This window comes from Pararge aegeria, chromosome 14 (assembly GCF_905163445.1).
Source record: "Pararge aegeria chromosome 14, ilParAegt1.1, whole genome shotgun sequence".
Taxonomy (NCBI): Eukaryota; Metazoa; Arthropoda; class Insecta; order Lepidoptera; family Nymphalidae; genus Pararge; species Pararge aegeria.
The window spans coordinates 10,914,138-11,202,495 of NC_053193.1; the positions used below are offsets into that span (position 1 = coordinate 10,914,138).

Here is a 288,358-nt window from a genome sequence, read left to right on the forward strand (position 1 = left end):
AAACATCCAGACACTGCAAAGCATTTATGTTCATCACACAAACATTTCCAGTTGTGGGAAACGAAGCCATGGGGCCTTAAACTCAGAAAGCAGTGTCGCTGACCACTGCACCAGTCGGCCCTCAAAGTTTTTGCTTCACGTACTGTAAACTAAAACCGAATACCGCTTATGGTTTTCGCGTAAACTACTGTCAGTTTTTACTAAGAGAAATCAGATACAGCCCTAACATACGAGTAGCATGTGAAATTAAAATTAAGCGCCTCCTGTCTCTTTATTAGGTGCGCGTCGCGTAACGTAGGTTCTATGCGCATGTCGGTCTTTTATCTACAATAGGGTTGTTATAAGTAAACACTTAAAATGTTTTGAATTACATAGTTTGTAGGGACAAAAATAAATAAGCTTTTTTTGATTTCATATTTTTACAGGGTGATTCCTTATGAAATATACTTCAGTATTTCGTTATTCGGTTTAGATTATTGGAGTCACAGGGGATATTGGTCAGAAGCGGCACAACTCCATGGAATAAAGAACTCCTACTCCTAAAATAGATTAATCTCCTTTAAAGTAAATTAAATCCGTCCATATTACCTAAACTCCAAGGAAAGGATTAAGCTAGGCAAAGTTTAGCTAAGTTATACGTATCGTTTAGTTTGAGGTCGCGTAATCGATCTCGGCTTTATATCTAAGAAGATGGAATGGAATACTCTGGCCACAAGTAGTTTAAAAATATACAAACATATTGGATTCCACGAGGCGCGAAGTTCCCCGAGTTGGATTGCGTAATCTTGTCGCGTAAAAGCGGCGCCGGCGGCAACGTATTGCTAATGCAGACACTTGGAATGATTGCATTTATAAGACTGGGATATTGCGGTGCTGTTTCACTGTTGTTGGAATAGTAATTATGCTATTTATAAACAAACTTAATCATAGGGTAGAAGCAGTTGCGTGCACTGGGTTTCTTACCAGGGCATCAGAAAAATTGCATAAATCACAAAAATCCTCCTACTACAAGAGGTAAATATCAATTTTAGGGTAAGCAGTGCTTTTGTGCTTGTATGAATTGCACGCCACTGGGTAGAAGCAGATGTTATATTGCGAAAATAATCCGTGACCAATAAATCCGTTCAGAGGCAGTGCCGGTGATCAACATAAACATAACATAAAAATTGTATACTCAGAATTTGTAACAAAAAACCAATAATCTATATTTTTTTATATTGATAGCGAGTAAACGAGCAAGTGGGTCACCTGATGTTAAGTGATCACCACCGCCCATAAACATCTGCAGGAATCTTAAGGAATTTGTTTATCCACCCCTTTAAAAACCTTAAATTGTATTTCGAAGGAAACACATCAGATGGGAGATTGTTCCGCAATTTGCAAGTGCGCGGTAGAAATAGAAAATATCTTTAATGTCTAATATAAATAATTTCTATATATACATTCGAGAACGTTTTAGATTTTATTTAGTTTTAAATAGTTTAATTTAGGTTTTATTTATATTTTAAAGAAACAATATTACCTTATATATACATTTATATTTTAATTTATTAAAGTTTCCTCCACCCTCTTCTACCCGCGGGTGTCGTACGAAGTGAATAAGGGAATATTTTGTTTTTGGAGTCAGATAATATGTCACTTCACAACGTTGGCTTACACAACATTTTATAACATAAGGTGAGAGGTCAATAGCGTTTAATTAACGAATATTTTTCACATGACTTCATGTCAACTAATTTAAATAATAAGTGTGATAAAAACTATACTAACCTACTGAGAGAATAATTTAACTGGTTTATGATGCTTCTCGGATAGTTTATATGTTGGCAAGTCTAAATAATGCATCAAATATTACGAAACTGAGTGTATTATTCAGTTGATGTTCTCAGTTAAATCCTTGAGCTTAGTTCAAAAAAGAGAGGAGGGAGGTAAGGTAATTAGGGAAAGTTATATAGTACCTTTAAATTGTTACCATGCTAACATATTTGGCCACGAATCACGATGACCTGGTTGGATTCCTGGATAAGGCCAAAACATATATATAATATTATACTTTTTTTGTTTATTTACTTATTTTGTGGAAACATATTGTACTTTAAATAAATAAAAGGTGATACAAATTTATCAAAGTAAAACCTAATTATTTCCTACAAACGAATAGGTTTAGGAACTAACTAAATAATAATACTAATAATTATACCATTACTTTTATAGTTAACGCGGATAAAACCCCGGGTAACAGCTAGTTTTAAACAAAGTACCACACATTAGATACGTGGTAACCTATGACTATAAAAAACTCGAGACAAAAGATATAAATAAGATTTTTTTTCGAACAGTCGTAAAATTGATGTCCAAAGGTATTCTATCATGCTGACCAAATGAACACGATAATAAATTATACGTAACATGTAGGTTTGAGGTAAGTATATTGTAGGTGTATTCTTTCCGTTTGATTGAATTTATTGGCGTCAATTTGGCGGGAGATAAAAATTGAGATTAAAGTAGATTGACTCATAAAGTTGTGTACTTATTTTCGAGTGTCCGTGTTGTAATATATACAGGGCCTTAAATGTGATATGGCAAACTGGTAGAGTATGTGACAGCTCTTTCGGTTAGCAGTAAAATTAATTTACAGAACTACTTATAGAGAGATATACTTGGTGTCTACCTGAGTACAACAGAAGAAGCTTCAGAAACCTGCGGTATTTGCCCAAACATTTTTTAATATTTTGAGTATTAAGGATCAAAGATTTTAAACTACTTTTCGTGGTTAATCAACATTTCTTAAAATTGGTTCAACCACGCAAAAAATAGGGTTTTATTGGCACCTTTCACCATAAAAATCGGAAATTTTAACAAGCTTATGTCACTAATTCTTCCAGTTGTTTTAATCATAAACTTTGTGATTGTATTAGAGTATTTAAACACGAAATTATAGAAAAACGTATAGCATAATAAAACACGCTCAAAGGCGAGGGAAGCAATTCTACAATTTTGCACTTGGTGGATTACGGTTTAAACACAAGAATGGTTCGAACCGTTTTTTCACGATTTTTCATTCTTACAGGATATATACACGTAGTGGGCCTATAATAGGTATATACATTATTAGTAGTAAATATTTACATTATTTACTACTAAAAAACTTTGCCTTTAAAATTATTTTTTTGGCGTGGTCTGACAAAACTTTTGATGATACATAATAGTTATGCAATGTATGATTAGAGTACCTACTTATTATTATATATATATCTTCATTATTATATATATCTTCAAACCCACCCCGTAAAAACTGAGCATACCCGTAGGATTTAAAAAAAAACCGTATTCAATGCGTACGAAGTCGCGGGAAACAGCTAGCTATTGAATAAAATAAAGGGTACAACATAATTAATATGTTGTATAATTGTATAATTAAATGTTTTTTGTTTGTTATTATTCTTTTATGGCCTTCTTATTGTTTATATTTGTCGTTTATCAGAACTTCACGGACAAATTTGATTAATACATACATATTGATTATGAAACTAGTTCAGTGCTAGTAGGTACTAGCGGTGATTTATCGGAATTTACAATCATTTTTTAATACTAGTTATAATTATTTATTAAAACAATAAGTACAGCTTCCATATACCGACTGGCAATAAAACGAAATAATTGAATCTTATAAAAACTTAAAATTATAGATTTAAGTTTTAATTTTTTAATTTTAAACTAACCGCTAAACGTTACTTGTAGTATCTGCTATCTCTTATTTTATAAAAAAAATAAGTAGCTACCTACATATTTCTTCATGAACTCGGTATAATATTGAGAGTAATATCAGGATCGTTTGGCAACAAACTATTTCGCTGATGGATCCGGAACCTAGGAATCTTGTAATCGTAAATAGCAGATGTTTCAGCGAATAGAATCAAACGTGTTTATGCAACCCAGTAATATCGCCTCGATGTTTTTTTTAATTCATGCCTGTTGTTACCTTTATTTCGGACTCGGTGTTAATGTTAATTCGGAAGTCAACAAACTATTAAGCTGACCGCTTAAATAAAATTTTTAAAATTATCAATTCCCATATCGACCCTGCTAGAGAGTGAATTCAGCATCTAGCACTTATGAAAACCTCACTAGACTTATGAAGCGTTAGCTTACCAGATCTTGTCAGAGTGGTCGTTGACGAGGAAGCTCAGGCAGTTCCCCCAACAAAGATGACGGCAGCTTGCCGTTGCACAAGCCATGAGATCATAAACTCAATACAATCTTGGACGATAATCCTCAAGTAGTTTTTCATTACAAATGGCCAGTTTTTATTTTGGGAACTTTAGTTCAGACAACAATATGTAATAAGATATATCTGAAAGTGGCAGAAGTAAGTATATTTTAGTGGATTATACCGTACTATTAAACTTTAAACTCAAAGACATCAAAGAAATCTCTGGCAATATTTAAAATAGCAGTTAAGGCCCATTATACTTTCGACAACTATTAATAGCAAGTACTCACTCTCACGTAAATATCTTTTGTATTTTAAAGAATTTAAATAATTATATGTTGTTATTATATATATTAGTTATTTTTAAATATTTATTAATTATATTATGTTTGATATTTTTGTGTAAACTAGTTTATGTATTAGTACGTAGTTATACGAATGTATATATTTTAAAAAATTGTATCACCAGTAGCCTATTCTCCTCTTCTTTTTCTAGTTCCAAGGTTGCCTGGCAGAGATCCGTATTAAGCGATAAGGCCGCCTCTTGTATTCTACTTCTTTCTTCATGTTTCTGTTTTCTGTTTTTACTTTATTTTTGTATATGTTAATGATGTGGTATCCAAATAAAGAGTTCATTAATAATAATAATAAAATCTTCCAGGTTTTATTTCAAAGGATATATTATCTATTTTTTAAAGTTGTCTACGAAAAACGGTACCTATTAAACGGTACCTTTAAAGTTAATTAACCGAACTCATTATCACCTTTCATCATCTTTATAGTTTAGATATTTAAGTAGAATGAGGTTTTCTTATAGAATGATGGTACAAATACTTGAGTGAGGCAAAATTGGATCCAACGAACTATCAGGCTATTACGCTTAATGGAAAAGCACCGTAGCCGTTATAGATAGAGGGGCTATATGGCCGGATTTCCAGTCTCCGTAAACTATACTATAATTAAAACATACTAAGTTAGACTTATTCAATGTTGGAGTGGGTTCCGCAATACAAATATCGTTACTTATTATATTTACTAAAATTAAAACACACTTAGACTTATTCAATATTGAATTTGGTTTCGAAATAAAAATACCGTTTTCGTCGGTTTTACCGTTTTTCGTTAAGAGATTTTTAGAGTTTTTGTCTTAATTGTCCTCTTAACTCTGAACTAGGCTTTATTTTTGTATTGAATAAGTGACTGTTATAATTTTATGACATTTGCCATTTTACGGTATTATATTCCCTATTCAGAATTCGTTAGACTGGGTCACCTAATAATACTAACTTTTAGGAATTATGTGCGTTTTTAATTTGAGTATCACTTGCTTTAACGGTGAATGGAATGGCGAACCCGCACCGGTAAGCGCAGCGTAGGTCGGCCCCCAACGAGGTTGACAGATGACATCAGGCGAGTCGCTGGGAGCCGCTGGAGGCAAGCGGCCCAGGACCGTGTATTGTGGAACTCCTTACAAAATACCTATGTCCAGCAGTAGACGTCGATTGGTTGGCATGATGATGATGATGATGAAAAAAAATCGTGAGAAAACCTGCATGCCTGAGATTTCTAAGGTTCTCAATTGTGTGTTATGTCTAGCAATTTGCATTTGGCCGGCGATTGTCTACGGCCCTTTATTGTCTCAACCCTTCTCATTCTCAGAGGAGACTCGTGCCCTGTAGTTTTCCGATACTAGTTTTATGATGATGATGATAAAGATGTTGGGTTACCTTACTCAATAAACAAATTTAAAGTATAAGAGGAAATAGGCTATGAGCCACACATACGCAAGCGATCCCATAAGGATTGTATTTACCTAGAGGAGGTTTCAAACCCGAAAAATAAATTAAATTTCCGAACCAGGAACATTTTGATAATAATTAATTCTACACTGCTTTTGAAACAGACCACAAATGATTGTGGCTCGTTTGAAAAGTTGGGTTGCGTTAAAATTGTTGTGTGGTGTGAAATGCACTCGTTCTTTAGCCATTCCATTTTCTATTATCTAACTAAAATTTATAGTAAGTATTTTCATTTGGTTTAGCTTTATTTATATTTTCATATATGTATTTCTTAAGCATGTGGTATAGCGATTGAGAACATGCAAATTTAAAATTTGAAAGTGGCTCAATCGATATAATTTTTTTACCTAGCAGCTAAGCCAAAATTACCGAAATTTTCCAAAGAGATGTGCTTGCATCCTGGAGACCTACATGGGAATACTTTTTAGCCCGATAAGAAGTGGCTCCGTGAGATTTTTTAAAATTGATACTAATATTATGAAATTGAAACTGTGTTTGTTTCTATATATCCTCTTTAACGCCCTTCTGAGCAATCAACTTGATTTTTCGCATAGTTAATTGAAAGGACGGAAATTAGCATAATAATGCTACTTTTATACCATCAAAATAAACCGTTTGAAACCCTCCATATTTGTAAAAAAAAACCGTATAAAATGCGAAAGAAGAACGCGGGCCACAGCTTGTAAAAAATATTTTTATTCTTCTTTGTATGCACATACTCTTAAGTAGAGCCATTTTCTTTAATGAATCTTTGATGAAGCTATCCTCTATTCCTCTTAAATCCATGAATAATAGATCAGACGATATCTGCTTAACCTAAGTATACTGGTAGAGCAGATCTCAATTGTCCCCAAGGTAGAGTCAAACACTTACCGAATTATCATATAATATTCTTAAAACTTAGCTTCGCCGGGGCTATTACAGAGCCGGTTGGTAGTTGCCCTTTTACGAAAATAGCTTAAGTTATTTACTTTGCTGTGCCTACTTTGCATAGTATGGTAATAAGTATATGCCGAAATAACATGTTAAACATGTAGTTAGGTTCCTGGTTTTTATGTGACCGTTAGCGAATTCTAATTTGCTATTAGTTTTTTTTTTATATATTCGGGCCTTTATTTCACACACACATTGAAATATGTATTCAGGTGAGAGAAGTTTAAAGTATTGGATGGACTGTATGGAAAGCAGGCGTTACTTATTTTTACATTTATTATTATTCTACTCTAACCTTATTATGAAAATTAAGCTTAATTTTCATACTAAGTCCAACAGAAATAAAAATTTTACTACAATATTTATCTCGGATTTTTAAAGCAGTAAAGATGTCTTCAACTTTAATGTTACAGAGAATAAATTAATTCTAACTGAGAATACCAAGTTAGGATGGCACAATTTAGACAGTCGTACTAACAGTAGTGTAATGTTTTTATGCTTCAATTATGCATGAACCTATGCGAGTTTTTTGATCTAACACTATTCCTGTAACTTCTAAATTCTGGAAAAGATTTGAATGTATTTATAAGGCATCGTCAGAACCCTCACATCATTCTATGTGACTTTACGCAATTTTCTAAATAATATTTTGATTATGGAACAATTCGTAGTGCTCAGTAATAATGGTATTGTCTAATTTTTTTAATTAATAAAATATCAGTAGTGATTTCTTAACGTACTTACTGACGGGGAGGCAAACGGGGGAAATTCGGGAATTTATAGTTACTGAATTTTTCTGGTCTAGACTGGCAGGAGTCTTAGGACGTCACTGACCTCCGATAAAGCTTTTTCACTGCTCGACGGATCATTAGACGAGAAGCATACTTGCCGCCAAGGAAAAGATGCAAAAAAATGCCAGTTACCGGGTGGTAACTGGCATTTTTTACTACAAAGACATGCCGCCAAGTAGTTTAGCGTTCCGGTATGATGTCGCAAAGACACCGATTAGGAGTATGGCTTTTAACCAACATAGCCCTAAGAGATTATCCCGCTACTATCTTGGATTTTATCTTCACTTACCATCAAGTGAGATTGCAGTTAACAGTCTTAACTCGTACGCATCCAGTTATACACTTCGATCAACGTTTCTTAACCAGCGCAATCCATAGATTTTAGTTTTTACACCAGAAGATGATACACCAAGATATTTTTAATGATTTTTTTTACATTTCATTTCGCAGCTAGATTAACCATAATTACTGGTTCTCATAGTGGATACGAGTTATCCAAGGCCAGCGAGTTACGTCGGTTTAGCGTGGGTAATCGGCCTTAGACGACAATATTTGCCATGTGCTCGCAGGCTTCACGCGTATGCGCAAGTTTCGATCCACAAACATATTGATAAAACGACCGCGAACATAATATGTCAGAGCACTATCGCAGTTTACACACTTGAAATATTGTAGTGAATGAGTGCCGTGTCGATTTCATTATGTAATGTGTGTGTGTGATTGACTCTTGTGGAATTGAGTTATCAGTGAATCCCTTTATAAATAAATCGAAACATTTATTTTGTTTAATCTCAATAAGTCGCGATAAATATATTTTATTAAATAAAAAGAAAGTATAAAGATGAAATAATAACAATGGAAATATCGTGCAGAGAATTCTAAATAGTGTTCTTTTCATTGAATGAAAAGTTAAGATTTGATAGGATATATATAGGATTTGATATATTTGTTCATCATCGCGTCTAGACAGACAGGTATTTATAGATAAAATATGTACATTAATTACAATACATTTTGTTAATATAAAATAGACAGGTTATGCAGTAATATGTTTAAAGACCTTAGATTACGGACAGTTTTCTTTAATGTGATAAATAACTTAATTTATTACATAAAATAAAAGCAGTCCAACTAAAAAAGTTATTTTCAGAGAGATAAAATAAACGGTCAGAAATGATTGCTAGATAAAAAGTATTTACACAATTGTACCTACCTACCTATTTACCAACCAATATTTCAGAAATTTAAAAGAGGTTATTTTTTAGGTAGAGGACAAGATTTAGGTTATTGAAGCCCTAAAATATTTCAAAATGGAGGATAATAATCAGGTACACGCGCATAACCTGCTTGGTCTGAAAACACAGGTTCCAAAAAGGAAAGATAACGCTTTAACGCGTACCTTGCGATCATGTAAGTTTTTGATTCTAGTATTTGATTTGTTTTATGCTAAGTTTCATTTATATCTACTTATTACAAAATCTGTTAGCGTATATACATAATATTCGTGTATAGAGTATATACACTCTTCTCTTCTATGCTTCCTACCCAACTTATTACGAAAGCCGATCGTTATTGTACGTTCAACAGAAATACATCACCTGTAAAAATTAAAATTACCTTACTATCACAGTTCATGAGATACAGCCTGGCGATATACGGTAAGACAGACGGACAGCGGATTCTTAGTTATAGGCTGCCTTTTAGGTACGGAACCCTACAAACGTAGTAACCGAAAGTATGTATACTTACTTATTCACATACTCATTTTCTATTGTTGTCATATACAAGCACCGTACCAGAACGCGTTCAATCATTGGTTCCGGCTATTATCAGTTCCATTACAAACTACTATGCACGGTGGCGAAACAAGAAAACATGAATGCAAATTCAAAAGAAAAAAGTAGGACTTTTAGTTGTAATAAACCTCAGTTAGGCCTTTTCAGGTACTTAAAAAAACTCTACCTATCTACCTACTCTGAGATTCTGCTTGTTGCTGAAAGGTTGATCAAATCAACGGTAAACTAACAGCTCTCAATGTAAAAAAACGCACAATCACTTAGTGCAGGCACTTTTGCCAAAATAATCATCATAATGTTACAGAATTGATTTACGCTTGACAAATAAGTATGATCGCTCAGGCATAAGTTTAATCAAATCAAACCATCAATTAAAACAGTACTGTGTATTATTTTGGAATAGCAGTATTTGGACAAACCTCGATGCCTCTAAAATACGGATTATATATATCTCTCTTGTTCAAAACATCTGCAGTATTAAATGATGCAGGGTTTATAGCGCGGACAATATCACGGGCAACAACTAGTATTAAATAAATAATTATAACATTGACTTTTAACATTTTTGTAAAATTGTTGTCGCAATAATATTGATTTAGGTTTTAAAATATAAGTCTACTTAAAATAACATTTTTTGTGATATGTAAGTTTACTAGGTATGCCATTGTGTAAAGTGAAACTGTGTTGTTGTTTGTGAACCCAAATGAATAAATAAATAAAATAAGCCTGCTGGTAGTTTCAAAGCAAATCTAATATGTACGTAACTACAATTATTAAGTTAATTCACTTTTTTGATTAGTCTAAGTTGCCATGAAATAAGAAGATTAAAATAGGCTTCCATGGACTTTTGAAATTTTTCGTTGTATTGGTTGATTCGTATTTTATTAAGTTTGTTGCATGTAAAAAACGTACAATTCTATTTTATTTATTTAAACACGCTGTTTCTCTTAATTAAGAGCTTAAATATAATCATTTGTAAATATACTCTGAAAGCATGTATATTTTAAGGGACCTGTTTTATCAGTGTTTTAGAAACCGGAGGACAGGGTGGTAGTATAAGCTTTTATATTTACGAGCAAACCAAAGCTCACTCCATAAAATCTGAAACGAGATCGAGAACAACTCTCAAAGAGACTCTTAAGGCACTCATTTTTCCAAGCCTTTGGACTTTCTGTCGTTGGTAGAGCTTTTGCGAAAGCCAAGTGTCACTTGAGGTCAAAGGGACCAACCCAATATATTATACATAATACTTAACTAAGACTCTATACCGAAATTCATATAGAGTTTTAATAAATTGTAGTTATTTTCTAGGTTATTGTAATTTTCCAACATCATCATTATTCTCAGATTTAGAGAGATATAGAGATTCTGTTCTTCACGCAGCTAGTTACAGATTGGCGGGTTTTAACAAGTATTATCCTTTGCTATTGATAATAAATAACCAACAGCTATATGTGTTCTCCGAGGCAATTATTCGGTTTGGTATTGAAAATTCCTTGACAAAAAAATGTAATTAGTAAAATTTTTTGGTCACCATACCATACCACCACTCGTGTCATCATACTTTAAGATATATGAAATGTGTACTAGTGAATCCCGTAAAGTTGTATACCATATAATACAACTAGCTGGTAGAATAAAAATATTTCATCCGCGTTGATTGAAAGAAGTTCCTGAGATAGACGTTTGAACATACAAATCTTACAGTAACAGAAAACAAGAGAAACATTTTAACGAAGAAGAATCATCCTTAGTGGTACTTGCGGTTACCATGCCTACGTAATGTATCTACACTTCTAGGGATAATGCCTCGCAAAAAAACAATTTAATAAAAACCCTGTTGCCTCGTTATTCAAGCAGTTAATTTATATAACTACAGATTTGAAGAATGGATTGGATTCCAAAATACAAGGCAACATTAATATAATAGTTTTAAATAAATAAATAAATATAAAACGGCAATACACACATTGTCATCTAGCCCCAAAGTAATCGTAGTTTGTATTATGGGTACTAAGATGACTATATACATAAATGCTACAGATAAATACCCAGACACTGAGAAATATTCATGTTCATCACACAAACATTTTCCAGCTGTAGGAATCGAACCCACGGCCATGGACTCCGAAAGTAGGGTCGCTGCCCACTGCGCCAATTGGCCGTCAAACTTACTTACGTCGTTAAAGTTACTTCTGCAAGGAAATAAATTTTACTGCATTAGGTTTTCCTGTCGAGGAATTCTAAGTACAAGTAATTTGCGTTAATTTACCCCCGTTCCTCGGAGAAGACATTGAGCCCATGATTGTGGTTATCGCCACTAAAGTCTAACAACCTGTAATGAACCAGTACATGGACTCTAATTTTTAATTCCTTTCCATTCCATAAACGAAAGGAATTCAAGTATACTCAGTTAAGGTTAGATGATTAACTGTTTTTACATAATTATTGGGTTTAGATTAGATTAGCGATACGGTGAAAATATTAGCTACTCGTATTTTGACCTCGGAACATGTCCATCTATTTTAATTATCTAATCTAGGTGTTCACAAATTTAAGACTAGATGGTTATTATCTCAATAAGTATTTAATATTAAAGGTTATTTAATCAAACTTTTATAGTTTTCTCGTGTATATCCGGCTATTTTTCTTTTCAACCTATTGACAGGTATATTACAGAAATAAAAGAGAACATAACATTTAATATTTTCCTGTTCATGAAATAAACGCTAAAGTGTATTGTTTATGTTATTTGCTTACGCTGACAATTTAGTGCGTCACACAGAAGCTCAAAATTCAATAGGATGATGAAGTTCCTAGAATACTTCCGACTTTGTAATTTACTTTATGGTCCGTTACAGTTCTACAAAGACTTCATTTGAATTATTAATGATAAAGAATTATTAAAATGATGATAGCCTAATATCCAACAGAAACCGCCATATCAAGACATCATATTATATGTCTTTGCAGCAATTAGCCATGAGAAATGACTCTCGCCTTAAGGATTTTAATAAGACTGAGGTGTACCAATTCACCTATATTTAAGTTTACTTCCTACTTATTGTATCAAATGTTTTATGATTTACGCACTATACGAAAATTATTGCAAATATAAGGTCAAACTGGTGTCTAATTTGTTTCCTTAGCAGCGTTGAATTATGCTTAGTATCTATCGCAGAAAACTTGTATTTGGTCCTGCAGTAGCCTTAGTATAAGATTTGCTCGCTTGCATTCGAGTTTGGAAAAACTTGAATGACGAAGTAAAATAGATGTTATTTGCGATGTGCTAAAGCTCAAATTTTCCTACAATTTATTTGCTCGGGCTTTTGACGGGAAGTTTGTAAAACAAAAATCAATAGAATAGGACTTGTGACTCTATAACGAGTCTTTGCAAGGTCCATTTAACTTTGACGATACAGATTTATTACACGAAAATGACTCTTTGATTGTAAGCGAGGAAGTCATTTATTATGACACGATACAGAACGTTAACTAAGGACACAGGTTAGACGAAGTATTGTGGCCATCGCTTTACAGAAAGAAAATAAATAAGTTTATCTTTTCAGGCTGTTTTATACCCCAACGCTATATATTAGGAGTAATGGGACTCCTAGGAGTCTGCAATGCGTATACAATGAGAGTTTGTCTTAATTTGGCAATAACACAGATGGTAAACCGTACTAAGACTGGCGACGAGCATTTTGACCCGTACGCGTGCCCTGATGACGTATTACCTGGTAATACAACAACTACAGTTTTAAAGCCAGTAAGTAGAAGAAAACGACTAATTTATCCATTCCTAGAATCCATCTGAGACATATGTTATGGGCATAAAAAGAAAATATATAAAATATATTTACGTGTATATAAATACTGATTATTGAAACGCGTTTTAACTAGTTCAGTAATTAACAGTTTTTTTTTAATTGGTTATTCTAATAAAAATCTTATACTTTTCACTTACCATTTACCATTTACCATTATCATTCATTAAGTATGAATTCAGGCTATAGCCTGAGGTGTTATGAATATACTAATATGTCTACCTAATATCTAAACTTCTTTCAAGTCTATAAATGTATGATTGAGTTACATAATAAAAACATAACAAACATTTAATAATTTATATGTCTTAGTTATATAATTTACCAACAAGTTAGGATGCACAGCGTGAATTGTTATATTCATATGAGAACCTAACATAATAACGTATTAAATGAGTAAACTAATTAATTAACGTATAGCGATTCTCTCAGCTGTTGTTTTATTCTATTTGCTAGATTGGATAGAGTAAGTATATAAAAGAGAGTGGATGTTAATTTGTATCAAGCAATCCCCCATACACACTTGATGTTGGTATTGAACACATCGACCATAAAACTTTTATCTTTGCCCACAGCTTGTGAAGTTCGAAAATTTCGATTTATTTAAGGTTACAATTCCATTAAACCTAAAAAAATATATATAATATTATAATGTAATGTTGTGGAATAGTGATTTATTTTCAGAAGTTTAAATAAGACATTTATATTTATTGTGATAATTTATGATAAATGTAATCGAAATTTTGTAAGTTACTTTTACTACTAGAACTAAAGATATACTATAAGATTTTTTTGTCAAAAGTTTACTACTTTCAGACGATACGATACTTTCAAAGATAGATAAGAGTCATGCTCGTATCTATCTCTATAGCATTTTAATGAATGCAGGAATCTTTTATTTTTGTTGTAAGTCTCTAAAATTGGCAACAATATAAAAATCGATAGACTAATAGAAGGCAGAAAGTTTTGCCGGCCTGATCGATACAATACAAATGGCGTAAAAAGACTAATATAGAGTATGCAATTATCCATACTTGCGCAGTTTGGATAAGCAAACGCATGTTTTGGTAAACATTTTGGCAGGTCTTAATAAATAGCCGACACGTTTTCGTCAGGTTTTGGTTACGACTGTGCTACAATTATAGAGAGAATCAGTTACAAGCACGAGTATTTTTATTTTTAGTACGCCATCTTTGACTGGGATGAGAAAACACAAGGGCTTATACTTAGCGGCTTCTACTACGGATACGCGGCCACTCAAGTGCCCGGCGGCTACTTGGCGGAAAAGTTCGGAGGTAAATGGACACTGGGAGTTGGTCTACTCAGTACTGCCTTATTCACGTTCCTCACACCCATTGTTATAAGAGGCGGGGGTGCCACATGGCTTTTCATACTTCGAGTTCTACAAGGGATGGGTGAGGTAATAATTATCTTGTTCTTTAGTAATACAGGCAAACACTGCTATTTGCAAGCATGGAATCAATTTGAGTATCAAACTATTTAATATGTGTGTTATCATTTTATAAATATAAAGTGTAGGTAAAATATTCATAAATTGTGATAACATAATGGTACATAAAAATCTGCGAAATTTATACAGAAAATACCTATATAGGTATTTACACAGATGTCTCATATTTATAAAGCTAAAGTTTTTAAATATAACTTGAACAGAGTTTTCGACCTGGGTAGGTATAAGTTAGAAAGAATAAGGTATAAGTAATATAAAATCCTTCTCCGAAGTATGTTATCTATAAAACTATACGGTAGGCAGGTCACTTATGCATGTATCGGTTTCAAGACACTGCTCTATCCCATGGGAATTTTCCAGCATAAAAAGTAGCTCAGCTATACAGAAACTATCTAAATGCAATAATATAAATAAATATACTACGACCCACACATCGCCATCTAGCCCCAAAGTAAGCGTAGCTTGTGTTATGGGTGACTGATGAATATTTTTATGAATAATATACATAAATACTATATCACTTCAGTCTGCCTGATTGAAGTACAAATTAAGAAACTAACATTTTGGCATTCATGTTATTGTATACATAATTGTACGTAGCATAATTGTATTTAAATTTGTAAATAGTTGAATTGGTGCGATATAGATATTGCTAACCTGTTTTGTGTTTACATTTAATAAATAACCCTACCTCTACCCACAGGGTCCAACAATGCCAGCACTCATGATCATGTTAGCGCGATGGGTGCCTCCCCATGAGAGATCCTTCCAAGGGGCACTCGTTTTTGGTGGAGCTCAGATAGGCAATATATTTGGTTCCTATATGTCTGGCATTCTACTCGCCGATGGTAGAGACTGGGCTTATGTGTTTTATTTCTTCGGAGGATTCGGCCTTGTGTGGTTTACATTGTGGGTGAGTATAACCGCAACAGTATAGAATATATTTTATTACAAGTTATACAATAAAAAAACTTTAATAATGCTACAAGTTATCAATTTGGCGTATGTGTTGTTATTTTTTTTTCAATGTTAAGTGTAAAGCGAACTTAAACACTCTTATGCCCGTTTTCAACGAGGTAATGTTAAGACATTATATATAATCCTAATCCAAGGATATTCTTAGGTATACTTTCTTAGGTGACCAATCGCTATCCCCTAAGAGTTGGTGTAATGTTTGTTTTCTATAGGTATCCCCTATAGAATAAAAAAGTTCCACTACGCGTTCGATAACGTTATCATTAGGCATTTGATTTAGGCGATTCCTAGGTATATTGTAAACATGGAAAAACTTACCTAGCTAATTACTCCTAATTTTTACATGTTTTTATTTACCCACCACCACTTTAACGGCGTGATTAATATGAGTAGACATTATGTTTACTTGTGCAAAATTATAGCTCAGAGAGTATCTAAATTGAATACGGAATGCTAAGAATTGTTAAAGTGATAAAAATAAGTAAGTCACTTTTAACACCCGACGCAAAAACGACGGGGTATTATAAGTTTGACATGTGTGTGTGTGTCTATGTTTGTAGCATCGTAGTTTCCGAACGGATAAACCGATTTAGATTTTGGTGATTCGGTCAAGAGTATGCTTAAACATGTTTGATGAAAATCGGTCCACAAAATGGTTGATCCCGTAGTTTTTCCTTATAAGGCTATCAAATCAAGAAGCTAGAATACACTATATTGCATGGGAATGAGGAATGACGAAGCTTTGTGTCGGGGTTTTTTTTAATCATTAGCTTATATTTTTCCTAATAACAAGAACTAATTCGAGAACCTACTTGCAATTAAGACGATTAATGGTTAAAAATAATTTTACGACTGTCTCTTAATTAATTCGGTACAGATACGGGTAAGCCACAACACAGTGCAAAGTAAGTGTTCGGTAAATTCTTAGAATTTTACTGCAGTGCACCATCCACATATATGTATATGTGCACTTACATTGATACAAACTACTTGAATTGCGCACATGTAGGTATTTCATTATTTGCTCACTCTACATTTTAGTATTGCAAATTTAATTTATTTTAGAGGTCAGTTTTATATGGCATTTGAAATTTGTAACCAGGATAGGTCAGAATATTTATTACCATAACGTGTAACCTGTATTTTGATACTAGAAAGATTTAAAATTATTAGTTAGTTCGTGGGTTGATTAAGAAAATGTTTTGCTTAGAAACAAACATAAATTGTGGTTCGCTGAATTTGTTATGAACCTCGCAGTGATAAGATAACGTCTCCCAGAAATATTTTAACAACTCTGTAGAGACGTATTCATACTGAACTAAATTGCTACAATAATAATTTGAGTAGTGGTATAGCTTTACCTATGGGTCTAAGCGTGACATAATCAAATCTTTCTAATGATATGAATAAATGAATGAATGATTACAGTTATTATATTTATAGTACATAATCCATAATTGCAAAATAAAAACAATTGTTTAATCGACTTGTTGCACACACGTCCATTAAACAAAAACAACTTGTTTTTTTTTCGTTTTTCTAATTTTAAGGATACTTGGATAATTAAATAATGTTGCTTTACCAACTTAGCTTTACTAAAGTTTAAGTAAATAAAACAAAAATGAACGCCATATTTTGAGATTAACGAATTCAAATATCCAACTTCTCTGGCGCTATGAATGAAGCAGGAGGTCCCGGGTTTGAATCCCAGCAGGGGCAATTTATGATTTCAGAATTTTCTCCGGTCTGGTCTGGTAGGAGGCTTTGGCCGTGGCTAGTCACCACCCTAACGACAAAGACGTGCCGCTAAGCGATTTAGTGTTCCGGTGCGATGTCTGACTACGATACTTCCTATCAAGTTATCCCGCTAGCATTCTAGACTGCAAAGTCACTCATCACCAGGTGAGATTGCAGTCAAAGGCTAACTTGTAGTGGAATAAAAAAAAAAACTAACTCTCTTTAGTATATTCTATGTAGTACTATCTATATATATAAAAGAAAGTTGTGTTAGTTACACCATTTATAACTTAAGAACGGCTGGACCCATTTTTATGATATTTGATTATTTGGATTCCTCTTAGACCGGAATAGGATATTAAGTATTAAAATATAACATTCATCAAAAAAAAAAAATGATCCGCGGTACGAAGTTTGTCGGGACAGCTAGTAGTTAATAATAGCTTATGCTCTAAAATTTCAGAGTCTCACCTGCTACAGTACGCCAAACACCCATCCATACATATCAAAAAAAGAACTTAACTACCTCAACAAAAATGTAACGACAGCAGAGAATAGTTCCCTCAAAGATCCAGTGCCTTGGAAAGCGATATTGCGGTCCGCGCCAGTGTGGGCCCTTGTGTGGGCAGCTGTAAGTATACTTTCTAATGCTAGACTATAATTCTCGGTTCAAAGCCGCTCATAAACGGGTTATTATTAGGTCATTAATAAGTGCAGCTATCTTGCCGCAAAGTTGTGGTAATATCGAAGAACTCATTTCGCTAGCTGGACTGTTTGGTCCGATAGATGCATACAGTATATACTAATACTTTAAATACTACTACTATGCGTGTTCAGTGGCTTGCATAGAGAGTATTCACAGGGTATGCACATGTTATAAAATGAAGAAAATCTTCAGTACGAGTTATAAACACTTAAGGGTAGGCTTTTTATAGTTCTTACAATGCCTATACTTAAGTTTTTTACAACTCTTACTGGATATTTTCTTCAGTTTATATCATCTGCATACCCTGTGCATATGCACGCCACTGTGCGTGTTGTACACTAACAGCTAGTTAAATAAATATATTACGACAATAGACGTAGCTTGTATTATGGGTACTAAGATAGCTGCTGAATATTATTTTAAGAATATAATACGCATAATATACATATAAACACACAGACACTGAAAAACATTCATGCTCATCACACAACCATTTCTTTCCATTTGTGGGAATCGAACCCACGGCCTTGGACGTAAAATGCAGGGTCGCTGCCGACTGCGCCAATCGGCCTTCCGAATATGTCGAAATATAATATATATTATAATATATTCCCCCCTAATACGAGTTTTAGAAAAATATACGGCGGGCAGTGCTTTTGCGCATATATGAAGTGCACGTAACTGATCCCATACCATTCACATATGAACACGAAAATAAGTTCGTTTTATTTATGCACTTTTTGAAGATTTTATGGTTTTTCCAGTAAGAACGTTCTTAACGTTCTGAAAAAGTTGTTTATGCTTTTTAAACTAAAAAAAAACAGCGATTCTAGAATAATATCTTTGAAGTAAGACTTCTTTAGGCGCGACTAGGGAGTAACTCAGAGTTTTTTTCAGACGGGCATAAGAGTTTTTTTCTGACGGAAGTAACGCTTACGTCAGACGTCTGTGTAGTTTCCGCTATTTAAAAATAATAATTTTGATTGGTCGTAAGTATATATTATATACTCCAATCTTCTGGACTTATACGCCAGCTAGTGGCAAATATCATAAGGATTATTTATTGCCAATATTTTCAATCGGATCAATTGTGAACAGAAAAGTGAGTAAAAATTCAACAGTTTAAAAAAAAAAAAAAATTGCAAAGTTTTCTGAAATCTCTAAATATACTTGTTTATTTACCAGCTAAGGTTTATTACTGTTAACTGTGTAACGAAATTTCACCTGATAACATCTAAAACCAACTTGCAAGGCCAACATGTACGTTTCTAATAAAGTCTTTAAATCACCACAATGAAATACAAAATTCTACAATACTGAAAAAAAAACAGTTTTATCAATTAGGTATCCAATCTTGTTATGCTGGTTAGGTAGTTCATGATAAAGTCATATCACTGATTTACCTTTTCTTTGTTTAAACAGTATATATACTGTTTGTTTGTTTAATATATTTAAATATTATACTTTCACTATATGTGTCTTACATAATATAAATAAAACCAAGAAGTCAACAGACGCCTGTGCAAATTCCATCACATACATACAAAACATACAATCTTTAAACAGTTACTACTAAAATGATAAAATGTGTTATATATCCATACTAATATTACAAAAGTGTTAAAATGTATCTGTTTGTTTGTCCTTTGTTACCTAAGCTCGTTCGGCTGAACAGATAACATATTTATTTATTTGTTTATACTCTTTATTTGTACACCACTCAAAAAAAGAAAAAAACATGAAGAATGAAGCAGGATACAATAGGCGGTTTTATCGCTAAGTAGCGATAAGGCCGCCTTGTTATAATAGTAACATAACGAAATAACATAATGAAATTAAGCTCAAAAGAGTTACCTCGCATCCCGAAGACTGCCATAGGATACTTTTTATCCCGGAAAAAAAAAAGTTTCACAATTATATTTGTTTAAACTATCCCTAGAAAATAAAAGGTTTATAATAACATTTGTTTGAACTATACTGTGGATCATCATCATCATTTCAACCAATGGACGTTCACTGCTGGACATAGGTCTTCTGTAGGGAGTTCCACAATCCACGGTCCAGGGCCGCTTGCCTCCAGCGGCTCCCAGCGACTCGCCTGATGTCATCTGTCCACCGCTTTGGCGGCCGACCTACGCTGCGCTTACCGGTGCGGGGTCGCCATTTCAGCACCTTAAGACCCCAACGTCCATCGGTTCTCCGAGCTTTGTGCCCTGCCCATTGCCACTTCAGTATTGCCATACAGTGTTTAAATAAAGAAAAAAATTAGGATAATCCCTATATGGAGCACTTGGTTGGTACACACTCCTACACCAAGTGCTCAAGGGGGTACTTACCTTAATTAGGTGATATGTTTGGCCAATTTTAATTAATGAAATAGTTGATTAGATAATTGTTGCTAACAACAAATAATATTATAATCTTACTGCGACCACAAGCTATGGAATTTCATACGAAATCAACGTTATTATTATATTAACTAGAACTATATAAAGAAATAATGATATGTTACGTAAGTTTGGCTCAGCTGAAACGCTGAACCAATTTTAACGTAATTTAGAACGGAGATCGGAGGTAGCATCCTGAAGACGGCCAAAGAATACTTTTAAATCTGAGAAATTAGAAAATATTATTATTTTACTAACGGCGAACATACTAAGTCACATCTAGCGACTTTTATAAATTCTATTTTCCTTTGTTCCACTACTTCTAAATCGTATACAATTCAAGGTGCGGTTTACAATAAATTTATGTATGCACATAATTTAAGGTCGACGTACACGTAACAAAATGTTGATGTTTGGCCGAAACAAATTATGAAACTCTAACAATTGTAGGGACTTCGTACACGTTTAATACGTATCTATACAATTGTATATTTTTCTCTTGGATGTAAATTATCTAAGTGCCTAATTTCATCAAGTTTAGTGCAATTTTTTAGCCGATAAAATAAAAAGTAAAAATTTAAAATACCTCCGATTTTCTATATAGATTACATTATTCTACCAGTAAAGCCTTTTTCATTTGATACCCATATTGAAGGAATTGTAAAAAAAAATGTAATCTCCTATCTCAAATAAAAAAAAACTAAATTATAATCTATTCATCTGTCGGGAAATACGATGCCACAGACAGATATACACACAGACACATCCAACTTATAACACCCCGTCGCTTTTTTGTCGGAGGTTAAAAATAGGTTACAAAAAAGAAACAGGTGTAGCATTAGTATGGAAGTCTAAATGGATATATTATTTTGTTTACTTGGGTTTTTAATCTTATCTACCGCCAACGTAGAGCCGTTCTCGGAGATCTACGTTGGCGGAGACATATCGACTTTTTTGATTATTTTTGACATAACTATAATTTTTTTTTTTATTTAGATCAAATGTAGCAAAGTTTTATATTCAAATGCATGAATATCCATCCCGCTGGTCGAGTAGGTAGCATGCTCGAATACGGATCAGTTTTGCAGTGTTTCTGGATTTACTACCAGGTCGACCATAAAAACTATACGTTATCGGTATCTCTATCAAAAAATTCTTAGTTACTGCTAAGCTGATAATGAAGCTGTCCACCACGCTGCTACAATGATGGTTGGCAGGCTTTAGCGATCATTGTCACAATATTTTAGTGACGAAAACGAAACCGACGAGCGATGGTTTTTTACGGGCACGAGAGTGGACCGCACAAATTTTCTAACTCCGGGTCGGTACTGATAAGTAGGTAACAGTTAGCAAATTGCCGTAAGCCTGACCCTTCTTATCACTAACATGATATAATAATTCACCTCATTGGAGCAGGGATAAGGGTCTCATCTCAAAATCACTAAGTCATAAAAGACTTTTGTCTACCAATGAGAACCCAGCCTTAAACACTAAAACAGGATACAATGCGAGAGTAGGTTTTGTTGCAGTGTGTTTAAACGTTTAATATGCTAAGCATTGACCCCGATGGCGTAACTTGTGTATTAAAATTCGTCCCAGCTTTTGTAGCGCTTTTGCAGAACAAAAGTTATGTTTATGCCCGGAGTTTGTAGAAGTTAGAACTTTGTAAGGTACATGTACGATTATAAGTTATTTACGTCAAGCTAAGGTTAGGGTTTTCACCACACTACAATTATGACTACCAAATAATTGATGGATTAACACAACGTTAAGTTTCCAGATATTATGAGTGTTTTTGTTATTTTAAATACCAGACAGCAAAGCGTCGCTGGTATTAATTAATAAGGAAATGAACTTTACCTATTATGGAAATTAAGCTTAATTTGCTATACTCTTCGAAATCCAAAATGTTAAGTACCATTTACGATGGCTAGGACCGAATCGTACGAAACGAGGAACAACCCACGAATTACAATTCAATTATATAATTTAGTGTTAGCTTATTTAAAAATATTCATGAACTATTTAACTAAATCATTATTTTAAAACAATACTTCATTTGGACCTTTTAATAGAACATCTTCTTCAATAAATCGTTTTAGAGTAGAATGATGATGTATATATATATGTAAAAATTTGTGCATTCAAAAAGAATAACTGACAATCCTATTACATTCTAGAGTGAAGCAACTGTAGATGAAGGACTCGAACATATATATTAAAACATTTAGTAAGACCGATAATCGTCTCAGTTATAAACCAAAAAACATAAATAGTTTAGGAGTAAGATAGTTTCGTAGTTTATAAGTTAATGTAAACTTATTAGCTAGCTACATTAAATACATAAGCGTATTCATTTTTAAGCAAGCGAAGATGCAAACCAAAAGCTCGTTTATTAAAACGAGTACTCGAAACAATGAACAAAGACGCCAAGGTTATATTTTAATGGTAATTCACTGGCTTATAGCAGGGTTTACGTAATCACTTTAACGGCTTGTTTGCCATGGTTGAGACCTTGGATACTATTGAAATGAATAAAAATGCATGGCCATTTTTTAATCAAAAAAAAATTGTATGTATATTAAAATGTGTGTGTGTTTGTTTATATTGTTACGAACGTGGTGATGGACTTAAATAACACTATTTATTTACATTAAAATTCTTCTGTATTCAAGCAGAGTTTCGTTCTCCCAACTCTTGTTATAACAACAATTGACAATCCAATCCTCCTACCTTTATACGGCCTAGACTCTCTCCCAATAGTTTCCTCTTATGAAAATAAATATAAATTTCAGGTTGGTCACGACTGGGGCTACTACACAATGGTGACAGATTTGCCGAAATACTCTCACGACGTGCTTAAATTCAATATAGCGACCACTGGAACCCTCACAGCGCTGCCTTATATAGCCATGTGGGTGTCTTCCTTTATATTTGGCTTCGTTTGCGACTTGTGCAACAAGAAAGGCTGGCATACAATCAAGACTGGGAGGATCATACACACAACTATAGGTACTGTGCCATTAATATTATTATTAGAAACCGGGGACGGTTTGAATTTTTCAAAATAAATAACAGCAACTATCTACTATTTATTATTGACGTTATAAGCATTCAACAATAATCAACCACGTGTTATGAGAAAGAAATATAAGCAAAATAGTAGCAGAACGTCCGTGGCCTCTGAGCACCGCCTAAGAAGTCCCCCGAGACCGCTCTGTCTCGTTTGTATCAGCGCTTACAAAATACCTTCACCAATTTAAGGTATTTTGTAACTATATTGTTCTTAAACCATCACAGGCCCTCTACAGGGGACGAGTCTCCTCTGAGAATAAGAAGGGTAGATCGCTGGTCAAGCACGAATCCGTAGAGCTCAACAACCTTAAGAACATTATCAAGAACTCTCAGGCATGCGGTTTTCCCCGTTTTAGTTTTTTTCCTTTACCGCTAAAGCAAGTAATATTTAATAATAAATTTGGAAAATCCAAAAGTGCACGACTCATAATGCTCATTTAATTATCAAATATAGAAAAAAAAAAACAGCTGTACTAGGAAAGTGATGCACAGGCGCTCCTGGTGGAATAAAATGTACATAATATCTATAGATATAGATATATCACCATCCATGTTAATTTTACATGGATATATATAGATATACAGTCTTGCAGTTTTCGTTTTTTATTAATTGCAATTAAACTACACTGAATTAATTAATCATTCGCATTCAGTGACCTACAATCGTCGATTAGAATTTTTTTTTTTAAATTTAACTCAAATAATGGATTTTTTCACAAGTTAGAGTGTTTTTGGGTTTCACACATGACGGACAGGAAAATTTTTTGACCTATTTTGGTGTTTTTTTCCAATTCTATTGCAGTAAATCAATTTTTTAAAAGTATGGAATTAATCTCCATTAAATTATCTCGACAATAGTATGCAAAATATCTTGATTCCGTGAACTAACAAGGCTATAATAATAAAAATAGCCGCCAAAATGAGGCGAAAAAAATTTTTCGATCGTAAAGCACTCTCTGATGCTTCGCATCATGAGTCGTGCAAAAATAAAAATATGTATCTGGAATACACAGATCGCCAACGAGTCCCAAAAAATCCGCAGCTTCTGTTATGGGTAGATAACTGATGAATATTTTTTTAAATAAAATACATAAATACTTATTATATATAGATAACCTCCTAGCCATTGAAAAACATTCATGTACATCATACAAACATAACCCACAGCCGTGGGCTCAGAAACCAACTGCAATCTGCGCCAATAGGTGCTTGCCGTTGACCAAACTCGGTCCTACTGAAAGGAGTGCCAGAGCCTTATCTATTAGGCCGTAGCCTCTCACTATAATTAATGATAATTTTATACTAAAAATTTTAAGATTCTGGTAATATGTTTTCAGCGGCAACTGGACCAGCGATTTGTATAATTCTTGCATCGTATGCTGGTTGCGATCGTACGGCTGCTATGGTTTATTTCATTCTATCCATGGCGTTAATGGGTGGATTTTACAGTGGAATGAAGGTATGACAGTGAAGTTTTCTGATCCTTTTGGTCTAATTACTTTTTTAAATCTAATTTAGGTACACCTCATTCATCGTTATATTTCCTGACACAAATCTCTTCTTTCCATCAAAGGTAGATGTTAGATCATATATATAAGTAGGTATTCTTATGGCCCGCCACGTTGCTTCAGTGCGGGTTAGTGGGTTATAACATATAAATCATTAAGCTAATTGAATTGCAAAAACTTATTGCATAATTCAATTAGCTTAAAAAATTATATCAACATTGATATTTTGGTTGTGCTTTCGAGAAACCATTCAATAGCTCAGTCTAAGTATAACTACCAGATCTTATGTTTCATGAAGTACATCTTCAAATATATTTATTTTTTCACTACAAATTAGCCCTTCAATTTCACCTGACGTAGGTAATAGTGCAACCCAAAAAAGTGGTAGTGGTAAAGTGTGTGGTTGAAATACCATCAACACGTACGAAGCGTTTTGCTTCTTCCTTTCTGATCCGCACCGCAAAGGCCTGGAATGCCCTCCCATCTTCCGTCTTCCCTGATACCTATAATCTGGGTACCTTCAAATCAAGAGTAAATAGGCATCTTCTAGGCAAGCGCGCTTCATCTTAGGCTGCATCATCATTTACCACCAGGTGTGATTGCAGTCAAGCACTTGTCTATATACTTAAAAAAAAAAAAAAAACCGTTAGGGGTAATAGCAGTTATAGCAAACCCTAATTCTGCACGGCATCGCACCGGAACGCTAAATTGCTTAACGTCTTTGTTGGTAGGGTGGACACCAGCCAAGGCCGAAGTTGCCCACCAGACCAGCATAATAATGATAATTCTAATATTAATATAAATGTAAAATTGTATGCTTTTAAAATGTATCGGTACGTTGTTCTCGGTTTTATACGCTTTTATAACGTAAGTTAGTGGTTTTGTGGCACCAACTACTTTTAATACAAACACACCAATCTTATAGTAAACTTAAAATTTTACGGAACTATTGTTAAGGAACTGCTTTGTTATTTAGGTGAACGCCTTGGACCTTGCACCGAACTTTGCCGGCTCTCTTACCTCGCTAGTCAATACAACTTCTACATTCGCTGGCATCATCACACCATACCTTATTGGATTGTTAACACCTGATGTAAGTTATCTTCGTAATTATTACGCTATTAAAATTAGCTTCACCTATATGTTTATTTGTGTGTAAGTAACCAACTCCTTTGGACTTGATTTTGACTTCTTCAAACGGTCTGATTTCGTTCTAACTTTGTCGAAATATAGAGGACCGATGACAATACACTAATTTGAAAAGATTATTCCATTTTTCAATTTTTAAAATAAGATTTTTTTTTAATTCATATAATTTAAATCTATAGTCGATTAGGTAGGTATGATGTTAATTTTAATTTCGAAGTATTCTTAAGTCAATTTCTCTAATATTAACAAAATTGATGGTGAATGGGTAACCGACTCATAAAAATAATAAGTAAAAAAGTTGAAGAAAAATTCATTTGCTTTAATAAATAAAATAAACCAGAAGGTATAAATTACTTTGGTTTTTATACCAAACTAATTTTGTAGTGTTTTTGAACTAATAATATATTTTTATAACTGTCAGTATGCTTGTTACACTTGTTATATAAATACTTTAGCCTAAACAAACTTTAACCCACAAAACTTTTAAGTCGACAGTGATTAACTATTACTCATATTTAAGTATGTATTATATGTTATAGTATCTAAATATTAGTTTATTATTTTTTATACTTATTTTTATTAGTATTTTATGTGTGTAATCCTGATTAGTATTAGTGTCTAATTGTTCGTAAATATGTATATAATAAAAATACATCCCACCAATCGGTTTCCCTTGGTTTTCCTAATCCTAAGGTTGCCTGGAAGAGATCGCTACTAAGCGATAAGGCCGCCCTTTGTATCTTTACTTTTTAAGTTTAGTATTGTTGTTTTTTTCCTATTTGTGGTGTACAAATAAAGTGTATAAATAAATAAATAAAATCCAAACGTTTGAAATTTTTTTTTTTTAATTATTGATGCTTTGTTTTCACAGTCAACTTTGGCGCAATGGCGGGTGGCATTCTGGGTATGCTTTGCAGTACTGGTCGGTACGAACGTAGTGTACTGTATATGGGCAGATGGTGAACAGCAATGGTGGGACGACGTTAGACAGTTTGGCTACCCACCAGATTGGAAACATGGTACACTCATCCCTGATGCTAATCCTGAACAACCGGAAACTGTACCACTTTCCAGCAAAAAAGAAACAGAAGATTTATAGGTTTTCTTGGCCCGTTTGTGTTTACATAAAAAAAATACAAGAGTAATGCATAATCATGCTAGAAAATTGTGCCTGACTTATTCGATAAGCAGAAATATATAAAGTCTTAAAATATAAAGGATTAAAGTTATTTACAAAATAAAATTATTATTGCATAATTTCAGGATTTAAAAAAAACGAATATTTTTTCAAAACCAGTGTACAAATAATTTTTAAAAGTATTTATGCTTAGAAAATTAGGTTAAGACATTGTAACGTGAATTAAGCCGAACTGTACTTAGGAAGATGTAATTGAGCCATAGTAATATACTCATTGAAAAACCACCCAGTCTATGATATATTTTACGTATCGTTCTTTTAACTTATTAGTTATAGTAGTTTGATCTGCGAATTTATGTAAATAATCTCGATAATAAAAGTTATAATGGAGAATATATGGTTTATTATTTGCCTGTTTTATCAAATAAACTTGAATATGTAAATAGTCTCTAGCTCATTAGTCTATGTGTTAGCATATTCATCTACGTTTTAAAAATTCTTGGGTTCGATTCCCGGCCAAGAATTCGAAGATTTACTTTTATCTGTAAATAAATCTGTTTAAGTCCAGGTTAAAGTTAGAAATTTGTCCCAGTTATTATCACTAACGTGCCAATCGTTAAAACCCATCAACCCGCATTGGACGAAAACCCTTCAAAAAAAAGGTCCATTTTCGAAAACCCTCTCTCCGATATGATGGGTGACCTATGCCCAGCAGTGGGAAGTTAATAGGTTGATGATAATCGTGATGATAATGTAAAGGGAATAGAGATCGATATCGTCATAGTAATCAATTGGTACAATGAAGACAACGATGTGAGTGGCAAATCCTGGTAGGGAAGTGGTATTTAGTGAGAATAAAACTACCTTATAGCTCTGTAGCCAATTTATTACTGCCAACTGACACAAATTACACGCATTATACAACGTGTAAATGACACAAGTGTAAGTGACACTTTGTTAGGTACAAGTCGCGTAGCGTAGGTACTATGCGCGTGTCGGTCTCTTATCTTTAACAGGGTTGTCATAAGGAAACACTTATTATATTATGCTTCTTTGATTTAATATTTTTACAGGGTTATTCCGTGTGAAATATACTTATGCCTCCTTCAACTTTATTTCGCAATTCTGTTACACGTTGTATAAATCAGGAATCAGGATTCTTCGTGTTTCTTCAGATTGTTCAGATTCGGGATTAGGCAGATTCGCTTTACGGCTGAAGTACAATCATAAATAAATTATACTATGATAGTAGTGCACGCTTGCTGGTTGTGTTGTAGGATGTCGTGCCCTCTCCTTATTTTGAGCCTCTTTACGGGATTACAAGCTGTTATGAACAGGTGTTTAATGATAGTTGTTATATTCAAAGTAAAAACACAGGATTGGTGGCAGCTGAAGTTGTAAAACAAATAATAATGAATTCACTTATCGAATTTCACATTATCTCTGTTTTCTTACTCAGAACATAAGAGGTTTTCTTAATTTGAATGACAGGCAAGTAAACAAACATTAATTTATAATTACATAAACGATAATGATAATAATTATCAAGAACGTCTCGGTACACATAGAAAATATTTGTTACTGAGTAGATACATAGAAGCATGTCTAGTTGCCAGTAAAAATTGTTATAGTATGAAAGAATTAAATCTTATTATTTAGTAAAACTAAAGAAGAATTATGGAAGAAAATAAAGTAGTTCCAATTGATACTCTTCTCCCTATTGAAATAGTTGCAGATTCGTTAAAAGAAGAAGGAATATTTTTGAGGATACTGCGTGCTTGTAAGTATTTTATTAGTTATGCGATCTATTAAAACAATAAATTAAAATGTACGAGTGTGTACGGTGGTAGAGCAGTAAAATAAGCTATCTAATGCCATTACTGAATGATATGACCTCACTGGTTACTGCCATCACACCGACGTTTATGAGGTGCAACTTTCAATAATTTCACGCACTAGCGGTTATACATTTTTTTAAAACCAGTATAATATTTATTGGTATTTTAAATCAAAATACAGTGTTAATGCTAGGTAAAATACTTAAAAAAACTATTGTATATAAGAAAAAGCCAATGTTAAACTTTTATTACGTTCATTCTAGCTTGTCCGATTCCACAGCGGTACGTATTTGCTATCATAGGATTGCTCGGGATAAGCAATGCATTTACAATGCGTGTGAGTTTGAATATAGCAATTACACAAATGGTAAATCGATCTAAGGTTTTGACAGATCATTTGGACCCCAATGCGTGTCCTAGTGATGAAGTGCTCGGTGTTGTTGTTAAGAATAATACAAGACCAGTGAGTATTACACCAGTAGCCGGTAGTACCATTAAATCTATTATGCTTCACCAGTGGCGATCAGAGTTATAAAAAACGTAAGGATAGACATTGTAAGAGTTATTAAAAGCCTACCATTAATTATTTATGACTCGTAATGGAGATTTTCTTTATTTAATATCACCTGCATACCTCTATGCTCGCCACTATTCTCCTCTCATGCTTTGTCAACAATTTTATTCAAACCTAATGACTCACAGAGTCGAAAATTATTAGTATAGCTATGTATTAAAATATCTTTTTGATATACTTCTAATCTTTATATTTAATAATATAAATTAAGTGACGGTCCATTTTTAGTATGCCATTTACGAATGGAATGAAGAAACACAAGGATTTCTTTTAAGTGGATTTTACTACGGATATGTAACAACGCAAGTTTTAGGAGGTTTCTTGGCAGAAAGGTACGGTGGCAAATGGGTTTTGGGGATCGCACTACTAAGCACTGCTTTGTTTACATTTATGACTCCATTTACCATTAGAACTGGAGGTGTTACTTGGCTCTTCATTCTGCGGGTTCTTGAGGGTATGAGTGAGGTTTGTAAAACTATGCCTCATTACTGGAAATTTGTATCGAATTGGTTTAATACAACCGAATTAAATTTTTAAAAATAATACTTATACACTTTACAGGGTCCGGCTATGCCTAGTCTAATGAACTTGATGGCACGATGGGCACCAATCCAAGAGAGAGCGCTTATGTCGGCTATCCTTTTTGGAGGTGGTCAAATGGGTAACGTTTTAGGTCCATTATTGTCTGGTATCATATTAGCCAACGGTAGAGACTGGGCTTATGTATTTTATTTCTTTGGAGGTTGCGGTGTGGTATGGTTCGTATTTTGGGTAAGTTTTTTTATTATATCTTTAAAACTTTAGTTTCCCTGATCATTAAGGTTTTTCAAAAGCGAAACAGCGAAAACTCGGAAATACTACTACGAATGCAATATCACTAAAAAAAAAAAAAGCCTAATATAAGCACTTTTGAAACATCAAGTCTGACTGCTTGTAGTGACTCTTCCACCAGTTCGGAAGCCAGATTCTACCAATATGCAGAAGGCAAAAAAACTCAGCAGTTGCTCTATTCCAACATCAGCTATTTACATTTTACATTTTAACATTATTTTATATATCTTATGAGAGATGAAAGCGGAGCCGGGTGCTTCCAAGCAACCTCGTTATTAAGAAATTCATCAATTTTATATAATATGTCTCGCTGTTGTTTGCTTTCCGTACCTACTGTTATTTGCTATGGTTTATTTCAGAGTATTTTGTGCTTCAGTGACCCAAACTCGCATCCATACATTTCGAAGAAGGAATTAGATTATCTGAATAAAAGTGTTGCAAAAGCTAAAAGTAACATAAAGAAAGATTCAGTGCCTTGGAAGGCAATTTTGAGATCACCACCAGCATGGGCTTTACTTGCCGCCAACGTAAGTAAATTTTAGCATGTTAGATAATTTTCTTGAACAAAGTGTTCGATATTAACAATGTATTTACATATAGGTGGGACATGACTGGGGTCTCTACACTATGATATCGGATCTACCAAAGTATTCGCACGATGTTTTAAGATTTGATATAACAACCACTGGTATTCTTACGGGATTGCCTTATATTGCGATGACAATTTGTTCCTTCATTTTCGGTATGATCAGTGATTGCTGCATTAAAAATGGTTGGCATAGTATTAAAACCGGACGAATTATCTATACAACTATAGGTAGGTACGAGTTTTAATTTTCATATAAAATTATGATCATTCTAATATATATTTTGTTGTTGTTGTTGTTCTTAACGTTAAGTTGCATTGTAATTTTATAATTTTTATTAGTGTTTTTACCTACACTTGGAGTAATTATATATATTAATTGGAAAAAGCGCTCAGGCCGCGATTGCCAGAGAGTCGCAGGTTCAAATCCTGTCGGTGCCAAAAATTTTTTATATGCTTTTTTTTTAATTTATAAAATATTTGCGTTATGTTTTTTATCACTTTTAATTTTAGCTACTACAGGACCAGGAATATGCATTATTTTAGCATCATACGCTGGTTGCAATAGAAGTGCCGCTATAAGTTATTTTATTTTATCAATGGGACTCATGGGTGGATTTTATTGTGGAATGAAGGTAAATATTACTTATAATATTGTAAATTATAATACATTTACAATTTGTAAGTGTTTGTGGTTTTGTCGATTTTTTTTATGTTATAAAATAAACAAGCTAATAATACATGCAGTATAAAATATTAAAAAAAAATTGTTCCAGATAAATACGTTAGATCTAGCGCCGAATTATGCAGGTTCCTTAACTTCGTTCGTAAATACGACTTCAACATTAGCAGGCATTATTACACCTTATTTAATAGGACTGCTAACGCCTGATGTAAGTGAACTATAAACTATGCATTTTCTTTTATCGTTCTACATAATACAAAATCCCTAATGGTTATCCCTATCTCTACTTCCCTACTAATATTATAAATGTGAATGTAAGTTTGTTTGTTACGCTTTCATGCAAAAACTACTTAACCGATCATCACGAAACTTTATACACATATTCCTGAAGGTATTAGAAGTAATATAGGATGCTTTTTATCTCGAAATTAAGCTCTGTTCTCTCGGGAGAGGGGACGAAAGTGTTTGACGATTTTACACCAGGCTTAGCTATCCTAAATACATAAAGTGCTGCTACATTTATGAGGCAAATGTCTTTCGAAAAACAAAAACAAAAGAGGACGAAGTCGCGGGCAACAGTTAGTATATCTATATATATAAACTCCGCTCCTACAAACCATTTATTGTCAATGACAAAATAATTAATATAATCACTAGAGTGCCGTTCAGAATGTTTTGGTAGATATAACCACAAGTGTAACTTGTGATTACATACAGTAAAAAAAATAGCATATTTATTGTTTATTGATAACAAGATGCACTAGACAAGTTCACCAGGAATTAATATCACATAATTATTTTACATTTCACAACATAAATTATAATAATAATTAAAAAACTCAACCTAATATAAAGATTTATATTGCTAAAACTAGATGTGCCCTTCGGCTTTATCTGTGTAAATTACGCCACAAAGCGTACTGCTATACTATCAAGAAAATTAAGCAAAATTTTCATAATACATCATAGAATTCCACAAAATATCCAATATTTACTGCTACATAGTCCACACCTACCTCACCTAAATCAAATGTAAAGTTTTATTATCTTACTGGAATGCAAAATATACAAACCTATGATATTAAAAACAGATAGTATTAAAACATATTTAAACAGACGACTGAGGTTTGGGCGAACAATATATCTGTTTTTTCTCTTGGAGCTTTAGTCACCGGCTAATTGAATCCTTTGATGACGTAAACATTGCCAATGGGTAGGTAGGTAAGCAACATTGACCCAAGTCACTAAATGGATGGGCGCCCGTCTTTGGAAGTTTGAAAGTTATTTGGTATTCATCGGTCTCAGATCAACAAACTTAATACTTAATAAGTACTTACTACTACTTAATAAGTTTATTGGGATAAACTCACGGAGATGTCGATTTTAGTAGTGAAGTGTGTGTCAACAAGTGCATCATTATGTTATAACCACAGAAATAAGAACATACAGAAACAATGTACAAGACTAATATTGAAGCATCCAAAACCACAGTGTTTCTAGAACAGGCGGTTAGGCTTCTATTTAGCAGTTGACTGTTATTATTTTACCTCTAATGTTCTAAACGTTCACGAAAAAGTTTATGAGATAGCAACATTCCGCTGGTGTGAAGTGAGATTGAGATAAAAACGCCCCGCGCGGGGCGTTTTCACGGTTTTTGGACACAATGCACTGCATGCATTAATAATTCTGTGGTTATAACATAAGTAACGTGTGACGTTTACCTAATAGATTCTGAGCCGTAACAAAATACATTTGTGTGCGAAGAGGCGCCTCAACAACGTAGTGACTTTTGTCACTTTCAAACGAAACTGCGTCGAGTAACTATAACTGGACACCGTCGTTAGTCGCTATGACAAAGCAGTAGCAGTTGATCATCGGATTTGATCAGTGCTTTTATCAGTTTCACGATCAAAACGGTGTTCTGTGTGGAAAATAGTTGAATAAAGTATGTTTTTTTTCTATAATTGATATTTTTGTGTTTTTCACTGACAATGTTCTACTTAGGAGTGGAAGTTGTGACATATTGATGTTAAATATTTGCTTGTATTCAGCACAATATTTATTATTATTATTATTGTGCTGAATACAACCTCTGTTTATACAGCACCTTAAACAATGAAAATGGAGTCTATAAAACATTATGAACTCTATTCATTTCAAATTATAATACGTTACAATCAAATTTATCCTAAAAAAGACGAGGTGTATTTTGTATATAGGGGCTCTGAGCCTCTGAGTTACTCGAGCTTGTCACGCCAAAGAATTTCATTTGCCTCCGTTTATTGCACTATCGTGAACTGCGGGGTATATTAGTCCAATAAACACATCAAACGATTTATGAAAATGTTTTTATTCGCTTTTGTATCACAAGTTGGTAAAGTTTATCCTACTTACTTATTTATCTCTCGTTGTCCAGACTGCGTTAAGGTAATTTATGAAATATCACCCCTTTTAGGTACTGATTAAGCTTTTTACTTGACTCCATCTGAATCATTGACGAATTAAATAATAGTCAAGTTATCAATTCGGTTGTATTTTTTATGTTTGTTACCTCAGTTCGTTCTTTTTATTTGAAACGGTAAACTACATCGGTAAACGGTAAACCCATCTGTTCTCAATTTCATGAAGCTAAGATTGATAAAAGGGATCTTGGAGAAATCAGGGAAACTCTGCAAACATTCATTTTCACTCTAAAGCACAATTTCTCAAGTGAAACTAACTCTAAGAAAAAGGCAGCAAATGCTTTTAAATTCGACCCGACTTCTAAAAAACCAAACACGTCCTATCTGTGTTATGGGTAACGCAATTGATTGATTTCCTACGAGGTATTATAACTTTAATTTATTTGCAGTCAACATTAGTTCAATGGCGGACAGCATTTTGGGTGTGCCTCGCAGTTCTCGTTCTTACAAACATCATATACTGCATATGGACAGAAGGGGAACAGCAGTGGTGGGATGATGTACGACACTTGGGATACCCACCAGGGTGGAAACACGGACCAATCATCAAAGAAGAATTGACACAAAGATCAACAGATCCAGAATACATTGAATTAACGAGAAAATTGTGTGCAGAAATACATTGAATAATGTGTATAATTGTATATGTGTATTTATCTGTATACATAAATCTATACAAATAAAGAAAACTGCAGTGCCGCCCTGTGATTTTGAAATTACTTATTTTTTATTATTACGTATTATTAAACATACAGTAAAATTATAAACATTCTACTATTAACTGCTAGATGAGCTCATACTATACATAGTCTAGGGCAAGATAGAAGGCACTAGAGCACGCGGTAGGTCACCCATGCGATGGACCGATCAAATCAAATCTTCAGTCATTTGCATGAGTGTACCAGACTATCTGCAAACAGGGAGAAGTGGCGAATGATCGTGAGGCGAGTAACAACTGCCACAAACAATGTCCCACCGTGATGACCACGACCACTCTGGCAAGAGTGTTACGACAAAGAAGAAGCATAGTCTAAACTAATGTTTTTAAAATGTGTCTTTCTGTTTGATATGTTCTAACTGACATAATAACTGTGCCCTTTTTTATTTGAAAACTGTTTTTTTTTTGTTTTGAGTTTGATTTAAGTGGATGAATTGGTATCAGAAAATGGTTTAAAATTCCTATCTTCAAAAAAAGGACCATTAAAATTTGCCATTAAATTACTTATTACATATAAATAGGTTGAAGTTAAAACTACTCTGAAGGGTATAAAATATTAGATGAAAATTATTGGCAGAGAAAAATAATTGTTTAACATTATTTGTACGTGGATGAAGTCACGGGCAACTGTTAGTTATGAAAAATGATATCATACTCGTACTAGCATTTATGCAAGTAAAACTACAGCTTCATTTATTCAACTTTAATTTATAGCACCAAAATAAAATGGCAATATGTAATATTAGAAAATTTGCTATTATTTGCAGAGCAGCAGATTGTTATTTTAAAATTTTAATACACTGTAAAGCTATTGAAATAACTAGTCTTTTATTCTATTAATGGTTTATCATAAACAGAGTAAATGATCAAGTTAAAATAATAAAGGTTTCTTCTTAATTTCATATTTACTAATTTTCATGCATCATTTACTCTGTGAAATAATAAAAAAATAAATAAAAAAAAAGTTTTTCGATTGCAAATCAAAATAACAGATAAGTTCATTAAAAAAACTTGAAAAAACATTGCAGGTGTCTTGTGCTGAATTCTTAATACACACTAAATTAATAATTGCGGGTGAAGCTGCATTTTGTGTCTAGCATCGCGTAATTTATTTGTTGTGTCGCTAATTTCTTGCTCAAGTTCTTTCTTCTTTTCTCTCAGTTTGATAACCTGTATAAAATATTATTGCATTAATATACATCAAATAGTAACAATACCGTTTTCGTTCCACTCCGTAATGGTTAAGAAAATGTAGGTAACATTTTCGTATACCCTTCACATCAAATGACAGTGACAAAGATAGCGTGATGACGAAAAAGATTGGACTGGATAGTAAAAACAAAACGAAAAGAATATTAAAAGTATGAAACATTATGCAAAGTGAAATAGGACGAGAGATTACTTTTTTGATATGGTTCAATTTATACTAGCTTCTATGAAGCTAATCTTTGTCAATTACATTTCTAGTAGCTCCAAAATCACTTGATAGATTTTAATACACATCGCAGACCAAGCGACAAACAGCGAGAATAATATGGTCTAGCAATTTAAATTAACTACTTCTATATATCTAATCCCAACATAGTTGTTATACAAGTTTATATCCTTCCTCATAAAGTAAATTTTTAATAGAACTTATGCATGAAAAAAAGAGGCTCGATTTATTTTCATTCTTCTCTTTCTTCCTCTAATACCATTTTCTATAAATGGTTGGTAACGATTAGGGTTATATAAACTTTAATAAACCAACCTAAAATATCATTTGTACTAAAACCAAGCAAGTGTTGCTTCAGCGGTCAATTTGTCTTTGGGTAAAAAAGAACATTTAGAAAAAGTTTATTGTCGTACCTAGCCAGCTCTTAGACTAAGCTTAATAAAACAGAAAATTACAAAATGCTGCTATAATAGGCCTAAAGCATGGCATACCTCGTCGGTGGCGTCTTGGAAATCACGCAACAAATCCTTTCTGGTGAGCAACCCGGCTTTCACTCGTTCCGCTTCGAGAGACCAACGGAGCTTGTCGCGTCTGCCCTATATAAAAAAAAAAATAGTTCGAGTGTTTTAACTAATAGTACAAGATTTATATTCTTCTATCATAAGGTGTTTTTTTGAATTTGCATTATCTTAATGATACATTGATATAATTATATAAGGTTGCAGCACAGGACTCAAATTTAAACTAAATTTTAAATTGAGTTGTTTTCCAATTCAGTCTTCTCTCGAATTCTAATATAAGATCGATCTATCGATCTGATGTTTCCCCAATATGTGAAAGAGGCTATTATCCTTAAAGTAATATATAATACTGTTATTTAAGATCTCATTCGTGTGCTGGAGGAGCTGTATCATGTCAAAAAAAAACTAAATGCAACAAACAATGCAATGAATTCTTCTAACTTTAGTGGTAAAAGTTGCTTAAATAAATGAAAAAAGATTATCTTGGTTGCAGGCAAAATATACGAGGGAAATGAATTAATTAAAGATGGAGTAATTTAATTCATATAAAGGCCTAATTGCTTTAAGATCCTATTTACATACAATCTTTTGCGAATTTATTTGTCATTAAAAAAAAGGATAGTGAAAACTGAGTTCAAAATCAAATGACATTTTGGATTCGAATGCAGAAAGGTAAGAAGAATTGTTCATTTAGCTATTCTCAATCCATAATATTAATTTGTGCCTTTGTTTGGCTGAATTACTGCGATGTTCTTAGTTAAATTCAGCACAGAAAAAAGAAGTAAGTAACAGTTTATACCAGAAAACAACGAGAAAACCGATACTCTTTAAAATAGTTTTTGTAGAAATTGCTTTTATCTTGAAGACGGACATAGGATACTTTATAACCCTAGAAAACCAATAATTCCCGAATGGTTTTAAAATACTGAAACAAACGCCGAAGCAGTCAACATACCGTTTAGGAATTTATTATTACAAATTTTACTAAGCACAAGTTTTAAGAGATGCTCAAATGATTGTCTTGCTTCAATCACAGGCAAAGAGACGCTGTTGATACTCGTATATGCTGAACCCTACAAAAGTTAAAAACTACTTATGAGTTAATCGTATTAATAAATTATTTAGATTACTAATAAATAACTAGTATTTTTAATGTAATATTAGGTAAGAAATTGAGGATAGTATCACTTAAAACTTATTTTCCATGCACACAATGTTTGCAGAATAAATACTCATTTCGAGTGTGGTTATCGGCCCAGTTGATTGCTGATAGCGTAAAATAAATACAAAGTGTATTTTGCAATGTTGCACGTTATTCATGCATGTTTTACTATAAATATAGGCGTTGTTTTAATATCTTAAACAACATCCGATTGTTAGCAATATTTTTTTAGGTATTTAATTATTCCATTTTCATTATATACGATTCGAGGGATCTTTTGACGCAATTTTACTGAGGCGCCAATAAAGCTAACCTAGTTTGCATGCACATATTTTGAGTTCTTAGAATAAAAAGAGACGTGAGATTCCTTTGTGTGCTAGGGACTTCGTAATGGAGAGTGCTAAAAATGGAGGTATAAATTGGATAGCTTTGAGGAGCTATCCAATTTATACCTGCGCCTTTTTATTTTCTACTCTTAGTAAGGATTTTTTTTAAATTTTATATAAATATTGTGGCACAATAAGTACTTCTAAGGACGGCATATAGCAACTCTTACCTTATTTGCTGCTGACTTTCATGATGATATCATAACAACGTGTAATCAAAATTCTCGTTATTGACGATAAAAATACCTTAATATTTCCCAAGTCTTCCCTAGCACGTAGAAGTTCAATTTCAGCATCACCAAGATCACATTCAGCAAAATCTATGACCTCATCAGTATGATGCATCTTCTCCCTTATATGCGCCAGCATTTGATTGTGCTCAGTACAATTTGCCCTATTTTTTATAAGTTCATCTTCGCGTTCTAAAAAGGTAAACAATAGCTTCAGAGTCCAATAAAGATGTCGTAAAGTTATTTGAATTATTGAATACCACCCACTTTACATAAAATGAGAAAAGTCAAGCATCCTTTAACAATGAGCGTGTGGGTATTGGAGTGAATATTGATGCGTGGGGAATTTACCGTTAAATATTATATTTGTGCTTCTGCTTATCCATATGTCGCTTTAATATTTTATTGGTTAAAAAGAAGTAGAGATTTTTGTGGTGGAGCTCGTCCTGGTAAGAACTACCGTCAAGCTTATTTTATTATTTACTGACACATATTTTTTTGGTTGTGTTCCTTGCATGCCTTGCGAGGTTTCATTTTGTTTGTTGGCGATGATTTCCACTTACACACAGCTGGACCATTTGCAGGGTCGATCATTTATTACTTTAATAAAAAACTAAAAGCATTACCTATTTCAATAAGAAATACTAGTTATGCATGGTTCTATGAAAAACAGAATAGCTGGCCAAGTGAGTGTCATAGCGCATGCAAATTAGAGTTTTATAATAATGACAAATCGTTGGAAAATCCAAAAGTGCATGCCTCATAATCTCATTCATTACAATAAAATTGAGATTATTGGTAAATAATAATTAAACTACATCTAATTATACCGTGAAAAGTAATAGGCATCTATTCCTCAAAATACTGAACCTATAAAAAAAAAACCCTGGCCAAGTGAGTGTCATAGCGCATGCAAATTAGAGTTTTATAATAATGACAAATCGTTGGAAAATCCAAAAGTGCACGCCTCATAATCTCATTCATTACAATAAAATTGAGATTATTGGTAAATAATAATGAAACTACATCTAATTATACCGTGAAAAGTAATAGGCATCTATTCCTCAAAATACTGAACCTATAAAAAAAAACCAACTGGATAAGTGAAGTATTTCGCTCGTTATCGTGACCACAAGATACGGGATCCGCACATACAGACACACAGACGTCCAAGACAGAACTTTTTTAAACAATTTTATAATTAGTTTAAATAATAAAAAGAGATTTAAAAGTGCTAAAAATAGTGTTTTTTCTCAACATTTGTCTATTGATTTTACTCCTACATATGAATTTATTCCTTTTTCCTTATTTCCATTCTTTATTCAATATAAATATTATCATATTTAGCAATACCTATTTCCAAAATACTTCAACCTTCATAAATACTACTCACGTACCAGTCATATAGTTTTTTTGTCATTGAGAATCACTTTGTTTGGTGGTACTTAATTTTTAACTAATTTTTTTTCTTTTGGCAATATCGCTTAAATTAATAGATTCTAAAATTTCGCTTGCCGCAAGACTGAGAGAAGTTCGCGGAACTGACGGCCCTTATTTAAACAACATGGCCCTTATTTAAAATTAGAAGGATGTAATGGCAGATGCATAAAAATATAAGTAACTTGTATGTCAGACTAAGGAACTATGAAAAATCGTTGTTACTATACTACATTGCCATAAATATAATTCTTACGTGGTAGTGATATTTACCTTCTATTTTGGATAAATAGTTTTGATTATCGATGTGCAGCTGTTCATACTGAGCAACGTTCAGCCCTGGAGCTATAATTTCCAATTTACGTACAATAGTTTCCAATTCGTTGACAGCGTTTCTAGCTCTAATATAGCGCAGGCGAAGAGCTGACGCTTGTTCGCTTTTGCGTCTTTGCAATGTGAGGAAACGTTGAACAGTCTGAAATAATTTTGTCGACAGGTATTTGTGAGTTTTTAGTATTAGTGGAGCTTTTTGTGACAGATTTCGCTTGGGAACGTACTACCGCTATTCTTATTTCTTATATTATTCTATAGTTATTGTGTTCCGGTTGAAGGAGCGGTGTAATTAAAAAAGGTGTAATTGTCCACACCTCAGATTGATAGACGAAGGACGGTAGTTTGTAAGATGTATTATTTTATGCCCTGTGTTGCTTGTTTATAGCCTGGTTTTCATTTACCATCAAGTGGGCCATCTACTTGAACGTCAATCATTACAATAAAAAAAAAGTATCAGTACGCTTTGGCGCTTAAGATGATCATTAATATTACAACCACACAATTTGTGAAATCCGTGGTAAAAAGTGAAATTTTAATCGCGTCAATATTTTCTGTCTCTACACTAATAATAAGAAAATGTATCTTTGTTTGTTATTTATGTTCGTCTCAACCATTGCATTGTTCGTGATGCAATTTGACTTATTATACATATTGCTTGCATTCTGGAGATGACACAGGATACTTTTTTTTAACGGTGAATGAAACATAGTACAAAACCTGCATGCCCGACAGTTTCCCACAAAGTTCTCAAAAGCGTGCAAACTCTACCAATCTCTTGCTTGGCTAGCGTAGTTGACTACTGCCTAAACCCTTTTCAATCCTAATCAACCAACTTCTGGGTATATCTGGTCTCCTACCCATACCCAGTTGCGGGTTGATAATGATGATGGTGATGAATCTTCCCAGGTAATATATAAATATTGTCTTTGGTACCTAGTCGGCTTCACAACCTAACCTTCTCATTTCAGATCTTTGTAAACGATGTCAAATTTGCATAGAGAACTTTGCATCCTGGAGACTGACAACTGCGTTAGTTATAAAACGCAGAGAAAGCCGCGGGCAAAAGCTAGTAGATAATTCATTTAAAACCTATTTATAAACCTCATTAAACCTATAAGTAAATCTTATTTATATCCTGCATACCTTATTGCATTTACATACCTTATCTGCAATCGGTTTGCCCTTCTTAGAATATATAAGACCTGTCCCAGTACTTCTTTCATAGTTTTGCAGACCGTCAAAATTGTTCTCTGCTTGCTCCCGCTTACCTGCATATTCAGCTTCAACGGTATTAAGTTTTGCTTTTATCTATTGTATACATTAAGAACTTTAATAGTAAAGGTTTTAATGATTTGCACATAAATTTTTTTATTTCTTTAGTTGATTCATTGAAATTGGTTTATTTGGATGCATAAAGTTAACAGTGAATTTTTAATATCCAATTTTCAGAAAGTAAGTTTAAGTCATCGATCCGTCCTAACCTAACCTAACTAATATTACAAATTCAAAAGTGTTTTTTCTTGTGTTTCCTACCTATATGCCCTAACTAAGCAACCAATCGACGTTTTTTGTCAAACAGTTTTTTTTAGCTATAATCGTGACATAGACTAGAGCTGGACCACAATCTCACCTGATGAAAAGTGCAGAAGTGGCCTAAGATGGGACGCGCTTGCCTAGAAGATGCCTTTTTGCTCTTGTTAAAAAGATACCCAGGTTGTAAGAATTAGGAAGTACAGAACTCGGAAGGGTATTCCAAACCAAAGAGTTAGTTGAAAGTTGTAAAAAAAAACAAACCGTTATAAACACGTCAAATAGAGCGGGCAACAGCTAGTTTAAATTTGGAAGCAGCCGCATCAAATTAAGTACCAACTCGAATATTTTTTCAGCTGTATGAAAGGTCAGCAATTGTTCAAATGGAAACCGCAACCGCACTGCGCCGCGACACGCAATGCGATATTTCTCACAAACCGAACTATTAACTTAATTTGCTTAATATTATTTTGTATTTGTAAATTTTGACCAATCAATAGTATCCATTGGCAAAAATTTCGTGTTTACTTAAAATTTAATAAAGTTTTTAGTGATTGATATTTACGTCAGCCATTTCAAGATCTTCCTTTTCCTTTAACTCTTGGAAACTAAAGAGCTTCTGTTGATATTTTTCTTCCAAATGGGGATTATTTTCTAGTGGTTTTAAAACGTGTTCCAGTTTCCTTTTTCTGTAATTTTAAAAGTTTACCTTGTATAATTTTTATTCCTGAATTATTACTAAGGTGAAACTATAAAAATATTTCCACAAAAAGTTAACATTCTTGCAAAATTTGTAAAAAAAAATTGTATAATTCTATTGACCGATTAATGAAAAAAAAATGATATTTTCTTGAGCGCACATTGTACAATCTTTTCAAACCAAGGAGACATTTTATTATTATACACCTAAAAATGGCTATCGGTATCGGAGAGCAATATTTATATATACATTATTTTCCAAATTTTCAGCTTCTACCTATTTTATTACAATTCCAATCTACATTAAGTCATACACGAATTGTTGCTTATTTTAATGGACAACCATCTTGCATTTTTAGTACTTACTTATAATATTCAGCGAGGCGACGGTGAAGTAAATTGTTTCTTATTTGTACGTGGTTTCGATCTAAAATTAGATCCTTATAAGCCAGAAGATATTCCTCCCGGTTTATAGTAATAGATGCCGTAGCTACTCCTTGCCCTATTTGACCAAGAGACTCATCTTCATTGCTCACTGGAGAAACATTAATATTTAAGGGTGTGATTTTGTGAAGCTTCTTGTATTGATATGACATGACTCAAAGCGTAAAACATAAAAATAAGTCAAGTTGAGATACTAATTTAATCAATGAAAGATTCAAAAACATGTTCTACTGCTACAAGAAATAATAAGAGAAAAGAGAAATAATAGCTATAAAAAATAATTAATTGTACAATAATCTTAATCTCAAATCAATAGCTGGTAAAAATATGTACCGCTGGATTCGCTAGAGCTATATGCTGTTTCTCTTTGTGCCTCTATTTCTTTATTGTCTCTGGTTTTTTTACTAGGTGCCTGCAATAAATATATTTTATAGCAGTGAATTTATGAAAATCAATGACTCCGAGCAGTTATCAGAAAATTCACAAGTTACTCATTTTCATTTTTATAAGTTTAATTGACGGACTAAGCACCACCTGATAGAACCTAAGTCGAAATTCATCGCCTACATAGCACGACGAGTAAGGAACAAAGTGCTACAAAGTGCTACCCTGTGTCCATCAACCCAAAGCATAGGTGTTAAGGTTCGTGTGCCTGTAATTACATCGGCAACAATGCCCTTCAGACCGGCATGTTGATTACGTACCTCGCGACAGGCTTGCGACAGGCGCAAATCTTGCAATCACTGCTCTAAACGTCACTTTTCCATACAATTAATAAACAAGAGTGACGTTTGACAGCAGTGAATGCAAGATTTACGCCTGTCGCAAGCCTGTCGTGAGATACGTAATACCCCCGCGGAACGCAGCAGTGCTGGTTGACGACAAAAATAAGCACGGCGGTACTACTTCCCCAGACGAGCTCTGTCGCAAAAAGCTGTACTACTACGATCGTATGATATGGTAAAAACAGAGCTTCAAAAGCTACATTTCGTACCACACAATTATTCATGAAATGAAGCCAATGTGTAAAAAATTCACAGCGCGGGTGACAGTCGCATTAAAAAGGTTCGTGGAAATAAACAAATTGGAGTTCACCGCACCTACACGCAAATCCCAACGGGTTACATCGATTATTTACAACAACAGTCTTTATTCGTATACAGATAAGGGTTTCAGGTTTAATTTCACTTTTAGCTGAAGGTACTGTCTGGTAGGTCTCGCGTACCTAGCTCCAGTCGCATGTCACGTAAGTCACATTAATTAAGTTGAAAGGGGAAAACGTTAACCTTACCTTAGAGTCGGCCATATCGCGTGATCCGCTTGAATTACTCGTACCTTCCCTTTATTGATCTGTTTAAGGTTAAGTCAAAATTATTTTAATCCATTACCGTACACTGCTCAACATGCAACTTGTATTTGTTGCTACGGTAACATGTAAACAATTATTGATTTTTCTGAGAAAGAGGAAGGTCGACGCATAGACGGATTTTAATTTTTATTTAAATAAAACTTAACAACTCTTTCATAATCTTCAATTAAAAAAAAACTTAATAAAATGAGCATACAAACACTGCCATAATGTAATAAAAAACTATTGCTTCCTTATGATATAGATAATCATTTTAATATAAAACCTGATTTATTACGCTTTTAACGTTAAGACAAAGTATCAAAGACCTAACTTTTAAGATTTATTACGACACCTATGAACTGGAGATAAAAGATTTCGTTTTATTTATTTGTACTCCGTAATTTTGTAGCGGTCATTAATAAATTAAATGTCAAGTCAATATGAGTGTTGATCTCCAAGTGATCAAATCAGATGCTCAGCAGTTTAATTCCGCTTATGATATAATGATTGTGGTGATGATGATTATGATTTTAATTATAATTCCGCTACAAGTTAGCTTATAACTACAGCCCCACCTGGTGGTAAGTGATGATGCAGTCTTAGATGGTAGCGTGCTAACCTGTTAAAAGTTAAATTAAACGTATGTCTTAAAACGGTTTCTCCCCGGCATTGTACCAGAAAGCCAAATCACCTTGCTGCACGTCTTTGTTTGTGAGATGGCAACTAGCCACGGCCGAAGCCTCCATTAGGCCAGACCGGAGAAAATTTATAATTTATATATTTATAGACAAATTCTCCCTACCAGAGATCGAACCAGAGACCTCCCACTCAGTGACTTAGCGCTCATCTTGCTCCATGGAGATCTGATGTGAGGAAGGGTGATGAACTTTGATATTAAATGAAAAATTATGTAGAAGGTAATTCATCAATTGGCACGTAGACGTATTTATTCGGCCAGAATGGTGTAACTGTTTTATAGCTTTTAGAAAAGAATTCATTTGTGCCAAGCATGTGCCAAGAAACATCTTTTGACAGAAATGCCTATTTTACTACTACGGGTCGATTCGCGAAACATTATTTAAAAATATTATGTGGTATTATGCAAAGACCGCACACACGTGGTTGAATACGTCAATGAATTATTTTATAGGATTCTACGATGCCAAAATTTGATATTGCTCGATTGGAAATAGGACTTTTACGGGTATTTTCTATTGGTAAATAGGTAATTTTTATCAATATATAAAAAATATATGTATATTCTAGCAGAATTAGTTGCAGCGTCTTTTCCTATAAATATGCGTACATTTAACAAACTAGTGAACTAGAAAACTTTTTCCTTCCAACTAAAGTATCTTGATGTGCTACTAGAGAGAATATTTTATTGTATCTTTATTATTTTGTATAATATTCCGTTGCTCTTTATTAAAGAAAATACATTGTTCTTCTACTTCGTTTTCTGAACCAAATGCAGTTTAATTCATCCTATGGAAAGTCAGCTGTTGGTGCTAAAAGCGCCATCGTAGGTTACTATAGCTTCCTTCTCTGAATGCATGAGTATCACTGAGGAAGTTTATTTCAGCTAAATATTAATTTAAGTTTGAGATCATGAAAACAAAGTATAACCCCCGACTAAGTTTGGCGTGAACTCTTCTAAGACAAAGGACCCTCTACCTTAAGTTTTAAGTTAACGAATGTAGTTAACACTATCACTATCGTAATGTACCTAACATTACGTATATAAGCATCACAAGTGCCAGCCATATAAGCATCATCAGTAGAGATGAGAATTTGGAATTATTACTTTCGCTGTGATCAATGATCTGTGATCAATTTTCATGCCTTTTTTTTTTTTTATTAACGATAGGCCAGCGTTTGACGACAATCATACCCGTTAGAAAGCAATGATGAGGTCTAGGTTGGAGCACGCTTGCCTAGAAAAAGCCTATTCACTCTAGCCTTGAAGGTACTTAAATTATACGTGGCAGGAAACACAGTTACCGGGAGGGCGTTCCACATCTTAGCGGCACGTATCAGAAACGTGGATAAAAAACGTTTCGTGCGTGTTCATGGGATATCAACCACATAAGGATGCCACCGCTCTCGATTTCTCGCTGTTCTGTGGTAAAACGGGGAAGGGGGAACAAGATTGTAAAGTTCCTGAGCACACTCACCGAAGTATATCCGGTAAAAACCCGATAAACAGGCAACATTGCGTCGGTGCTGGAGACTATGTAGTTTCGCCTGCGTTAACGAATTGTCGCCTATAATTCTCCTGGCGCGACGATCCACCCTCAATTGCTTGTAGCTCAATCTGGCAGCATAATATGAAAGGAACCGACACCACAACATAAACTTAAAACTTTGTGTTAGTACCTACCATCTCATCAGCTTGTATTATTTTCTAGATTTTTATAAATTTCGTAGACACCAACTTCTTGTACGTCAAACATTTATTTTTGTCAAATAAATATTTTTTCCAATACTTGAGAATAAAAATATGTAAACAGATTTTTGTGTTGACTATTTTAGAAAGTTATTCTTGATCATATATTTTCTGACTAAATGGTAGTCCGTTTTAAAAGTTCTGTAAATTTTGTCTCGGTAGAAAAAAATAACTAAGTAACCTAACAAAAATATGAAGTACGTTTTTTATTACAATTTTGGGATAACATAATATATTATATAATAAATAAATAACATAACATAAATTAATTTATGCTGAAATATCATCCAGGTTTCCAGAACCAGGTTTAGTTAAAAGCTAGAATATATTTTGAATTTTTATTAAAATTTAAAATATATTCTATTATAAACTCTGAGCTTTCATTGTTGAAATTCCAAAATTGCGTAATCTGATCAAGTCACGATCTTAAGAATAAACACATTGGATTTTATACCCTTTAATTTTAAGTACACCTTTTGATAGATAGTTTCTCTTATATGATATTTACCGGTTCGTTAGCACCATTGGCCTTTCCTTCGACGTTTTTTTAGGACACTAACCTTTGTCTGAGGTTGGCTGGTGTCACAGCCGGGCTCTGGGAGCTTGCCAGGTTCTCGACAATGCACGACTTTAAATAGACCGACAGAAAGTAAGTACTTTTTATTCCTACTAAACGCGACTTTAAACTCAACTTGTAGACGATATTTCTCATCGTATTCTCTTGTGGTTTTAATGGTTTGGTATTAGTTAGACGTATTAAATTATATCTACAATATTCTAAACGCCAAAGTGTGTTTGTTGGTTAGTCCTTCACGCCATAAGTGAGCAACCAATCGACTAAAATGTACTTTTTAAAATAATTATTCACGTTAACAAGTGTTATTTCCAAGACATAAAGTCGTTCATTTCTTTCAGCGACTCAAAAATACCTCTGAAAAAATATTATTATCGTAAAACAACGGCCCCGGTGCGAGAACAATGGATTCAAACATCGTATAACATTATCACATCACATTACGGAACGTAAATTACAATCAACCTCAATTTGTCTTGGCATTAGTAACATTGCCGCCGTTAAAATAAACAATGACATACTTTGTGAAAACACAGGCTGGGAGGTTTTTTAAAGGTAAAAACTCTAAGAAGATCATTTTTGTTACTGGAAATTGTCTAAGTTTTTTTCCTATCCTTTTGACTTAAAAAGTTAATTCGAAACCGACGAAGAATTTGGAAGTAAAAAGCGTTTATGGCTCATAACGAGATAGAACTACAAAATCATAACCTATCGCCATGCTATGTACATTCTATGATTTATGTAAATCATAGCATTCATAGTGGGGGAAAGACACAATTTAATATGACAGAAGCGAGTCTCTCATAATTCTTTAAGCACATAGACATTTGATTTTTTTTTTATTATTTTACAAAATTTTACTTACCGTGATCGATCTTCGTACTATATTATGGATAAAAATTGTATGAAAAAAACAAATAAGGTTTAGGGTATCGATTTAATTATAGAATATTTTTTAATAAAATAGATTGAAATTACATAATAATATAGTATAACATCAACGTATAAGACAATGTGAAAATATTGGAATAACAAAGTTCAATAAGAAAGCTTAAGTTGATATTTATTATTGTTTATCATATCTTTCTGGTCAAAATACTTCATTGCCTTATTAGATAGATCACATTTAAAAACTTTTACGTTCCCTGTACATAATAGTTTACACGCTTAAGTTATTTTAAAAGTATGCCCATACCAAGCTTTTGTGTTTGTTGACAAGTTTGAAACTTAACTTAATAAAAGTTTATTAAATTGAGTGTATTTTGCTCATAAAAATAACTTTTCTTACAACAAATATAAAATTTGACAATAAAACTCATCTGAGATGAATATAAATATGTATTACAGATGGATGAATATTTTCTAGTTTAAATAAAGAACATACATAACAGAGGTTCCATACGAGATGTTACATACAAGAAATACAATCATACCATAACATTGCTGGATTTGGTGGAAAGAAACGTGTTTTCCCATTCTGCCAAATGCCAACTAAAGTTTTTATGCAATAATTGTCTTAATATAATAGGTAGCAAAGCAAGGCTTTCGTGAAATTCACCGTATATAAACACACAATCTATGAGCATTCCGTAATTATCTCAACTGGAATAAATAAATATTTTAAAATAAAGAAAGAATTTTCTTCTTGAATTAGAAACGTTCACATTTAAAAGTTATAGTGTAAGAAATCTTTTATATGTGAAAGTTTCTAATACAAGAAGAAAGAAATTTCTTGTGTTTTTATTCATGCGTGCCCTAGTGCTAATTGGCTGATATCAAATTATCGGCATTACTCTTACTCATATTTGACGGCCGATTTGCGCAGTAGTCACACTTCTTTCAGAGTGGCAGTGGGTTGTGTGATGGACATGAATATTTTCAGTGTCTGGGTGTTTATCCGTATTTTATATGTATTTATAAGTTTGTATTATTCATCAATCATCTTCGTACCCAAAACACATTATTGATTTATATATGCATACTATAAGTGGCCCGCGACTTTGTTATCGGAAATTGCCTATACTTACGTTATTCACTGATCCCTGAACTACCATTAAAAAGGTGTCAATATTTTGCTCTGTGAAATACAAGAACAACTCTATCTCAACGTAACGGTTCATTTTTCTGGGATAAAAAGAAGCATGTGGGCTATTCCAGACTATTATCCTATTTTTATGTTTCATTCAAATGCATTCTACCATTCTTGGGTGATTAAGTAGAAAACATAAATCGAAACTTTTGCTTTTATAATTTAAGTATATTGTAATCAACGCTTTATAATGATTGCTTTAAAATGACAAAGTCTTGTCCAAAAGTCTAGCCAAAGACGCGAGCGATTAATGAATCATTTGGGTTGGTCAGCTTGCCCAGTGACAGTGTTTGGCGACGTTTGGTTTTCTCTTAGTTTCTTCTTATTTTATAATTCCATTGGCACAACTAAACATTGGCACTTGTTGAGTGAGAAGTTGGGCACTAAATACAATAATCTATCTTTCCTCATTGCGATAATTGCGAAATGGTCATTTTAATAGATTAAATAGTTTGACTAGAGTAAGTTACATAAAGATACTTATTTTTAGGTAATAATAGTCTTATGGCAGCAAGTAATGAGATAAAAAATATTGTGCGATTCAAATACGAATAGTAAACATCTGTTAGTTCAGTTATTAGAGAATAAATAACTTCAATTTACATAGATTAAAAAAGATTTTTTTGTACGATATGTGTTTTTATTAATAAATATAATAAATACATCTTTATGCTTCTTAAACTGTACTACATTTTACGTGATATGATATTGTTTCATGTTGTTTGGTCCAAAAATTACTTTATATATGAAATAAATAATATTACTAACCTATTTGAATCACACTATAGCACTAAATATTTATATAAGGCTGTCGTTAATCTTATAAGTCTAAAAAACATACACAATGTAAATATAATCCCTTATCATAACATTTCAAGCGAGAAATGAAAAAACAACATTAATAATAAACAAGACGATTACCTATAAGATTAACAAGGCATAAAACAAAGATAGCGAGTTGTACATATCAGTTTAAAATGTTCACAGTTACTAACGGAACACTCGCAGATTTGAATACTGCAACCCAAGCAGTTGTATTAAAAATGTATATGGAAGACATTCATAATAATTACAACTATTGGTCATTTGAGCACTGTTCAAAAGAGACTTTAGGAAATGTCGATTTGACGAAAAGAGTCTAATGGAGTTTTTCCTGCAGCGTCATCGACCGATGATAGTTGGCTCGTCAGCCATCGCAAGCTCATCTGTCGCCGCTTTATCACCTTTTCTCTTACGTGAGTACCAAAGAAAGGAGGCGGCAGCGAAAAGGTTAACTAGTACTACGAACCACGCTAAGAAGAAACTGATGTGAAAGCTGTAAATGAAATTATTATTTTTTATTAACGGGGACTAAAACTTGTTAAATTCAAAACATTCAAGTTTGCTGAAATAATACCGTCACCACGCCGCGCTTGTACACGGTTCTTATCGGATAGAGTAACATTTCATTTGACTGAGAGGCCATAATAGGTTCAAAACTAGTTAGGCATTCTCCAACGAAAGTCCACGTGAGTTAAGCCGTCAAATACGCAGAAAAATTATATACGTTTATACTTACTAATGGTAGGCTGGATGTGGGTAAACATACTTCAAGTTCTTCTTCATATGATCTACGGCTGACATCATTACTTGCACAACCACGAATGTACACGAAGCTGTTAACGAAATGTTTTCTGTTAGTCATTGAAGAAATTACAGTATTAATTAAAAATAATTTTAAAATAGACCACTAACGGAAATACTTAGGACGTTTTTTAATTATGTTTTTTATAAAAAAATTGAGACGAAATAAAGAGTACTATATAAAATTAGGAGGCATTACTGTACGTAGGTAAAAACACAGTAATTAAAATATTTAAAATTAAATTTGTAATGAGATCGACGACGTTTAGAATGCATCAAAATGTGCAAAATGCAAATTGCAACGTTACACTGAAATCGGATCCGGTCATGTCACGATCTTAAGTAGATATGGTTGATCTATGCAAGCATTTGAACTCAAGCCCATAGAAAACTTTTGATGAGAATTTCATTGGTACAAATCACAAAATAGTTAGAAAATCCAAAAGTGCACGCCTCATAATCTCACTCATTACAATAAAGTTGAGATTATTTATAAATAATAATAACACTAACTACATACATCTAATTATACCGTGAAAAGTAATAGACTTCTATTCCTAAAAATACTGAAGCCTATAAAAAACCGACTCGATAAGTGAAGTATTTCGCTCGTCATCGTAACCACAAGATACGGGATCCGCACATACAGACACACGGACGTCGTCGTCCAAGACAAAACTTTTCTAAAGAATTTTTAATTAGTTTAAATAATAAAAAGAGATTTAAAAATATCATGAGTGTTAAAAATGGTATTTTTTCTCAACATTTGTCCATTTATATTTACTTATAAAAGCAATAAAGAATAAAAAAAGTGACATTTTAAGTTGGAGAATTACTCTGTGTGCGTAAAATGACAGTAATACCCACCTCAACGGTTCGTTTATGAGGCGTGCAATACAGAACAAGTAATAATCAAGGTTGCTATATTATTTTTAACTGTAAAATTTAACATTGAAAAAATAGGGTCGAACCCTTAATTAAATTTTGATTCAGGACTCTGCGAGTTTCTTTGTTAAGTGATTTATTTCCCGATAGTACAACAAAGTAACCAATATGTAAAACAGCGCTGTAGTAGTTTAAACAAAGAACTCGTACGGTTTAACAAAGTATTCTGAGTTATTTATTTGACATTTTTAATTACGGCAAATTATTTACTTGTTAAATCAACAGTACCTTCCATGATTTTGAAATAAACATTCCAACAACATTGGAACTATTTTAAAATTCTATTCGTATTTTGTTTCATTGACCATAACTGTTTAACAAACGATGTCATATGCGCGTCAGGAAAATAGTTCTATATACTCTGAATATTTAATACCAAATTAATATACTACTTCAAATCAAACTAAGACTACGTGAAATAATACTACTTTTCAAGACACGGAGTAAAGGTGACGCCCATGTTTAGTTGTACAAAATTAAACCTAAGTAATATAGTACTTCAAATCTTAATACGTGACAAAAGTGAAATAATGCCTCGTTGAAACAAGTAACTCACTACTGATGAAGTGTATGCCAGCAGCTAGCCGTTTGAACATGTAGCGTGGATTACGGAAGGTGTAGACGGAGAAACCACACCCCATCGCCATTACAAACAGACTGATAATGGCGAAGGAGATTGTTGTTCGCACGTAATCTGAAAAGGAATGTGAATTGAGTTTTTTTGACTAACCGAACTGTCTTAACTTGCTGAACAGCAAGTTCTAACTTTGCCGGCCTGGTTTTGGCCTTGGCAGACATTTTTATTGCACCAAAAAATAGGGTTACAGGTAATAATAACAGAATGTGTAGAGAGTAATATTTTAAAGTCAGTCTGTCAGTCCATTTTAATATTCTATAAAACCTATCGAAAGTTGAAAATAAATACTAATATTGTTTAGAGAAATCTTATGAAGGTAAACCATAAAGTTGCACAAATCGTTGTTTCTACGTAAGCGGGAACTTTGTTGCTGTACTATAATTGCCTTACGCCATCACGGAGCTTTAAATTTCAAGGAAAACATCTTGTTTCGATAAACGAAGAAAATAAAAGCAACTATTTAGAATGTTTCCTGCATTATTATTTTTTTAGGTAATCACCCTTAATGACTGACATTTCGAGTCAGTCATTAAGGGTGTAGTGCAGTATACACTGTATTACTTACTAGCTATATCTATATCGTAAGCTGGATCCATAGGCTTTCCATTCTTCATTAATGGTGTAGATAAATAGTTTGTGCAATCTGTAACAAGTTGAACAAGTAAATAAAAAATATATTAATTTTCGTTGAATAGTGTAGAAACTTTTAACAATTGTTTGTGTTAACTTTATAGAAGAAAATAACATATAATGAATATTCCATACTCATGATTCAATGTGATTTTTATTGGAAAATAATTTGCTTAACAACGGAGGGTGTTTTGCAATATCTTATTTTCCAATATGTGCGGGTTTATTGAACAAGTTATTCCAAATACACCGGTTTGCGTACTACTATTTGTTACATATACATAATAATTGTTTACGTTGTAGCTAATATAAAATTGCCTACCTTTGATTTTGCTTTGCTTTGAAATAACTGAGCATTAGGAAATTATTTATCAAAGAAGAAAGATTTTAGAAAAGATAGTGACTTGGATATGTCTTGATTATTTAGAGTTGCATTACATGTTCTACATCAGAGCACTAATGAAGAAAATTATGAAAATGACGACAAGTCATATTTTTGACGTAGTATGTAACTGAACTGTTTCCTGCTCTATTTTGAGAATGAAGCTGGATTTGTATGCACTTTTTTCATATGCATAAACAGAACAAGGACATATTGTAAGCTTTGTCGTTCTCATGTTGATTATTAGAATCCTGTCGTGAAACTCTGTATTTGGACTATTCTTGGGTATTGTAAAAATCATAAGTCCATTATTGCGCAATTTAACATATCGTTGGTGTAAAAGTAAAAAAGACAAGAATACGAAATTGGTAAACAATAAGAAACATGAATAATTATGTGATGTATATCTTATGTAATTTTTACTAAATAATTGGAACCTGATCTAAAGCGGTTTGAATTTAGAGAAAACAATATTTGTTCCTATCTATGTTCCAAAGAATTTAAAGTATTTATTTAATACACAAACACCTGCTGATGCGCGTTAGATGTCAATTCACGTAAACCAAACTGACGTTGTTTATAACAAATTTTAAATATACCGCCTTGATAAAAACCTGTAGGAACAATAAATCTAAATGTGCGGTAATTCTTTAGACTATGTGATGTTTAAAATAAAAATCAGCTACACATAATTTTCTTGGCTTTCCTACGTAATATTTCTTACAACTTAATCAGAGATACCTTGACCGTGTAAAACCGTGTTTGTGTGTGTTGTTTAGGAATTGTTTTTACTAGCAATATGTATTTTATTGTTTTCTAACTATTATCTGTTGCTTGATTTCTGTTATTGATTGTTTTTTTAGGTTATTTGATCTTGACAAACACTGGCTTGGTCAAACACATATCGTAAACTTTGCCAGATAATCCTGCAATCCATTGGGATAATGACGCTATGTTTGATCTACGAGTATATATATTCTATTTCTAAAATAAAGAAACTGTTCAAACAATAATTTTGTTTTTGTCTGATGCTGGAGTCTTTGGGTAAGGTGTTTCAGATTGACATCACAAATGGCTATGAATATGCGGTAATGCCGCTTTCGAATCGTTAACTGCGCACGGTCTGCCATTGTTTATTTATTTACATTCGCATCGATGTTGCTATAAATGTTACAAGCTAAGCGTAAAATTCAGGGACTTTGCATAAAATCTAAAACTGTGCTCTATAAGTAAAATTTTTACTATCTGCAAGAATATGTTACCGCTAGATATTAGCAAAACTGACTGATAGAATTTATGGTGAAAATCTTAGAGATAATGTTATCTACATAATATATTACTATTTTACAATCTAAACTTGTAATAATTTCAATAATTCAATAAAATCATTCTATTATTAGGTTATCTAAGAGATAAAAAAATAGACTAAGCTAAATTGTTTCACATGTTCAAGAAGAGTGTGTTATATTTAGAGTCTTAATTTTCAAAACGTATAATTCATTTATTTCATACTAGCTGTTGCCCGCGACTTCGTCTGCGTTTGATTTCGTTTTTTGATGTGGCATTCAATTTAGTTGTAGATCTAAAAATTTTAAAGTACTCAGTATCACTAAGCCTTAAAATGAGGGGTTTGCTGCTGTCCGCTGAGAAGTTCTGTCCTCTATCTCCAACCAAAGTTTGGGCAAAATTATACACATTATAACATCTATAGTACAAAAATAATTATTTAAATCGGTTATAATTTGTCGGAGTTATGGTGTAAAATCGTCAAACACTCATCCCCTCTCCCAAAATAACTGAGCTTAATGTCGGGATAAAAAGTATCCTATATTACTTCTAACACTTCGAAGAATATGTGTACAAAGTTTCATGAGGATCGGTTAATTAGTTTTTGCGTGATAGCGTAACAAACAAACTTACATTGACATTTATAATATTAATAGGGATGATAATACAATACTAGTACATGACGTGCTAACTTTAATTTTTAATCATAGGTAACATTAGAACACCCACATCTTGGTTGCCTATACTGTTACTATAATACCAAACTGATTAGTATTTGCATTACGCCCAATAAACTTATCAGCCGATATCTAAATAACTGTGGATTTAGATCAGTGTCGACTTGAAAGAACCAATGTGGTATTTTCGTCGGTGAATATAAATCTTATTGTGTGGGATGAACGGTACGTCTATTTTTTGTAAAAACTTTAGCCGATTTCCACATTTACCAGTTTACGTTTCAATATCCATATATTTGTCTGTACCTAGACATTGTTTGTGGATTAACCGCCATTATGTTTTGGCCTTGTCTCGCTAATGTGCATAATGTGCTAAATGCACCATTTTAATGTGACGTCAGTTTAAATTTCAGCGAATCCATTTTAAACTTTCTTGTTCTAGTCCAATAATACAATTATTACTTTGTGCAAGTATAATATGTCTCTGTACTGCGGTTATTACTATTATACTTAGGTTTTTGTTAAAAACTTTCATGATCATCTAAATGTAGTGAAAATGCATCTTTATTTGGGCAATTAAACATAAATTTATAATAAGTAGTAAAAAATATTAAGAAATAATTGTTTTTAAGTTATTGCTATATTTTTGATTTAGATTAATCAAATGAATGTTTAATAATGCTTTCTAAAATGAAGTAGATAACCATTTATAATTTATACTATATACAATGTTAACTCCTTTTCGTTACACTATGCGCGAGATTCTTACTTAAGATAACTTTCAAAGACACCCAGAAAAATGTATGAGCAATTGTCTAGTTTCACCTATTACATTGCTATAAGATATGTTGTCATTAATTTTTGCCAAACTTCCCATTTTAAAAGATTAACCTACATTTGTACAATTATCTCTTAATTTCCATAACAAAAATCATGTACGAGTATAACTAAACATTTGCTCTATGATAATCCTACAATTTGCACATATTTTAGTAGTGTAGTTAAAATACCCTTTGATATCTAAACTAGATCCATATACTGGTGACATTGGTACAATCGCTTTATTTAACCAATGATGAGTTTAGCTCATGTTGCCGAGTGCCCAAGTGACAACTGTGTAAAAATCCAGGCTAATCACACATGCAGATATATAGAATATGATACACAACATTTATTCAATCAATCATTAAATCAATTTACTAAATTTAATATAGTGATCATCCGCTAACACTAGGCAGAAATAGTTAATTTTGGAAAATCCAAAAGTGCACGACTCATAATGCTCATTTATTTATTTAATTATCAAATATTGAAAAAAAAAAAATTAAAACAGCTGTACTAGGTAAGTGATGCACAGGCGCCCCTGTGGAATAAAATGTACATAATATCTTTAGATATAGATATATCACCATTCATGTTAATTTTACATGGATAAATATAGATATACCGTCTTGCAGTTTTCGTTTTTTATTAATTGCAATTAAACTACACTGAATTAATTAATCATTAACATTCAGTGACCTACAATCGTCGATTAGAATTTTTTTTTTTTAATTTAACTCAAATAATGGATTTTTTCACAAGTTAGAGGGTTTTCGGGTTTCACACATGACGGACAGGAAAATTTTTGACCTATTTTGGTTTTTTTTCCAATTCTATTGCAGTAAATCAATTTTTTAAAAGTATGGAATTAATCTCCATTAAATTATCTCGACAATAGTATGCAAAATATCTTGATTCCGTGAACTAACAAGGCTATAATAATAAAAATAGCCGCCGAAATGAGGCAAAAAAAAAATTTTTCGATCGTAAAGCACTCTCTGATGCTTCGCATCGTGAGTCGTGCAAAAACAATTTTGAAATAATAGAAACAAATAAAATTAAATTGCGTATGACGTAATTTTTACGTAGATGCAAAACTAAGCAAACACACTTACTGGACATTTTACCCCTTGGGAGTAAGAACCCGAGCGGTATTGCATAGATAATTAATATTATGGTGAAGCATACAGAGGCGTGGCAGATACGTTTATAAACTAATTTATTTAATTGATATTTATTTGTTTTAATATACTGTAGCAATAGCTTTAGCTACATAATGATAGTGCAGGTTTTGCTTTCTTTATCTAATTTCTAGCATTGCTTCGTGGTTCTAGCCTTACTTGCGTTGTAGTGTTACGCATTAGATATAATACAACATGAAAACAAAATGATTGACTGTTAGTTACAACTTCCGCCACTAAAGTTTATATTTGGTAGCTCTTAATAACATAAGTCACTTTTATACCGTAATATGTTCCAGGAGGAATAATTGCAACCGAATCCCACGCAGGAGATGTCTATACCTTTTCTAAATAATATTATGCCAGTGAGGATAGTGCAATCATTAATAGTTTATGCATCTAGTTTGGTAACATTGCATTTTACAGTCGAGGCGGTATTAGGAGAGTCTAATCTAATCTTAATTAAACTAAATCTATAAGATGAGCTTAAACTTGGTTTTGAAACGACTTTTGATATATAGTTATCTCACATCAGTGGAAGATCGACACACAATTAATTATGGAAATGAACACAGCCGCAGAATTTTCACGTGTTCTTCATTAGAAGAACGTCTATTTCAACGTCGCGTCGGTTTCTTGGTGACAAATTGACATAGATTTAACAACCACTGTTTGGCTCGCTAAACAAAGGCGAAATGAGTATCTTTTGGTATCTGTTTTAAGAATTAGCTGTCTTTGTTTGATTTATAACGCAGTACATAAAAGAGTACCTAGGTGTAGTGAAGTGCCAACAGTCTTACTATTACCTACAGTAAAATAAATGCAAATCGTGCTAGTACAAATGCTATCGACATATACAAATCTAGCTGTTACCCGCGAATTCGTCCGCGATTGTTTTTAAAACAACCCATAGGAACGGTTTATTTAAGAGATGGGTAACAGTAGTAGCAGAAATAATATTCGATAGCGCTGGGTAAGCAAAGTTAACAGGGGTCAGAAATGGATAGGACTAACTTTGGTTAGAAGAAGAATTAAATGCACTTCGTTTTCAGCTTTTATCACTTACAAGGTTAAATTAAGAGATAACATCGTCCTCCCAGTTGACCCAAATAAAGATACTAAATTTCGATCTTCAATTTTGTGGGAGATAAATTATAGCCTATGTTACTTCGTGATAGTTAAGCTTTTTTGGGGAATAATGGTAAAAATTGCTCTAAACAAACCAACAAACAAACAAAAATCTATAAATACGACTGACTTATTTATACACTTCAGTCCTGTATGGACTCGAACCATGCAAATATACCACCCGGTGTCTAAGTCATTATCACTCGCTAGAGTCGTCCTTTTTTGGGGTTAAAAGAGGGCATCCTATGTCTATCTTTATTATGCAAGTTATCAAATCAAATACACTTTATTGTACACCAAAGAAAAAGCAAAAATAAACGCAATTGAAAGAAATAAAGAAAAGGTACAATAGGCGGTTTTATCGCTTAAAAGCGAGCAATGGCAAATATCTGCATGTAAAAAATTGTAAAGTTCGGCTAAGCTGTTCTGCAATCATGTATAGTTTACCAATATATTAAACTATAATAAAAAGTATCCTAAGCCCATTTTCAAAATGCTATCTATCTCAGTGCTAAGTTATAACAAAATGTTGTGGTCAAACTCAATAAATGAAGGAAAAGACAAATTTTCGCGTTTATAATATTAGTTGCATAGCAAGATAAGTCTTTTTCGTTAGTCCGTTTGATATGAGTGTAATCATAGTAAAAGTATATATTAATAGATGGATCGGCGGATTGTTATTATTAAGTAGACTAGAGATCGATCTGTAAACTCAATAACATCAAATGTAATCCTAATCTTGATTGATTATAACACCACTTTAGTACTAAAATGTAAAATTAATGACCGCTAATAATTCTATTACCCAACACATTTGGCAAGATTGCAGAATGACTCATTTTTGTCGGTCCATCAGTCCGCACAGTGTTTGCTGACAAGACTCAAAATGTTCTGCATACATAGCTAACTATTCCTAAACAAGATTTGACAAGTTAAATTAGTTTTAGATTAGTGGCTTCAGTTAATTTGCATTTGCACTAATACGCTAGGCGTTGCCAAGGAATTAACTGTGTTTCCGATGAAATCTGCGTTTAAATATATTCATTATCATCATTATTCACCTTTAACTGACCCATCACATTGAAAAGGTATCATACAAATGCTCAAAGCGACCATACAAAAGATTATTATTCTAATATTACAATGGCCTGATGTCTTAAATGTAAACATTATAATTTTGAACAATTCTTTAACTAGATTAAACTAATACTGCTTAACGTGATGCCAGTAAACCTGCAGGTCTCCTGCCATAGCCAAAAGGGTTTAGACCGTAGTCCAGCATACTGGTCAAGCGCAGTCAGTGTAGCAAGTGGTTGGCTAACCACGCCTTCAGCAACATTATGGAGAATTCTCAAGCATGCAGATTTTTTCACGATCCATTCCTTCACAGATAAAGAATATATTATTTGATTGCTTCAAACGCACATTATGTTATCATTAAGTATTATATTTTCACGATCTCCCTGCTGCACCAGGGAGATCGTGAAGGGGCATTGTGGGAATTTTTGATTTCTGAATTTTCTCTGGTGTGGTCTGGTGGGAGGCTTTGGCTAGTTACCACCCTAACGACAAAGATGGGCCGCTAGCGATTAAGTGTTTCGATGCGCTTTCGTCGTAGAAACCGATGCCTGAATTTAGCAAAGTGGCGTTAACCTCCGTACCTAGAAGAGCACATTAAAGCGACTGTCTCGGTTATTAAGCTTTTTATTATATTTTCTAAAGGTCTCCAACCCGTATCAGAGCTGCGTGGATGGTCTATAGTTATAAGCTCAGGATTATTATAGCCGTATTAAAGTTTTAATTTTTGTATCACTTCTAATTCAAATAAACGATAAAAGACTAAGACACCGGGAGGTATCTTTGCATCGTTCGAATCCATGTCCCACCAACTCAATGTCATGAACATTGGTTGTTATAATTTTAACTGTTTGTTGAAAACTATCTATTAAATAATTAATAATATTTAAAGTATTTCTAAAATCCTAATCAAATTTATAGTTATCAAAAGGTTGGATATCTACCCATTTTATAAATTTACTGTAACATAAGTTAAATTCATGAGAATGATATTTGGATAAATTAAAAAAAAAAGTGCCTAGTGGCAGAGTTTTTTAATTTAACAACTAAAAAAAAAACTTAACATCATGTGAAGAAATGCATTGACTTGTTGAACCCTTTCAGTTGCCATAACTAAACTTTGAAAGCAAAAATATTTGGCAAGAGGACAACCAGGCCAGTTCCAAAAATGGTTGGACGACATAAGGAAGTCAGCAAAGCTTATAGGTTCCGAATGAAAGGAAAATGCTAATAATCGTAAAGCTTTCGCACATCGCCCTCCAAAATACGCTCGGAGGATGGCACGCGATTATGAATATGATAAATACCAAAGGAATGAAAGGAAGTCATGAATATTTAGTGTTTTTTACAAAAAAAAGGTCTAAGGAGCACTTCGATCTACTTTTACGTACGATAACGTACGTACGTTATAACTCTACGTATTTAACTTTTTGTTTTCAAGCTTGATTTTACGTGTATTATTTTGTACTGGCGGACATGTTTTGGACTGGCTCAAAAAAGTTAGAATGTCACATTTTTTTAACTGTTAAAAATGATGCGGAAACTATATAGATCTTTGGAGATGGAGGAGTGAGCAGCAAAAGATTTTTTTTTACAATCCGAAAAACAATCATTTAACCAATATTAGTAGGTATGCACAACACAAACTGAAGCTTATAAGACTCTTAAAGAATTAATTTTATTTGTATGGGTGATTTAAAGTCGTAGGTTAGTTAAACCGAGGTTTATAAATAGCATCATAACTGAGTAACGTAAACACACCAGGTCAGATTAATTGCGAGGTCTGCGCGACTGAGTTAGACACGTTGCGTAGCCATATCACGTGCCTTTGATAACAAGGCACGTGGTAAAGCTTGGAATTGACCATTGTTTTTTTTCTGTATTCGGTAGTTGGAAACTTTGCGACTAAAATGTCATTATATTATCGAGAGCGAAACATCAAATATTACTTTTTTACTGAAATTTAATATGTGACAATGAGTTGTGTGCTGGTCGATATTTTTAAGCAGGTAGCGATCATTTTATGGTTAACAATTTTTTGATTTCTACTGGAAATATAAAGTGTTATGATTATATTTTTGTTTCTCTAGTAGCATGTTTTATACTTAACAACTCTACGTTTCTTATTTGACATATCTTTGAGCAATGTTTTTTTAATGCTTTTTAATCATCGACATGAACATGAACTTATGTTTAAAAAATTTGACATTAATGATTATAAAAAAATGTCTTAAAGTAGCGCAAGCAGATTATTCTAACTATATCTCGAACTGTGTTTAAACTTATACATTACGTCCAATTGCGGACTTTCCAAAATAGAGCTATCACCTTAAGTTAAGAATTCAAATTCTATATTAAAGATTCTTGCTTTACGTATGCCTATCACAGGCACTAATGAAGTTATAGGTCTATATTTATATGTATGTGGTGATGTTGAGATCTACTTTTATTAACATAAAATGAAGGCTATTGGGGTTCTTAACGCTCCCTGGTTTATGAAGAGTCGAAAAGAAAACTTAGCCGGGTTATTTTATTTGTTATCACTATCTCACAGTCACTCAATGTTTAGCAATGAAGTGAGGACAATTTATACCCAAGCTTTTATATCCTTTCAGTAATCCTTAATACAAATAAAGGATTTTATATAAACTTATTGTATATTTTAAGGAACATGATATATATATTGCATTTTAATCAAGGCCTGAGTATTGCCATATCTAGAATAAACCCAAGGCATACGAATGGCGACAACGATGCTTTAACTTCTTTTTAAATCATTATCGACCGAAAATATAACAAATCAACATATTCGTCAGTGTTAACATCCCTATTTCGAGAACCTAGCCTTGAGGTTGGATATGAACGTCATTTCGTAAACTAATCGAATTATCTTGCAGGCTCGTAACGTTTCAGCGCAATTATAAGCAACAACCTTGTTAACTGACTAATATACTGCTGTAGGCAACATTGAGTTTATTTTTTCCCGGACCACCTTCTGTTTTAGCTCACTCACTAACTCCATTAGCCCCCGCTGGTTTACTTTTCTATCAAAGCTATATTCCTTTCTCATTGGAAAAACAGAAATCCAAACAAATCGTAGCTATTTTTCAATCGTTAACGTATTTATCTTATCTATTTTATCTCGTGTGATTGCAACATGAGATCGATTGACCTGATTACGTTTTTTTTAATGCTTATATTGTTTTAACACAAATTGTTTCTATTACTGTGTTCTTATATAGATTTTTTGACATTCTGCTTTTGTTTGCTTGAAATTTAGTAAATTTATATTTTAACCGTTTATTTTAATGCTCATATTGTTTTAACACAAATTATTTCTATTACTGTGTTCTTGTATAGATTTTCTACATTCAACTTTTGTTTGGTTGAAATTTAGTAAATTTATATTTTTTACATTGTCAGCTTATATAGATTTAACAACGGGTTGAATTATTTCAGATGACTGACGGTCTAATTTCCCGTACTCTCCGAGTGAAGAGCCCTGTGTTCAGCTTTGGATCATTAGTAGTGCTGATTATGATGATCTATATAATATTATGCTGACAGCATTAAACAGCAACAGCTGCTAAAGCTTCATTATTTCGAATAACACAGCACCGGTGGTTCCTGAGTTCTTATGCCGCCGGGACCAGAGTCTCATCCTTGGCCTCAAGTCGTACGGATTACGAACAAAATATCTCGACTAAGAGTGACATTTCATAATGTCACTCTTAGTCGAGATCAGAGTCTCACAAGCAGCACCCTTGAGCCGACTAAGTCTTGTTTTTCAAGGCCAAGAGCTCACACCTTGGCGAAGAACCCGAAGTTCACCTCAATAGAGTTACCACCTCTATACCACTATAAGTCTAGTAACGTCCAACTGCTGGGCAAAGACCTCCTATAGGAAGAGGAGAGAGGGTTTTCACAATCTATAATAATCGAGACTGACCGCGGTGACGGGGCAAATGGATCAGAATTAAGTATAACGGAAAATAGAGTCTTTGCTAACGGACAAAAATTGCTATCTTATAAGCCTAATAAGCTATACATAACAAAATATAAAATGGGCGGGGTCTCCTCCCACAATGTTATTAGTAGTCCACCACGCTGGCCCAGTGTGGATTGGTCGACTCCACACACCTTTGAGTACATTAAGTGGAACTTTCAGGCATGCAGGTTTCCTCGCGATGTGTTTTCCTTCGCCATTCAAGCAAGTGATATTGGAATTATTATTTGACGGCCGATTGGCGCAGTTTGCAGCGACCTGCTTTCTGAGGCCGTGGGTTCGATTCCCACTACTGGAAAATGTTTGTGTAATGAGCATGAATGTTTTTCAGTGTCTGGGTGTTTATATTTATATTCTAAGTATATACTAAATGTACTTATATTTGTATTTCATTCATAAAAATATACATCAGTCATCTTAGTACCCATAACACAAGCTACGCTTACTTTGGGGCTAGATGGCGATGTGTGTATTGTCGTAGTATAGTAAGTGAAGTCGAGCTCCTACCCACTAGGCTATCGTGGCTAACTATGCTACAATATATACCTAACTAAACTCAATTAAAAGAAAATAAATCTCACTTAATTTTTTATCTTGACTTATTGTATTTATCAAGCTTCTCAGTTTCTATCAATTAAGTAAATTGCCGAGTTTAATACTTTAATCTGCTAATAGAATTACAGTCTGCGAGAAATGGGACTTAGAAAAGGTAAGATCGATTACCAAACACTGCTACAAAATGATCTTGTTTATAAAGTGAACTAGAAGATATGTACTTTTCATTCATTTGATTAAGACAGAATACTATAAAAAAATTCAACTCCATATTATATTTCCCTTTCATACGTCGGCCAGCATACGTCTATATAAAAGAAAGAATTTATAAATAGTTTAGTTGTGTGCGTAAAAAACAGCCGTCGGTCTCAGTTAATCATAATAAATGGGACCGACGGCAACAGACCGACCGACGGCAACAGACCGACCGATGGCAACAGACCGACCGATGGCAACAGAGAATGGGCAGCAGCGTCCTCAGTGTTACTACTACCATCTACTGCGATCAGCAACCCTTCTGCCCAGCGTGGTGATCACGGGCAAATCCTCGCGGTGCGCGAGGCCTTTATCCCAGCGGTGTACTATTATAGGCTGTTGATGATGATAACTAAAATAAACGTTGAAGTCCTGCATTGGTTCTCCGATCCACTCTACCGAGCGGTGGGTCTCTCATCCCTCTCTCCCATAAGAAAGGATGACTGATGCATTGAGAGACTGAGGATTCACCTGGGCATTGGTTTCCACCACAGAAAGGGAAAAATGAAAAATGTTCTGGTGAATCGCTCCTCAATTTATAGTTTTGATCAGGCGTAATATGCATAGTATATAAATAAAATTTGAAAGTAAACAATAAAACTTACTTGTAACAGGCTCTCCCTTCATGCCCGTGATGTCGAACGGTCTTGGGGTTGTGTGTACGTGCGTTGTAGCATTATGTTTTATAGCTGGGATTTCGTTGGGATAAAACACATGCCTACACATTTCCCATATTCCTGAATCGCTATATAAGAAGTAACTACCTTTAGTAGTCACACCGCTTGGAGCCAGATAAATACCTGTAACAATAAAATAACAATATTTAATCGGTTTTTCTCTGTCTACGATAAGTAGCTAATTACGTATATCTTGCCAGATCTGGCAGAAATCCATAGCACAGCGATTATAAAGAGGTTACGTTTGTAAGTTTGTGAGGTTGTGAGTTTGTGCCATTATAAGGGGTAACCTGTGTATCTACTGAACCGATTTTCAAAATTATTTCACCACTAGAAAGCTACGTTATTGCGGACTGTTATATACTGTTAATAGGCTTTAAATTAAGCGGAAAACTGAAAATACCTTTACGTCGGATTTACTAAGTAAGTCGGAGAATAACAGGTCGATTGAAATCGTTTCTCACGAACGCTGCCTTAACGAAGAGAGATATATAAAAGTTGTAGAGCTTTATAATGCCTACAAAAAACTCCGCCATAGCATATGTATAACTATTATATATAAGTGACAAAATTAAGCTACGGTCATCAATGAGAAGAGAGAGTTGCAAAAAATATCTTTTTCGAGAGATTTCGTGCGTTCGTTTCGTGCGTGCGATGAGTGAAAATGAGTGAAAAACGACGTAATTAAGTCGGAATTTTCGAAATTGTTTCTTTAAAGTTCTCAAAACAGTCCGCGACAACATACGACTATTTTTTAAGGTTGTATTATACGCGGACGAAGTCGCGAGGGTCTGCTATAATAATATATATCTACTATCCAAACAAGTGTCCGCGTATGTGACGATTTTTTTAAATTTTATATTGTAAATTCCGCTGAAACCGAACAACTTTCCTTTATACATTTATCTAACCTGCATTGGACCAGCGTGGCGAATATAAGCTCTTTATCTAATATATCTCAAGTGAGAGTCGTTACCTATTGCTTTGTCGAAAAAAAGGGAGGGCGATTTCGTTATTTATAATTTTTGGTCTATTCTGATGTAAGAGTTCGGTCTTCGGTCTAAAAGTAATTTAGCGATACGGACAGATGCTGCTTTGAGACTGATTAGGGTATGGTTTCACGTAAATGCCATGCCTGTTCCAGGTTAGTCACTATCTTAGATAACATATTTAACCAATTAATATACCTACCAATCAGGTTAGATTGCAGTCAAAAGATAACTTGTAGTGGAAATTTTAAGAAAACGGAGAAGAGGATTTTGCCCTGTGATGCAACATAGTTGCAATGACGCTTATTAACATGTAAAGAAAATGAATGATTAAATTCACACGAAATTGTAAATTAGCCAAAATATGTATTGCTCGCATCCTGTGTTAACGATCTATCTGCTCCGGCGCCACATATTTCAGCTATGCGACGAAGTTGAGAAAACCAAATTGATCTTTGCGCACCTAAGCTTAAAAGTGAAAATCTATTAAATAGATTATTTGTCCTTCACAATGTTGGCAGACGACGCGTCTTAAATGTTACGGTTGACCACTTTCTATGCAGTTTTTCAAACGTAGAGATGTTTACATAAACTGAGTCACAATGTTAATATGAAGCAATTAAATATATCAACAAATCGATATTAAATGATGCGAGGCATTTTAATTTAGGATTGATGCCAAGAAATGTCAATGTATAATATGGATGTTACAATAATATGAATCAGCAAGTCCTCAAAGTAAGTATAACGTACTAAACGTTATACTTTTGAATCGGTAACCTAATTTTAGAAAGCAAATCTTGCGCATTCTTCAATACTGGTGGGAAGCTGAAGTGGTTATAGGCGAAACATATCTCTCGTAAAATCCATTAAAATGTATGCATCGCAAGTGTAAAGATATTTTTGACTTTGACTTTGAAAGGCTTAAATGGTGTTCGACGATATGGATGGAAGGAGCGCAGTGTCGAAGTTGGTAGTTGATTCACACTTAGCTAGATACAAGTGTTACAAAACCATAGTGCGTAAATAAATACCATACGGGAAAAAACTCTAAGGGATGTTTGACTTCCTTAGCGCAGTGTTGATTACTGTGGAGTGTGAAGTGGAGGTCTCGTGTTCGATATCAAACTAAATTTAGTCGGGTCTTTGTTGATAAGGTAGTAACTAGCCACTGGACAAAAAAGACCAGACAAAATTCAGAAACTTTAAATTAATTTCAGATTTCTTTCTGATTTTTAGAGACTAATTCCTTTTTTTGAGACTGTTTTAAGACCTGCCTACATTCAGTTTTAACAACGGTGATTATATCGACAAATAGTTGGAAAATCCAAAAGTGCACGCTTCATAATCTCATTACAATAAAATTGAGATTATTTGTAAAAGTATTTATTAAATAATAATTAAACTACATCTAAGTAAATACATCGTCAAAAGTAATAGGCTTCTATTCCTCAAAATACTGAAGCCTATAAAAAAAACAACTCGATAACGAAAGTATTTCGCTCGTTATCGTGACCACAAGTTACGGGATCCGCACATACAGACACACGGACGTCCAAGACAGAACTTTTTTAAACAATTTTTTTTATTAGTAATAATAAAAAGAAATTTAAAAATATCATGAGTGTTATAAATAGTGTTTTTTCTCAACATTTGTCTATTTATATTCACTTATAAAAGCAATCTATATACTCGTATATAAAAGAGAAAGTGTGTGGGTATGTTCCGTATAGGCTCCGAAACGGCTGGACCAATTTCAATGAAACTTTCAGGAAATCTCCGGATTGACCTGGCGAGTAATCCTGTAAAGTTTGGTGACGATTGGAGCACTCCTATTTTTGAACTGTCAGATACAGCTTTTATTTACTATGATGATATTCTATTTTTGGGTTAAACGAGAAATAAGTAAGTTGGGAGAGAATAGAAGAGAATGAATACGGAGAGAAATAAATAATTTAATATATTATGAGACTTAAATTAAAAATTTAATGATGTAAGTTTATTGTTTAAATAAAATAAAGCAAAATCTAGCCCTAGGGCTGGGTACGCTAGTAAAGAATTAAAAAAGTGACATTTTAAGTTGGAGAATCACTTGGTGTGCGTAAACTGACAGTAATACAACGCACAAGTATGTCAACGCTTCGCTTATGAGGCGTGCATTAGATACTATGTAATATTTCGTAACAGATACAGATGTCAAATGCAATGCATTAATTAATTATATGGTTTAACTAAAGTATAATAATTAGGTACATCATCTTCATTCTTCATAATATATTATTAAATTCGCAATTAACGTGTTTGTGGGCGATTTTTTAGTCGTCGCCGCTGAGAACTATTCCGGGGATTGAACTCAGAACCTCGTGATCTTTAATCGATTAATCGCTTTTGTCGGACTCCCTGACACAGTAGTGAGCGCGTGGTCGTATACTTAACTGAGAGATCCATACCTGGGCAATAAAGGAATTCATAATTTCTGAAAATTTTCTGGTGTTATTTCCCAGCGCCAAAGCCAAGCAATTTAGCGTTCAGGGTAAATAAAAAGTAAAATGCCTTGACACAGCTTAGGGGCATTGGTTAAATATATCTGCTAAGCCCCTTACTGCTCTACCATCAAACAGGTGAGATTGCAGGCAGATAGCTTACTTGTAGTAGAATAAAAACTATGCTTACTAAATATATGAAATGACACAATATTTTATTACTGTCGCTTTGAACCAACATACCGAAAGAAGGGTCAATAAACACTATCGATTTGCCGTTTAGACGTAGCGGGTGCTACTGATACCTTTTTAGTGGCCACAAAAACTATTAACTTGTTTGCCGATACATTAGGGTGGCACGTTAGTGCACTTTATGGTCGGCCACTATGTTTTGTTGCCACTTCACAAACTTGCTACTGAGTTGTGAACATTTGGTATATTCAGTTAGTTCATCGTTTATTGGTTTGTTGGGTTTATAGCAGAACAGGAATAATAACATGATTTTTTTAAATATTAATTCTTTACTAAGTATCATCATCATCATCATCACCATCGTATTAACCCATTACCAGCCCACTGCAGGGCAGGGATCTCCTCCTACTATGAGAAAGGACGTAGTCTACCGATTGGTTGACTCCACACACATTTGAGAACATTAAAACATAGAGAAAACTCAGAGAAAACTCTCAGGCATGCAGGTTTCCTTACGATGTTTTCCTTCACCGTTAAAGCGAGTGTTATTTAATTACTTAAAACGCATATAACGTTGAAAAGTTAGAGGTGCGTGCTGGGATTCGAACTCGGCCCCCCGAAAGTGAAGTCGAGGTCCTACCCACTACTTATCGCTAACTAAATATGTTTATTAATAGTTAATATTATGAGTCGTGAAGTTCAGTAACATGGCTTGGAGAAAGGATGTACAATGGAGTCGTAAGGTGTTTTAATGATGCACCGGTAAATGCAGCGTTGGTCGATCCCCAACGAAGTGGATATACGACATCAAACAAGTCGCTGGGAGCCGATGGAAACAAGCGACCGGGCACCATGGATTTTGGAACTCCCTACAAAAGTCCTATGTCCAATGATGGCAAATATCATCAAGATGTGATTATTTGTGTGTTTGTTAATTAAAAATTTTGTATTTAAGCTATTTTGTTATAAAAATTACTCAATCATTTTAGATGTCTACTAACTTAATACTTTCAACCTAGGATTGAAGTATATTTGTACGTTTTTATATTTGTATGTAAAACAATTATAATGTTATATCAATCAAAATCTAGTAAAAATATTTTGAAAATTTAAAGAAAGATAGGCTATATTTTATTTCAGGTACAATATGTTTTATTTCAGAAAATAATTCAATATGTAATGCAATATTAACTTAACTTCTGTATATAAAAGCTTTCTAGACTTTGTAATGATTAAAGTATTTTCAGAGTATAACGATTTAAAAACAAACGAGTATACAAATCTTTTTTCTTTTTATAATTTATTGAGTATAGACACTTAGAGGCTTACTCTCAATCTCTCGCGACTATGCGAGAAGATGCTTGTATCTAGCACGAACACATTAACAGGCTGGTTGTGATCGTGATGAATAGCAAGTTACAACTACAGATGTAGTGTAAAGAATTTTCCCAGGAATGTGTTTACGAGGTCTTGGCATCAATTAGCCTGACATCAAAGTAGGAAGAACGAATTACGCAAGATCTCAGGAACAAAGCATCTATCTAAATATACGTCTGTATTGCATTTATTTACGCGTTTCTCATTTGGAAACAGAAATAGATCAGCGTCCGTCGACCCCAGTGCCATATGCTCATAATTAATCATAAACTTTCGTTAGATTTTAGTCTTAGGCGTCGGAGCGTCTCTGAGATCAAAATCTACTGTGATATTTGATGTTAATGCAGACATTATTAAATGATTTTAGAGATAACAAGATGATATCGATTATGTAAAGTATTCTTCGATTGACGCAATTTGAATAGGGTTATCAAGTTTTTTAAGGCATTTTTTTTAATGTTTGGTATAAGTTATCTACGTTCAAGTTTGCAAGAATGTATGCGCTAAGGTAAATACTTCGATTAATAAATATCTTCTTTATAATTTAAAATATGTCTAAGATTTTTTTTTTATATAAATTGGCAATTTCAAACTTCAAGCTCTACATATTGGCGATTAAAAGTTGATTCAGTCTGATTTTCGAAAGATACGAAACGCAAGGTGCTAACGCATTTTATCTACTTGAAATTAGACTGATTAAGTCAGACGTATTGTCTAGAAGCGTCCAATGCTAGTGAACTGATACTTCAGAGGTACAACAGACATTTTAAAAGCGTAAAAAGGTGTATTGCTTCTGTTGTTGTTCTCCGACTCCTGCATAGTTGCAGTGCCTGTTAGTATTGCAGCAGTATATAAAAAAGTATGAAGTGGTAAATCTACGTCATGAAAACTCGAAAATGCAAAGTTATATCAAAGAAAAAATTAAAATTATTAAAGAAAACTTTCATATTAGTTTTCCTGTACCTACCATTTTAATTACGTAGTACTCGTATAAGTACCGAATGAAAATACATAATTTATTTATTATTTTAAAATTTTGTTAGTCTCATCAATATAATCTTAAAGTTTGACACATTTTAACCCTAACTCCAGACTTCGGGCTGTCAAACGTGTCTATCATTTGAGATGGTGATGATAGCGACACTACTCTTGGAACAGTGCCCTTGTAAACAAACGCGATGTCTGCGTTAGCGCAAATCGATAATTTTAAATGGACGACCTAAAGTTATAATTAGACAGCTTCTTAGAAATAAAAATGATTAACGCAAACGAAACAAAGTCGCGTATTTGTCCAAATTATAAGGAAGCTTAAATAGTGCAGGTCATGTTTGTCGAAAAACCGATGGCTGTTGCTCTTGTTGAGTTCTGCAGCAGAGACTGCGGGTCGGTAAGCTCAGTGAGAAAATAAGATTGATTAAAACTCTATCTGAAAGTTGCTGAAAGACAGAGGACTGTGTGTGGAAATGCGCTTTTGGAGAGACCTTTGTTAAGCAATGAACGTGAAGTGAATAAATATTATTCCTTCCTCTCGAATGCCCCTTAAATCTACTTAAATACTTTATCTCTTCAAAAAATCAAATAAAATCAAGAGAGAGGATAGAGAACAAAGAATGAATGACAAGGGACAGTAGCAAAAAAAACAGTGAAGTATATGGGGTAAGGTATGTAATACTACTATGTTAATAAAATACGCGTTTGTCATAGAAGATAGTTTAACGATTGCTTTGATCCTACTAGGAAGATATATAATTCTAATACAGATCACGTACTTCATATTATATTTATTAATAAAAATGTTTGTCTGGACTACACATTCTCGGTATTTATATTATGAGATGATTAAGAAATTCTCCTAATATCACACAACCGTAAGCGGATGCTTTCCTATACCGGATCTTTTTTCTTTTATTTCATAACATGTTAACGTTTGACTGTAATCAAACTAAAATTATTGTAGATACTAAAATGAATCAGGAATAGTATTGCAGTTATTTTTAACCCATACTGTTCATCAGATCTAACAAAGGATATTTCTCTTATAAGATCACAGAGTTTACCACTGCGCCATGGTGGATATCAAAAATCTGTTAATCATTGGCAACGTCGCCCTTGTTTACTCACTTGATAGCCCATAATTGCCCACAGCTGGACTAAAGGCCTCTCAAAGGCAGACGGGTTGGTATCGTGGTAAGTAGTATAAGAACTGGGGACAATGCTGCTGCCCATTTTCCATAACATTCTCTTAGTCGCCTCGTACGACACCCAGTCATCGTAATATTTCGTTAAAAATTGTACGAAAATAAATAAATACAAACTCACCACTGCCTCCTTCAATATGGAACCATTTCTCAGTACAAACAGCAGTAATCCATACAAAAGTGCACAGGCCGACCAGCACGGTGCAAGCGAAGAGTATACGTCTCTCGATAACCAACGCCCGGAGCAGCGGCCTTCGTTCCGCGGCACCCACTGAGGAGGCCGTGGACATCTTATCAGTTTCCATCATCTTGACACCTGAAACAAAGGTAGCAGTTACATAAGAAGAATCAAATGTAAACGGTAAAAGTAGCATTGGTAGACCTCGATAACTTGGATAGACAACCTTAACTAGCCGCAAGGAGCCGCTGGACGGTAGCAGCACAAAATACCAATTTTGATTGATCTACATACATACATGTATTTTTATTACTAACATTGATTGATGATAAGAAGATATAATGTACTTTTAGCCTTTGATCTCCTGGTAGTTGCCGTTACAATCTAGACTGCGTAGCAACATTGCATTGGACTTTAACCACTGAGGCCAGTAAGAGTTTTCTTCTCGCCCCGCACTTACAGCCCAATTGTTCTGTTCAGACAGTTCTTTCGGACCTCTGTATACTTTAACATTGTGGCTAGTAAACTGTTACGTGTTAAGTTACGTGCTAGGTTATGGGTTTGGATTTGTGAGGAAACCTGGATTGTTGAATCACTATATGCACAACGTAAAAAGTTTTATTGGAATTTTAGTTTCTCATAAAATCTCCCAACATCTTTTCCCAACAACTATCTCATCAAGCTACAAGGAAAGGAACAACGTATGTTTTTACTGTCGAAACCTCACTAACCTCATTAACCTCACTAAATATCTCCACGGCGGCGCTTCCAATAGGAAGATATTTTAGAACCTACACCTTTATTATTCATTAAATATAAGTTAATGTTTACTTTATTGCACGCTTTATTCTAATGCCAAGATAGAATATGTATCATTGGCATAATATAATACGTACAAATACGTAAATGAAAATGTACCGTTAATAAATACTACGGTAATAATATTATTTCCGTCACGAAACCACATCAAAGCTTCCAGTGCAATTGTCGTTAATTCAACTGTAACGTAAATCGGAATATTGATATTTTGTGTTTTGTAATTTAACTTTGGAGTATTATTCATTTTGAACTGCTTATCAGGCCTACGGGAATAGGATAGAATATTGTTTAGCTGGCACTACAGTTAACTAAATATGTCATAGTTAACTGTATTTGCAAAATAGTTGTAGTATTTAGTCTTTTATTTATTCATACAAAGAATTATGCGTCAAGAGGTCATGGGTTTTTTTAATTCCCAGGTGTGGCATAATAAGTAACAGAGACCGACGATAAACCGACGATTTTACGTGCTCTCTCCCCAAGGCAATGAGGTGGACAACGTCATAATTTCCAAACTCCAGGCTAAACTCCATGATGGAAAACTCACAACCTAATCTAACAATTATTGCCCGATCAACGATTGATTCGTTGATCGGGCAATAATTGTTAGGTTAGGTTCATTTAAAAACTACCACTTACTACTGTATATACGAGGCAGTAGATTGGTTTACTACCAACTGTGGTTAGGATGGCAGGAAACTGTAGAGTGAAGACAAAGCTACGTTATATTGTAGCTGAAATGGGTAGTAATAAAATATCATCTGGGTCTCGACGGCATTTACGACCATATAATAACGACTCTCTCGCGTTTTGTATAAATAATTAATATATGTTTATTTTAACTCTTATTACTGTTATATGGAAAAATCCGCTATGTTTATGTTTGACACATTTTCCGGTGATAAATAAAGAAATTATTACTGCCCAAACAGAAACACGGCGCGTAAATTATCTTTTCTATTTTGTAACTGTGTCTTGAAGGCCTTTAGTCTAGGTTATTTCAGGTGGGTCGTATCATGCTCACATTCGCCTCGTTGGTTAGCATGGTCAACTACGATACGGATATTCGGTGAAGACCACAAATCCGCAATGGAGCAGGGTTCTATGCTCTAGAAATCTCTCTTATGAAAGTGGAGGCCTGTGCCCAGAAGTGGACGTTATTTGGCTACTGATGATGCTGACGTATTTTGGTCACTAAATCTTTATATTTATGGAAGAGAATGTGACAAGAGCAGTGCGTGTACGACCACTGCGCGAAGATACTTGAGAGATCCTGTTTTCGACTCCTGCCAGTAACAATTTGGAAATTCATAATTTCTAAATTTTCTCGGGCCTGGTAGAAATTCTGTGGTGGTGGAATTTTCAGCCGTGGCCAGTAAGGCCGTTCTTACAATCTAAAGCCTAAAATCCGACCAGGGGTATAGACCTAACTGCCATATCTACCCGTAACAGGTTATCCCACTAATATCTTAGACTGTAACATCTGTTACAAAACGTAATATCAATCTATAAGAGTTTTTTGATGACTGGAAGACTGTGGCCAGACCTAATAGGAGACCTTTCATACACTAAAAGTGATGATGATAAACGAACCTGTTCAAACGCCGGGATATTTGAACACGTTTTGCTTATTCACGTTGAGCTGGGTCGCACGTGCCCTCGCCTGGACGCCCGGAGACATGTCCGATGACGTCATTTTATATGCAAAGTTTACCTACTTCGATATTAAGTGTTTACGTTACTCTTGACCGTAATACCTATATCTCGAGACCAGGGTTGCTGCTTTTAATTAACACGTAGGCTCCTACGTAATCTAAATAAAGATGAATGAACTCCTGAACTTCACCGATTTAAAGACAGTTAAGAAAAAAAATGTTTTTATCGTTCACTGGGAAAAACCGAAACGCTTTTACTTTTTTTGTTACGCATGTTAACCAAAGTCGCAAACTAGATTCGGCTGGTACTGGACCGACTTTGGCGGACTGAACATACTAATGGATGTTAAACAATTATTATTCGCTTGTAATAATGGATATCAAACTGTTTTCTATAATATATTCGCACATTCCTTAACAGCCGACCGAGTGGCGTCGCGGCGCCTGGCGACATCCAAATGACGCCAGCCTGTGTTCACACAAGACTTCCTTCGCTATTGTCTAGATGACTTGTCCTTAATAACATATCTTATTATAGAATTTTGAATTCTGTATTTTATTTTAATTGTATTCGTTCATGATATAATGAATCTTACTCTTCGTATACCTCTTTGAATAAACAGAAAAAAATCACATAAAATAATGCGGTAAATTTAAATGGGAGGTGTTATTGATACATAGCAATCTATATATATAAAAGAAAAAGTGTGTGGGTATGTTCCGTAAAGGCTCCGAAACGGCTGGACCGATTTCAATGGAACTTTCAGGGAATCTCCGGATTGACCTGGCGAGCTTGGAAGCTTGGAGCTTGTAAAGCTTGGTGACTCGCGACTTCGTCTGCGTTTGTTTTTTGATGTGGCATTAAATTTAGTTGTAGTTCTAAAAAAAATTAAGTACGCAGTAACGGTAAGCCTTAAATGAGGGGTTTGCTGCTGTCCGCTGAGGCGTTCTATCCTCTTTCTCCAACCACAGTTTGGGCAGAATTAAACACATATTATAATCTCTATAGTACAAAAATATGTATTTAAATCGGTTATAATTGGTCGGAGTTATGGTGTAAAAATCGTCAAACACTCCCAAAGGAACCGAGCTTAATGTCGGGATAAAAAGTACCCTATATTACTTCTAACACTTCCAAGAATATGTTTACAAAGTTTCATGAGGATCGGTTAAGTAGTTTTGCGTGAAAGCGTAACAAACAAACTTACATTGACATTTATAATATTAGTAGGGATAGGGATGATGATATTCTATTGTTGCTCGAGAAGAGAATAGAAGAGAATGAATACAGAGAGAAATAAATGATTTAATGTATTATGATACTTAAATATTTAATGATGTAAGTTTATCGTTTAAATAAAATAAAGCAAAATCTAGCCCGGCGAAGCGGGCTGGCTACGCTGGTCTTTACATAAAAATGCATGGTAGTTTAAATGTTATAAACACATATTGACATATTTATTAAAAAGTAGATGTGCCCTGCGGCTTTGTCCGTGTTAATTACGGGATACAGCGTACTTACATAGACTACACCTACTGCAATAAATCAAATACTAAACGTATACAATTTTGAATCCTACTGGTACTACAACTATACATATAGTATTATTATATATTAAGTACATATAGTGTTTTAACATATTTAAACAAATAACTGATGTGTGGGCGAATCATATACTTGTTCTTGATCTTAGAGCTTTAATCACCCTTTATTTAAAACCTGCAATCACGTAAACATTGCCAAACACTATTGACCGGCCAGCGATTGTTTTCTTTTTTTTACTCCACTACAAGTTAGCCCTTGACTGCATCTCACCGGGTAAGTGATGATGCAGTCTAAGATGGTAGCGGGCTAACCCTTAGGGAGTATGGTAATCATACCCCTAATCGGTTTCCACGCGATATCGCTTAGCGGCACGTCTTTGTTGCTAGGGTGGTAACTAGCTACTGCCAAAGCTTCCCACCACACCAGAGTAAATTCAGAAATTATAAATTCCCAAATTGACCTTGCCGGGAATTGCAATTGCTATTGCAATTGCAAATTGGTATATTAAGAGATAATTGGTATATTAATTATTAGGTAGGTCCAATTTCGAGAAGGAGGTGAACCCCCGAATCCAAATCGGATGGGCAGCGTTCGGGAAACTTCGTGCCATCTTTTCGTCAAAAATCCCTCAGTGCCTGAAGACGAAAGTCTTCGAACAGTGCGTGTTGCCAGTGATGACCTATGGCTCTGAAACATGGTCGTTAACTATGGGCCTCATAAGAAGGCTTAGAGTCACTCAGCGGGCGATGGAGAGAGCTATGCTCGGAGTATCTCTACGCGATCGAATCAGAAATGTGGAGATTCGTAGAAGAACCAAAGTTACCGACATAGCTCAACGAGTCGCGAAGCTTAAGTGGCAATGGGCCGGGCACATAGTTCGGAGAAAGGATGGACGTTGGGGTCCCAAGGTGCTAGAATGGCAGCCCCGTACTGGTAAGCGCAGCGTTGGTCGACCCCCAACGAGGTGGACAGACGACATTAAGCGCGTCGCAGGTAGCCGTTGGATCCAAGCGGCTCAGAATCGTGGAACTTGGAACTCCCTACAAAAGACCTATGTCCAGCAGTGGACGTCTATCGGTTGATGTGATGATGATGATGATGATGATATTAAGATATGTATTAGTATATTTATTTTTTTTATTTATCAATAGTATTTTTGTATTTGTGTAGTCTGGTTTATGTATTAGTATGTAGATATTCGTATGTATGTATTAAATAGTGTACCCCACCTATACGTTTTCTTTTTAGTTTTCCTAATCCTAAGGTTGCCTGGCAGAGATCGCTACCTAGCCTTTTGTATCCTGCTTCATTCTTCATGTGTTTGTTCTTTTTTTTGTCTCGTTTTTCTGAGTGGTGTACAAATAAAGAGTATAAATAAGTTTACTTTTACAAATAAATGAGTATAAATAATTGCGTATTGCGTGTTTCGGCTCAATTGAATGTTCTCAAGTAGATAGACATACTGACTGGGAACCCTATGGTAGAAAAACTTCTAGCTATGGAGGGTTGTTTAAATTTTGTGACAGAGTTACTGTTTTTTTGGTAAAATGGAATAATAAATTATTTATCATTTCTTCTGTCCAGCAATAAATCTCATAATCCCTAACTTACAAAAATAAGTATTGCGCTCACTGGGGCTTAAAGTTTAATGCAATATTTGAATGTAATGAAACAGCTCATCGCTTATATTAATTGCCACTCGACTCGTTGTCATGTTGGATAAGCTTTACAGAGTTTTTCTAATTTCCGGGTTTTTCTAATTGCTCCGAACTAAATGAAAAAAAAGTACGTGAAGTAGTCAAAAATACATAGAAAATTACATTAAACCTTAATGCTTTTCGATCAATATCTATTAAAAAAGAGATTTTTTTTATATTCTTCTTATATGTTTAAATATCAAGACCATTCGTTAGTCGTTTTTTTATAAAAAAAATATAATTTCTTATAAGAAAACTACTAACGAATGGTCTTGGTCAAAAATATAAAGATCACAGAACGCAAGAACGCAAGACCAAAATAGATAATAAAATATAATTACTCTCTTATTGTATCTCACATATATGTACAGATATTTAAGTATTTCTTATTCAAAGATCGAAAGGCGCCAGGACTCCTGGCGTCACAGTCGATAACGCTAAGTCGTGCTTAAGTACATTATTATGTATTCTACTTATTTTTAATACCTACTCATTTCTGTGAGCACGGCATTTATTATGATGGTGATACGCCGAGCTTTAAGTTACTCGCGTTCAACTTAAGCAAACTGATCCTTGTACATAAATGTGTATTTAAATATGTGGCATGATGTCTAGTATTTTTTAACATAATCATGATCATCATCAATCGCCTATTTGCATTCACGACTTAAATATGCCTTTTCTAGTGGTCTATCGCAGAACCGAAGGCCCATGAGGGTAGACGTGTTCTGGAAGCGGGAATGTAGGGAGTTCGGCATAATATATGTCGTGATGACGGCAGATCGAAATACAGTTGTCACGCACCTCCACAAACCTCCTCTTCGACGGGCGTCGTACGAGGCGACTAAGGAACTATAACGGAGAACGGGCAGCAGCGTCCTCTATGCATCTACTACCATCTACTGCGATCAACAATCCGTCCGTCCAGCTTGGTGATTTAGCAAACCTTCCCGTTGGGAGAGGATTTAATTCCAAACATTGACTGTTATAGGCTTCGATGAAATATAAAAATATCGCAGCGTGAAACTTCCCCTAGCCCGCAGACAATTTTATAAAGCTAGCAGACATCGACAGCACGACAAAGGTGAGGGACAGTGTGTGTGGTGCCCTTTAAAAGGCTTCCTTCGTGTGTATATGGGACACATAATGTTACAAACAAATTGGTGCTGTAGTGGGCTGTGGATCACAGAATATACGAGGGCATTGCAAATGCCATCCTAGCATTATCGATAAGTTTATTTATATAGTATTTATTGACGGATCAAGCAGCTCATCTAATGCTAAGTGAAATCCATCGTCTATAAACAGAACAACACTTTGTAGGGCATGCTAGAACCACGTCCTCCAACGTGCCGTATCAACATAAGCCGTAGGTGCTAAGCCTCGTGTGCCAGCAACCACTCCTTTTAGTACTTTCCGGGGCGACATCGGTCACAAAAAGCTGTAATACCGTATAGTCTAGTTACGCTGCTTCAACGCAGGTTCACTGTCAATTTTTACGGCATGAGCTGTTGTTAAAAGTGTATAGTAAGATAAAAATGGTATAGAGAATCAAGGTTATATTTCAAGGCCCAATTTCACAACTCGCCGCTGCCCTTAGCTTTAAAAACAAAAAGTTATGAAAAGCTGACGAGTGCTGAATAAAAATGTTATCGCACCCTGTTGTATTTTTTTGAAAACGTATTCTTTTTCTTATCAGACCCGATGCTTCAGAAAGATTAATAGATCTTCAAAAAGCCTTTAGGGAAATTATCTTTAGAACGGAGATGAAATTGAGTATTAATTTCAACATAGTATGTTCTAGTATATGTATATTAGTTTATTATTTTTTATATTTATTATTATTAGTATTTTATGTGTGTAATCTTGATAAGTATTAGTGTGTAATTGTTCGTAAGTATGTATATAATAATAATACACCCCACCAATCGGTTTCCCTTGGTTTTCCTAATCCCAAGGTTGCCTGGAAGAGATCGCTACTAAGCGATAAGGCCGCCCTTTGTATCCTACTTTTTAAGTTTATTTTTGTTGTGTCCATTGTTTTTTTTTTTCTATTTGTGGTGTACAAATAAAGTGTATAAATAAAAATAAATAAACATATTGCACATTTCTAGAGGACTCTTCTTACTAACTGTAACCTGCACAAAAGCAATCGTGTGGTATGTTAAAGTTGTTTGTGGCTCGCCAAATCAATTGTAATGTCCATGTGTAATTTCAACTCAACCATTAGCTTCAACTGTCAAAATAACTGATACCGACTGCATAACGCAATTAACACACTGGTCTAGGCTGAATACAAAAATAACCTAAACCTATAAAAGCGTAACGCACATAATGAATTGTTGTATAGACAAGTGGTCTCGTTAACTCTTCGCGCAATGAAACAGACAAATCTATTTAAAAAAAAAAACAAAGCGTGTTAGAAATAGAAAAAGAAAAATGTAGTTTAAATGTTGGTTGCAAGATATCCGAGATTCGCGTACATACTCGTTACTGGTATGCAAATAAATTTTAACTGCCTCGTTGATCTCGTTTTGCATGTCCAGTTGGGCATGCTGAAACTACAGATCACAAAACATAAATCAACCCAAAACCAACCCACTATGGGCATGGATATCCGCTCAGAATGAGAAGGTTATATGCCTTAATCCACCTCGCTAGCCAAGCTTCGATAGGGACTTCGGTCTGGCCGTTAAATATAAGAGAAAAAGCTGCTATTAGGAGTAACAGACTTCAAGTTTATTCATTTGTAGATCGATATGTTTTATATTTTCAAATTCCATTCTCTAGTTTCGTTCAATATTAATAATAAAAAAACAAGTATAATTTCCAAGTAAAATAACACCACTTCATTAATGACACGGATAGATGCATTGCCAAATCGCCGATATCATCGGCTGATATGTGGCTGATAACATATTGTAGCTAATAGATTTAGCAGATTATCAGCAAGCTATAAATCTAACCATGTTTTTGGTTTATTTAAAAACATCTACTTCATTTGTATACTTTTACATTAAACGGTCTTTATGGAAAAGGGGTACCTTATTAGTGGGGTCAAACCGTATTTATAATAATGCAACAGTTGTTTCAAAAGTTTTTGCAGGGATCAATACTTCTGCATTAAAAACCGCGCAAATATTATTTCTTGGTTAAAAAAAATTTTTAGCACGTTGATTTGAATGTATGACATTTTTTGCGTTATATTTGGTTCAAAAGAATACGCACACAGTACTAAAGAAACACATGTTTTAGAGTTTTTTTTTTTAATAATAATGCCAAACGGGAAATGAAGGGGATGATTGTTGAAAGCATTGATCTTTTTAGCTTTGCCTGTAGCTTGTTTTCTTTTGACTGATAGGCAAAGCAGAAAAATTTCTTAATCTTCATATCAAGATAGGAACTGGTTTCGTAGAATGTTTCTTGAAACCTTCAAATTTACCTTTTACACTGGGATAATTACTTAATTGCATGGAAAAACGTAAAATCTCCGCAACTCGCGGGTAAGAGCGAAACTACTAGTATTATATGTGATGACGTATTAATCAGACGTATTTCACCTTCCATTTTCTTGTGAAGGCAGCAAAAATCATTTGAGCAAAGCTCAACTATTGTGCGAGTAAATTAATTTCAAAATTATGGTTTAAGAGCATTATTTAAAGGGTTGTAGGCGTAAATAAACCTAAATGTGTTTTCCTAGGTATGCTGGAGCTCAGGATATCTCAACGTGATCATATAAGCAATGAGGAGATTTGAGAAAAACCAGAGTTACCCACTCAATGAATCTCGAATCTGAACCGGCAATGTGTGGGGCGTGGGCAATAGCTCGGAAAACCAATGGATGCTGGGGTCTTCTGGCAATGGAAACCCCATAACGGTAAAAGTAAAAGTAGCGATGGTAGACCGCCATACTTTTACCAGCTGCGGGACTGTACAAATTATTAGTTTTAGGTACTTTTTTAATGTTATTTGGAACCAGTAGTAAACGTCCATCGCACTGCAGTCATACTAAAAGTGATAAAGTATAAAAATTTAGAGGTTTGACTAGAAAGAACTTTATAACTAGCATATCGTACTTATTCTTTTTGTAGGTAGTAATTTCGAGAAATGACCGCCGTAAATGGTGATTCCACGCCCTGGAACAGCGTAAACAAGGAAGCAAAAAATACACAGTTTTATTTCTGAAATATGAGCGCCATTATGTATAGGGCATGCTTCCAATATACGTAGCGTAAACAGGCGTGATGTGCAAGTTGATGAAAGACTTATTGTTGTAATATTGTAGCTGTATTCTCTATTCTATTCTATACAACGCTTAAATTAAAACCGAAATATTACTTCACACGCTTATAGTTTTCGAGTAAACCCCTGTCATAGTTTTCACTGAAAGAAATCAGATACATCCCTAACATCACATGCAAAATTAAAATAAAGTGACTCCTGGCACTTCGTAGCGTAGTCGCATTGCGTAGCGTATGTACCATGAGCGCGTCGGTCTTAGACTTGCAAAAAAAACTGGAGGTTCTCAGTTCGGTTGTTTTTTTATGTTTAGTTCGCTGAGAGCTCAGAACGCTGTCATTTATAAACCAACTTCAAAATTTTTAGTTGTATTACATAATCGGGTTTTTTTTTTATTATTTTAAAGTACTTAGAAGTGCTAAAGTTGGTTGTAATATAAGCACAACATGCGTTATTAACACAACTACGCTACACTGACGATATGGTTCTTCTAAGTCCCTCAATCAAGGTTCTTAGTATACGGCTCAACATCTGTGAAAGTTCATTTGTTGAGAGGGATCATCGCCTGCGGTATAATGTGAAGGACGCAGATGATAATATTCCAAGCTGGAAAAGGTCCGGAGGATATACCATACCATTTAATGATTTGTATTTGTATTGTAGATTGAAATAGGTACTGTCTGAAATAAACAAGATTATTTTAATTCTAATATGCCAGAGGTGTCAAGTAGGAGTTCAGCGGAGATAAATCATTAAACTAAAAAAAATTCTATAGATCGTATTTCATTATGAATACTCTTTTTTGAAAGATAATACTGTTTTTTCGCTGTAAGAAAACCTTAAGTCCTATGAAAAAGCACCTTACGTGTTTTTGAGAGTATAACCTGCGGACCATTTATCTTTTACTCAGTTAAGGAAAATAGAGCATTGAGATTACGCGCTGCGTCACGAGCACTGGCACCCCGTATGTGGCTGACATCCAATCAACTCGCACGAAAGTTTTTTAATGCACCTTTTTATACGTTCCGCAAAGTATGGAATACCTTTCCCCCTTTGAACCCTGGTGTCTTAGCTGCATATTGTAACTTGAGTATCTTCAAGGCTTTGTTTATTGCACAGCAAGTTAAACCTTAACTGCAAATCTCACCTGCTGGTAAGTGATGATGCAATCTACATCGGTAGCGGGCTAACCTGTTAGGGAGTATTGTTAGTTATAGTTTTATGAAATTCATATCAAATCCATACGCCCTAAACTGTTTCAACGCGACGTCAGGATTTAAGAAATTCTATGCGGATGTAGCTGTTGGCATCCACTAGTTTGGATAAATTTTATAACAATAAAGAAAAACCTCCCTTGTAAAGGAAACTTAAAGTTTTGTTTGCATATAACGTGTAACCGAATTGCGAAATACTGTTAAGTGGTAAATAAATAAAAAATAAATACTTCATACTATTTATGAAGTATTTATTTATAAATACATAAAATACTTTATGTATTTAAGTTTTTATTTATTTACAATTTTCATATAATATAAATATTAACTCAAAAGAAGCATATTTATTTTTCCATATAAACGAATTCAAAACATTTTAAGAGTTTACTTATGACAATCTTATTGAAGATAAAAGACCGACACGTGCTTAGTACCTACGCTAAGCAACGCTTACCTTTATAATAAACTAGCTGTCCCGGCGAACTTCGTACCGCGCATCATATTTTTTTTGATGAATGTTATTATTTTAATACTTATTATCCTATTCCGGTCTAAGAGGAATCCAAAAAATCAAATATCATAAAAATTGGTCCAGCCGTTCTTGAGTTATAAATGGTGTAACTGACTTTTTATGTCAACTCAGACGGGAACGCTGTCGAACGGGATAAACAGTATCCTATGTCCGCCTCCTGGCTCTAAGCTACCCATCTACCAATTTTCAGCCATACCGGTACAGCCGTTCTTGAGTTATAAGTAGTGTAACTAACTCGACTTTCTTTTATATATATATAGATTAAATAAGTGACAAGAGTCACTTGATTTTGATTTTGCATATGATGTTAAGGCTTTAGATGATTTTTTTTACCAAAAACTATTAATTAGCGTTTCGGATTTACAAATAAGTCTCCAAGATATTATTAATATTATTATTAAACTTTTTTTGTAAAAAATATTGTAAACATTAACATAACATTAACATACAAAATATAGTAAAAACAGAAACATGTAGAAAGACGTAGAATCCAACGGGGGCCTTATCGCTTAATAGCGATCTCTGCCACGCAACCTTTGAATTAGGAAAAAAAGAAGAGGAGAATAGACTAAAAAAAAATAGTAAATATTGTGCATCTAAAGCCGGTAAAGTAATATTTCGGTCTTCATTTACACGTTGTATATAAAAGCATTAATTTATAGTTTGTGTATATTAACTACAAGTTCTGTTTGTATATATAAAAGAAATTGTTAATTGTAGTTTTACCTTACCCATTTGTTAATTGAATTTGAATGCTAAATGAGATATAAGTAGCTGGAGGCCTCAATGGAATACAAGTTTAAAAGTTTATCTATTTTGCTATAGTTTGTTTCGCTTTTCTTACATAAAGTAATTCCTTGTAGTTTATCTAGAAGTTCCTTTTGCCAAATGAACTATACTGTGATTGCTTTAAGGGATTGTCTTTATACTTTATTGTATAGGTACCTATAACAAAACTCAGTGCATATATTTCGGCACCCAAGACTCCTCCGTAACAGAATATAAGATATCTTCCGCATTTTTGTCTTATTGGCCCTCTACCTGATATGAATGATACGAATATCACTTGACTTTTTAATCTTAGAATATAATATATAGAAACATTCAAGAAAGTGTTTGCGTTATGTTTATGCCCGAAAACTGTTATGTGATATTTTTTGCATGATTCTGACACTTTCTTCATCTTAAAACTTTCCGTCGTGACTTGATTTCTTTTAAATTGAGAAAAAGCTGTAGACGATCCACTTACAACAGTTGGTAGGTACTTAAAGTTTTGGCACTGACCTATCCTTCCAAGTGAGCCTAGTCAAGAAATATACAAATAAAAGTAAAGTAGCGCAATACCGAAAAATCTAAGTATTTGTTTATTAATCTTGACTTTCAATACGATGCAACGAGTGGAAAGTTTCAAGAACAGTAAATTGACTAATGAATGCTTGCCATTAAACATAAATAATGCTATTAAACTTTTACTGTATACTTAGTTACAAGTCCAATTACTTTTTATTGTTCCCGTAAATTCAGTCTATTTCGAGACAAGTTCATTCCAATACTTCTGTGAAAACGAAAACGGTTTAAACAAATTTCAGAAAAGCATTAAGAATAATAAAGACTGGAACTGACCTGTTGATCTATCGTAGAGCTGCAAACCTGGTCACTATCACGAGCAATTGTAAAATTTGTGCATGTTTTCAGAGAAAATCCGCTTTGTTTCACTAATTACATTGCTATCAGCACTTGTAAGCACTTTGAAGTTCGAGCTGTTATTATTTCGTCACGGGACGCGTTTTTGGCTGAAAAGACGTGCGTCCAGGGCTGCCGGGACGCCCAACTAACCTGACCGACTGTTCTCGGGCGGGAAAAGCTCCCACGTGGCTTCTTACTCCGTTTTGTACGGGGCTGCGCGCGCCTGTTACCGGGTTACATCTACACAAATCCCACTCTGGCGTTTTCTTGCGTCTTGCTCTATTTTAAGCTTACTTCTGGTATGCTGCTATTTCCGTCTCTTTTTCTCCTTATTCGCTCGTTATTTTCGAAACCCCATTGTAGTTTTACTTTAAAGAACCTGCAACAGGCATAAAGACGGAATGCATTTAACAAAAAAAGGTATGAATAAAATCCAAGCTCTTATTGTACAGAATTCAGCAACTCATCGTAGTTTTTTTATAATTTACGAATCGTCATTGATTAGGCGTAATATTTTTGATAATATTGATATAATTTAGTATTTTATCCATTAAGTTCATAGAACGACTTATTTCCAGCTAGAAATTAAAACTGGCCACCACTGGTATTTTATTAAATATTCAAATTTTAAATAAAAATTTAAGCTTCTGAGTTAACATCTATCAAAGATGTCATACATTTAAGTGTTGATAAAATAGAATCAAAGAACATCAATGATATAATTATTATCATTTTGGATAGTATTTTTATAAGCAATAAAAATGTTTTCGTAAGTACATTTTTTACTTTTCATTTTATTAGTAGATAATACTACCTATTTAGTTTTTCGTGGTTTCTTTATGAAATACTGTTTTTTTCGATCGCTTAGTGCAAATAAAAATATATGTGTATCTACCTCCTTCTTTTAAATATCGTCATACTCTGACTCATCAGGTCCAGTTGACTCAAGAATATAATGTATAATGTTGCTACCTTCAAATGTACATTACAAGTGCTGATACGATCTGAATTAATAACCCCTTTATCCCCCAATCATATCCGCTGACAAGGAAAAAAACTAACTGATCCACCTTCGAAAGCACATGATACAATTATGAGCACAATCATCATTATTAACACATTACCGGGCCACTACAGGCCACCAATCAGCACTGGGCCAGCCTGGTAGACTACGCCCCCCCCCCCCCCCCTTTCTCATTGGGAGAGGAGACCCGTGCTCTGTAAAGGGCCGGTAACGGGTTGATGTGATGATGATGATAGAACACCGGTCTCCTCTCAGATTTAGAAATGTTTAAGCCGTAGTCCACCACGCTGGCCAAGTACAGTTTAATAGACTTCACATGCCATTGATAAAGAAATGGAGACCTCTCAGGAATGCATGCAATGTGGCCTTACGATGTTTTCCTTCAGCGTTAAGGCAAAAGGTAATTTAATGGCTTTAACTAAAAATACTACGAAAAGTCAGTTCGAATTCTCCAATCACTAGGCTATCACGACTTATGTGCAAAGTGAACACGGCCAGACTGTATAGGAGACATTTACCTCAGTTTAATATAGCACATATATTATGCCCATGCTCGGAGAATGGGTTAAACTGTGGGAGGAGATATGCAATTCGTCCTTTTTTTAAAAATTTCGGACCATGCTATCCTTGCTGGGCATAGTCATGTTGCAAGTCTCATAGAAAAGAGTAAAGCAGTATGAAAATTAAGCTTAATTTTCATAATATATCATGAAATTCCGCAAAGTTACAGCTGCTTCTATCCAAAAGAGAGTAGGTTTTTAAATGTTATATAAGTATACACTTTCCAAATGAGTTTGTACGTACCATGGTTAGGTTAACAACTCATCTTGTGCTAAGTGATCTTGCACATACGGCATATCTTCTATTCTGTATATCAAGGTCAGGGAATTGCAGGATAAGCCAACTAGAAACGTGATCTCTGTCAGGGACATGCTACCCAGTTATCGGTTGGTTTGTTCAAATTATTCGGGGATCCGCCAACACAAACAGCAGTCGTGACAACTCGCGCTACCACACAGTTAACCACACATACCCTAGCAATTTTCTGGCCTGATTGAAAGTAGAAAATTGTATGAATATCAACACAGTAAGCTCGCGCATGCTCGCGACTCAGTCACACACTTCGTGAATTGCGGTCACTTGCGGCTCGAACCTGCGCGAAGACTTTACCGTTCTGTCTGTGAACGGACTATTCTTACTTAACGCAGTATTCTTTTTAAATTACATTTTATCTGAACTGAGTAGTAAGTGGGGCCTCCCACTTACAGCTCAGTACAGTGCTACTAATAAGGGAGGTCGAGAAAGGTGTTGTCAAGTTTTGACGATTGTTCTTCATACAAAATGGCAGATTTGAGCTTGAGTGAAAGTGACGTTGGCTTGAATTGTTCCCACATAAATTCCTGTACACTGTGCGCACGACGCCGCACCTCGCCTCCACGGTGTTTTCACTACGCCACTCTCGCATCTCCTACTGTCCCACCACGGTACTTTTCCAAGTTGAGCTGAACTCTTGCAGAAAAATAAACTTGTATGTTTTGTTATTTTTATACCCATTATGGACTTTTAAATATTGAAAAACGGTAATTAATTATAAAATCGATATTATTATTATGATTTTCAGAAGAGAAGAGCCTCGCTTATATAACTTGGACAAGCTAAAACTATTCGTTGCAGTGCATTGGCGAGGAATTATTTGTGTGTTTGTCCCTATTTTTTTTATCCTACTGTTAGCACCCTTTCCTCCAAAGGTAAGTAACCTTTGTTCTCACTTTGCCTATAGAACATTTATATTTCGACGGCCGATTAGCGCAGTGCGCAGCGACCCTGCTTTCTGCGTCCAACGCTGTGGGTTCGATTCCCAGAACTACAATGTTTGTGTGATGATGACTGTTTTTAGCTACGCTTTTTTTGGGGCTAGAGGGCGACGTGTGTATTGTCATAGTATTATATATTTATTACGTTTATTTTCACTTTGCCTCATTATAGACAGAATATTTTTCACTTACAACAAAGCGCTAGTATTTTAAAGCGATCTGTATAAAAACGTTATAGCGAGCAAGATATGCTCCTATCGATCCAAAATTTCGGCAAATATGTTAAACCGGGCATATATTGCAAACGCTATTAATATTAATCCAGCGGAAATGATTCCAGGGATGAAATGTATCTTATGCCCATCTGCAGAACGCACTTTAGCATGCACGCTGTAGATGGACAAAGTATCGTCATCGTCATTATATCAACCCATTGCCGGCACATTAAATCCGGCTCGGGTCTCCTCCCACAATGTAAAGGGGTTAAGGTATAGTAAACCACGCAGGCCCAGTGCAGATTGGTGAACTCCACAGACCTTTCGAGAACATTACAGCGAACTCTCACACAGATGTAGATTTCCTCACAATTTTCCCTCCACCGTTGCAAGTGATATTTTAATTGTTTAAATTAAAATGCTTGATTAGACCATTATTCGATAAACCAAATGGAAAAAAAAACAATGCCTGATGAATAATTTTTAAAATGTTGGAACTATTTACTTTATCAAAAAAAATATCTTAATTTTACAAACATTACAGAATATGTTGTTATAAGTAGCGAATTATATTTTTACGCCGGGTGTCATGGCCGCACTTGTGACGTGATAGGCAAATTAGAGTTTTAGTAAGTCATTGTTCCATAGCAAAAGATTATTAATTTGTGTGTTGATAACTTTAGCAACTAATAATTTGATATCACAAAATATAATACGGACGCAGTGATATTTAAAGTTATGTACAAATTTATGTAAATAAAGACGCGTCGTAATTTTGAATTCGGCGTTTCACCTGTGTTGGCGGATCGATAGATTTTGCAGTTTTATTTGGTTATTTTCAGCCACACCAATGGACCGCTTACTGCTTAGCTGTCATGGGTGTATTCTGGGTGACTGAATGTATTCCTTTGGCAGTAACATCGTTTTTGCCAGTAATAATATTTCCATTGACTGGGATTTTAAGTACAGGAGACGTTTGCAAATGTTATGTCAATGTAAGTTCTCCGTGGAAGAAATCTTTTAAATAAACAATATTTTTATATAGCTTGTTTCATGACTCTAGTCGTACATATGATGATATTTCATGTGTATCGAAATAAAATCTCTACTAGATCGCTCTCTTCTTTTACGTGTCTAACGTATCAGTTTCTGTTGACACGTGCAAATGACAAATGGCTGCCTCCCAGTATGGTGCGGTAAACCCGTAATAAAATTATATATTTCAGATGAAAAATATTTAAAAGACAGTAAAAGGTTGAAGTTATAAAAATGTCGCTGTCTATATAATATATAATTTAAAATTTATTATTTCTGAATTTTCTCGGCTCTGGTCTACTGGAAGGCTTTTGTCGTGGTTAGTAACCACCCTTAAGACAAAACGTGCCGTCACGTCGCCAAAAAGGTTATGAACAGGTTACCTCTACCATCTTAGACTGCATCGTTACTTACCAGCAGGTGAGAAGTCAAGGGAACAAAAACAAAAGTGCTTTGGAGAGCACGTTAAGCCATCAGTTATTCAGGTCAGATAGTGTCACAAACGTGTAGTAGTCACGGTATAAGTCCGCTACACTGATTGGAAATGCGTCAAGGGACTTACTGTAAATCCCCTTTTTTCAAGAGAGGAGATGTGTACCCGGCTACGGAACACTAATTGACAGTTTTAGATATCTACAACTGTAAACTTAAAAAGTATTTACATTTTTTGTGTCAAATAGAGCTTTTATTAGCTCTTGTCAGATAGAGCTTTTAAGTAAAAAGTAGAAATTTATTTAGATTTTATCTCGCACTTTCTCCTCCAATACCAAATTGTAGGTAGTTACAAATAGACCGTTTGGTGCCACTTGGGCTCAGGGGCTCCTGAGACTCGTCTGATGTGATTTGTCTCCCTGAGGAGGCAAGTAACCGCTACGTTTACGAGTGCGAGGTCGCCATTCCAACACATTGGGAACCCAACAAAATATTTTCTGGTGTTTCTTTTAGGATTCCATGCTGATGTTCGTGGGAAGTTTAATTTTGGCATACTCTGTTGAGCAGTGTGGCTTACACGAGCGATTAGCTTACATAGCGATCCGATCTATTGGATATTCACATATAAGGTATGAGTTAAATAAAATACAATGATTAAGTAGAATATATTATAGTAGCTTATTCCCAGAGCAGATGAAATAAATTTTGGGGTGGAAAACTTTAGTTCATGTACTTAGAACACGAAAGTTCTTAAAAAAATAGTATAATTTATAACATAGTTTTCTTTTTTTGATATTTATAATTAAAGGAAAAAGCGGATTGCCCACCTGATAGTACTATGTGGAAAACCATCGATAATATGCCTGTAATTGCACCGGCGACCGGTCCTTGAACGGAACACATACATGCTGCCTTGCGGTACAAATAAGCCCGCCTAAAGCTCTACCACGAAAAGCTCAAGCTGAGAAAATGGATATAAATAATTATTACCACGCGATTTTTAGCTTTACAGGATGTTATATATATCATTGCCAAATTTTGTTGGGATCAGTTCTGCGCTTGAGCCGGGCTCTAAACAAAAAATAAACAAACCAGCAAATACTCTAAAGTAATTATAATTTTGTTATTATGGATTTGGATGAATCATGTAATCTACGGATCGCGATTCTGGGTTCGATTCCCAGGTCAAACCAAGAAACGGTGTTGGGTTTTTTCTGTTAAAAATTCTCAGTACCTACCTACCCGCCTACGTGTCCGCTTGCCTCCCTTTAAACACATGGTCACGGATATTGTGGGATAATAATCGTTAAAGCCCACAAATCCACGTTTGGCTAGCATGGCGGGTCTAAGCGCTTGACCTATGAGTGCTTTGAGCAGCAGTAGTTAATATGCTGAAAATAAGTAGCGCAATAATGGAAACATGCGGTAATCAAGGTTAAATGTTATTCTCAATAGAGAATAGAGCACACAATAACAAAGTGGCAAAACAAAGAGATTGCTAGCAATACGTCTACGCCATACGAAATCCTCTGAATAAGAGAGCGATCACTAATTGTCTACTAACAAAATTCACGACTCAAGTTACAAATGTTATCTGAAAAGGCACATTACAGATAACATAAATTAGGTAAAGTTTGCACTATCAGCATTTATAACGAACACGGATAACATAAATAAGGTAAAGCTTACACTGTTACAAATGCTAATATAAATAATTTATATATATAATATTATAATAATTTCGAAAGTATACCTAACCTACCCTTTTTGCGTAAAATATTTATTGAGAAGCTGATAACTTATATATTATCAAAATATATAAAAGGCAAAGGTCACTGACTGACTGACTGATTGACTGATCTATCAACACACAGTTCTCACTACTTGACGGATCGGGCTGAAATTTGGCACACAGATAGTTATTACAACGTAGGCTAATAAGGGTTTTTTTTTTAATTCCATCCCTAAAAGGGTTAAATGTAGAATGGAAGTTTGTATAAAATCCTTCATTTATCAATTTATTTTTCAAGCTATATCAATGAAACTTTGATTTTAGGTTTTCGATTTATAATAAAGAAATACGTATTTCATAGGGGATCAAAATTTATATGAAAGTTTCTGATTTTCTAAGTAATTTCCGTTCATATTTTTCTATAAGCAGCAAGACCTTTTTTTAACCCTTTGTAGTAAATTTACCAAATCAAAAATAAAACTTAACGTGAGCGAAGCCGCGGGTAAAAGCTAGTCAATAAATACGTAACCACATTGTCTTTTGTAGGTTATTAATTGCTATGTGTATTGTAACTACATTCGTTTCTATGTGGATAACAAACACGGCAGCAACGACTATGATGGTACCTATTAACTTTGCCGTGCTGAAAGTCTTTGAAGATGTAAGTATAAATTAACAAAAAAAGAAACCAACTTTGTACCAACAGGGTAGGGTTTTAAGGTATCATCGCTTGGCGGCCAGCCAGCAAGACAAAATGTCTTGGCCAACGTGAGGCCAAGACATTTTGTCTTTACTCAACGTAAATAACGTAACTAGTGGTAACAAGATATAATAATAAAGATACAAGGTTAAATAAAAAATACCTGAAAGCTCTCAACCTGTAGTTGTTTACATTATGACTAACAACTTCTAAGAGTTTTTTTTTTAACTCTATAGTTTGTTTGATATTCAATATTTTACATACATACTGTAATTGTTACACATCGAGAACAGCGCGCGAATTATGACTCTATCTAGCGTGCATGCTGTCATTTTAAAGTAATACTGTAGTACGCCCCTATCCTATATTCAAGAAATATAGTGGAAACTTCATCATATAACTCGCACAGTGAGAAAGGTTAAAACCGTACTCCGCACATAACTTGGAAAAGTTAACGGTGCGTGCTGGGATTCGAACCACTTCCTCTCAAACTAAGTAGCTTCTAGCTGTAGTTTTTTGAATTTATAGTCTGTATATAAAGCCACATGGCGACAAATTTGTAGGCATATTGTAATAATAAAATTCTATTTTACAGCAAAAACTATTAAAGGTTTATGACACAACTAGCGATGGTGAAAAAGTTGCGTCTGATATAACCACGTGTTATTTTTGTGTTGCAACATTCTCTGCAACAATTGGTATGTAGATTTTAAATAAACCATCTCGATGGCCTATTATGATTAATGCGAAAGTCTGTCTGTTTGTTACTCTTGTTTGAACTGATGCACCTACTTTGCATTCAACACTATGTCTATTATAGGATGCTAAGCGATAAACGAAAATTGTTGTCCTAATTATTGCTTAACCTCATTTTTAAGAAATTTGGCATAATTTAAAAGATTCCTACTTATACAAAACTGTTTGCTTAACTAACCGTTGTAAAGATTGAACACATGGACGTTTAGTTGTGGGGTGTAGTTACAGACAACCAACTCATATCTGAGCATCGTGAGAAGACCTGTTGTGGGACATTAATAGGCTAGTATGATGACGACGATGATGATATTCATCATCATCATATTCATCGTCATCACCATTATGAGCCTCCACTCAGAAGGACAATCACGGGTCGGTAAACTTAACACGCATATGAGAAAGTGATATTTAATGGCTGGATTAAAAACGTATAACTAATATAATATATATATATATATTAGAAATTTAGCGGTGCAAGCCGAGGATAGAACTCGTTCAACCCTTAAGGTGGCTGATGAACTACTAGGCTATCATAACTTACTGTATTATAGAATGATAAAATTATAATATTGATGTTGAAAAAGAGCAACTGTTGTGTTTCTTCTCGGTGAATTCTGCCTTCCAAACCAGGGGTAGAGTGACTACAAACAGACTTGACACTTCAAAAGTGCTTATAAAGTAGGTCTACCTGTCTGTTTCCTCCAAAAGGGAGGCAAAAGCCCTAACCACTTGGCTATCGCAGCTTAATGTTGTCAAGTGCGTGTTAAGTCTACCGACCCCCAATTTATTTAATTGGCCCTCTTGTCATTCTGAGAGGAGACTGATGATAAATGATGAGGATCTACTCCATCATATTAGTCTATTAATCCGATAACCGTGAAGAACTCTTTGGAATCTGTCTACCGGCGCGGCGGTAGCCACTACAAACAGAAAGACGTTTCCAAAGTGCTATAAAGTAGACCTTCCTGTTATAAATGAATTTCGCATTCCATTTGATGATAAGAAAGAATAACTTTGGATGGAAGCAGGCGTTACTTTCCAGAAATCCATAATAAATTATGAAAATCAAGCTTAATTGGCTATAGTCCGCGAAAAGCAGGAGAATCTGTTTGGTGTAAATATATATATTATTAAATTATAAATATACATATTTCTTCAAACCTGAATGATGAATAATTGTTAAGACAACAACAATTGTTAAGATAACAATTATTAATTTTAAAGTCAACATCTGAGGATGCTCCGGTTCTGGAGTGAAACGTGCGTAGAGGGTACATTGCTGAAGATCTGTTTGGTGTGGAGTATGAGGAATGAAGAAATTATAAATTACACCGTACAGATTCTCCTGCTTTTCGCGGGGTATAGCAAATTAAGCTTAATTTTCATAATTTGTAAATAGCTTTGTCCCAACATATTAACTTCCCACTCAGTGTAGGCGATGATTTCGGACCTTGTTTAAATGTATTTTATATACGTAGGTATACACTATTTTGTCTGAAAATGAACATAATTTTCAGGTGGTATTGGAACTCTTGTTGGAACGGCAACGAATTTAGTGTTCAAGGGCCTATTTACCACGTAAGTATTGATTGATGCCTTTTACAAAATTATTTTAAAGTACCTATAAAGTACAATGCTCATCAATTATATAATTTATTATATAAATATGCCGCATGCAATCTCGCTTTTCTTTTGGTTAAACGTAAAGTATCAATTTTCATCGATCAAATTTGTTTCAAATGGACTGCATAAATTTACCAAACAGACAATACTACGTATAGACTGTGCTTTCTAGAATCCACAGTTGCGAGGTTTTCGTGGTTAGTTTATACTAGCAGAATCCCGCGATTGCTGCTCATAACTTCCTCATACCCAAACTCCCCAAACTTACATTCGCTATTCTGCACATATTCGACAGAGCCACTACGACAAAAAAATTGCACGATTGCTTAATAGAAAAAAAACAGATGAAGTCGCCATAAGTCCCTAGCATACTACATATTACTGTTTAAATATAATGTAACTAATTCAATGTGGGTGGCGAATCTTAAGAATCATTTTTTTTCTTTTTTCAGGACATATCCAGCCGCTCCTGAATATTTGTCATTTCCGAAGTTCTCCGGTTTCGGAATTCCATATATGATTTTACTAGACGCTTTCATGATCCTATACATGTTAATAATATATATTGGATTTCTGAGGTATTGAACATAAAAATGTATGTTCAAAATATACCTTTAATCATAGAATTATGAACATACAGAAACCGTGTACACGACACAACAATTCCATGTAGCAGTTGACAGTAATTATTTTACCTCTAGAGTTCTGAACGTTAATTAAGATGTGAAAATAAGAAAAAATTTGCGGGCTAACAACATTCTGCGTTTTTGTTGTGTTACTAATAAATAAATATACTACGACAGTACACACATCCCCATACAGCCCTAAATTAGGCATAGCTTTTGATTTGGGAACTAAGATAACTTGTAAATATTTTTATAAATATAATATACGTAAATACTAATTTATAATATACAGATACACAGATAAACACCCAGACAAGGAAAAATATTCATATTCATCACACAAACATTTTCCAATTGTGGGAATCGAACCCACGGCTTTGGACTCAGAAAGCAGGGTCTTGAAATGGCTGAATGAGGGTTATGTGCCTTATATTAGAAATGCGAAAGCGTATTCGTTTGTTTGTTTTCCTTCACACCCTAACAAAGCCAATCAACAATATTTTTGGTATGGAGTAACTTGGAAGGACGGAGCTTGTTGTCTTTAATTAAATAATTACTCTGTAATTGATTCATACACCATTATTTTTGCAAACATAAGATCCCAGAGTATTTTTAAAAACCCAAAATAAACGCAAAGAAAGTCGCCGACAACTTCTAGTGTCCAATAATTAATTACAGGCCCAGGACTGCAATCGCAAAGCAAAATCAAATTTCTCCCGAAGGCTTGAAGGCAGCCAAGAATGCTGTAGAAACTAATTATAGTAAATTAGGACGCGTAACATTTTGGGAAGGAGTAAGCTAATTTGATTTTAAATGTACTTCTCTGATTATTTATTATATTGCGTACAATATTTTTAAATAAATTATAACGTTCATTCATTCACGTTCATTGGCGTAATTCAACGCGCTTTTTTACAATGTTCAATTACATCCACTCCCTGATGGAGGGATAGCATAGTTTCGTGAATTGTTGAGGTACTCCGAGAATACTGACTGACCTTTTTTTTAATATTCGCAGAATACCATCACAGTACACTATATTTTTAATATCATATCTTGTATAATGTTTAATACCATCTTTCATTCATTTGTGCTATAGATCGTATATCCATAAATAATGTAGTTCCATCAAAGTGGCTACTAACAAGATGTAAAAAAAGAAATAAATAACTCTAAAACATATTTATTTAAAATATATATAACAACTAAAGCAGAAAAACTTGCTAGATAAGTAATAGTTACGCACAAAACGGCAAACCGTAAATTAAAAAAAATAATAATAATCGATGTGGCGAAACTCTGTTCATAGAATTTGAATCATAATGCTGTTTTTCATTGAGCGAGTTCATAATATTGGTATCAATTATTGCAGATGGTCATAATATTATTTGGTGGTGCAATGGTAGGATTCTTCTGTCGGTCGCCACAAATATTCCATGGATGGGGAGACGTTATTAATGATTATTTTGAATTGAATGACCCGAAGTTGTAAGTTTTATTTTTGTTATAAATCAAAAGCTAAACATCAATTATCACATAGCAAATTACTACACTTGGATAGATCTTAATATAATACATATATTTATAATTGATGTTGGAGAGGGTTTTTAAAAGTAATCTTATTTTTTTTTTACCTTACTACAATTTAACCCGAATTAAATCTCACCTTTGGAAAGTGAGGATGTAGTCTAAAATAGTAGCGAGATAAACTGTTAACCCTTGTTGGTACCTACATGGCATTTTTAGATCACGGCACGTGTTTTTTTTAGGTTGGTAACAAGCCACGGCCGAAGATTACTACCGGTCCAGCCCAATAATAAACTTTGTTTGACAATTAATTTATTAATATTTCTTCCCAATATTAGGTAGCAAAGATATCTTTTAACTTAAAACTTATTAAAATGTGGTTTTAAAGAAGGAGTTGCGCATGGGGAAGAACTACGAATTTGACGAGTTCCGAATAAGACGTTTTTCATAACCCCTTAAATAAATAAATAATATTTTTTATCAATTTTAATGTTTTCAGCGTTCGAGATTCCGCATTAGCTGCGCTTGTTGCATTTATGATGTTTCTTTTGCCATCAAATCTTTCATTTTGTAAGAATTTGAAAGCGAAATGTAAATACCGATTGTTTATTTTTAAATAAAGTATTTTTGCATTGAATTCAATTATATTTTTAGTGATGTAATTGTCAATTAAATAAAATAATTTAGATTTTTTTTTCCAAACTAAAATGTTACATGTTCATTTCTAGTCCATGAAGAGTTTCCTAGGGAAAGAGTTCGGTCGGTACTTGATTGGAAGAGCTTGATAGGTTCAATGCCTTACAGTTTTACTTTTCTTCTGGGTTAGTATGAATTTACGAAATTATTAGTATGAAATAGGCACCATTATTATGTAATAGTCATTTACACTCATTGGACGTAATCATTTATTGTGGATCACTTATTGCATGAAATATCACTGTTGAACAATAAGAATATAACACTTTTCGGTACTACTAGTAAGAACACGTGGAAGCACTCGATAAAACGAGTACGGTGTTATTGAATTAGTCTATAACACAGGTAGGTTAAAGAACTATAACTATAACTGGTAGTAGACCAAAAACATGACCAAGGCCAAGGTAGCCTACATTTCACACGTTTTAATATAAGTAATCAATATTTGTATTCTTTGATTTCGAGCATCAAGCAAAAAAAAAACAACCTTAGCCTACTAATCCGCATTGGAACAGCGTGGAGTGGCTTTACTCTTTGTATGTTATAGAAAAAGTCATTTCCATTTTCTAGGCATAAACAATAAAATAGTTTGCTTATTTCCAGGTGGTGGCTTTGCTCTGTCGGAAGCTGCCAAAAAAACTGGATTTAACGAGAAAATCGGAGAAACTCTGCAACACCTGAAATCATTACCAAATGTTTTGATCATGTTGATTGTGATTATATTTGTTATACTAATAACTAACGTTGCATCAAACGTGGCTGTTTGTAACGTTCTTACCCCAATCTGTATGACGCTGGTAAGTCATCTTTTATACCACGACGATGACCACGACCCGGGTTTGATCCATGCGAGGGGCAGTTTAGGAATTTCTAAATTTTCTCTGGTATGGTCTGATAAGAGGCTACGCCTGTAGCTAGTTACCACAATAGCGACAATAGTTGTATGGGTTTAATATAACTAACAGGTTAGACTGAATCTTTTACCAGCAGGTACGATTGCAGTCAAGGGCAAACTATAGTGAAATAAAAAAGCTATATATAAAATAAAATAAAAATAAATATAGTTTATTTCGGTAAGAAACAAAGTGGTTTTAATATATCGCTGAAGACTTCTTTTAAGAGTTGTATTACTACACCTGTGTCAGAAGACTCCGCTCTTTCATTACAATTAAAATAAACATAACAAATTACAATAAAAGGAAGGTAGGTAAACAAACAAAACATGATATACAAAAGGATAGACATGTTACACAGAAATTTAGTTGATACAATACATATAAAAATGAGATTTCAGCCCTAAGCAATGTTTGTGTGATTGATTAACTAATAATTGATTTTCAGGCTAAAGAAGTCGGACAAAATCCTCTATGGTATGTCTTGGCGAGTGGATTTTCATCATCGTATTGTTTTATGCTTCCAATAGGAACGCCGGGCAACTTAGTCGTGCAAAGTGCTGCCAAAATACCTACACGTAAAATGGTAAGCAAGTACAGTAATGTTATTTTTATGATTGTATATTTTTTTTTTTTTTATTTTTGTTCCAAGATTATACCACAGCTATTATACAAAATTATTTGACACAAAAGAACTGGCTTTGTGGAACATCTAAAAGAAAGAAATCAATATTTTCTAAAATATTTTCAAATCGGCGCCAATGAAATGCCTTTTATGTAAGGAAACTAGTAATTTACGACATTTTATTTCTATCATCATCGAACGATGATCATCTGGAGTAATGGTTTTCCCACAAAAATCCATCATGGATTTACAAAATAAATATTTTAGGTTACTCGGTTCACGAGGTCGGAAAAAATTACTTACGAATTTTAAATAACAATAGTTTTATGAACCTAACTAAGAAATTTTCTTGTTTACCTGGGCACAACCTTCAAAATGCATACTAATATTATAAATGCAAAAGTGTATTTCTTGTTCATACGTCCTAACTTTACACCCTAAGCAACCAATCGACGTCATTTTTGACAAGGACTCCATGCCAATAATCGCTATTTTTTAAACCAAACCAAACTGTTCCCACGGGATTTTTAATAAATCGTAATAAATGCGGAAGAAGAACGCGTGTACTTATTGGATAATAACACGATAATAACAATTTTACGTTTCAGATAAAAGCCGGGTTAGGACCGACAATTACAACAATTATTATAACATGGCTAATGGTTTATTTCTACGCTCCTGTGATTTGGCCTGATCTTCCCACTCTTCCTGATTGGATTAAGTAAACCTATGGTTTCTTCTTTTAATTGTTTGAATTCCATTTTACATATTTTATCTATAGAGTAGTATGGCGAAGTTTTATTTAAGTTTCAGTGCGGCTTTAATAAATGTTCACCGTTTATTGTTACGTTCAAATTGTTTTTAAAAATTGGTTGAAATAAAACTATTATTCAAATATTGATTTTGTTTTATTGTCTTTAATTTTGTTCATAGTCACTGGTTGGAAAGAATAACAAGCGATACATAAAAGAACTTCACGGATGGCAAATTTACAAGAACATTCTAACATGTCAAAAAATAACTCGCCGTCAAAACTGCTGTAGGGGTTTATTAGCGGATCGGCGGTTCGTCATATCAACCCATTACCGGCCCACTACAGGGCACGAGTTACCTCCCACACTGAGGAGGGGTTAAGGCCGTAGTCCACCACGCTGGCCCAGTCCAGATTGGTGGACCCCACACGCCTTTGAGAACGTGATGGAGAACTCTCAGGCACGCAGGTTTCCTCATGATGTTTGCCTTCACTATTGAAGCAAGTGATTTCGGAACTGAAATTCCTTAAAATGCACATAACTTTAGAAAAGTTAGACCTGCGTGCTGGGATTCGAACTCGGTGCCACGAAAGTGAATCGAAGTCCTACCCACTGGGCTTTCACCACTTTCTAACGGTTACCTGAAATTAATAATAAAATTGGTAGAGTCACTACACACAGAAAGACTTGACGTTTCAATAGTGCTTATATTAGGCCTACTTGAAATAAATTAATTTTGAATTTTGAATTTTGTTCTCTCGGGGAAGTAAGTAATATTATCATGCTTACTTCTGCAACTAAGTAGCATTGTTGCAATCCTGGGTTCCGGTCTGAATAACGTGGTTGCCGATGTAAGTACAGGAACATGAGGCTTAGCACCTATGCTGAGACATAGTTAATGAACATGTCCCTTGCATGCCCCGCAAAGTGTTACTATGTTTATAGGCAGTGGTTTCTAAACTATTATCAGGTGGGCCTCCTGCTAATCCCGCCATATAATAATATAAGAAAATATTGTCCACGGGAATTTGAGAGCGATGGATAACAGTAGGTATGTGCATTTAAAATTGTAATAAATAAATAAATAAATATGCTACGACATTAAACACACCGCCATCTAGCCCCAAAGTAAGCGTAGCTTGTGTTATGGGTACTAAGATAGCTGTCAAATATTTCTATGAATATTATACACAGAGTTACTTATAATATACAGATAAACGCCCAGACACTGAAGAATATTCATGTTCATCACCCAAACATTATTCAGTTGTGGGAATAGAACCCACGGCCACGACTCAGAAAGCAGGTTCGCTGCCCACTGCGCCAGTCGGCCGTCAATTGTGCATCTAGGTAATAGTTACCTAATTAGTATCCTTTGCCTTACAATCTAGATATTTTAGGCGAAGGATATCAATTTATGATGATGATGAGCCGTGATATTAATATTATCTTAATATTTAAAAATCTTTAATTTCCAAGAAAGCTACTGAAGAATCTGGAATCCTATCAAAAATGGCCAAAAATGTGTAGTGCTTTTGTTCAGTGTGGCCATTATCGCGAAATTCTATGTTAACCTATGCTGTAGCGTGAATACCATGTTCGAAATTTCAATTGTAAATCATGGCCAACCTGTTCAATTAATTTACTCACACTATTTAATCAAATCAGCGAAAATGGAAAACACTCCCGACGAAATATCTGTACCAGTTACTGTCAGTGGCGTTAAAGCAGAAGTTGACGGCAGCGTAAAATCTTCGTTAGTAATAATGGAACTTCTTCCTTCTTCTTTGGGTGTCGTACGAAGAATAACAGAGAATGGACTGCAGCGTCCTTTGAGCTACCACTACAATCTACTTCGTTTACCAACCCGCCTACCCAGGGTTTTTACTTACTTTAGTCCAGCAGTGTAAGGTTTTAGGCTATTGTTTTTTTTTTATAATTGATGACAGAGTGAAGCATGTTCTTAGAGTCTCTTCCATCTACTCTTCTGCCCGTCAGTCAGATTCTTATGAAGAAGTAAATTTACTTTAAATGTTTAGTGGGAGATAGGTACCTAGTTATTGTTGCACCATGTCCAACCACTCTAGATTAAGCTTTTCTAAGAATTCAAAGCGTAGACGCATGATCTGCGTCTTGTGCCCGCTAGGCGAATATGTATCTGATGGATTATTACAGAAGCCTCCAAATCGACAGCACGCATTTTAATTTATTGATTTTTCTTTTAAGTTAATTTAGTTAACGTTCCCGCTACCAAAAGTACGTACATCATTTTTAATCAGAATCAAAGCCGAAAATATAAGTGAAGTTAGTGATAATAATTTTCTGCTCGAACCAAATTTCGGTCGCTGTAAGTGTCGCAAGGTCAATATTAAGGATAACAATATTAAGAAGATGTCCGAAATAGAAAATGTTAAAGAACATTTATGAAACTTGAACTAAACACATTTTGATAAAATTTTGCACATATATTATATCTTGCATTCTGACACGGTACATTTTCCCGGGGAATTTAATAATATAATTTTTGTTACTTAAAGACGGTTGAACCAATCTTGGTAGAGTTTTGTATAGATAAAAGTTGTATCCTGGAGAGAAGCTTAGGATACTCTGTAATGCCTGGAAAACTAAAGTCCTTGCGGGATAAAACGGACAAAATGAGGATTTAGTAGATGACAACAGCTAGTTTCCAACTATTCTCTGCAACCCAAGTAGTTTTAAGTATCTGTAATATTTATTTTTAGAGATGATGACCAGAAATTTTCGATCAAGGAGATGTTGCGCTTGTTTCTACACACACACTGGCGTGGGATATTGTGCTTTGTTGTACCATTAATATTAATACCAATACAGCTTTCCTTTCCACCACAGGTAATATAGCTTCAGATCGTTTATTCAGTACCTAGTGCTATTTATATTCTGTGTAGAAGTAGTAAATAAAATAAAACTCATCAGTTTGCTCAACAGAACAGAGTAGCAGACTTATTTTGTTTTATTGTTTAGGATACAACAAACAGTTGCACAAAAATAACAAAATAGACTTAGCTAAAAATAAAATAGCAGTAGCACAAGTGCCACAAAATTGACAATTATTAAAATTATTAAACTTATATTGAATAAATCGGGCTACACAAAATTTGAAAAAGTAAGTTATGTTATTATATAAATAAATAATTCATCACTTATAATGCAAGCTACTATTTAATGAGACTTATTATTTTTATTTCTTATGTTTCGGACTTAATAACTTCAAATAAACACAGACGATTACGTCCTCTCCAATTTTGTTTAATTTCATGCTTTAGACAATTTCTTGTTTAAACACTTAATAACCTAGTCATAATAAAATATTCTTAGCAACATTTTATTTTATTTTACAAAGTTAATTTAAATAAAACTTAATTTATTATCCTTTCCTTAGAAATATCAATGGTGTGCATATACTCTGGCACTGATGGCTGTATTTTGGGTAGGAGAGTGCATACCATTAGCTGTCACGTCCTTTTTACCGATTGTTGTATTTCCATTGACTGGTATTATGAGTACCACTGAAACATGCGCTTGTTATATGAATGTAAGCAAATTTTCAGAATTATGTCTAAAGATCCATCAAATTTCCGTCATCTATAGCATGCAATGGTAGTGTGAAGAGAACATTAGAATTTATATACGAGGTTTCAATTCTGATATTCGTTTCACACCATTGTGTGTTCGTAAACATTATACGCGACCACCCATCGCGCCTTGAATCGTCAGAATCATAACCTGGACAGCTTTGATGGCTATCGCTCGATGTTAGTATAAAATTTTATACAAAATATTCAGATGGCAGATTGAATTAAACAGTGCTACACCTACAGAGAAAAGTAGGAAATGTACTAAGTTTAATCTGTCTATCGTCAATGTTGTGCACGACATTGGCTAAGATCCTTTTATACAACGAACAAATATTTTATTTATAACAACAGCGTCGCCCAACTAAAAATGACATGCGACAGTTCAAATTGGCTCTCAAGAAACTTTAGACATATATTTTAATAATTTGATTTTGTAATCTGATTGTCTTTTTATGATTTTCAACGCTGCTATTGTTATGATGTAGAGATACTTTGTAATTTCAGGATACAATCATGATGTTTTTGGGAAGCATGTGGCTAGCTTATGCTGTTGAGCAGTCAGGCCTACATATGAGGCTTGCACTTTGTGCAATTCGTTCTGTTGGTTACTCGCACTACAAGTGAGTAAACAGTAAAGTTAAAAAGCCAAATTTCAAAGCCGTCTGCCCACGACTTACCTTGTAAAAAATTTTTTTCCTCGCAAATGCTTAAGGAATCAGGATAAAAAGGTAACCTACGTTCTTTTTCATGTCAAATGCCTTGCATGCCAAATTGCATCAAAACCCGTTCACCCGTTTTTGTGTGATTGAGTAACAAACATCCACGCTTTCATATTTATAATATTAGTAAGATCATAGCATTGATATTCAGGTCTCTCACTGGACGGCCACTCGAGGTCATGAAGAGTACGACTTCAAGATACGCAGCAATACTAAGCATGCATTCAGTCAGTCAGTTAACTTAATGATTAATACGTCACAAATGCAGATGCGCTTAATATTTCCTACAAGACCTTTAATTAACTTTGTTGAAACAAGATCTAGCCGAGTTAGGCCAGATTTGCGATAAATTTCATGTATATCTCTGCTCGCTTTACTAATAGGCAACTTCCTACTTATTTTTATATGCTGTAAATACGTTTATCAAAATATTTCAGTCTGAACTTTTTGACATATATCTAGAGCGAGCTTTGGCAGTAAATCCGTGACATATATCACCTTGGAAAACTAGTAAACCGGCCTAGTCTTGTTACTTTGACTCAGGAAGTCATAAGCAGCCACAGCCATATCGGAACTAACGATCCCGTTGATAACACCTATCATATTAATGTATTATCTATGCATTAATTGATCGCTTGAACCCACTACAGGGCTCTAGTCTCCTCTCAAAATGTGAAGGGTTTAGGTTGTAGTTAATCAAGCTAAGCAAGTGTAGATTTGTGAACTTCACAAGCCTTTGAGAATGTTATGGAGAACTTCATGACATGCAGTTTTCCTCACGATGTTTTCCTTCAGCTTTAAAGTAAGTGATATTTTTTGTTTAAATTGATAACGCACACAATTCCAAAAAATAAGAGGTACTTGCCGGGGATCGAACTAGGTCTTATCAAAAAATGAGGCTGAACCTATCACTGCTATCATTGATGTTTCACACTAGACTGTATTTATTGTGTGTTTTAGATTATTGTTTGCGATGTCGTTTGTTACGATGTTTATTTCGATGTGGATTACAAACACGGCAGCAACAACTATGATGGTTCCCATTAACTTTGCTTTATTAAAAGTATTTGAAGATGTGAGTAATCTTGATTATTAAATCAACGCAATGTTGTTAATTAATTTCATTATTTCATCAACAACAACATCATAAATTCAACCGATTTGTGTTCACTGCTTGACATATGTCGTTTGTAAGAGATTCCAAAATCCTAGGCCGCTTGTTTCCAGCAGCTCCCAGCGACGTTTTTGAAAATCCCGCAGAATCTCTTTGTTGTCCGGGGACAAATGTATCCTATGTCCATCTCCAAGATACAAGCTAAATGTACCATTATTCTCAACCAGATCGATTTAATAGTTGAGCCGAATATAGATAACAAACAAACGGATGTACTTTTGCATTTATAATATCAGCATGGATTATAATATTAATTTCATTTTCATAATTATAAATAACTCACATTTTGATTAATATCATCATCCCTATGGAGTATTCGTGAGTAAACAGCTACTCAATTCGTAATATTAATGCGATATATTACCCTTATATAATAATTTTATCAATTTCAGCAAAATTTGATAAAGATCTACGATACTGGAATGCAAGGTGAAAATGTCGCATCTGATATAACAACATGCTACTTTTGTGCAGCTTCATTTTCTGCAACTATTGGTAACCTTGACTGTTTAATAATTCTTCATTTCAATCTGATATCTCTAGATGTTTAAGAGATTATATTGTATAATCATTATTAAATAATTTTTGTCTATACTTAGAGAAATGATCATATATTGTTATGGACAATGTAGATAAAATCTATATTATTTCTTGCACTGCATTATTTATCTTGTAAACAGCCTTTTCACTACTTCTCAGTCTTATTTGTAACCGAAATAAAACTCTTTTTTTTTTTTCAATCTACCTAACTTATGACTATAAGTGAGTACATTTTATTAAGCATATCTCAGGGAATGTGATCAAAGTAGCTTTGAATTTTAAGGGATTTTATTACTTACTTCAAATTTTAGGTGGTATTGGCACTCTGGTTGGTACAGCTACGAATTTTGTATTTAAAGGATTATTCTCGAAGTAAGTTTTGAACTGATTTAACCCTACATATTGTAACCTATGTTTACATATGGACCATGTTCTCAACACAGAACCAAAACAATTATTATTTCAATAAGATTAAAAACGCTATTATAGTCCATCTCCATAAATTACGCAACCATTTTGTTAACTCATCCTATTCTTTAAGTATGTCTGATGTAATTTTTTTACGAATATTTTACAGGATATATCCAGATGCTCCGGAATATTTATCATTTCCGAAATTTTCCGCTTTCGCAATACCATACATGTTGATAATGGAAATTTGTGTCTATTTATATCTCATTGTCGTATACTTTGGATTTTTAAGGTACATATCACCTTTGATATATGTTTTGACGTGACAACGTCTTATAATTCGATGGAGCCGGCTGCACGCACGAATAAACATGACGTATGCGGCGTTACCTCGCTCTGAGGCGTTCCATTCAAGGCTTGAAGTGCAAGCGAGAGCGCGGAACGAGCGAAAAAGAGGCACAGTCGGCGTTCGACATCTGTCTCTCTCCTACTTGAGTGAGCGATGCGTCCGCGTGGACAGCTTCGATACAATAATACATTTACATGTTTTCGGCAAGGATGAAGTGCAGTGAAAAGTGAATGTGGTGTCAATTGTTTATAGCAACGATAATATCTATCAAACAAATAAAATTAAAATTTTCTTTTGAAAAATGCAACCATTCCATCAGTATTTTCTTACGACGTTGTCACGTTCAACTATCGTCAGTAAGCCGACTTTACAGACAACCAATTTTTTTAATCATCATCATCATTTTCAACGCATTACTGGCCAACGGTTTAGACCGTGGTCTACCGCGCTAAAAGGAGGCCAAACCTCTAACCACTAACATCGGTTTTTTTAACATAATATTATCATTTATTTAGCCTTTTTACTTTGAATCCCCTATAGACTTTATATTTTTGTTATAAAACTTACTGCAAAAAAGTACCATATTATATTAAAGTTGCGCTTTTTCTGATTCTACTTAAATGAAGTTTATAAGAGTATTAATTTATTATATTTGTGATTGCTGCTAGACCACAGGCAAATATTCTTGCAATCTTTATTTCAGACCTAATAGTATAGCTGCTAGGAATGCTAAAATGCCTAGTGAAGGTATTGAAGCTGCAAAAAAGGCTGTGGAAGAAAAATTAAAAGCATTAGGCCGTATTACTTTTTGGGAAATAGTAAGTTTTTAGCTTAATCAATGGTATGTACTTGTAAACGTGCTTGTACATTTTGATGATTATATGTTTAGAATTAATATAAACAGCTTGATTTTGCTGCAACAATAATGACTTTCGCTACACCGTTTAGTATTTGTTTGCTATACGCAACACCATGACAAAGCTATTATAAATTACGCTATCTACGTTAATATTGCCTTGGTACCGGAGCTTCCTCAGATACTGCGGACACAAATCACCATTTCTAAAAGTTTTTTTAGCTGTTAACGAGCTTAACGACGATTATTCTTTTACAGCTTGTTATTCTTTTGTTTAGCTTCGCTATATTGCTATTTTTTAGCCGGTCACCACAAATATTTACTGGTTGGGGCGATATTATTCCAGAATATTATAATATTAAAGACAAGAAATTGTGAGTTTATAACATTTCCTACTAAATTTTGCTATTGAAATTGGCGATTAATGAAAGTTGAAATAAGCAGTTGAAATAGATAGTCGTAGTAAATATTTTATTATTGCAGCGTAAAAGATTCTGCGGCAGCCACTATGGCTGTATTTTTGATGCTGTTGTTGCCATTTTCATTGACGTTTTTCGATAATTGCAGAGCAAAAAGTAATGTTTTCTTATATTACATTTATTATTTACGATAAGTAAAATAAGTAATAAGTTACGAGATATTTTGTTGATATTTACTATAATGGCAAATAGATATAGCAGAGGCTACTAATAATGGACGCCTTGTTTATTGTTTTAAAAAAATTGCCATAGAAGTGATTAAACATTTGGTTTTTTTTTAATTAATGATGTAATATCTGCATTGTAACTCTTGACACTTATTTAATTGAAACCTATTTTAATTTCGTTTATCATATGAAGTTCTTCCAGATTATGGCAAACTTCCCGAAAAAAACATACAATCAGTTCTCAATTGGAAAAAAATGAACGATGACATGCCTTACAGTTTTATGTTTCTTTTAGGTATATATTTGATTACATACAGTTTACCATACTACAATAATTTTTTAATGATTATGATAGCGCTTTCACCTTTTTCTTGTTTAATACGTTTCAATACAATATGTCATTTCAAATAGCCCATGTAAGATGTTTAACTACAAAAAATAATAAATAACTGAATAACAGGCGGTGGCTTTGCTCTTTCGGAAGCAGCAAAAAAAGAATATACGGATTTGAATGGCAAAATTGGAACAATACTGAAACATTTTAAAAATCTGCCAAATAAATTTATAATTCTCTTCGTGGTCGTTTTTACCATCTTCACAACGAACTTTGCATCTAACGTGGCTGTTTGTAATGTTATCGCCCCTATTGTGATGCAACTGGTTAGTTTTATTTCTGTAAACCTTTTTTTACCTCATGTGGCTTATAGTATGTAGGTATAATTTTTTCATCATTATCAACCCATTCATGGCCTACATGGCATGGGTCTCAGTGGCGTGCACTACATACATGCGCAAAAGCACTGCCTGCCCTACAACTTTTTTAAAACTTGTATAGGAGGAGTTTTCGATTTCATGCAATCTTTCGGCTTTATGCCTACCCTGGTCAAAAACCCTGTGCACGCCACTGATTGGTCTCCTCCCAGAATAAGGAGGTCCGTAGTTCACCACACTAGCCAAGTGCAAATTTGTAGACTTCACACACCTTTGAGAACGTTATGTAGATAACTCTCAGGCATACAGGTTTCCTCGGGATCTTTTCCTTCACCGTAAAGCAAGTGATATTACAAAACACCATAAAATAAAATGGCCTTTTATTTCCACAGGCAAAGGAAATAAATAAAAATCCTCTATGGTACAACATAGCGGCGGGATTTTCTTCCTCATACGCATTTTGCTTGCCAGTTGGTACACCTGGAAACCTAGTAGTTCAAAGTGCTGCAAATATACCAACATCGAAAATGGTTTGTTTTGTGTATATTTTATGCTAAGAGCGTGCCATGGCCAGATTCAACTTCATCATTACAAATTAAAAAAACTAAATTCCATTTCAATCTTTCTAAAAAAAGTTGTACAAAATTCATACAAATTCTTAGTTGTCTGAATATAATTAAACAAAATAATCCTAAACTGCCTAAACTGTCATATGGCAGTTACGTTCATTAAACGCATAACCCATCGGTTTCCACGCGGCATTTTCCGAAAGATTAAAATGCTTGGCGTTACATCATTATCGGTAGGTCGGTAACTAGCCACAAAGCCTGAGTCACCAAGGAAAATTTCATTATTTTCCTGATAATATTGCCTCCACTGGGGATCGAACACGGGACGCTCATAAGATCACAGCGCTCTCTATTGCGCCATGATAATAGACAAAATATTAGGTTTTCAACATCGCCATTGCAAATAGTAAATTCTATTATTATCATTCTGATTGGAGCGGAATGGAAACCAAACATAAATCTACGCTTGCATGCTCTATGCAAGCCATTATTCGCAGTCAGTTCATAAATTCTGTTGATTTTTCCCTCACTAGTTTTGTAAATAGAAAAGCATACCGTTGAAAGAGGTAATTTTTATTTTACTATCTGAAACACATTGCATTGTACAATTATTTGTTGTATTTTTATAGATCATTTGTAAATAAATAAATAAATAAATAAATATACTACGACAATACACACAACGCCATCTAGCCCCAAAGTAAGCGTAGCTTGTGTTATGGGTACTAAGACGTTGAATGATATACATAAATACTTAAAATATACATATAAATACCCAGACACTGACCAACATTTATGCTCATCACACAAACATTTTCCAGTTGTGGGAATCGAACCCACGGCCCTGGGTTCAGAAAGCAGGGTTGCTGCAAACTGCGCCAATCGGCTGTCAAATTCTGGTCAAAATCTGGTCATGGTACAACTTAAAAGGATGCAAAATTCTAGCCTTTGTTAATCAATGACCGTTGTAAATTATAGAAAATTCGAGTTTCCATACAACAAACGCATTAATTATCATGATCGATTCTGATAAAACCCCCTAAAATTACGTTTCTTATAATATGAAAACTAACAAAAGGTTCACCCTTGATTTGAAAACTGAGCCTTTATTTAAAACTGTTTTAATTTTCAGATTAAAGCCGGCATTGGGCCTACGGTGAACACAATAATTATAACTTGGTTTTGTATTTGTTTTTGGGCTCCTGTAATTTGGCCAGATTTAAAATCGTTACCGAACTGGATAGAATAAACAAAAGTTAAAAACAATAGTTATATATTTTATATTTCGCTCCAAAATAATACTATGACGGTCTCAAATGATTTGTATTTTCTTTATTGCACGCCTCATAAGAGAATCCTTGAGGTGGGTATTTCTGTCAGTTTACGCACACCGAGTGATTCTCCAACTTAAAATGTCACTTTTTTATTCTTTTTTACAATGATGATATTTTTAAATTTCTTTTTATTATTTAAACTAATTAAAAAATTAGACTTGGTCTTGGACGTCCGTGTGTCTGTATGTGCGGATCCCGTATCTTGTGGTTACGAGCGAAATACTTCACTTATCGAGTTGGTTTTTTTTATAGGTTTCAGTATTTTGAGGAATAGAAGCCTATTACTTTTCACGGTATAGTTAGATGTAGTTTAATTATTATTCACAAATAATCTCAATTCTATTGTGATGAATGAGATTATGAGGCGTGCACTTTTGGATTTTTGAATTTTTTGAATTTTATATGTGTATTAAGTAGGTACTGATTTTTCGCAGAAGAATAAACAGTAAAGCTTATTGTGACAGAGTTTGTCGAGGGAAGTACTACCATGCTTATTTCTTCCACTAAGCAGCGTTGTAGTAATACTGTGTTTCAGACTGACTAACACCTACCTCAGGTTGGCGGACGCAGGACGTATTCCGTCATGCCCTGCGAATTTTTGTAGGCAATGGTTTTCCACTTGCCATCAGGTGGGCCATCTAGTTGGTCCGTCAATTATAACTATTGAAAAAAAAAGAGACGGGCTAAAATTAGAGACAGTTTTTTTTTGTTATAAGAACATATCATATATCTATTTCTGATATAGTAGTGCAAGGTAATCAAATACCTAGGTCAAATGGGTGGGACTGCGGGCCCATCAATATGACGTATTTGATTGTATTGGATTTGATATTATTTTTGGCAAATACTAGCAGGCGGACTCAGTTTAAAGCTAACTAAAAAGAAAATACATAATATTTTAAGTAATTCATTATAATTATATAAAGAGATTAAGCATCTTACAGCGGAAAATAACTAATTAGAGATGCTAGCTTAGTTAACTACACTGCAAATACAAAATACATCGTGCACTTCACTTTGTATTTCAAAATAAGTGTTCTAGCAGGTAAGAAAGTAAAATTATTCAGACCTTTGATTAATAATATGCGTTGTAATAGAGATTATATACCTACTAATGTTTTTGCCATATGCTTTCATCGTCCGTTCGTAGCCCAAGTGATAATTTTATCTATAATTTAAACACGGACAAGTATTTAAAAGTAAAACAATGCCAAACGCCTTATTTATTTTCCAACACAAAACAGTCAGCCTTGTATACTAAATTATTCCAAGTACGCAACTTCCCACTGCGCCGATCACAGCTTTTTTCATACCGCTCCGGGTTAAATTGAATTCCATTCAAATTGTCATTCCGATTTTTCACCCCAAGTGTTTTTTCTTATTGTTTAAATGCCTGCATGCACACTGAGACAATGAGTTAAAAATATACCTAAAAATTGTATGTAGAATAGCTGCAATTTATTGTAAATAAAAATAAAATGTATTCTTTGGTATTTTTTTTTATAACCAATCATACTCTCGTATTAGCCCTTGTATAATATGATTGTATATCTACGTGTGCGTAGATTTAATAAGTCATATAACTTTCTAATACTTTCTACCTAATTAATCAAAGGGTTTTACTTTACCGACCTTCACGAAATTAGCAAGAGAAATAAAACAATAAGTATTCCATATTAAACAAAAATAAATATCATCTGAAGAGGACTTCAAACTAGCACAGAATATTTGTTATTGCTACCTATCATGTGTTATCACTGTGGGCCAGGCCCGTGTCCCGTAGTCGGCCGGTAATTGATTGATATGATGATAAATGTATCTTAGTGGTTTTAAATGATTTCATCTTAAAGAAGATATAACAGGCATCCTATAAACAATAAAACTGTCGTGATATGATTTGAAACTCAAATAGATATAGCAGTAGATTTTGCATAAAAGATGGACACCGTTTATAATATTTAAATAATAATATAGTTATTTAAAGAGGCATATTGCGAAGCGTATTGTGTGTAATAATATTTAAACTGATATTGATTGCGAGCTGAACTTAATAAGATATTTTTCTATTTATCAATTTTATTTACAAATTGCAAAAGCTTAGAGGCTATTTCCTAACTCCTTTGAGAGCTTGTGGAAGCTTAGATAGTATTGTGACACAAATAGGCTGACAAAGATTATGAAATAACAAAAAAACATTAAAACTCTAAATAATACATAGGTACGTATTAAATACGTGTGTAAGTATTACAACAACAAAATCGTCAAAAGCAAGCAATTTCTTTCAAAGATGATATCATAAAAAAACCTTCCTATTAAGCCTTCTCACGGAGTACCAGGGCTTGGTGCCGGCGCGTCACCTCCAGCAGGTGGTGCGAGAGAGTAGCTTTTTATGCCAACACTTTGATCAACCCAAATTATCGGTGCGTAGAAACATATTGCGGGCCACAATACAATGATGCAGATTATCAAACTACCAATTGCATACTTTATCTGTAAAAACAAATATACAATTAAAGCCGTGTGTCAGTTATGAATATTGGCGTTATGGTTTCATTCTTCTTTATCTTGAGTTACTGAGAACATAACCCGAGTTCTGTGAGTTAGTTTTAGTTTATCTAAACACTAGTAGTATTATATCATTTATTTAATATTCACAACATTATATGTAGAAAAACGTCTAAACACCGTGAGATTTAAATTAGAATATATTAAATTACAATTTCAATTCATCTATTTTTTTTTTATTCAGGTTCTGAATCTGGTGCACTTTTTGCAAATATTTAAATAATACGTTGTCAGGGGATGCCGGAGCGACGATTCTAATGAGCTTATTGTTAGAATTTTGAAAGAAACGCAATTCTTTTACGAAGCACAGCGTAGAAGTCGGGGACTGCGGCATCGGCAAGCATGCCGGACGCACTACAATACCTCGCGTTTTTAACAAAATGCGGAGCGTGTCGTTGAACTGAACTCTGAGGATGTTTAAGGATCTTTTGGTGTAGCTGATCCACAACTGCGAAGTATAAAAACTTAAACAATAAGCTTTAAACAGTGTTATTTTATCATTCACAGAGCAATACTAGCAAAGAATATTTGTTGTTGCTTCCTAGTTACTGTATCTAGTCCACTTATACGCACTGGGCCAGCGTTTTACCCTTCTCATTGTGGGAGGAGACCGTGCCCTTTAGTGTGCCGGTAATGGGTTGATATAATGATGATCATGTTGGAAAGCATGTTCAGTCGGTAGTAAGATTTTATCGCTTAGTAATAATAGGAATCTGAGGGTCAAAGTTCGTTACCTTGACCGGCTAAGATCATCAATGGAGAGGCCGGTGTCCTGCTTTAGGAAATTTATAGGATAAAGAAAGAATATCTTATTGACTCACTTACTTTCGTGAATTGTAAAATCACGTTCCGAGCTACGGTTGAATAAACTTTACACTTACCATTTGTTTAATAGGCACTTTTCCTGTGTAGTGACAAAAATAGGCTGGCGTGTACAGAAAGGGCGCGGCAAATCCAAACGAACTTCCAATGCCAACTATAAGTGCCCCTAAATAAAAGTTCGAACTCCAAGGTGTTGGATTCGCTGGCGCCGGGGCCGCCGGGGCCGACGGGGCCGCCGGGGCATCAGGAGCTGGAGTTTCGTCACCTTGCCTCAACGTCGTACTCGGTGCGGCCTAAAACAAACTTATATAGTTCACCCACGATTTAGTTCATACAGCAAAATTGTGATGGCCCAGCATGCACACGTAACTTTTCTTATAAGTTACGTGTGCATGCTGGATGTATCAACGGAAAGCCTACACACACATGCATGCATGCCTGAGTTCTCTATAATGTTTTAAAAAACGTGTGAAGTCCAGCAATTCGCACTGGGCTAGATTGGTGGACTACGACCTAAACCCTTATCATTGTGGGATGACACCTGTGCCCTGTAGTTGGTCGGTAATGGGTTGATATGACGATGATGATGATAGATACTTTTTCAGAAATAAATATGCGTTGACAACCATATCATCAGCTGTGTTTACATTTAAGATCAAATAGGATCAATCACGGATTACTATAGCAACAAGAAAAAGGTTAAGCTCTTAGCTAACATTTAATACATTAATTAAGTGTATTTTTACGGATTGAAGTTTTGCCGATACGCGGAGGAAATAACAGTTACTTATTTCATTCTCAAAATGCACTTTTAATTTCAGAACCGAAAAGATTTGAAACCGCATCCCTCCGTGGCTTTCAACTGAACAGATCACATAACGCCGCTGCTAAAATTAAAAAAAAACCCTTTTTCAACTTAAAAAGTGGATATCAGCTGTTTGGATGCCATTGCTGGAAATGCGGGTTCATTCCCGCTGGTTCTGAAAATTTTATATGCACTTCAAATTATTATTAAAAAATTAAGCTTTGTTTTAATTGAAAATCATAAACTTTCTTCGACAAGTTACTGAAGTTTCTGTTCAGAATGTGGACTGTTTCCTTTGAGTTATCAAATCAGTTTGTCTAAACTTCTATAACAAATTATAAATGCGAGTGGGTCTGTTTGTTTATACCTGTTCAGCAGAGCACGTTAATGAAAATTAGTGCAGCAATAGTTAGCGACCTGGAGATAGACATAGGCTACTGTTTATCCGGGGAGCCGGTTAAACATTAGCCCCACCCAGGTTCCACAACCTGGGTGGGGCTAATGTTTAACCGGATATATCACCCAGATAAACAAAAAAAAAACTTTGCTAGCTATGTATGGCGTAAAAGCACATCCAGATGTTGAAAAATTTGCATGGAAGTAGCTCGCATCCTGGAGAAAGACGGAATACTTTTAACTCCGGAAAATTATACGGTTCTAGTGGGATTTAGAAAGAAAAAGCTGGTACTTTAATAACTTGAATAACAATACATACCATGTGCAATACGAAAGGCAAGAACGCAGCGCAGGCGGCTACGCTGGACATTATATTTGGCAGTATAGCCGCAATAATACAGATTACCAACAAGGAGGCATTCCAACCCAAATCAGTTATATGTTTTCCATAATTGGGTATTGATTCGTTTAGTTTACTGACTCGAATCCCAAGATTCAATGCTATGGCACCTCCTGCAATAGATCATTAGGTTACCTACTAGGAGATTGGTGCAGCGGTGAGATAAGGTTTTAAGTGGGAGGCCTTAGATTCGATCCCCAGCAGGGTCAGTCTGGGAATTCGTAATTTCTGAATATTCTCTGGTCTGGTCTCGGTGGATGCTTCAGTTGTAGCTAGTTACCACCCAACTAACAAAGACTTACCGCAAAGCAATTAGGTGTTCCAGTACGATGTCGCATAGATACTGATTAAGGGTATCGGTTTTATATAACTGCCATACCCCTAGTAGTTTAGCCAATTACCATCTAAGACTGCATCATCACTAACCAGGTAAGATTGCAGTCAAGCGCTTGTTTGTAGTGGAATAAAAAAATAGCAAAATGGAGAGTTACCCATTAATATTATGTAGCCATAATTTGTATTTTTATCTACGTATCGCCACCACATAACTGGAGAATCCGGTTTCAAGACATCTCCAATATGCGATTTCACTAAAACAGATATTAATGTTTATGTAGGTATATCAAAGAGAACAAGAATTTCTTATACCAGGACGATATTAAGTTTAATCATTGTGTTTGTATTAACCGGTCACAAAACCCATCGATTGAGTCTTCTAAATTAGTGAGTAATTTTATTAGGAGTTATAATTCTAATGATTATTAAAATAAAACAAAAAAATATATTACCTCTAGCTGTCACATAATTGGTAAACAGAAACGATTTCGGCAAGATATGCAATACAATGACAAATAAAGCGGCAACTGTAGCATCTTTAATCCTGTAAAAAGTTGTTAAATAATTCCGTAGTATAAAAGTGCAAGTAAGACTGGCACTTCTGTACCACGGTATACAATGTAACACTATACTATATAATACCTATATAATACATATACTATATAAGGCTGTAGACGCTGGAACTGCATAGGTGCATATGCAATTCAACAGTCAACAGTATAGATTAAAAATGCGTTATAATATTAATATACTCGATAATTATTGATTAATAAGATACTTACATAGGTATTTCCGGAACGACCTTTTCAAATCCAGACCATCCCATATTCAGCCAATCGGACCATCGAAACATGCATGCAGCCAGATAAGCGAAATAAAAGAAGATGCAACACTGGAAGTATTCATGACGCCAGTTTAGCGATTAACAAATACGAAAATGTGTGTGTGTCTGTTTGGATATTTGTTCATTTGATTGCCTATATCTATTTTTGACTCGAATAATAAACCGCAGAATGATTCCGGATATCACAACAGGCTTGACAGGTAAATCTTGCGATCTTGGCTTTCAAATGTCAGCTTTGGATCAAAAAAAAAAGTGATGTTCGACAACAAAGGTTGCAAGATTTAGGCAAGCCTGTCTTGAGATACATAATCACCCTGCTAATCTTGAGACGCACTTAAGGTATTATTTTGCCCGATATAAATGTTGTCTAGTAGTTCGCATCTTCTACTTCGGGTCCCAAAATCCTTGTTTCGGGCCAAGAGGCCAACCTTTTAAGGTTTGTTGTGTGGTTTTTTTCAATATATCGTGTTACGTAATATGTATCAATAGCTGTGTTGTTCGGAGTTGTTGTGTTTAGGTGAATGAATTAAAATTTCACTTGCTTGTGAAGTCAAACACCGTGAAGAAACCATCATGCCCCCATAACGATCTCAAAGGCGTCTGAAGACTTCACACGCCTTCGAGATCGTTACCAACCAATCAGCATATGGCCAGCTTTGATTACAACCAAAGCCCTTATAATATTGAGAGAATACCCGTGCCCTGCAGTAGGTTTTGTGATATAAACTTACGCATCAAAATACCTTTTGATAATCCGTTAAAAACGGTTTTAGTAATTTGTCTTGTTCCAACAGCATATTCCTCATATAGGCCATGCTACTTCCACTCATTGGTTTACCTACTAAACTGAAATAAAACAAGCGTGCTGTATGCTAATAATTCTGAATACTTGTTGCAGTTAGTAAATAATGGATTGCAAGAAGTCAAGTATTGGAAGGAATAGAGTATAATAATATAATAATTAGGTGAATAACATAATTTAGGTGTGCTGTGAAAGATAATTTAGAAGGTTAAGTGCATTTTATAATACATATAATAAATAAACTGCTTAAACTGATCAATAATGAGTATTTTATTGATTAATTATTAAAATCAACATGAAAATAATCTTAATAAAGGCACGTTAGGAACCATGTCATAGCTTTAGTGTTAAGTTAACAAACTTGAAAAATCATCATAATCACCTCACTATACTGAAAAAATTATATGTTCTCAACAAATGTACCTATCTCGTATATATATCTATATCTACATTTACCTACACGAGTAACGTCAGTTTTGACTTTTTCTTTGGACTTTGAATTCAAATAATTACCCATTTATAAGAAGCATGTGGTAGGCAAAATTTAATATAAACATCAGGAAAGCTACCGGAAACGCAAAACAAGTATACTGCAAATAGTTAAATATATCTGGATACTCCTCGCCAGCAGGTGGATTTCTTAAAAAGAAAAGTAACAAATTATTTTCATACAGGGAAGAATTACTTATCATGCTAATGCCAGTTACCACTAAGCCTAGTCGCCTTTATCGGATGCCTAGAAATTTAGGTAATTCCTAGAGAAAAATCGTTTCACGAACTGAACTGTGATGTTTTACGACGATATGCGCCGTCTAAAGTTACGATACTGATCAGACTGGCAGATCATACAGTTTAGGAGACTCGTAAAGTGGCAGATGAAAAAATATTAGGTAATTTGATTTTTTAAATTCATACAAAAATGAACAAACTGATAATACAGACAAAAAATAACCATGCCTTGTCAAAAGAACCAGATACCAGAAGGTTGTATGTCTAGGAATCTTCTGTAAGTAGGCGTGTCTTTGGTGAAAATGGGCATAAAAGAATTGAATTATAACAGATATTACCTAACTAATAGTTTGCTTCAAACTACGTTTTATAAGAAAATGGTTACGTTTTAAAAGTATTTTAGTTCAAAACTTGCAGCATCCGGCCACGACCTCCTGTTCTTAAGTTAGTTTAACTTTTGGCGCACGTAATTAAACATTTAGCACGAGTGCACGAGTTATAATCCCGGTGAACTTCGTATCACCCTAACAACGCCATCTACCGAAAGTAGTTTGAATTTGCGATTTTCTTTATTTCTGTCTTTAATTTAACGGGTATTGTTTTTACGTCTAACATAACCCTGTTTTTCACAAAGTTTGTATTGCAAAATAAACGTGCGTATTAGAATAAGATTGTGTATTATAGAACATTGTGCCGAAATTTCAATGCCATCATACTGCTACTTTGATATAATCTGTAGTAATACTATGAATACACACGTACCTGCACCAAATAGCGCGCATCGCTAATGTAGAAAACGATGCGTGTAAAACTGCTACACTACCTGAAAGTATAACTTTTTTAACCAGACATACAACATATTATCTACAATCTATTTTATTATGAATTATAGCTAAAGACTGTTTTTACATAAGAAAGATATCATCCAAAAAGTACCGTTTATGGTCACGGTCGCAGGTTCAATATTTTCCGTTTTACTGTTATAACAAACAATTCAAGTGTCAACCTGTGTTACTCTTAGTACGAGAGAAATTGGAATCTAGTCATATTTAAAATGAAACAAAATAAATATACTGCGACGATGCAGACATCGCCATATAACCCCATATTAAGCGAAGCTTGTGTTATGGGTACTAAGGTATAATTAATGTATTCATATGTAATAATACGTTAATACTTTTAATATACAGATACTAAAAAAAATCAAGTTCATCACCCAAACATTTTCCAGTTTTGGGCATCGTACCAGCCTTGGACTCAGAAAGCAGGGTCGCTGCCCACTTTGCCAATCGGTCGTCACATGGAGTAGTATTTAAAACGTATTCTTCAAAAAAGTTTAGGGTCATGCATAGAGTAGTTAATTCAAGATTACCTATGGAAGAAGCAGTTTGTACAGCACATAGAACAATATGACGCATCACATCGTAATCTGGCTCGTTGGTTCGGTAGCTAGATGTAGAGGACTGAAATTAAATGAGTTGCTATAAAATCTCAGAGTTGACATTGACACGTACATTTAGTTTTGGTTGGTTTAATAGCAATAATTGACGGACCAAAAAAATGGCCCACCTGATTGTATGCGAAAAACCATTGACTATAAACAGAGCAGCAATTCACGTCCTACAACAGGCCGCCTTGTGCGATGTGTCCATTTGAGGCGTGGGTGTTAAGCCTCATGTGTCTGTAATTATACCGGCAACCACCTTATTCAGAGTGGTACACAGTATTGCAACAATTCTACTTAGCGGCAAAAATAAGCATGGCTATAGTACTTTCCCGGACGAACTCAAAAAGATCTATTACTCGAAAGGTTGTTGGGTAAATCCGGTGTAGATGTTACATTGGACTTTGGGTAGATCATATAAATATATGAAGGATCCTCTTAATAACCATACTCACATTGCATTTTTAAATGATGAGATGGTAAATGATGAGATGACAAAGTGCTGATCACTGTTCCACTACATTTGGGATCTCAATGTCCTTTGGTCTTGCAAGCTATCCTAACTAAACAAGGAAGGAAAAAGAGGCCCCCAAATAAAGCTTCGCGGCAGGAATTGGACAGAGCTACGCTTGATGTATCTCTCCGATATCACTCTCAAAAAAAGGAGAGCAGGTGATACCTGCATAGGGTGCTCAAAAGCTCAAGGAACGATGGACGTTAAGGTCGTGAGTTTATTAACACAAGCTGGATGATACCGTCGAATGAAATGCGCTAAAAATACCCATGTATTTAGTCGAAACGTACATCGATCAAAAAAGGAGGTTTTTCTGTGTAAAATATTGTATGAAATTACCTGTAAGTTCATATAAGCTGGTGCTAAAAACTGAGTGATAGTAGAAGTCACAATCAGTCTGTTACTAATCATTGAGAGGAAAAACGCCGCAGCACTGGCCTTAAATATAATTCTGAAAAATAACTCCAAGTTATTATTTACGGTAATCTTCAGTCTTATCGGACTTTTAAAAAATCAATCCAAATCTGATGAAATAGGAAAAATATCATCCGAAATTTTAAATTCAATCAAAGTACGTTTTTTGTTTAATTATTTTAATAATTTGTTTGACGATGCGAAGTCGTTTCAGTAGGCACTAATTTAAAGGATGAGAAAATATTATCCCTCAGACACTTAGTTATTTTTTATTTATGTTGCCTGTAATCTCACCTAATGGTAACAGACTAACCTGTTGGAGATATACAAGTTGCATTTAACTCAATCATTCGGTAATGTTTCTTATTACAATGCCGATGACTTTCAAAACTAAAGGAGCGAATCATACAGCGTTATGGAGCGAAATTTGTTGGTAGTCTCACTTAGGGACAAAATTCGCAGCAAGGAAATCCGTACGAGAATTCAAGTCACTGACACAGTTCAAAGGATAAGCAAGCTGAAGTGGCGGATCACGTACGTCGTAGGACCAATGGCTGTTAGGGTAGACGCATATTAAAGTGAAAATGCAGTGTGGGATACCCCCAGCACGCTGGACACATGACCTTAGAAGGGTGGCTGAAAGCGACGCATGAGAAAGGTGGAGGACAATGAGTGGAAGTGCGCTCTTAGAAAGGCCTATGTTGAGCAGTGAATGCTTGTAATCTGTTGATGATAATGGCAGTGATTATCTTATTACCTTTTACCAGAGAACTGACAGCTATCTCCCGAACATAACAGCCACAATATAATTCGCCGATCGGCGCCGCAACTGTTCAGTAACAGATGAACCATACCAGCTAATATGAAAAGAGCTATGTTATCCTGGAAAAATGAGTTAAACAAACGTTTAGTTAATAACCTGATGTCAATAGGTAATTATAGTTAACGTTTATAAAAATATTTTCTTTTTTGGCATAACCCTGCTTAGGCTGCAAGTAGAAACGTTTCCACCATATGATTAAGGGTTATATTTGTTCGTAGTTTTGTGGAAGTTCCATAGACTTGTACAAAGCGTTTTACTCCCTCGTTCCTACTTCGCACCGCAAAGATCTAGAATGCCCTTCAGGTTTCCATCTTCCGCAATATAATACAGGTACCTTCAATCAAGAGTGAATAGGCATTTCTTTTAATTTATTTTTATAATAAAGTACCTAAGGTTTGGTCTTGGGTTCTGATTAAAATGGATGAACACTGTGCAAAATACAACAAGAAGAATAATTTGTATCGTTTCTTTAATTTGTACTGTTTGCATTATCAAGTTTTATTTAACAGAGATTTTGCCTGATTCATTAGCTATATACATATATTTGAAGATAAATTGTAAGCCTGAGTAAACGAATTAAGGTCCATTTTACTTGATGGTTTTTTAATGTTAAATCATAAAAAACATAACGTTGTGCATACGTATTTTAAAGGTGAACATTAAAGGAAAAATAAATTATTTCAGCCGTGTTGCACACTATGAAATCCAATCTAGTCCGTTTTCGATCAATGTTGAAATGAAAGAAAAGTAAGTCGGTTTTTTGGTAGGTATATTATCTGAAGTACGTCTTTGGACTCTACTACCACTATAAATAAACAAAAAGTCTATATAAACAGTCGACTAACTAGAAACGGACATAAATTTGTGATATCTGCATATCGTCTGAGAAAAGTACATAAATCCTTTGTGGGGATGGGTATATGCTTTTATAACATGATACCGAAGGTAATATTAGATCTACCTTTACCTAAGTTTAAACAATATTTTAAAACACATTTAACAAATCGTGGTTACTACACGATTGATAAATTCCTTAACGACAAGGAAGCAGAAGCTCAACTATGACAAAACAGAAAAATTCTAAAGATTGTTGAACTTTAAAATGATGTTGGAAAAGAGTAATCTGCTGAGTTTCTTGCCGGCTCTCTCAGTGGAATCTGCCATCCGAACCGGTGGTAGAGTCAGTACAAACAGACTGACTTGACGTTTCAAAAGTGCTTATAAATTTTATTGCTTAGTTTAGTCAGTAAAAATACTGTCAGACTTCCATTATCTGACCACTAGAAGGATGAACATCATAACACAAGCAATGCGTTTTTACCTAAACACTAAAATATTTACTGACATACTAGTTGTTCACTGCGACATAATATACCGCTTTTGTTTCAATTTTTTTTAACCAAGGGAACTTTTTATTTGTCTTTAATAAATAGTATGTCCGTCTGGAATGTAATTTATCTATTTTTACAAAATTTTGTTTAGATCAGCAGCGAAGCAGTCCATAGATAACAAATAAACAAACAAGCCAGCACACTGTCGCAATTATAATAAATATTAATACGGATGGTTTCTATTTTTACTCACGTCAAAGTAACATTTACATAGATCCACGGTAGGTATGACTCCCGTCATAGGTAGCAAGAACAATGGAATAAATCCAACCACAGGAATATTTACTGGTTGCAGTAAAAGGAACCATGCCATCCAAAACCAAAGACATGCTACGGTGATATCGTGCTATAATCAAATCAATTTCTTGGTTATATTTATTTCGTTATACCTATGCACTTATTGTATAAAAACAAAACATATAGTATTATGTCGATTTTTAGTAGGGTTTAAAACATTATTTCCAGCTTTGCGATGTTGGTGGTGTAAATTATGCCGTGCAAATATTATGAAAAAAAAAACTAACTGAAGTAGAGGTGTCTATTCCTAAAGCATTCACGAACACGATCCAGAACTTGACTCCTGTGTTGGACCAAACTGGCCTCTGAATTGTAAAGTTTGCGTGGACTATTCCTACACCCTGTAGAACTCGTGAAGCGTTTAAGCCCACCGATACGTTGGAGCAGCGTGGTGAATTTAAGTTTATCAGCTCTCCCTCCGATAAAAGAGGAAGCTTGTACCCAGAAGTTGAAGATTAATAAACTGGGGATGATAACGATGATGATACAATAAATTAGTTAAAAAAATCGCCATACCTGCCCTTTTTTGGGTTGCCAAGTCAAAATTAAGAGTGGCACTAAAACACCTAAGACTCCTCTGTAATGTACTGTAAAGATATTCTTTAACCTTGGTAAAGCTCCTTTGACAGGTGTACGCGGATCCCTCCGTTTGCTAAAGAGGAAATTCAATAAGGATTTCAACGACCTTCCAAAAACCAAGGACGTCCATGGCGTATCAGAACATTTAGAAAGTAAATAAGAATCACAATACAACCAACCACCAAAAAGTCTGGCTTAATTATAAGATTTAGGCTAGTTCTTGAGATATCGATGAATCCAGGATTTTAAATAGTTCTCAACCTATTGCAAGTCTCCAGGATATTGAATGAACCCTATCGGTAGAACTAGGTTTATTTAGGCTATTAGTTTTCGTTTAGGATTGAAAGTTCGGATATTTTGTTGTTAACATAGGGATATTACAATAATACTAACTTATTTATAAAGCTTCCGAATAAATGTATCTGCCATAAATTGGAAAATACCACAAAAAAAATTAAATGAGCGATTTTAATATTTCGATTAGCACCTATTAAGAGTTTCAAGAAAAACCTATGAGAGGTTTTTCTTGAAACTCTTATTATTATCAATTCAATTTTATTCTGGTCTGGCATTGAATTGAATTGATAATAAGGGTTGAATAATAAGGGCTTCTTCGAACAAAATGGTAAGCATCGTGCGCAGGTTTTCGTTTTATGCAATCACAAGATAAATACTTACAAAACTGAGGCAACACCAGAAACAAACCCCCCCATCTTAAATACTAATAGCTAAAAGTTTTAATTTTGTTAGCAAACAGTTATGATAAATACGATAAATCATGCGGAATCGCAAAATTGTTTGACATTATTGGATCTTTTTTAATATTCCTTTATTTAAATTTAGATTAAAAAAAGTTTGTAGAAAAGGTTTTATATGTGACAATTTTTCTACCAGGTTTTTTATCTTCAAAAACACTAACTTCTATTATGACAACCCTTAAACATATCATAAAACTATGAAGGTATGGTATGAAAGAAGTATTTCCATTCTTCAGAATTGAATTGAAAAATTTTAATACGGTTGGTTGATTAGTAAATGCTTGAAAGCGTAACAAACAAACAATCAAACTCATTTATGATATTTAAGGTATAAAACTCGATTCAATAGCCTTGAGAAAAAAGGCGCCTTACAATTATATTCATATTTCAATTGTTTTAAAGAAATAAACTAACTACACAAATGGCAGTATTTTATTTAAGGAAATGTAACAGTCAAAAATGTTCATGACACACAAATAGTCACATAAGTTCATAAATTCGAAAATCACTTTACACGATCTTTTATTTGATGGCTATTCTCAGCCATTTACTTATTTATATTCATATAATGAAAACGTTGTTATCGTTTTATCACTTATCGATATGCTTCAGGGGGTAAAACCCATGGGTGTGTCAGTCAAACAGGGGTAGTTCTACGGTAAGGGTCGGTGCCGACCGCGCGATCGTGTCGAGGTGGTTTCTCATCTGCTGCTCTCGCTCCAGGACCGAAAGTTACCATTTCCTCTTCTCTCGATGGAGGTGGCTCAACTGCCGAGGTATCGAGAAATCTTCCACTGGCTACTGAAGCCTGAGACTGGAATATCGATGCGCTTCGGAGTCCACTTAAAGTATTCGCGCTTTGTGGGACTTCTTTGAACTCTTCAAAATAGTTGTCGCAGGCCGTTGGCCGTGGCGCTGCGGGAAATCCATAAAGCGTCGAGGAAGATAAATCTTTTAGCGAAGCTGAGCTTAAATTCACCCTCCGATTTTTATTATGTATTGAGCAATGTGGGACATCGTCTCCATCAAACACAAAACGTCTTCGCTCTCTTGGTGTAGCTGCTGACGATCCACTCGGAGGATAGGTATCTCTTTTCATCATGCGTCTTTCTAATAACGTTGAGTCTCTTTCCCTGAAGTCTGAAAAGGCAAACTCGCGGTCCCACGCACGACAATCTACTTTGGCCTTCTCTGTTAATTCTGTTATCCAGTCTTTTTGGTACCATTGTAGGAAGAGAAATATAGCCGATGTTCCTGCTAGCTCTGCTGCAACGAACCCGCTAATGTATAGTCCAAATGAGTAGCCGTAACTATACGACATTCTTGGAGTATCAAAAAATGTCATGTAACGGAGTTTGTGGCCCACTTGGGACTTGAAAACAGATATGTACATGACGATTCCAGTCAGCATGATTAGACCTGAAAAGGATAAAGATTACGTTTTAATATATAGTGTACTAGCTGTGGCCCGCGACTTCGACTGCGTTTGATTTTGTTTTTAAAGTATTCAGTATCGCTAAGCCTTAAATGAGTATAGTAGTATGACTGTCATGTGACTGTCAATTAATTAAAGACAAATAATTTGCAATAGAATAAAATTGCAACTATAATTAAAGATCTAAGCTATCCTATCTCTTAAGTTGGACCAGACTGCTCACGGTGTGCCAATTTAATTTAAAATATGTTAAGTAGTTTAGGAGTCCATCGCGAACAAACATCGTGACAGGAGATTTATATATATTAAGATTTTATTTGCTTTTTGGTAGGACTAAGACTTCACTTTCGGGGGGCTGAGTTTGAATACCAGCTCGCAGCTCTAACTATTCTAAGGTATATGCGTTTAAAGCTACTAAATTAACACTTGCTTCAACGGCGAAGGAAAACATCGTGAGGAAACCTGCATGCCTGAGAGTTCTCCATAATGTTCGGTAAAATGCGTGGAGTCCACCAATCCGCACTGGGCTAGCGATATGGACTAAGGCCGTAACCCCTTCTTATTGTGGAAGGAGAACCGTGCCATGTGGCCCACTACATGGTAATGGGTTGATAATAAGATGATGATGATAATTTGCTTTTTCAAAGAAATAAATGGGAATAACTGCCTCGTTTGTCTACTGGTTAGCATGTTCACATAGAGATTATGGCGTGCCTATTGTGTTTTTAATACCAAAATTAATGCCAGTTTTCCAGCGGCTAAAAATACATAATTTGTGAAATAAATAAATAATTGTACCTCCGTTAATATTTCATATAACTACTCACAATTGTATACACTAACAGCATTATTTTAAATACAAAAATATTAGGTTTATTATACTTTTAATAACGATTGCATTTCAATAAATTAGCGCTCTTGCTTCAACTTGCGCGCTCATTCCTGGCACGAAAAAAAACCTATGCGCCTTTTTCCATAAACTACTAGTTAGCGTTTTCTCCTTGTAATTGATTACTATCAAAAATTACGTAACATAGATTGTTGCCATAAAAATCAAGAGTAAAACGTCTTATGAAACGCGTGTGCATTTACCATATTAAATTTAATGAACTTGGCACACTCTTATGATAATTTACTATAAAAGAAGAAATTATTAGTAAATCTTACCAGATATTATAAAAAGTACTCCCGCAATAAATGTACAAAGTCTTCTTCCCTTCACACAGTGGCCTAAAACACAGCAAAGGGCGCCGACTGCCTGTGTTAGTACAGCAAGTAGAAGAGGTACTGCGGAGCGCGTGACAACATCTGAAAGTTATGAAAAATATCTTATACAGTGAGTTGTACCTTTATTATGATACTATTTGCGTATTGTGAGGAAGTGAGGAAAATGCCAATCAATAATTTATTGTCAAGTTGGGACACATAAGATCTTGTTTTATACATAACAATATTACACATAACAAGCAATTAAAAAATACAATAATCCAGCTTTAATATGTCATTAATTAAATTTATGACAAAATTTATTTAATTCCTCAGAATCAATAAATAATGTTAATGTTATTGAAAAATAAATGGGCGCTATAAAAATAAAAATGTTTATGTTTAACAGTCGAACCTCCTAACTTTCAGTTTAGGGTCGTCTAACTTACTCACCGCGACATTTTTTTTAAAAGCTAGTCTGAACAGATTTCATTTATTCTATGGTTTATTATGCAAATTTTTCAACAGTAAATTACGATTACTTTGTAGAAATAATTATTTCTAATCTATATAATATTAATAAATCAAGCAAAATCTTTGTGCCCCTTTTTAAAATTGCGCGGACGGAGGAGTTTGAAATTTCAAACACTAACTTCCTATATTTTATATTGCGGAGGAGTGCAGATTATTATATATTTTTTTTAATTATGCGTAATGAATATAATAAATCAACAAAAACACATTACACATACCCACGCATAAATACTCTTTTTATTATTTTTTTGGATTAATTTGAAAAAATAGGCAAATTGATAGTGTCAGTGTCAGTGTTTGCCTTGGCAAAATTGGTGAAACAAAAAGTATGTCACCGATCAATCACCTTCGTGCCTTCTCCATCTTTTGGCACAGACAAACGCCATAAACAAGAATTGAATGTAAGGAAGAAGTATGTCTTTGGCAATAGAACCTTAATAACGTTCAAACGACCACTGCGCTACCGGTGCTGAAATATTGACCACTACGGGACCACTAGTATATATATTAATATGTGAATAAAATCTTCAGTTTTGAGAAGAGGTTTGAATGATATTTTGTCACCAAACATTGAATTTCAATGTATATTCTTGTATAAGCTACAAGAGATGTGAATTGAGAATGCCTAATTACTTTCAGCTTCGATACGCGTATTATCTTTTTCTCTATTTATATGTATAAAAAATCAATTGAAGCGTGTGTGTGTGTGAAGCCCTCAAAGACCTAAAATGCCACGATCGATTTGCTTTTTTTTTGTTTTGTTCGCCTAACTACTGGTGTGGTTTGCGAAAAAAGAAAATTAGGAAATTTGACATGGAATTGCACACATTGCATTCAATGGATGGTGTTTTAAGATTATGCAAAGTTTACCGGGTCACAATTTTATTTATAAAACATACCCCGGTGAGGCCTTATAGATCGAGATTCTACGAATTATATAAAAATAAAGTATTTAAAAATAGCAAAAATATAATAAATAACTCTGTCAGTAACAGCGACCAAGGAAAACGAAAAAAAAAATTATATAACAGAGCATTCTGAGTTATTTTATCCCTTTAAGAGCTGGAGCGGACTAGTAATAGATAAAAATGCTTCTTACATGGTATTGCAGAGGTAGAATCGCTCGGATCCGGCGTATACTGGAACAGCGGGAAATATGGTATGTCCAAACATCGAAACACGGTACTGCCAGCTGAAATGTAAGACATTTTTCTTTTATGACAATGTATGTTATAGTAGAGACCAACCTGCATTGGAGTAGCTTAGTGGGTCAACAAACTAATTTCCTCTCTTCTATCAGAAAGGAGGCCAGGGCCCAGCTTTGGGTCATTTATGGACTAAAGATGATAATAGTGAACGGGACAACATGTGCATTGACGGCCGAGTGGCGCAGTGGGCAGTGACCCTGCTTTCTGAGTCCAAGGCCGTGGGTTCGATTCCCACAACTGGAAAATGTTTGTGTGATGAACATTAATGTTTTTCAGTGTCTGGGTGTTTATCTGTATATTATAAGTATTTATGTGTATTATATTCATAAAAAAATATTCATCAGCTATCTCAGTACCCATAACACGCTTACTTTGGGGCTAGATGGCGATGTGTGTATTGTCGTAGTATATTTATATATTTATTTATTTATATATTTATTGCATTGCAAGATAATATTATAGCATAGGTCCTTTTTTGCTTGTGCATTAGTTTGTTTACTGATTGAGGAATGACGAGGAACTATTGTTGGTGACCGTGTTTAAAGACGAGAGACTCTTACTAGGACCGAACTACACCACAAAAAAATAAAAAATATAGGTACGTAAAGTTCAAAAAAAAATAGGAGGATTCTTGCAACGCAATGCGTTGTGACACACCAGATGTATTCAGTATTATCATAGCTTAAAGCCGTATTATTTTAATGACGTTATGTTTTGTTTAGGGATTATTATCTTTATGCTTTGGATGTCAAGTCTTGTCATTTAAAAATGAATGTACTGTTCAAGCTTCAAGTTATAGTTCTAGTTAACCCTCAGACACCTTTTTAGAACACTTTGTTTCAACCAACGCACACTGGACACATCGGATGTCATAATAAAATCGGAAGTGTCACTTGAAAAGCGATGCGTTGTGCCGTGGTCTGTTGCCGTGTGCGCTTACCTTAATAAAACATACTCATGGCACATTAAATAAGGGAAATGCGGAAATAAACCAGTCAGTTAGTGTGACAGTGACGGAAATTCGTATACGAGTGAGAACAATGAATCTTCCGTCGCGACACGCAAAGTTGGCACGTCAAAAGTTTCACTGGCCATTGTTAGCATACGGTATGCCAGGCACATAATAAGATCGTTTATCAACTTGTGTATATGACTTGATACATTAAAATTCTATGATTTATGAAATACGTGTTTGTAAGCAGAAGTGAAGTCACATAGATATAAATTTATGATTCGGGAATATCTCAAGCAGATTAAAAATATACCTTGTTCTGTTCAAACCTGTATGCGTTTCAAAATTGCTTTTTGCAATATGAGACAGCAATCAATGTTTTAAATGTAGATATGGGGAAGTCTGTGTGTAAACTACGGAAATCTATAGCCGTCGCACGCCTCCAACACAAATCATCATCATATTTCTATTTTGGCCTTCTTATGTTTACAATATGAAAATATTCCCTTTATTATATTTTTTAAAATACACTGTATGCTGCGAACGATGCTGGCTGTATATGGATTTACCTTGGCGCGCGCAAAAAAAACTGTAACGCCATTTTCCCTTATTAATATATTGTTAATATTTTTGGTCTATTGTTACTAATTTAAAATGTATTAATAATTTAAAATCTCTCGGCTTTCTTAGCGCGTTCGCTTTAAGCTCACGCGCCTCGACTGTTAAATACAATATAACCATCCTTGATACTGAATTTACTATAAGAAAATCATCTTGTTTCTATTATTTTTTTTAACATTACACTAAAAAGTACTGAAAATGTTGATTACATTATAAGACAGATCAGAAAAAAATGGAGTGTATGTTAACCATTTACCAGTTCACATTTACGTTTACCGTTAAAGCAAGTAATATTTAATTCCATAATATAAAAAAGGATAACATAACTCTAAAAAGTTAGAGGTGCTTATAGGGGATCGAAACCGACCCCCCTCCCACCCCTCTGAAAAGGAGGCCGAGCCCCTAAATACTAGACTATCGATGCTCCTTTATCGCACTAAATATAGAGTAATTTAAAAAATCAGTTCTGATGTTTGAATGAATGCATAGTAATAACATTATATCAGAATTGAATAAAGAAAAGAGGCCAGTGAACATCACAATGACAAGCCACTGTTCATATGCAATGAACGTTCTGGAACGTAATGTGCGAGCGGGAACAGTGGACCTTCCGGCCCGGGACGTTAACGTATTGTGAAAGCGTCGGAAGTTACGCCCGCTATTGTCAAGTAATGGCGATCTGTATACTGTAGCTTTGAGCATGCTTTATTACCGATCTTATAGGGACGGTTAGAAAGTATCAGTACCTATACTTGAAAACAAAAATTGTTCAAAAGACAGATAGATCTTTACCTTAGATAGCTTTTTACCTTAGGATGTAAAAATACTACCTATGTTGCCATGTACAACACTGTCTCTTTTCGCAGGTGTCTACGAGGTGAGTGAATGAATTAATACGAGTACGGGAATCAGCGTATTTTATGCTTACACTACTATCTACTATGATGTAAGGACAAATGTCCTGGCGTCTTTGCTGACTGACTCATTAACGTCCAATACAAACTATTAAACCTTGAGAGCAAAAGCTTGGAAAATAGTATCACTAAGGAAAATGAAGCGGTGATAGCGCAGTGGGTAGAAGCTCGACTTCACTTTCGGGGCGCTGAGTTCGAATCCTAGCACGTATGTCTAAATTTTCTAATATGTGCGTTTTAAGTAATAATTTTATCACTTGATTTAACGGTGAAGGAAAACATCGTGAGGAAACCTGCATGCCTGAGAGCTCTACATAATGTTCTCAAATGTGGGTATGTTGAGTCCATCAATACGTACTGGGCCAGCGTGTTCGACTACGGCCTTAACCCCTTCCTTCAGTAGAGGGCCGGTAATGGGTCGATATGATGAAGGAGAAATTATAAGGTTTTATAAAATTTCGACTGTTATTATTTCGTTCATAGCAGTGACGACAATGAGAATATCAACCATAGGCTACCAGTAGAAAGTCTAGTTAGCTATACAAATATAAAACTGAACTACTTACGTTCTGTATAACATATTCGCCAAAGTCCCGATACAGTGTGTTTGGCAACGAGCTCGTGTTTACCGGACCCGTTGAATGCTGGATTTAACATGTTTTCTTGCGTGTGTAACCAGTTATTTGTTGTGACGGCGATAAGGACCGCAACCACAGCAGTTCCGGCAGATAGTGGGGTCAGTAACCATAAGCAGGCAACTGATGAGTCGATCTGTGCTACTAGGGTGGGTGAGGGAGGCGTGGGCCTGTAAAGCAAAAATTACTATTTAAACTTAACTGATTTATTTATTTATAAAGAAGTAAATTTAAAGGTAAGAATTAGATTTTTATTGCCTATAATATCTTGAGAATTGGGCTATTTATTTAATTATTCAAAGCACCACAAACAGAATCACATTTAATACATTGACATATAATACTAGCCTCAAGTATGAGATACACATATGATTCAATTTATAGGTAGCTGTTAAATGTAATAGTTTTTCAAATCCGATTGGTAGTTACAGAGAATATTGTGTTCGAACCGACACTTCAGCTATACTGTCCCACTAGATGGGATAGTACGTAAAATTGGCTAACCATTATAAAAACCCAGTTATAAAAATACACCATCCAAAAATGCTTATAAGCGGCGGCTAAGAAATAAGTAGAATAACAGTAGAATCTGTAAAGTACAAATTATGCGTCTATTTTTTTTCACATATTTTTGTAAATTTATTTGAAGAAATTACCCTTTAGTCGGTATTGGACAGATTCTGGATTCGTCAGATTCGCGATTCAGCAGATTTGTTACTAGAGAAATTCGCTATACGAAAAACGCTCGAGTATAACTTCTACTATAGTAAAATACTTATTACAATATCATTTGTGACCCTACATCTTTTGATGTCAATAAAAACATAATGACTTTTTAATTTGAAATTGTTTTTCTCTGTAATGGACTGTACACTTCAAAAGGAAAGAAAGATGTCGCTACAAATCAGTTCACGTTTAATCACGTAGTTTAAGGAACCTCCAAAAAACGCTCTCTACGCACATCGGCATTGCGCTCCGATATCGAAGCATTCCCAAGAGACGTTGACTCAACAATAATTGGAATTGCAAAGTAGCTTTTTATTTTGGGAGATTTGTGTAGTGTTGCGCATAAAGAATACAATTTTTAAACTTATTCAAAGGTAAATCTAATATTAACTTCAGACTTCAGTATCGTATTATAAGCCTCTGCAATGTTTTCGGTATTTTGCCAGACGATATGCAGATATCAATAATCTAGGTAAGACTGTTTTTAGTGCCTAAGTAAAGTCTAATGTTATTTTTACAAATATTAAATTACTATGATATGTTCAAATTGCAAAGCCTTTTTCTCATATTTTCTTCGTTAAATAAACCGTACTTTGTTATATTGTTTCTCATCATTTTCTCTTCAGCACATCTCTGTTGTATTAAATACATTAGCAGCTTTGTTCCTTAACTAAATCCCATAGGACATTAAACTATAAAAAATAAACAAGCCAAGATAGAGCGTATCAGCTTTCCAATATCTATCATAAAGTCATGACAGTTTATTTAGTAGTAGAGCTTTGAGAGCTCGCACAGGGAACTACTACTGCCATGCTTATTTGTGTCGCCATGCAGTATTGATGTTCTGATGTAGAGCGTGGTTGCCGGTGTCATTACAGGCACATACGTCTAAACTCATTAGGTTGGTAGACACAGGGCAGCGCTTTGTAATAAACATGTTACTGAGATGTCCTGCGAAGTGTTAGTCTGTTTAAAGGCAATTTTTACTACCGCCATGCTTATTTGTGCCGCCAAGCAGCATTGATGTTCTGATATGTAGAGCGTGGTTGCCGGTGTCATTACAGGCACATACTTCTAAACTCATTAGGTTGGTAGACACAGGGCAGCGCTTTGTAATAAACATGTTACTGAGATGTCCTGCGAAGTGTTAGTCTGTTTAAAGGCAAATATTACTACCGCCATGCTTATTTGTGTCGCCATGCAGTATTGATGTTCTGATGTAGAGCGTGGTTGCCGGTGTCTTTACAGGCACATACGTCTAAACTCATTACGTTGGTAGACACAGGGCAGCACATTGTAGCACTGGAGTTCCTTAGATGTGCTACGAAGTGTTAGTCTGTTTAAAGGCAATTTTTACTAGCGCCATGCTTATTTGTGTCGCCAAGCAGCATTGATGTTCTGATGTAGAGCGTGGTTGCCGGTGTCTTTACAGGCACATAAGTCTAAACTCATTGGGTTGGTAGACACAGGGCAGCACATTGTAGCACTGGAGTTCCTTAGATGTGCTACGAAGTGTTAGTCTGTTTAAAGGCAATTTTTACTACCGCCATGCTTATTTGTGCCGCCAAGCAGCATTGATGTTCTGATGTAGAGCGTGGTTGCCGGTATCATTACAGGCACATAAGTCTAAACTCATTAGGTTGGTAGACACAGGGTAGCACTTTGTAGCACACGTGTTCCATATATGTCGTGCGAAGTGTTAGTCTGTTTAGGTGGATGGATGCACGTTGCACTTTGTGATTCATGTTTCTTGCATGGTCTGCAGTGTTTGCTCTGTTTTTAGGCGACGGTTTTCCACCATATATTTTGTAAGCTCATCTGCCCGTCAACTATTTATATGGGAAAGAAAAGTTTACCTGGGCGGGCGGCGGCTAGCGATGGCGCCGCTGAGCGTAGGAGCGGGCTGCGCGCGGGACCCACGCGGCAGCGAGGCATGCACGCATTGCGCGCCGCCGCCCCACATACCTTCCCTGCGCTTCACTGAAATCAAACAAATTCCATATGTAAAGATCTTGACAATAAAATATATTATGAAGATTCAGCTTAATTTATTATGAATTTGCAATCATTTTAAACGACGTCGCATTTTTAACTTTATAAAGGTTTTTTTTCTAGAATATAAACATCATTTAATAATTAAAATATTTCACAGTCAGGTCGCACAGCACATTGTCGCAGGGATTCGCTGGATACAAGCGGCAGAAAACCGTAGCAAGCAGAAATCCCTACAAACGAGCTACTTACCTCCGGTGGTTGATATAATGATATGATAAGAAAATCGCTGACTTACATTTATGTTAATTGTAAACTATTTTCAGAAGTCAAATGTAGTGTAAATTTTACACAGGTAAACTAATCGAAAATAAAAATTAATTACAGTTAAAATGTAATACCTACTAAAGTCATTACATTTAAATACTGGAATATTTACGTATTGCCGGGATAGTATACAAATAAAGCCCCTTTTAAATTAGAATTCAGTAAATTCAAAAACATCAGTATTTCAATGACTGACCCAAACAGAATCCCATTTAGCCTTATAACTCCGTTGGATCGAAGAGTCTGGAAAATATGCCAGGTTAGATAAAAACAATGTTTTTAGGTTCGTTTTTTCATCCCATTCTAAAGGCAAACTAGAACTTCCATATTCATATTTAATTAAAATATTCATAGCTTTTACCTATGTACCTTTATGAAAATTTTAATCTCTTTCCTTATCAAAGGTGACAGAGGTCGATATTTTTAATTAAACTTTCAGAAATTCTTTTCCTATACGTATAGAAATAATAATGTTACTAAACTTATGTAGGTACTTATTAAGAATATAATTCATACACTTATCCACAGAATTAAGAACATGCTGAAACTACTACTAATATTGAAGCATCAAAAACCACTCCACTTTAGATTGGTTTCTCAAACAAACAGTTCATCACTTCTTACCATTTAGCAGTTGACATTAATTATTTTACCTCTAATGTTCTAAGCGTTCACCATAAAATGGGAAAATAGGAAAAAATTTAAACTTTATATGTATATATATATAATATATAACTCAGTGCACTTAACATGAAAGGTAAAAGTCCGTTGTTGCCTATACCTATTTTCATAAATAAAAAAGGTGCATGGACGCAAACGGTTCCAGTTTCGTCAGCACAAAAGATCGAATAAAAATATTATGGAACGCTGACCTTTATTTAGTAGAAAAAGTAACTGCTACATTACCCGCTTCCCGCTTTTTCTCAGTAAAATCAGCATTCCGAACCGTTATTAGAATAACAACTAACAGACCGAATTAACTTGTAAAATAGGCCTTCTTGAAATAAAGAATAATTGCATTTGTGTTTGTTTAACTGTTATACGTGTTATGCCTAGAATACTATACAGCATTGTTAAGCAAACAAAGCTATATACCAAGCCTATCCACATTTGAATAACAGTGCAATATAACAATCTTGTGTATTATATTGCCTTACGTTACGTAGCTACGTTCTTTAGTTTGTTAGGTATATTTTGACTGTTATATAACTTCTTTAAATTTTTTGCTATGTACTGGAGTACATAGCGGAAAGGAAGTTTTTACTTAATTATTCTATTTTACTCTTTAGAAAACGTCTACCCATAATCTACTTGTTCGATAATATAGTTATGCTAAAGAAAATTTTTTGCATATATCAATATCAATTGCGTATATCAATTGATTTCTTTAGTAGTCTAGTAATAGTAGTATCAACAGAGTAATGCTGCGATTACGGAATTATAGTATTAATTCCGTAAACGCAGCATTATTCTGTAGATTCATAGTAGAAAGCAGGCTGTGTCCACTCAATTTACTCAATGAATTGTCATTATTTACTGAGCTAAAACATTTGTTCCCATAGTATAGATTCTATCGACTTGCAAGAAAACTACTAATTGCTGGACAAAGAGACGGTCAATTAAAGTTAAACACTTCTCATTCAAAATAATGAAGTTATTTATTGAACACACAAAATACTATACAAAATATGCAAAGATACGTAGGTACATAAAAAACACACTTAATATAAATTAAAAATAAATATAAATTTTTTTTTTTTTTATATAAAGCTCTAGAATATAAATAAATAAATATACTACGATAATACACACATCGCCATCTAGCCCCAAAGTAAGCGTAGCTTGTGTTATGGGTACTAAGATACCTGATGAATATTTTTTTATGAATGTAATATACATAAATACTTACAATATACAGATAAACACCCAGACACTGAAAAACATTTATGTTCATCACACAAACATTTTCCAGTTGTGGGAATAAAACCCACGACCTTGGACTCAGAAAGCAGGGTCGCTGCCCACTGCGCCACTCGGCCGTCAATATAATTCTTTTCCACATCATACCTAGTTGACTGGTATAAAACAAAAGGGCAGTTTCCATTGATGTATGATTATTCGATTTTATTTTCTGTGAAACTGTGCGATGGAAATACATTTTTGAAATGTTGATATTTTGATGAATCGTGAGAACACCTTAATGTTTCTTTTTAAAATTTTGAGTAACATTTGGGGTTTTCAAGTATTGATAAAATAATAAATGGAATTTTTACCAAGATATGGATATGGATTGACTAATAAAACTTAAATATCTTTTTTAAAATATATTGCGTTGACCGATTGTACCATATTAAATCAATGGCGTAGACTGATAAAAGTCATCGTAGGGTAGATATTTAAGAAGTTTATACCCTATGACTCCGAAATCTAATGTGCTAAAGCTTTCTCTGATGCAGGTTTTGACAGCTCAACGGCGTAGCGGTGAGCGCGATCCCCAAATCGGCTATTTGAGAATTTATAATTTCTCAAATTTTCAGATTAAGCGGTCCGTTACGATGTCGCGTGAACACCAATTAGAGGTACGGGTTTAATTTTACTGCTATACCCCTAACAGGTTAACCCGTTACTATCTATGACTGCATCACCACTTACGAGATTGCAGTCAAACGCTTACTTGTAGTGATTAAAAAACACAAAAGCTTATTATACAAAGACTGTCAACTTATACTTCTAAAATGGAAGCTAAGAATGTGTTATGATGGAGTAGACCATTCCCAGGTTTTTTCTTTAATTAAAAGGCAATAAAAAGTAAGAATAAAATTTAAGATATTTTTATTTTTATAAAACTCACAGTCAATTTACCAGCTGTCTCTTATTCCAAGACACCGCAGTGTCTATTCCGTGCGGGAGAGATAAACGGCATATTGCTATCTTTGGGGACCTAGCGACCGTCGAAACTCTAAATTTATGACTTCCCTTTGATTTGATCTTTGTTCCAAGGTTATGTGCATAGTTATGTATGGAGTTTGTTGGTGTAATAATCCGTAATTCGAAATGATAAGCAACCGCTTATCATTTCGAGTATGAAAAATGGAATAAATATCGTATTATGTCCACACAACGTTACATTTTTCTATTATGAATAGACTAGCTGTTTCCCGCAGTTTTACCCGCATTTGAGAAATGTTACTGACCTTAGTTATAGACGTGAACTACCCTTACGCAGCTCGGAGATCCTATGATATAGATAGTGGACCGCAAAGGGAGCGATAGTGTGATATTTTAATTCTTATTGGTTATAAAATATAACCATTCAATCATGTTGAAGAGTTAAAAACTTAATACTTTGAAGAGGTTACTACTATACCAGCTACGCTTAGTCTTAAACCGTAAATCATAAGAGAAAAGAAATATATAGGTATAAATAAAACTTTAACCATAATTATTGCACAATAAGGCCTATTGGTGACGGCTGATCAGAATAGAGTTGTCACCACCAGCCCACTGGTGTGAGAAATAGTGTCAGAAAATAAATGGGAAAATTACGGAAAACAGCGACAGTAGCAGCGTCTTATCTGCCTCTACTGTCATCTACTGCACTCACCGACCCATCTGCCCAGCAAGGTGATTTTGGGCAAACCCTTCTGTTGGAGAACCCTTTAGTCCAGCAGTGAACTGGTGTTGGCTATTGAAGATAAACACAATTATTTAAAAGCATTTACCTTAAACAAATAAGTGATGTGGTTTTGGCAAAAATAGTGGTTTTATGAGATGCAAGTCTAAAACTATTCGATTTAAAATGAAATTAAAAGCAATTTTAGAATGTGCAAATAAACTTTTTTCTTTCATATGATACCCCACTTGACCGAGTAACCTAACTTTAGCATTTGGCCGCCCTATTTTGGCCACTTTTGCAATGAAAAATGTTGTGCAATTTAGTAAGACATGCGTTATTAATTACTAATTAAAATTTTAAGTCTATATGGCATTAATAGTTACTGAAATGTACATAAGCTTAAGTCATTACTAACTACATTACACGTACTGGATTCAATTCCTGGGTGAGGCTAAAATTTGTATAGAGGTCGCATGAAAAGTTTTGCAGACCAAACTCCAAAGACTTACGGCAAGCGATTGATTTCGATGTTATAAGTAGAAGCCATGGTCAAAACATAGAGTACGTGGAAGACTGTATATACCTAGGTCAGTCAGTTTCTTTCGAAGACTGTACTGAGAAAGAAATCCATAGGAGAGTTGCCATCGCATGGAAAAAATATTGGAGTTTTAAGGAGGTCATGAAAAATAAAGAGATAAATTTAAAAATAAAAAATAAATTGTTTGAGGTAGTGACTATGCCATCTCTAACATACGGTTGCCAAACATGGTCATTAAGAAAAGAAGATGAAGAGAAGCTGGCCATCTGCCAAAGAAAAATGGAAAGGAGCATGTTAGGTTTAAAGGTAAAAGACCGAGTTAGTAACAAGAAGATTCGAAAGAAAACCAAACTTCTAGATGTAACGAAAAGGATAAGAATTTTGAAATGGAATTGGGCAGGACATGTTTGCCGGTTGCAACCAGAGAGATGGACCAAGAAAGTGACTGAGTGGGTTCCAAGAAATGAAACGAGGAAAAGGGGAAACCAAGAAAGAGGTGGCGAGATATTTTCCATCAGAGGTGTGGACCGGATTGGATGCGAAAGGCTCGCGACAGAAAACTTTGGCGAGACTTGGGGGAGGCCTACGCCGTAGAGGCGACTTAAACGTTAATGTATTTTTAGTAAATGTAAAGTTATTTGTAGTAAAAATATGTAAATATAATTGTAATATGTTTTAGAAATAAAGGCTTTTTTATTTTATTTATTTTTATTAAGTAGAAGCCAATCAGGCTTTATTTTAACTACCCTTATAGGTTAGCCCACTACCAACTTAAGACTCCATTAAAGCAGCGAAAGGTAACTTATAGAGAAGGAAAAATGGGTTAGGAAATGTTGGAGTGAATAAAAAAATAGCGCTGTCCATCTTTATATTCCCTCCAACATATAAGCAGTATTAACGGTTCAAAGATCCAAACTTATAGGAGATTTAATAAGCCAATAAAAGTCTGAAATGAGTTGACTGAGGAATATGGATGAGTTTGTTACGGATTGTAAAACGAAAAAATCGCACCATAAAGTTTGTACGAATCTCTAAATTAATATGCTCCTCTTATAGATATGGTAGTCTATTAATGGATGAATATACTGAACTGTGAAATGCACTCCCAATAAGCAAACGAAAGTCCAGGTCATTAGACATATTCAAACATACTTTTAAAGCCCATTATCTTGAGCAAAAAAGACGACAGTGATTAATTTAAGTATGTATAAATAAATGTATACTTACTATTATAAATAAGTAAGTTTGTATGTTTGTTTGTACAGTTTAGCTACTTACAAAACCAATCTAGATACAATTTGGTACAATGATAGCTTGCATTCTGGATACTGATGTAAAGTAATCTTGTAATAGCACCCGGGATATAAAAAAGTGTTTGTTTTCCATGCACGTCTTAGTATAACCCGATCTTGATTGCATAAAGATACTTTTGCATCGTGGTTTTCAATTCCGGGAAAACAAACGATTCCCTCAAACTTCTTTTTACAAACAGAAGCTATGCGACTTATACTCGGGCAACAGCTATTCAATTTAATTAACCGATCCTGGACAATGTAGTAAAATAAGGAAAGGACGAACAAATACAATAAGTAATTAGATCTTTTCTAAGACCGGCAAGATCGTTTTAATTTAAAGTAGGTACATGCCTTCTCGATTTTACTACGACAAGGAACCCTTTGTTGTACAGTGAGATGCGGGAGCCCACAGCGATGTAATTGCGGATAAAATACCTTAATTTGTACCCACCTATTTCCCGTGGTTCGTTTTTCTAACCTCATTAGGGAAACGTAATTAACAACATATATTTTATATAGAAGCAAACAGTTGTCTGGTTTCATGGATTATTTCAAATGGAGCTTACATATCATTGTTTAAAATATATTGTATGCGATTGCCTAGGACTGTCTTTAGTTTCCACGAACCCGGGAAAGTTTCCATAGGCTATCTATTGAGCATCGTCCCAAATATGCCTGCCTTTCGGTATTCTATAACATGTATATCGAAGAGTGCACTCTGTTTGATCTCGCTCCCCCTCACCGTTCTACCATCGAACCGCGAGGCTTCGTAAAGCTCTTAATGGACGCACAAGAAGCGCTTTGCAAAGCGAATACCCTTCCAGCTTTCATTTTCTCTAATACTTATAACTTAAGATTACCTTTAAATCTAGTCTGAATAAACGTCTTCTAGGCAAGTGCGCTCCAACTTCGGCTACATTATCACTTTCGCTGCTGTATCACTGTCCCCTCAGACCTCATCTAAACTTCGCCATAACACATCACGACCTACTAAAATTTCTACCTCCGTGACCGAGACGCTTAGAACACGAATTGCCCAAGTAAAGCTTTGACAAATGCCACTACCTAGGGCAATCTATCAATATGAAAGAAATCTGTATTATACATAATTGTGTACCAAATTTCTTCAAAATCGAAGTATTATGACGATATGTCGTGACGGCCGATTGCCGCAGGAGAAGCGACCCTGCTTTCTGAGTCCACGGCTGTGGGTTAAATTCCCATAACTAGGAAATGCTTGTGTGATGAACATTAGTGTTTTTCAGTGATGTATATTATTGATAAAAAATATTCGTCTTTCATCTCAATACCCATAACACAAGCTACGCTTACTTTGGTGATAGATGTCTATGCGTGTATTGTCGTAATATATTTATTTATTCAATGTGTCCCAAAGCAGAGAGAGATGAGCTGTCTATGAGAGAAATGGCTTGTAAGTTGTACTCTGGGGGGGGGACATTATTAAACTGATGATAAATAGTAACATAACTTGATCCAAATTGATAGAGCCGTTTCCGAGATACACAGATACTACACGACATATTATATTTATATAGTGAACGATTCGATTAGATATATTGATAGGTTAATTGCAATAATCGTTATACATCAATTGCGATGTATAGAGGTTTGTAATATCACTAAATACTAAGGCCAGCTATAATATAAAATAAACGTTACTGACGAGGGTTGGAAGCAAGTGGGTTAATGCGAGTGTTAGTTCCGGCCGTGCGTTGACTTCCGTAAGAACGTAATACAAAGGCCAGATTAAAAACATAAAAGATAATGCACCAAGCCATACTCTCTTTGTTCCTATCACAGCGTGCAATTAACGCGAATATTATTGCTGTTTTGTGATTAATATCTAATATTAGAAAAGAGAATAAAGAAGATGAAGAAAAAGTCTTTATTGCACATACAAATATACATATGCACAAAAAAAACGATAATATACATATGCACAAAGGCGGCCTTATCGCTTGAAGCGATCTCCTCCAGACAACCTTTGGTGGAAAAAACATATTATTTAAGAGGTTTATTATCGCTCTGCCAACTCATGTATGGTCAGCTAAAGATCGCGAGGTTTTAGGTTCGATTCCCGGATCGGGCCAAGAATTGTTGGGCTAGGTTAGGTAAGGTTAGGTGTGTCGTCCTCCGAAACGGTACTCTCCTTCGAGAATGTGAAGGCACAGAAGAAGTCAGCAGACCAATTGAGAGAGGATGACGTGGTCTCTCATCAAATACGCTGCAGCATTTGAACATTGTAGTGGGTCTGTGCGCTAAAAAGTAGTTCTTTCCAGGAACAACTTTGCTAGAGCTAGTGATTATTTAATAACTTAAATAACAAACGCTTATAACTTCGGAGAGTTATAGATGCGTGCCGGGGATTGAACTCATTCCCCCGAAAGGGAGGTCGGAGTGTAAACTACTGGGCTAGTACCGCTTATATCACTTAGTAAGTACTTATAAATTTGTAAGACTTTAATCCAAAATACGGCGAGTGAAAAGCTATATTAAAACATCAAAGATAATAAAAGCTATTTGTACTGTTGAAGTTATTAATATACAAATTTAATATCCTCAAAATTAGATGGGTACAATGAAACTAGGTGCTATGGAAATTGTTAGTAATCAAATATTATTCCCAAATTAAATAATAGCAAGCATCTTAGAGTCCTTTGTAAGAGTATTACAAGAAGTATGTTAATTAGGTATATGAAGAAAGATATCATTTTAGATGTGAGGAAATTATTGTAGTTACATGGCTGTGCTTTTAAGAGTAATAAATAAATAAATAAAAATCCCCTTCCAAACAGGAGAACTGCGCCTCTCTGTAAGACTTTTCTAAGGATAATATTAAATCCTCCCAAGTATTAAATTCAAACAGTACACAGTACAGTCTTGTTTGTATGACTTTAACAGTGTTAAAGTCACACAAACAAGAATACTAAAATAAATAAAAATAATATGAAAATAAGCTAATTAAATTTTACAGTGAAGTAAATTATGTCTATAAATAATAGTTTTTTTTATACATATAAAAAGACTTGAATTATCTCGAAAATTAATAAATTGGATTGATTTGAAATTTTGACACAATAATAAATATTCTTAAAACGGAACACATGTGTTCTTAGTTTCCACGGGAACGGGAATTATTATTAGATAGAGCTACCGAAATTATAAGAAACAACCATACTTAATACAGTTTTCATATATATAATAATATGCTTTATTTGTCTTGGATCAAGATCTCGCAGTTGACCTATAAAATGCTGGTTGGATGTCGTAACTCGTTAGAACAGACGTGACTCTAACCATGAATTTACCTTTGTGAATACTGAAGACGAGAACAAAGTGAAAATAGAAAAGGCGACCGGGATGGGAGAGGGCAAAGAAAACGGGGAAAAAAAAATTATACTTATAAAACGAGACATATGCGTGTCGGTCAGCCATATTGGGTTCTTATGCCAATTCCCCTTTATTTCAAAATGTTACACAAGAGACCATTCTAATATTATAAATGAGAAAATGTGTTTGTATGTTACATTGTAATAAAAGTTTGTTAGCTACTCGTATGTAATTATGAAATGTAAATTAAATCAATTGTTGCATAGAAATAACTTAGCAGTCCACCTGTTGGTAAGTGGAAAACCATCGACTATAAACAGAGCAAAACTTCGCAGGGCATGCAAGGAAAACTTCCTACAAAGTGGTACCATGTGATCATCAACGTACTAGCGTACCCAGCCCGCTTCGCCGGGCTAGATTTTGCTTTATTTTATTTAAACAATAAACTTACATCATTAAATTTTTAATTTAAGTCTCATAATATACAGAATCATTTATTTCTCTCCGTATTCATTCTCTTCTATTCTCTTCTCGAGCGGGTGAAGATCATTATCTACACCCTTGTACACCCAACAATAGAATATCATCATAGTAAATAAAAGCTGTATTTGACAGTTTGACAGTTCAAAAATAGGAGTGCTCAGATCGTCACCAAACTGTACAGGATTACTCGCCAGGTTTTTGGAGATTCCCTGAAAGTTTCATTGTAATCAGTCCAGCTGTTTCGGAGCCTATACGGAACATACCCACACACTTTCTCTTTTATATAATTTATATAAACCGAGAAAAACTAGGACAATATTGTGGGCAACAACAAGTGCTATATATTTTTTTATTTAACCGAACCGGTGGTAGAGTCACTAGAAACAGACTGACTTGACGTTTCGAAAGTGCTTATAATCTGGGGCTACTTGAAATAAATGAATTTAGAATTTTGAGTTTTACCTATCTACGCTTAGTGAGTAGAACAAAACTGCAACTTTCCTACTAGATGGCTCTTACAGTCGCTTTAGACTGGTTATATAGCACATCCTAATTTCAGATCGGTTGATAGGTGAACCGTGACATAATAATTGGCAAAGCACTTAGGCTTTGATAGCCTAAGAGATGCGGGTTAAAATCTCATAAATTTTAAAATCATGATTTGTATATTAAAATATACTACCCATATAATATTACTACCCACGTAATGTGCTATGGTACTGCCTCGTTGGTCTAGTGGTTAACATGTTTTACTATGGATCACGAGGTCCTAGGATCGAATCCCGAAAACTTTTTAGGTAGCAGGTTTCCTTTTTAAGAATTCTAGGTGTAAACAATTCTGACTCGGTGACCATGCCAAGACTTTGGCCCGGTTATTATCACTTACTTGTAATAATGGAGGTAATATACCAAGCAATGGAGCGTAAATAGTCTGAATATTATATGATGATACTACGGCTCTCCTCTCAGAATGAGAAGGGCTCAGGCCGAAGTACACCACACTGACTAAGTGCGGATAGGTAAACTTGACACCCCTTTGAGATCGTTATGGACAACTCTCTGACATACGTGGTTTCTTCACCATAAAATCCATTAAAATAAGATTTACTTACAATTGAAAAGTACATCTAATTTTAATGGCTTAAAATAAACACGCGCATAAATATATAAAAAAAACAAACTCACAATCGCATTTATAATAATACCTAGGAGCCACGATTCTATTACTCTAAGCTAAGGCTGAAGCTAGACAAAAGTAATTTATGTTCAGCCATTTCTGTCACGGAATCGGCGTTGCATTCCGTTTCATATAATATTATTGCGTCGGCCACACTACAACGGAAAATGTGGTTTTTGGAGACAGAAACAAATTCATTGACTTAATTTTCAGTACGTAATTTGTGCAAATTACTGCTGTTTAGCTGCCTGAATTTTTACAGTACCGACGTGCGATCTATGCTGGCTGGATAAAAGTAGGTAAGTCACGAGTTTCTGCTCAAATAAGGACTTTAAGAACTTAATGATAACATTTTTTTTAAAACAGTTTAAAAAAATTGGTTTATTGCTAAACTCTTGAAATGAATTTTTTGATGACAGTTGACGTGGAGACTGTTCTCTGGATCTGTTTAGTTTAGTTTATTTGGCTCTAACGATTTTTTCTTTTTTTTATTGTTTCAATTTTGTTTAATTATTAATAATCTTATACTTATATATATTTGGTCATTGATTTTATATTGTGGTTATTCTTAGATTGTTTTAATAATATAATTGTACGCCCGGCTGTGGGTATACTGTTTTGAATACTTTTCTAGGCCTTGTCAAGTTGCCACTTGTCAGTGAACAATAAAGTTATATTCTATTCTATTCATTTACATGGTACCTAAAGACCAATGTTTTTGAATAGTGTGTGTTGCCAGTGATCATTCATGGTTTCAAAACATGATCGTCACTATGGGCCTTTCAAGAAGACTAAGAGTCACTCAGCAGGTTGAAGAGCAAGTTAAGCTCGGAGTATCTCTAAGCAATGGCGCGCATAGGGGTTTTAAGCAGGGTAGGCAAAAAGCAGGAAGATCGCATAAAATCGAAAATTCTCCTTCCATACAAGTTCTTTTTATGAGTAAGCAGTGTATTTTTGCATCTATGAAGTGCAAGCCAATGTCTCTACGTTAATTATCTTAACGACTTAGTTGCTTGAAAGCAGTGAGCATGCTTTCATCTCTCGCAAAATAGAAGAATGATTATAAAATATTGATGTTGGAAAAGAGCAACTTCTGAGTTCTTTGCCGGCTCATTCTTGGTAATGTCCGTCTTCCGAACCGATGTTAGAGTCAGAAAAAACAGACAGACTTGACAATTCTAAATATGCACTAAAAAAAAAATTCGTAAATGAGAACAGAGAGCCAATACCAATAGACAGACTACTTTAATTCCTTATTTTACTTTTGAAATCTCAAATTCGTTTGAGTAACGAAAACTCTACAAAATTAGTTGGAGAGTCCACAGCCGCAACTCTGCGGGTGGTTGGCGCCAGCGATTTATGTAATACCGCTCACACACGTTTTATGCCTTTTTTACCCTAGACGATAATACCGCCTCATCTTATGAAGTCGTTTGCTTCGCTTCTCAGGGGAGATCTTTTATTAAGTGACAGAGCTTTGCATATTCCGTGGTAGGTTGATATACTTACACGTATTGTAACTGTCACGTAAATATACGTGGCCGACTTAGCTGCACGTGGGGTGTTTTTTTTACGATAATTGCATAATTGCGTAGTTGAATCGACTGCCTCGTTTTTGTAGCGGTTAGTTTTATAGGTATTAACTACTAACTACGGATTACGAGGTCCTAGATTTGAATCCCGGGTCAGGCCAAAAATCGTTAGAGTTTATGTTAAAGGATTTCAACACACTAGCCCGATGTTAGCCCACCAACCAACATTGGTACCGCGATGTGGGTCTATGCTCTTAAAGCGTGTATCGTCCTATGACAATGGAGGCTGTTGGCCGTGTATCCAGCCCACACGCTAATAGTCTGCGGATCTTGTACTTGAACTGAAAATTATTCTTGCTTACTTGCTTACAGATGGCCCAAACCTCTCATACTACTATTAAATCTGTGACTTATCATTGTTTTTAGGCAAGGAAAAATAGAAATAGTAAATCAAGTCATTTCCTATAACATGCTTGGTGCCTTCTGCTACATCTATCTTCTGTATCTACAAAAAGTTGGTCGCTACTCCAGTACTTTGGAAACCAAACGTCTATCGATTCTCCGATGCGTTTTGTTATTTGTTTTTGTTTTTAATTATCTAAGACCTATATATTCTATTGCAATAGTAATCCACGACAAAGAGGTTGTCACCGCGTAGGTTTTTTTGAAAAAAATTCAAGTTATTTCTGTAAAAGTATTAATCCTAGGACAAACTTATAGAGTTGCTCATGAATACCGCACATAAATATGTATATATAAAATTGACCTGGTATCATAGAATTTATCTCCCATTACCGGCCCACTACAGCGCACGGGTCTCCTCCCACGGTGAAAAGGGTTCAGGCAGCAGTCGTTGGTAGACTGAAAACTTTGCAATAATATTTGGAGCACTGCATATCGATATGACGACGAAGATATTCCGATTTATATCCATGTTACAAACTGGTATTCAACTAGATTAGTTTTAGTTCAGAATATATGCGTGCATATCAGTAATAATTTATAGTGCACGTAGGAAGCCAAATTGCTGTTAAATTGGTAGCTGCAATAATACTACAAACTCGTAAGTATATTGTAATATACGTATTTACGTTGGTATTAGTTTCTTTTTATTTTTGTTTAGTTATCTAAAAAAAATTATTACTTTATGGCTCTGTTGCTTGTGATTTCGTTCGTGCTTGATTCAAGTCCCGCGAGAATTTTTGGAAACAACCTACATGTATCAATATATGAAAAGTATGTAAATTACACTTGTTAAAATTTTAAAATCTAATTGCTCACTTTTTACTGTATCTTGCAGAGCCATTCTTTTGATTATCAAAACGAAGATCCTTATCGAGGCTTCAAGTTTGATATAACAATTGTCGCAACGGTCAATCAATAACAAAAAAAAAAGGTTTAATAAAATTTATATTTGTAATCTGGCCACTAGTAAAACAAGATCGTATCGTTATCCTAAAGAGAATCTGTATTGTTGTATCCTAGCTAAGTTGTGTTTACTTTTCGTTGTCACCATAAGTTTTTTTACAATAAATAAATAAATAATCTAAGAAAAAAAAGTTTATTACTGATCGGAAACAAATTTCATCAACGATATTTTGCACTTATGTTCGTTTTCATTAAACCTAGGAAATGCTTAAATCGGATGCCTAATGATTTAGGTGATGGGTCAAGAAAACAACGAGGCGTTTCGAAAACTCTTACATGATGACGTTAGGCGACATCTTAAGTTACGATACTGATTTGGCGGTGCGTAATGTTTAGGGAACTCGTAAACTGACACTTGACAGGTCAAAATAAACATAAATTTAGTGAAAAATAAAAATATTATAATACAAAAACAAAATACACACCTTGTGACAAGATAATCATGGACAAGAACTCATGTAGAGTTGCCTAGTGAATATCGATTGGTGAAAGGTAAATGTATACCTAGGAATCTTCTTTGATTAGGCGTTACTTATTTAGACATTGCCTTGTTCGTCATTAGTGAAAACGGGCATTTTCATAACATATTGTTATAAGAATGCAAGTTTTCACTAACTTAGTATAAAATGTTTTTATTATTAGTAAGTATTTTTTGTCATCGATCGACCACTTAGACATAATTGCAATAGAGGATTTTAATCCGAAAGGTCAATGATGAAAACTTACGTAATAATAGTTTAAAACGTATGTACAGTTTCGTCCAGATGGATTGTAAAATATAATCTGTGCGGGTAGATAACTACGATACTTGGACGGCCGACTGGCGCAGTGGGCAGCGACCCTGCTTTCTGAGTCCAAGGCCGTGGGTTCGATTCCCACAACTGGAAAATGTTTGTGTGATGAGCATTAAGTGTTTTTCAGTGTCTGGGTGTTTATATGTATTTTCTAAGTATTTATGTATATATAATTCATAAAAATATTCATCAGTCATCTTAGTACCCATAACACAAGCTACGCTTACTTTGGGGCTAGGTGGCGATGTGTGTATTGTCGTAGTATATTTATATTATTATTATTTATAAAAAAGACAGAGGGCAAAGCCAATTTTGCCAGAGGTAAAACAAAGATGCTTGTTTCTGCCAATATAGCAGAGAGGCTTCACTACCTTCGGTCGCTCTGTCTATAAATGCGAATGTGAGTTTTTGATTTTTACGGTTTCATGCCTTAATTTCTCAAACGATTATCAATAAATTTTGCAAACACATTATTTGAGGTAGAGAGCGGGACATGGGGTACCTTTCATCTAGGAAAATAACTATAGTTCCTGAGAGTCGGAGAAATAATAGAAAAGTACAACTCGTCTAGATTGACGAAACCTACACTATCACCCTCAAAAGCTATCCTACATTTCGTTCAAAAACGAAGGAATGAATGGAAACGAAGTCATCATTAATTTTTATTATTAAATGCAATTTTACCAACCGCTGGCCTTAATGGCTTTTACAGCATCGCCGAGGGAATTGGGCCGCGTAAAATCACAAGTCTCGGAACTTGACACTTTACGACCATACTTAAGACTCCGGGCTTAAATTAAAATTTGTAGTTTTAAAAATATAATATTGAATAGGGAAGGAAATTGTGAATTAAATCAAAGAACGTGGAGGTATTTAATGAATTTAATTCGGAAAAAAATATGGTAACTACCATATTTTACCAGTCTACTGACAAAGAATTATAATTTTTAAATGAACACAAACTCCATTTGCAAATGTCGTAAACTTTCTTTTTTTTCTCGGTTTATTCTACCTGATTTTTTGTGACTCTGAGTCGAAGGCTTATTTGATATATATGTGAAAATATATATCAAACGGGATAACTCTCAGGGTCACGTAACATTAATAAAAGAGATATAGTAATATAACATTTATCATGATCATAATCTTTAGAGGCCACGTTTCTCATAGAAGAATAAGAATTTGAGCGTTGACTCACTACACGAGAAGAAAAAAAAGGAAGTGATAAAACCCGGTAACGAGGGTTTTACATGTTCTAAAAAGAAAAGGTATGGATAGCAGTCAATTTCCTAACTCCGCACTTGTCAATTTTTGGGCAGGGGGTTCAAATCGAGGACTCAATTAACATTACTCGAAGATTATTATTTAAAATTTAAGGCCAGATACCAAATGCCGCCAATTATTTCTATTAATATTTTAAATGCTAATTTTAGTTAGAATGGATGGATGGACGTTTGTTACTTTTTCGCGGGAAAACTACTGAACCAATTAGACTTAGATTTGGAATGGAGATATATTATATTCTGGATTAACACACACTACTATTTATCCCACAAAAATGTATGGTTACCTCCGGATTTATGAAATACCGAAACAACGCGGAGGAAGTCTCGGGATACAGCTAGTATGTTATATATAGTATAGTTTTATGATGACTATAAACGTAGAAATAGAAATAAAAACTTTTCACGGAAAAATAGCTATGTAACTCGGTGGAGGCTGATGAAGGCAAATTATTTAAAAATAATTTATTTGAAGTAAGTACTATTTAAGAAGCAGTTACTAAAAGTAGATCAACTTGAAGAATAGATAGAAAAAGACAGATTATATATAATGGATAGAGTTAAAAAAAGTTAGATCGTCGCGAGACACCCGACACGTTTATTTAAGTTATTACTGAATTTGTTATGAATGAAAACCAAAAAAATAAAATATGAAGGAGAATTTTTGAATTAATAGAGCTTCGTTAATTAAATCAATTCATTAAACTTATTTATAATAATAATTTTAATAATAATAATAAACTTTAATTATAATAAAAATTACAATGTATTACCTATTTATAGATAGAAAAGCGATAAAAGAGTCGATGGGAGGATGGCATATGAGACCGTAATACCGTTTGCTGTGACGGCATACGTGCTGTTTTTCACTGCCAATAGATGTCTAACATAAAAATGGCATAGAACAAGATATCTAAGTTGCGAATCTCTCTAACACGAAAGCACAAAAGCTATACAGGAATTCACGATTTATCCGTACGGAAATCATTGTACAGCAGAATTCACACAAGCGTGGGTACTCGTATCTGTGCATTGATATTCAAGTAACGCGGCATCCGGAACACGAAATCGAAAAAGAATACCCGGCAAAGTGACTATGAAAGTTAGATAGTTTCGCTGTATATTGCATCGTTTCCGTTTTCCATTGTCCACAGAGGTTTTTAAAATGCAATCCTGTTTCAATACTGCTTTATACTTACGCAATAGGTAATACATATTATCTGGATGCACGATGTATCTAAGCATAATGTACTGAGCAATATTATAACTTAGCCGATTGATCCCACTACAGGGCATGTGGCCTCCTACCATAATGAGAAAGAGTTAAGGCCGTAGTCCACCACGTTGGGCTAGTGCGGATGGTGGTAAATGTATTATACGTAACGGAAATCCTCACAAATATTAAAATTAATTCATCTATAAGTTATGCAAAGACAAAAATAAGACCCTTTAAAAGTATATTTAGCGTAAGGGGTCTGAGTATTGGCTTCATCAATATCACCATAATCATCATATCGACCGATTGATGTCCACGGCTGGACATAGGCCTTGTGTAGTCTGTTCTAAAGTCTACGGTCTTGAGCCGCCAGTTTCCAGTGACTTTGATTAAACTTGCGACTAAGAAGAAACGAGATTTGGCTTATTTAAAATTATATAGAGTTAAAAAGTGCACAAAGCCAAAATATATATTTTGATGTTCGAACTTCGAACATGGGGGAACCATCATTCTATAAATTTGCTTAGCAGTTTTCAACTCTATTAAGCTGGAATATAAATAGCTTAGATATATAAGCCATATATAAAAAGTATAACTTTACCACTGAACTCTAGAAACTCGTAAAAGTACATTTTCAATTTCCTTAAACATTTGTGCAGTTGTAAAAATATTCCAGCTAATTTGTACGCTGATAAGGAAACAGAAAATCCGAATAGCCGAGATTTGAAACATAAAAGACCATTATCTTTTATGTTTCTTATCCGGAACTTTACATTGTGTCCTTTTGGATGTCGGCGCAAGGTTGTAATTAATACGCTTATGGAATAAAAAATATTATATACCTAGTATGTTTTTTAGAATAATATTTTAATCATAGCTGCTAGTTTAATAGCAGGGTTTCTCTCAACTTTAGCACTATCTGGTTTCTAACTGATTATTTACTATCTATACTAACTGATCACTGCACATTCAGAAATAATCAATCCTACTATCCCACTTAAGATTATAAATGTGAAAGTATGGATGTTTGTTACTCAATCACGCAAAAACGGTTGAACGGATTTGGATGAAATTTGGCGTGCATATAACCTTTGACATGGAAAAGAACATAGGCTACCTTTTATTCCGATTCATTAAGTACTTTCCGAGGGAAAGTTTAAAATTGATTACGCCGTGGGCAGACAACTCTGAAATTTGGTGTGCATGTCACCTATGCTATGAAAAAGGGCATGCACTTCCTGTACCGATTTCTCAAATTATTTCCGTGGCAAGATTTAAACTTGTTAACGAGTGAAGCTTTAGACCCAATTCTGAAGTCCACGCAGATGAAGTCGCGGGCAGAAGCTAGTTAAATATAAAACGCGGTAAAACCTCTCTCAGAGAAATTTCGTGAGGATGTATATTCTTATGAACATACTTTGAGAATGCCCAACCTTTATAATCTTTGTTTATCAGACTATTGGCGGATTATTATATGATGACTCGTACTCTTATTAGTTTAACAGTTCGCAAGTTTAACTGAGGATCGCGAGATTCTGATAATGATTTGTGGCTTAGGCCCAAAATTTAATTATGAAAATAAGTAGGTATTTATATCCATCAATATTCCGTACCGACCTCCGTTCTTCAGAGCCTTATCAATAAACGTGGTATAATGTCACTTAAAAAAGTTACTGTCGGAATAGTTTCAAGATTAGAAAGATTATCACATCAATCGATAGACGTCCACTGCTGGACATAGGTCTTTTGTAGGGAGTTCCAAGTTGCACAGTTCTGAGCCGCTTGGATCTGGCTACCTGCGACGCGCTTAATGTCGTCTGTCCACCTCGTTGGGGGCCGACCAACGCTGCGCTTACCAGGTCGGGGCTGCCATTCCAGCACCTTGGGACCCCAACATCCATCCTTTCTCCGAACTATGTGCCCGGCCCATTGCCACTTCAGCTTCGCGACTCGTTGAGCTATGTCGGTAACGAATTAGAAAGATATTGTCAGTTTAAGTGTGACAAAATACTGCATAGCTATTCTAAATGTAATAGATGTAGGTAGTTCACCTTTGAAACCTTTACTTGCATTCTTTGTTCTGTCAATAATTCTGCAATAGTCCGTGGTTTCATTGCATTAATTCCACCAACTTTATGCCACGTTTGTTAATAAGCCCCCAAAGTGCATATTACATTGGACACTAAAAAGAGTTGACTATGAAGGCTGCGTTTGAGGGTTTAAGCTCAAAACCCCTCTCGATATATGAAGGAAGTGACCTGAGCCCAGCTGTGGGTCAATATAATAATAATAATAATAATAAATATTATTATTATCTTTATTGAAAGGTATACCAAGTTATTAGAATACATAAAGATGAATTAAATAACAAAATACTAATAATAAGTAACAGTATTGCAATATATAAAAATATTGCAAACTCACGTCCGTCATAATAATTATATAATTCGTCATAGTTTATGGGTTATTATATAAGACTGATGATTATCATAGGACGATTTTCTGTGATATCAAGCTACTCGCCTCAGGCTATAGCCAGGTTTATAGCTCGGGAACAGAACAAATTATATCCTAAGGGACTAACCACAGATCATGCAGGTCACAGTGAGTGGATCTCGCCTGACCCAACCTCAATTTAATCCACAAAATGATAATAATTCGTAGGGCATGGCAAATCGGTTTAATACATCTTAAAGGACTGCCGTCTTCACTCGTAACATAATATAATAATATCAGTCCATATAAAAGGGACTTCAAATAAGATTGGAGGGTCACGTTACACGCTTCTGGCCAGGCTAGAGGTTAATACTCTGGACAGAATTCTCAAATATCGATTATTAGGCAGCTTTACTTGGGAACACACTTGTGGATCTAAGGAAATTGTATATTTTTGTAGGTTAAGTTCATATTTCCAATATAAGAGCCAAAAATTATAAGCAACATAACTCTGACTGTTTTAAAGGTAACCCTACCCAGGCGTTTGGACTCTTCACTTTATATATATGTTCCGGGTGTACGTTAATATATATGGCGTCCACCCATAGCAAACATATGTAGACAAGAACCATTTAGACGAGCCTTAATATGAGATTGGAGGGTCATGACGTTACATGATTCCGCACAAGTTAAGGGTTAATACTACCCCTGAGTGATTTCCTGATAAGAAATATTGGGGTCCTTATTTGTGAAAGTATTCAGTTATTCTAAATCGTATTTAGTGGCAACACTTAGAAAGAAAAAAAAAGCTTTACGAGGAAATAGCACCATTATAAATTTGAAAGTGTTAGTTTGTTCGTCCTTCCTTCAAGCCCTGAGTAAATAACAAATTAACGCGATTTTTGGTAAAGAGGTAGTTGAAAGTACGGACATTTCTAGAAAAACCGTAATGAGTCCGGATCAAGAACGTAGGCGACAGCCACCACTTGGAAATTTAGACAGTCCAATAAGTTGGACGGTTTATTGAATCAACGTTGTTAAATTATTTTTGCCGGAAGCCCGTAATCTTGGTTGTATTAGAGTATAGTTGGTGGGTCGAACTATCACGTCTTCATCATCTCTTTCAAACAAAGATATAACTAAATGACAATAATATAACAAGAAGCAAAAAATTTTAAGAAATACGTAATTTCAGTCTTCTGTTTTAGTTTGGTTTCAGTTTAATTAAGTAATTAATTGGATGAGCTTGGAATTATTCCTCGCTAATCAAATCGAAGTATGAAAGCCAATACTGGAGATAGTAGAACGGTTGGTTTACATTAAAGCCGTTTTTATCTACATTTATATCGCATTGGTGTTCCACAATTTTCCGTAATACTTTTAACTCTTTATTTACTATAGTAGTCGACTTTTTATCTAGACAATAGCTGTTGTGGTCGATCAATAGGTGTCGATCTATAATCATCATATAAATCTATTACCGGCCAACTACAGGCTTGGGTCTTCTTCTAAAATGAGAAGGGTTTAGGCCGTTGTCCACCATGCTGTCTAAGTGCGGATTGGTGGACTTAACGTAACTTTGAGTTCATTATGGAGAAGGCATGCAGGCACCGCAAGTGATATTAAATTGTTTAAAAATTATATAACTTAGAAAAGCGAGAGGTGTTTGGCGAGGATCAAATTTCGAAAAGAGAAGGATATTTTGATACAAGAGCATTACTAAAGTGTTAAGTTATAAAACAGTATACAGTATTAATAAACAATATTTTTTTGTGGAGCTGTCAAATCTTACTCAGTTAAATTGTTTATGGGCTTTTTTTAAACTGCAACTGCTGCAAAGCATCGCTGAAATCAGTATAAATTACAGTTTTATAAAACATATATATGAGTACCCTGACTTCCATAAAATGAGGATTATAATTCTAAAACAGACGCGTCAACAATATTTAAATAATCCTACTTTAAGCCACGGTAGTAAGCCCTCGAGGCACGTTTGAAACCCTGATAGCTTTAATTTTAAGCTAACGAATTTTGTAAGCAACATTAAATAAATAAATAAATAAATAAATATACTACGACCATACATACATCGACATCTATCCCCAAAGTAAACGTAGCTTGTGTACTAAGATAGCCGATTTATATTTTTTTCATGAATACATACACATTATTACTTATGATATACAGTTAAACACCCAGACACTGAAAAACATTCATGTTCATCACACAAACGTTCTCCAGTTGTGCAAATCGAAGCCACGGCCTTGGATTCAGAAAACAGGGTTGCTGCTCACTGCACCAACCGGCTGTCAACATACAATGCAATGGGAAAAATACATGTCAGTACGCTTTAACAATTGGGTTGTAGGAGATAACCCGCAGATGTTATTTTAAACGTAGGGTAGCTACATAAGCGAATGCAATGCGAAACGGATCCTGTGGCAATGGATAGAAGCAGGCGTTATTTTTCGGAATTCCATGATATATTATGAAAATTAAGCTTAATTTGCTATACTCCCCAAAAAGCAAGAGAATCTGTATAGTGTAATTTATAATTTCTTCAATCCTTATCCTCCGCACCAAACAGATCTCCGGCAATGTACCCTCTACGCACGTTTCGCTCCAAAACCGAAGTATCCGGAGTGTTGACTTTACAATGAAATTTGAATTTCCACTTAACAATTATTCATTGTAAAGTCAGGAGACTTGCGTAGAGGGTACATCGCCGAAGATCTGTTCTTCTGAGGATGCTCCGGTTTTGGAGCGAAACGTGCGTAGGGGGTACATTGCCGTTTGTTTATAATGGTTCCTGTATAATGATATAAACTCCGCTAGGTTTTAGTAGATAAAATTCTGGCCTCCTATCATAGTTCTCGTCATATACCCTCCACAAAGCAAGTAAAACAATTTCTTCCTTGTATCCGGGATGCTTCAATGCATACATATACCACATGCTAGCTTTCAACTTACAATTCATCATTTAATAGACTAACCGTAAAATAATAAAAAAGTAAAAAAACATGCCTCTCTACTACTTTTAAAAGCTGTAAAAGTACCGTTGTATAAATGAAGTAGGGATAACGATAAAGTATTCTCATGCCAAACTGAAAGCGCGGACAAAATTCCTCCGACCAAATCAAATATTTACCTGCCAAACACGTTACGGCGACCATTTTCTCCCCAATCAATATTAAATTTGTTGATTTTGTCAATGCAGCTTAAATTTCATCGGTAATGTAAATACCTTTGTAATTTATCTCTTTCAAGCATTTTTTATAAACGAAAGTGAAGGATAATCATCATCATCATCATATCAACCCATTATCAGGCCACTACAGGGCACGGGTCTCCCACACTGAGAAAGAGTTTTGGTCGTAGTCCACCACGCTGGCCCAGCGTGCGGCCTTTGAAGAATATTAAAGAACTCTCAGGCATGCAGGTTTCTAACGTTTTCCTTCGCCGTCGAAGCAAGTGATATTTTAGTAATAGAAACGCACATAGCTTAAAGTTAGAGGTGCGTGCTGGGATCGAACTGCGCACCCTTAAGTGAAGTCGAAGTGAACTATCACCGAAGTCGAACTATCACCGTTTCTCCCATAAAAATAAGAATTCTATGGAAGAAATAATTCCATGTATTTATTACCTTCGTTTTCGTTTGTTGTTCTTTTGCTCCTGCAATAATATGTATATTTTAGCTGTTGGACACAATTATACATATTTTAGGAAAGCGGTGATAACATATTCGTAAGGACTTCAGCTTAACTTAAGGGGACGAAGTTTGCAACCCAGTATGCACCTCAATCATTTGAATGTTTTGTGCAGTTTAAGCAAATAAATATGGCTCGCTTTAACGGTGAAGTATAGTTAGTTAGTAAGTTAGTAGATAGTTTTCCATAATGTTATCAAAGGCATGGGAAAGTCCACCAATCCGCAGTACCACCAAGGCCGCCAGGCCGCACGCTGGACCAGCGTGGTGGACAATGGCCTCAATCCTTCTCATTGCAGAAGGAGATGATAGATATATAGAGATGATATAGGAGAGATATGATGATGATGATGATGATGATGATGATAAAGTTTCCAAATCCTAATCAGATTATGTATACCTATTACAACAAATGTATCAGAAATTCAGAGACCAGATCTTAATCGACCATAAATCTCTCACTGACATCTGCTGTTTAGTCATTTAGCAATTTCACTACACTACAATTATACTAGTAGCTACGTCAAGTATTATCGTTTCCATTGTTCCTCATTACTCACCATGCAATTAGTTATCTATTATGGATGACCCCGCTAAGACAAATGATCTGTCACCTTGATGTATTGACATTTCGCCTTAGGGTCCTCCGACCGCAATTCGATTTGATTTATCTCATATGACAGTATTAATGTTATTGTTAATATATTTCCTATATCTGTAATGGAAGGCTTCACAAACGCTTTACCAATCTATATATATTTCCTGTGTCGTATATCACTGAATTCCTCCTAGACGGCTGGACCGATATGAATGAATTTTTTGGTATGCGTTTGGGCGGCACCCTGGATGGTTTAGATTCACAAGTTAGCCCGACAGATGGCGCTGGGGTCCGCTAGTATTATATAAGAATACTTGATATTCTATCAACGATCAATAGCCTATTACAGTCCACTGCTGGACTAAAGGCTTCTCCCAACGGGATGGTTTGCCCATGTCACCTCGCAGACGGTCAATACTAAACTGAACTTGTTAAAAAGTATGCAGCTGATTAATGTTGCAGGTATTTTTATTTTAAACGCTCGTAGTTTTGTTTTAGTTAATGAACGCGTGTATCATACTATCGCCACAAATATAATTATTTTAAGACTATTAATTCATAAAAAAAATCTAATGTAATGTGTTATATTATCTGAATCTCATGTTGACATAGCCACCTCCACCAAGCCAACTCTTATATTGTAAGTCGTACCATAAGCAATCAAATGATACTATATATGCGTATTAATTAAAAACGATATTATTATAATAATTAATCAAACGTTGTGAAAAAGCAGCTATATTCATGTTAACAAAAAATGTTAATAGACCTACTAGATGAAAAAAATAACCTCGTAAATAGGCCAAGATAAATCGGAGAGATCGATATCGAGTTTAAAAGTATTTCCATTCTGATAGTAGAGACAAGCCTAGAAATTTTTAGTCAAATAATGGGTTACACGAGCACATAAAATTGTCGATTATTATCAGGCGCATTTTGTTAGCCGTTTAATTTAATTTTACAGCCACGCCGAGGTAGTCTTAAGTCTTGGTATGACACTTTACGACCGCCCTTATAGCTTCTTACAAGCTTAGATAATATTGTACAGTAAGTCGAGATATACCGCCCTAAAAAAACAACGCTGAAGAAATTCAATAACCGACAACGCAAATATCAAATATAATGGACATAAAATATAGATATTGAAAAACTTTTCCCATTTTTATACGCCTGCTTGCCTTCTAGTCTTGATTAAGTATTTAATCACGCTTTCATACCCTCAGTGTGATCATCAGCCTCATAATATCTCACAGCTGGGTAATGTCTCATAGGAGAGAGAGTTTTAGAGCAAAGACCATCTATCTTGTAATGAGGCCCGCTTCAGCGGATGCACTTCGACCCTCCAGGATCTTTTGTGCTCAAAAATTTTGTGCTTTTGTGATCTTTTGAGCAAAGACTAAGCATGTTGTTTAGCTGTTTGAATAGCTTGATCTCCGTGTCATGGGGTGGTCGCACCAATTTCCAAACTCAGTTTTTTTTTTTTGCAGAAAAACCCGGTAGATACCAATTTTAAGAATGACCCGGGAATGCAAACTCGGATTTTATGATCCGTATGTTCAACAAATTATAAGAGGCAGTAAACGTGTAATAGTCGTCTTTATTCTGCCAGATTATGAGTCTTAACAGCAATTTTGAATTTGACTTTTATGAGGAAGGCCATGCTCAAAGTCCAAGAACGATTGGCATTCTAAGAAATTTAATTTTCTTTATTTATCCTCCCATCGAAATAAAGCAACAGAACTACGTGATTTTTATACAGGCCCCAGTTAAAAAGCACTCTTAGATGTATTTCACACATCAAATATCACCTGTACTATTTTATAATTTATTAATTCTATTATTAAAGAGCTATAATTATTTTTTTTAGTAAAATTACATTCACAAATAAGATGTAAAAAAATACTATCTTATTCAACATCACGAAATCTATTATTTCCAGCAGGTATCCTTGCTTGATGTTTGCTCAATTTCATAAATAGCAGAAGTAAAACCATTTGTGAATAAATAACGACTACTAAGTCCCTAATAGTAACGACAGCGATAAACGTTCGCATTAAACTTAATTACGATTGCGACGCCCTTAGACAGACCAAAGTCTCATCGGCGGGTTCTTAGGGCGCTTTTCCACCAGAGCTATGCAAGTCTGCGTTCATTGAATAAAATTGCATCATTTTGATGGTCTGGCTAAGTGTAGCTTTGTGGTTTGAGCTAATCATCGAAGAGCCGATAAACTTTGGAATCTCCATAAAAAAATAAAGTTACATAGCCACCGTGCACTGGAAAATTCAATAGAAGTAGACCCTCAATAGGTGGATAGATGACATTAAGTGAGTTGCAGGAGATTGCTGGACACAGGGACCGCGAAACCGTGTCGTGTATACCTAATCCTTGCAAAAATCCTATAGCTTGGTGTCCTACCCTTTCATTTCACATCTTTTAATAATTACCGAGCTCCCTATTAACTTCCCTGGCACATCTTTTTATTGCCTCCGTTGTACACAGTTTATGTTGCTGAGTGATGAAAAATGAAAAACCAATTACTCTGTTTTAAGGTGAATATTTTTGTGATTTATGCTAACCTGATACTAAGTTTTCAATTGAAGCCAACCAATTGTTTTCATCGATATTCACTTGGGAGTTATAAGATTTTTATGAATGAATCACAAAATAAACTCAAGATCAAGTTGACAGGACTAATTTTGAAACACTGAATTCAAAATCGGTTTTTTTCCAATTTGTTTTCTTTTAAACACTTCGTAATTTATTCTATTAGTAAAAAATGCGGCATTCTTAAATGTATCTAAGTATAAATTAACACTTCGCCTTTACCCATAACGATTTCACAGCTAAGCTTCGCATCCTTAAACCGCACGGTTACCACTCGCATCTCCAGTGGAAATCCAGCATTACGGTCTTACCAAACTTATGAAACTCATTTGGGCGGCGCCGAACAATGCTCCGCTTCTGGAAAATCGTTTCCAACTTCAACATTTTGTATGAGAATGAATAGCAATCTTTTAGAAGAATAAAACAGATGTAATTTAAAATTTTCAATATTAAATAGGTCGGGTCAAACTTTTATTACGTACCAGAAGTTTGACCAACGTATGATATATCGAAAATTTACTTGTGCAAAGAAAATATAATAGTTTCACATACCTTTTTCGAAGGACTCACACTTCAAAAGAACACGTATATAAGTATAGTAAGGTATATAATACGTGTTCATGGTTTTTATCATGAAAAATATTTCTTACTTCTTACGGTTTTTACAAATCCTCCTACGTATGCTATGTAATGTTAATACTATATATTTACCAAGCCTACTATATATTTAGTTAGAGCGTTAAGTAAGGACAAACAAGCATTATTATTATGGATTACTTTTTACATATAATCACACACTCTTCCGGGGCTTAGTGGGTTTTGCGCTTGCGATATATATGAGTGATCTATTTCCGCAATTTTGACGTGAAGTCGTGAACCCTTATCGAACTTATCCCATTTCACGTTGCTATGACACGTTCGGGGACAAAGAAAATTGGGAATATATTATGGGACGGAATGTCAGCATACCATCATGAAATATGTGTTTATAAAGCGGCATACACCAATTTTCCGTCCGGAATGTTAAGCCGATAATACGTTTAGAAAATAGTCAAATCACAATTTAAGGTTAACCACACATCGCGAAAGGTCACGCTGCAAAGAAAGGTTTGGAAACCGGTAGAAAATTCCAACCGGTTTCATCAATCCTGGTATTGCCGTCAGGTTAAGATTTCTGGTTCATTTATTTTATTGGTTATTAGAAAAACCTTTTTATTTCACTAATTATTATCATAATATATATCATAATTTACAAATCAGTATTTAAAGGTATTAAAATTAGGTTATTCTTCTGAAAACTAATCAATTTGCGGCATATAATGTAGTATGGTATCCCAATGAGAAATTTCAGCAAAATCGGTTAGTTGTGGCGTGTACGATTATCAAACATCCGAACATACAAACTGTTACATACACTATATGTAATATTGTAGATTGCTGCGTTTCAAATGTGGCAAATAATAATTAGCAATCAAAAGGTCAATAAAAAAAAGGAAATAATAAATTTAAATAATGGGTAATTAAAAATGTTATTTGTCTACTTACACAAATAAAACTTTTACTTACTTTTTATACTACGTAAATTCTATAAAGGAAGTCACTTGTCATCAAAATGTTGGTATCGTACTGGCTGCTTTTAGTTTCAGTTTTATGTCTAGGACATTTAAGAACTAAAAATTATAAAAAAAAAAAATGCCTTCGCTATACTGTCGGAGCATGAAAAAGTAATATATGGCTCCGTGTACACGACTTTTCTTTTGTAATGACAGAAAACTACAAGAGTGTACTTCAGAGGGAAAACAACGCATAGAGACCCCGGTCCCGTCACACTTTATAAACAAGACGAACGCTATAAAGAGTTTCAGAGGAAAAATGAAACTGGGAATTTAGCCAATAAAAGCGGAGTAGACAAAGCTTTTCGAAATTCCAGTTGCGTAATACTTCACACGTACTTACCATATTTCCAAACATTCCGTGTTATTTTTAAGAGGTATTTAGTTTTAATACAGTACTCGTATACACATCATCCTAAACCTGGACAGTATCCAGTAGACTCTCGCGCTTTTACATAAGAGAGATGGCGATAATGCTGGTTGCCGAGGCTTTTACTTTTTTATTCGTAACTATCAATTGATATTTTTAATTTTAATTGTAATTTTATCAATTTAGTTACATGAAATAAAATTTAATTTATATAATTTTATCGTAGTCACTCCTTTATTTATTTTGGAGTAATTTTGATTTGTTTAATATCGAGTGTTGGAAATATGCTCTTTCTTCTTTCTTGGCTGTTTTCAACTTAATTTACAGGCAACTTAATTTATATATTTAATTTATTTATACCTTGGGTGCATATTTATGCCCAAACAGTGCTTTCTTCATCCGCAAGAGCCTAGCCTAACTAATATGCATGTATTTAAAATGGCAGCTTTTTGCAATCCTATGTATAGAGATTCTTCCAGTCCCATTTATTTCAAATATCAACAATTACTATTACTGTTTTATTTTCCTGGGACAAAAAGTAGCCTAATTAATCACCGTCCTTTCAACTAACTCTATGACAAAAACATGTTCATTGGTTGCTTAGTTAGGGCACTAAGCAAGGACAAACAACTGAAGAAACAAACAGACACACTAGCGCTTTTATAATAAACTCTACTCTGCTAAACTCACAATACCTGAAGGTCCAACCCGTGATCCGTAGTTGAAAGCACTAAACATTGGAAAAGAGAAGCAGCTATCCGTATACTATAGAATTTTAAATAATTTGCAAAAAAATAATTCGGGGTTACTACAAAATTTATAAATTTCCAATGGACAAAAAAGATTCATGAAAGCAAACTGGTCCGCTTTGTTCCACTGGTTGAATAAATATATTGTTAAACGTTGATCTTTAAAAGCTAAGTTTTCTTGCGGGTAACTTTTCAGTATAATCTGAATTTTGAACCAACAATAAAAAGATAGCCTGTAAGTATTTATTTCAACTATGGGCCATTTGAAATAAATAATATTTTTTACTTCGTTAAAGGAAGCCCACTTTTGACGAAGGATAAATGTTAAAGGACTCGTTGCAAAATAAGAATATACACAGTCACAATGTGGATTGGTGAGCGCTGTCCTATAAGTGGGAGATCAGGGATTCGATTACGGTGGGGGCAATCAAAAAATCAGCAATTATAAAATCCCAAATTTTATAATTGCTGATTTTTTCCTGGTGTGCGATTTTAGCGGTTGCTAGACCCTGCTGACAAACCCATACCGCCAAGCAATTTAGTGTTCCAGCACGATGACGCGTGGAGACTGATTAGGAGGACGTGAGATAACCACTTATCCCAAACAAGTTATCTCGCTTAAATCGTAGCACCATAAGTGATGCTCAGATTGCGGTCAAATGCTAACATTTAGTAAATTAAAAAAAATAAGAAACTGTTTTTAAAGTCAAAATAAAAACTTTAAGAAAGTGCATTAGAAAGTATAAACTGTATTTCTATCTATCTATCTATCTGTTTGTTTCAGCGAATTAAATAGCTAAATATATCAAGGTATCTATTTCTTTTTTTATTGAGTACGGTACACAATAAAGTGTATTATAAATATTAATAGTATAAGACGCATTATTTTTAAAACTCTCTTTTTGCAATAAAACATTCTTGTGTACTCTTTAAATAATATTTTGTGCAGTTGAGATGAAGTGTACACAATTTCTCATCACGGTTTCCAAGCCGCCTGTTGGCTTACTCTGTCATAATATTATTTTAACTTATATGTTGGCTTCGGTTCTATGAAGTTATTTTAAAATTCTTGCTGGAGTTTTTTAAATTTAACTTCACTTTGAAATTTAAAATTATTTCCTCACACAAAATAGCTACTACAGTGAGTAGAGTCCGAAAAAGGCTTTGCTTGCCAAAAAATGTTGTTGCCACCCTAACTGAAAAGTACAATTTTTCAACGTTTTGACTGCGAGCTGTCCTTTTGAAAAATACAAAAATTTGGCATGCTTTCACTGGATAGCTCTGTTACAGTTTATACGGTGTGAAAAAAAATCATATATACGTTGTGTAACAAATAAGTAACTTTATTTATAGGTCTAAAAGCGGTTTTACCTTTCGGGGGGACCGATTTAAGTCTTCAGTTTTCAATGTTATGTACGTTTTGAGAAATGTAATTTATAATTAAAATACCTAGTAATTAAACGTAACTTCAGGTTTCATACTGTTATTCAAGTTATAGCTATAATATATCTTTCCAGCAGATATTACAAGCTTCATTGTTGAATTTATAATAAAAAAATACTAGCTTTTTTGTTGCTGAAATAAGCGCTCCCCAACACGCATTATCTTCGACATTTATTCCACGCATGTTCTAAAATATTCGAGGAACTTGGAAAGTTTTCTCGTCATTGTTATTGCCGGAGTTTCAACATCAGGCCTGATTGATGAGACGTGTTTCTTGAGCAACATAAAAATTGCTGTAATCCTCGCCCAATCGCTTGATTATAGCCGTTAATCTTCCACGGTGCCTTGAGATGCTTTTTTATCGTCCTTGTTTTATTCAGCCCTTCCAAATCGTAGGCAATTGAAACTACTTAACTGAATTAAAACGAGACGGTAGTAGATTTACTACTTAGTATATACAACCGCTATTTTTATAACGAGCGTTTTTATTGTCATTAAAATCCTTGTCAACCTGATGGGTATAAAGTAGTATTATTTGGATGTCGTTGACTTTTTGATTCAGAATTCTTTTTAGCATATCAAAGTATATCAATATATCAATAAAACTGAGCGTTGCTGTAAATTAATTAATGTTTTGCAAAAATTATAAATTGGTTAATTAAGTTATATCGTAATTTGTTCTGTGTTTAAAAACATTGAATAAAACTAACCAAATGTAGCTTCTTAGTTAAAAAAGAATATGCCACCAATTGTGCTATTACTCACATATTGATATTTTAATTAGAAATTGACTAAAATACTTTCCAAAAACGTTGGTAAGACACCCTTTGATGGCTGACAGCAGAAGTATCGAAAATGTTATTATTGAAAATCCAAGGGCCCCAAATGAACGGAATTGATCATAGCTTATGAATCAATTTCGTTTATTCGAGATACTGACTAATAACACGTGTAGGTCGAAGATTTGCAAAGGGTATCATCGATCAAAGTCTATTTCATACGTTATCACGACGTCGGGAGTGGAAGGGCATTTTCCTCACTTGTAATATTTAATCCCCACGGAGTAGATTTCATAATAGCTGGAGAATGATTGAGCATTACTTAGGAAGCAAGCAGGTAGGGTGTGATTTATGTATTTTAAATTATACGTGAAATTTGATACTGATTTATAAGGAACCATTGTGGAAAATTATAATATGCAAAACGTATTTTTTAGTGTTTTTTAATACTCTACAAGTTAGTCATTGACTGCAATCTCACCTGGTGGTAAGTGATGATTCAGTCTAAGACGGAAGCGGGCTAACCTGTTATGGCAGTTATATTTAACCCATACCCCTAATCGGTTTTTACGCGACATCATACCGTTCTTGTCGGTAACGTGGAAACTGGCCACGGCCGAAGCCTCCAACCAACTCAGACCAGAGAAAATTCGGAAATAATAAACTCCCAAATTTAAATAATGCCGGGAATCGAACACGGGACCTTCATCTTCACGGATGTCTGAAAAAACCCCTTTTATTAACAAAGTACTGCATCTGTATAATCTGCATAATCAACATCATTCTCAGTCTATTAAGTCCTTTGCCCACAGCTGGGCATATAATATAGGACTCCTCTAGGGTTAAAGAATATAGACTTCTGTGTTCTTAGAAGAGAGAGGTTTCGGGTTTGATCGCCGGCGGGTGCACTTTCGATTCTATCATTTCAGGATACGTGGAAGGCATCGGCCGTAGCTAGTTACCAACATGCCATAAAAGACACGATGCCAAGCAATTGAATTCTTAACCATAAGTACGATGCCGAGTAGAAACCGATTAGGGGTAGGTATGGGGTTATCTAATGCGATACCTCTAAAAGTAATATCCTGCTACAATCTTAGACTGCATCATCACTTACCACCATGTGAGTTTGCAGTCAATGCCTGGTAAAATTTAAAATATAGATAAATTTAAAATTAAAAAACCCCCGTCTTTCAATACCAACCATGCTATTCTAGTGTGGGCTGCTGGGCTTTTCGATTATTACGGTTCGGCCGAAGGCTTCCGAGGCACGCGGGTTGACAATACCTAGTTTTGTAATCCAGGTTTAAAATTAGAATTTCTTGCAGAAAATCCTTATACCTTTAAACTTTTGAATCCGTATTCGGACATGCTGGTTTAGCGGTTTTGATACAAGATAATATTTAATTAATATTATTATAATGATATTATACATATATTCTAAGTATTTATGTATATTATTCATAAAAATATTCATCAGTCGTCTTAGTACCCATAACACAAGCTAAGCTTACTTTGGGGCTAGATGACGATGTGTGTATTGTCATAGTATATTTATTTATTTATTTATTTATTTAATGATCTTTGTAAATGTTAAAAGCATATTGTGAAGCAATAATATTATGAAAGTTCAATATTTCTTGGATAAGCTTTTTCAAAAAGTTCGCGTAAGAGTTTTTCTTTATTTTCCTGATATAAAATGGAACCCAACAATAAGCACTTATTGTTCATTTATACGTTGTTCACTCTCCATAAAAACACAGAAAGTTTTACGTTGTTATACGCGAGTTATACCGCGAATGTATGGACTTATGGAGGCATGTAACATAAAAGGGATTTGCAAACAAAGTTCGCTGTAGGGGTTGTTTTTTTCCAATTGATCACACCGCAATTCGCTTTTTGCAAGATCTGGTTAATTTTCAGTAAGAAAAATCTTTAGAATATATTTAAGTAAAAGTCAGGTGTCAAGTAAAATGTAGAAAACTACTGGTACTTTTCTCGCTTCTATATAAAAAGAAATACGAAGATATGATATCTATCTACAAAGTAACTTTCTACATATAACTTGGCACCAAAATTAAAAAAAAAAAATTTATGCTTTTTTATTAGTTGTATTTAGAAAATCGGTTTCTTTTTGTCAAAAAAAATATTTTTAGTGAAGAGATCAATGAACTACCTATGAAATGGCAAAAGTGTATGGAAACATTATAGCCCAAAAAATATTCAGTTACCAACTATCGTGAGTTTCACTCTACATGTAAGCACCTCAAGGAACCAGAAGACGCTACAATTGTACCCCGTGACCCCAAAAACAAATTAAGAACATCAAGTTATTGAAAACGAAGCTGTGGAAAACAAACAAATGGCCGAAGAGCCGCTATATTGGGGCAGTTAAGACTACTACCGTTTTGGCGCCCAGTCCCGAGAGCATGGTTTGTTCAATTTGAAGCAGTCGTCGTTCCCCTGAAGACATCCGATGGCTAGAAATTCCGCTACTTTCTGGAAAAACTCGAGCTGTCGGACCTACTACAATAAGTTACAGATTTGCTGTACCTACGACACACCGGCCACAGACAAATACTCTACGATCAAGAGATCACTACTAGCATAGTTAGCCATGGCACGTACTTTGATTAAATAAATATATTATACTAGCGGACCCCAACGCCATCGGTCGGGCTGATTTGAGAATCTAAACCATCCTGGATGTCACCCAAAAGCATACCGAAAAATTCATTCAAATCGGTCCGGCCGTTTAGGAGGAGTTCAGTGACATACACACGCACACAAGAAATATATATATATAAAGATTATATTTAAAAAAAATCGACTTTATGTTCCTCCCTTACAAACGCAAATTTCATATTTAAGGATCTTACTCTAATAAACTCTGTATTCTGAGAATAGAAAATTACTCTGGAACTGGGAAGTAAATCCTCATGGCATTGATTTCGTGCGAGATACGACATAGCTGTGACAGTTGGTTCTACTTCTAGCGGCCACATTTCTAGAATGATGCCACATGGCTGTCTGGAGAGTCAAGAGTCGTGCACCCAACCACGGCCAGTTATTCCCAGATCGACTGCTGCCGGTAGTGAAGTAAACACTTGAAATGCTCAAATCTGTGGCGCTCTGTACAGAAGCTTCAGTGGGCAAGTTCTGACTATAGGTAATGGCCGTTTTCCTGTCGACCAATCGAACGGATTAATTTTATTTTCCCCAGAATTTTGAATGAGTCAGATATTTTTCTTTGAAATAGAGGATTACTTTGCGAAAGTCCATAAAAAACCACTGCGCCAGGGAATACGAGTATAAAGCATCGTCATCATTTTCATAGTCAAAGTCAAAAATATATTTATTCAAGTATGTCCATAGGTATTCATCTTTGAAATATTGGATACAAACAGGCATTAGTTTGCGGAATTCCAAAAAAATGTTGCTAACCACTGCGCCAGGGAGATCGTCAGTTAGAATAACTAAGAGATGAAAGGTAGGTATAAAGCATCGTCATCATTTTCATAGTCAAAGTCAAAATCAAAAATATCTTTATTCAATATAGGTGGCACTTTTGATGCGTAGGTAGGTACATTACATGAAAATAACACGGTAGTGAGACGATGGCGATAACCATATTCGTAAACTTAAAACTAAAGCTTAGAGGGTACCAAACGCGTCTTAGTCCAAGAAGCCCACAACAAACTTAGCTGGGTGTTTTTTTTTTGTTGTCACCATCTGACATTTTAATTTTGGTTAGAGCAGTAAATCACACTCAAGCTTTTCTATAATCTTACGTTTAATACAAACTTTGAACTTTTTAAGAGACATATCCAAGATGTCAATGGGTAGTTTATTGTAGAATTGTATGCAATTTCCTTTAAACGAATTATGGATTTCATGTAACCTAGTATATTGCACTGTAAGTTTATTTTTACTTCTAATTTTTGTCCTATAACATTATCAGCCCATTTTCATTTGGCCGTCCGGTGACGGTAGATCAGAATAAAGGTGCTACGACCTCTACTCTTCCCGCGAGTATCGTACGAGGCGACTAAGCGAATATAGAGGAAAACGGAAAGCACCGTTCTCTGAGTTTCTATTACCATCTACTGCGATTACCAACCCTTCTGGCTAGCGTGGTTAGTATCGGCTAACCTTCCCGTTTGGTACAGGCATTTTGCCCCGCAGTGGATTGTTATTTGCTATTGATCTCAAAGGCATGTGAAGTCTTCGCTCAGAAGACTTCACATGCCTTTGAGAACAATATGGAGAACTCTCAAATATTATACAAAAAGACGATATATAAACTAACTCTAAAGTTCAAGGTTATGCTTAAATAACAAGCCAATCTATTTCACTATATATTTCTTGAACATTTCGGACACAAACACACAAAATTCAATTTCAATTTAACCCTTTGAACGTATTTCAGTTTTTAAATTAAAAAAAAATTATTTATAAATAAGGACAATAAGGATAAAATATAGGAGGACTTTAGGAGGACTTTAATATGTAGGCGCATTCTTTTACGAAATAACACACAATATTATAGGAATAGCAATACTACAAAAGGAAAGAAATTCACCATACTTTCCTTTTCCAAAGAATCCTTTTTGTAAAAAACAGCTAGAAGAATTTCGGGTCAAAGGGTAGGTATTAAGTTTGTTGCGACTAAAACCGTTGCCGAAGTAACTTGCTAATTAAATTAATTTGTTATTAAAACAGCTCGTACGTCTTCAGAAAGTTTGATATGTACTTGTATGCTTTTGTTTTATTATATGCGTTCCCTATTCTTATATATTTAATTAAAGAATGAATGTTTTACATAAGTCAATATTTAAGTCGAATTAAATTTCGGGTCGTTTATCGATGGCGAACAGATTATTTTTTGTACAAAAGACTCAAGCGGCTATTAAACACTCATAAACATGTGGACTTAGCAAACACTAAGGTAAGTAAGAATAGCGTTGACATTTTGTTGCTATACCTCCGAGAGGTAGTTAGAGGCCCGCTGAAATAAAATAATCCTTACTAATATTATTAATGCGAAAGTATGTTTGTTCGTCCTTGCTAAGTGCCCTAACTAAGCAACCCATCAACATATTTTTTGCACCTTATTAAAAGTACATATTAATATAAAACACTGTCATTTGAATAATAGTTGTCAAATGGATAGACACACATACATGCCAATAGCCGACTTATTTAAAATATTTTTTCTAAATATAGTGACTTTCACAATGATATTTTCTTAACGGTCAACGGTCTTGGTTCATCTATTGAAGTTTTTAAAAATAATTTATAAATGAGGCTCTCTATAATACTACAGTATAATATGAAATAACCTATATAACTATTTATTTTGTGTAGCTTAGTTGTATTATATTTTACTTACTTTAGTAAGTAATGGAATAATATGGGTCTCACGTATTGTTCAAATAGTCTCCATACAAACACAAAACTTTTGCCGTTTATTATACTCGAGTTACAGTACTATAAATGTATGGAGGCTGTAACACAAAAGGAGTGTTCAAACAAAGTTTGTATAAAAGTTTTCCATTTGATTGCACCACAATAAGTGGGCCGGGTGAACCAAACCTTGGCAAAGTTTCATTTGCCAATAAATTATTATTAGCTTCCCATTAAAATTTACGCGAAGCGACACGAAACAAAAAAACTTTATCTTACCAGCGTAGGTACTTTTACTTCCCGCTGCTTCCCCGGTGTTGTTTTTAAACAAAATCTTACACCTATTTTAATTAAAAAGAGAATATATTAGATACTAATATTAAAATGTGATTTTTTTCTTTTTGTTTGTTTATCACTGTGATCATGTTCGGACTGTATCCCAGAGATTTGCATCTCTGGGAATTTTCTTTGCAACATGAGGAACATGCCGTGGTGGTTTTTAGTTTGGGTATACCCCTTTAGAGGAAGTCCCACATAACCTCCATCCTGTAGAGGGTCGGATGTAGCAATAAAGCTTTTCCACCATGCCGAAAATTAAAAAAAGGGTTAAGACTACCATATTCCTCAACAGGTTAGCTAACTGCCATCTTTGACTGCACCAACACTTACGAGGTGAAATTGCAGTCAAGGGCTAACTGTACTCATCATCACCATTATCATCACATCAACCGATAGACGTCCACTGCTGGTCAAAGGTCTTTTGTAGGGAGTTCCAAATTAGACGGTTCTGTGCCGCTAGGATCCAGAAGCTACCTGCGACGCGCTTAATGTCCTCTGTCCACCTCGTTGGGATTCGACCAACGCTGCGCTTACCAGTTCGGGGCTGCCATTCTAGCACCTTGGGACCCCAACCTCCGAACTATGTGCCCGGCCCATTGCCACTACAGCTTCGTGACTCGTTGAGCTATGTCGGTAACTCTGGTTCTTCTACGAATCTCCACATTTCTGATTCGATAGCGTAGAGATACTCCGAGCATAGCTCTCTCTATCGCCCGCTGAGCTTTCTTATGAGGCCCATAACTGTACTACTAGTGGAATAATAAAAAAAAAAATATTGGTGACTGTTAGCGAAATCGTATTAAACATAAACTAAATCAACATCATTATCAACCTATCAAGAGAACGGCTATTTCCTCACAATGAGAAGGATTTAGGCCGTCGTCCGCTTCGCACCCTTTTGAGAACATTATGTATATCTCTCAGGAATGTAGGCTTCCTCGTGATGTTTTCCATCACCGCCTCAGTAAGTGCTTAGAATGCTTATGCAACTCTAAGTTTGGCCGGGATCGAACACGATTCTTCTGAGAGGTAGGCTGAAGTTTTACCCACTAAACTATCACGGCTTCAACTATTTTCTACTGGAAACGACTAGGGTGCCAGAAAGTACCTTTGCGCCGTCTGAGACTTAATACAATACTGAAGCGTATCGTATCTAATGCACCTGTTTTACCAAAATACCCACCAATACAACTTCATGAACAAATGCTGTGAATCCAATGTTATTTTAATCACATAATATCTGATACATATCAAGTTTAATTATTTACCCACTTTACAAAATTACTGCAAGACTAGACAAAATATATCGCAGTTTCAAAAAACTGGAGACTACTAAAGCATACGTGATGATAATATGAGATTGAGCACACACGTGCGTCACGACTGCACATTGTTTTGTGGCACGCTCCGCCAATTATTTTGTAGTCTGCAGTTTCCAACGTCGTCGCTTTTCCGCTCAGTATAGTGAACAAATCGATAAGTTCGTCAATGTAATCCTTTTTAAATTAGGTTAAAACCAGGAAAACTCTACTACCAACTTTTACTTCTTTTTACTAAATATACTTGTTGGACAGAAGCAGGCGTTACTTTGCGGAATTCCATGATATAATATGAAAAATAATTTATACTCCGCAAAAGCAGGAGAATCTGTATGGTTTTATTTATAATTTCTACAATCCTTATACTCCACGTCAAACAGATCTTCCGCAATGTTCCCTCTTTACAATAAATGAAGGTTAGGTAAACAATAATTCATTGTGAAGTCAACATCTCCTGCTTTTCGCGGAGTATTGCAAATTAAGCTTATTTTTCATAATACATCTACTTGTACTGCCTATGCCAACTCTCGATTTAAGAGATGGAATTGAGCTAAGTAAGACTGAGACAAAATATATGCTTAATAACAGAGAACGACATGGGAGTAAGAGCCTAACATTACCGCATTAATTTTAAGAACGTTTCAAACTAAAACGCTACCTAAACTACTATGTTGTCTTTAGTTGCCCACATAATATTAAACATACCCAAAATAATCAGGATTCTCAATATTATTGTTAGTTTTTACTATCAATAGTGTAAATATGTGTGAATATAATGAACTAAGAAATCCTAACTTCTTTGAGTTAACTTTGTCACTTGTTTGTCAGATTTTTTTTACCGAAATGCATTTACCAGCGGAGACAGAAATAAAGTTAACAAAAACAAATGTCTTTCTTATGCTGCTAGAACTTCATAGATTTAACAAAATAGTAGGTACACGATGTTTGAATTACATTTTGGAATAATCTGCCCCTTAACAGGCTCTCCGAGGCACGGGACTGGAAAGCCTCAGTCCAGACTAATACCAGATTTTTTTATTAGAGAAACCTATTATCACACTAGATTAACGAGGAGCTGGAATACCTAGGCTTCTGCCTCCCTTACCAGAGGGACTTGTTTATGTTCCCAGTATTAAAATATCACTTTCTTTAACTTTACATCGTGATGAAAACTGCAAGACCGAGAGTTCTCTATATTGTTTTTAAACGTACATGAAGACTGCTACTCCACGCTGGTGTTGGTGGACTACGGCTTGAACAATTTACATTCCCGTTTCACTGATAATCTAAGGCTAAACTTTTAAGCCCTCTTTCATATGAGCGGAAAACCGACATTCGAGGTTGAGGCTATCGTACATAACGAACTAGTTAAAAAAAGATGGACGGAATATTCTTTAAATTAAGTTTACAGTTACAGTAGGTAACATGTAGAAAGTAAAACACTACTTTAGAAAGAAAGTTACAGTTTATTTATTTACCTCCCAATAAAGTAAAGCTGCGTCCATTTCAATTTAATTTAGTTAAGTAGTCACGAATGCCTACAATTTGAGGGTAAAAATAAAACATGGGCGATAAAAAGAGGACTTAAGGTTTGCGGAAGATTAACCGCTATAATCAAGCGATTGGTCGAGGATTACGGCAATATTTATATCGCCAAAGAAAAAGTACTCATCCAACATGCCTGATGTCCAGTCGGGTGCACTTCGATCACTAAATACCCTATAATTTTTATATTATAACTTTTATGGTTGAAGTAAAACATGGCGGACTATGGCCTAAATGATTGTGGGTAGAGACCCGTTCCCTAAAGTAAGCCGGTAGTGGGTTTAAGATGATAGACGAAGAATTTAACCACGAACTACGAGGGAGTTTTTCCATTTTATGTTTGCTTGAACGGCCATGTTTTATTTTTCTGTGGTTAAATACCACAGAAAAATAAAACTGATTCTGTTTAGTAGTCACTACAAACAGAAAGATTTGATGTTTGAAAAGTAATTTTAAAGTGAACCTATTTTATAAATAAATAAATAACTACTAAACAAATATACTACGACGAAACACTCATCGCCGGTAAGCGTAGCAATGGGCACTAAAATGACTAATAAATATTTTTTTATGAATAACTAGCGTACCCAGCCCGCTTCGCCGAGCTAGATTTTGCTTTATTTTATTTAAACAATAAACTTACATCATTAAATTTTTAATTTAAGTCTCATACTATATTAAATCATTTATTTCTCCCCGTATACATTCTCTTCTATTCTCTTCTCGAGCGGGTGAAGATCATTATCTACACCCATGTACACCCAACAATAGAATATCATCATAGTAAATCAAAGTTGTATTTGACAGTTTGACAGTTCAAAAATAGGAGTGCTCCGATCGTCACCAAACTTTCCAGGATTACTCGCCAGGTCAATCCGGATTCCCTAAAAGTTTCATTGAAATCAGTCCAGCCGTTTCGGAGCCTATACGGAACCTACCCAAACACTTTCTCTTTAATATATATAGAAGATAGATAAACATAAATACTTATAATATTTGTAATGAAATTAGAAATCGACTACTATTTGAATTAATTTCAAGTTTCTTTTCAATAGGTATAATATTTTATCATTACAAGTTTTATCGTCGTTATAATTATTGTATAGTTACCGTTGTTCTTAAATTTGCAAAACGCTGACCTAATTGCACTATTATGTGTATTTTTTATATGATCATGACTGATAGAATACATATTATTCATATAAACCAGTAGCTTAATAAGCGACAATAGATTTCAAAATGTCGTTTAAAAGCCTTTGTCTCATTTAAATACTGAAGACATGAAAATGAGGTTACAGCCCCGAGGCAAATACAAACTTATCAAAGTTAACTGAAATATTATAGAGGCTTTTTAAGGGCAACTGTAAAAAGAAACTCAAATTTATTTGGCAGAAATAGGTTTAACATCCAGTTATTTTAAAGAAACATAATATATTTTTAATTGTCCTCAATTTACAACTATGTTAATGGAAAATAAATAAGAATGTTATTTCATTTTGTATATATAGTTATATACATACGTTATAAATATTCCAAAAAAGTTGCTTTAGTCGAGTTGATGTCTGTTCTTCAATCACATATCAGAAACTGAATGGCTGTAATTGAAGAACAGTATTTATATAACATAAAATATTTTATTTTCAGTAACATATATCAGTCCATAACGAAAACTGACTTATATTACGAGGACAAAGAAAAAACACAAATCTTTACGTAATCTACCTTTTTAAACATAGAACGGAGAAATACCACATACGTACTGACTGACAACGAATAATAAACGAATTGATGAAAATGCCTTTTTAAATCCTGTAAATTAAAATTCAAAATTAAAATTCAAAATTTCTTAATTCATGTAGGCCTATCACAGGCACTTATGAAGCGTTCATACATATTTGTTTAAATAATTGTAACGGGATGGTGATAACTTCGTTCGCCAACTTAAATCTAAAGCTACGAGGGTTCCAAACGCGCCCTGGTCTAAGAAGAGCCCACAACAAACTTATCCGGGTAAATTTATTTTTTTGTTATCACCATCTTCCAGTAAATTTAAATTAAGCTATAAAGCTAGAGCAATTCACACCCAAGCTTTTTTATCGTTTAAATAATCCTTAATCTTATAATAGGAAAATCAGTGCCATGATTGAGCCTAATATACAATTTCCTTGAAATCTGGCAATACATTTGCGGTACCTCTGGTGTAGTATATGCATGGTTTATCACCTAATACAGGTGACCCACATGCTTGCTTGCACGCGCTATTTGATTAAAAAAACTATATAAAATCATGGATACAATATTATAGTACCTACTGCAGACTAAAATTTCCCGGAATATAAACAAAGAATTTTATATTTTATTATAAATTTGATGGCACAATCTGGTTAAATATGCATGTAAGAAAGGCTCTAAGAAGCGATTTTTTTTTTGAAATTTCTTAAATATTATTAGTTTAATATATATTGGCAAAAAACAAAATGCCATTTTTTTTTCATCTTAAATTGTCTATACCTTTTGCATTTTTTTATGTGCTAACACACGCTTTTGGCACATTTTTCGCAATGCGCTATCGCACATAATTTTAAGAGCAGTATCTCTATTTTGTACCATAATTTTTTATTTATTTATTTATACTCTTTATTTGTACACCACTCAGAAAAACGAGACAAAAAAAAGAACAAACACATGAAGAATGAAGCAGGATACAAAAGGCGGCCTTATCGCTAAGTAGCGATCTCTGCCAGGCAACCTTAGGATTAGGAAAACTAAAAAGAAAACGAATAGGACTCAACTTGTCGACTAGACTAATACGTGTGAACGGTCTTCTTACACATTTACACTTGAGAAGTAGCAAGATCTCAATATAAGAAAATTGTTTGTGATAGAAATTTTCTTTGAGAATGACAATAATAATTTTCCCGAGCCATAGTAAACAGAATTTTCCTAATATGCCAAATGGATATGAATGTTCCTTACAAAAAGCACTAAACAAGTAACAAGAAGCCAAACAGAAAACAAAAGAAGCACTCAGTAGTGACATGAAAGACTACGATCCATTAACATAACATTTCCATATATTATTTTGTCGCTCAGCCAGTTTTTAGCGACATGCGAGGAAATAATAAACGACAGTTAAGTTATTTTCATACCAGCTCTTGGGTTCAGATATAAAAAAATCAGTCACCTTGACTGCTATTTTATTACATCCTATTCTTATCCGAAACGATTTTCAAAATCCTGCATATTCCATCAAAATAAAAAACTTAGAAATAATACTACATTGAATAAAAAAAAAATAAGTAGGTATAATACTCGTAGCAATTCGTTCACAACAATACATTATGAAAATTAAGCTTAATTTGCTATACTCACATTTTTTTTAATACTCACTTTGCATAACAATGAATAAATGTTAGGTCAACATCTCCTGATGATGCTCCGGTTTCGGAGCGTAGAGGGTACATTGCCGAGGATCTGTTTGGTGTGGAGTATACGGATTGGAGAAATTATAAATTACACCTTACAGATTCTCCTCCTGTTCACGGAGTAAAGCAAGTTAAGCTTACTTTTCATAACATATTATGCTAATATACTATGTTTTCCGCAAAGTAACACAACAATATAAATATTATTTAGTCCAGAAATTATTCAATATAGGTATTACTGATCAGTATTTCTCTTTTTTTGTAATATAAGTAGTAGTGGTAGTATTATTTCTATGTTTTGTATTTGGTTTCAGTTAGTAATTAAATGATGAGTAGGTATGTACCTATGTATTAATAATAAGTTATCAAATATTTTAAATTTGTTTGAATATGGTGTTGTATAAGATCCAATTAGTTGATAAGTTTGCTTAGCTGCTTTAAAAATATTAAACACTAGCTTCTGCCCGCGACTTCGTCTGCGTGGACTTTGAATTGCATGGCATGTTCAATTTTCCCTCGGGAACTACTAAAGGAATCGAGATAAAAGGTAGCTTATGTTCTTTTCCAGGACATAGGCTACATGCATGTCAAATTTCATCTAAATCCGTTCAGCCTTTTTGCGTGATTGAGTAACAAACCACACTTTTACATTTATAATATTAGTAGGATATTATTTTCAAGATAACTGTTTAGGTTTATGTTCCCCTGGCAATTTTTACTGTATTTCTTCAAGTAATTTACTATCCTTGATGACAGAATGACACATATCGTAACTACTGCGCGTAGCAATACAAAAAGAAGTTCTTCCTTATTTCCTAAATTTGATTTTGGTTCCATCCTTTGCGGATAATGTATTTTCCACTCATACAATTCGACTTAAAAGAACAATACCACCAACAAACAACGGTTTATTTGTTTGGATAGTGTAAAGAAAAACAACTTAAGAGCTGTTTTACTACTTCCTTAATTAATAGAAATTACTATTGCCACATTTTATTATAGGTCGTTGCGCAGGGGATTTTATCTCACTAAGACATTGTCCAGATAACAACATCAGGGTGAAATGTTCTTCCAGTACTAAAGACAATTTGATACAAAATTTACTAGATTCCCGACAAATAACAAAACGCAAAACTTTTTTTGGAACCGACGAGATTTGAACCTGCGACTCTCTGGCAATCGCGGCCTTTCTCCAATTTAGCTACGGCTCTCGTCGATGCCGAAATTAGTATATGCCTTTCAAATCAGTTTTATAGCGACTGTAGCGTCATCTAGTTGGAAACGTTGCAGTTACGATCTACTTTTTCGAAGGTCCATATTACAATGATACACGTTTGAAACAAGAGATGACACATTGCTTTCTTTAACAATTTCATCATTTTTATTAGTGTTTTTACCTACACTTGGAGGAATTATCAATTCTTATTCTTATTAAATTTAAAATGCATATAAAACTTTTTCGGAACCGACAGCAACTGTAGCGTCATCTAGTAGGAAACCCCTAGTCAGTCTAGTCATACCCCTAATCATTTTCTACTTTATATTGCACCGGAACAGTAAATCGCTTAGCGGTTCGACCAGACCAGACCAGACCAGAGAAAATTAAGAAATTATGAATTTCCCAATTGCCCCTGGCAGGAGTCGAACCCGGGTCCTCCTGCTTGACTTCACAGCGCACACGTTGCGCCAGGGAGGTTGTCAAAACCTACATCCATATTCAGATGACATGATACGTGAATATTATTCACGTATCATGTTATCAATAGATCAATAATATACTAGGTCTACCTAGTATATTATTGATCTAAGCATTATTACTTAGGAATTCCCTTGGGAGCAGAAATTGTGTTCCTATTTTATTTACTTTGCTGGTGAAAAAACTTATGTAGTAACTTAACATCTAAACAGCAATAAAAGTAAAAGAATGTCCTATTTTAAGTATAACTTCAATATTATAAATTTATTTAATAACTTTAAACAGTTAACAGATAAATTTTAAGCTAAGGCTCAAAATCCCCCTTTCTTAAGCGGACCGTACCCCAGCACTGCGACACTAAAAACTGAATATTATAATGAAACCTTTACCTATTACACAATATCAAAAATTAGGTTCATTGGTACACCCGTGCATATTTGATATACTATATTCAATACGTATATTGTTTGAATGATTTTAAATAAATAAATCTATTACTTATACCTTTTTCACCAACGGGTAAATTAGGGCCAAAATATTTTCATTAGAGTTATAAAGATGTATATTATTTTTAAGAACTTCAGTGAGTACAAGAACAGGCTTAAGTGACGAAGTATAAAAAGCATTAAAAAATAAAAACAGTGATGCGCCTTGTTCTTTACAAATCCCAAAAGAAACCTTCAGAGGCTGTATTCAAAGGTAAAATAATAAGGAAAAAAATACAAGGGAAAAACACAATTGGCCCTCAAAATCTTCAATCTGGCTAAAACGGGCCACCTTATTCGAGTTGCAGTAATCGCCTGTGAGATTAACTTTTCCGGAACATAAACTTGCTCTTTGTATTAAATTATTCTGAGAGTTTCGGAGTTAAGAGGAAAAGTTGCGAAAGTGATAATTGATTGATGTTTCTTTTTGTAGGTATGGTAGACTAAGTGCGCGTCCATATATAATTTTCAAAAAGAAATTAAAAGGGTATACAATACAAGGCACTTTCATTCAAAATGCTCGTACATTACAAGGTAAAGTCCATCTAAAAAACTTAACATATCCAATAGGTGGTAATAGTTACTTATAACAATGTTATGAATATGAAGTTTATATATTTTACTATTAATATTTAGGGAAAACCAGAAAATGAGTTTTATATACTATTAGATTTACGATCACCATTCTAAAAAGTACTTAATGTTTTTTTTGTTTGATTAAATTTGAATCTAATGAAATTTATACTTTCTATACTGATCAAAGATATCTGATAGAGAGAAACTATTTCTTTGGACACCACATGCTATCTTACTTAATTTTAAGTATCAAAGTAAGTTAATGTCAATTAAGCTTTAATTCAACTGTAGTAAATAACAAATTAGGTACTTCCTATATTATCACAGCCGGCCTAAATTACAGTTACCTTAGAATATTAAAAACCGTAATCGAGTAATCGGGCGAAGTTACAAGCAACTGTTATGTCTCTGAAAGAACAGGTCTCATCAATCAAAACTCATGTTGAGACTCCAGCAGTAACAATGACGAAAGGGCACCCCAAGTTCCCCGCATATTTAAGTACCACATATTAGGTTATAACTGTAAGCGTAAGATCACACCCGAGGCTTTATGTTTTACATATTTTAAATTGTCTTATTCTTGTTATGTTTCCAAAGATGGCAGCACTGGCCAACAAGTCATATTATTGAAGTTGCTAGCTTGTAGCTCTGCATAAGTATTATGGTGAAAATGTTGGCAATTAAGACCTAATCTGACGCTATTTTGGAGAGGTCATGGACAAAAGTGTAAAGTTTTTAATGGGATATTTAAGTATAACAAAACTAGACCTGCGTTTTGGTCTGTGGTGTGTTAATGGGTACGAATTTTAGATGGAACTGCCAACTATTTCGGGTCGTTTTATTCCTCGCCATTTTAATGTATTGTGGTCTTACCAGCAGTAGATATTACGTTAATATTAATCTATGCAACCATTTACTAGATTCAAAGTTGTTTATCTTAAGGTAGTTTATAATTATACAAAGAAATTAAATGAAGGGTCAGTGACTTCGAAATTTCAGTAATTTACTTGCCTTTTTCCAATAAAAGGAGACCCTTTTATTAGAAAACGGTAACGTAGATTAAACACTTTTTTTTTTGCTTGATAAGGACTTTCAAAAGCAAGCAGATTAATATCCAAAGTTAAATATGCTTGTTTTTTTACAGAAATCTATCCATATAGGGGTTTTATTTTTTATGATGATTGTAAGCTGCTCTTTTGTTTTTCAAAGTCAACGTCTGCCACGAATGCTAAAAAATCATCCAATGGACGCTCACTGCTGAAAATGGATATTTTGTAGGTAGATCAAAGCTTCGTGCCACTTGTGGCCAGCGGCTCTCTTCGTGATTATTGATTTCGTCTTTCCATCTGATTGGGAGTCTACCAAAGCGGTGTTATTGCAAGCTATACCAGCATTTTGCCAGCGTCCATCGCTTTTCCGAGTTACTGACTCGCCCATTGCCACTTCAGCTTCGAGACTCGTTGATCTACGTTGGAAACTCTGGGTTCTGGCTCAGAATAACTACGGATCTCCTCATTCCTGATTTGATCACGTATTCCACTTAGTGACTCTGAGCTATCGTATGAAACTTTTCAAACATTTTTAGGTAAAAAATTCCCTAGTGTGCTCTTACGTTAAGCTTGTCGAATATTTTTGCACCACGCGTGTTATAAATGTGCAGACAAACCGAGTACGCTCACTTAATAACACAAAGCTATGTGTTTGTCATTGTCACTGGGCTAAATTGACTGTGTTCAAAATGGCGGAGAGTTCTTAGAGATAATTTCGGTTCATTTCGGAATGAATTCTCTTAAAGCCTGCAGAAGCTTTCAAGTGTCCCAAAACAATAAACGCCGTTCAATCTACTCAAAACTCTTTAGTCAACGATTCCGAAGAACTGTGAATTTGATCTTTATGTTTAAAAATAAACAAGTATTCAAGGGTTTAAAAAAAAAATATCTCTAATCTACTGCGTCGTTGGTGTAGGTAATAGTCAGCACTAAACCCTTTTGGCCCGAACTAGGTATGGAATTCCAGGTAAGACCAAAATAGTAAATAAAAAAACATATAATATCTTTTGCCGATTTAGGTTACGGTAATTGAACACTTGCTGCATTGTTAAAAGAGCTTAACTCGTGTACCCGAATATGACTGATGTACCTTATCTTAGCACTAAAAGATTGAGCATAGTGAAGACAGTTAAGATACCATTAAAATAATTATACATTATGTTTGAGTGTAGTTTTATTTCAAGATTGTCGTGTTTAAAACACAGTTCACTCCTCCTCTGATTTTCAAATTCATTAGTCTCTTTGATTCATTGTTCTTCTCTGATTTTGCAACTGTTCATCTTTGAATCTGAGGAACTGATTGCTCTGTTTTCACTTACCATCCTTGAGTTCTGCAACTATTCTGAAGGTAACAGGCACTGAATAACATCTCACTGATACCCAGAGTTATTTATAAAGCTATTTCAATGTTGCGATAGAGAATTCTCGACTCGAATAAACGAATACAATAGATAGGTACACAAACTTCGAGCCAATACGAAAAGTACGCTCAGCAAAAAATACTTGTTCTACAAAACAACAAGAAGTGGTTTTTGGAACAGGATAGAAGCTGATAAAACCCAAAGTTTGTTTCAACTAAAGCCGCTGCTAAAGTAACTTGTTAATTAAATGAACTCTTTATGAACGAAATAAAATTTTCAATGAAAAAGTTGTATTGGCATTTGTTTATCAATATCTATGCTAATATCATAACGAAAAAAGATTGGATTTCTTGTGTGTTCGTATGTATAGGATAAACTCAAAAACTTCTTAACCGGTTCAAAAAGTTCTTTCATGAATGACGGGGAAATGGCTTATTATGAAGTTGGGTTTTGGCGTTTCTTACGCGTTATTATATCGCCAAGGACATATTACAGCTACGAGAAATGAAAATCGTAAAGCAAGATTTCAATTATTATTAAAAAATTACCCGAGGGCGAAAAAAGAAAATTGCAAAAAACATATAACCATAAAATTTTCCTCCTCCATTTACTTAATATCCATGAGAAAATATTCCACCCAGAAACTACGGAACGATATTTCGTAGTCAAAGACCGAGCTTCCATTGGAAAGATAAGACAGTACAAACTGAAAGTTCTTGTTTGCACGATTAACGAAATAAACTGTTTTCTAGTTAGTATTCATGGTACTTCACTCATTGTGTATTCAAGGGGCGGCTGAATATGAAATATGGACTATTCCTCGCGCATTTTGAGCGCGAGGTGACGCTGCGATATCCTCGCTTGTTATTGAGCATATTCCCTTTTGTCTGACCTCGTTCGCAAATTATCAGAAAGTGGGAAAATTTTAAAGGGTTATTATGATGCACGGGAACCCTTTTTCTGCTGCAATGCAATTTTGCTGTTTAAACAACCTGAAGTTTGGTGAAATGGTTTATTTATTTGACTATTGGAATCACCATAGATGTTGTGTCTGTTCTTACATTTGGTATATATTAATCCATAAGTACTAATATTATAATTGCGAAAGTGTTATTGTTTGTTTGTCCATTATTAACGCCCTGACTAAGCAATCAATCAACTTGGTATTATGAATATAGTTCGTTGAAAGGACGAAGAGTAACATAAACTAATAATACTTTTATTCCAAAAAACACACAAAGGAGGCCTTTCCAGACCTTAACACACGACTGACAACCAAATTACTAAAACTAAGTCGGAACAAACTAAGGACGGTGGTAAGCATGATAACAGGGCATTGCCAATTAAACAAACACCTTTTCATTTTAGGTATAACCGACAGTCCTCTGTGCAGAGCATGTACGGAGGTAGGTGTAACACCGACACACGTATTGCTCCGTAGAGGAGTAGCAGAGCGACGCGCAGCATACCTTGACTCTCCAGCATCCCTCCCGGAAGCACTTGGCGACCCGGGCGGACTTTTAAGCTTCTGGAGTAAGCTCGGCTGGCTGGAGTGACCCAACGGGGAGCCGTACCAGTGGCACTACGTACAGCCGAAATCGGAAAGGATAAGAAAAATACTTTTATTCCAGGAAAACACGGGATTCTCACGGGATTTGTTAAAAATAGTCATAAGCGGACGGAGAACCCGGGCCACAGTTAGTTTCCTATGAAAACAATGATGCAATCCGATGATGTGTTTTACCTACGTAGATAGGTATTACGTAAATCACGAGTCCAAAGTTTTTTGAAATTTGTGTTGTGCTACCCCATGCCCTAAAGAAACCATCCGTTAATGCATACATCTGTTCGACGCCACAGAGAGAAACACTCACCCATACACACACACACACACACATACACACCCACACACAGAAATGGACACACATAAAAATGGGTTTCGTATTTCACATTTCCACATTTCTCGCGACGGTTATTTTTTTTATTAAACTTGCTGTATAGTAGTAGTAGAAGAATATTAGCTGAAACTGAAATATTAACATGGCATTAAAATGTATTATTTAAATTTAAATTTATTTACCTATCAATGGATACGTACTCACCTTTTCCGCCGGACGAGCGAGCAAGGTGAAAACTGCAACTAACTAGTTGCCGAGCAACGAGTTGTGAGTGTGTAATTAAGATAGTTTTGTCGATTGGTAACAGAATACCTAATAGAACAAGGAAGTATTGGGAATTTTCTAGGGAATTTTCAACATTGGCTATTTTGAAATGATGTCCAACTAGTTGGCTTAGTATAACCGCTGCTGGTTATACTGTATATTTATACCTCTCATAACTCCACTTACTGTCTCTTCGCAGCGCGAAGCTCGCCAAGAGTTCAGTCCTAGGACTCGACAGTCTCTTAGAGGAACGGCATTTCTTAGAGCGCTTCGTGTGAAGCTCGGACATCAAGTTAGTTCGTAGACCTCGACCTGGTGGGTTTAGTATAACCGTGGCCGGTTTATCGTCCGATTAGTCGGTTTTCCGATCTATATGCCTCCGCTAAATCCAGTAACTTACCCCGTCTTCTCTAACAAAGACACTGTGCAAAGTTTCAATCTGTGTATTATTCTTCGATAACTCTCCAACCCTCTTTTTTACTGCAGAGCGAAGATACTTCGGAGTCAAAACTCATCACTTGCAACAAGCATTTCTCAGAGAAGCAAGAAAAAGCCACTAAGCTATTTTATTTTCATAACTCTGATCGCTGCGACAGACTTTCTTTACAGCAAGTATTCCCAGGCAACGTCAAAAATAAACTTTTGTTCCTCGCACTTCTTACTATATTTACTGACATAATAAAATGAAAAAAAGTGTGTCTGTGCGTTTGTTCTTATTTCACGCTGCTAAAGAACATCAGGTATGCAGGTTTTTTTTTAATCGATAAGCCCCGTGCTGGAATGGTGAACTCGCACTGGTAAACGCAACATTGGTATAACCCCAGACTAGGATAACAGACATAATCCCACGAGTCGCAAGCAAGCGGCATAAAACCGTGGAATATGGAACTCCCTACAAAGGACTCATGTTCAACAGTGGAAATCCATTGATTGATATGATAGGTATGATAAGAGCACAACAAAACTCCAAATTTAGGGAAAGCGAAGATGAACATGCGAGTAAAATTATTTTTTGTATAATGAGATGTTGTGACTTTTTGGTAGACGCAACGCAAAGAGATTATAAATTTTCTCAAGACAAATTCTTAGGAACTTGTTTATCGTTTAATTAAAAATTGCTTTTGCGTACTTAAAGGATAATATCAGGTTCTCAAGGAACGGTTTAAAGAGAAGGCAAATTAATGTAGGATATTTAATTAAAAGCTTCATTTCTTAAACACAGCTGTGAATCTCTTGATTACAGATTAAAAGAAAACCGAATCAACGTAAACAAATTCTTTTGCATTGAAGAAATAAGATTACAAAGCGATTAAATGGAAGCAATCACTGCGAAAAATGTATAGGGTATATTTTAAAATATTTAAGGGTATCATTATTGTCTACTCCATCTTGTCCCATTATCGTCATCATCTTAGTCTTATTAATGTCTAACTAATCTAAAATAAGAGACACTCGATAAATAGGACATTTATTTGTTTGTAACTAGCTGTATTAATAATAATAATTCTTTATTTGTTAACTATAACCCATCTACACTATTATATAACAGAATAATTAAAAACAGAAATAATCAAAAACTAAATGAAAAAAATTTACATGAGATATTAATATTAAATATACAAAATAATTACAAATAAGAACTTCCAGGCAGCCCTACATGGAGTTTAAAATATAGCTTGAAAATTGGAGAGTCGTATTATTTGTTAATGCCTTCGGAATGCTGTTACTGCTATTCTCTTCATCAAGGATGCTATTCGTTTTCTTCTGATGGCATTTGTAACTAAAAGGCCTGTGAACTCCAACTTAGGTTTTACAAACGACCACGGTAAATTTTTACATTCGGATTCCATGTACGTAAATGATTATTGAAAAGTTCATATCGAAAACCTTTGTGCAAAACTAAGGCTGTTGCGTTTGTACAAAATTGGACTCTACCCTCATCCACATAATATATATTAGGTTATGTTAATAATAATGTGAGCATCATTTACCCGAAACACTCTCTCCTAAAACAATTAAGCTACGTATTAGACACATTAAATTCCATCAAGATTACTTGGCAATTTCTCAGGAATTAATAGAACCCACTAGGATATTATAGCCCCTCGGTTTAAAGTTCGTACCCGTACATCGATCTCGTAACCAATCAGCAACGTAAAAAATTATACCGATCATGGCAGATAAGGATCGTCGCGTCATCCAAAAATTGTAGTAATCAGAGTTGCATAGGTAATTGTACTCTCTTGCTATATGTTTATATTAAATAAATAAATATAGTACGACAATACACACATCGCCATCCAGCCCCAAAGAAAGCGTAGCTTGTGTTTTGGGTCCTAAGATAGCTGATGAAGGTTTTTATATATATAATACACATAAATACTTATAATATACAGATAAACACCCAGACACTGAAAATCAATCGTGTTCATCACAGAAAAATTTTACAGGTGTATCTTTGGTGCACAATAAAAGTGTACTCATTTATTCATTCATTAATTAATTCATAGGTAGGTACGTAATCGCAATTTGTCACATACACCACAATGAACCTATAATAATTTAATATTTGTCGGTATTTAGACTCAGTTACATAGATCGTCCACACAACGGAACGGTTTGTCGTGAGACGTCAAAATACCATGATGCATAATTTACTACTTACTCACTTGCAGCTAATCACAAGCCTTTTTCTTAAGCCGGTATTTTGTGATGATTTTGTAACGATATTTTGTTTGCATTAATATAATAAATGTTAAAAATATATTTAAAAAGCAATGCTATTGCAGGTTGGCCAAGTTTTGTACAACATTTTAATTTGATTCGAATTTATGCATACCTACTATTGAATTAGTAAGTGTTTAGGAGTCACAAACAAATATTGTAAGACCAAAATATTTACCTCATTCAAGCAAATAAAGTAATTCTATTCTATATTCTATTTTATTCATAGCAATAGATAGAACAGGCAATCGCCGTTAGCCCTCGGCTGCACCAGTTGGTTAGATTGCTGCATCTCACCTGTTGGTAAGCGATGATGCAAGCTAAGATGGAGTCATCATCATCATATCAACCTATTACCAGCCCACTACAGGGCACCAGTCTCCTCCCACAATGAGAAGGGGTTAAGGCCGTAGTCCACCACTCTGATCCAGCGAGTGGTGCACTCCACACACCTTTGAGAAAATTATGTAGGACTCTTAGGTATGCTGGTATCCTCACGATGTTTACCTTTACTGTTCACCAAATGAACATATGTTGCATATTTTGGAAATCGTGTTTATACGGGGAACTAAAATGCTTCCACCAAGGTGGTGTTGTGATCAGAGACGAAGATATGACCATTCATCCTTGGAAGTAATATATAAGGCGCTCATGTGTGAGAACTTCGATAGCGCGAAGTAGAGCCAGTGGATTCCTGTGACCTCATCTACTTTGAAGACTAGTTTAGTCTAGTTCAGATCCAGTGTTTTAAAAATAATTATTTAAATTACGTTAATTTAATATTTAGAAAACTATTTCATTTACGTAGTTTTATAAGGTAGGTACAAATAACTATTTATTGTATAAACAATTAATTGCGCACAAGATGAATCCATAACTATGAATTGTATTTGCAAATAATTGTGTACATCTTAGCAGATCGGCAACATAGTTTGCGAAATCTGTGCAAAATGACCTATAAAATTACATTACGTAGGTAGCTACGTGTTCGCTGTTGTCCAAAATTGTTATTTGCACAGCTAATAAAATTACTTATTTTGTAGTTAGTATTCATAGCACCTCACTCATCGTGAATTCAAAGGGCGGTTGAAAATGAAATATGGATTATTCTCTAAGCATTTTGAGCGGGAGGTGATGTGGCGATAACCTCATTCGAGGTCGAGAAGTGAGCATATATCTTTTTTCTTAGATCACTTGTAAATTACAATGGCAGGTGAAGAGGAATACCTAACAAACTCAAGCTAGCGGAACAAGGTCTCCAAGTTAAGATTTTTTTTTGTTTCACTACAAGTTAGCCCTTGGTTGTAATCCCAAGCGATGCTGCTGGCAAGCGATAATACAGTCTAAGATGGTAACATGTTAACCTGTTAAGAGTATGGTAGTTATATCAAAACCATACCCCTAATAGGTTTATACGTGACATCTTACCGGAACGCTAAATCACTTACGGTAGGGTGGTAACTAGTGTGGCTGATGCCTACCACCAGATCAAAACAGAGAAAAATCAGGAATTATAAATAACTTCTTTGCCGGGGATCGAACATGGGACTGCCCGCTTGTACACCACAGGGCTCACCGCTGTTTGTTGTCTCTAGTTAAACTACATAATCATATGTAGCGAAACCACGTGGCCGCAGGGCAACCAAACTTACCAAAGTTGAATAGAAAAGCTTTGTTTGAGCGACAATAGAACAGGAGATTAGCTTTAAAACAATAACTTTCTCTGAATATATGTTTGGGCTTAATTCCTATTTCTCTATTTCATTTTCTACATCATCATCGCTATCAAATTTATAAATTTTAAAACGGATGTAAAATTTATAAAATAAGAAAAGCATTGTGTCATCTAATGTTTCAAAATGTGTCTCATTGTAATATTGGCCTTTGAAAAGTAGATCGAAACTGCAATGTTTCCCACTAGATCGGCTACCACTAGGCGCTACTGTTGCTAATACACTGACAAGGAGAGTATATATTATTTCTAGCAACTTCCGCATATGAGCCGTAGCTTAGTAATAGCTTAAGCCATTTTGCGCTTAGCCCGCGATTGTCTGAGAGGTTCAAAATCTGTCAGTTCGGAAAATTTAATATGCGTTAGAAATTATAATTTTGATATATTCCTCAAGTGTAAACACTGCAATAAAAATTATAAAATCATCATTATCATCCTTTACCTATTATTTTTTTTTCTCCAGTGGATACAGGCCCTTTGAGAAGTTTGATAGACCTTTCCTCCAAAACCCTCGCTGTTATCACAGAGAGATTAGGGTGATGATAATCAGAATTTCTTTATGTGAAATAGTAGAAATAATCAACGTTAAAACGTTTTATTTTAAAACCTAGTCTTATGTTTCCAATTCCGATCACTAACAATGAAACCAATTTTCTTTTCCTTATTTTCAGCCAAATAACCTGGCACCCAGCAAATCTCTTTAAAGTAGCATCACATCAACCCGTTACCGGCCCGCTGCAGAGCACGGGCCTCCTCCCACAATAAGTTAAGGTCGTAGTCCACCCTGCTGGCGGATTGGCGGACTCCACACACCTTTGAGAACATGGTCGAAGAAAGTGATATTTTAATTACTTAAAACGCACATAACTAAGAAAAGTTAGAGATGTGGGCTGGGATTCGAACCCGGTCCGCCCAAAGTGAAGTCAAGCTCCTACCCAATGCGCTGTTTATCTACACTATAACCTTAGCTTCTTTATGACACAAAGTCTGTGTCCAGCTGTAGGAAATTTACAGGATGATGATGATTTAGTATTTCAGATTCAAACCTTATCATTATCATAAATTCAGCCACTAGATTTTCACTATTGGACATATGTATTTTATAAGGACTGCCACACTCCAGGCTTGTTGTAACTAGCTTCCTGTTGCTTGATGACCTATACCTATGGGCTATAACTATTGCGGGCCATCTCACCCTACATCGGTCCTCCACATTATGTGCCTCGGCCATTTACACTTGACCCATTGAGCTATCACAATATGCTAAAAATGTGCCACTTAAAAAGATTTATTATTTTTTCGTGACAACATCAGAAATGAGAACAAAAACTACACAAATTACTAATGCTTATGCCATGGGTAAGAACCTGAGAATCAAATCCGTAGACGAAGATGCTACTGGAAATAAAAGCGTTGTGGATATAAGATTTTTTTTAAAAGATTTAAAACCTAAAAATACAAAAATTTACTCGCTGCAGTCAGATTTTTCATGGCACGTGTCACGCAGAATAATCCCGCAGGAACCGGTACGTCATATGACATGGGTTTTACTATGTCCCTACATAAATGCCATTTTCACCCGAGACGGTGTTTTATGTTAGAAAATACATAAAATAACACTACGTCACAACGAACTGAATATTCCCATTGCGTCAAACGGCCATCTTTGTTATCCACAAAGCACTCTTGAAGACGCTGAGAACAAAACAAAGTAACACTTAGTTGTGAGACGAGAGAAGGCGATACATTACCATCCCATTACCATACATTTGATGCCTGAACACCTCAGGATTCCGCAGTGGCGTGTGACGAAGTAGATCCTGCACGCTCATTGATATAGAAATACCAAAAATATACAGTCCCTTAGAGATAAACTCCTAGAAGTGTCCACTTATTATATTTTTAAGACAGTTTCTTAATCTATGCACATAAGAAAGTATATAGGCCTCAAGGCCACTCATTTAATAATACTATATCTACGGATCTAGGGTCACGTTTATTAACGTTACCCCACCTTTACTTTAAGTACATTGCAAAATCAATAGTGGGTAACAAAAAAATTACCACGGTACATTTTAATATTTGGATTCCAAATAAATAAATAATTATAGAAAAGTTAATATCGAAATACTCTCGTGCAAAACTAAGGCTGTTGCGTTGAGCACAAAAGATCTTGGAGGGTCGAAGTGCATCCTCATTACAAGGCTGTTGCGTTATTTATGGGTAGAAAATCAGACCCTACTCTTATCCAAATTTAATAATACCTACGGTTCTAGGGTCACGTATATCAACGTTACCCCACCTTTACTTTAGGTACATTGCAAAATCAACGGTGGGTAACAAAAAATTTATTTGATTACTTTACTTCAGGCAAATTTTATGGCTTTTCGTATAAATACACGGTGAACCATCGAGGCAGTAAGTCGAGTGCTGCTGTACTTGACTTTTATTTGCAGCCATTCGTGTTTAAGGACCACACATTGGTGACATTTTCACGAATACTTGTTTGCTTTTGTATAAAAACAAACATGTATTCGTATTCAGTCAGTCATGTTTCAGGACCACACATTTGTGACATTTTTATAAAGACAATACTTTTTGTATAGTGTCATTCGTGCTTATTTGTTTTTGTATAAAAATAAACAATGTTAAAAAAAAAAAAAACAAAATAAATTATTTGTACATAAACGGCCGATCGTCGTCATGGGCAGTAACACTACCTTCTAAGTCCAAGGCTGTGGGCTCGATTTCCACAACTGGAATAGGTTACATAAAAGTGTCTAAATTATATATGTATTAGTTTGACCATTATTAAAGTTCTACTAATTGTCAAAGACCTTTATACCTTTTTAATCATACATTTCGCCATTGCTTCTTTCAAACAAATAATAATTCAAAGAACGATTAAAAAAGAGTGCGAGTAAAAATATATGCGTGTGTCAAATATTTGGAATATTTCATACACCTCTGTTCGCGCAAAATTCATAAAAACGGGTTAAGTTTTGCTTCACGATTTGAAATATAGATTATTCATAAAAGTTTTCATTAGTCATCTTAGTACCCATAACACAAGCTACGCTTTCTTTGGGGTTGGATGGCGATGTTTGTATTGCCGTAGGATATTTATGTTTATGTATAGAGTAATTATTATTTTAATTTAACAGAATATAACTTATAATGAATATTTTAACAAAAGACTTTATAACAATATAGTATTTGTAAGACAACATATTAGTCTTTATAAACAAAAAGTGGATATAAACAGTCGACTTACAAGAAATGGTCATAAATTAGTGACATCTGCATATCGTCTGCGAAAGGTGCAGAAGTCATTTGTGGGATTGAGTATACGCTTTTATAATATGATTCCTAAGGTAATTTTGGACCTACCAATGCATAAGTTTAAAGAATGTGTTAAAACACATTTATTACAGCGAGGTTATTATACAATTGATGAGTTTCTTAATGACAAGATTGCTTGGAAGCATCCGGCTCCGCTTTCATCTCTCACAAGATAGAAAAATGAATGTTAAAATATAAAATGTAAATTTTTGATGTTGGAAAAGAGCAACTGCTGAGTTTCTTGCCGGCTTCTTCTCGGTAGAATCTGCCTTCCGAACCGGTGGTAGAGTCACTACACACGGACAGACTTGACGTTTCAAAAGTGCTTGTATTAGGCCTACTTGAAAAATTTTGAATTTTAATACAATTGTTAGCTAACTTTTAGTTCTATAAAAAACGAAAAAGTATGTGTAAGGAAATATAATTTGGGAAGCTACCTTGCACCCAACAGCTTCTCCCATCTGTGGGTGCGAGGAGAATTACCCGCACATCCAAAATAAATAAGTGGCAGTAACACTGTTTTTTAAATAGTTGTACCAGAAATAGATTATTATTAATGTAACAGAATACAGCTGAAACCTTTTAAATGTTTTAATAAGTGCATAAGTAGTGAAAACTCTCCTTTACATGTTAACATTTATTACTTCTGTTAACAGTTTTATATAATTATGTTATATAAAATATATAATTATATACACTTATAATTCTATTACACATCTTTTAGATTCAATTAATTAAAATAAAAGGAACATTTTCAAAAGTGTCACAGCATTAATTCTGTAACATATTCATAGATATAACTGTAAAAACTTTATAAGAGTGTTTTAAGTCACTGTGGTGGTGAAATGATGCAATTTTTTGTTTATTTTTTGTCTATGTAGAGTACATCTTAGTGTTATCTAAACCTAACCCAGTAAAGTGATAGACGATCCGATAAAGTTAATTACATAGGGAAAAAAATCAGCGATCTAAAATAAACGCTTTGAAATTGCATAGTTACCTGAGATATTTCTTGGAGATTCTCCCAAAATATACGGCGTTAGAGGAAAAATTGTATATTTATTTGTAATAGATACACTTTGTAATTACCGGCTTAAAACCGATTTCAATAATTATTGATTTTAAATAATCGATAAATACACAAATACACGCATAAACACACACACACAAACTTTCATTATTATGTACATTTTTAGATATTTTTTTTTCTTATAATATTTATTCGTGCTTAACAAATTTTCAGATATATGCGTGGTCAGTATAACATTACATTTCAATCTTTTGTTACCTCGGGTGGGGGACAAATCTTCTTAAATAAACGTTGAAACTAATTACCCGCGTTCAACACGGGTTGTTGATGTGATGATATTAATTTGGCGTGTGCATCGTGCCCGAAATTAATATCAGAATTTCAGCTTCCAGTTTAATCGTAACATTTTGATTGACTTGACGAAAGCGAATTTGCTTCGGGTTTAATACCAGAAACTTGATTTATCACTGTTTTCATGTCAAGTTATTGGGGTGAACAGCTCATGCTGCAATTACGGAAATATGATGGGCTGTCGTGTGGTAACGCCTGATCAAAATACAGTTGTCGCTAACCCTTCTTCCCGCGGGTGGCATACCAAGTGACTAAGGGAATTTAAACGAGATCGGGTAGCAGCGTCTTCTGTACACTACTACCATCTAATGAGATCACCAGACGGGTGCCTGACTGGGATGGTGGATAAATGCAACTCCCCCCGTTGGAAGAGGCCTTAGGTCCAGCAGTAGGTTGTCATACGCTATGATTATGATGATCCCTTACTCTGTGATATCAAAAATAATTTATCCCGATCTCCTTTCTCAAAACACCAGTATTGATATTTATTACCGCAGTTAACTTTAAAATGTGGTACATATATGGTACCATATTTTCCAACCAGGGAATATGTATTTTCTATTTCTCAAAGTTAGTGTGTAGTCTATTCTATATTCCTGCAAGTGACCAAACTTTCGGTCGGAAGCTATGAATTTTATGTGGAATATCCCGTGCAACCCTAGTCTGCAGTTTTCATATCAATACCTCCTTCAAAATAAGGAAAGTTTGGAAAATTTGAATATTCCTTCAGGGGTATTTTTAAAAGAAAGAAGCCTGATGGTATTACGCGCGTTCCATGGAGGCTGGGAAGGTTTCTTCTGTTGGACGGCACGTGTTTTTTTTATATTTCGCGATGAAACGTTGACGTACAGTACAGTCGGTTTTAAGAGTGTGTGGAACTCCTGGTATGCCAGACTACCCACTAAAACGCTGCCCTGCCCTAATGTTGTTTTTATAATGCAAAATCATATTCACATGTTATTGATACGGCACGTGTGTTGATACCGTAGTTGCATCATGCATCTAGCTAACCTCATCAATGTGCGAGCTACCAGTGCCGAGCTGGCCAAGGGGCGCAAATACTTAAACCTTGATAGTAGTTAATTTTTCTGCCTTTTGAGTAGAGTGTGACGGTAGGGTCCCTAAGTCTCCATAAAGTCCGGAGGCTCGAGCTCTTTTTAAAGAATTGTTAAAAAGCCTACCAGTGCTCCAAGATCTGGCAGTTACCTAAGCAAAGAATTAGTTTGGCCATTCAAAAGGGCAATGCTGCCAGCATCTTAGGCAATATGCCTCGCTGCGATGGTTTAGTTTTAGATTTTATTGAAGTTATACTTCTTTTGGCGCGTTAGGGGAAAATTATAATAGAAAATTTTAACGATGCGCATGCATACCGTTACGAAAAACCGACACCCTGAAGTTAGCTATAATCAACATTTTAGTTTTTAAAAAAAAGTTACCAACAAAGTAAGGACATCTACGTGTTTGCGTTAGAACTGACAACTGTATTCACGATATGTATTTATATGTGATATTTAAATAAAATTTATGTTAACGATGCGTTATATTAAAACTTTCGTATTAAATACCTTTTTTCTATTGTTAGTGTCGTTTTTTCTACAAACGTAGAAAAAGGCGAAAGATAAAATTTTTGAAAAGATTTTTATCTTGTTACGCCTAAGATGTATAATTTAGTTTTTTTTGGTATAAAGGTTCTTTTTGTTTATGAATGTAGTTTAAAATGAAATAATTTGTCTATTTAAGACAATTTAATTGTAAATAATATGTATTTTTATAGTTAAATCGTTTTTTTTTGTGTATACTTTAGTAATGTTTGTTTGCAATAAACTTCAATTTTTTTTTTAATTTATAAAAGTCATAGTAGTTTTGAAAATATACCTTTTCATATTTTTAAAACCCAAAAATTACATTATCACATACCAGCAATGTTGATAAGGAAACACTTAACTCTGAGATATCTGTCAGTGAACCCAGACAGTAAGAGAGGTAGATAGGGAAGGACAATAGGTACAACAATAATTAAAAGTGGGATTGAGAATTTGTAACGGATAAACATACGTGGTAAGTATTATGGCAAGTCACACCCTATCAAAACCTTCTATTTCTTGAAGAATAAAGCAAAGAAAGATAGAAAAGCCGATAGAGTTCTGGTGAGTAACATAGGACAGTGAAATCATGCTGAAAAAGTTACTGATACATGAAAAATCATACAATCATATTTTTCGATGTAAATGATCACTCGTGCGAGGTAGGTATTTAGGTACCTGTATAATTTTTTTACAGTCAAGATAAATTGTACACAATTTCTCATCACAATTTTCGAGCCGGCTGTTTGCTTACTCCATCATATTGTTTTAACTCGTACGTTCGCTTCGGCTTTATGAAGTTATTTTAAAGTGTTTGCGAGAGTTGTCCCATTTTAAATTAAATACACTTGATTTTAATAAAAAAAATCTCCGTTATTTTTCATATTATTGTTCTGTCTACAATAACTTTTATCATTGGTGAATACAATAAACTGCAATAAATGCAATATCGGATTTAAAAAAGTAAGATAGTTTTTCTTTTTATGGATGACTTGTCAGTACGAAAATCATTAAATAAATTAGATATCCCATCAAATATATGCATATTTATGTTACATCCACATAATATTGTAAGGAGCAGTAGGGCGATACGATGTGTGTGCGTGTGTGTGTTTGTATGTTCGCGTGTGTGTGTGTGTGTGTGTGTGGATAAACTGCCAGCGGTTTGTAATGAACATGAATGTTTAATGTTGTAGTTAGAAACTTGTAATTTGAACAGTAGGTTCCTGTCATGAAGTAATCGCGCACTAAGAAAGGTTAAGGTACCAAGTTTCATCCTAAAATAAAATAAAGAAATATGTGTGTGGAAATTCTATTACCCAAAGGGTCAAGAAGGAAACCTAAATGGCACCAAAGGTGTTGCGAAATTTATCTATTTAACAATCTTATTGTTACGTAAGTACGTAGTATGTAGGTATGTTTAAAAAATAATTAAAATAAATTACGACAAATAAAATTGGGGTCTCTATTGTATTTACTCTATTGTATTCAGATAAATAATGAAAAAATTTTAAACATTATAAGAAAGATTAGAAAAAATATAGGTATTGAATACATGCCTGGTCCGATCTGTCACAAAAAATATTATATATGACGGCGCCTCTGACGCGATATTATTTTTAAAAACAATGACGTCAGCAATACTGACGTCATTTTCGTCGTCGTTATCGTAACTTTCCATGTTAGCAGTAATAAGGACTTGTTTTTCCAAATAATTGTTTATTTCACTTAAATAAAGTTATCACAACAATATAGAGCTCTGCTCGGTTTGGCTACTCGTGCCAGAATGATCCCCAAGACACTGAACACTCTGTATTTATAAAGAACACCCAGGTGGGGTGATAAGCAATCTGTTGTTTACAGGTCATCATCATCATCATCATCATCATCTCAACCAATTGACGTCCACTGCTGGACATAGGTCTTTTGTAGGGAGTTCCACAATGCACGGTCCTGGGCCGCTTGCCTCCAACGGCTCCCAGCTACTCGCCTGATGTCATCTGTCCACCTCGTTTGGGGCCGACCTACGCTGCGTTTACCGGTGCGGGGTCGCCATTCCAGCACCTTAAGACCCCAACGTCCATCGGTTCTCCGAGCTATGTGCCCCGCCCATTGCCACTTCAGCTTCGCAACTCGCTGAGCTATGTCGGTAACTCTAGTTCTTCTACGGATCTCCTCATTTCTGATTTGATCACAACACTGAGAAAATTAAAGTCGCCATTGAGCGCAACAAAGGCTCGAAAGTGTTCGCAAGAGATCTGTCTATCGGACAGAGCCTGTTGACTCGCCTGAAGACTGACAATGGTAGTCTCATATCTTCTAAACCAGAGATCCTGAGTGAGGTTGAGAAATTCTATGGACAGTTATACACCTCAACACAAAAGCCTGTTGAAAGTTTGGCTAAAGACCCTAGAGCCAAATTGACCCGACACTTCACTGAAGATATCCCGGACGTCAGCCTTTACGAGATTAGTATGGCTCTCAAACAACTTAAGAACAACAAGGCACCGGGTGATGACGGAATCACAGCAGAACTCCTGAAAGCGGGTGGAAAACCGATACTTAAAGTCCTTCAGCGGTTGTTCAATTCCGTCATTCATCAAGGCACAACGCCAGAGGCATGGCACAGGAGCGTGGTTGTTCTGTTCTTCAAAAAAGGTGATAATACCTTGCTGAAGAACTACAGACCTATCTCGCTGTTGAGCCATGTCTACAAGTTGTTCTCAAGAGTCATTACGAATCGTCTCGCGAATAGGTTCGACGACTTCCAGCCTCCTGAACAAGCCGGTTTCCGAAAGGGCTTCAGTACCATAGACCACATACATACGCTGCGGCAGGTTATACAGAAGACTCAAGAGTATAACCGGCCACTTTGCTTAGCGTTTGTGGACTATGAGAAAGCCTTTGATTCGGTGGAAACCTGGGCTGTGTTAAGGTCACTGCAGAGATGCCGAATTGACTACCGGTACATCGAAGTTTTGAAGTGTTTGTACAAAAACGCCACTATGTCAGTCCGTATACAGGACCAGACTACGAAACCGATCCAACTGCAGCGAGGAGTGCGACAGGGAGATGTTATCTCCCCGAAGCTGTTTACCGCTGCGTTGGAGGACGTTTTTAAGCTTCTGGATTGGAACGGGCTTGGCATCAACATTAACGGCGAGTACATCACTCAACTTCGGTTTGCCGACGATGTAGTCATAATGGCAGAGACTCTGGAAGACCTTAATGCGATGCTCAATGACCTCAGCAGAGTTTCTCAACAGGTGGGCCTTCGTGTTTACAGGTGGTGTACATCAATTAGCTAATGATCTTTAATTATGAGAATAACAATTACAATTTATCTTTAATCAATTTAGTTTTTAGGGTAATCAATTTAGCAACTTCATATGTCGTTGCGCCGATATATATATGAAGGGTTTTGGAGACAAAATAAAACTGGGAATCAGGACAATAAAACCGCGGCGGTTACAAAGCTTTTTGAACTCCTGTTATGTTATGTTTACCTCACATAGTACGCATTTTTCGCTTCTAAATATACAATGTCTTTTAAAAATATTTATAGGATGGAATTGAAAATAATCCTTTCCGGAAAAAATACTAATCTTCAAAGATACTTTTTTAAATTTAAATCAAAACGTCTCCTACCTTTGTGCTTTTAAAGTGCGATCAAAATAAATAGAACAAATAATTTAAAAAAGGTGCTGGAAGTCAGATGGCCTTACTATTAATAATTATAGCAGACAAGGATTCGCCTCTTTTGTACTCACTCATCTTTCGTCTTATCTGTTATTGAGAGAAATTTCAAGCATTTAATAAATATTTAATGCAATGTGACAAAAAAGGCAAAGAGAGAATTATAGCTACTAAAAACGTAAAATGAAACAGAATTGACCAAATCATTTCAGTTCGTTGAAAAGGATCAAAGTACTAAAAACAAGCTTTCAGGTCGTACATCAAACCATTCATCATATTAGACATTTTCTAGAATCTGCCTTCCCATCTCCGACCGGCGTTGACCTAAAAACATCGCCCTCAGAAACAGTACAGATTTGTGGTTTTCCAACCCCACTGCTATTGTGGAGCTTTGAAAAGAGCACTTTCTGTTTTCATTTAACTTTTTAACATTTACTTTTTTTTATTATCTAAAATACCTCAAAAGTTGGTGACTACAGTATTTATGAATCTTGTTAAGAAACCCAAATAAACTTTCTCCAGGCCAACGAGTGTAAAACGCTGAAAGAAAATTGTTCGAATTACAGTCGACTAATCATACAGTGTTTAAGCTGTAATGTAAGTTTTGATGTTATTTACGTCACATCCATGTTAGGGTGAATCTGCCGTTTTATAAGAAGGACCAGTCCTTAATAATAGATAAATTTGGCGGATTTACTTTTCTCCAATTGTAGATAAGTTACACTAAGAGATAAATTTACTTACCTCCGATTCTCTATGGCCTATTATATAACAGCTGCGTTTGAAATGCATCCTATGTCGTAAATTTTGACACCTATTCATACAAGTATTGACAACGGACAATGCCCAGATTCCATACATATGGTACCAAATATATGGAACCTGGGCCCGCCATTCAATAGTTATTACGTACTACGTACGAACGTTTACGTTGTTTAAATTATAACTAAATTTTAATGACCAGTAATCAGTAACTTCTTCTTCGTGGAGTATACCAAATGTATCCCTATGGGGCTAAAATATCTTATCTAATGTCCGTCTCCAGGAAGCAAGCGAGCAAGCTAGCTATATTCCCAACTTCAGAAGATCGGTTAAGGACTTATACAAAACCATCTCCATCGTTGTCGGGTTTGATTTGTTATAAAATACTTTCATAGGAAGTGTGGTATATGCTTAAGAGTAACCTGCCAAATTTTAAGTTTACAGTTTCTAAAATTTCGTGATTATAGTCAACAAGTATTGTTTTAGCTTTAAGCAAGCTTTTAAATAGTATACCGATATTATACAACTGAAGTTTGTTTCTATGTTATAATTTGAACGCACTATTTTTGGGAATTCAAAATCCATAAGAGACTGCGATAGGCGTATTTGTTTAAAGTAGTTTTGGTTTAACTGAATTTAAATTTAATTTTTTCGACATTTAGATTATACCTAGATTTTTTATACTTATTTAATAATACAATTAATTGTACGCCCAGGTGTGGGTACACTGTTTTGAATGCTTTTCTACGCCTTGTCAACTGCCTTTCTATACAAACAAATGAGTAAACAGTGAGCAATAAAATGATATTCTATTATATTCTAAAGCTGCGGGAACAGCTAGTGATATAAAACATTTATGTAATTTTATTTTAATGTTTCTAATTTCAATCAAACGACCTGACATTATAATTCACTAATAATTCATAATTGACTCAGCTTTCGCTTAAGTAAACTAGAATTTTTACATTTTTTCTAAAACTTTTATCCCTTTAGACTTGAATTTGAAAAGGTATATTATATTAGGATCTTGTTTTATCTAACTTTGGATACTTTAATTGTTATTTTACTAGTTAAACTAATTTTGGCCAATATAGGTATTTAGAACTTATATATATTAATTTTTTATTATTAAAAGGTTACGCAAAGTGTGCAATATTGTATACCTGAGACAGTTGCTATTTCGGGAAATATACTTAAAAGCCGGCCCTTCAAAGCTTGTGAAATATAGGTATTACACGTGGGGCGGACGTAATACCAAATCTTATCTTCATCAATGAGTTATTCTGAACGATAATCCACGGTGAAAGCAGCACTATTGCCAGAAGTGGACCTCTGTTCTGATATAACTATTTGTTTGTTACTGAATCGGTTTGGTAGTTACTAATATTCAGCTAAAATACTGCACCGATTGTGATAAAATTAAATATAATAATAATTAACATAGAGATGGTTTTCATCCAGAACACGGACAAAACCAATCGGGAACTGGTTTTTCGAGATTTCAACTTACCTATGGCCTTAACATAAACGATATAGATAGCATCCTGAACAAGTCGTTGACAGTTAGTTTTTCACAAGACTATGAAGTAGGGTGCTGTGGACTGACTATTTGGGTTATGGGATGAAATGACGGATAGATCTCTAAACATATAGCAGCCCAACGAAGGAAAGATGGTGGCAGGCATACAGTAGTAGGTACGACCAAGGATAATTACTCGCCAAAAGCCCGCTGCTAAGTTTCCCAGCTTTTGGCAAATTTTACTGTTTCGATAGACTCGATAGATTATTTCTAGATTTTTAAATTATTTCTTTTTTTTTATATTATTTCTAGTTTCTCATATTATTTCTAGTTTATTAGTGCTCCAGTATTACAGAGAGAAGGCCGGTCTGTGTCCATGAGTCGGAAATTTATAGGCTGACGGTAATGATTACTTGTATCGTGGTCAAGTAACATTGATTGCTTGTATCTCAGAAACCAATAGTTTTGTAGATTTTGATAAAAAAAATATTTATATTGAAACCAGCTACTTGATCAAGTTCGGTTACATGCACGGCAGCTATTTAAAAAAATCGCAGTAGAGTAATAAGCCAAAATTTTTCAAACTTTCTCCAACCCTCCCACTATATATACCTCTGTAAGATTTCCCGATAACTAACGAAGGTAGTCATTAATTGTGTGAAGGTAGATGTGTTAGGTGATCGGTTGCCCAGGAGGCCATATATTTTATAATTGGCTTCGGTTACTGAATCCTTTGTAGCTTGGCTACCTAGATTTTTAAATCGATTCGCAACCAACTAAGCATCAAACAGCGCCTATCTTCTGCAGTTCAAGCGCGAATTCTCAGTTTCTTCGGTCACCTGTCTTGTGGTTAAAGGGAAAGTAAAAGGTCTGGTACCTTTTACTTTACGCGGTAGATCACCGCTGAAATAGATGGACCAAGTGAAGGCCGCAATCAAGGCTACTACAAGAATGAGCAAGAAAACAACTGTTAGGGAAGAGTGGCGACGGATTGTTAAGCGAGCCAAAACATCCAGTTAACGACCACGACTAGTCTATCAAGACTGTAACGACTAAGACGGAACCTAGATTTCATATATACATGGTTTTAATAAGATTACATTTTTTAAATATAATAAATCATATCTATTTATCTATAACCTTCACTTTGTTAACAAAACATGTACAAAGATATATAATAGCTATAGTCCACGATTTACCTTTGAATAATTCTGTTTGCTCATTAATTTAAGCCAAAAAAGTTATCCACTCCTGATTGTATTCAGATTTTTAATTTAAAATTTTATAACTTTGTGTTTTTGTAAGAAATAATAGACATGATGGTTGAGAACATTTAATGCAGTGAAATAAACAAGGCTAAAAACCTTTTTTTTTAATCAAAGCTGGTGTTATTTTCAATTAAAATTGGACAAAAGTTGTGCAATCCAAAGAAAAAAGTTGTTAAGATACTTATTGTATTTTTACCATAAATATTCAAAGGTTTATAATTGAGGCTTATTTAAAATTCAATTTTTTTCTTATTTAAATTGGCTGTATACCAATCTTATAAGATTAAGAATAATCATAATAAATCTAATTTATACATACGACCTGACAACAACGTTATATAAAACCAACTCGTAGAAGGCGCTTTACGTCTGCTTTCCTTTTATGCATGCCTAGGGTCTTCGCCCTTCTGAGATCTCTGCATCCCCTCATACTATCCTGTTATTTAGATTACAAGAGTGAATTTGCATCATATAGGAAAGCTTGTACCATCTTCGACCACATCGGCGCTATACAACAAATACGATTGTGTTCAACTAAAAATGATAGTATGATAAATAAAAATAAAAATAAATCTGAAGAGGCTTGTTGCTACAAATGTAAAGAACATTTGTTTTGTTATTTAACAATAGGAAGTTACGAGCACAACTCACTTGATTTGGGTCTGATGGCAAGAAGGCAGTGATTTTTTAATATCCATTAGTGACCTTCCAGAATTAATTAAAATGCCTCGTGTCCTTGAAAGTTTTTTCTCATAAACGTAAAGAAATTTCTTTCGTGCGAAATTTATTTTCTTTGCAATATAAAAGATTTCCGTGCTAAATTTGGTGCGATTTAATTCACTTCTCGTTGTCGTTCTTAAGCCTGTTTTCTTTTTAAACCTAGGAATTACCTAAATCGGATAACAACTGATTAAGGAATTACCTCAATCGGATAACAACTGATTTAGGAGATTCCTAGAGAAAAAAACGTTTTACGAACTCTAAAGTGATGCTTATCGACGTCTAAAGTTACGACACGGATTCAGAGAATGAAACGAAAAAAATGAAAATATGATAAAACAAACAAAATACCACACCTTATACACACATACCGTGGCTAGAACCATAGACAAGATAGGTATATGAGTTGACCAGTGAAAATCGATTTATCAAGGGTAATTGTATGCCTGGGAATCTTCTTTGATCATGCGTTGCTTACTTAGGCATTGCTGTGTCTGTCGTTAGTGAAAATGGGCATAAGAGTTTTCTACCGAAATGGTATATATACGAAACCCTATAGAGCAGCGTGAAGAGTCAGCATTAAATACGTCTCTCCTAATAATCATATTTTTATCAGATGATGACGAATACTTCCAACGTAATATTCTGATTAGTATTTATTTTACCAACTGTACAGAACAGACAGTTTTTACATACTTTATTCTACACCTAGAAGGGATATTTTGTAAAAACAATCTTATAACTGTACGTTATTAAAAATCATCATCATCATCACATCAACCTATTACCGGCCCACTACAGATCACGGGTCTCCTCCCACAATGCGAAGGTGTTAAGGCTGTAGTCCACCACGCTGGCCCAGTGCGGATTGGCGGACTCCACATACCTTTGAGAAAATTATGTAGAACCCTCAGGCATGCAGGTTTTCTCACGATGTTTTCCTTTACCGTTAAAACAAGTGATATTTTAATTACTTAAAACGCACATAACGTACAAAAGATAGAGGTACGTGTTGGGATTCGAACTCGGCCCCCCAAAGGTGAAGTCGAGCTCCTTTATTATTGATACTAATACCTTATTAATCGCAGATAGAATGAAAACAACTAAATACAGTTAAAATACGTGCTAACACAACAATGCTTAAGCTGTGATTGTAAAAAACAACAATGTAAGACGTTTTTATCGTCAACGTGATCGCAATCAGAACGATTGTGAAGTCTACATTTTATAACTGCCGCTTAGTAATTTCAGTTTGTAGCCGCTTTTTTGTCAGCGAAAGTTCGACAATTGGAATTCATTAAATGGAATGTGTTCTGTGCGAAAATTTGAATACAATGTCCTTTAATATTATCAAAGGCTTTTACGGCCACGTTTTTGGCTTAAAGCGTACAAAATCCCTGCTGTGGTTACCTTTGTTTTTTTATTCTACTCTATATAATATATTATCTTTATACATAAAAGCGAAAGGAATGACTGATTCATCACGAAATCTCAGGTGATACAAAGCCTACAAACTTGAAATTGATACTGCAGGTTCGTTTTAGGATATATGTGTCAGCTAATATTTTTAAAATTATTTTAAAAAACCCCACCTCGAGGGTGGTAGTTGAAAGTATCACTATGAATACCCTGACAGTAAAAAAAAGGTGTATCGCAAAGCATTGACAACAGTTCAAACAATATTTTATCCAAAGCTAAAAGAGAAAAACAGGGGATGGAAGTTTGTATGAAATTCCTGTTTTTGAAGTTATAGACAGTAAATTCTCATTAAGCTAATAATTATAAATAAATAGACTTATAATTCAGGGATGCACGTACAACAAGCGCAAACTGGCTCAGATGAAGGAGAGAAAAAAAGCGATGACATAATGTGGTCAAATCAAGACAGTGGCATACAGGATAAATGGATTCTTTGAATCTTCGCTTATAACATTAATCAATAAATTAATAAACACCAATGTGCGTTATTCTGTCTGTTTGTAGCTATCTACTGTTTAAACTGCTCTTAGGGAAATTTAAAAGTTGCCGGTAGCTTTCTTTCCTAGGCACCAAATGGGAACTTCTCAAGCTCACGGGAAATTAGGAATTCTACGACGAAATCGTGGGCACCCGCTTAGGTCACCCCAAAAAGCGCAGTAGGTTACCACACACCAACTAATAGAATAGGAAAGGTGGTAGAATCACTACAAACAGACGTTTCAAAAGTGCTTATATTAGGCCTACTTGAAATAAATGAATTTTGAAAAAAAAATATCTTACTATTTATGACTAATATGCAATACGTTTTTCTTTAATTCAGATTAGCTTCAAAGCTCCCTAATTTCCATAATCATGAGCTGATTTACGTGGCTTTTAGACTAGCATACGCAGACCAAAATAAGATCTTCAGTAAAGCCATTTTACTTACATTTCACAATTATCTGGAAAAAATTAAACAAGCAAAATGTAGTGCAGTCAAGTGTCCGTAATTTTACCTGTTACCAACGGCTTAGGTGTTAGTAAAACGTAAAATCCAATTTTATAACACTATGGCGTAAAAGATAACGCTTTACTATCGTGACGTTAAAACGATCAATTTTATATTTTTAACATATCCCAACTATCAATTCGTATGGTTGTCAATTTGGCTCGGTTTCGCAGCATTTTTTAGGCTCTCCGCCAAAATTGACGGACTCAAAACTCGATAAGGAAAATAATCGCTCGTTTTGGACAATTCAAGTTGATTTAAAGTTGATAATGCGTGCTTTTCTTATACCTAACTGCGCTATTAATATAGCGTTATTGTTTTGTTTTATCTGGAAACAAATATTTTTTATCCCATTAAGTTTTATTCAAAAATTTCTTTTTTAAACACAAATAATCGATTTGTAATTTGCATTCTTTTCTATTTTTCGTTCTTTTTCTGTTTTCCTTACTTCGTTTTTCTGTTTGTTTTTGTTACATTGCTTTTTATTTAAACTAAAGCTTTTTACTACACATAAAACCTTGGGGATTTAATTGCTTTTCCTCGAACACCAACTAGTAATCATACAATGGTAATAATTATAGCCACAATAGTAATTCCTATGGATAAAGAGAATTTTAACTCGGTCCAAATGCAGTCCAGGTTTGTGTTTGTAATTGGAAAATTGGTAAAGAAACGCAACTCCAATTCGTTCCTAGACAAAGGCTTTAATTGATTGCGCATTCGTTTTACAAAAACCAATATGGGAATACAAAGGCTATCTCGGAGTATTAAATAGGTTTGCAGCGCAGTGCTTTGTAATGGCGCCCAAAACAAAAAACTTATAATCACATAAGCTCAACTAACAAAAAAGTATAGTGCATATTAAATTACGTCCATAGCTTCTAGCATATATAGAAAATACGTATAAACAGAAAAGTATTCAAACAGAAAAAACAAAATATAGAAGTACAAAAGGTTAAGCCATTTATCCATATCACGACGTTTATCCTCTTGTACCACTTTTGTCTAACATTATCTTTGCATCTTATTTAACAACACCTCTCCTACTCGTAGGACTCTACTTCAACCGCGAAGATTCAACTTCTACAAGTCCATATATTAATTGAAGTACTGATCTAGTTCTCCACACTCATTGCTATTTTGATTTTGGAATCGCAACTCGTCGAACTGTACAACCAAGTAATTATGTTTCTCTACGGTTTTACTCATTACGAATTGGATCACTAAAAGATACTTATCCATTGCCCGATGAGTGACTAAGGATATTTTACTAACTACTACTTGTAGCTAGAAACCATGTTTCAATGCAGTAACCAATTACAAAAGTTATAATATACAATGTGTTACAGAATTACGAAATAATATGGAAGGATGCATAATTATATTTAATAAGGAATCATCCTGTAAAAATATCAGATCAAAAAAAGCATATTTTTTTTCCATACAAACGAATTCAAAACATTGTAAGTTTTTACTTATGACATAATAATAATATGACAACCCTATTAAAGATAAAAGAGCGACACGTGCATAGCACCTACGCTACGCGACAAGAACCTAATAAATGACAGGGGTATAATAGAATATTAATGAAACGTTTTTTTTTTCAATTTAGGCGATGCTTAGTGAAAACGGCCACAAGCTTACTAACTTGTTAAATCAGCGACAAACAGATATATCTTTTTGTCGAGTCCCTGGGGGAAATTTGGGAATTAATAATTATTTTGATTAAGATGTATCGCGATTTAGAGTTCTGATATGATTAGTTCTATGAGCTTAATGTAACTGCCATACTTCGTTTAATTAAAATAACAGTTGCTTCAACGGTGAAGGAAAACATCGTAAGGAGATCTTAATGCCTAAGAGTTCTGCATAATGTTCTCAAAGGCGTCTGAAGTCCACGAGTCCGAACTGGGCCAGAATGGTGAACTACGGCCTAAGCTCTTCTCATTGTAGGAGGAGACCCGTGCCCTGTATGGGCCGGTCAAGGGTTGATGTAATGATGTAACCTAACCTAACAGATTAGCCCGCTACCATTTTAGACTACATCATCACTCACCACCAGGTAAAGATTACAGTCAAGCCCTACCTTAAGAAGAATAAAAAAAAAACTGTTTGCTCCGATACACTTGCAACACTCGAGATGTTAAGAAATAAAAAAGCACAATTGCTGGGATTAGGGCAAATATTGATTGTTTACTTTTGATGTACATTATTATTGGTGAAATCAAGTGCTTTAGGTGCGAGCATATACCAACTTATTAACAAAAGTTTTTTACTTTTATTGTTTTAGTACAAATTTTCCTTATTTGATCTATATATTCATTATAAATTCTTATATCAACCTAAATGTTTCGCGTCATCGAGCGTGCTGTTACGGCTGACTTTCTTTTTTTTTAACATAATATACATTAGCGCTTGACTGTACCAAGTTTAAGGCTGAAAAGAAAAATTTTACTTTAATTTTAAAAGTAAATTTTAACACAGTACCGCTGCAGTAAAATATAATACCTAAAAGGTATCTTTATTAAGTGGGAACAATCAAAACCACACAAAGCATATTAACGTTCAAAATTAAAAGGCAAATAATATGAGCGTATAACATTATTATCCCGCGAGTAATTTCATATCATACGGTATATTTCATGTTTATTACTTACTGTTGCTCCTAACTTCGTCCGCGCTTCTTTTGCTGTGAAATTCGTTCGGGAACCGTTTATATTTTCAGGCTATTCAGTATACTGTCTCCAAGATGCTGGCTATATCTTTGCAAAATTTTATTGAAATCGGTTTGCTACTAATCTGCACGGTAACCAAGGTTTTTTTTTACATAAACGAGCATATAACGAGACGACCGATTGGCGTGGTGGGCAGCGACTCTGCTTTCTGAGTCCAAAGCTGTGGGTTCGATTCTCACAACTGGAAAATGTTTGTGTGAAGAACATGAATGCTTTCCAGTGGCTGCGTGTAAGTATTTACGTATTTACGTATATATTATAAGAATTTACGTAGTACTATTCACACAATCTACGGATACTTCGGGCCTAGATTGCAATGTGTCATAGTATATTTATTAATTACCAAATTGCTATTTTTAGCTAACTATATATTATTATTCTACTTTCATGGTTTTAAGAGTACACCTTTTCATCTTCAAGGTACAAATAATCTTATTTAATTCTGATTATTAAGTGAAAAGGATGTGTACCATCGTCATACAAAAAAAATAACCTCGGTCATAGTTTTTCCATCTGGAACGACATAATCAGCGTAAGATAAATGAAAATATAATCGTATCTTTAATATTTAGGACTTTGTATAAATTTTCTATAAATATTAATGTGGTTTAACCAATTCCTACCTTTAAGGATTTTTTTTTTTTTACCCCTCAGCGTGAGGTAAACTCTTGGATCTTGAATTATAAGTGCAAAAGTGTAGTTATCACCATCCTCCCACAACAATGTAAAAAATATGTATGAATAATTCATAGGCCCTTGTTATAGGCCTATTTGGACAAGAAATCGAGTTTGAATATAGAATTCCCATGAACACTTGAACTTGAAATGTTGCATGAAATACTCGGTTTTTGTTTTCGCATTGAAAATATGTATAAAGCTATTCAAGCTTGAGGACATAAAACCAACAATACACTTTGAGCATAGGTGAAAGAATTAACATGTACAATGAAATATAAACAATAACAAGATCGTATTCTTCAGTTAATCAATAATTTTCAATGAACGATTGGGGGAAAGTTACAAGAAAAAGTTACTTAATATAAAATCGAGAAAAGGTGGGTATTATTGACTGGTTATATGGGTTGAGATGGGATGAGATAACCTTTTCTTCGTTAATAATAAATAATTCAAATTGTAAATTCACTTATTTTAAATAAGCCTATTTTATAAGCACTTTTGAAACTCAGCAGTTGCTCTTTTCCGACATCTACATTATTATATAATTTCTCTGTCTTGCGGGAGATGAGGACGGAGCTGGCTGCTACCTTTTCATAAAGATAAATGTGTTTAAACAAATTGTTTAAATGTATGTATTGATCGGTCCAGAATAACCTTATCACTTTATGAAAGTTTATACTAAGCCCGACAAAGGCTTTAGTTCTGCATGTCCTTTCGCAGACGATAATATGCAGATATTTCTTATTTATATCCATTTCTAGTAAGTTTATATCAGCTTTTTGTAATTTATAGAAACAGGGGTGACTTTGCGGAATTCCCTGATACATTATAAACGCCGGAGCATCCTTAGGAGATATTGACTTTCCAGTAAAATAATTGTAAAGTCAATATCTCCTGAAGATGCTCCGGTTTCGGAGCGAAACGTTCGTAGAGATTACATTGCCGAAGATCTGCTTGGTGCGGAGTGTAAACATTGAAAAAAATTATAAATTACGCCTTTTCGCGGAGTACAGCAAATTAAGTGTAATATTTTGTCCAACAGAGACTATATTATTATATTATATGTATTGCGAAGCTACTGTAAGTATTCCTATTAAAATGAAAAAATTACGAAGCGATTCGCTTGATCCTAGTTTATACCTACATCGAACAGCTCTTATATGTTAAATAATTATTAATGTTCGCACTACATCTTATAATTATATTATTACATGATCCATTTTACATAGTTAAATAAGCTTTGATATAACGCGTCATTTTGATTTAATTACCATTACAGTATGTATCAGTTTTCATTAGCTGGGTTTCGCAAACCCATTTTGTAATTTAATTAATTAATGTACGCTCATATCTAACTTTACCTAATATCATATTCTCTTTATTTCAAATTAGAGAGTAATTACTTTGACTTATATTAAACTAATTCTTTAAAATTAGTTATGCACTGTGCTATCTGTATGTCTAAAGAGGAAATATTGTTGAAAGTTTTCTGAACAATAAATAAGAAGTGACAAAAATCACAGAGTTTCAAGATGAATGTGTGGTACATTATTACGAATCAAACTGTAGAAACTAAGATTTTGTGACATTCAATTGTCATAAAAAAATGGCTTTAGCAGTGCTTTGTTAAAAACAAATGATTTAAGGTTTAAAGCATGTAATTAGCACTTGTTTAAAAAACCTGCATGTCTGACAGTTCTTCATACTGTTCTCAAGGGTATGTGAAGTCTACAAATCCGCACTTGGCATGCGTGGTGGACTAGAGCTAAACGGACTTCTCTTTCTGAGAGGAGAACCGAGCCCTGTAGTTGGCAGGTAATGGGTTCTGATGGTGATGATAATGGAGCTGTCATCATGCGTGTTAGGGTAGGTATGCCTTAAAAGCGTTAGCATAAATAAGTTGATTATTTAAGTAACGTTGAACAGGTCGTAAGTTGAGAATTGGTGGTAGTTTTGCTCCCTTACAGGTGCATTAGAATCTAGATCTTTCACAAGAAGGCAGAGCTAAATAACTAGAAATAAAAAAAAAAACATTTATAAAGCATTTATGTACCAGTTATAGGACATCCTCAGCACTATACAATATCCTTTGTAGAAAACTCATGTTGTAAATTGTTACGTAAGATATGTACAAATTGCAATAATCCTAACAAAACTTAAGACAGCTAGAGGGTAGAGCAAGTCAAATGAGTACATTTCCATCTCAAGAACTGACACTGTACGGTCCTTCCTGAAACCGCTAAGCTTTCAAGAAGTGACCTTGAATAGGAAGTAAGAAAAAGCAAGTAATATTGTTCTATTTTTAATCCATGTACGTCTTAGTCGACTTAGAAGATTGTTTTATATTTCTGTGTTTTTTTTCTATAAGAGAATAGAATAAATTAACAGTAGAAAATAGGAAGGTGCAGGAATTAGGTAAGTACGAAAGGACTTTTCTTTATGAGAGATCACTTAAATATTTTGTGAAAAGTTTGTAAGAATAAGTAAAACAGAGATAGCAAATAGATGCAGATATTAAAAATATACAAGACACTATAATAATCCCCGAAAAACCACAGGAATAATTGACCAAAGATTTTTGCACAACATTGCAAACACATAATATGTTGCCAATAACAAAAAGACGTATAGAACTTACCTATTATTTCAATAATATATCGAAATACGAATTGATTTCTCTCAAGAAGTCGTTTTATGCATTTCTAAAGCTAAAAAAGCTGCAGTTACTCTTGACAAACACCTTTTTTTCTTATTAAATGAAAGTACAGCCGACTCTGTCGAAGCAAATTACATTTAGGCAAATTTATTTATAAAATACTAAGGGTTGGGGATCTGGCGGCTTAAAAAAAAGTCAGATAAAAAACTTACTGAAAAAAATGAGTTGATTCGTAAAACATTTTATTTTTATTATTTGATTGATTAAAAAAATCACATTTAACTTAAATGTTACAACAATTATTATTATTTACTTACCATATAACAACTAGCAAAAATCTCGACCAAACTGGAATCCTCAAACATTTAAGTTCACCATAATTCACAGAAATGTTCACTTCTAGTTTCAGTAGGCGCACTTATTGTCCACTTATACGACGTAACCCGCTGCTACACCGTAGCGCCCGGACACGTGCGTATACCGAGGCTTGTTAGGAACACTGAAGTGTACGCTACAGAGCGACGACCCGAACTTTGCCGAGAACGCCCGACTCCAAGCAACGCCGTAAGCCGTGATTGATATCAAATGAAATGTGAGGAATGAGTAGTTCTAGGGCTTTTTGTTTCAACGATCACATTTACCCGGGATTCGGGATTCGGCGGTGGAAATTCGATTTGACGTGACAGCTAAAATTGCAAGTTTTTCGATTCGAAAATTCAACTTTGTTGTTTTACTAAACAGATTATTGCACCAGATATTCGAATTCGAAACTTCTTTATACAAATAAGCCTATAAGAAGCTTTAATAATTCGTTATTTTATAATATCTATACCTAGACAGGCTTATTCTAATTAGATATATAGTTTTAACTCGTACATAAATTTAAATCTCGAGTGATATAAAAAGAATGTGAAACATGAGTAATTCCTGCAAAATTATTTTTCCAAAGATTCGCAAAAAATCTTAAATTCTTCTCATATATAGATCACAGAAAATACTTATTGGGGGATCAGCCATAATTGATATTAAATGAAAATAAGGAATAAGTAGTTCTGGGAACTTTTGTTACAATGAACATATCATTTCCCGGAATTTCACAATTTGTGTGTACTTAGTAAACTTAGATAGATAAGTATAGATGATAGAATTTATTTGACCCTTTTTTATGTTGATTAATACTTTATTTAGATATCACCGTATCATAGGATCTAAGCCGGATAAAAGGGTAAGGTTAAGTTAAAATTTCAAACAGCTTGATGGGAAAAATGGAACTCTTCATCATCATCATCATCATCACGATGTAGCTTTGTTGTATATCTGTCTCTGCGAACTTTCATCCGTCAAAGTATCAATCGGCTTTTTCAAGTTAAAACTCAACTCAATAGCAAAGTTATTGTATTATTATTGTAGTGAGAATTTCATGTCTCTTATTCAACACAATAAAACTATGAAGTCTTGCCGAGGATATTTTGTATTTAAGTTCTGATTACAACCTAAACCAATATGACCTATTCTGTGACAATATCAAAATTTGGCGCGAAGCTCGAAGGTAAAATCAAATCATGTTCAAAATCAGCAATTTCTGCGTTAGCTCCGAATGTAAAGTAAACTTTGTTGATGTTTAGTGCGATACTACTCGAAAGAGCTTCATTTGGATATAAAAAAAAGTTTTATTTCCCTCGGGACATCAGAAATCCTGAGCATACATCGTCTAGGTCTTTGTAAATTTTCATCCAAGTAACGAAACTTTCAGTTGGTGGCCATGACTTGCACTTGTTCTATTTTTTTTTACTTAATTTTTCACTCGGTCTTTCATGTCAAACGAGAAATTATTTGAATTATTTCACAAATCGCTGGTTTCTCTATGGGCACGTTCTATATTATACTCCATGCGAAACGTTCGGAGCTATTGATCAGTAAATTATTGAAGCATTTCCCAATCTAATATTCATTCGTCCCAATTTGCTGCTTGTATCAGTAATTTGTTCCGATGATACGCATAATGATAAAAATATATTGAGGGCGCTATACCCTTTAAAATAAATAAATTACTCTTGTCATCATTTTTATGATTTCACCCATAACAAGCTGCCTATGCAGTAAAGAAGATACGCCACCTGACAGACATAGAAACTGCTAGGCTAGTCTATTTTAGTTACTTTCACAGCATTATGTCATATGGAATTTTACTATGGGGTAATGCTGCTGATATTGGCACTATTTTCGTGCTGCAGAAGAAGGCTGTTCGTGCGATCTATAAAATGGGTCCGAGAGAGTCATTGAAAGATAAATTTAAAGATGTTAAAATAATGACACTCTATAGCCAATACATATTTGAAAATTTAATGTATGTTCACAAAAATATATCAAAATTTAAAAGAAAAAGTGACTGCAATAATTTAAACGTTAGAAGCAAAAATAAACTTGCAGTGCAGTACACTAGACTACACAAAATAAGCAATTCATTTAAAGGAAATTGTATACAATTTTACAATAAATTACCGGTTGATATCTTGGGGATGTCACTAAAGAAGTTCAAAGTTTGTATTAAGCGAAAGCTTATAGAAAAGTCCTATTATAGTATAAAGGATTACGTAAACGATAAAAAAGCTTGGGTGTAAACAATTGCTATAACCAGGTTGCTTCTTAAATTTTTTCTAATGACAATGTGAGATGGTGATAACAAAAAGAACACCCGGCTAAGTTTGTTGTGGGCTTCTTCTTAGACCAGGGCGCGATTGGAACCCTCGTAGCTTTAGTTTTAAGTTTACGATTGTAGTTATCGCCATCACTACTCACTGCTATGTACACATTTTGTATACAATAACGCATCAAAAGTGCCATCTATGTGCCTATTTGAATAAAGGAATATTTGACTTAAACACAAGCTTCGCTTACTTTGAGGCTAAATGGCGATATGGATCTTGTCGTAGTATATTTATGTATTATTTCTCTTTTTTAATCATTGACGGACCAAGGTACCACCTACCACAGGAACACGTCATATGAAGTACCACCATTTTATATATACGATTTTATATAAATTTATTATATATACATACAAATAAGATATAAAAATACATGAAATTACCCATAATTAATGTAATCTACTAAAAATCATACACAACGTATATTGATATGTAAATATATAACATCCTCAATTTATATGAAATACAGAAATAATTAAAAGGATAATGATGACTCAAAATTATGTGCAGTACACGGTTTTCTTCCGACATAGTGGGCGAAAACTTTTTAAATCACTTTAGCTTGGAGCGGATTGGAGCCGCGTAGAGGGTTATATCCTCAGTCTCCTATGAGAGAGGATGTCTGTGCCTCGCAGTGGGATATTGATATACTGAAAATGATAGTAGGGCTTTTGTAAAGCTTCTTATATGCCCTGAAGCCGTAAAACAGCTATAGCGGCTATTAATAGAATTGTAACTATTGGTACACTCGTGCTCGTAGGCTTTTTATTAAACAGGTTTCCTACAAATAAATAAATACCTTATCCATACTGGATAAAGACCAAAAGCTACCTTGACACAAAATGGCTTGCTATAATAATTTCCATATTTCAGTCTGAATATTCTAGGAAGCTATTCAATATCATAACTATTTCAGTTATCGTCAAATAGTATGGCCGAGAATCATTTTAGCCACAAAGCTTCCAAGTCATTTGTGTTCATTAGATAGTGTCCAATAATGGGATGGCAAAGCGGAATAGCTACGAAAATGGTCGCAGAGTTTTGGCGTAGAGCATTGAAAGCCGAGAAAATGTTTTATCCCCAAGTAATGGTTTTGGTCCACTTTGGTCTCTGATGTTCTAAATTCTGGCTAGGAATTTTATTTTAAAGGGGTAAGTAACCTTTCTTACATCCATAATCTGAATTATTAAAATTATCTTATTGGTGGAACCTAACTTGTGAATTTAAGACAACACGGGGACTGAATAAGCAATGCCCCTTTATTTCTTCATTACAGCGACGTTAAGTACTATCTTTGTCGCAGGTCTGCAGCACGAGACAAGAGTGTCAAAGGTCAAGATTCATAAATGGGAGCAAAGCTAGTGATGAGCAGCGTTGAAAGGTAATTAAAGAGGCCTATGATAAACTTTTTGACAACCGATTGGCGCAGTGGGCCTACCTTCTTTCTGAGTCCAAGGCCATGGGTTCGATTCCCGCAACTGGAATTTGTTTGTGTGATGAACATGAATGTATTTCAGGGTGTGAGCGTTTTTCTTCTATCATAAGTATTTATGTATATTATTCTTTAAAATATTCATTAGTCGTCTTAGTACCGATAGCACAAGCTTCGCTTGCTTTGAGGCTAAATGGCGAAGTGGATATGGTAGTAGTATATTTATTTATTTATTTCTCTTTTTGATTCATTGACGTACCAAGGTACCACCTGATTGTAAGTTGAAAACCATCGCCTGTAAACAGAGCCATGCAAGGAGCACGTCATATAAAGTCCCACCATGTGTCCATCAACTAGAGGCGTGGGTGTTAAGCCCCATGTGCCTATAATTATGCCGAAAACTACGTCCTTCAGACACACACAGCAATACTTCTTGGCAGCAGAAATAGGCATGGCGGTAGTAATTCCCCGGACGAGCTACAAAAAGCTATTATTTTTAGCTACTATTTTTTTTTTATGAATTTAGTTACAATTACTTGCTGGTGTGTCTTATGAATAAATAAATAAAAAAATAAAAGCTTTACTTCTACTCAAACAATAGGGTAATTGAAATAGCTTAAATATCAAAGTAGACTAACTTTTTCTTAGTTCTATTTATATATATAGCGTCCGTATGTTTGCGTTTGCGTTTTATGAAACTCGAAAATTGGTTGATAGATTGATTTGAGAAGTGCATAATACGTTGCATTTCTGTTAAAATCGTGTATCCCTAGCTATAGATAACTAGCTAAAAGCTACAAAAAGCTACTACTAAAATAATAGGGTTGGTTAATAAGCTTCGATATCTTTGATTTAGTACATATACTTTTTCTTATATCTATTAAGAAACTCAAAAATTGGTCGTTGGATTAATTTTCTGTAAACATTTCTCCAAAAATCATCTTAGTATCCTTAAATTCCCACGGAATAGAAATTTATATACGACTAACCCATAGCGTAGCGCGGTCCAGTATATCTAGTCTCTAAAATAAATTCATCAACGTCATATACGATGCAATTTTCTTGCAATGACAATACATGTGATATAAAGTTCCTTTGCAAAGCTTAACCAAACCGCAACAAGAACAATAGGAATATCACGCTGCCATCTCTCAACTGAAGGAATACCAACAAATTTAGGAAACCGGGACTTACTTGGTAATCCAGCTTAGCGTAAAAGTAATATACACAAATAATACTTAGATAAGAGTAAAAAATACTGTAATTAAGTGTTGTATTATGCTTTACTATTAATAACAAACGAATAAAAAGCTCAAGCTAGAACAAAATGATAAGTACAGTAAATAAGGAAACGCCGTTTATGACATTAATGTTTGAAACTTAGATCCCAGTTTTCCGGCTGGCACACTTGCCTCCGAAAAATACCATTTTCATGTAGCACTTCTATTTATTGCCTCCGTTAAACATCGAAATGCATTTTTATGATACTGGCAATAATTTCGGGTATATTTATAAAATCAAAATAATTTATATGAGAGTATTTATTTTAATTAATGCTAATGGTTGACTTGCTTCAGTTCTGTATAATTTTTCTCGACTCCCCAGAAGGATGGCAACCTGATTCTAGCCTAAACGATTTGAAGGATTTAAATAATTGTGGAAATCTGGTTTGTAATTTTATAAAAGATTAATTATTAATAAAGAATAATTAGCTGTAATATTTGTTTTTATTAAATATGCCACAAAATCATAATTGAACCTAAGTTTTTCTCCTTTACCTCTCGTCTTTAGCAGTGTTTTCCGCCATCGGTTGCCTGGAAGAGAACGCTATGTAGCGATAAGGCCGCCTAATTGTATACATCGTGTTAACTTGTTTTTTGTCATTTTTCCTTTTTCTTATGTGGTGTGCAATGAAGTGTATTTTTTTACATTCATTCATTTTCATGTCAATTTTGACTATTTCATGGTCACCCTAATAGAGTAATATTTCCAACACGGTTGCACTATTACCTACTTCATAACTTTTACAATACTTCTACCGCAACTGCATTGAGTATACATATTTCATATATAATATCTTTTGTTATAAAAAAAAGCTTTTACATAAAATGCTGCACTACTATTGACACAAAGTATAGATAGATAATAGCATTATACATGAATGATAAAAAGTGTGGACAAAAATAAATGCACTTTAAAATATTAGATATAATATCTATCTGTATCTAGTGGGGGAGGCTTCGGCAGTGCCTGGTTACTACCCGAGCGACAAAAACATACCGTTACCACGTATACGTCTTAGAAAATAAACTGCCAAATTAAAATTAACTGAATGTTTAATTTACTAAAATAAATTGCTGTATTTAAGACGCAAAGACCAACTAAGTTCTCCATATCCATTTGTTTAATTTAAAATATCATTAAAGTTAACATGAAACCTATATTAACATACTCAATACACTTAAAAACATAATATGTGAACAAAGAAACACAAATAATATATCAATCACGATGACGGAATTTAAAAGTGAACTGAAGCTAAATAGAGAGAGAGTTGGTGATTCCCAATAAAGGCCAATTTATGAACTTGCTCGTACAGATTAAAATTATGCCCGCTATGACAACAACCTTACCCGGTCTCCCTTAGGATTGACAGATTGAAAATATACTACTCGTGTTGAATCTGATTGTGTATAGTTCGAAAAACCAAATAAGAAGTAACGACGCGTAAATTGTTCGTTCAAAAGATGCGTAAATGCATCGCTACTAGCTGCGCAATATCAGTAAGTATGCAATGGCGAAGACATTACGCCAAGTCGGTAGGACTTAGTTAATTTTATGCCATTCACGGCTACTTTAATTTCTCGCTTCGCTGATAATTTTCTGGCGCCCGCACCCATGGAGAAAATCTCAGTAAAAGTTCATCGTGCAATATTATTTAAATGCAGATGTTGTGTACTGCTGGTTATGATATTTTGTTATTACGTTTGCGTTTCTCTTTTAATAACCAGAATTTTTACCCCCCAAGAAAAAACAACTGGGTGTTACATGTTTGATGTGTTTTCCTGGTATAGTAGCTTTCGAACGGATGAACCGATTCAGAATATTTGAATATTTGTTTATTTTGTTGTTGTGAATTAGTCGGGATTGTTCTTAGCAACGAGCATGTTTGAAAATGGCCCTAGATGACTGCTGCCGCAAGATGGCGGATTACATATTTTTTTTACAGATCCCTCAATATGGATATAAAATGAAAGGGCTTGACTAGTAGAATATTATTCGCAATGATGAATTTCAAATCCAAAATGGCCTACATCAAAAAATAGTATTTTTTTCAAAACTCCATCAATAAGGGTATCAAATGAAATGCTGGATTCGTTGAATAATATATACTTTATTGAAATTGGGGTGTATTATAATTTTTTATATTATTTATGTACTTTCATAGAAAACTTCTGTTTATATTCACTTTTACTTTAACTTACAAAAAGCAGTATTTTTGTAAAGGAATGTTAGAAGACTTTTTTTCTTACATATTCGTAGAATATAGTTTTATAAAGAAAATGTATAACTTATGTTTCAATTACCGATTCCACAAACTTTATCAGTGAATATTTTAACAGTTAAATTTTTCTTATTCTCAGTCTCCATCATATTAAATATTTTAAATACGAAGTTATACACAGAGATAAAAGGCAATGGACCCTCTTTAAATATTTAGTTAGAAAGTGTCAGCGGTAGCTCCATAAAAAATCATGGTATTTGCGTAACTCTTATGGAGATGCGTAAAGTTTTACAAATTTTCCGACTTTCTCACTCGTATTTTATTTTGGAATAGAACATTTGACTTAAAATAAACTATTTATGTACCGCGGCATTATCCTAAACCTAACTAATATTATAAATGTTAAAATGTGTTTGCTTGTTTGTCCTACCTTAATTTCCTAGCTTAGCAACCAATCAACTTGATTTTTGTATTAAGAGGAGAGAAATATAGGCTTGCTAAACCAAGAAAACAAACGATTCCTACGGAATAATTTTGGGATATGTACTTATAACGTTGGTAAAAGCCAACGTACTATAACGGGGTGGCCATATCTTGGCATGTGGAAACATATTATGGTGCACTCAGGGTAAGTCATATTTGAAGAGAGCGGTTGACTCTGTAGAGCGCGCATTCTCATTTGTGTTTGCGTTTGTAGCACGGGCTTTGTAGTGGCTTCTGAATTGGTATGAGCTGTAATAACTCCTGCATAATATTTTATTGTAGTAACTCCTGTATTAGATAAGGTAGTGATAACTCCCGGATTGGTTCAGATTAGTCCGATGTTGAACTTCGGATCACGAAGTCCTGGGTTCGAATCACTCGAGCCTGAAATCATGTAGGGTATTGTGTATTTACCATTAAAACTGGACACTCTTCCAGGCATGAGGTTGACACCGCTGGTACCAGTTAAAGTACCAGCGGTGTAAACCTCATGCCTCGAAGAGTGTCCAGTTTTAATGGAAGAGAGAGCTCGTAAAGTCCTCGGTCCCGGTTATTATCACTTAATTGTGTTGATGGTCGTTAAAGCCCACCAGCCAGCATTGGAGCAGTGTGGTTCTGTGCTCTCAAACTGTCTCTCCTACGAGAGTCTGTGCCCAACAGTGGGACGTTAATTGGCTGCAGATGATGATGATGATCTTTAAAAGGTAGTAGTTAAATCATCTGCTCTTGATTTATTGCACGCCTCATAAGCGAAGCGTTGAGGTTGTGCTCTACTCTCGACATTTCAAAAAAAGCAGTTTTCTCGAAACTGAAATTGATTTTTTGTTATTTATATTGCACTTACAGATTAATTTGAGTACACTTATATCAAGTCAAATAATTTGTCAGGCACATAAAATACATTTCAATAACAATTTTTTTGTTTAACATAGTAAATAATAACATTAAACATAATCTTTTCTGGACGTCCGTGTATGGACGGGTGTATGTGGCATCAAAATTGGTCGAAAAAATGATCGTATCGGAATATTTTTTTTTTAATTATCTAAAGTAACACACGACATAATTTCTTAGTTAATATGAGCGTTCAATTCACTGTCGTTAAATTTCCATGTAATTATTCTAGCAAATATTAATTGTAACTTTCAATGTGCAATCATTATGACATTCTCGTGTACAAAAAATGAATAATAATTAATATGAAAAAAAAAATTGTAATGAGCATTGAAAGTTTCAGTTAAAAAAATTCAATTTTATTGTGAAAAAAATGAGATTATGAGGCGTGCACTTTTGGATTTTCCAAACTTTTTTTTAATTCAACGCATGAGGTGGTTGAACCGGGCTACAAAGATTATACTACATATTTTAAGGTTTATCCATGAAACTTGATATTTTGGCTACCGGTAAAAAATAAGAAATACATGTTTTTGACGGCCGAGTGGCGCAGTGGGCAGCAACCCTGCTTTCTGAGTCCAAGGTCGTGGGTTCGATTCCCACAACTGGAAAATGTTTGTGTGATGAACATGAATGTTTTTCAGTGTCTGGGTTATCTGTATATTATAAGTATTTATGTGTATTATATTCATAAAAAAATATTCATCAGCTATCTTAGTACCCATAATACAAGCTACGCTTACTTTGGGGCTAGATGGCGATGTGTGTATTGTCGTAGTATATTTATTTATTTATTTCACAGTCTTTGAAAATACTACCCCAATCGGACGAAAGTCTGTATGAAAGTTAAATATATTTTTCAAGTTATACCAGAAGAATTAGTATAGAGACAAAAATAATATGTAGAAAAGTACGGTACTTGTATCATTTTCAAAGTCCTATCCATAACGTTGATGTTATCACTTTTTTCATCTAACAGGCAATCAATTAGTTTGTTCGTACATTTCTTTGCAGACGAAGTTAAGGGCATGCGCTAGACACAGTGCATCTTTTAATAAAAACTATCCATGTATCAAAAGAAATAACATTTTACCAGAATGTTTAAAACACACGAAGAATAAAGGAAAAATGCCTTGTGACTTTCGCGAAACCGGATAGGTTATTTCCGCTTCCATAGAATGACGCTTATTTAAATTTCCTGCGTAGACAAACCTACATGTACAATAGTGTTGGAGTTTTAAACAGTTCTATCCGTGACTTTGTCTGGTACAGCAAATTCCTCTATACGTTTTCTAGATCACAATGTTGAGTTATCGTCACGGTAAGTTAAATGTTTCATTATTCTAGCGACTCACAAATAATTGTGATTAACTTATAAGCATGATGAGCATTGCTTAAAATTAGGTTTTCAGTAATTAAAATATCACTGGATTCAAGAGTGAAGGAAAACATCGTGAGGAAACCAGCATGCCTGAGAATTATCCATAATGTGTAGAGTCCACAAACCTGTTACGGACTACGGCCTAAACACTTCTCATTGTGGGAGCAGACCCGTGCCATGAGAGCCAATAGTGGGTTGATATGATGGTATGACGATGATGATATATTTTTTAATATTTGTTTAGCTTTGTTCACTGAATTAATAAACACATCTGTAATAAGGATTAAACATTATTTAACTACGAAACTCAGCAATTTAACCATTACTCCGGAAGTCTTAAACTAACTACATTATTTAACTAACGTGCTATAACAAACTCGCTTCTGCAAAATAAGATCAATCAAAGTCATTAATACATCCATAATTGTTTTAATCATATCTTATCGGACACTAACATTGCCGAAGGAGAAATTATGACTAACTATGAGCGGTAAGGCAAAGGCCTATGTAACGTGATGCTTTCTATCTGAATGCGCCCATTATCAATAAACGACCACATTTATAAAATTTTTAAGTACAGTCATTTCAATACAGAAATTCGGCTACCGTTTTTCGTTACAAAATGTCGGTTCAACGATCAACGATTTAATCCTGGAGGTAGCTATAGATACTTTTTATCCTGAAAAAGTATCAGGCTAACGTTCCCGCGTGTTCAAAATATAACCTTGGTTTTCTTTGCACGGCTTCGCCCACACTTCGGTAGCCAGCTCACGGGAAATCAAAAATTCTAACACAGACAAAGTCAAAGGGATCCGCTAGGTTTATTAGAGGAATAAAGAAAAGTGGGATACATTGATAAGCAAATCCAAATTCCAATAATAAAATTTGCGTGGATAACGACTCTCAAATTATGATTAAAGTAAGATCGATTGACAATCTTATTCCAATTTGTCATACGCGTAGCTTTGTTTTACTAATGCTACGAATTTCGTTACGAAACACTGAGCGTGTTACTATAGAGATGTCATTAATTTACGCATATTGAATTGATCGACGGTTACTAAGGCTTCGTCTCAATCGGGGAGGATTAGGAGATTAAATCCTTCAGTTGATACGCACCCATTAGATATATTACATTCTAATGACGAGGCTTCTTCATTAACCTACCTCGTTTGCGTGTCATTAATAACGGACTGGTCCTTCCTTACGACTGGGGAGTGTAAATGAAGTCTAGGGAAGTACCAAGAAGGATCGATATTTAAAATGAATCTATATAAATTTATATATAGGTTTGAAGTAGCAGTAGGCAGGTCCTATTTTTTCGGTGATTTATTTTTAATCTAAACAAATTCAAAGACATGAGAGCTGTATACCTACTCGTAGATTGGTACTAATATTATAAAGAGGAAAGATTTTTTTGCACGAATCATGATGCGAAGCATCAGAGAGTGCTTTACGATCGAAAAATTTTTTTCGCCTCATTTCGGCGGCTATTTTTATTATTATAGCCTTGTTAGTTCACGGAATCAAAATATTTTGCATACTATTATCGAGATAATTTAATGGAGATTAATTCTTTTAAAAATATACTTTTAGAAAATTGATTTACTGCAATAGAATTGGAAAAAAACACCAAAGTAGGTAAAATTTTCCTGTCCGTCATGTGTGAAACCCGAAAACACTTGTGAAAAAATCCATTATTTGAGTAAAATTTTTTTTTAAAATTCTAATCGACGATTCTAGGTCACTGAATGCGAATGATTAATTAATTCAGTGTAGTTTAATTGCAATTAATAAAAACGAAAACTGCAAGACTGTATATCTATATATATCCATGTAAAATTAACATGGATGGTGATATATCTATATCTATAGATATTATGTACATTTTATTCCACCAGGGGCGCCTGTGCATCACTTTCCTAGTACAGCTTTTTAAAATTTCTTTTTTTTTTTTTTTTTCTTTTTATTTTGCACGACTCATGTTTTTTTTTCGTTATTTATTGACAAATAATTGGATAGCTATTTTATTAATGAGTCGTGCACTTTTGGATTTTCCAAATTTTATTTGTTTGTACTTTGTACCCAATAGGCTCCGAAACAGCTGATTTGACTATTCTTATATCAATAGAAAGTTAAACTGTCACGAGGTAACATAGACTGTATTTTAGTTTTTCAAAGTCTCTCGGTCAATTTTAATTTATAAAATCTTGAACAAAAGTTGAGATACATATTTGTTTCTCAATAACGCCAGAACAACTAAACCAATCTCGATAAAAAATAGCACTGAGGTAGGTCATACTTTGAAATAGTACATATGTTAATTTTTATCCTGAGGTAACGGGATGAAAAGAACCAAGCCCACGATAAGCCATCAAGATGGCCCACCTGATAGTATGTGGAAATACTATATAACCTCGATAGATCCAGATAGCCTTTAAAAATAGCAACACTTCGGAAGACATGCAAAGAACACATCCAACGTACCGCCACACGTCCATCAACCGAGGAGGCGTAGGTATTAAGCTCTGTGTACCTGAAATGACACCAGGAACCACGGATCACAGCATTTCAACATTGCTACTTAGCGGCAGAAATGAGCACGGCGGTAGTAGTAAATGAGCATGTAGCTCTGTAGCAAAATCCTCTACTGCTTCTGCCAACTACCTAGATTTGCATTTTATGACATCACGCCATAATTCACGTATGTTATTTACGTCATGCCAAAAATAACAAGCCACACATATCACTTGACTATTAATAAGACTAGTGCTAGAGCTGCAGAGATATTTGCACATGATAATTTATTTTTTCACAATGAAACGCTATACAAAACTAATAACAAATTTATTGTGTATTCAAATTTAATAAATCTGTGCTATATTTTATTACAAAAACAAAAGAAGTTTCATCACTAACGAGATGTGAAACCATGAAAATATTATGAGAAAAAGTTTGTAGGCCAAAGAACCTGAGGCGAAGTCCGTAGTGAGCGCGTAATTATTATGACGTAAAGAAAGTCGCATATGAAATCTTTGCCTCTTTTATGTTTTTACTTTTATCTACCATAGTTATATGAATTTGACGGCCGACTGGCGCAGTGGGCAGAGACCCTGCTTTCTGAGTCCAAGGCCGTGGGTTCGATTCCCACAACTGAAAAATGTTTGTGTGATGAGCATAAGTGTTTTTCAGTGTCTGGGTGTTTATATGTATTTTCTAAGTATTTATGTATATATAATTCATAAAAATATTCATCACTCATCTTAGTACCCATAACACAAGCTACGCTTACTTTGGGGCTAGGTGGCGATGTGTGTATTGTCGTAGTATATTTATTATTATTATTATGAATATTTGTTTATATGTATTCATCAATCAGGCAGGGTGATTACGTATCTAACTACAAGCCTGCGACAGTCGTCTTGCGATCTTTGCTGCCAAACTTCACTTTTACATACAAAAAAAAAGAAGTGACGTTTATGTAACGTTAATGCGTGATAGCAGAGATTGCAAAATTTACGCCTTTCGCAAGCCTGTCGTGAGATACGTAATTAACCTACCGCATCTCTCTGGGTATCGTGGCCGCATCATTTTTTGCTATTTACAACCGTCCTACCTACTCACCCATGTCGTAATTTCGATATTATACAGTTTTACCAGTCTGTAGGCAAACGACTGTAGTAAATTGGCAGAGCTCTTCCGCTGCATGGCCAGAGATACAGGTTAATATACCACTAGTTAGGCAATTTTAAATAAATATTTATTTTCTAAAATATAATATTTTCTAAAATGTGAGGCCTGACTCGTTGAGAACATCGATGAAGCTGGGTGTAATTCCCTCTTGAGTTTTTCCGTTTAAAATTTTCAGTACCAGCTCGGAGTTATGAAGTGAGCAATTTCTCCTGCCACAAGGAGAAAGTAAAGCAATTTGTCACTGTTATTATCACTTACAAATGCTAATAATTATCGAAACCACGAACCTGCTTTAAAGCAAGGTGGTTTATAAATTAATAAATAAATAAATATAAATAAATATACTACGACACTACACACATCACCAATGAGCCCCAAAGAAAGCGTAGCTTGTGTTATGGGTACTAAGATGGCTGATGAATATTTTTTATGAATAATATACGTCATAAATACTTCTAATATATAAATAAACACCCAGACACTAAAAACATTCATGTTTTTAACTCATTCATTAAAAACATTTTCCAGTTGTAGGAATCGAACCCACGGCCTTTGACTCAGAAAGTAGGGTCGCTAATCGGCCATCAATCGTCGTCAAGAACCTTCTTGACGACGATTGATGGCCTGTGCTCTGAAACCCAAAACATAATATAATATGAATTCCTTCAAATCATTAGTGATTGGGTATCATTCATGTAACCATCAGTTAATAATTGAAACAAAGCTATTTTCATGTATTTATTTTTGTTTCATGCTCAGAATTATGAACCACAACTCCATTTTAGCAGTGTTTCTCGTAAAAGCATTTAGTCAGGTTAAATCAGTTAGCAGTTGACAGTAATTATTTAACTTCTCATATTCTAAACGTTTACAGTGAAATGGGAAAATGGGAAAAAATTTGTGAGCTAGCAACATTCCGTGAGTGTGATCTTAGACAAAAATACACAAAACAAAAATATATCTAAATTTAAGAAAAAATTTGACTGCAATAATTTGAACATTAGAAGCAAAACTAATCTTGCAGTGCAATATACTAGACTACATAAAAGAAGTAATTAATTTAAAGGAAATTGTATAAAACTTTACAATAAACTACTAGGTGATATCTTGGAGATGTCACTGAAAAAGTTTAAAGTTTGTATTAAACGTTAGCTTATAGAAAAGTTCTATTATAGTATTAAGAACCACATCAACGACAAAAATGCTTGGTAGTAAATTGTTGCTCTCACCAGGTTGCTTCTTTAATAATTTAAAATGACAATGTGAGATGGTGATAACAAAAAAAAAACAACGGGCTAAGTTTCTTGTGGGCTTCTTCTTAGACCAGGGTGCCTTTGAAACCCTTGTAGCTTTAGTTTTAAGTTGACGAATTTAGTTATCGCCATCAACTCACTTCTATGTCATATTTTACATGTAATGTACGCATCAAAAGTGCCATCTATGTGCCTATTTAAATAAAGAAATATTTTACTTTTACTTTTGCTTTGACATGCGCGGGGCGTTGTCCCTGTTTTTAGACACAATACTCTGCACGTAATAATGAGGCTTTTGTATGTTCTTAATTCTGTGGCTTCATGTTCATTACCTTAAGAGCGCCAGTAAATTTCTATAGATAGATGCGACATTTGCGAAGATTTCGTCATAAATAATAATATTTTTATCAATATCAGCTATTAATGAGTCAGGGTAAATTACTTGGCCAATATTACAATATTAAAACCCCTTTATGATATACTTGATAAACAAAGGAATGGAAAGCCGATACTGGGAAAATGCGAGTACCTACCTAAACGACATGAAAACGATGCGGTCCGTGGAATTTAATATATGAAGGGGACTGGGCAAAGCAGACAAGGCAAATATCTACAGGCATTTTTAGAAATCTACAATGTGTAGAATTCGAGATTTCTTATTGTACTATATACATAAAATGGATTCTGTACAGTCTAGGATTTCTTAAATTTGTTTCTCAGAGGTTTTCAATTATTATGACGGCGATATTTTTCATTATTTATTATATCTAAAATTATCAAAACAATGTTCCAATTTCCAAATGAAAAATAAAGGTCAATCGCAGTTATCATAAAACATTTAACCATAATTAGAGTTCTTCACCCAAATCATTTAAAAAATCTCGAAAACGTCGTATTGACAACCTTATAAGTTTACATATACACGAGATTTTACTCACGCTTCGTTAGTTTCGAATCTCTGTAGCCAGTGGCGCCACTTGTGACTTTCAATGCGGTAGTGGTGTGGTTGAACATTTTTGACAGCAAAGCCGGAAACCCTTCACTAATTACGCGCCGACCGCACCAAAACAGCGCGCGCTCCCAACGCGAAACATCGTTAAAAAACTCGCTGCAGATTTTATTCTGCATCCACCATTGATCTGTTACACCCAAGATACAAAAACTGAGGTGCCTTGTGTGCCGTCAAAAGATTGCCTATCATGCTATGTCACACCAGCAAGCTTCACTAATATGATCCCCGAATGTGTTCAAAATTAGTCAAGCTACTATCAAGGTCACACAATAAAATACACAGAAAAGACTACAAATAATTCTACAGACAATCTCAAAACGAAATCATTATATTCATTAATGGTGCCAGTTCCATTACATATAAATCTCTTAACTTAATTGACAGTTCTAAAGTACATTTCACAATATTTCAGGGTTTACGGCGGTACGGCACTTGTCAATTTTTTTTAACTTTTTATTAATTATTATTTTTCAAATTATATATATATTGCTAAAACCACTTAAGTCACAATAAAGAAATAAAAGCAAGTCAAGTTGCTCGCTCAATGTAATGCTCAATGTAATGACCCATTTGAAAAAACTTTAGTAGTAACACGTCCGAAATAAAATACTAACTAAACTCAAAAGTCTGTAAAAATATTTTTCCGTCTGAAGTCCTGACTTGTTTAAATAGCGGCAGGGAAATAACTATCTTAGGCGTTTCACATCAACGGTATTCCGCGTATGTACACAAATAGTTTTAATAATATGATCCCGCTGGATCTGTAAAGCGAATATGTGTCGAAACTGAACGCCGTACGAGAGCGGTCTAGTTGCGTTATTTTTGTTTCTCTTCACTCCCGCCGTGTTTATTCAATGTTAATCACAAAATTGCTGGAGCCGTTCCGTTGAGTGCTATATTCCAGAAAGATAAAATAAAATGGCTAGGCTAGAAATTGAAATGTGAGAAATGTGCCCTGAAGTTTATAAATGTCAACTCATAATAAAACTGCAATTTAAAGGATTATGTACTTTGAAGATATTTTCAAATGTTTTTTTGGAGGGCATTGTATAATCAATAAATAAGCCATTTAATCCCAAGTAACATATTATACATAGAATTACAAATAAATATTATAAATACAAATAATAAACATGCATTAAAGTTAATGCATGTAAACCCATCTGCGGGTAAATGCCTCCTCCATTTTGCCCCACTGCACTGTAGTGGTGGCGAGCCTCGTCCAAGGGCGGCAGCTGCGGCCCTGCGACAGCTTCAATGTCGTCTCTCCAACGAGCACGCGGTCTTCCGCGCGGCCTGCTTTGGTCGCGGGGTCACCAGTGCAAGACTCGCTCGCGCCACCGGTCATCTGTAGAGCGAGCCACATGACCCGCCTTACGCCATTTTAGTTTGCACGCCAGGATTAATCGATACTGTTTTTTTCTCTTTGTCTATCTGTCTTTACCTTGGCCACACGCTGAAACTCCCAAATGAATTCAAATGAAAATTTGCACGATTTAAGTTCAAACTACGAGGTACAACATAGAATACTTTTTATTCCGAAATTTGCCTGATTCCTTCAGGAGAGGGGGTGACAGTGTTTGACGATTTTAAAACATAGCTCCTAGAAATGTAAACCGCTTTAATTTTATTTTTGTAATCGATGAGTTATACTGTCAGTTTAATTTTGCGCAACAGACAGCATTAAATCCCTCACTTAAGGCTTAATATACTGAATAAATAAAGTGTGGCCACATTTAGGAGTACTAGAACTAAATAAAAAAAGGTAAGAAAATTTCTTGGTTAACCTTCAGCATACGAATAAACAATGCGATTTTTATTATATATAATGGTAAAATATAGTTAACATATTATTAGTAAACATAAGTTAACATATTTCAATATAAGTAGTGTACACGGCTTCTAGACTTTTTCTTCTTCTTCAATTAAAAAAAACTACTCACTCAAATTCTTGACCATTTACACATTTAACAATTTCAATGAAATATGGTGGCTTAAATAATTCAATCTGGTATTTAGGTACACACTCAATCTTCGATATCATATTAACATTACATAATCGTGATTAAATAATACAATTTGTGTTTAAGCGAAAATACAATATACAATATAAAGAAGAAAATATTGGGATCGCATTGTGACTTATATAAAACCGGATAAGATTATTTCCGCCTACATACAATAGCGCTTATTTAAATATCCTGTTTCGAAGATAAATGTCAAAAGATATTTTGTTGTCAGTTCCGTTGTCATATTATTATGAATCTTATGAAAGTTTCCTGAATGTTAAACCCTTTTGAAGTTAAACTGCTTTGGGCTCTGTAGGGATATTTAATTAAAAGGGAGATTATTGTCCGATCCGGCAACGCAAATAGAATTGAAACTTGAAAAGGAATCGTAAAACAAAAATATGCAGTTGGACACTGCGATCCAGACCCGCGCCGAAATTGACCTTAGCTGAGCTGACTCGAGGGACCTGATCCTGAGTTTAATATTAAGTTTAATATTAATATTAGTTAAGTTTAATATTAAATAGGAACTATATTTAACCATATAAGTTTTACTTCGTTTGCGTTTCGGAACACAGTATACCACTTCATAGTAATACGCGCAAGTTATGAATCATCACCATCATATCAACCTATTCCCGGCACGAGTCTCCTCCCACAACGAGAAGGGGTTAAGGCCATAGTCCACCACACTGGTCCAGTGCGGACTGGTGGACTCCACACACCTTTGAGATCATTATGGAGAACTATTAAGCATGCAGGTTTTTCCACGATGTTTTCCTTCCTCGTTGAAGCAAGCTTGATATTTTAATGGTTAAAACGCCCATAACTTAGGAAAGTAAGAGGTGCGTGCTGAGACTCGAACTCGGCCTCCCAAAGTGAAGTCAAAATCCTACCCACTGGGCTATCACCGCTTCAAGTTATGAATAGGGGGTGGAAAATATTATATTTACGATTATTGCTATCTATATGAACATATGGGACGCCCTGCTCAACCACCAATAACCTAGCAACACACTAATATAAATAACATAATACTGAGCAACAAGGAAAAAGACACAAAGCCACACCCGTATGGTGGGGCACAGGAATAAAAGGAGGGTTAGCCCCAAATTAATTGGGATCGTAACAGCAAAGAGACAGCATAACGTTTTTTGATATTATTATTTTTCTATAGCCTACCTTTAAGTACTTATATTTTGTTAATTCAGAATTAATCTGCTTATGAAAAAGAAGCAAAAGGCAATAAACCATCAAAGATTAATTTCGGAGAAAACTTTAATTAATGAATCAAAGAAAGGTAATTTAGGCCTAAACTATATTATTTAGCTTAATAGTTTTTGTAACTATTTATTTTTCAATACACTTATCTCAGTCACTAACAGTCTTATTTGAAAATATTTTTGCGTTAGAAAACTCTTTATTAAGAAAAGTTCTAAGAAGCTCGAGAAATTTAAAACCACATGCGGGTGAACATGTGGGACAACGCTTCTAAAGTTCGAAATCTGAAGAGTTTGATTTCATTTGAAACGGTTAAGCACCTAAACATGTACCACGCCTTATACACTTTAAACAGCTCTTTATGTCTCATGAAGGATACCACTTCTGTCCTAGTGAAAGAATATTAAAAATACATAAAATTCAATAGCTGAATGACAATTTTGAAGAACAAAAGGCCTGGATGCTTGGTGATCAAGACCGGGACCATTTAATACCCATTCCATATAACAAAACAAAAAAGTGATAGAAGGCATCACGGAAAGTGAAAAAACGCGAGATGGAACAATTCAACGCAATATAGGCAATCGAAATTATTTCTCAAGTCATTCGACAAGAAGAAGACAAAACAACTTATGTCACAGAGTGTAACCAATATATGGTACGGGAGCTTGCTAAAATAAAAAAGCTGTAGCTAACAGGGGTTATTGTATCGGCAAGCTAAAGAGTGCTGCTTTCAGTAATACTGCACGATTTCAAGTCAGCCTGCAGACATTTTTATAAACACAAGCTCGAAACTCAAACTCCCAAAATTTCTGCAAGTATCCTATCAAAAGAGCTGAGAAGGCAAGTCTCTACTTTTTTACTGCGAGTATTTAGTTTTAATATTAGCAGCATAAAAGATAAATTGTTCATATTATTCCAAATTAGTTTAAGAATGAGGCGTTCTTCTATCAGAGCAATCTCTTCCTATTTCTGCACTCCTGGTATAACGATTCGCAAAAACTTATAAAAATGGCATTTCTGCGTTTGTTCAAGGGGGGACCCTTGCTAAAATAAAAAAGCTGTAGCTAACAGGGGTTATTGTATCGGCAAGCTAAAGAGGGCTGCTTTCAGTAAGACTGCACGATTTCAAGCCAGCCTGCAGACATTTTTATAAACACAAGCTCGAAATTCAAACTCCCAAATTTTCTGCAAGTATCCTATCAAAAGAGCTGAGACGGCAAGTCTCTACTCTTCTACTGCGAGTATTTAGTTTCAATATCAGAAGCATAAAAGATAAATTGTTCATATTATTCCAAATCAGTTTAAGAATGAGGCGTTCTTCTATCAGAGCAATCTCTTACTATTACTGCACTCCTGGTATAACGATTCGCAAAAACTTATAAAAATGGCATTTCTGCGTTTGTTCAAGGGGGGACCCTTGCTAAAATAAAAAAGCTGTAGCTAACAGGGGTTATTGTATCGGCAAGCTAAAGAGGGCTGCTTTCAGTAAGACTGCACGATTTCAAGCCAGCCTGCAGACATTTTTATAAACACAAGCTCGAAATTCAAACTCCCAAATTTTCTGCAAGTATCCTATCAAAAGAGCTGAGACGGCAAGTCTCTACTCTTCTACTGCGAGTATTTAGTTTCAATATCAGAAGCATAAAAGATAAATTGTTCATATTATTCCAAATCAGTTTAAGAATGAGGCGTTCTTCTATCAGAGCAATCTCTTACTATTACTGCACTCCTGGTATAACGATTCGCAAAAACTTATAAAAATGGCATTTCTGCGTTTGTTCAAGGGGGGACCCTTGCTAAACTAAAAAAGCTGTAGCTAACAGGGGTTATTGTATCGGCAAGCCAAAGAGGGCTGCTTTCAGTAAGACTGCACGATTTCAAGCCAGCCTGCAGACATTTTTATAAGCACAAGCTCGAAACTCAAACTTCCAAATTTTCTGCCAAGTATCCTATCAAAAGAGCTGAGAAGGCATGTCTCTACTCTTCTACTGCGAGTATTTAGTTTCAATATCAGCAGCATAAAAGATAAATTGTTCATATTATTCCAAATTAGTTTAAGAATGAGGCGTTCTTCTATCAGAGCAATCTCTTCCGATTTCTGCACTCCTGGTATAACGATTCGCAAAAACTTATAAAAATGGCATTTCTGCGTTTGTTCAAGGGGGGACTCTAGCTTAAATAAAAAAGCTGTAGCTAACAGGGGTTATTGTATCGGCAAGGTAAAGAGGGCTGCTTTCAGTAAGACTGCACGATTTCAAGCCAGCCTGCAGACATTTTTATAAACACAAGCTCGAAATTCAAACTCCCAAATTTTCTGCAAGTATCCTATCAAAAGAGCTGAGACGGCAAGTCTCTACTCTTCTACTGCGAGTATTTAGTTTCAATATCAGAAGCATAAAAGATAAATTGTTCATATTATTCCAAATCAGTTTAAGAATGAGGCGTTCTTCTATCAGAGCAATCTCTTACTATTACTGCACTCCTGGTATAACGATTCGCAAAAACTTATAAAAATGGCATTTCTGCGTTTGTTCAAGGGGGGACCCTTGCTAAAATAAAAAAGCTGTAGCTAACAGGGGTTATTGTATCGGCAAGCTAAAGAGGGCTGCTTTCAGTAAGACTGCACGATTTCAAGCCAGCCTGCAGACATTTTTATAAACACAAGCTCGAAATTCAAACTCCCAAATTTTCTGCAAGTATCCTATCAAAAGAGCTGAGACGGCAAGTCTCTACTCTTCTACTGCGAGTATTTAGTTTCAATATCAGCAGCATAAAAGATAAATTGTTCATATTATTCCAAATCAGTTTAAGAATGAGGCGTTCTTCTATCCGAGCAATCTCTTACTATTACTGCACTCCTGGTATAACGATTCGCAAAAACTTATAAAAATGGCATTTCTGCGTTTGTTCAAGGGGGGACCCTTGCTAAACTAAAAAAGCTGTAGCTAACAGGGGTTATTGTATCGGCAAGCCAAAGAGGGCTGCTTTCAGTAAGACTGCACGATTTCTAGCCAGCCTGCAGACATTTTTATAAGCACAAGCTCGAAACTCAAACTTCCAAATTTTCTGCCAAGTATCCTATCAAAAGAGCTGAGAAGGCATGTCTCTACTCTTCTACTGCGAGTATTTAGTTTCAATATCAGCAGCATAAAAGATAAATTGTTCATATTATTCCAAATCAGTTTAAGAATGAGTCGTTCTTCTATCAGAGCAATCTCTTACTATTACTGCACTCCTGGTATAACGATTCGCAAAAACTTATAAAAATGGCATTTCTGCGTTTGTTCAAGGGGGGACCCTTGCTAAAATAAAAAAGCTGTAGCTAACAGGGGTTATTGTATCGGCAAGCTAAAGAGTGCTGCTTTCAGTAAGACTGCACGATTTCAAGCCAGCCTGCAGACATTTTTAAAAACACAAGCTCGAAACTCAAATTCCCAAATTTTCTGCAAGTATCCTATCAAAAGAGCTGAGAAGGCATGTCTCTACTTTTTTACTGCGAGTATTTAGTTTTAATATTAGCCGCTTAAAAGATAAATTGTTCATATTATTCCAAATTAGTTTAAGAATGAGGCGTTCTTCTATCAGAGCAATCTCTTCCTATTTCTGCACTCCTGGTATAACGATTCGCAAAAACTTATTAAAATGGCATTTCTGCGTTTATTCAAGGGGGGACCCTTGCTTAAATAAAAAAGCTGTAGCTAACAGGGGTTATTGTATCGGCAAGCTAAAGAGTGCTGCTTTCAGTAAGACTGCACGATTTCAAGCCAGCCTGCAGACATTTTTATAAACACAAGCTCGAAACTCAAATTCCCAAATTTTCTGCAAGTATCCTATCAAAAGAGCTGAGAAGGCATGTCTCTACTTTTCTACTGCGAGTTTTAAGTTTTAATATTAGCAGCATAAAAGATAAATTGTTCATATTATTCCAAATCAGTTTAAGAATGAGGCGTTCTTCTATCAGAGCAATCTCTTCCTATTTCTGCACTCCTGGTATAACGATTCGTAAAAACTTATAAAAATGGCATTTCTGCGTTAATTCAAGGGGGGACCCTTGCTAAAATAAAAAAGCTGTAGCTAACAGGGGTTATTGTATCGGCAAGCCAAAGAGGGCTGCTTTCAGTAAGATTGCACGATTTCGAGCCAGCCTGCAGACATTTTTATAAACACAAGCTCGAAACTCAAACTCCCAAATTTTCTGCCAAGTATCCTATCAAAGGAGCTGAGAAGGCACGTCTCTTCTCTTCTACTGCGAGTATATAGTTTCAATATCAGCAGCATAAAAGATAAATTGTACATATTATTCCAAATCAGTTAAGGAATGAGGCGTTCTTCAATCAGAGCAATCTCTTCCTATTTCTGCACTCTTGGTATAACGATTCGCAAAAACTTATAAAAATGGCATTTCTGCGTTAATTCAAGGGGGGACTCTAGCTAAAATAAAAAAGCTGTAGCTAACAGGGGTTATTGTATCGGCAAGGTAAAGAGGGCTGCTTTCAGTAAGACTGCACGATTTCGAGCCAGCCTGCAGACATTTTTATAAACACAAGCTCGAAACTCAAACTCCCAAATTTTCTGCCAAGTATCCTATCAAAGGAGCTGAGACGGCAAGTCTCTACTCTTCTACTGCGAGTATTTAGTTTCAATATCAGCAGCATAAAAGATAAATTGTACATATTATTCCAAATCAGTTAAAGAATGAGGCGTTCTTCTATCAGAGCAATCTCTTCCTATTTCTGCACTCCTGGTATAACAATTGCAAAAACTTATAAAAATGGCATTTCTGCGATTGTTCAAGGGGGGACCCTTGCTTAAATAAAAAAAGCTGTAGCTAACAGGGGTTATTGTATCAGCAAGCCAAAGAGGGCTGCTTTCAGTAAGACTGCACGATTTCAAGCCAGCCTGCAGACATTTTTATAAACACAAGCTCGAAACTCAAACTCCCAATTTTCTGCCAAGTATCCTATCAAAAGAGCTGAGAAGGCACGTCTCTACTCTTCTACTGCGAGTATTTAGTTTCAATATCAGCAGCATAAAAGATAAATTGTTCATATTATTCCAAATCAGTTTAAGAATAAGGCGTTCTTCTATCAGAGCAATCTCTTACTATTTCTGCACTCCTGGTATAACGATTCGTAAAAACTTATAAAAATGGCATTTCTGCGTTAATTCAAGGGGGGACCCTTAATAAAATAAAAAAGTTGTAGCTAACAGGGGTAATTGTATCGGCAAGCCAAAGAGGGCTGCTTTCATTAAGACTGCACGATTTCGAGCCGGCCTGCAGATATTTTTATAAACACAAGCTCGAAACTCAACCTCCCAAATTTTCTGCCAAGTATCCTATCAAAGGAGCTGAGAAGGCACGTCTCTACTCTTCTACTGCGAGTATTTAGTTTCAATATCAGCAGCATAAAAGATAAATTGTTCATATTATTCCAAATCAGTTTAAGAATGAGGCGTTCTTCTATCAGAGCAATCTCTTCCTATTTCTGCACTCCTGGTATAACGATTCGTAAAAACTTATAAAAATGGCATTTCTGCGTTAATTCAAGGGGGGACCCTTAATAAAATAAAAAAGTTGTAGCTAACAGGGGTTATTGTATCGGCAAGCCAAAGAGGGCTGCTTTCATTAAGACTGCACGATTTCGAGCCGGCCTGCAGATATTTTTATAAACACAAGCTCGAAACTCAACCTCCCAAATTTTCTGCCAAGTATCCTATCAAAGGAGCTGAGAAGGCACGTCTCTACTCTTCTACTGCGAGTTTTAAGTTTTAATATTAGCAGCATAAAAGATAAATTGTTCATATTATTCCAAATCAGTTTAAGAATGAGGCGTTCTTCTATCAGAGCAATCTCTTCCTATTTCTGCACTCCTGGTATAACGATTCGTAAAAACTTATAAAAATGGCATTTCTGCGTTAATTCAAGGGGGGACCCTTAATAAAATAAAAAAGTTGTAGCTAACAGGGGTAATTGTATCGGCAAGCCAAAGAGGGCTGCTTTCATTAAGACTGCACGATTTCGAGCCGGCCTGCAGATATTTTTATAAACACAAGCTCGAAACTCAACCTCCCAAATTTTCTGCCAAGTATCCTATCAAAGGAGCTGAGAAGGCACGTCTCTACTCTTCTACTGCGAGTATTTAGTTTCAATATCAGCAGCATAAAAGATAAATTGTTCATATTATTCCAAATCAATTTAAGAATGAGGCGTTCTTCTATCAGAGCAATCTCTTCCTATTTCTGCACTCCTGGTATAACGATTCGTAAAAACTTATAAAAATGGCATTTCTGCGTTAATTCAAGGGGGGACCCTTGCTAAAATAAAAAAGCTGTAGCTAACAGGGGTTATTGTATCGGCAAGCCAAAGAGGGCTGCTTTCAGTAAGATTGCACGATTTCGAGCCAGCCTGCAGACATTTTTATAAACACAAGCTCGAAACTCAAACTCCCAAATTTTCTGCCAAGTATCCTATCAAAGGAGCTGAGAAGGCACGTCTCTTCTCTTCTACTGCGAGTATTTAGTTTCAATATCAGCAGCATAAAAGATAAATTGTTCATATTATTCCAAATCAGTTAAGGAATGAGGCGTTCTTCTATCAGAGCAATCTCTTCCTATTTCTGCACTCTTGGTATAACGATTCGCAAAAACTTATAAAAATGGCATTTCTGCGTTAATTCAAGGGGGGACTCTAGCTTAAATAAAAAAGCTGTAGCTAACAGGGGTTATTGTATCGGCAAGGTAAAGAGGGCTGCTTTCAGTAAGACTGCACGATTTCGAGCTAGCCTGCAGACATTTTTATAAACACAAGCTCGAAACTCAAACTCCCAAATTTTCTGCCAAGTATCCTATCAAAGGAGCTGAGACGGCAAGTCTCTACTCTTCTACTGCGAGTATTTAGTTTCAATATCAGCAGCATAAAAGATAAATTGTACATATTATTCCAAATCAGTTTAAGAATGAGGCGTTCTTCTATCAGAGCAATCTCTTCCTATTTCTGCACTCCTGGTATAACAATTGCAAAAACTTATAAAAATGGCATTTCTGCGATTGTTCAAGGGGGGACCCTTGCTAAAATAAAAAAAGCTGTAGCTAACAGGGGTTATTGTATCAGCAAGCCAAAGAGGGCTGCTTTCAGTAAGACTGCACGATTTCAAGCCAGCCTGCAGACATTTTTATAAACACAAGCTCGAAACTCAAACTCCCAATTTTCTGCCAAGTATCCTATCAAAAGAGCTGAGAAGGCACGTCTCTACTCTTCTACTGCGAGTATTTAGTTTCAATATCAGCAGCATAAAAGATAAATTGTTCATATTATTCCAAATCAGTTTAAGAATAAGGCGTTCTTCTATCAGAGCAATCTCTTACTATTTCTGCACTCCTGGTATAACGATTCGTAAAAACTTATAAAAATGGCATTTCTGCGTTAATTCAAGGGGGGACCCTTAATAAAATAAAAAAGTTGTAGCTAACAGGGGTAATTGTATCGGCAAGCCAAAGAGGGCTGCTTTCATTAAGACTGCACGATTTCGAGCCGGCCTGCAGATATTTTTATAAACACAAGCTCGAAACTCAACCTCCCAAATTTTCTGCCAAGTATCCTATCAAAGGAGCTGAGAAGGCACGTCTCTACTCTTCTACTGCGAGTATTTAGTTTCAATATCAGCAGCATAAAAGATAAATTGTTCATATTATTCCAAATCAGTTTAAGAATGAGGCGTTCTTCTATCAGAGCAATCTCTTCCTATTTCTGCACTCCTGGTATAACGATTCGTAAAAACTTATAAAAATGGCATTTCTGCGTTAATTCAAGGGGGGACCCTTAATAAAATAAAAAAGTTGTAGCTAACAGGGGTTATTGTATCGGCAAGCCAAAGAGGGCTGCTTTCATTAAGACTGCACGATTTCGAGCCGGCCTGCAGATATTTTTATAAACACAAGCTCGAAACTCAACCTCCCAAATTTTCTGCCAAGTATCCTATCAAAGGAGCTGAGAAGGCACGTCTCTACTCTTCTACTGCGAGTTTTAAGTTTTAATATTAGCAGCATAAAAGATAAATTGTTCATATTATTCCAAATCAGTTTAAGAATGAGGCGTTCTTCTATCAGAGCAATCTCATACTATTACTGCACTCCTGGTATAACGATTCGCAAAAACTTATAAAAATGGCATTTCTGCGTTTGTTCAAGGGGGGACCATTGCTAAACTAAAAAAGCTGTAGCTAACAGGGGTTATTGTATCGGCAAGCCAAAGAGGGCTGCTTTCAGTAAGACTGCACGATTTCTAGCCAGCCTGCAGACATTTTTATAAGCACAAGCTCGAAACTCAAACTTCCAAATTTTCTGCAAGTATCCTATCAAAAGAGCTGAGAAGGCATGTCTCTACTTTTTTACTGCGAGTATTTAGTTTTAATATTAGCCGCTTAAAAGATAAATTGTTCATATTATTCCAAATTAGTTTAAGAATGAGGCGTTCTTCTATCAGAGCAATCTCTTCCTATTTCTGCACTCCTGGTATAACGATTCGCAAAAACTTATTAAAATGGCATATCTGCGTTTATTCAAGGGGGGACCCTTGCTTAAATAAAAAAGCTGTAGCTAACAGGGGTTATTGTATCGGCAAGCTAAAGAGTGCTGCTTTCAGTCAGACTGCACGATTTCAAGCCAGCCTGCAGACATTTTTATAAACACAAGCTCGAAACTCAAATTCCCAAATTTTCTGCAAGTATCCTATCAAAAGAGCTGAGAAGGCATGTCTCTACTTTTCTACTGCGAGTTTTAAGTTTTAATATTAGCAGCATAAAAGATAAATTGTTCATATTATTCCAAATCAGTTTAAGAATGAGGCGTTCTTCTATCAGAGCAATCTCTTCCTATTTCTGCACTCCTGGTATAACGATTCGTAAAAACTTATAAAAATGGCATTTCTGCGTTAATTCAAGGGGGGACCCTTGCTAAAATAAAAAAGCTGTAGCTAACAGGGGTTATTGTATCGGCAAGCCAAAGAGGGCTGCTTTCAGTAAGATTGCACGATTTCGAGCCAGCCTGCAGACATTTTTATAAACACAAGCTCGAAACTCAAACTCCCAAATTTTCTGCCAAGTATCCTATCAAAGGAGCTGAGAAGGCACGTCTCTTCTCTTCTACTGCGAGTATATAGTTTCAATATCAGCAGCATAAAAGATAAATTGTTCATATTATTCCAAATCAGTAAAGGAATGAGGCGTTCTTCTATCAGAGCAATCTCTTCCTATTTCTGCACTCTTGGTATAACGATTCGCAAAAACTTATAAAAATGGCATTTCTGCGTTAATTCAAGGGGGGACTCTAGCTAAAATAAAAAAGCTGTAGCTAACAGGGGTTATTGTATCGGCAAGGTAAAGAGGGCTGCTTTCAGTAAGACTGCACGATTTCGAGCCAGCCTGCAGACATTTTTATAAACACAAGCTCGAAACTCAAACTCCCAAATTTTCTGCCAAGTATCCTATCAAAGGAGCTGAGACGGCAAGTCTCTACTCTTCTACTGCGAGTATTTAGTTTCAATATCAGCAGCATAAAAGATAAATTGTACATATTATTCCAAATCAGTTAAAGAATGAGGCGTTCTTCTATCAGAGCAATCTCTTCCTATTTCTGCACTCCTGGTATAACAATTGCAAAAACTTATAAAAATGGCATTTCTGCGATTGTTCAAGGGGGGACCCTTGCTTAAATAAAAAAAGCTGTAGCTAACAGGGGTTATTGTATCAGCAAGCCAAAGAGGGCTGCTTTCAGTAAGACTGCACGATTTCAAGCCAGCCTGCAGACATTTTTATAAACACAAGCTCGAAACTCAAACTCCCAATTTTCTGCCAAGTATCCTATCAAAAGAGCTGAGAAGGCACGTCTCTACTCTTCTACTGCGAGTATTTAGTTTCAATATCAGCAGCATAAAAGATAAATTGTTCATATTATTCCAAATCAGTTTAAGAATAAGGCTTTCTTCTATCAGAGCAATCTCTTACTATTTCTGCACTCCTGGTATAACGATTCGTAAAAACTTATAAAAATGGCATTTCTGCGTTAATTCAAGGGGGGACCCTTAATAAAATAAAAAAGTTGTAGCTAACAGGGGTAATTGTATCGGCAAGCCAAAGAGGGCTGCTTTCATTAAGACTGCACGATTTCGAGCCGGCCTGCAGATATTTTTATAAACACAAGCTCGAAACTCAACCTCCCAAATTTTCTGCCAAGTATCCTATCAAAGGAGCTGAGAAGGCACGTCTCTACTCTTCTACTGCGAGTATTTAGTTTCAATATCAGCAGCATAAAAGATAAATTGTTCATATTATTCCAAATCAGTTTAAGAATGAGGCGTTCTTCTATCAGAGCAATCTCTTCCTATTTCTGCACTCCTGGTATAACGATTCGTAAAAACTTATAAAAATGGCATTTCTGCGTTAATTCAAGAGGGGACCCTTAATAAAATAAAAAAGTTGTAGCTAACAGGGGTTATTGTATCGGCAAGCCAAAGAGGGCTGCTTTCATTAAGACTGCACGATTTCGAGCCGGCCTGCAGATATTTTTATAAACACAAGCTCGAAACTCAACCTCCCAAATTTTCTGCCAAGTATCCTATCAAAGGAGCTGAGAAGGCACGTCTCTACTCTTCTACTGCGAGTTTTAAGTTTTAATATTAGCAGCATAAAAGATAAATTGTTCATATTATTCCAAATCAGTTTAAGAATGAGGCGTTCTTCTATCAGAGCAATCTCTTCCTATTTCTGCACTCCTGGTATAACGATTCGTAAAAACTTATAAAAATGGCATTTCTGCGTTAATTCAAGGGGGGACCCTTAATAAAATAAAAAAGTTGTAGCTAACAGGGGTAATTGTATCGGCAAGCCAAAGAGGGCTGCTTTCATTAAGACTGCACGATTTCGAGCCGGCCTGCAGATATTTTTATAAACACAAGCTCGAAACTCAACCTCCCAAATTTTCTGCCAAGTATCCTATCAAAGGAGCTGAGAAGGCACGTCTCTACTCTTCTACTGCGAGTATTTAGTTTCAATATCAGCAGCATAAAAGATAAATTGTTCATATTATTCCAAATCAATTTAAGAATGAGGCGTTCTTCTATCAGAGCAATCTCTTCCTATTTCTGCACTCCTGGTATAACGATTCGTAAAAACTTATAAAAATGGCATTTCTGCGTTAATTCAAGGGGGGACCCTTGCTAAAATAAAAAAGCTGTAGCTAACAGGGGTTATTGTATCGGCAAGCCAAAGAGGGCTGCTTTCAGTAAGATTGCACGATTTCGAGCCAGCCTGCAGACATTTTTATAAACACAAGCTCGAAACTCAAACTCCCAAATTTTCTGCCAAGTATCCTATCAAAGGAGCTGAGACGGCAAGTCTCTACTCTTCTACTGCGAGTATTTAGTTTCAATATCAGCAGCATAAAAGATAAATTGTACATATTATTCCAAATCAGTTAAAGAATGAGGCGTTCTTCTATCAGAGCAATCTCTTCCTATTTCTGCACTCCTGGTATAACGATTCGCAAAAACTTATAAAAATGGCATTTCTGCGTTTGTTCAAGGGGGGACCCTTGCTTAACTAAAAAAGCTGTAGCTAACAGGGGTTATTGTATCGGCAAGCTAAAGAGGGCTGCTTTCAGTAAGACTGCACGATTTCAAGCCAGCCTGCAGACATTTTTATAAACACAAGCTCGAAATTCAAACTCCCAAATTTTCTGCAAGTATCCTATCAAAAGAGCTGAGACGGCAAGTCTCTACTCTTCTACTGCGAGTATTTAGTTTCAATATCAGAAGCATAAAAGATAAATTGTTCATATTATTCCAAATCAGTTTAAGAATGAGGCGTTCTTCTATCAGAGCAATCTCTTACTATTACTGCACTCCTGGTATAACGATTCGCAAAAACTTATAAAAATGGCATTTCTGCGTTTGTTCAAGGGGGGACCCTTGCTTAACTAAAAAAGCTGTAGCTAACAGGGGTTATTGTATCGGCAAGCCAAAGAGGGCTGCTTTCAGTAAGATTGCACGATTTCGAGCCAGCCTGCAGACATTTTTATAAACACAAGCTCGAAACTCAAACTCCCAAATTTTCTGCCAAGTATCCTATCAAAGGAGCTGAGACGGCAAGTCTCTACTCTTCTACTGCGAGTATTTAGTTTCAATATCAGCAGCATAAAAGATAAATTGTACATATTATTCCAAATCAGTTAAAGAATGAGGCGTTCTTCTATCAGAGCAATCTCTTCCTATTTCTGCACTCCTGGTATAACGATTCGCAAAAACTTATAAAAATGGCATTTCTGCGTTTGTTCAAGGGGGGACCCTTGCTTAACTAAAAAAGCTGTAGCTAACAGGGGTTATTGTATCGGCAAGCTAAAGAGGGCTGCTTTCAGTAAGACTGCACGATTTCAAGCCAGCCTGCAGACATTTTTATAAACACAAGCTCGAAATTCAAACTCCAAAAAAAACAAAAAAGAGCTGAGACGGCAAGTCTCTACTCTTCTACTGCGAGTATTTAGTTTCAATATCAGAAGCATAAAAGATAAATTGTTCATATTATTCCAAATCAGTTTAAGAATGAGGCGTTCTTCTATCAGAGCAATCTCTTACTATTACTGCACTCCTGGTATAACGATTCGCAAAAACTTATAAAAATGGCATTTCTGCGTTTGTTCAAGGGGGGACCCTTGCTTAACTAAAAAAGCTGTAGCTAACAGGGGTTATTGTATCGGCAAGCCAAAGAGGGCTGCTTTCAGTAAGACTGCACGATTTCAAGCCAGCCTGCAGACATTTTTATAAGCACAAGCTCGAAACTCAAACTTCCAAATTTTCTGCCAAGTATCCTATCAAAGGAGCTGAGAAGGCACGTCTCTACTCTTCTACTGCGAGTATTTAGTTTCAATATCAGCAGCATAAAAGATAAATTGTTCATATTATTCCAAATCAGTTTAAGAATGAGGCGTTCTTCTATCAGAGCAATCTCTTCCTATTTCTGCACTCCTGGTATAACGATTCGTAAAAACTTATAAAAATGGCATTTCTGCGTTAATTCAAGGGGGGACCCTTGCTAAAATGAAAAAGCTGTAGCTAACAGGGGTTATTGTATCGGCAAGCCAAAGAGGGCTGCTTTCAGTAAGATTGCACGATTTCGAGCCAGCCTGCAGACATTTTTATAAACACAAGCTTGAAACTCAAACTCCCAAATTTTCTGCCAAGTATCCTATCAAAGGAGCTGAGACGGAAAGTCTCTTCTCTTCTACTGCGAGTATTTAGTTTCAATATTAGCAGCATAAAAGATAAATTGTTCATATTATTCCAAATCAGTTAAGGAATGAGGCGTTCTTCTATCAGAGCAATCTCTTCCTATTTCTGCACTCCTGGTATAACAATTGCAAAAACTTATAAAAATGGCATTTCTGCGATTGTTCAAGGGGGGACCCTTGCTAAAATAAAAAAAGCTGTAGCTAACAGGGGTTATTGTATCAGCAAGCCAAAGAGGGCTGCTTTCAGTAAGACTGCACGATTTCAAGCCAGCCTGCAGACATTTTTATAAACACAAGCTCGAAACTCACAAATTTTCTGCCAAGTATCCTATCTAAAGAGCTGAGAAGGCACGTCTCTACTCTTCTACTGCGAGTATTTAGTTTCAATATCAGCAGCATAAAAGATAAATTGTTCATATTATTCCAAATCAGTTTAAGAATGAGGCGTTCTTCTATCAGAGCAATCTCTTACTATTACTGCACTCCTGGTATAACGATTCGCAAAAACTTATAAAAATGGCATTTCTGCGTTTGTTCAAGGGGGGACCCTTGCTTAACTAAAAAAGCTGTAGCTAACAGGGGTTATTGTATCGGCAAGCCAAAGAGGGCTGCTTTCAGTAAGACTGCACGATTTCAAGCCAGCCTGCAGACATTTTTATAAGCACAAGCTCGAAACTCAAACTTCCAAATTTTCTGCCAAGTATCCTATCAAAAGAGCTGAGAAGGCATGTCTCTACTCTTCTACTGCGAGTATTTAGTTTCAATATCAGCAGCATAAAAGATAAATTGTTCATATTATTCCAAATCAGTTTAAGAATGAGTCGTTCTTCTATCAGAGCAATCTCTTACTATTACTGCACTCCTGGTATAACGATTCGCAAAAACTTATAAAAATGGCATTTCTGCGTTTGTTCAAGGGGGGACCCTTGCTTAACTAAAAAAGCTGTAGCTAACAGGGGTTATTGTATCGGCAAGCCAAAGAGGGCTGCTTTCAGTAAGACTGCACGATTTCAAGCCAGCCTGCAGACATTTTTATAAGCACAAGCTCGAAACTCAAACTTCCAAATTTTCTGCCAAGTATCCTATCAAAAGAGCTGAGAAGGCATGTCTCTACTCTTCTACTGCGAGTATTTAGTTTCAATATCAGCAGCATAAAAGATAAATTGTTCATATTATTCCAAATCAGTTTAAGAATGAGTCGTTCTTCTATCAGAGCAATCTCTTACTATTACTGCACTCCTGGTATAACGATTCGCAAAAACTTATAAAAATGGCATTTCTGCGTTTGTTCAAGGGGGGACCCTTGCTTAACTAAAAAAGCTGTAGCTAACAGGGGTTATTGTATCGGCAAGCCAAAGAGGGCTGCTTTCAGTAAGACTGCACGATTTCAAGCCAGCCTGCAGACATTTTTATAAGCACAAGCTCGAAACTCAAACTTCCAAATTTTCTGCCAAGTATCCTATCAAAGGAGCTGAGAAGGCACGTCTCTACTCTTCTACTGCGAGTATTTAGTTTCAATATCAGCAGCATAAAAGATAAATTGTTCATATTATTCCAAATCAGTTTAAGAATGAGGCGTTCTTCTATCAGAGCAATCTCTTCCTATTTCTGCACTCCTGGTATAACGATTCGTAAAAACTTATAAAAATGGCATTTCTGCGTTAATTCAAGGGGGGACCCTTGCTAAAATGAAAAAGCTGTAGCTAACAGGGGTTATTGTATCGGCAAGCCAAAGAGGGCTGCTTTCAGTAAGATTGCACGATTTCGAGCCAGCCTGCAGACATTTTTATAAACACAAGCTTGAAACTCAAACTCCCAAATTTTCTGCCAAGTATCCTATCAAAGGAGCTGAGACGGAAAGTCTCTTCTCTTCTACTGCGAGTATTTAGTTTCAATATTAGCAGCATAAAAGATAAATTGTTCATATTATTCCAAATCAGTTAAGGAATGAGGCGTTCTTCTATCAGAGCAATCTCTTCCTATTTCTGCACTCCTGGTATAACAATTGCAAAAACTTATAAAAATGGCATTTCTGCGATTGTTCAAGGGGGGACCCTTGCTAAAATAAAAAAAGCTGTAGCTAACAGGGGTTATTGTATCAGCAAGCCAAAGAGGGCTGCTTTCAGTAAGACTGCACGATTTCAAGCCAGCCTGCAGACATTTTTATAAACACAAGCTCGAAACTCACAAATTTTCTGCCAAGTATCCTATCTAAAGAGCTGAGAAGGCACGTCTCTACTCTTCTACTGCGAGTATTTAGTTTCAATATCAGCAGCATAAAAGATAAATTGTTCATATTATTCCAAATCAGTTTAAGAATGAGGCGTTCTTCTATCAGAGCAATCTCTTCCTATTTCTGCACTCGTGGTATAACGATTCGTAAAAACTTATAAAAATGGCATTTCTGCGTTAATTCAAGGGGGGACCCTTGCTTAAATAAAAAAGCTGTAGCTAACAGGGGTTATTGTATCGGCAAGCTAAAGAGGGCTGCTTTCAGTAAGACTGCACGATTTCAAGCCAGCCTGCAGACATTTTTATAAACACAAGCTCGAAATTCAAACTCCCAAATTTTCTGCAAGTATCCTATCAAAAGAGCTGAGACGGCAAGTCTCTACTCTTCTACTGCGAGTATTTAGTTTCAATATCAGAAGCATAAAAGATAAATTGTTCATATTATTCCAAATCAGTTTAAGAATGAGGCGTTCTTCTATCAGAGCAATCTCTTACTATTACTGCACTCCTGGTATAACGATTCGCAAAAACTTATAAAAATGGCATTTCTGCGTTTGTTCAAGGGGGGACCCTTGGTTAACTAAAAAAGCTGTAGCTAACAGGGGTTATTGTATCGGCAAGCCAAAGAGGGCTGCTTTCAGTAAGACTGCACGATTTCAAGCCAGCCTGCAGACATTTTTATAAGCACAAGCTCGAAACTCAAACTTCCAAATTTTCTGCCAAGTATCCTATCAAAAGAGCTGAGAAGGCATGTCTCTACTCTTCTACTGCGAGTATTTAGTTTCAATATCAGCAGCATAAAAGATAAATTGTTCATATTATTCCAAATCAGTTTAAGAATGAGTCGTTCTTCTATCAGAGCAATCTCTTACTATTACTGCACTCCTGGTATAACGATTCGCAAAAACTTATAAAAATGGCATTTCTGCGTTTGTTTAAGGGGGGATCCTTGCTAAAATAAAAAAGCTGTAGCTAACAGGGGTTGTTGTATCGGCAAGCTAAAGAGTGCTGCTTTCAGTAAGACTGCACGATTTCAAGCCAGCCTGCAGACATTTTTAAAAACACAAGCTCGAAACTCAAATTCCCAAATTTTCTGCAAGTATCCTATCAAAAGAGCTGAGAAGGCATGTCTCTACTTTTTTACTGCGAGTATTTAGTTTTAATATTAGCCGCTTAAAAGATAAATTGTTCATATTATTCCAAATTAGTTTAAGAATGAGGCGTTCTTCTATCAGAGCAATCTCTTCCTATTTCTGCACTCCTGGTATAACGATTCGCAAAAACTTATTAAAATGGCATTTCTGCGTTTATTCAAGGGGGGACCCTTGCTTAAATAAAAAAGCTGTAGCTAACAGGGGTTATTGTATCGGCAAGCTAAAGAGTGCTGCTTTCAGTAAGACTGCACGATTTCAAGCCAGCCTGCAGACATTTTTATAAACACAAGCTCGAAACTCAAATTCCCAAATTTTCTGCAAGTATCCTATCAAAAGAGCTGAGAAGGCATGTCTCTACTTTTCTACTGCGAGTTTTAAGTTTTAATATTAGCAGCATAAAAGATAAATTGTTCATATTATTCCAAATCAGTTTAAGAATGAGGCGTTCTTCTATCAGAGCAATCTCTTCCTATTTCTGCACTCCTGGTATAACGATTCGTAAAAACTTATAAAAATGGCATTTCTGCGTTAATTCAAGGGGGGACCCTTAATAAAATAAAAAAGTTGTAGCTAACAGGGGTTATTGTATCGGCAAGCCAAAGAGGGCTGCTTTCATTAAGACTGCACGATTTCGAGCCAGCCTGCAGATATTTTTATAAACACAAGCTCGAAACTCAACCTCCCAAATTTTCTGCCAAGTATCCTATCAAAGGAGCTGAGAAGGCACGTCTCTACTCTTCTACTGCGAGTATTTAGTTTCAATATCAGCAGCATAAAAGATAAATTGTTCATATTATTCCAAATCAGTTTAAGAATGAGGCGTTCTTCTATCAGAGCAATCTCTTCCTATTTCTGCACTCCTGGTATAACGATTCGTAAAAACTTATAAAAATGCCATTTCTGCGTTAATTCAAGGGGGGACCCTTGCTAAAATAAAAAAGCTGTAGCTAACAGGGGTTATTGTATCGGCAAGCCAAAGAGGGCTGCTTTCTGTAAGATTGCATGATTTTGAGCCAGCCTGCAGACATTTTTATAAACACAAGCTCGAAACTCAAACTCCCAAATTTTCTGCCAAGTATCCTATCAAAGGAGCTGAGACGGAAAGTCTCTTCTCTTCTACTGCGAGTATTTAGTTTCAATATCAGCAGCATAAAAGATAAATTGTTCATATTATTCCAAATCAGTTAAGGAATGAGGCGTTCTTCTATCAGAGCAATCTCTTCCTATTTCTGCACTCTTGGTATAACGATTCGCAAAAACTTATAAAAATGGCATTTCTGCGTTAATTCAAGGGGGGACCCTTGCTAAAATAAAAAAGCTGTAGCTTACAGGGGTTATTGTATCAGCAAGCCAAAGAGGGCTGCTTTCAGTAAGACTGCACGATTTCAAGCCAGCCTGCAGACATTTTTATAAACACAAGCTCGAAACTCAAACTCCCAAATTTTCTGCCAAGTATCCTATCAAAAGAGCTGAGAAGGCACGTCTCTACTCTTCTACTGCGAGTATTTAGTTTCAATATCAGCAGCATAAAAGATAAATTGTTCATATTATTCCAAATCAGTTTAAGAATGAGGCGGTCTTCTATCAGAGCAATCTCTTCCTATTTCTGCACTCCTGGTATAACGATTCGCAAAAACTTATAAAAATGGCATTTCTGCGTTTGTTCAAGGGGGGACCCTTGCTAAAATAAAAAAGCTGTAGCTAACAGGGGTTATTGTATCGGCAAGCCAAAGAGGGCTGCTTTCAGTAAGACTGCACGATTTCAAGCCAGCCTGCAGACATTTTTAAAAACACAAGCTCGAAACTCAAACTCCCAAATTTTCTGCCAAGTATCCTATCAAAGGAGCTGAGAAGGCATGTGTCTCTACTCTTTTACTGCGAGTATTTAGTTTCAATATCAGCAGCATAAAAGATAAATTGTTCATATTATTCCAAATCAGTTTAAGAATGAGGCGTTCTTCTATCAGAGCAATCTCTTCCTATTTCTGCACTCCTGGTATAACGATTCGCAAAAACTTATTAAAATGGCATTTCTGCGTTTATTCAAGGGGGGACCCTTGCTTAAATAAAAAAAGCTGTAGCTAACAGGGGTTATTGTATCGGCAAGCTAAAGAGTGCTGCTTTCAGTAAGACTGCACGATTTCAAGCCAGCCTGCAGACATTTTTATAAACACAAGCTCGAAACTCAAATTCCCAAATTTTCTGCAAGTATCCTATCAAAAGAGCTGAGAAGGCATGTCTCTACTTTTCTACTGCGAGTTTTAAGTTTTAATATTAGCAGCATAAAAGATAAATTGTTCATATTATTCCAAATCAGTTTAAGAATGAGGCGTTCTTCTATCAGAGCAATCTCTTCCTATTTCTGCACTCCTGGTATAACGATTCGTAAAAACTTATAAAAATGGCATTTCTGCGTTAATTCAAGGGGGGACCCTTAATAAAATAAAAAAGTTGTAGCTAACAGGGGTTATTGTATCGGCAAGCCAAAGAGGGCTGCTTTCAGTAAGACTGCACGATTTCAAGCCAGCCTGCAGACATTTTTATAAACACAAGCTCGAAACTCAAACTCCCAAATTTTCTGCCAAGTATCCTATCAAAGGAGCTGAGACGGCAAGTCTCTACTCTTCTACTGCGAGTATTTAGTTTCAATATCAACAGCATAAAAGATAAATTGTTCATATTATTCCAAATCAGTTTAAGAATGAGGCGTTCCTCTATCAGAGCAATCTCTTCCTATTACTGCACTCCTGGTATAACAATTCGCAAAAACTCATTTAAATGGCATTTCTGCGTTTATTCAATAGGGGACCCTTGCTAAAATAAAAAAGCTGTAGCTAACAGGGGTTATTGTATCGGCAAGCCAAAGAGGGCTGCTTTCAGTAAGACTGCACGATTTCGAGCCAGCCTGCAGACATTTTTATAAACACAAGCTCGAAACTCAAACTCCCAAATTTTCTGCAAGTATCCTATCAAAGGAGCTGAGACGGCAAGTCTCTACTCTTCTACTGCGAGTATTTAGTTTCAATATCAGCAGCATAAAAGATAAATTGTTCATATTATTCCAAATCAGTTTAAGAATGAGGCGTTCTTCAATCAGAGCAATCTCTTCCTATTTCTGCACTCCTGGTATAACGATTTGCAAAAACTTATAAAAATGGCATTTCTGCGTTTGTTCAAGGGGGGACCCTTGCTAAAATAAAAAAGCTGTAGATTACAAGGGTTATTGTATTGGCAATCCAAAAAGAGCTGCTTTCAGTAAGACTGCACGATTTCACGATTTTTTTTATAATGGCACTGGTAGCAGGCATAACCACAGGACATTGTTCTATTAAATAGACACCTAATAATAATGAGAATTTTAGAAGGTTCATCCTGTTCAGTGTGCGGTGAGGTGGAATCCATTTTTCACTTCATACCTGAGGGCCCCATGTACGCGCTGGTAAGATGGGAACTACAAGATAAGGAAAGAATAAGTGAAAAAGACTGCCATGTTTCAGACACCGGTACATACAGAGGACTGATCACCCGCCTGGCAATGGCAGGCTTCCTTTTATTATATATATTGATATATATGACACTGGCATGTGGCAAAATTGTTAAGTTACAGCATATCAGTAAATACAAGTCCGATTTAAACTAATAAATATTTTTGGGATAGATACATTATTTTCAAAGGAATGTATATACATTGAAGTCATTGATGTCGTATATCAAACTACAATCTGACGTAAACTTGGGTGACTGTTAATATCTAATTAAAGCAAAGTAAGGTACATGACGCACGTCAATTGCTCGCTTTGAAGCGGCGTTGCGCGTCTGAGATCATAATATCTCTCTATGAAAGAAATCCTGGCAAATTAATAGCTACTGTAGTTGATAAAAAAATAATTGTTTTCTTACCACAGCTTCGATCTAATGAGTCCAAACATGCAATATCTTCCTAAAGTCGGCGACGGTTTTGATATGCAAAGGACTAGCTGATGATGCAGCACATGATTAGGATTACTAGCTCGGTAAAATATGAGCGAAGAACGAATCCGCGAAACAGTTTGTTAAACTGTCAAGTAGGAAATGAGCTTATGATCTTCAAACGCAGCTTTCAACCAAAAAACATTGCATATATTTCGGTCAATTCGTTTAGGATCTACTATGTATGCCACTGCGAGATAAATACACAGGTTTCTCGCTCTTTTTGGGTAGTCGTTAAAAAAGGCTGAAATGGGTGTTTATGATAAAGACAAAAATAATATTTTATTATTTCTTATGTATTCTTAAGCATAGAAGGTGAATAGAAATTCTGAGTGGGCGAATTATATACCAAGTAAGCGTCTATAAAATCCGAAACGATAAATAAAGAACTCCAAAAAAGTATATCTCTTCGTGTTACTACTCTACTGTTAATCCAAAGTTAGGTTACGTTAGGTGATAAGTGAGAAGAATGGTAGACGATTTCAAGATTTCTTGTCGCCACAATACATTTACTCATTACTTTAGTAAGCAATATTCAGTAATCAAAAACTTTTAATAGACATTCATATTCGCTCGTTTAAATACTACCCTATTTAGTGTTACTATCGATGAGACGTTAGAGTTTGTAATCATTGAGCCGCCAAACAATATTATCTAACTCATCAATGATATTGCAATATCGCAACTATTTCAATTACGATCGGTCAATATGGTCGAGAGTCATCTAGCACACGGCTTCCAAGTCATTTGTGTTCATTAGATAGAGTCCAATAATGGAAACGACTATGGCAAAATGAAATGGCTCCCGAAAATGGTACTGCAGGACGTTTAACTGCATACTGAGGACGCGGGAAGTCTGGTATGGGATATCGACCGCTATTAAATCGACCTACATTTAGGGAAAAGCTTATTTATTTCACTGCCCCGTTTCTCCAGTGCTTAGCAATTTCTAATACTGATCACTAAGTAGGCCAAGTCCACCAATCCGTACTGGGCCAGCGTGGTTGACTACGGCCTTAACCCCTTCTCATTGTGGGAGGAGACCCGTGCCATGTAGTTGACCGGTAATGGGTTTATATGATGAAGTAGTCCATAACTTTTTTGATTTAGGGCTTTTAGTTTTGAACACTTAAGGCAACGCTAGAGGCAAGTCTTAAACCGTGGCATCAACCCTGCATTTGCTACAAATTATAAGTTTACATGCAGCGTGCGACCAATCAAAAATGCGCGTTCAAGCAACATTTGTTTGATTGGACGCCGCGCGCTGATCATAACATGAGCGTATTCGATTTCAGTGTGGGCCGTTGCATACCTGCACTTTAGTTTTGCATTTTTTGTAATGTTTATTATTGATTTCCACGAGTCGTCAAGTTGTATAAATGAAATTTTTAATATTTTTGTTTACTTATATACTATACTTACTACTTACTTACTTACTACTTATACTTGGAGGAAATATTAGTATAAACTTTGTACTTACTAATTTAAAACTTCAGTATAAGTTAGTGCGTCTAATCCACCAATCTTAACAGAGCCAGCGTGGTGGACTACGGCCTTAATCCCTTCTCATTGTGGGGGGTGACCCGTGCCCTGTTGTGGGCTGGTACTGGATTTGATGAAGTGTAGTAATGTCTACACAAATACATTTTTTTACTATATCCCAAAGTTTTCATAAGTAGCTAACAAACGTGCTTCAAATTATTTTTAGAGTTAACTTAGTCATTTTTGAAACCGAGAAAGTTTTAGCGAAAGTTTTAGAGTACTCTCATCCTTAGTTGTCTAGTTGATTTTAGGCACCTTAAAATTAACTATGCACCCGTATAACCTTGAGGTCTTAGGTCCAAATCCCTCTCCTACGGGATATAGGAGTTCTCTTCTCAGCAATGAGGCATTAGTAGGCTATGGATGATGATAATAATGATTAAAATTTAATTTCATCACTCATTTATATAACACAAGTACCTCGTCGAAGCTAGCATTAATGTTCGCGTTAAATTTCTCTTTTTCCATGGAAGTAAGGTATTTCCACGAGCTAAAAAATAGCACAGGGTTCATTTTTTAAAAAAAGCTGAAACAGGTATTTCGTTATTATTTTCTCCCTTTTTTAAGTAATAAAATGGATGGAAATCCCAGAGGGGATGAGTTCGGACTTTACCTATACGAAAATGGTAACTTTTTTACTAAAGCCGCTTTTGAAGTCGTTTTTGTTTAAAGAATTTCCCTTTTTTTACCTTTAAGATACGACGCTTCCACAATAATAAAATTTCGTTCAAAGAAGACAAAATTAATGATAAGGATGCTTTCTGTATTCTAATTCTTTTTTGTGTTTTTGTTTTTACCGAGTTCTTAACTTTTGGTGTAGAGAAATGAAGAATATAAATTAATATATTTTTTTTATAAAATGACAATATTAAAACCAGCCAAAGGATAATTTACGCGAAAGCAATATCTTTAGTACTCGTAGGTACCTAATGCTTGTTTTCACTAACGACGAAAAGAGGCAATACGTAAACAAGTAACGCATAATCTTAGGAGATTCCTAGGCCCAGTTCATCAATAGTTATCACCGAAGAGTTGGTGAAACGTTTTTTTTAAACAGGCATCTGCGAAATCGTTAGTCACTCGACTTTGCCAATGCCTAGGTTTAGTAAAAACCAGCATAAGTATAAATCTTATTCAACACAAATCTCTAAGCTGAACTTTGAGATTGACAGGTGAAAAAACTATAATTTTCTATGAAAAACGTCGTAATAAGGACATATTTTGTTGGACCTACTAATTTATTCAACTTTTAGATTTATTTTAAGCAGTGGAGCATTTTGTGAAAGAGCTCATCTGGGTAGAGGACTACCGCCACGATTATTTCTTCCGCCAAACAGCATTGCTTCAGATTCTGAAGTCATGCGTATTGCGGTTCCGGGAAGGACGGTCGGGGTATGTAGGAGGTTTTAGTCCGTAGGTCGCAGAGTTTTGTACTCTCAGCGAAGTCGGGCATGTTAAGGGGTATTAACTGACCTATTGACATCCATGAGGATTTCCTCCTAGACTAAAGAAAAAACCTGTGTAGTTACCGCCACATGAATCTTAACATCTACGGGTCACGTTTATAGACACAGGGCAACACTTTGTAGGACGTAGGAGTTGTAAGATGTAGGACGTGTTTATTGCAAATTTTTGCTCTGTTTGTAGACGATGGTTTTTCCACTTACCATCAGGTGGACAATCTGCTTGTCCTTTCATTACTGCTATAAAAAAACTACACCAATAATATATATATCTGGGGATATATATATTATTAATATTATAAATGTCAATGTAACTTTGTTTGTTACGCTTTCACGCAAAAACTACATAACCGATCCTCATGCAACTTTGTATACATATTCTTTGAAGTATTAGAAGTAATATAGGATACTTTTTATATCAACATTAAGAGAAAGTCGCGGGCAACAGCTTGTAAAATATAATAAATACACCAAGTCTCCTGTACTGGAAACATAGTTACACAGAGATTACAATAGAGTTAAATAAAATATAAATATACTATAACGAGATACACACATCGCCATGTAGCCCCAAAGTAAGGGTAGCTTGTGTTATGGGTACTTAGATGACTGATGAATATTTTTATGAATAATACACATAAATACTTATAATATACAGATAAACACCCAGACTCTGAAAAACATTCATGTTCATCACACAAATATTGTCCAGTTATAGGAATCGAACCCACAGACTTTGCAAAAAGCAGGGTCACTGCCCACTGCACCAATCGGTCGTCAAAGTTTGTACATTATATAATGTTATAAACTTGTAAATACAGTTTAATTAATTTACTAAAAACAAGACTTAATTTGGCTCAGAGATGTGTATAACGAGTCATCTCGTAAATACTGAAACATAAAGGATCTAACAATTTATCATTTACATATAAAATAATCCCTTTGTGAGACTTAATAGAAATGCTTGGGACTCCTTTATTACAAATAAGATCGAATTATTGAAATTATTGTCCTTTAAGGGCTTCTATTAAATAGTAGTTAAATTCCGAGAGTTCAGGCTAAACTTGTTCTACGTTATATTTGTTTAACAGTTTCTTTTAGAATAATAGTTAGTTAATAGTATCTACTAAAGTGAAGTACCTACTGCTATTCTTATTTTTGTCGCCAAGAAAAATTGGTGTGCTCCGGTCTCTAAGGCCGTGGTTGCTGGTGTGATTGCATGCACATGAATTCATAGTCGAAGTCAAAATATATCTATTCAGGTTGACCATAATAGATGACACTTTTGATGCGTACATTACATAAAGAAATGAGAACTTATAGTAATAACTATAAATAATACTTATTAATTATATAAAGTGTAGGCTCTATACCCACGCGTAAGGTTGGTTGACACAAGGCGGTACCTTCTAGTATTTGTTGCTCGGCTGGTTTGCAAAGTGTTTTTGAATTTACCACAAGGTTAAGTCATCTACTTCATACGTCAATTATTGCCATAAAATAAAAACACTCTAAGGTAGGTAGTGAGAACCCACTAACGAAATGGAAATCTTTTTTCCCCATTAAAGTTAGCTTTGTACAGCAATCTTACCTGGTGGTACGTGATGATGCAGTCTAAGATGGTATTGGGCAAACCTGTTAGAGAGATTCAGTTATATTTAACCCATATCCGCTATATCGTACGAAAAGTTGGAAATTTAGAATAGTTAACATATTGTAAATTAATTTCATTGTAAGTACTATAAACTACTATCAGTATTGGGCTAACCTGTTAGAGAGATTCAGTTATATTTAACCCATATCCGCTATATCGTACGAAAAGTTGGAAATTTAGAATAGTTAACATATTGTAAATTAATTTCATTGTAAGTACTATAAACTACTATCAGTACGCAAACTGTAATAAATATAACTAACCGAACTCGTCAACTATTTAAAACACATTTATACCATACCATATGTGCGTAAAAGGTTCAGTACTTTTGAACCACGTCTGTATCAATTTGTTTTGCTGCCTAACCGTGCTAATAGCACTATGCCAGTTTTATCAAAATATGTCATATGTACTCACCCGTCAATAGCCTTCCAATTAGTTTTTCAACCCTAAAAGGTAACCTGCATGCCTGAGAGTTCTCCATAATGGTCCAAAAGGTGTGTGGAGTCCACCATTCCGCATTGGGCCAGCGTGGTGGACTACGGCCACTATAAGTGTCTTGTGAGGACACCCGTGCTCTTTAGTGGGCCGATAGTGGTTTGATATGATGATGATGAAACTCAATAAATATCAATAGATTAAACAATAAAGTTTTCTTTCATAGATTTCATATTTTATAGAATAAACACTAAAAGAAATTGTCCAATACCGTAAATGTTTGTACAATAACTTGAAGACTTTAAAACGGCATCGGGCGTAGCCGACTAACGACTAGAGTCCTATCTACCAAACAAACTGTAATAACAAGCGCACCTTAACACGTTCGTGATAAATCCTTTGAGTAGGGTACAAGTCACGGAAGGCACGAACGTCAAAATAAATAGGTACACATACAGTGGAAACAATTCATAAACTTGATACTTAAAATTACCTCAAATGCCAAAGAGAGTTAGGTACCATCCTAAAGATTACGCTAGTAATTATTCTCAGAATACTCTGTTAGGAAGAGATTTCTCTCGTCACCATTTTGAATCCACGGCCCATTACAGGGCACGGTTCTTCTCTCACAAAAGACGGGTTTAGGTCGTAGTCCACCACGCTATCCAGGGACGGATTGGTAGAATTTTCACGGCTTTGGGAATAAAGAGTTTGGATAATTCTCAGGCATGCGGATTCCTCGAGATGTTTTGCTTAACCGTTCAAACGAGTAAATTTTAATAAGTTGAAATGCGCATAACTCCAAAATTAGTGATGCGTGCCGGGGATAGGTCTCGGTTGCCCCAAAGGCAGGCTGAATTCTTTATTACTAAGCTATCACTGCTTCCTTTCTACGAGAAAGAAATGTCGAATTTACTCCAATGAGGATAGGTGGACGACGACTGTTTTTGCATTTTAGAGATAAAACTAAGTACCTGAGAGAGAACGTCATTCCAGTCCAGGCCAAGGCTAGTACCTACTTTACCTTTGATAAACTTTGTTATTTATAATATAAATAGAAATTGATAACTACCTACCTACTATCATCGTTACAGCACAGTCTAACGAAGATAGTAGGTTGCCTTTGATCTTTTGGTAGATTTCGACATCATCTAAGCGTCGCGACAGTGTATAGGACCGTACTACTGAGTTACAGACAGTTACATCATTCCGAAACGGGCACCTACAGCAGGATTGTTCTACCTAGCCGGCATCGTTGTACCTCTGTCCTACGACACTAATGCAGTGATTACGCTAGTGCTGCACCTCGCCTTTCCACCACGGATCACCATCATCTTCATCATATCAACCTATTATCGGCCCACTAACCCATTACCGGAGCATGTGTCTCCTGCCACAATGAGAAGGGTTTAAGGCCGTAGTCCACCACGCTGGCCCAGTGTGGATTGGTGAACTTCACATACATTTAAGAACATTATGTAGAACTCTCATGCATGCAGGTTTCCTCGCGATGTTTTCCTTCACCACAAGTGATATTTTAATTACTTAAACGCTCCTTCACCACAAGTGATATTTTAATTACTTAAACGCATATAACTTAAAAAGTTTGTTGTGCGTGCTAGGATTCGAGCTAAAACGAGCGAGTAAAGTCGAGCTCCTACCCAATGAGCTATCACCGCTTCTATATGATATCTTCATCTTTATGTGGTTGATATTTATTCAACACTCACGTTTTATATCCGCGTTTCTGATACGTACCTAGGCGTGGAGCGCCTTCCCGTCACCTGTGTTTCCTAACAAGCACCTATGAATTGAATATCTCCAAGGCAAGGGTGAATGGGCATTTTATAGTCAAGCGCGTTCTAACCTAGACCGCATAATGATGCGGTCAGAAAGCAATGGCTTTCTTACAGACATGAGCTTTCATAGACATTAATCACACTGAGATAATTTTCATGGGGTATCCACAAACTTTATATTTATTTACATACCCAGAGAGACATAACAGTTTCCCAATATGTCCGCACAAGCTACTTTTATACACATAATTAAACAAAAAAATATATATGTATCACACTCATAAGTAAATATAACAATTAAAAATACACAAACTTCTTTCTTTGTAAAATCAAATTAATTTCCTTCGTGAGCTGAAGCTGTTTATGTCTTGGTTTTTTTTTCACGTCATATGTTATCAACAATTCATTACTAAAATAGTAGCTTCAAGTAGTGTTCATTTTAGATTTTTTCTAAATGTCCTGAGCGTAAGTTTTCAATTTTAGAACGATTTATCGGAGATAGTGTTTATCCGTCGTTCTTACGTTAACGAACTTTGAATCTCGTATCTGTGGACATAGTAACAGAAATTCTGTTCGCCCAAACCTATTGCTCGTGAAATATATCCTAAGCTTATCTTTTCGGGCACATGCGGCAGACAAGTCATCCCAATTTAGTTTCAGCCTGGCAGGCTTACCTCTGCATCAGCAATAGCTCTCTTAACTTTATTGAAAAACGTAACATATTCGTTTATTTATTTATTGCTAATAAATAGTAGGTTCCTAATTTAACTTCGTCTCATTTATTTATAAAAAAAAAAAACAGAGGAATAAATCGCTGACATGTATGTGTACATAGTGATTTTAACACCTCAATTTCGTGCATCCATCCGTTCTGTTATTCCATTAGCAGACAGGATCCATTAGTATTGGGAAGATTAGAGCATTTCTAGATTTTAAAACCCCTTTGCGTCGTAAAAGGAATAAAAAGCAACGTTAATTCGCGTACATCATAATTCCGAAACAGTATCTACAGCAAATTTCACGGGCAAAGTTTGATTATTACATAGATTGGAATGTCTATCAACTAACTTTGTTCATCAACTTTTAATGAAGTTATTGCATCAGGATCTGCATATCCATCCTATTATAAATGCGAAAGTGTATCTGTTAGTTTTTTTCTTACCTATGTTCGGCTCAACCATTTCTTGTCTCGTGGGTAGCTCCGGCCGTGGCTGGTTACCTATCAACGAAGACGTGCTGATAAGTGATTAAGCGTTTCAGCACAATAACTCGTACGAACCGATTAGGGGCATGAGCTTAATGTAACTGCCATACCATATACTTCCTAGAATACATGAGCACTTACCACCAGGTAAGATAGTAGTCAAACTTGTGGCGGAATGATACTTAGCACTTATATTATTTTCGGGGAATTTAAATCCGTATAACATTACAATACAACCTATATTAACAATCTGCAGCCTGTTCAGCGTGGGCCAGCCAATCTGGGCCAGCGTGGTGGTCATTGCCTCTAACCCCTTCGAGAGATGACGAGACTCGTCTGAGCAGTTAATGGGATGATATAATGATAAAGACAACCTATAGTAATGGGAAACCCGATAACTACCATATTTTTTAAATAGAAAAAAAAATGATAGAGTAACAAACCTTACGCTCCAAAAATTTATATAATTATATAATTTTGTACTCTAACGTCAACAATATTGAAATAATAATTAAAGCGAGAGTAGTAAGCCCTCATATCTTATTACATAGAGTTATGAGCAAGTCTGACTAAGTTCGAACCGGGCCGAAAAGCAGCGCATACTCCCACAAACATTCCCTTGAGTTCAACCGATCATAGTTTGCCTTGTAATTAATTTGTACACTTCTGTGACTTGGACTACTCGTTACCGGTTTGAATACAATGGAAATCTTATACAAAATATCTGAATATTGTCGCAATAAAGAGTATTGAGTGAACGGGTGGCAAGAGATTAGATTTTCTCCGCTATGTACCTACGTACCGGATACATATTACGCTACGTAGGCTACGCTGATAATCGCGAAGATTGCCTGAATTAAGGGCAATGTTTTAGCATAAATATTACTTGCCTTAAATTCGTACGTTTCAAGAATATTGTCGCGTATGGCAAAGTTACTTAAATTGGAGTTTTACTTCAGGACGTGACAAAACATTCCCTGCAAATCTTAAGAAGATTATATCTTTATCTATAATAATATAAATGTTGAGACTTCCCTACTATGATTATCGCGTAATTGCTTCAAATTAAGGACACCTAATTGTGTACATAAATATTACTTACTTGCTTGTTTGAATAGTTGTAGATGTGGATTACTTAGCAAAGTTAACTTAATCGGAGCTTTAGTAATTATAAACGAAGTTTACATACATGTGTATGGAAAATGTTTGTGTGATGAGCATGAATGTTTTTCAGTGTCTAGGTGTTTATTTTTATTATTCTAAGTATTTATGTATATAATTAATAAAAATATTCATCAGGCATCTTAGTACCAATTTATACAAGAGTTAATTATGATACGATAGCTCTCCTATGATTTTACTTTTGTTACTTTATTTCCTGACTACCCTAGACATGTTATTCATTCGAAATATGAAGAAACGATCTGCTAAATCACCACTGTGTATTTATTCAAAATAGAACATTTATAAATATCCCGAGTATTTGTTCAGGCTTAAAATAAAACTTGCCAGAGAGATATCTCCGATCTTGATCGGAGATTCAAATTTTGTAGTCGCAGGTTAAATAAATTTGCCTACCTCATTGGATAAAATGAAAGTCCTGATTGCCCGCACATGTGAGGTAATTGAGGATATTTTTCACGCTGTGTTGGAATGTGTTCGGAATGAACAACTTATTTTATTTATTTTATTTTATTTATTTATACACTTTATTTGTACACCACAAATAGGAAAAAAAACAATGGACGCATCAAAAATAAACTTAAAAAGTAGGATAGAAAGGGCGGCCTTATCGCTTAGTAGCGATCTCTTCCAGGCAACCTTAGGATTAGGAAAACCAAGGGAAACCGATTGGTGGCGTGTATTATTATTATATACATACTTACGAACAATTACACACTAATACTTATCAAGATTACACACATAAAATACTAATAATAATAAATATAAAAAATTATAAACTAATATATACTAAAACATACTTAAATATGAGTAAGAGTCAATCACGTCGTCTTAACTTAGAATAAGTTTACAAGATAGTTATTTAAGTATAGTAGATGTAATTAACTTTTTAGGGTATCCTCTTAGGTCAGAATCAAAACTGATTTATAAATTATTTAGAACATATTTAAGATTAAGAGAATAAATATCTGCACATAACTAACAGGGCGACGTAGTCACGCTCTTAAAATAAAAATTATGAAATTACAATAAAACTAATTTTCATCGAATGGTAATGATTGTGCTAAAGGAATACTATAAACTCTATATGAACCGTGCAGTCGGGATCAAAAGTAGCCTACGTCACTTTCAGAAAGTATCGCTATGCAAGTTGTTATCCGTTGCTGCGTGAAAGGAGGACACACCAACAAGCACACACACACAATTTAAACACTTTTTTGTAATAAATATAGATAGACCTACTCGTAATTTGAGTGCGGCTTTAATAAAAATTCCAACAAATACAATGCAAACAATTTTGTCCGCAGAATTTTAATATATGACGAGGACTGGGCAAAGCAGACAAGACAAATACCTACGGGCTTTTTAGAAATCCGCCGAATAAGTTATGTGAAGCGTTTGTGAATTCGACTTTTTATATAATAGATACCTACGATTTTCTTAGATGTTATTTAATAATCTTTTTAGTTACAGTTTGAGGTTTCCTTAATAATTTACGCGTGGCAATCCTCTTCCAATCACATTGGTTAGATTACTTCTGTGATGTAGATAATACCATCACGGGTACTTATAGCTGGGATAAAGCAAGGTGTATGTAAAGATTGAGAATAACTGTAACTTCATCATCATCTTTATATCAATCTCTTACAAGCCCACGACAGGGCACGGGTTTCCTCCCAGAATGGGTTAAGGCCTTAGTCCACCATGCTGGCCTAATGTGAATTGGTGGACTCAACAGGGCGTTGAGAACACTATGAAGAACTCTCAGGCTTGCAAGTTTCCTTACGATGTTTTAGAACTCGATCCCCAACTTGTTGTTTTTTTACAATTTACTTAAAATATGATTATTAACGATAACAAAAGATTAAACTTCGATGCAGAAAAAATTATTCTACAAAAGTTGTCAATACACACGCAAAATAGCTTCAAATGAGTGCTACTTTAAAAAAAAGGTAAAATAATTTTTATGTGTTAATAAATTACAAAACTTTAAATGTAAGCATCAAAAAACAATCACAGTCATAGAAATTGTGTGATGAACATGAATGGTTTTCAGTGTCTGGGTGTTTATCTGTAGATTATAAGTATATATGTATATTATTCATAAATATATTAATCAGTCATCTTAGTACCCGTAACACACCCGTAAGCTACGCTTACTTTGGAGCTAGATGGCGATGTGTGTATCGTAGTAGTATGTTTATATGATAATAATAATACTTAATAATTGTAAATTCAGGTAAACCCATTTCAATATACACGTTAAAAAAGAAGCACACTATTTTAAAAGATGTAAAAAATAAGAAATGAAAACAATTAAAAAAAAATACAAATACAATATAAAAAATTACTCCAAAAGAGGGTTCGTACCCTGGCCTACCTATAACCTACTATTTACGGTTTTTGTTGTTGATTATGTTTATTTTATAAATGCAAAGTGTGTGATGTTTGTTTGTCCCAGCTTAACGCGTGAACTATGCAACTAATCAACTTGATTTTTGACATAGAGTTAGTTGAAAGGACGGAGAGTAACAGAGGCTACTTTTACCCACTGGAAAACAAACGTTCCCAGGGGGTTTGTAAAAAACCTTTATAAACGCGAGCGCGAGCAACAGCTAGTAAAAAATAAAACAATGCGTGCCAGATTTAATTTGTGAATGATTGAATAACTGATAGATGAAGTATCATTCAAAGGTGCCAAGAAACCAATTAGGTATGTTCGGATAAGAAACGCAAATAATTATATTTTCGTACAGAGTCATCAATCTTTCGATAAATCTAATAAAAGCTCTGTAAATGCATCACCTGTTTGGCAAGCCAATTATTAAAGAGGCAAGAGGATATATCCCTTCCCTATCCCTACTAATATTATAAATGTCAATGTAAGTTTGTTTTTTACGCTTTCACGCAAAAACTACTTAACCGATCCTCATGAAACTTTGTACACATATTCTTGGAAGTGTTAGAAGTAATATAGGATACTTCTTCTTCTTTAAATAATATAGGATACTTATATTCCGACATTAGGCTCGGTTCCTTTGGGAGAGGGGATGAAAGTGTTTGACGATTTTACACCATAACTCCGACAAATTATAACCGATTTAAATAATTATTTTTGTACTATTTAGAGGTTATATGTGTTAAATTTTGGCTAAACTTTGTGTAGATCTGAATGTGGTCGGAGATAGAGGCCAGAACTCCTCAGCGGACAGCAGCAAACCCCTCACTTAAGGCTTAGCGATACTGAATACTTTAATTTTTTTTAGAACTACAATTAAATTTAATGCCACATCAAAAAACAAAATCAAACGCAGACGAAGTCGCGGGCAATAGCTAGTTATATATGTATTAAAAAATCGTAGAACTTAGAAGAAGCTGAAAGAAGCTGAGCTGAAAGCTTGTAACTGCGATCTTATGAAATCGTAGCATTGTTTTAATTTTTATCATCAAATAAAAGCATTATGCTGATATGCGATCGATGAAGTTTCCTCGATACTAATAATATGATATACTAGAAGCTTTTTCGGGCAAAATTATTCTAATGCATTATGTGCGCAGTATGTATAACTATAAAATTACCTTCCTCTTTAAGTATATGGGAGCAGACATAATGAATTTATCAAGATGATACGCCTCGGGCGTATAGTTTCCATGTGTCTTGATTTACTAAAAGCATGTTCCATTATACCTTTGGTACTTAACCTACTACAACACATCTAATGCATTTTGCCTGTGGCACACACTCTGCTACCCTTTCATTTTAAACGATAATTAACGGCTTTGAAATTTTATAATGATTTTATCTCTAGACAATTGCACAGCAGCTGATAGTCACAATGGCGTCAGATTTTTTTGAAACGGACGCCGATGTTTTTTACTAATGCATTGAAGGAAGCACGAGATATTTATCCGAGAGTTTGTAACTTAAGTCGGTAGAATCAAAATTAAAAGTAGCCTATTATATGTTAGAAGGAAATACGACGTTGTGACTTTCATTTTGTTTTTTGATAATTTCTAGGACTCGTCGAGTTTAGTACCTTTAATTTTGTTCTTACTAAATCCTACATTTTAAGGAAATATCAGTACAAAATGTTTATTAAAATAAACCATAATGTCTGTAACTTTAATTATATTTTCCATATTAAGAAATTGTCACTGTATGTAAAGCCAATAACCATGAAGTTAGAGATATAGACCAAAATAAGACATAATTTTGAAGAACTACATAAATTACTGATAGTTTAAGTTATTTTAAGCTGACTTTGGAGTTCTCAGCACCTTGAATTTTAACGGATGAGAGCATCACTTTTGATCTTTGGCGAGAGATTTAATTTATTGCAAAACTTCTCAATACTAGTCAAAAGTTCTGTCTAAATATCACGCAAACATTTTAGCGATTCCAGTTGTATAAACGTAAGCGTACACTCACAAGCAGCAATGTACATTTCAGCGCACAACATTTAAAAATTAAAGGCTCGTGATTAAAACACGAAAGCCGCCGTCAACCATACTTATAATCAGATGGTCTGGCTGTTATGAAAGTTTAAATCGGCGCGATAACCGTAAAACACATATAAAGCTCATCGAAATTACCTACAGAGTTACGATCAGGTCAACGTGAGCACAGTTTTTACGAACCTCCCCCTGTAAGGTATTACCCTGTAAACGAATTCCGAATGTTAATCCGGTGACGGTTGAACATAGAATTTGTTTACAGGATCTTTTAAAACATTTGGAGGTTACCCTTATACATAGTAAGCTATGTTTTGGACCCTTGACACTACCGGCTTAAACCACCAGAGATATAGCTACGGTACTTTATTTATTTTTCGTCAAACAATTCTTATTAGCAATTGATGCATTCAGAAACTCCAGTAGCAATTGCTTGTGAAGTGGCGTGGCGGCAATATCAATCACCCACTGCTTTTATAAAGATATACTCTAGCAATAAAATATTCGAAAAGATGCTTTAGTTGTATTAATTGATTTTGTTCATCTTTATTATGTAGATAACTGAACACATTTAAATATCATCTAACAACTGTCTGCAAAGAACTTTTATTAATTATATGCAAACTGATACTAGAAAGTATAAGTCAACTTTTTAAGTAAGTAGCTGTTATATAAGTACTATTATAAAAAAATATACTTTAACTATTTACAGTTAAATAGTATACTCTTGAAAAAGCCTTAACACTAGTGTAAGTACAGAATATGTAGGCTTTAAAAACTAAATCCCCACGTATGTAAATAAGCAATATTTATGTATGACTAGCTTCTGCCCGTGACTTCGTCTGCGTGGATTTCAGAATTGGGTCTAAAGTTTCGCTAGTTTTAATATTCAATTTTCCCTCGGGAACTACTTAAGCAATCGGGATAAAAGTTAGCCTATGCTCTTTTCCATGTCAAAGGCTACATGCATGCATGCTTAATTTCATCGAAAATACGTTCAGCCGTTTTTGCTTGATTGAGTAGCAAACATCCACACTTTCACATTTATAATATAAGTAGTATTACCTACGTTTGAAGCATGTAAGTAATCCAATTTTGATTTATTTTATTGATTGATTTTATATTTCTAAATAAGCCACCCTAAATAAAAATACAAATTTTCACAAAAAGCAGTATGGTTGAATTTAGAAACAAACGCCAAGGAATGTTAAAAGAACAATAAAAAAATATGAGTAACAATCAGATAAACCTTAAATATTTTAGGAAAGCCAAGGATCAAAGATGCCCAAGGATAAGTTACATGGATCATATCGGATAATAAACTTATTTAATTAGGTAGGTACAGAAAACCTACTAAGTTGTTATCCAATATTTTCACAGCCTTTTACGTGAAATATAATAACGGTTTAATAAAGTGAGTATCGTCTTGATAAATCTTAGCCAACGCCTCCGTAATTTTTTTCTATTTGAACAAATCTTCATTCGTAATTTCATCATCTTAGATGTTAGTGAGTTTATTTTATGCCTAGAGTTGTAATTGTATAGTGGTGTGTTATTAATTGGTTGTATTTATTATCTGTGTTTTTTTTTTTGTCATCTTAGCGTACAACCTAACCCTGTCCCAACAGTTTGCTTACAACCATCGCCTATTTAATATTACAGTTTTATGACATAAAGATTGAGGAAAGACCTTGCGGTTACTAAAATAAGAATTATAATTCTAAAACAAGAATAAAATAATACGTCTTTCTTTTGCAGCCTGTCTGTCTAAAACGCCTGTTGAATCTGTGTTTGATGAAGTTCACAGAGAGGGCAGCATTGATAAATTGACGAAAATGCCGAGATGTTACATTGCTGTTTCATTTAAAAAATCACTTACCATGGTATCCGGTTGCTGCAAATATTGTGTTTTATATAAGGAAGATCAGTATTCTACTTATTGCAAAGTTACTGAATCCAGGTTTCCGTTACATGCTGGCGAAGCACGCTGTCTGTGAAATTCCATTGACGCCACCAGGACTATATTTTGGACCAACTTTGAATGACGACTGTATAAAATTACTCCCATTGTTGTGATATTGCTCTGACACCCTAAACTATCACCAAACAAAACACCTGTCGATCTCTTGCTGTGTTAAAAAACATACCACGGGAACGATACCTTTATAAAAAGTAGCTTAAGTGCTATTCCAGACTATAAGATCAATTATGTACCTTTATGTGCATGCAGTAGTAAAAATCCAACAAAACTTTCGCATTTATAATATTATTATGGATTTGGCACTCATTCGATCCATAAATAAATTAGCGCCATCTCTTAGAATATTTATGAACTACTACCAAGAATTTGAACTACGTCGTATTTTTTTAATTGCTTAGGGGCCGCTTCAGGTCTCCTAAAACGTTCTGTCAAGATAGCAATACTATAAACAGCTACGAATTTATTAAATACACAAATAGTTTTTGTAAACGCAAAAAAAACGCAAAAACGCAAAAAAAACGCAGTAAGTATTATAATTGCGGATATGCATATTATTATGAAGCAAAATATAATCTAAACAGTATTATTTTCATGTTGAATAAATAGATCTCGATGGCGAGCTCAACGATGAACAGACCTTTTGAAAGAATAACACAACACCTCGATTTAATCGTAGACAATAGCTTCGGAGCAATTTTCTGTTAAAATGTCTGATGTTTACTGTACAAACAAGGCACGGTAAATAAACAATGGTTAAAATTCAATTTATAGCATTAACAGGAGTATTGTTTCAGTTGGTTATTTAAATTAAACAATAATTGCCTTTTGGCTTTAACTGCCTCTTTGTGAAGTAGTTAGTACGTCCTGGGTTTGATTCTCAAGCTGAGCAAAAAAATAATTCAACTTTTCAGTGAAAAATCTCCATCTATGCCATATTTAATACGTTATGAAGCCAACCCCGCTAGTATACTTTTTTTAATTATAGTTTATTGTAGCATATTGAAATATCTTTTTTTTATATGCTAGGGACAATACACACATCGTAGCTTTAGTTTTAAGCTTACGAATGTGGTTATCGCCATCATCTCACTACCGTGTGGTTCTTATGTACGCATCAAAAGTGCCACCTGTGGGCCTACTTGAATAAAGATATTTTTGACTTTGACTTTGACTTTGACATCGACATCTAGCCCAAAAGTAAGCGTAGCTTATGTTATGGGTACTAAGATGCCTGAGGAATATTTTAATGAATTATATGCATCACTTATACATATGACGGCCGATTGGCACAGTGGGCAGCAACCCTGCTTTCTGAGTCAAACGTTTAGAAAATTTATTTTGACAAAATAAGTACTATAGCTTTAAAGTTTTTGTTTTTCATTTTTGTTTTACTTTCATTATTATTATTTTTTCTTTTTTTTGTATAATAATTGCTTGCTAGGTACTTACTCCTAAGCAATTGTGGTTAATGTTATCGTGTTATATGTATAACAAAGTTGTGGAAACTTCATTGGTCTATGTGATACAAAAATACGGCATTACTTTTATGTTTAGTTATACTGTTTGTTTCCCTTGAAAAGCTAATAAATAAAAAAATAAATAAATAAAATATTACGCTAGAAGATAATTATTTTTATCTGTCTCTTTGTGTGCTTAAACAAAAGGAGGAGGTTCGGAATTCGAGCTTTATTATTTATCATGTCGCATTCAATTCGAAATAAACGTATATTATATACGTAAATAGTATAATATAATATACGTAAAAAGTATAATATACGTAAATTGCATAAACGAAGTATAATCTAAAAATATAAAACGCAGCTAAGAAGTTTATGCAATCTGCCTTATTAGCGATATTGTTTCATTATACAATAGCCTGTATTGGCTAACTGGGCGCTAATGCTCGCTTATGCTATGTTTGTATTAGTCCTGCTCTTGTATCGAGTATATTCCGATAATGAATTATTAACCATATACACCTAGGAAACACGATCCAGTTAGGTAGATCCAATTTCGGCGAACGCTGAGTCCAGAATTCTGGATATTTCTTGAGTTTTATTCGTCCAAACTCCCTCAGTAGCTGGAGACCGAAGTCTTCAAACAGTGTGTGTTTCCAGTGCTGACTTCCTACAGGTCTGAAACGCTATCGCTTATGGCTGCATAAGAAAGCTCAGAGTTTCAGACGTAGCTCTACGAGTCCTGAAGCTGATATATCATTGGGGTGGCACAAAGCTTGAGAGCGAAGAGTTGAAAAAAGAAATCCGAGTCTCTTTACTATCGATTTTTGCCTGCAACAATTTATCTTTACGCAGCTTCGAGTTTCACGCGTTCTATAAAATAACCCTTCGACTTTTTTTGGGGTTTCAATGTAAAAAATAAAATAGATTATGATATTATTTCATGTGAAGTAGAGTGTTTCTTAGCAAAATATCACTTAAAAGAAGTAAAAATAAATGACAAACGTATGCCTTTACGACGTGTAGTATATATTTAAATTTTTGTTTCATTCGTGTTATTAATAATTTAGTTAATCTTAATATAATGGATAGGTAAACTCGATATTATTTAAGAATTCCAAAATCTTATGCCTTTTGTAGAACAACTCTACACTATCTCTGTATAACGATCGCTTTGCAAAAGTAGAGATTAATTTAAATAAACTTAATAAATTTATATTCTCTATTAAAATAAAACGTTATAATATTAGCTTAGGTGCATGGATATTACGGTGACGTCTAATTAAGCTCGATGGCCATCTAGGATGCGGCTGGACTCGCAGCTAATGACGGGAAAAATCGAGCGCTCGACTGAACTGACACCTTTTAGTAACCCTCGATGGTCCACGTGCCGTTGTATAAATAAACCTTACATGCCCTCCATGGATCATAGACGTTGCCATAATCATGAAGACTACCTTCTATACGTGACTTTATTTAACTTGCAATGTTTGTATGTTAGTTGTTTATGTAAAATTTTACAAGGGAACTTTGATGAAATTTCGATACACGTTTTGTTTTTATTACAATGCATAGCAGGCTTTGGAAGTTGAATGACATAATTCTTAATTCAATATGGTGGGCCAATTGAGCCCTCATCCATAATAAAAGAAAAGTTTTACGTTGAAAAACTGTTAAAGTTTTTTTGCAATAGATTTGATATAAAATATTAGTTAACGGCAAGTCCAGAATATTTCTTTAACATAATGTGATACTTTGGCCTCCTTGTTGGGGGGCCCTCGTTCGATTCCCAGATCGCACCTCTCATTTATATAGAACTACGAGCGCTTTTTAATCGAAACAATATAACTTGCTTTATTTTTGCATGCCTGAGAGTTCTTCTTAATGCGCACACGCGTTGGATTTGGTGGATACGACAATGTTTTTAGGTTTAACGTTAGATGCTAAACTTCAATGGGATCCACATATAAATAATTTAGCGAACAGACTTAGTTCTGCAGCATACGCGGTTAAAAAGATTCGTCATATGACAAATATAGAAACTGTTAGGCTTGTGTATTTTAGTTATTTTCACAGCATTATGTCCTACGGCATTTTATTATGGGGTAATGCTGCTGATATAGATTCTATTTTCGTCCTGCAGAAAAAGGCTGTTCGTGCGATATATAAAATGGGCCCAAGAGAGTCATTAAGGGATAAATTTTAATAGATTAAAATAATGAGTCAGTACATATTTGAAAATTTAATTTATGCCCATAAAAATATAACAAAATTTTAAAAGAAAATGGACTGTAACAATATTAATATAAGAAACAAAAATAAACTCGTTATACAGTCTACTAGGCTACACAAAATTGCAAATTCATTCAAGGACAATTGTATATTATTTTATACAAAATACCAAATGAAATCTTTGAGATGTCTCTCAATAAGTTCAAAGTTAATATTAAACGAAAGCTTACAGAAAAATCCTATTATAATATTAAGGATTACTTAAACGATTAAAAAGCTTGGGTTTGAATTGCTCTAGCTTCATAGCTTAATATAAATTTTGCTGTGAGATGGTGATAACAAAAAAAAATTACCCGGCTAAGTTTGTTGTGGGCTCTTCTTAGACCAGGGCGCATTTGGAACCCTCGTAGCTTTAGGTTTAAGTTGGCGAACGAAGTTATCACCATCCCCTTACAATTACCTAAACATCGCTTCATAAGTGCCTGTGATAGGCCTACATGAATAAAGAAATTTCGAATTTGAAATTTGAATTAATGTTCTTAAAGGCACACGCCTTTAAGAACGTTTAACAATCCGCACTTGAATAGCGTGGTGGATTACGGCCTGTAATTAAATTATTAAATGGAAAGAATTAAGCCATTTGATAAAAGAATGGGCCCGTAATGGTTGTTTATATTTTTAAATAGTGACCAAAATTGCATGCGGATAAATTACAAACTATTCGAGGAATGAACGGACAAATGTAATATATCCGTGTCATTTTTCAAACCACAATTTTTTCTGGTTAGCAATTCCTCTTAAAGGTAAATAAGTAAACGAGGGAGAAAATTACTCATTTTCACTAACGAGAAATGTTTTTGGTGGCAACTTTATGATTTTCCCCGTGAAGTTCATGAATAAGTTTTTAGTATAAAAATCGTTCCATCAAAGTTTTTATGCTGGAAAGTTCTCTGTCTCAGGTATATTTTTGCTAGATAAGCAAAATAATCAAAAACTTTATTTACATAGCTCTTCTTAACCTATGCCATACGTTTTAAATCACAAAAAGAAATCCTCGCAATTCTACTCTCATCTTAGGTATAAGATAAGTATGTCATGCGACATCATCTTTCTGGATTAGACTAGAATAAATATTAGGTCACATTAAAACTTTTAGTCTAGTATCATAAGTTTTTCAAGTTGTTTTGTGTCCCGCTGGAAAATGTTTTACGCACACGGAGCTTTTCAATGTGGATGAGATTAGAAACATCATAGAAAATACAACACAAAATAAAAATTTTAGCTAATTGAATTTTCGTTATATTATAAAATTAAGTCGTTCTATACGATAATTAATTTCGAGAAAGCCAAAAAGGTCTCAGTATTAAGCTCCTGGAAGAAAGTACAATAAACTCGGGAGAAATGTAAATGGGCTTAGAAGAGATTTACATAAAATAAAGGAATCCACCGGAGTCTCTGATACACGGACCCACCCACTCATTATCAAGTTGGAAATTTTCACTACCAATATATTTCGGGCACCCCTCAAAGTTTCATTTTCGATAACTGAATTGCAAATTCTATTACTTTATACCTCTGACTAGGTAGCTACCGACTTTAGGGTAGCTAGCAACTTTGTAATAATATTTCTTTTGTTTAGCATTTTTTATAAGTATAATTTATAACATTACTAGCTGTTGCCCGCGACTTCTTTAGTTGTAGTTCTAAAAAAGTGTGTGTGTTTTGGGTATTCAGTATAGCTAAGCTTTAAATGAGGGGTTTGCTGCTGTCCGCTGAGGAGTTCTGTCCTCTATCTCCAACCACAGTTTGGGCAAAATTAAACACATATTGTAACCTCTATAGTACAAAAATAATTATTTAAATCGGTAATAATTTGTTGGAGTTATGGTGTAAAATCGTCACACACTCATCCCCTCTCCCAAAGGAACTGAGCTTAATATCGGGATAAAAAGTATTCTATATTACTTCTAACACTTCCAAGAACATGTGTACAAAGTTTCATGAGGATCGGTTAAGTGGTTTTTGCGTGAAAGCGTAACAAACAAACTTACATTCACATTTATAATATTAGTAGGGAAGGGATTATTTAACGATAATGTGTATATAATATTGTAGTTATTATAATTATGTATTTTGACATTTATTAGTTTAATATAACGCATTGGTTTAGTTTATTCACTGATTAGCACGTATGTTCATATTATACGACTCCTACAAATGTCCACCTTTCAATATATCTATTGTCAGAAGGTTGCCTGGTAGTGATCGCTTTTTAGCGATAAGACCGCCTTTTTGTAAGTACATTTATTTATGTTCTTTATAATAATAAGTTTCTGTGGTGTACAATAATGCATTTAATTACATACACACATGCGTTAAAATTATCAATGCATCAGTAGGTACGTTAATTGCGTTTCATGACAGCGTTATTAGACATTTAAAGCAAATTACTTAGGTAGACTGCATTTAAACTATTAAAACATTTTTGTAGCCCGAAGCCTCTTGCAACCAGAAGTAGCGGTTAGTATCGGATAATCTTATCTCTTTAAAGAGTATTTTAAATATTAATACTTTCTATATTTAGCTAAGTGTTGTCTTTCCCGAAATAAACGATTTAATTACAAAAACCAGCTAACTTTTTTTTTTAGTATACCATCAAATGGCCCCAAGAGAGTCATAAAGGGATTAATTTGAAGAAGTTAAAATAATGACGGTACACAGTCAGTACATATTTGAAAATTTAATTTATGCCCATAAAAATATAACAAAATTTAAAAAGAAAATGAACTGTAGCAATATAAATATAAGAAGCAAAAGTAAACTCGTTGTGTAGTTTACTAGGCTCCATAAATTTCCTAATTCATTCAAGGGCAATTGTATATTATTTTATAACAAATTACCGAATGAAATCTTTAAGACATCGCTCAATAAGTTCAAAGTTTATATGAAAAGTTACAGAAAAATCCTATTATAATATTAAAGATTACTTAAACGATAAAAAAGCTTAAGTGTGAATTGCTCTAACTTCAAAGCTTAATATTAATTTACGTTGAGATGGTGATAGAAAAAAAAAATTACCCAGCTAAGTTTGTTGTAGGTTCTTCTCAGACCAGGGTGCGTTTGGAACCCTCGTAGCTTTAGGTTTAAGTTGACAAACGAAGTTATCACCATCCCCTTCCAATTATGTAAACATATATGTATGGCCTACATTTATAAAGAATTTTTTACAGTTTTATTGAACCAAAATTGCAGTCTTAGAGCAGCATTGTAACTGCATCAAAAATGCACGACTGCACTTTGTCATGCAGTCCTAATGCAGTTGAATGCAGTTGTGCCAACCGCACGAAATTGGCTCAAATTTTAGTCTTATTTTGATGCGACTTTTACAGGCAAAAATACTTTGTTAAAAATGATTCAGGTTAGTTTTCACCTAAACAATATAGCAGAGCTATTCATTGCAGTACAAAGACGACTTTTCAAGGTGTTAGGTTAGTACTTAATATCATTAATACGATGAATATGTGTAGAGGTGATTAGCTGCTACATTTATAATACAAAAGTTCTGACAATGCCAAACATAAATATTTAAGCTTTTGCAAGAAGTTAAGCGAGTACTGTATCAACATATGCTTGGCATTAGGAAGTTCCGAACCGATTCACTGATAGTTTCAAACAGTTCTGAAGCTAGTAGCTAGTACACTAAGCCGTCTACCAGCATAATGAAGTTTACTTTTGAGTTCAAATAAAAATGTTAACCATTATTACATAAGGAAATACACATACCTTAGAAAATCTTTATAGTGCTTTTACCCAAACTCGTTATATAATTTCGCAATACCGAGGTTGGATATTATACCGATTATGGATTTGGCATCTCCTATTGTATTGTAATCTTCAATCAGCTGAGACCGAGCAAATTCATAATATACCTAGTTAATTCAAAAAACTATCTAACGAAAGAAAATAGTACCGGTAACAAGGAAATTTAATTTCTCCGTTTTTTTATCATGCAATTTATTGGCTTTCTGTTCGCTATCGCGAAGTTATCATACCCTTTAGCTCGTTTTCTACCTAAGACCTATTGTATGGAAAAATAGTATAAAAACAAAACTAAAACCGGACTACAACAGCAGCTTTTTAAAGTGTCACGGAATGAGAGACTTTTCTATTATACAGATCATGATACATTTAATTTATATAATTTTTTATCACGTCTAAAAAGATATTTCACAGGATTATAGGGAAACATCAAACTTAAAAAACATGATTACAGATGAGCGGTTAATTAATGGAAAATAAGAAAATTTTTCACAATCCGCAACCTTCCGGGCTATGTCAGATATTAAATGGCAAATTATAATTAACGTAAGGCCTCTTTAATAGCTCGCCATCTTTTTCTAACCAGAACCTGCTTTCTGAGTCCAAAGCTGTGAGTGACACCGAGATATGTTTGTGTGATAAACATATATATTTTTTAAATTTTCTGGGTGTTTATGTATATGTTGATATAAGTATTATAAATAAATAAAGTAAATATTCATCAGTTATCTCAGTCCTCATAACACAAGCTACTTTTACTTTGGGGCTAGATGTGTGTAACTGTGTATAGTCGTAATATATTTAAAAAAAATATCACTTGCTTCGACGGTGAAAGAAAACATAACGCGGAAACCAGCATGCCTTCGAGCTCTACAAAATGTTCTTAAATGGTGGACTAAAGCCTTAACCCCTTCTCATTGTGGGAGGAGACCCGGGCCCTATATTGGGCCGGTAATGGGTATAAATTTATCATAAGCCTATAATTAATGTACTACTGCTAATGATTTGAGATGAAAGGGATATAGGATGAGTGATAATAAAAGAGAACCAAGCTAGACCACCCAGCTTTCTCTTCAAGGTTAAATTTGTAACTCTGGTAAGGTAGGGCTGGTGAGCTAATAATTTCTAGGAAGGAAGGAAAATCCCCAAAAACTATACTCAACAATTATTGGCGACTCTATCGTCTTTTGTGCTTTTGTAGCTGTTGCACCAACAAAGCAGTAATAAACTCCTATAGTCGAGACAAAATATACTTCTCAGTTTGAGCTTCGAAGCAAAATTTAAAGTTGCATTGATTATATTTGAATAAAACCCGCAATTGACCCCGCTTCATAGGCTAATGAGTTTCAAGAAAGCCAAGAGGTTTCAAAATTAACTTTTTAGACGAAAGTACTTCCAACTCGGGGGAAAATCAGAAAATGTAAAGGAGCTTTGGTGAGATTTACATCGAACCGGCGAATCCCCCGCGAATCTCATACTCTTCGCATTTACAAGTTTGCAACTTTCATTATCGATACCTGCCTTCTGTAGGCTTCTCGAACTTTTACTTTTGGACTCCTTATTTACCGAACTTTATATAATGAAGCTCAACAGTAAAATGACGTACTTGATTTTTATTTGCTAGATTTAAATTTGTTTTGGCTGTTTTCTTTACATTTTTAAACACTAAGTGCTCCACGCAGTTTCACCTCATAGACGTAAACTCCTCATTCTTCCTCTTTTAAACTCAACTATGCGTCTAAATAACATGCTGTAAAGAGGCAAAGTTTATCTAATGAGATTGTCTTAAGCATTAAAATTATATGTCTAATGTTGAAAATTAACTTTCAATATTTACAGAATGATATGGGTTTTTTTTTTAATATTAGACAGTGTACTTAGATCAAACGAGATGGTAGGGTTTTTTTAAGGCTTGCTGTACGAATACCATTATTTTAGGCTAAAATTTTATTACTGAAACCATGACAGCATATACAATTATATGTTACTTCCAAATAAAATAGTTTTATAATGCTGTAAGAATAATTAAAGTCGGTTAACTATTTATATACTCGAGTTTATCAAAGTCTTTCAAACTTTCCCTCTTTATAATAATGTTGTAAGTATAGATATAGATAATGGATGACAGTACTGAAAGCTCTAGTAAAATACACGACCTCATCCAAAATCTTACTAGACTGCCACAATGCCGTACAAACCCTAACAAAATCGAACAGAGAAACCCTGAGATGGATACGAGGTCATAACGGAAACATGGGAAATGACGAACAAGCGCGGCTGGTCACATCATTAATTCATATGAGTGTAAACACACAAAGAAGGCCTTTCCAGACCTCAACACACGACTGACAACCAAACAATTAAAACTAAGTCGGAACAAACTAAGGATGGTAGTAAGCATGATAACAGAGCATCGCCAATTAAACAAACACCTTTTAAGTTTAGGTATAACTGACAGTCCTCTGTGCAGAGTATGCATGGAGGCAGATGAAACACCGACACACGTAACGCTCCAATGTACAGGAGTAGCAAAGCAACGCGCAGCGTACCTTGGCTCCACAGCATCACTCCCTGATGCACTTGGTGACCTGCTAAGCTTCTTAAGTGAGATTGGCTGGCTGGAAAGATCCAGCGGGGAGCCAACGGAAGCCTAGGGCAAGAAGAAGATAGATAATGGATGTATCGTTATGGAATATAACACAAAAGGTAGTATCAATGCTTATCCGTGTTCCACTGCTCCACTTTTGGACGAGATTTTCGTCGTTCTTACACACGTTCGTATCTCAATACATAAGTGTATAAGTATGACCATAATCTTATGTTAAATTATTCAGCAAAATATATTTATGATCATTTTTTTATTTATGATCAGCCTGCCTATATCCAGTGTGCCTAATAGTTCAAATGTTATGTTTCAAATAAGATTTTAATCTAATAATTAATGTGACAATTTATTAATCTAAGTGTTATTATTATATTCTTTTGACATCAATTAGTTGGACGGTTGTATCTATTTTGTAACATTGCATGCCAAATTACTGGTCTATGCTCCAAACTCTAATACGAGAAGAAAGAACGTTTAAAATCCAACTGAAATTTTAAAATACTTTTTTTTTAGAAGGCCCATCTAGGTAAGTGGACAACCACCGCCTATAAAAAGAGAAATACTTTACAGGGTAGGCAAGGAACACGTCCTGAAACATGCCGCCCTACGTCTATCAACTTTTGGCTTTGAAACTATATATATTAACAAAGGAATCTAATATCAAACTTTGAATAATTAAAGTCGGTTAACTATTTATATACTCGAGTTTATCGAAGTCTTTCAAATTTTCCCTCTTTATAATAATGTTGTAAGTATAGATATAGATAATGGATGACAGTACTGAAAGCTCTAGTAAAATACACGACCTCATCCAAAATCAAAAAATTAAATTAACTTTCCGTATCTACATGTTATTTAAATTTGTAAGTAAATTTGAAGATACTAGAAGTATAGTGCTTTTAACAGAAAGCAATTAGACCCAAGTAGGTAAACTCTAAGACCGCTCTTCCCTCAGTCAATATTTTGGTTCACAGTTTCCAATAAACTGCCGCCGCTAAATAAAACACTATTTCCACAGATGAGTTAACCAATTCAACGCTTAGAAAACCACGGACATGAGAAACTACCCAATAAATATTTCAGACAGGCACCAAATTCGTATTTCACCGGATATCTGTCCTTTATCCGAGCCAATGCAGCGTCGTCCGGTTCATTTGACCCGTCTCGCCTTCGACGCCTGTTGTGAATAGGATCCAAATTACTTGTAAAGTTGTCCAAGCGCATTTCTAGTCCACACCAACGCTCCCTCTTAACACAATTCACAAGAGTCGCTTATTGATTTCCTTTGTTAAAATTGTTCAATGTTTATGATATACATACTAAATATTAATATGGATAAATGCGAAAGTGTTTTTGTTTGTCTGTTTGTCCTTGCTTTACGTTCTAACTAAGCAAGTAATCGACTTGATATTTGGCATCCAGTTTGTTGAAAAGACAGAGAATAGCATGGGCTATAACATTTTATCCCCGGAAAGCAAACGGTTCCCACGGGATTTGTAAAAAAACATAATAAACGCGGACGAAGAAAGCGGGCGACAGCTAGTTTATAATAAAGCGTTCAATTGATGTTTTATACTTACTCGTAAATAAAATATAATACTTGATATATTTTTTTATACTTCTTAAAGTACCCTCCGTGTTTAATTATGAATATCTATAGTATAAAACCATCTCTTTTCTTTAAATAAATATAAGTAAAATAAATAAATATACTAAAACAATACACACATCGCCATCTAGCCCCAAAGTAAGCGTAGCTTGTGTTATGGGTACTAAGATAGCTGATGAATATTTTTTTAAGAATATAATACACATAAAAACTTATTATATACAGGTATACACCCAGACACTGAAAAACATTCATTTTTCCAGTTGTGGGAATTAAACCCAAGGCCTTTGACGCAGAAAGAAGGGTCGCTGCTAACTGCGCCAACCGGCTGTTCTTTAACGTTAAATGGCGTCGTATCTTAACGAGCATAGACTATAGAGTGCTTTTGTCAAAGCTAACAAAGTAGCCCCTTCTTATTTTACACCTGATTATCTCCAACCTCTCGGTTCACTGCTCCGTAACACTTTGAAAACGCTTTTCAAGCACATTAGTTACACTTACGGAATAACGCCAAAAGCAGTTGCATGAGTTTCTTCAAAAACTTGAAAGGTTTACTTTCATAATTAACTCGTAGCTTCTTGCATATACATAGTCGAGCGCGCATAAAAGATAACAATTGAAAAACAGTATACTAAAGTATTTTTATTAGGCTTATTTGAATAGAGAAAGTTTTGTCTTTATCTTAAGAACATTAAAATTAAATAAGCCGATTGAAAGTACATAATTTTATTTCATCTATTCTGTAGTTTATCTTGTAAACGTTATATGAGAAGCGCTGTCTATGGAAGCTTACCAAATGTATTTTTTTTGTGATATTACTGTTTCAATGCTCGTAAGTAAATAAATATGATGCAGAGCAAATTTATAGATCTCTTGAAGTCGTTCGAGGTAGAGATGATGGTCTTGTGGTGCTTGAGATCTTGTAAAGGACCTTTAAAAATATGGTTAAATTTAAGCGTACCTTGTTTTATGGGTAATATCCTTGAAATATTATACACACATAAACACCCAGACACTAAAACATTAATGTTTATCATACAAAAATTTTCTAGTTGTGTAGAATATAAAATAGCCGAAAGAGATATATTTTACTAAAGTTTAAAGACCACCAGAGGGCACTATACTGGCACCTAAATAAACACTTTTTAGTTTAAGATTATGTTTTTTACGTGTACATGTAATCTGTAAAGTAAACCACGATATTTACTTTATTTGGAGCAACTTCCTTTCGGCCAATAAAAAGAAAATGTGCTTACAAGCTTTATGGCGCCATAAAATTTCAAATATCGCAGGCAAATAGAAAACATTACCTCATAAAGTAAATGGACTACAATAAGAATAATTGCCGAATTTTGATACAAATTATTTCCTTAATGGGTTTAATATTTCAAACGATATTGAACTCTATTGAACACCTGGATTCCAAAGGCCGATAATGAGATGATCGTATATTTAGAATTCAATTTGTAAGGTTGGCTAATCGCCTGTACATCAAGCGGCTAACCTAACCCTTTAATATTATTATACTGCTTTTGAAATATATTGCGACAGAAATGAACCAATTTTAATCATATTAAAACCTCATTCCGGCCCCGGGCTGGCTATTGTGTAAATTTTCTGACAGTTACCCTATACAGTGCCGACCTGTCATCGACATACAAAAAAGATTATGCAACCGACGCTTTAAAGTCGACTACAGATCATGGGTTTGATTCCCAACTGGGACCAAAAATTGTTAGGTAGATATATAGATAGATTGATATAGGTAGATATATAGAAAGAAATATATATATATATATAAGATGCGCAAAGGCGGTCTTATCGCTTTAAGCGATCTCCTCCAGAGAACCCTTTATGGTAGAGAATTAGGTTAGGGAAAACGGGATAGTGCAACCAGTGATACAATTAAGTTAAATACATATAATTATAATATATACATACATATGAATATATAATATATATATATTTATATATATATTATATATTATATAATATATATATATATATATATAAACATTTTACTGTCTGCGACTGTCTTATATCTCTCGGCAATTCATTCCACAGATTTACCACTTTTACAGTAAATGAGTTACCATACGCCATCGTACGACTGGCAGAAACGTGCAACCTGTAATCATCTTTAGCCCTTAATAAGCTCTGAACGTTGCTACCAAGAAAGTTGAATCGCTCTTTTCAATACGGTGGAGTTTAAGGATAATATAAAATGTTGAACAAAAGTGAAAGAGCGTGCAAGTTTCTACTGGATCTTATTGGTAGCCACTTCAACTGAGCACGATAGTATGATGTTAAACTTTCGCAGGCCAAAGATGAACCGTATGCATACGTTCTGTAGCCTCTCCAACTTGTCAAGCATGGTTTCTGACAAATCTAAGTAACAAATGTCTGCGTAGTCTAAAAGCGGTAATAATAGGGTATTTGCTAGGACAATTTTAGTTTTTATAGGCAAAAAGTTCTTCCACCTCTTCAAGCACCCAACTGTGGCAAAAATCTTACGACTTAATTCAGAGACCTGTGGTATCCAAGAAAGTGTACTATCCAAAAGAAGTCCAAGATTCTTGACTGTCGTATTCAGATGTATAGTAGTACCATCGAGAAGAACAGGTGGCAAACTATTATAGGAAAGAGAGGAAAGAAAGTAAACGCTGCCTATAACAGTCACTTGGGACTTACTAGGATTAACCCGAAGTCCAAAAGATCGGCACCAAGCGCTTATTTTATTCAAATCTGTATTTAGAGTTTCAATTGCAACGGCAAGGTTATCAACGGATGCAGAATAACATAAACCTGTAAAAGTCGTCAGCGTACAAGTGATTAGAAGAAAAAATAACTGAAGAAATTGAATTTATATATAAGGAAAAAAGAAGAGGAGAGAGAACACTGCCCTGGGGCACTCCGGACGAAATGACAGAAGAAACTTTATTCTCTAAACGTACGCACTGCTGACGTTTACATATGTAACCCTAGAACCAATTAACAATAAGTTATGACATATTTATTGACTTTAGAATAGCCAGAAGTAGGTCAAAGTCTACGGTGTTAAACGCGTTACTGAAGTCTAGGAGAGCTTACATTAAGGAATTTATTATAAATAGCAAAGCGAATATCGTCGCAAATCTTGGCCAAGGCTGTAACTGTACTATGTCCACGCTGAAAACCTGATTGGAAGGGGCTTAAGAGGTCATATCTTGTTAAGTGAAGGCTGAGTTGCTGGTGTACAATACGTTCAAGAACTTTAGATAGGTACGGAAGAATGAAGTAGGGAATTTCTGCCAAGAAATTATCAGCACCGCAGCGCGGAGTTTTGAGGTCCACTGTCAAAGCCTGTGTGTCGGAGAGTACGTTAAGCCAACGGTCTCGTTTACAATAACAAACTGTGATTAAAACTGATAATGCCCACTAACTTATATTTGAGCAGGGTCTTGGGTCTCCATTCCTCTCTTTTATGAACGAGGAGGGCCGTGCCCAGCAGTAGATCATAAAATATATCATAGGCTAAATGTGATTAATTACATAACACAAGCCAGAAAACTTACAATACTTAGTTGGTAAAGTAATGATAAAGAGAAATCTACATGAAATAATACAAGTAAATTTTAGGAGAAGCTGCGAATTCAATTCAGAATAAATAAAATAACGGTTCAAAAAACTACGATTTAAATTCCGTCTAAGAAAGTCCGTTGTTTTAAAGTGTTCCAACAGCCGCAGCCAAAGTTTAAATTAAAACAGAACATCGCTTTTCAATAAAGGGTATTCTTAAGGCTTGCACACATCATTTTTCTACACGGTAAAGCCTTATTCACACGGGTCGTGGCCCTTCCAATTATATACATAAATTTATGATTCCAGTTATGTATTAACTAGATTAAGTTTAGTAAAACAAAACAAAACTATTATTCCGTTGTAAACGGAAAACTAATTATTATAATGAGTATATCATTTAAAACTGTGAACTGAAAGTGAAACGCTTCTCTGATTGGTACAAATCAAAAGCAATCAACTGCTGAATTAGATAGCTACTCGAGAAACAAAACGCTATACAGAATAGAATAGTAAAATTTGACTAAGGAAATAGAAAGCTGGCCTCGATAAAAAATACTGTGCGAATTACAACAGGGGAAATTAAGCGCTGGATCAGAAAGCTGGACGAGAAACGCATTGCGCAAATTAAAACGTTAGCAGTTCTGTACTAGATGAGATAGCTTAGCTGGAAACAAAATACTGTGCTGATAGGTACAGTAGCCATAAAGGGGTGGATCAGATGGCTAAACAGAACACTGTGCAGATTAGCACAGTTGCAAACAAGGGCTGGACCAGTAGCATAACATGAAGCTGCACAGACTTGTACAGTACAAACTAAGAGCTTGATTGGATTGCTGGCCTGGAAACAAAATGCTGCTCAGGTTAGTATATGAGCAATCTTAAGCTTGATAGGTTAGCTGCTCTGGAAATAAATTGCTGTAGAGATTAGTATAGTAGCATTCCAGCTTCGAATTAGGAAGCTGACCTTGAAACAAAATGTTGCAAAGATCACAGGTACAACGCTGGATTAAGACTAAATGAAGTTTAGTAAATAAAAATGGACGTTTCTGTTTTATTAAAATTATGTAAACTAAGTCTGCCCAGCTCGGGTGGTTATAGTGAAACCCTCGCGTTGGGAGAGGCTTCCAGCAATGGACTGTTGTAGGCTATTAAGGGTGATAAAATTAAGTCGAAGCTGAAAAGAAAAATGAATGAGGTTTTAGTAAGTCATACAATCATTTAGTTCCTGAGAATACGACTTTTAACTATTACACGTCTCAAATAGTAATATCTCATTCCTGAACATCTAAGGAGTTTGTATTTCAACAATAAGGGTAATAAATAAGGCCAATGATTAAGCCATTCGTGACGCTAACAACTTTTGCGGCTAACAAACTTTAGCAATTTAGGTAGCACCCGCTAAGGGCTCTTTTACATTTGATTCATAAACGACGTCTCAGCTCGATTGACGTCGATTTATTTCTTTATACATCACCGAACACTTCCGTCTAAGGGTCCTTTCCACAGAACGAAGCTGTGACATTAAAATTTATATTTGAAACATAATTTGATATCAGAATATATATATATAGCTTATTAGCTTATTGACGCTGGTGGGGCAATTCTTTTTGCATTTATTTTCATCCTTCTTTAAAGATGAAAGCTTATAACAGATAAATATGAATCTAATAAATAAAAGTAACATAATGCACTTAGAATAATAATTATAATTTAATAGTTATTGTACTTTTAAACAAAAAGAGACGAGAATGAGATTTTTTTTCAATTCAGCGTTCAACTACTCTTAAATTAAAATTAATGGAAGTATCGAATAAACTGAAGAAGAAGTGAAAATAATAAGCACTATATATCTATCATAAATAAATTAATTTAATTACTTTAGTAAATTTTTATTCAAGTTTTGAGCTAACATACTCATATGCGTATGCGTATATTTTCTAAGCAACTCAAATTCTAAATTGCGTTACGTAGAAAATTAACGAAAAGTTCAATTATCCTAATTTCAAGGAATACTACGTTACTTACGTTTAATTTTTATTAAGGTTAAGTAGAAATAGGACTTTGTGCTTTATGTTATATTTTTATATATTTTAGCATTGATTCCATAAGTCTTATTTCTAACGTTTTCTGGTAAAAAAATGTTGTACAAAATAAGTACTTTATGCCATCTCTATGGTATTAATACTAAAAAAAAGGAAAAAACACAAGTATTTCTGAGGGCTGAGTTGACGCTCTAGGTTACAGGTACTATGTCGTATAAAACTGCCTTTATTTTAGTTATGCTGCTTCAAACGAGGAAATCCTGTTTATAATATGTTCATTCCACTTAGTAACCAAGGAAAACTGTGCTTCACTAAGCAAATTATTCTTAAAATAATACCGGTGTCGTTGCTGTTTTAATTTATCGACATCATACGTATTACATTTTTCACCTTTTGGATGGTGTTTTTTTTGTTATGGGGCATAACTCCGTCATTGATAGACGGATTTGCAAAATGTTTTTTTTTTATTTGAAAGGGTTTATTCCAAAATAGTCTCATTCAATTTATATATAGATCTGATGAAAAGTTTCGCAGACAGACAACGGAACTTTTAAAATGACAGCGTATCAACTGCAATTCCTGCTATCGCACAAATATGTATTGTTTACGCAATCGCACAACACATTCCGCCTGTACACTTGCAAAAGGTTACGCAGATGTATTCAGAATATTGGGGTATACTCACATTTTCTATCGAAGTTCGTCGTAGTTTCATATTTTTTCACGACTGCTAGATAGTTGTAGCACATAGTATTCATAAGCATGAGCTTAATTTACACAACAATTATTTACATGTCTTACATTTATATCAGAAGGCGGGTTTTTGTGTAAAAATAGTAATCTAGTTTTGTAAAAAATATAATTTCTACTATTCAACAATGAACGGGAGATATAGCGAAATATATTAAGAGCTAGCGCAGACGATAAACAAAAGTCCACATACAGTGTTGGCAGAAGCTTTTGTTTGTATTTCATTTCTTTCTGCCTCGTGCGTCAGTCATACTGATTCATTCATATTCTATTTTTGCGAAGACTCCTCCGTCTGTGCCTGTCCTAAGAAACCTTTGTAAACACGGGTACATT

The 288,358-nt window shown here is 34.7% G+C and overlaps 8 protein-coding genes across 11 annotated transcripts; 4 read left to right on the forward strand and 4 right to left on the reverse strand.

Annotated features, from left to right (window-relative positions):
* The first annotated feature begins 8,304 nt into the window (after window positions 1-8,304).
* LOC120629546 (putative inorganic phosphate cotransporter) lies at window positions 8,305-27,898 on the forward strand. Its single transcript, XM_039898505.1, has 10 exons — window positions 8,305-8,710; window positions 9,002-9,146; window positions 13,102-13,301; window positions 14,543-14,779; window positions 15,534-15,743; window positions 18,006-18,173; window positions 23,431-23,647; window positions 25,048-25,169; window positions 26,195-26,311; window positions 27,239-27,898. The coding sequence occupies exons 2-10, from the start codon at window positions 9,047-9,049 to the stop codon at window positions 27,464-27,466; spliced, it is 1,599 nt and encodes a 532-aa protein (XP_039754439.1). The 5' UTR covers window positions 8,305-8,710; window positions 9,002-9,046; the 3' UTR covers window positions 27,467-27,898.
* Window positions 27,899-29,116: 1,218 nt separating this feature from the next.
* On the forward strand, window positions 29,117-35,200 carry LOC120629639 (putative inorganic phosphate cotransporter). Of its 2 annotated transcripts, XM_039898634.1 has the most exons (10): window positions 29,117-29,285; window positions 29,607-29,806; window positions 30,146-30,249; window positions 30,328-30,382; window positions 30,479-30,688; window positions 31,108-31,275; window positions 31,349-31,565; window positions 31,848-31,969; window positions 32,111-32,227; window positions 34,871-35,200. In XM_039898634.1, exons 1-10 carry the CDS (start codon window positions 29,183-29,185, stop codon window positions 35,105-35,107), a joined length of 1,533 nt encoding a protein of 510 aa, XP_039754568.1. In that variant the 5' UTR covers window positions 29,117-29,182; the 3' UTR covers window positions 35,108-35,200. The 2 variants fall into 2 exon arrangements, with proteins under 2 accessions (XP_039754568.1, XP_039754567.1); XM_039898633.1 differs by having other exon boundaries at window positions 30,146-30,382.
* Window positions 35,201-36,179: 979 nt separating this feature from the next.
* On the reverse strand, window positions 36,180-44,741 carry LOC120629447. Its single transcript, XM_039898390.1, has 9 exons — window positions 44,668-44,741; window positions 43,710-43,788; window positions 43,299-43,467; window positions 42,799-42,922; window positions 41,865-42,011; window positions 40,644-40,845; window positions 38,950-39,125; window positions 37,126-37,230; window positions 36,180-36,369 (listed from the first exon to the last, which is right to left on the reverse strand). Exons 1-9 carry the CDS (start codon window positions 44,680-44,682, stop codon window positions 36,256-36,258), a joined length of 1,131 nt encoding a protein of 376 aa, XP_039754324.1. The 5' UTR covers window positions 44,683-44,741; the 3' UTR covers window positions 36,180-36,255.
* Window positions 44,742-50,652: 5,911 nt separating this feature from the next.
* LOC120629267 lies at window positions 50,653-86,699 on the reverse strand. The gene is made up of 7 exons (XM_039898153.1): window positions 86,461-86,699; window positions 73,079-73,273; window positions 65,647-65,841; window positions 53,607-53,684; window positions 52,961-53,098; window positions 51,395-51,491; window positions 50,653-51,151 (listed from the first exon to the last, which is right to left on the reverse strand). Exons 2-7 carry the CDS (start codon window positions 73,263-73,265, stop codon window positions 50,998-51,000), a joined length of 849 nt encoding a protein of 282 aa, XP_039754087.1. The 5' UTR covers window positions 73,266-73,273; window positions 86,461-86,699; the 3' UTR covers window positions 50,653-50,997.
* Window positions 86,700-89,157: 2,458 nt separating this feature from the next.
* On the forward strand, window positions 89,158-100,988 carry LOC120629268 (protein I'm not dead yet-like). The gene is made up of 14 exons (XM_039898154.1): window positions 89,158-89,295; window positions 90,419-90,571; window positions 91,557-91,672; window positions 93,322-93,436; window positions 94,071-94,173; window positions 95,749-95,809; window positions 96,307-96,432; window positions 97,159-97,273; window positions 97,853-97,968; window positions 98,507-98,598; window positions 98,736-98,828; window positions 99,307-99,500; window positions 100,045-100,182; window positions 100,830-100,988. Exons 1-14 carry the CDS (start codon window positions 89,158-89,160, stop codon window positions 100,944-100,946), a joined length of 1,677 nt encoding a protein of 558 aa, XP_039754088.1. The 3' UTR covers window positions 100,947-100,988.
* A 1,649-nt stretch (window positions 100,989-102,637) lies between these two features.
* Window positions 102,638-111,967, forward strand: LOC120629367 (protein I'm not dead yet-like). 2 transcript variants are annotated; one of them, XM_039898296.1, is made up of 15 exons: window positions 102,638-102,729; window positions 103,715-103,841; window positions 104,392-104,544; window positions 105,092-105,207; window positions 106,267-106,381; window positions 106,873-106,975; window positions 107,332-107,392; window positions 107,598-107,723; window positions 108,484-108,598; window positions 108,895-109,010; window positions 109,120-109,211; window positions 109,476-109,577; window positions 109,743-109,942; window positions 110,386-110,523; window positions 111,695-111,967. In XM_039898296.1, exons 1-15 carry the CDS (start codon window positions 102,647-102,649, stop codon window positions 111,809-111,811), a joined length of 1,764 nt encoding a protein of 587 aa, XP_039754230.1. In that variant the 5' UTR covers window positions 102,638-102,646; the 3' UTR covers window positions 111,812-111,967. The 2 variants fall into 2 exon arrangements, with proteins under 2 accessions (XP_039754230.1, XP_039754231.1); XM_039898297.1 differs by having other exon boundaries at window positions 109,485-109,577.
* Window positions 111,968-112,798: 831 nt separating this feature from the next.
* LOC120629314 (protein I'm not dead yet-like) lies at window positions 112,799-125,844 on the reverse strand. 2 transcript variants are annotated; one of them, XM_039898222.1, is made up of 15 exons: window positions 125,736-125,844; window positions 124,995-125,130; window positions 124,375-124,527; window positions 122,725-122,849; window positions 121,893-122,004; window positions 120,968-121,058; window positions 120,358-120,418; window positions 119,380-119,505; window positions 118,808-118,910; window positions 118,003-118,112; window positions 117,673-117,764; window positions 117,376-117,474; window positions 116,804-116,997; window positions 115,343-115,576; window positions 112,799-114,386 (listed from the first exon to the last, which is right to left on the reverse strand). In XM_039898222.1, the coding sequence occupies exons 1-15, from the start codon at window positions 125,768-125,770 to the stop codon at window positions 114,219-114,221; spliced, it is 1,839 nt and encodes a 612-aa protein (XP_039754156.1). In that variant the 5' UTR covers window positions 125,771-125,844; the 3' UTR covers window positions 112,799-114,218. The 2 variants fall into 2 exon arrangements, with proteins under 2 accessions (XP_039754156.1, XP_039754157.1); XM_039898223.1 differs by lacking the exon at window positions 119,380-119,505.
* A 459-nt stretch (window positions 125,845-126,303) lies between these two features.
* Window positions 126,304-214,488, reverse strand: LOC120629389 (voltage-dependent calcium channel gamma-4 subunit). Its single transcript, XM_039898321.1, has 6 exons — window positions 214,326-214,488; window positions 135,903-136,026; window positions 133,252-133,490; window positions 130,090-130,182; window positions 128,418-128,558; window positions 126,304-127,234 (listed from the first exon to the last, which is right to left on the reverse strand). Exons 2-6 carry the CDS (start codon window positions 136,007-136,009, stop codon window positions 126,453-126,455), a joined length of 1,362 nt encoding a protein of 453 aa, XP_039754255.1. The 5' UTR covers window positions 136,010-136,026; window positions 214,326-214,488; the 3' UTR covers window positions 126,304-126,452.
* Window positions 214,489-288,358: the final 73,870 nt, after the last annotated feature.

Excerpts from the sequence above, each read along its gene's own strand:
- LOC120629546 (XM_039898505.1), top strand. The coding sequence starts at position 9,047 with ATGGAGGATAATAATCAGGTACACGCGCATAACCTGCTTGGTCTGAAA. Across the intron at positions 9,147-13,101 it reads AACGCGTACCTTGCGATCAT|GCTGTTTTATACCCCAACGC; the intron begins GTAAGTTTTTGA and ends TTATCTTTTCAG. Across the intron at positions 13,302-14,542 it reads CAACTACAGTTTTAAAGCCA|TACGCCATCTTTGACTGGGA; the intron begins GTAAGTAGAAGA and ends TTTTATTTTTAG.
- LOC120629639 (XM_039898633.1), top strand. The coding sequence starts at position 29,183 with ATGGAAGAAAATAAAGTAGTTCCAATTGATACTCTTCTCCCTATTGAA. Across the intron at positions 30,689-31,107 it reads TGGTATGGTTCGTATTTTGG|AGTATTTTGTGCTTCAGTGA; the intron begins GTAAGTTTTTTT and ends GGTTTATTTCAG. Across the intron at positions 31,970-32,110 it reads GATTTTATTGTGGAATGAAG|ATAAATACGTTAGATCTAGC; the intron begins GTAAATATTACT and ends AAATTGTTCCAG.
- LOC120629447 (XM_039898390.1), bottom strand. Across the intron at positions 39,126-40,643 it reads CTATTTATCCAAAATAGAAG|AACGCGAAGATGAACTTATA; the intron begins GTAAATATCACT and ends TTACCTTTTTAG. Across the intron at positions 37,231-38,949 it reads AAGACTTGGGAAATATTAAG|GGCAGACGCGACAAGCTCCG; the intron begins GTATTTTTATCG and ends TTTTTTATATAG.
- LOC120629267 (XM_039898153.1), bottom strand. The coding sequence starts at position 73,265 with ATGATGGAAACTGATAAGATGTCCACGGCCTCCTCAGTGGGTGCCGCG. Across the intron at positions 65,842-73,078 it reads CCATATTGAAGGAGGCAGTG|GTATTTATCTGGCTCCAAGC; the intron begins GTGAGTTTGTAT and ends TTATTGTTACAG. Across the intron at positions 51,492-52,960 it reads TGGCATACACTTCATCAGTA|CTTCGTGTACATTCGTGGTT; the intron begins GTGAGTTACTTG and ends TTTCGTTAACAG.
- LOC120629268 (XM_039898154.1), top strand. The coding sequence starts at position 89,158 with ATGATTTTCAGAAGAGAAGAGCCTCGCTTATATAACTTGGACAAGCTA. Across the intron at positions 90,572-91,556 it reads TTTGCAAATGTTATGTCAAT|GATTCCATGCTGATGTTCGT; the intron begins GTAAGTTCTCCG and ends TGTTTCTTTTAG. Across the intron at positions 99,501-100,044 it reads CCCCAATCTGTATGACGCTG|GCTAAAGAAGTCGGACAAAA; the intron begins GTAAGTCATCTT and ends ATTGATTTTCAG.
- LOC120629367 (XM_039898296.1), top strand. The coding sequence starts at position 102,647 with ATGGAAAACACTCCCGACGAAATATCTGTACCAGTTACTGTCAGTGGC. Across the intron at positions 109,212-109,475 it reads CGATAATTGCAGAGCAAAAA|TTCTTCCAGATTATGGCAAA; the intron begins GTAATGTTTTCT and ends TATCATATGAAG. Across the intron at positions 110,524-111,694 it reads ATATACCAACATCGAAAATG|ATTAAAGCCGGCATTGGGCC; the intron begins GTTTGTTTTGTG and ends TTTAATTTTCAG.
- LOC120629314 (XM_039898222.1), bottom strand. The coding sequence starts at position 125,770 with ATGGGGGGGTTTGTTTCTGGTGTTGCCTCAGTTTT. Across the intron at positions 120,419-120,967 it reads ACAAACTGCTTCTTCCATAG|GTAGTGTAGCAGTTTTACAC; the intron begins GTAATCTTGAAT and ends TTATACTTTCAG. Across the intron at positions 114,387-115,342 it reads AAGTGCCTATTAAACAAATG|ATAAAGTATGCAATTGGTAG; the intron begins GTAAGTGTAAAG and ends TTGTTTTTACAG.
- LOC120629389 (XM_039898321.1), bottom strand. The coding sequence starts at position 136,009 with ATGTGGGGCGGCGGCGCGCAATGCGTGCATGCCTCGCTGCCGCGTGGG. Across the intron at positions 128,559-130,089 it reads TTCTACCTCTGCAATACCAT|ATGTTGTCACGCGCTCCGCA; the intron begins GTAAGAAGCATT and ends CATAACTTTCAG. Across the intron at positions 127,235-128,417 it reads AGTACTTTTTATAATATCTG|GTCTAATCATGCTGACTGGA; the intron begins GTAAGATTTACT and ends TATCCTTTTCAG.